Here is a 288358-nt window from a genome sequence, read left to right as displayed (position 1 = left end):
TAATCAACCAATGTCCAATTTTCTGTTGTACTTTGTATTGTCTGTTTTTCTTCAACATGATTACCTGAATACACAAATTTAAGAATGGGCTAATCTCTTTCTTTAAACTATCTCGGATCATTCCATAAATCTTCTCCACATATGCAGTTAAATGTTGCTTAAAAAGAATTGCTGGGTATTTGGCTTCCACTTTAGATTGCTCATTTGGCTTTTCCACCATTCCACTGTAGCCACTTGAAATCCCCATGCCCAATGAAGATGAACGTAAGCCCTGACATTGTACATCAAGTATCGTTATGTTTTTAACATTGATTTAATGAACTGAAATTTTGCAGCTTCGAAATCATACTTGTGCCATTTTGCCAAATAGGCTGGCAGGGGAGTTCCTATTACGCGAAGCGGCCCTAGTTGTATTGCTGGCCTTGATGGTACATTGTAGATAAAACAGAAGTGTTGAAGTTGTTGAAAGCCAATATGCTAGGTCATTGATTCCTTCTTGGCTCTGCCAGGACATAAAATGATAAATTGCTTTCAATAATTTAGGTTCAAAAACTGATGTTTTATCAAGAATTCCTTAACTATTGTTGGTGTATAAAGCTCTTGGAAAATACTACCTCTATAGATGATTTGATAGCGTGAATAATTTTATCAAATATATGTGTCTTCTCCGATTCAAATGATCTCCAATGAAGAAGTGCTTTATAAACAATGCAAGAAACTGCTGGTCTGTTTTTCTCAAATTTCTTATCTTCCATGAGACACTTGAGCAGTGCATCATAACTTTCCTGTTTAGAAGATATAGATATATAAAAACTGTAAGATACCATTTAATTTTAGGGTGGAATTTCTGCCTCACTTAATTGTGTTATGAGATCATATATACCTGCTGTCTGTCTGTGAGTGATCTTTGTTTCGTAAGCAAAGACACAGGTGCTCTAAGTTCCTGGAAACATCATTTTTTCAATTTCAATTACTGTGATCAATTACTTACCCTTGAAATTATTGAAAAACACATGTTATCAAGTTGGAAATACCTTTCTGGCATGCCATTCTTCTTCTGTTTGATTTCTGTTATCCAAGTTCTGCATCGATCATCATAAAAGATAATTGTCACATAATGAATAATCCTTAGGGAAAGCTCAGAGTAGTATACCTTTATTTGTGAAGTCATGGTATCTGTAATAACTCTTGGTTGTATCTGTTCTACAACAGCAACCTCCTGGCCTGTTTCTATCTTTTCTGGATAAACCTTCTGCTCGACAACAGCGGCTGCCTGGCTCCTTAGAACTTCATTCTCTGATTCTAGATTTTCTATCTGATCCTTGAGGCTAGAGATGGCATTAAATTGGAACTAATTTAGAGACGTGTATATGCCAGTAATTTTTTTTATGTTTTAAAAATTCCTTCCTAAATCTATTGTCAAGAAAATGGTGTGTAAGCCCACTTAATGTGATATGATATAAAAGCATATATGGCCTATGTTATTGAGAAATTATCTGTGATGTTTAATTGGAAAACTTTAATCTTCAAAAATATTTATGGAAAGGAAAGTAACACATATTGTACAAATGCAGCACATTCAGAACTCTTAAATGAAAGGAAAAAAGAACAATTTATCATGGTCTCCTTTGTTTTGTTGTTTTCATTTTCTTTTAAAAACCTATCCTATCAAGTATGAACAATTACTAGACCTATACCAGGTTCATTTTGACGCCTCATTTATGTATCACCATCTTGCAAAGCGAATTCTGTACATCATATCACTTGAATGAAATATTCTGATTGATTATTTCATGAAGCTGAGTACATATATATATACAAGAGTTTAGGGATAGCTAAATAAGGAAAAGATCTATCCTAATAAAAGATAAAATATACTAAATATATTTATTCCCTATTTATTTAATCTACATATCTCAACACTCCCCCTCAAGTTGGAGCATATAAATCGTATGCATCCAGCTTGTCACATATATATTTTATCCGGGGACCTCGTAAAGACTTGGTAAAAATATCAGCCAGCTGATCTTGAGAGCAAACAGAAGAAGTCTTGATAGTACCACAAAGAATCTTCTCCCTAATAAAATGACAATCAACTTCTATATGTTTTGTTCGTTCATGAAAAACCGGATTAGAAGAAAGATGTAAAGCTGACTGATTGTCACATACTAAGTTCATAGGAGTAATCGCACAAAACTTCAACTCCTGAAGTAAGTGCTTCAACCACAAGAGCTCACACGTAGTATGAGCCATAGCACGATACTCAGCTTCGGTGCTTCATCTAGCAACAACACTTTGTTTCTTACTCTTCCAAGAGATGAGATTTCCACCAATAAAAACACAATAACTAGAGGTGGATCTCCTATCACCTGCATCACCTGCCCAATCCGCATCTGAATATCCAGTAATACTAGTATGACCTCTATCAGTATAAACAAGACCTTTTCCAGGCGAACCTTTTATATATTGAAGTATCCGAATAACAGCCTGCCAATGACTCTTACAAGGAGAGTTTAAAAACTGACTAACAACACTAATAGAGAATGATATATCAGGTCTGGTCATTGTGAGATAATTCAACTTTCCTACTAACCTCCTATATCTTCCTGGATCAGAATAAGGCTCCCCCTGGTTAGGCAGAAGCTTCACATTAGGGTCCATAGGAGTATCCGCAGGCTTGCAGTTAAGAAGGCCCGTTTCTTCCAAAATATCAAGCGCATACTTTCTTTGACAAATAGCAATGCCAGACTTTGACTGAGCTACCTCAATCCCAAGAAAGTAATGCAAAGATCCAAGATCCTTAGTCTGAAAATGCTGAAACAGGTGCTGCTTAAGAGCTTGTATGCCCTCTTGGTCATCACCGGTGATTACAATATCATCCACATAGACAACAAGATAAATGAACCTCTTTGAGGATGAACACCTAAAGAAGACTGAGTGATCCGCTTCACAACGAACTAACCCAAACTGCTGAATAACATTGCTGAAACGGCCAAACCAAGCTCGGGGTGATTGTTTCAGACCATACAGAGACTTTTGCAATTTACAAACTAGTCCTGACTCCCCCTGAGCAATAAACTCCGGTGGTTGCTCTATATAGATCTCTTCTTCCAAATCACCATGTAAGAAAGCATTTTTAATATCCAGCTGAAACAAGGGCCAATGTCGCATAGCAGCCATGGCAAAAAATAAACGGACATATGCCATCTTTGCAACTGGTGAAAAAGTATCACTATAATCCAAGCCATAAACCTGAGTGTACCCTTTGGCAACAAGACGAGCCTTCAATCGATCAATATGCCCATCAGGGCCTACTTTAACATTAAAGACCCAACGACACCCAACAATAGATTTCCCTGCAGGAAGAGGAACAAGCTCCCATGTATTATTAGACTCTAAAGCTGTCATCTCGTCAATCATCGCTTGACGCAAACCTTTGTGAGATAGGGCCTCCTGTATAGTCTTAGGTACAGTAATGGAAGATATGGTAGAAACAAAAGCGTAGTATGCAGGGGGCAAGCGATGATATGAGAGAAAATTATAAATAGGATAAGGATTACGAGTAGAATGACTACCTTTCCGGAGGGCAATGGGCAAGTCAACAGGATCCGAAGCAGGAGAGGAGGCTTGATGAGGAACCAAATCACATGTCTCATGTCCTGCAGAAACTGAGTCGTGGGGCTCATCCGTTACTGTACGTCGTGGGCGACGCTCATAAGTAATGCGATAACGAGACATATCAGGAGCTGGCGCTGATGGAGTGGAAGTGTCTGCTTGAGGAGTAACGACCGAAGATGGTGACATAGACACTTGAGGAACAGGTAAAACCACAGGAAATATATCTAGATCAGATTGTTGACCAGTTGTAACAAAGTAAGGTGTATCTTCAAAGAACGTGACATCTGCAGAAGTGTAGAACTTATGTGTGGATGAAGAGTAACACTTATACCCTTTTTGAACACGAGAGTAACCTAAAAAGACACATTTGACAGCTCGAGCAGACATCTTATCACGACCTGGTGAAAGATCATGAACAAAGCAAGTACAACCAAAGACACGAGGCAGAACACAAAATGAAGATTCCCTAGGATACAACATGGAATGAGGAATCTGATTACCCAAAACAAATGATGGCATCCGATTTATCAAATATCCTGCAGTCAAAACAGCTTCACCCCAAAACTTTAAAGGTGCATTAGCATTCATCAATAAAGTACGAGCCGTATCCACAATATGTCTATGTTTTCTCTCAGCTACCCCATTTTGTTGGGGTGTATGTGGACAACTAGACTGATGTATAATGCCATGAGACTTCATAAAAGAGTTAAAGGAATCAGAAAAATACTCTTTAGCATTATCACTTCGCAGAACACGAATTTTCTTATCAAATTGAGTTTCAATTTCATGACAAAATTTTTGAAAGATACTAAACAACTCAGATCTATCTTTCATTAAAAATATCCAAGTACACCGGGAGAAATCATCAATAAAACTGACATAATACCTGTATCCTAAGATAGAAGAAACACGACTTGGACCCCAAACATCAGAATGAATGACATCAAATGGATGTAGGGCCCTTTTATTGATGCTACTAGGAAAAGACGACCTAACATGCTTCCCAAGCTGACATGACTCGCATTCCAAAGACTCTAACTGCGACAAGTAAGGCACCATCTTCTTTAATTTGTCCAAACTCGGATGTCCCAGACGACGATGAAGTAAACTCGGAGACTCAGCAGCAGCCGCACAAATTGCAGAAGATGGTTGTTGTAGATAATAGAGACCATGTGATTCAGATCCTGCTCCAATCATCCGTCCCGTACTCCGGTCCTGTATAAAGAAGGAATCAGAGGTAAAAGTTATGGCACAACCTAATGATTTGGTTAATTTACTTATAGAAATAAGATTAAAAGCACATCCCGGAACTAATAGAACAGAACTCAAAGGTAGTGTAGGAAGAGGAGATGTCTGCCCAACACCGGTGGCTTGTACTTTCGAGCCATTTGCAAGGGTAACATGGTGTGTAGTTTTGGGTGAAGATAAGTTAGAGAAAAAGGAAGGATTACCAGTGAGATGATCTGAGGCACCGTAATCCAAAACCCAGGATCCAACAGGTGTAGAATGAGAGTAACAAACCGTAGAATTACCGGTTTGAGCAACAGTTGCTGATGAAGATGATCTTTGAGCGCCCTTCAGCTGGAGATATTCCTTGTACTCATCAGTTGAGAATGAGTGGTTCTTTGCACCATCAGATTCAACCTTGGACTCCAAAGACTGTGCGACATTAGCAGTTTTGTCTGGAAACCCAACTAGAGAGTAACAACGATCTTGTGTGTGTCCATCCCTCTTACAGTAAGAACAATGGAGATTTCCTCTACCTCCTCTTCCACGTCCACCACCTTTACGACCACGACCTCGACCCCCTGACTCAAAAGAATTTGATATGAGAGCAGAGGAGTCAGAGGCTGTATGAGATTCAAGTCTAGTTGAAGTGGCAGATGAAGGAACACGAAGTAAACGATTAATAAGCTCCTCCGCTGTAGGAATATTGGGATTAGTAAGGGTCTGGTTTCGAACAGATTCCAGATCCTTATGGAGACCATGCAAAACAAACACCATGAACATATTGTCAAGTTTCTCCAGCACCTTCTTCAAATCGTCATTAACCAGCATTGACTTCAGCTCCACAATGGTAGATTGTGCCTTATTCAGGTAAGACGGCAAATTAAGATCAGTCATCTCGAGATTTGCCAAATTACGTACTGAATCATACAACCGCTGAATATCATTAGCATAGATGTCCTGTGCCTTTTTCCACACATCATAACATGTTTTGTAGGGACGAAAGTGAACAATCAGTCTAGGTTCAATTGCCTGGTATAATAAAGAAACAAGTTGATAATCAGCCTTCTCCCATTCCTTCTTCTCAGAAGCATCAATATCAGCACATTTTTTAGTAAGGTGCTCGGACAAACCTTGACCCAAAAACCAGATCTCAACAGCATTGGACCAATCTAGATAATTTGCCTCATTCAACTTCTCAGAAGTGATAACAGGAGTCCCAGAAAAAGCAAATGAGATGAGACTCTTCTTCTCACCCTTGGGAGACTTATCCTTCAGCAAATCCTCCATGAAGAAAAAGAACAAACAGAGACAGGGAAAACAACCGCAACCAAACAAATCCAAACACACTTCAAACGAAAGGCTCACTGATTGGAACAGGCCAAAAAACAGAAACAAGAGACCTCAAACACAGAAACGAACCACAGAAGAGGAATCCTGGAATAAAAACAAGCAAACCCAGAAAAAATTATCAGCGGCGACCGGCGGCGGCGGCAGCGGCTGGCGGTGGCGGCTGATCACGACACAGTGGTGGCAGCAGCGGACTATGGTAGCAGCAATCAACAGCAGTGGTGGCGGCCGGTGGTTGCTTCCGGAATTCTAACTGGTAAAAATAAGGGTTAGCCTACGACGGCTGAAACCCTAAACTAAACTAGTAAACCAGAGGGAGACTTGAATCAGAAAGCTCTGGTACCAACTTGAATGAAATATTCTGATTGATTATTTCATGAAGCTGAGTACATATATATATATAAGAGTTTAGGGATAGCTAAATAAGGAAAAGATCTATCCTAATAAAAGATAAAATATACTAAATATATTTATTCCCTATTTATTTAATCAACATATCTCAACAATATCAAAACATCTAATCCAAAAACAAGGGAGCTCATTGATGCATATAAAGTTTTTGATTTACTACATTCAAATGCAGGCATCTGGCAACTAAGTATCACTTAGAAGAAAAATAATAATAAATTATCCAAATAGCATATTGTACTTACATTTTTATCTCTTCAGATAGTTCTTCATTATTTGATTCTACTAATGCCTGCTGACATAGAACCTGGTTCTCAGACTCAAGGTTTGACAAACTTGATTCTAATCTGGAGTAGTAAAGTATAGATGGTCAATTCCAGTTTATGTTGGTAGAGATATTGTGTGGCTAAATATTATTTCCACAACCTTTCAATAGTCTCCTGAAGTTGTGTCGCTTTGAGATGTGCTTCTTCTGCCTCTTTCAGCCTTGCTTGATTCTCTTTTTCAATTTCTGAGCACCTTTCTTCAAACTCTTTAATCTTACTTTTTAGCTGTTCTACTTCACTCTGTATTTTCAGAACTTCAATTTAAGTACTTGCCATCACATTGTCAAGTGAAAAGTATTCATCTATGCAGTGCTGTTTGCATGCAAATTATTTATATATGTGACAGTTCTCATTATTCATTTAAGTTTTTGGTGGTAAAAGATATAATATTTATTTTAAAAATAATATTTCTTAAAAAAAAGGGTTAATAAAAAGCTTTCCTTACTTTTCTTATGTATCATTTTATCATTTAGAAGTACTTCTTACCCTGCTGAATGTAATTCCAGTGTCCCACCATCTTAATACTAAAAGTAAAATTTAAAAATGTCCAGGAAAAAAATTATTTTACCTCCAGCTCCTCATTTTTATTTGTCAGCAACTCTAGCTTGGTGTTGTCCACAACAGGTACCTCTTTAATTACAGGTGGTGCTTGTTCAATTGCTATTTTTGCTGCTTCTTTCTCATGTATAATTGCAGCATGGGCTTCATCTAGCTGAGCTTGAATTTCTTGTAAAGTATTCTGTAATTTTGCTATCTCTTGCCCTTTAGCTTCTTCAAGGTCAAGCTGCATGTTATTATTTCCAGATTAGATGGGCTGGATAAACTGCTATATGAAGGACTGAATAGTTTTTCTCCTCATTAGTATCTTGAAAGGAGTGCACTAGACAGTTACTCACTGATAAAAACTATGAAAATAGAATCTTACTTTTGAATGAAAATTAATCCCTTTTTATTTTTACTTATAATTGATAATTTTACTTGAATCCATTTAGTGGTTATCATGTAGAACTAGTTGATAGTCCCTACCCGCAAGTGCTTTTCAATATCCAGTCTCCATGTCAGCTCCTCAACACGCTTCTCCAACTTGTCCTTTGCTTCCTTAAGTGCCCCCGTTTCCCTTGCAGCCTGCACAGCAACTTAAAACTGTTACACACCTCTACTTTTGAAAATATTTCTTTCTTATTAGATATTCTAAAAAAAATTGGCTTCTAGAAAAATGATGCACAGAAGCAACACTCACCATCCGAAGCTTTCTGAGCTCTTTCCGTGCTACTTTAGCTCTCCAGAGACATTGAAGTGAAAGAGCTACTCTCTTCTGCTGTTTGTAATCAGAAACAGCTTTGGCTCTTCTCCATTGTGTCTGTCAGAAGAAATGAAATGGAATAATTTAAATTATTAATTTTAAAAAGAATCAAGCATCTTGAATTTCTTATTGATGAAATTTTAGATGAACTTTTCCATGAGCAAACATTTGGATTCCAAATGATTTCATTATGCATGTCATGATCTATGTTGGTGTTAGATATTGCTTCTAGTGATGTCTTTACCTGAATTTTGGTTGAAGCCTTTGTCCTTCTTCTGTACCTAAATTCATTTCGTGCTGCTAATGCTCTCATGCCAGATTGAATAACAATAGCTGATGCTTGTAATGATGTGTAATAAGTTCTTTCTCTGTGTGCACGCACATGTTTCTGCACCCGGATAGAAGCTGCTTCCCTTCTCATGTGCTCATATAGTTCACGTGCAAGTCTTGCTGAAAAAATGAAGGGCAAAAGAAAGTAACTCGAATAAGTTATCTATAGGACAGAACCATAAGAATTATGCACTTAAAAAGGAGATGTACTAAAAATACAAGTTATTTTGTTAAGAAAGATGACCTCTCCAAATCTTCTGGATCTGAATTGTGGCCTTTTTAAGGGTGATGAACTCTTTTCTGGTTAAATGTGTTCGGATTTGTCTCTGTATGAGTCTAGCTGCTTTAGCTAAGACTTCAGCTCTTCGTGCATCTAATTCAGCCATCTGACCAGCTCTGAGAAATACCTTTGTTTTTCCCATCTGATTGAAACATTGGGATAAAATGGATGAGAGCTTATAACAAATTCCTGAAAATTTTATGCATGATTATGCCTTTTACTTCCATAGAACATGTTTCCCATGTATAGACTTACCTGATAGCCTTTTAGGCCCATCTTCTCACAGATTGCAATAGATGCCTTTTTCTCATCAGATCTACATACAAGAAAGCATTAACTATCATATGGGTTTGTGAAGATCAAAGCATATTTTTTAGAACTTCAATGAGAGATATAGATATATGATATTTACTTTCAAGTGAATCTGAGCTTATCTTCAATGATAGGAGCTACATCATAGATTATTGTTATAGTTACTTTCATGTGGTGGTTCAAGTAGTTTAATAGAGTATTACATCTTTGACTCATCATTCTTGCTCTATCTTCATGAAGGTGTGAATTTCATATGACAATCAAAGTTAAAAAGCATCATTTTCATTTTCTTGTAGACTATAGTAATGCATACCCATCAAGGACATCAGGAGCTAGCATTCCAAAGCGATCAAGGAACTCTTCAAATGTTCTTTTTGTTGGATATCCAGCACAACTAATCCTTATTGCCTCAAGTACTCCCTGCAAGAAGCAATGAGGTAAATGTCCCTTTTTTTTCGGCAGGGGTATTTCTCAAATCCACTGAACAGGCATACATTTAAGAACAATAGGAGAAATTAAACTTACCCCACATCTTAATTGGTTTAAGACATTGAAGTTCTCAAAGATTCCTGGCTGCAAAACTGTATTAGGTTTCACACATCTTATGTAATGTGGTTCTGTTGTGCTCAGTGTCTCCATGAGTGATTGCAGTTGTTGCTGGATATTAAGATTTATTCAGAAGCAATTCAAGGACTCGGAGTTTCTAGAGACTGGAGAAACTAAACACCGAAATTGAAATATATTTACCTTAAACTGTGAGCCCATGGAAGAAAATTTTGATTGCTTTGATGTCTCCTCAGGTAGAAGAGGGAAAAGATTAGCAACAAATGTGCACTTGGAAGCACATAAAAGAGCTTGATGCTCTGCTATAACATAATCTTTATTCTTATCTAGAAAATAATCTGCTTGGTAAGTGACCTGTAAATAAAGAATATTTGTGACAAGAAATTAGCATTTTTAATTTTAAAATGGATGGCCGGCGAGAAAAATTTAGAATTCCTTGTCTTACATCTCCAGCATAGTGGTTAATTGTGAAATCTGTTCGAGCAAGTTTTGGCTTGCTGAAGCGCTTGTGTCCTTTATATGTCTGGTACATCTTTTGTGCAAAAGTCTCATGAGTTGCCTTGGGGAACATGCTGCAGTAAATAAGAATATAATTAAATTTTGACTTGCTTTCCTGGTTTTTGCTTCCTGTTTAGCAGGAAAATAAAATCTGGCTGAGCTAACTATACCACCATTTCCTTTCAAAAAATAATCCTACCACCATTCTCTCCTTGATTGAGGAATTATTTTGTAGGTATACTATTTGCAAAAAAGTTTATCTGTATAGCCAATCTATCTATTCACAGTTTTTCAAGTGAGAAATTGACATACCAGGCTTCATCAAGAAGAGCAATTATTCCCCCAGGTTTCTGCAAGCAATACATGTAAACAGTATCAATATTTATCTGGTATAAAAGATCCTTCACAAGCAATGCTGATACACAAGTTTCTAATGACCTTCTCAATAAGATCAAGAACATCCTGATTATCCACAAACTCTACATAGCTCCAATTGATTTCCTCCTTTGTGTACTCTTCTTGCTCCATCTTGAATACATGCTGCGGAAACAGATGCATTTCTATATTATATGTTTGTATCGATAATGTTGCTTAAGATCTATTTAGAATTTATAACCTTGCCTGATTAAAATGTTGTTGCAACTTCTCATTTGTTAGGTTGATGCACAGTTGCTCAAAACTGTATATAGAGAATGAATGAGATTAAAATTTAGAGACGAAGAAATTGTCTTTATGAAACATAACTATCCCATTTACCTGTTGACTTTGAAGCTTTCAAATCCATAAATATCAAGGACTCCTATTAAGCTGACTGCATTTGCATCTTGCCCAATTGAACTGTTAATCTTGTCCACAATCCTAACATATTTGAAGCATGCATTTGGATTATATCAAAACACTTTTTGTTCATAGATGATTTGTTGTGTATTATGATTGATGTTGTATAGGAGTAGTATGTTTCCTGGATATAAAATTATCAGGGTTTTTAATGTTGCGACTGAATGAAGATACATGTTGTCATTCTTAGTTTGTTTTTACCAGTCAAACAGTCTGGAGTACATAGTCTTTGCCAAAGCATCTCGGCTCAAAGCAGCTGCATCTGGGTCTAGTAGTTTTGTAATGTTCCCATCAGGAGTAACAATGACTCGCTTGCAAAGTGAGTCTTCTAGTGCTTTATCATCACACCTGAAAATAATCATGTCATAGACATTAAAGGTGAAGCATACAGATTATATGGATTTTAAAGTTGGATCAATGCTTGTACATGAGTAACTCGGCTGCAGTTCGAAGGTGGGTGAGTGATTTGTCATCTTTCAATTTTGATGAATCAACTTCATTCCCTTTGGCGAAGTTAATGTTTCCTAGATGAAGGATTGCAGCTACCACACGAAAGATAGCATCCTGTGGAGGGAAATTTTCTTTGATCGAATGTCTCTGGATAAACATAAATCATTGCTTCTTCAAAATATGATGCACTGTTGCATTGGCACAATACCTGCTCATCCTGGCTGATACCTACAATATCCATTGCATTTCTGGTCTCTAAGTATTCTTTAGCATCATCTACATTTGACACTTCATAACAGTTTGATTGATTCAGATAGTGGAATTGCCTTGGGTCCCCTAACTTGAACCTCTCAAGATCCTATCAAGCAAACTTTAACTGTTAGATTTTAGGAGTTAATGATATGTTACAAATTTTTTTTTTGTTTCAATTTAATTATGTAGAAGTCACCTCTGGTGGTGCTGCACAAAGCATGTAAAAGCAATGATAGTTTCTCTCTGGATCAGAAGCCTGACAAACTCTTGACCTTTCAAGGAGATAGGTACGGATTGCTGCTCCAGAAATCTTTCCATTCTTGTCAAATTGAATTTCAACAAATTTACCAAAACGACTGCCAGAAAGTCCAATAATTTTGTAATATCAACTAAAATGGAAATTATGAAAGAAAATGTAATCTGAGAAAATCCGTATGCATTTTTTTTTACCTTGAATTGTTGTTTTTGACAGTTTTGGCATTTCCAAAAGCTTCCAACACTGGATTGGACTGAAGAAGTGAAAGTGTCACTACATATACCTGATTTGAGTTAACTGAGAAACATTTGCTAGTAGTTAAAACTGACCTCCAAGACTTGTTGTTCTACAGTCCTGCCTTCTGTATTAGACCTTCCCCCCATGAAAGCTAGATATCTCATTAGCATTTTGGTTGTCTCCGTTTTACCAGCTCCACTCTCTCCACTCACCAAAATGGATTGACTTCCATTCTCATTTATCATTGCTCTGATATATTAAACTGAGTCAGCTCTACAATCAATTGTTTTCTTAGGATACTAGTACAGAATCTATTTCTAACCTGTAACAGGTGTCTGCTACAGCAAAAAGGTGAGGGCTAAGCTCTCCAAATGCTGCTCCTTTGTACTGCTGCATCATATGGATGTCATACAGGTGTGGTAGTCTTCTAAAAGGATTCACTGCAATTAAGATATTCCCTGTATATGTCTGCTCATATAATGGATGGTTGTCAGATGTTGATCCTTTCCTAAATATTTTTAGACTAAAAAATATATTGAGAAGTTGATTAGCTGGTTGTGACTCACATATATCTCATTGAGAGAAAAACGACAGGCAAGGTTATACAGAACTCCTGGCTCATGGAGGTATGCTAGCTTGGTCATGTCATCAACCCCTGAAGGCTGTGCCTCCATATCTTTAGGGTATATACTTGAAATTTCTGCAACCACCTGAAATTGGGGATAATGCTCAGTTTATATACTTCTTCATGCTTGTACTTCAAGCATCAAATTTATGGGCATGGTGATATGTTTCGGTATCTGGCTCAATAAGGCTAAGGTGTATCAGAATTCAATCAAAGTATGGTTCTTGAGCTAGTGAGCTTAAGCTAAAACAAGTTATGACTTTTGCTATAGTGATAAGGAATTTATCCAATAATATAGTTTCTTCTTTATTATATTGGTTGCTTCTGTAAAATATGGTAAAATATGTTTGAGGGAAATGAATAAATTTCTCTTTTTCGGAATAAGAAATTGCTATGACTAGTACTAATATCTAAAATGTTATTGCTTTGGATCTGTTGATGAAGCTGAAAATTGTGGCTGGAGCTTTTGTGCTAGGATTTCACAATAATATAAGTACTTCTATGGTTCTGCCTATCTTGTCTCTATTCCCGAGCTAAGAATAAACATTGCAGCAGCATCTCTCTGGCTTAATCCAAGCATAATATAATTTTAACTTTATATATTTGATAGGTACTAGCAATGAACAAAGAAAACTACTGAATTAACTAGCTAACTGTTACACTAACAGTTGATAATGCTAACTGGCACTCTTCCTTTAACTAGCTAACCATTCTACTAACTAACCATAACTACAATAATAACCTCTCCTTAAGAAGCCTAATTCCTATCAATATTACTCTGGTTGAGAAAATCCAGGGAAAGAACAAAGAAACAAATTATGGAATTCCCTATAACTTTTTCTCAAGTCATTTCATTTCCATCATTCGGATCCAAAAAGTAGCCATGCTGTTCTAGTCAAATAGCAGATTTCTGAACCTATAATATGGAATTATTGCAATCAAGTTTTGCAATGTGTTTCACAAATAAATAACTCTGCTATCAGTAATCCAGTTTTATGATCTGGTAAAAAGCTTACTGTTTTCCCATTTGTGGTAATGATAGTGGCATTTGTGCCTTTGATATCTGTCACCTCACCATCAATCCATGCAATCTCAGGATCCTCAACCCAAACCTGTGATCCAACAATGATATTCACAGGAGTTCCCTGAACCATCAAAAGAAAGTGTTAACATATGATCTGACAACAAAAGATGAGTAGATCAATAACAGAAACAGAACCTATATCTTAGAAGCTCACCATGATACTAAATTCTGCTGATCATGAAAATCAGAATGGTGGCTTGCAGAACTGGACCAAGATCAATGGATGTTTCTGATTCTGAGAGAGATGCTAGAAGGAAGAGGGGTGTATTGCAGAGACTCAGAAAGCTGAAAGGGAATGTTCAAAAGGAAAACAAAAAGCAGAGAAAATGCCAGGGTGGTAACTCTTTAAAGCTAAAGGTGTAGCAGCAATCCTCACACCTTACATTACCACCTTTCCTCCTCAGTCTCAGGTACCTTTTTCTTTGCTCCTTCCACGACAGATGCTGACTTGGCACCAAGAGAAGCCCCAGAAGAAAAAAAAAAGTATATTCCAATGTTCAATTTCAGCCTGCTACATGATCACATAAGTGGGGTCATGTTGCTTAAGCCATATGAAGAATGAACCACCGTCCAGCTGATATCTTTGAATTGTTTTGGTACATGATAAGTTTGATACGGTGCATGTTTGGATACACGGTAGAGAATCACATTGAAATCAAAATGATGGTGAATAGTAGTAAAAACCAAGGGAAGTAGTTTCTGTTCACCGTGATTTTGTCTCTCTGATTTTCTACTGTGTATGCAAGTATGACCATAATTGATTTGTTATTGTCTGGTCCGAGGTATTAATGGTATGGTTGTGAACAGTAGCATGATACACAGCTGGTGTTCATGTTACATTTCATTATTACTTAATATAATTGAACTTAATATGAAAAACAAAAAGTTGGGTAAAAGATTCGAAGATAACAAGGTAGAATATTCATGTTACAGACAGAAATGGCAAGTTTTTAACTAGTATAGATAGAGTGTTGGTATGCAGGAGCATGCCAATTTTTCCATCTCAACTTCTCAAGCTATATAGCACACGTTACTCAAAGGCCATCATGTCCAAAGTCAAAATGTTAATGAGTTGAAAAAGGTTCACATATGAGAGATGATGCATAAAAGAGAGGAAAAGCAGATAATGAAAGATGAGCCACTCAAGGGCTTCCACCCGGATTAGTAAACGCCATTCAGGACCCACAGTTTCCAACTTTACGGGGTGCACATGGGTTGGGTTGGATGGATTTTGGTCAAAATAAAATCCGAACTAATCAAAATTATCTGGGTTGGGTTGGGTTGGATTTCACGAATTTCTTCTTCGAACCCGATCCGAACCAACCCGACGAAGTTCGGATTGGGTTGGATGGATTGATTGGGTCACTATATTAAAATATTAATATATATGAAATATTAAAAAATCTTGCAAATATTATTATAAATTCAGAAAAAAATTATAAAAAATACTAAATCTGTTATAATACTAAATAGCATGAAAATGACACAAAAATTTATACCAAATAGCATGAAATAATATCACATAAATGACATATAAACAAATATCATGAAAACATAAAACTTTATTACCAAATGACATGAAACAATCTAACATAAATAGTACCTAAAAAGTGAAAAGCAACCCTAAATGTCATGCCATGACACTTAGAACTTACATGTCTCCAACATGCCAAATAACATATATAGACATTTAACAAATAACTACAAACAAATACTCTAAGTTCAAATATGACAAATAACTACAAATACTTAAGTCTCAAAGTTTCAAAAAGTCATCACTCCAACACTAGCACTCCAAGTATGAGTAAAATTAAAAAAAAAAATTATTATTATATGTATGGATTCTAGGTTGGGTTGGATGAATTTGAACTGAATCTGAAATCCGATCCGAACTTGGTTGGATTGTAGTAAAATTCATCCGATTAACCCGATTACCCGATCCAACCAGCATTTTTTCTATTGGATCGGATTGAGTTGGACGGGTTCATTGGATCTACCCGGCCCATGTTCACCCCTAGTCTGCACCATCCAAAATAACTGTTTTTATATTTTAAATCCATTTTCTTTTTTATTTCTCTCACAAACTTTTTTATTTTTATCACTCTTCTTTCTCTATCACATCCTTCATCATATTTGTCATTTCTTCCTCTTATATTTCTCCCTCTCTCTCCAAGGTGAACGTGGAATTTGGATGTGAAAATAATTTGTACTTTTTAATGTAATTACTAGCACACATAGTAATATGTATCATAACATGATCAGAATCAATTCTGATATTTTGAAACAACTTTTTTAAAATTAATCTGGTTCTAGAATTAATTATTGAAGCATTTCTAAACATTGTTTTGTTTAGTTGGAAACGGCAGGAAGTAGAAGGCTGCAAGCTTTTCCATTGTGGGACGGCTAAGGCAGGTGCTACATATTCTAGGCTATGGTCATTCACATGAGGAAAAAGGTTTATGAGGTGTGGTAGTGGGACCTTGAAGCATAGGAAAAAGCCTAACACAGCGTGGCTTTCCAACCAAGCTTTGTTCATCACTCATTTTCTTTTGTTATTTGTATCTTTAATCATCATTACTCTCGCTTATTAGGTGTTTTTCCTTGGTTTGTTTTATCAATATTTGTGTATAATTGGGTGGCCTATATGGCCCCTTAGAAATTCAGATCTTGCTGTACCAAATAATATTTTAGAAAGATGCTTCTCTTGTCGGTCATTGGTCCAACGTAGTTTTATTTTTCTTTTCTGTTTTGGTTTAAAGGAAGGCCATTTTGGAAGTGCTTTTGACTAGAGTTTACACATGAATAAACAGGATTAGAAGTGTTAGCAACACACTTTTTTAAGAAAACACATTTCAATCTATATATATTGTGATTGGTTTATTTTTTGAAAAGTTTAACACATTTATTTTACTTCTCAAAAAATGTATTGACTTTTTAAAAATAAACCAATCACAATGAGTGTGTTGACGTGTGTCTTAAAAAAAGTGTGTCTTACTATATGTCAAATTTTAAATTTTTAAAACTCAATATTAGTTTTCAATTTTATAAATACTTTTAGGGTTTCTTTGTAATCAACATTATAAATATATACTTTTCTGATGTATAAAAAAAAACATTATAAATATACAAGAATTGTTATCGTTCTCAAACATCTTTAAACACCTTCATTATTGCACGACGTCCTTCATCGCTATTGTCCCTGCCAGTCCTACACTACCTCTGTTGTTGTATTGCACACTTGATTGCTTTCATTGGCACCCACAACCCCCACCGCTGCAATTTCTTAAGATATCCTTCTAACAACCATCGATTGGCATCTGCGACCATCATCACAGCCTCCACCGCAGTCCAAGACCCTCCCTTCCTTCCCTTGTTGAAGAAGGTCCCAAGTGATCGCAATAACGGTGGAGGGAAAGATAATGGTGAAGGAGGTGGGACAATGGTAGAGGGTACACTGGAAGGTGTCAACGGTCCCAACAATAGTCCGTGTTGAGTTGCAACTGTAAGATCTATATGAGTTCTCCCTCTAGAAGAACATATAATGTAATATGTTTTAATGTTGACAAAAACCATGGAGACCATGTCAAAGTAGCGAGAAATAGGAGAGGACAATGAACACAAGGCAAATCAAAGAAGATCAGAACATGCAAGGACAACACTAAAGCTTTTCAGGACAAAGAGAAGATCAATATGAAGATCAAGAAAAGATCAAGACAGAGCAAAGAAGATCAAGATAAGATCAACAAGAAGGATGGAGAAGACGAGCTCAATGAAGAAACATCGAAGACTTGAAGACAAATGACAAAGCACTAAAGTCAACGCAAATATCCAAGACCAATTGGACAGTCTACGGTACAACATCATGCGCATGATCAACAATCTGAAGACCACACACATCGTATTAAGCCATTTTCTGAAGACTCCAGAATTCACTAAGTAACGTTAAACGTCCAAAGCGTATCTATCCAAAGACAACATCTGACGTTCAAAGCTCAAAGCTCAAAGCTCAGATCGTCCGAAGTTCAACGTCTCACTAATCCTGAAGAAAACATTTGACTTCCACCTCTGTGCAAAACGTATCTATCCAAAGATGAAGCAATGTCATGAAGACTCAAGCATTCAAAAGAGGAACGAGTCTCATGAGGAAGATACCTGATAAATCAACTAGATCGAGCAACTAAAACCTAGCAACCAAAGTCAAACACTATGCTTGTTCACACGCGACTAGTTGAAGCCTAATACAAAGTACCAATCAAGACACAGAGCTATCAGATCCCCATAAGCTATGAGGAGTGTCTATGAGCCGAAAGCATATATGTCTTATCAAGCACAAGCTTCAATGACCAAACGGCTACACAGATTCAAACTAAGCCTGGACATGATAAGCTAGACCTAAGCAAGCCAATGCCTCCTACAACTATTACGGACGATGAAGATCTGATCAGAAGCGTTCATCTATGGCATAAAAAGTCTTCATCCTTCTAACACAAATCAGAATATCTGATATCATGTATGAATTATGATACATTCACACCTCCCACCTTTTTTCCACCTTTATTTTCTATCTATTTCTCTCTTCTCTATCAATCAAATCATCTATCACATATTTACTTTCTCTTTATTTTCTTCCTATCTCTTTCCTCTTCCACCTCTTTCCCCCTCAAAGGTGAGGTGTGAATAAAAGATTATTCTATCATGTACTTGTGATCAAAACGACTAGTTTCAACACACAAACATTTATTGCATATACTCAGTAAGTCTCACACCTTGCAATGATCATATTTCCAATACTTAGTATAAATAGCTCATTCAGTTGAAAGAGTAAAGAGTGTTGAAATAGGTTGAAGTTAGTTGACAAGGAAGCTTGGAGTAAAGGTTGATTTTCTGAGAAGCAATCATAGTGACTCAGAAGAAGAGAATGAGCATCAAATTTATATTGTGAGAGATGAGCTCAATTTTCAAACTCCAAGAGAGAAAAGAAAAGAGATGAAAAGAAAGAAAAGAAAAGCATGAGCTCAAGCGTCATATCCAAACATGCTTTTGAGATATAGAACTTTAAATTCATATGCATCTTGTTGACAAGATGAAGCTGAAGAGAAATGAGAAGAAAAAATAGAATGCACTGATTGAGAATTCCCAATCTATTGAGAAGTACATCTTCTACATGAGTTCTCACCTTCTGAATTCATTCATTCAATCAAAGAGCCATGTAGAAAAAAGAAGAAGAAGCTCGTTGATGTTGATGGTCCAGTTTTACACCCCCACTTCCATATGACCTTAAATATAGGAGAAATAACACGATGAAAAAGGCTGAGTTGATTCAATGATAAAATGCATGCCTATGCTAGAAGGAAGAATGATCTTGATCAAGAACGTCCAACGTCTACTCTACAAGGAAATCAAGTCAATTCCAGAAAGGATTGAGAGAAATTCACTATCTATTAGCGCTATCCTATACAACTAGAGATGAATTGATTGTATTGCACAACATCTCATTAGTTAGTATGAACAACACTCTCAAATGTAATCAATTCATATATCAATGTTCTTGAAGAGGCATGGAAAAGAATACTTGTAATGCTTGGAGAGGAAGGATGAAGAACACTCGTGCGCCTGGAGAGGCAATGTATAAAATAATACTCGTTTTCTTGGAGAGGAAGTGTATAAAAGAATATTCGTATACTTGGAAAGGTAGCGTATAAAATAATACTCCCTCCGTTCCTAATTATAAGACCTAGTTTTAAAATTTTCTAGATCCTAAGTATAAGACCTTTAACAATAATCTAGCAAAAAATATTATACTCTTCCATATATAACCCTTACATTAATGGTGTGTTTTCAATTCCAAAGTTTTAATTACCACCTACCATTTATTAGTGAGAGAAAATAACAAAGGGTAAATATGGAAGAATGTATGCATTTTTAAAAAACCAACACACTAATTAGACACATTTAATGTTTTCTTAATAAGCGCAATTTTTTGTATTAGGTCTTATAATTAGGAACGGAGGGAGTACTTGTTGAGCCTGAAGAGGCTCGAACAAGAATACTCAACAGTGCATGGAGAGGCAATGACTAAAGAATACTCAATGTGCACGTACAATAATACTTGTAAGGAAAAGTCATTGATACTTGATAGTGGAAATTTTGGTTGCTGCCAACTGCACTTTTTTTATCAGCAAAAAGAACTTGTATTAAAAAGGTGTACTAGGTGTGCACCAAACCAATACAAAAGAAGAGAGAAAACAATAAAGTGCAAATGAAATCTTTACTAATAAATTCCATCTCAAACTCACGGCCCCTGTTTCCAAAACCAACACAGAGCCACTTCTCGAAAGGGACAAAATCTGCTCCTCCAAGCTACAATTATGCACAGGTTGAGATTTCAGACCATTTATCCAACACTGAGAGTCTCCAAACAGCCCCAATTCTACAGCTGAACTTACACATTCCTTAGACAGAGCCTCGGATTGGTAATCCACTCATACATTGAAACTTGAAACCTTTGTTCCTTGCTTTCAACCAATTCCAAGACCTCATTTGAGCTATCTCCATAACTCGGCTTGCATCCTTGTGGCCATTCCTAAACACAATTGAGTTCTTGCATGTGAAGCCATAATGTCCAGGTTATTGCCAGCCAAACCGTCTTAGCTCCCTAGCCCACTAATATAGAGTGAACCGAGATAAAAGACTTGTGTGCATTGTCTGCTGCCTGACTGTTTATTCTATCGTCTTCACAACTTATCTCTAGACTACATGCTTAACTTAATCAAATCATTTGCGGAGTCTAGTAGAATCTAGTCAATCGGGATCGAATTATATGGACACAACCCAACCCTCCTTATTGTGTCTTGTGATCTAACCTTAAGCAACGATAGTGGTGGAGGGTACCAAGTGGGGGAAGTGGTGGTGGAGGATATCGGGTGGCCATCGTAGAGCAAAATGGAGTTAAACGACGATGGAGGGTGTTATGTGGAAATGGTGATGGTGGAGGGTGATGATGGTGATGGATACCAAGTGGTGTTGGTTGTAGACTTGTAGTGAAGGGTGTTAGTAATGGTAATGAAGGTGGTAGGCAATAACGATAGTGGATTTGTTGGCTGTAATGATTCAATGCTGGAGGGTTTGGACGATGGTGGTCGTGGAGGGTAAAGGACGATCGTGATAATGGAGGGTGTTGAGTAGTGACCATGGTGGTGAGTGTGGCATCCAAGAACTACAAGAAACAGGTAATTTACATATGACTTATTATTGATAGTCATAAATCCTTCTATAATTGACCAATTTATCAATAAGTCGGCAGTTAGAACCGCCTTTTTTTTAATAAAAAATTAAATAAAAGTTACCGACGGTCAAAGCTTTTCAGTAAATGATGCATAAAGTTGCATGCTCAAGTCGCTCATCTGCAGCATAAGTGCGACCTACTTCGTTCGAGCATTATTACGAAGCTCTTCTTAACACTTAGCTCTTTAAAAAATTTAGTATTAACAGCATGATAGTGTAAATAATTTGGCACTGAGTGACGAGTATTTGGTTTTAGTGGAGCATGCATAATTCCTAGTATACAATGTATCAAGTTTGAATATCATACATGGAAGTTAGCCCCACTTATGTGGATGTTCTTGGCTATAACATAATTGTCTATCATAGAGTATATGAATGTGTTTAAACCTAAATGAACATAATTAATATGACACCTAATTAATTTTATACTTTATTCAAAGAAAACTAACTTTGGTTCACCTATTCCTTCATATAGCTTGCAATTTTAGTACGAAGTGCACTCATTTTGAAGGAAAAAAAAAAAAGCAATAGAAAATCTTTCACTAATGATATTTAATATAAAACCTAATATGAGGCGTCTAATATACATGAGATACCAAACAAGTTCTATTAATAAAGTTCAAGTGGCAAGCATGTTCCAAAATTCCAAGTATAATAAATGACAAAAGGTAATGAAAAAACAATTTTTCAAAAGGAGGAAAAAATATCGCAACTTCATGATGATTGTCAAAAAATTATTTGACAATAGTTAACCCAGTGCAAAGTTCTCCATATCCTCATAGATAGCTAGTCTCAGCTTTCAACTGGTTAGATTTTTCCAATTCACCATTTGATGGTATCTACAAACAAACCAAGTACATTTAAGAGACATTACCACGGTTCCCACTAGGGTGGGGAAGTAAGAAAACTGGTCCACCGGTGGACCAGGGGTATTTCAGATATTACCTCTTCCTCTCTTTCTCCCTCCCACTCCCCCCTCTCTCATAGCCTCCCCGACCACCACCGCTTCTGCCAACCATCGTCGCCTCCATCGACAACCCTTCCTCCACCGCCATCAAGCATCAACCAAATCTGGAAATAAAGATAGACATCAATTCCTCTGACCGCATCGCAACTCCTTTTACTGGAATTTATTTTTTACTGGGTTGGGTTCAGAGAGAGGTTGAAGAAGAATCTTGAAGAAGAAGAAGAAAAACCCATATCAGAAGCTAAACAGAGTTAATTTCACAATAGAAGAAGCAATTAGCAAAGCCAATTAATAGTATGCCATGGTTTTAGTTTCCCAATCCCAAACAGAGAGTTACCTTTAAACGGAACAATTCACGGGACATGGGCATATACCAAGTTCTCAACGAAGCCAGTGCTCTGAGCAACACTTTTCAGAACCAGATAGACATCAATTCCTCTGACCGCATCGCAACTCCTTGTTGCCAAAGATCCAATTGAAGGGTTCAGTTCCAAACACAAAAAAGACAAGAAATTTGGAAAAAATTTCACAGACCCAGATCCGTTCACCATTGCAGATATAATTGACAGATTAATCCCAAAAGATGGTCACGTGAAGATGGAAAATGGGAGTACCTGAAGTGAAATCAGAGAGTGAGGTCTGAAATATGTTCTTCTTCTAAATTCTTCTTGCTTCTGACAAAAAGGAACAAAAAGATGAGAACTAGAAGACCCTCTGCAAATCAGTGAAGCAAAGGTTGACAAGATTGTCGAAGCTGTTGGAAACTTCGACTCTGTTGTAGTTGTCGACGATGCTCAGGAGCACCAGCGGGTGAACCACCACCTTCTCGATCGGTCGAGATGATACTTGCTGCGTTTTTATCACATCCTGGAAGCTCTTCTTCTCTCCCTGTAGATCTGGGTTCCGATCTCACCTGAAACCCTTGCTCCTAGATCGGCGTTTTGTTGAGTTCATCTTCCGCTTCCATCGCCGTGTACTCGTAGATCTGCATCATCCCCTAGATATTCTCCCTGATCTGCGTCCTGAGGTCCAGTGTGGAAAAGAGGTTGAGGTCGCCGGTGTGGAAAGGAGGTTGGGATGGAGGAGGATACGATAGCAGTGGTGATCGTTGTGAAGGTGGATACGGTGGTGGCAGTGGTGGTCATCGAGAGGGTGGATACGGCGGTGGTTACTGTAGCCAAGGATATCTTTCTAGTCTTTAGATTATGTTTACTTTTTTACCCTTTTGAGTATAAATGAATCCTAGCCACTCATTCCAAAGAATATTCTTAGATCCTAAATCCAATGGTGTATAATCCTGGTCCACCGGTGGACCAGTTTTCTTACTTCCCCACCCTAGTGGGAACCTCCATAACCACATAATAGAAGATTGCACATAAGATTTTTTAATTTATTTCTGAAAAAATGAAAATTATAGCGTATTATACTCAACAAGCAATTCCCTCGTGGAGGAATAGTGACAACATAACCATGCTCAAACACAATAATTCAAAGTCAAATTAATCATCATGAAAAATGTTTATACTTTGAACTGGTGTCTTGTTATTGTAGCTCTTAGTACAGTATCTCCAACAACCAACCTCATCTCCTTCACAAAATCATCACGAGAAATCTGCTTAGCCTGAATTAGAACACTACAATATATTAGAGACATACCTTCAGTGAAAACAGACATGCAAGAATAGGAGCTATATCACATATATACCTTGTATAGTTCATAATTTTCTATGATAAGACTTATATCACTAGCGGAAACCTTATCACTTAAAGCAGTAATAAGCATATGAAAAGGCATCCAGGGAGATTTTGGAATTTTTGAGGTGCTAGCAACCCTGTTAGAAGCCATTCCCTGAGGTATCACACCGTAAAATAAAACTCTTGATATAGGCGCGCATTACAACTAAACATTATAGGGTTAAAACCAAAAGAAAAATCGAAAAAGTACAAACCCCTACAAGTTGGCTTAAAGAGCTACATTTCTTAAGAGAGAGAAGAATTATATGTACATAATCACACAAAAAAATGTTTTTATGAGCATAACCCCCATAACTTCTTCCACAAAATAAAGACATATCATAAATAGGAAACACATAACCACCAAAGTAGAAAGATAGAATTTTAATTTCAAAACACAACTATAGAGAGATAGAATTTAAAGCTTGACGAAAAAATCATATGAACTTTTCTTTTTTAGAGAAAAATGAATTATATTAATAAGAAGAAGTAAAATATGAGAACCGATTGGGAAAAAACATGCATACCAGCATTGTGCCCAGAAATAGCTTTTTGTTCATGGTAATATATGGAATTTAAACTTTAAGAAAATGAAAAACACAAAATAAAAAAAGAACCTCATTTAATCAAAAAAATAAGTCTGTAACAATTACTGACCCAAGCCAAAGACGTCCTTAAAAAATCAAAACAAATCCCGCAAAAATCTCACTCTCTATAGTGAAATCATCGATCCTCGATGAAATGAAAAAAGAAAAAGAAAATAGGTATTCAAAAACAGAGACTAGCATAAATCGAGTCTGATTTGCTGAACTTCTATTAAGCCCCAAATCAGAAAATTAAGCTGACACGAATATTTTGCAGTAAACAAGCAATCACTCCAAATTTCGAATGTTGGAAAAAACATTGAGTAAATAAACACAGAAGCCTTCAAAGTTATACCTGAGTCTCGAAACAAACAAAGGAACCAAGAATAAACTTGGACAACGGTTACACTGATTTTCTTTCTTCTACCTATTGTTTTAAGTAGGGGTCCTATTTATATAGAAATGTTATACATAACGGGAGGATGTTGACGAGTTAGCGGGATATGGAAGAAAAACACTAAAAAGAAATCCAAATTAATGCAAGATTCAAATTCAAATTTTATTAACTTTGTCCACATGAGAAACTTTAATACGCGATAATTTCTCCTTTAATTTGGGTATGTGGCACATCCATGAATAGCTATATAATAATTATTAAATATCTCATTTAATTTTATTTAATTTTTATTTAAAATTGCCAATTAATTCATAAAAAAGTCAGCACACATTCTTTGTCATAGTCAAATATTTATTGCAATTATGACCATTCAATTTAATTATAGGAAACAAAACGGATCTCAGGTGACTTTTTATCTCATTAAAATCATGTATATTCATACTTTTTTTAAAAATGGGTCTTGCTGACCTTTTTAGAAACCGTTTAAGTATAATTATATTTATAATCAACCAATATATTTTTTAATTTTCCAATAATTAGACAAATGCTGACTTTTTTGAATTTTTCATCTATATACTTTAGAAAAGAATAACTCTGTGAGACCCACTTAGATGAGTTGGCATTTCAAGGTTCACTTTCACCCACCCCCTCTCATTAGCTGACAAGTGTCAATCTCTAATTCATTTGGACCAATTTATAGCAAGCTCATTTTTCCTTGATTTTGGTATTCAGCCCATCATTGACAACCTATTCGTTCATCATTAAAAAACTCATTAACAGCTGATTTTATTTTATTTTTCAATCCATTGGTGCTGAAATTTAGTTATTTAGATTTTATTAAACTCTTAATTAATGCTAACAAAAGTCATCCCCTCATTGACTACCTATGAAATAATCATTCAAATTATCAATTAATGTGTTTAAAAACGATTTTGTTGGCCAAGATTCAAATTCAAATTTTATTAACTTAGTTAACATGAGAAAATTTAATACGCGATAATTTCTCCTTTAATTTGGGTTTGTGGCACATCCATGAATAGCTATATAATAATCATTAAATATCTCATTTAATTTTGTTTAATTTTTATTTAAAATTGCCAATTAATTCAAAAAAAAGTCAGCACCCATTCTTTATCATAGTCAAATATTTATTGCAATTATGACCATTCATTTTTATTATAGGAAACAAAACGGATCTCAGGTGACTTTTTATCTCATTAAAATCATGTTTATTCAAACTTTTTTTTAAAAATGGGTCTTGTTGACCTTTTTTAAAAACCGTTTAATTATAATTATATTTACAATCAACCGGCATTTTTTTTAATTTTCCAATAATTAGATAAATGCTAACTTTTTTGAATTTTTCAATAATGTGTTTTTAATTCGGCATATCTCATTAAAGTCATGATTATTCAAACTTTTTTGAAAAACAGAGCTTGCTAACCTTTTTAAGAAACGGATATTGGTGTCTTTTTTTTTCTTTCCTATTAAAAATCGTTTAATTAGACTTATTATCCTAATCAACCAGCATTTTTTTGAATTTTCCAATAATGTCACAAATGCTGACTTTTTTTTGTCAAAGTAAAATTAATGTGTTATTAATTTGCCATATTCCCCATCCTTTTTTCACCTACAAACCACATAAACCCTAATTGTTTTCATTTATATAAACTCCCTTATGTGATTCTTCTCCTCCATCATTTCATCCCTTAAAAAAAATTCCATAGTTTTGAAATAACTGTTGTTCTGATGGCTGCCAAAATCGACGATCTGTCCAGATCGATCCCTCTAAGGAGACATGGACCATTGTTGCAAAAGTGAGTCAATTATGACTAAGTCCAAGCTTATATGGCTCTAAATTGCCCTTTTCGATAGACATGGTTCTTATCGATGACAAGGTATATCAATTATTTTCCAAACCACCAAATTCTAATTTTGTGTTGTTATTGTTGGACAATCTCTGATCTTCTTTACTTATAAAACCATGGAGACCATGTCAAAGTAGCGAGAAATAGGAGAGGACAATGAAGACAAGGCAAAGCAAAGAAGATCAGAACATGCAAGGACAACACTTAAGCTTTTCAGGACAAAGAGAAGATCAATATGAAGATCAAGAAAAGATCAAGACAGAGCAAAGAAGATCAAGATAAGATCAACATGAAGGATGGAGAAGACGAGCTCAATGAAGAAACATCAAAGACTTGAAGACAAAGGACAAAGCACTAAAGTCAACACAAATATCCAAGACCAATTGGACAAAGTCTACGGTACAACATCATGCGCATGATCAACAATCTGAAGACCACACACATCGTATTAAGCCATTTTCTGAAGACTCCAGAATTCAGTAAGTAACATTCAACGTCCAAAGCGTATCTATCCAAAGACAACATCTGACGTTCAAAGCTCAAAGCTCAGATCGTCTGAAGTTCAACGTCTCACTAATCCTGAAGAAAACATTTGACTTCCACCTCTGTGCAAAACGTATCTATCCAAAGATGAAGCAATGTCATGAAGACTCAAGCATTCAAAAGAGGAACGAGTCTCATGAGGAAGATACCCGATGAATCAACTAGATCGAGCAACTAAAACCAAGCAACCAAAGTCAAACACTATGTTTATTCACACGCGACTAGTTGAAGCCTAATACAAAGTACCAATCAAGGCACAGAGCTATCAGATCCATATAAGCTATGAGGAGCGTCTATGAGCCGAAAGCAGATATGTCTTTTCAAGCACAAGCTTCAATGACTAAACGACTACACAGATTCAAACTAAGCCTGGACATGATAAGCTAGACCTAAGCAAGCCAATGCCTCCTACAACTATTATGGACGATGAAGACCTGATCAGAAGCGTTCATCTATGGCATCAGAAGTCTTCATCCTTCTAACACAAATCAGAATATTTGATATCATGTACGAATTATGATACATTCACACATCCCACCTCTTTTCCACCTTTATTTTCTATATATTTCTCTCTTCTCTATCAATCAAATCATTTATCACATATTTACTTTCTCTTTCTTTTCTTCCTATCTCTTTCCTCTTCCACCTCTTTCCCCCCTCAAAGGTGAGGTGTGAGTAAAAGATTATTCTATCATGTACTTGTGATCAAAACGACTAGTTTCAACACACAAACATTTACTGCATATACTCAGTAAGTCTCACACTTGCAATGATCATATTTCCAAGACTTAGTATAAATATCTCATGCAGTTGAAAGAGTAAAGAGTGTTGAATTAGGTTGAAGTTAGTTGACAAGGAAGCTTGGAGTAAAGGTTGATTTTCTGAGAAGCAATCATAGTGACTCAGAAGAAGAGAATGGGCATCAAAGTTATATTGTGAGAGATGAGCTCAATTGTCAAACTCCAAGAGAGAAAAGAAAATAGATGAAAAGAAAGAAAAGAAAAGCATGAGCTCAAGCGTCATATCCAAACATGCTTTTGAGACATAGAGCTTTAAATTCATATGCATCTTGTTGACAAGATGAAGCTTAAGAGAAAGGAGAAGAAAATATAGAATGCACTAATTGAGAATTCCCAATCTATTAAGAAGTACATCTTCTACATGAGTTCTAACATTTTGAATTCATTCATTCAATCAAAGAGCCATGTAGAAAAAAGAAGAAGAAGCTCGCTGATGTTGATGGTCCAGTTTTACACCCCCACTTCCATATGACCTTAAATATAGGAGAAATAACACGATGAAACAAGGCTGAGCTGATTCAATGATAAAATTCATGCCTATGCTAGAAGGAAGAAGGATCTTGATCAAGAACGTCCAACGTCTACTCTACAAGGAAATCAAGTCAATTCCAGAAAGAATTGAGAGAAATTCACTATATATTAGCTCTATCCTATACAACTAGAGATGAATTGATTGTATTGCACAACATCTCATTAGTTACTATGAACAACACTCTCAAATGCAATCAATTCATATATCAATGTTCTTGAAGAGGCATGGAAAAGAATACTTGTAATGCTTGGAGAGGAAGGATGAAGAACACTCGTGCGCCTGGAGAGGCAATGTATAAAATAATGCTCGTTTTCTTGGAGATAAGTGTATAAAAGAATAATCGTATACTTGGAAAGGTAGTGTATAAAATAATACTTGTTGAGCCTGAAGAGGCTCGAACAAGAATACTCAACAGTGCATGGAGAGGCAATGACTAAAGAATACTCAATGTGCACGTACAATAATACTTGTAAGGAAAATTCATTGATACTTGATAGTGGAAATCTTGGTTGCTGCCAACTGCACGTTTTTTTTTATCAGCAAAAAGAACTTGTATTAAAAAGGTGTACTAGGTGTGCACCAAACCAATACAAAAGAAGAGAGAACAGTAAAGTGCAAATGAAATATTTACTAATAAATTCCATCTCAAACTCACGGCCCCTGTTTCCAAAACCAACACAGAGCCACTTCTCGAAAGGGACAAAATCTGCTCCTCCAAACTACAATTATGCACAGCTCAGATTTCAGACCATTTATCCAACGCTGAGAGTCTCCAAACAGCCCCAATTCTACAATTGAACTTACACATTCCTTAGACAGAGCCTCGGATTGGTAATCCACTCATACATTGAAACTTGAAAACCTTTGTTCCTTGCTTTCAACCAATTCCAAGACCTCATTTGAGCTATCTCCATAACTCGGCTTGCATCCTTGTGGCCATTCCTAAACACAATTGAGTTCATGTGAAGCCATAATGTCCAGGTTATTGCCAGCCAAACCGTCTTAGCTCCCTAGCCCACTAATATAGGGTGAACTGAGATAAAAGACTTGTGTGCATTGTCCGCTGCCTGACTGTTTATTCTATCGTCTTCACAACTTATCTCTAGACTACATGCTTAACTTAATTAAATCATTTGTGGAGTCTAGTAGAATCTAGTCAATCGGGATCGAATTATATGGAACCCTCCTTATTGTGTCTTGTAATCTAACCTTCAGCAACGATAGTGGTGGAGGGTACCAAGTGGGGGAAGTGGTGGTGGAGGATATCGGGTGGCCATCATAGAGCAAAATGGAGTTAAACGACGATGGAGGGTGTTAGGTGGAAATGGTGATGGTGGAGGGTGATGATGGTGATGGATACCAAGTGGTGTTGGTTGTAGACTTGTAGTGAAGGGTGTTAGTAGTGGTAATGAAGGTGGTAGGCAATAACGATAGTGGATTTGTTGTCTGTAATGATTCAATGTTGGAGGGTTTGGACGATGGTGGTCGTGGAGGGTAAAGGACGATGGTGATAATGGAGGGTGTTGAGTAGGGACCATGGTGGTGAGTGTGGCATCCAAGAACTACAAGAAACAGGTAATTTACATATGACTTATTACTGATAGTCATAAATCCTTCTATAATTGACCAATTTATCAATAAGTCGGCAGCTAGAACCGCCTTCTTTTAATTAAAAATTGAATAAAAGTTACCGACGGTCAAAGCTTTTCAGTAAATGATGCATAAAGTTGCATGCTCAAGTCGCTCATCTGCAGCATAAGCGCGACCTACTTCGTTCGAGCATTATTACGAAGCTCTTCTTAACACTTAGCTCTTTAAAAAATTTAGTATTAACAGCATGATAGTGTAAATAATTTGGCACTGAGTGACGAGTATTTGGTTTTAGTGGAGCATGCATAATTCCTAGTATACAATGTATCAAGTTTGAATATCATACATGGAAGTGAGCCCCACTTATGTGGATGTTCTTGGCTAGAACATAATTGTCTATCATAGAGTATATGAATGTGTTTAAACCTAAATGAACATAATTAATATGACACCTAATTAATTCTATACTTTATTCAAAGAAAACTAACTTTGGTTCACTTATTCCTTCATATAGCTTGCAATTTTAGTACGAAGTGCACTCATTTTGAAGGGGAAAAAAAAAGCAATAGAAAATCTTTCACTAATGATATTTAATATAAAACCTAATATGAGGCGTCTAATACATGAGATACAAAACAAGTTCTATTAATAAAGTTCAAGTAGCAAGCATGTTCCAAAATTCCAAGTATAATAAATGACAAAAGGTAATGAAAAAACAATTTTTCAAAAGGAGGAAAAAATATCGCAACTTCATGATGATTGTCAAAAAAATATTTGACAATAGTTAACCCAGTGCAAAGTTCTCCATATCCTCATAGATAGCTAGTCTCAGCTTTCAACTGGTTAGATCTTTCCAATTCACCATTTGATGGTATCTACAAACAAACCAAGTACATTTAAGAGACATAACCACATAATAGAAGATTGCACATAAGATTTTTTAATTTATTTCTGAAAAAATGAAAATTATAGAGTATTATACTCAACAAGCAATTCCCTCGTGGAGGAATAGTGACAACATAACCATGCTCAAACACAATAATTCAAAGTCAAATTAATCATCATGAAAAATGTTTATACTTTGAACTGATGTCTTGTTATTGTAGATCTTAGTACAGTATCTCCAACAACCAACCTCATCTCCTTCACAAAATCATCACGAGAAATCTGCTTAGCCTGAATTAGAACACTACAATATATTAGAGACATACCTTCAGTGAAAACAGACATGCAAGAATAGGAGCTATATCACATATATACCTTGTATAGTTCATAATTTTCTATGATAAGACTTATATCACTAGCGGAAACCTTATCACTTAAAGCAGTAATAAGCATATGAAAAGGCATCCAGGGAGATTTTGGAATTTTTGAGGTGCTAGCAACCCTGTTAGAAGCCATTCCCTGAGGTATCACACAGTAAAATAAAACTCTTGATATAGGCGCGCATTACAACTAAACATTATAGGGTTAAAACCAAAAGAAAAATCGAAAAAGTACAAACCCCTACAAGTTGGCTTAAAGAGCTACATTTCTTAAGAGAGAGAAGAATTATATATATATGTACATAATCACACAAAAAAATGTTTTTATGAGCATAACCCCCATAAGTACTTATTCCACAAAATAAAGACATATCATAAATAGGAAACACATAACCACCAAAGTAGAAAGATAGAATTTTAATTTCAAAACACAACTGTAGAGAGATAGAATTTAAAGCTTGACGAAAAAATCATATGAACTTTTCTTTTTTAGAGCAAAATGAGTTATATTAATAAGAGGAAGTAAAATATGAGAACCGATTGGGAAAAAACATGCATACCAGCATTGTGCCCAGAAATAGCTTTGTTCATGGTAATATATGGAATTTAAACTTTAAGAAAATGAAAAACACAAAATAAAAAAAGAACGTCATTTAATCAAAAAAAAAATAAGTTTGTAACAATTACTGACCCAAGCCAAAGACATCCTTAAAAAATCAAAACAAATCCCACAAAAATCTCACTCTCTATAGTGAAATCATCGATCCTCGATGAAATGAAAAAAGAAAAAGAAAATAGGTATTCAAAAACAGAGACTAGCATAAATCGAGTCTGATTTGCTGAACTTATATTAAGCTCCAAATCAGAAAATTAAGCTGACACGAGTATTTTGCAGTAAACAAGCAATCACTCCAAATTTCGAATGTTGGAAAAAACATTGAGTAAATAAACACAGAAGCCTTCAAAGTTATACCTGAGTCTCGAAACAAACAAAGGAACCAAGAATAAACTTGGACAATAGTTACACTGATTTTCTTTCTTCTACCTATTGTTTTAAGTAGGGGTCCTATTTATATAGAAATATTTTACGTAAGGGGAGGATGTCGACGAGTTAGCGGGATATGGAAGAAACACACTAAAAAGAAAGATGGTTGATGAAGAAAAATTATATTTAATTATAATATTTCATATTAAAAATTTATTAAGATAATATTAATTAGTACAATAATAACCTCAAAATAACTAACTTATTTATTATTTTTTAATTTTTTACCCCTAGTATTTCTTTTTAATACACTTTGCTTATACAAAAAAAAATTAATTTCCACTTTCTAATTTTTTTTGAAACTTACTTTCTAATTTAAATAAGTAAAAAATTAATTTCCACTTTATGTTAATTATTAAATATAAAATAATACTATATAATTAAAATAAATATTCCTCAAATTGTATTTTTTTCTTCTTTGGGAAATACTCAAATTTTACTATGGAAAAAATAATTTTTATTAATAACTTAAAAAAAATTTTATAATATTTCATTACTACTTTCTTATTTACTTTAGCTTGAAAATTAAATTACTAAAAATAATCATTACCGTATTCAAACAATCGAAAAATTGACAAAGAAAATAATTAGTTATTGTAACTAAATTCAAAGAAAAGATAAAATGAATGATATTTTATGTCAGTAATTATGTTAATTATTAACTGAAATAAAATATTTAAATTATTACTCTTATATTTGTATTAAGACAACAATAATTCTTAGTAATAACTAAAAACAATTAGACAGGGATAATTAAAAATTACTCTTCGTTTTATAAAAAACAAAAATTATTGTTTATTTCATAATATTTGATTAGTACTTTATAATTGACATAAACGTTAAACTTTTTATTTTCTTTTACCAAAAATATATCATATTTCAAATTTTTATCCCTTAAATCGACACATCATGCCAGCGTCAACAAGAATTAATTAATTATGCTTATAAAAAAAGAATTAATTAATTATTATTTGAGTAAAAGAAAATATGCATTGAATGATATAAATGTCAATAATTATGGTACTAATTAAATATGAAATAAATGATGAAATTAAATTATGTCAATAATTATGGATTGAATGATAATTTATTTCAATAGTTTTGTTAATTAATAAATGTATAAAAAATTGGACATAAGTTTAATATTTAATCATAAATTTTTTTGGTAACATTAATTAATATTTAATAACTTTCAAAAAAAAATTAATATTTAATAGTAAATTATTTATTTTTTTAATTTTTTGTTACTTTTTTAATAATATATGATTACTACTTTCTAATTCGCTTTGGATTTGAGTTATTATTTAAAAAACATGTCCATCTTTATACTATCGAAAAAAGTAAGAAAGAAGAGCATTATTTAATTTTAATATTTCATATTAAAAAATTTATTAAGATAATATTAAGTAGTACAATAATAACCTCAAAATAACTAACTTCTTTATTATTTTTAAAATTTTTACCCCTAGTATTTCTTTTTAATACACTTTTGCTTATACAAAAAAAAATTAATTTCCACTTTCTAATTTTTTTTGAAACTTACTTTCTAATTTAAATAAGTAAAAATAATAATTACTATCTTCAGAATTTCTAAAAAATTTACTATTCAAGTCAAAGAAAATATCATATTTTTTGTCGATAATTATGTTAATTATTAAATATAAAGTATTACTATATAGTTAAAATAAATAATCCTCAAATTGTATTATTTTTTTCTTCTTTGGAAAATAGTCAAATTTTACTATGGAACACATAATTTTTATTAATACCTTAAAAAAAATTTATTTTTCATAATATTTCATTACTACTTTCTTATTTACTTTAGCTTGAAAGTTAAATTACTAAAAATAATCATTACCATATTCAAACAATCAAAAAACTGACAAAGAAAATAATTAATTATTGTTACTAAATTCAAAGAAAAGATAAAATGAATGATGTTTTATGTCAATAATTATGTTAATTATTAACTGAAATAAAATATTTAAATTATTACTCTTCTATTTGTATTAAGACAACAATAATTCTTAGTAATAACTAAAAAAAAAATTAGACAGGGATAATTAAAAATTACTCTTCGTTTTTTTTTAAAAAATAATATTTTTGTATTGTTTATTTCATAATATTTGATTAGTACTTTATAATTGACATAAACGTTAAACTTTTTATTTTCTTTTACCAAACCCATATCATATTTCAAATTTGTATCCCCTAAATCGACACATCATGCCAGCGTCAACAAGAATTAATTAATTAATTATTATTTGAGTAAAAGAAAATATGCATTGAATGATATAAATGTCAATAATTATGGTTCTAATTAAATATGAAATAAATAATAAAATTAAATTATGTCAATAATTATGGATTGAATGATAATTTATTTCAATAGTTTGTTAATTAATAAATGTAAAAAAATTAGACATAAGTTTAATATTTAATCTTAAATTTTTTTGGTAACATTAATTAATATTTAATTGTAAATTTTATTTTATTTTAATTTTTTGTTACTTTTTCTCATATATGATTACTACTTTCTAATTCGCTTTGGATTTGAGTTATTATTTAAAAAACATGTCCATCTTTATACTATCGAAAAAAGGTAACAAAGAAGAGCATTATTTAATTTTTTGAAACTAATAATAATTTAAAAATTACTCGAGTCAATGAAAATATGCATTTAAATATACATCCAATAAATTAAGTGGTTAATTGATCAAATCCATCCATCTAATTTTAATTTTATATTTGGATAACTTTCTTTCTGGATGGAATGGATGGATTTTAGGTAAATTAATCCATTTAACATCCCTATTAAATGTTACTCTAAAGTCCAAATTGTTTAGAATGAAATCCTTTCGGGGTTGTTTAAATGACCCATAATAAAGTTTGGGTTAAATAATAATTAATTCATCATCCAATCACATTGGAGATAAGTGAGTTGGAATTTATATATTTTATTTATTAATTTATTTCCAACTCATTTATCTCCAATGTGATTGGATTATGGGTTATTTAACCCAAACTTTATCATGGGTCATTTAGACAACCCCAATTCTTTCGGGATGGAGTAGTGTAGTTGTTTAAGTTAACTAGCATTTTAGTTCGTGCAATGCGCGCATACTGCACGATTTTTGAATGCAATAAACTTGAAAACAACTCGCTCAAGTGGGATATCCAAAACAAACTCAGTGTATGGTCGGAGGTGGAGGTGGTAAGATTGTGAATGTGACAAGCGGTGTTCATAGCCTCTGCCCATAAATGATAAAGAATTCTCTTAGCAAGGAGCATGACTCGAGCAGATTCTTGGATGTTCTATTCTTTCTTTCAACAACTCCATTATGTTGAGGAGTAATGGGGGCTGAAAACTGATTAGCAATCCCTTCAGATGAACAAAACTCTGCAAACTTACTATTCTCAAACTCCTTACCATGATCACTCCTGATTTTAACAATGAACTTCCCTTCTCTCTTTGAATACGAAGACAAAGATCCTTAAATACTTCAAATGTGTCTGATTTTTCCCTAATAAAATTCACCCAGGTAAAACGTGAGTAATCGTCAACACATACAAAAACATACATTTTACCTTCTAGGCTTTCAACTTGCATGGGCCCCATAAGATCCATGTGAAGCAGCTCAAGAATTCGAGGTAGTCATATGTTGAAGCTTCTGGTGAGACATCTTGACTTGTTTCCCTATTTGACATTTTCCACATATTTTACCTTCTTGAATTCTCAGCTTTGGTATCCCTCGTATAGCTTCTTCAGTAATGATTCTTTTCATGCTCTTGAGATTTAGATGACCAAGCTTCTGGTGTCAAATTTTGACTTCATCTTCTTTAGTAATCAAACAGCGAGCAGGATGAGAAACAAACTGTGGGGTCCACATATAACAATTGTCTTTTGAGCGTACTCCTTTCATCAAAATCTGCATATCTTCATTCGTAACAACACACCCAACTTTGGTGAAGGTTACATTCAGATCTTGATCACATAGCTGCCTAATGCTGATCAAATTTGCCTTCAACCCATCAACAAGTAGCACATCTTCAAGACTTGGTGAACCTGAATGAGTGAGTTTTCCTATGCCCTTTATCTTTCCTTTTGCTCCATCTCCAAAAGTCACATGACTACTACCCTGAAGCCTCAGTGGCGGAGCCAGCAATTTAATCTCACTGGGGCCAAAAATGAAAATAGAATTGTCGCAACAGAAAAAATTGCAAACATAATTTGGAATCATTAAAAAGTTTGATCAAGTTTGGAATAATTTCTCAAAATAAAGTTAGAGTTGATTTGGTTAAATGGAATATCACGTAAATTTTGAATGAAATTTTAATTTTGTGAAGAAAACTTTGAAAGTGTGAAAGCATTGTTTAGTTTTCAATGAGTATTTTACTGGGCTTGATATTGTGTTGACTTGTGGAAGAGAAGCTTTTGGTTTGCAAAAATGTTTAGTGGGAACTCTTCCATCTATTGGACTAATTTTTAAGAGATTTGCAAAATCAGGGGTTGGCCATGGCAGGAGCAGGCCACCCCCTGCCTCCGCCCCTGTGAGGCCTAACTTCTTCCAGATACCTTTTAACTCCAGTCATATGCTTTGAGCATCAGATGGTATAGTATTAAGGATATGTAGTGACACTGTGAAGGCTAATTTGCATGTACTGCTAAAATTGTTGATCTAGACTTGGACGAATAATGTTATCTTCACACCTCTTTTTGAGGTGGAGAGAGGTGGAAGGAGGAGAGAGATAGAAAGAAAAGAAAAAGTAAGAGAGAGAAAGTATGAGATGTGATAGATGATAAAATGAGAGAGATAGAAATAAAAAGATATGGAAATGAAGTGTTTAAAAAATGAGGTGTGTATATATCATTATTGTAGAATTGGACTTTGACGGAAGTTGATATATGTCACATGTCTGTTGGGCTCTAGTAAAGAGATTGCAGTATGTGTTAGATTTTTTTTTTTTTGGTCAAAGTATGTTAGATGTTTTCTTGGTTGGTAGTATCTAGTTTTTGTGGAGCTGGAATGTTGTTTGTTCCAAATCCTCTGTTGGTATCTTGACCACCTGTTGTTTTTGGGTTGGGTACCCTTGTACCCGATTAATATAGTTTGCTTATAAAAAAAAGGCCTAGCACCACCTCATTGGATTGGTGGAAATTTTGGGCCATTTAATCTAGTACGTACCTTGCACAAATCCTCTAATTTATTAATGGCTTAAATACTCTGTAGGTCCCTGAAATTGTACCCCGTATCAAAATAAGTCCCTGAATTTTTTTTTTCCGGGTCCCTAGAAAAATTTGTTTGATCAAAATAAGTCCCTACGCCGGAGAAGACAGTGGTTGCCTCCTCATTGTTTCCACAAACCATGAAATAACATGTTTAAAGCACTCCTAGACCTTCATATATCTGATCTGGGCGAAGAAATCGCAAGAAACAAAGCTAAAACGAAGAAACCGAGAAGCTCCATAAATTCCGGCGAGAAGAAATCAACTTGCGACTGGCCTTTTCTCTTCAACTGTGACGACCCAACCCACGAGACCACCACCACTGAGTTCCTGAGGACGAGACGAAGCCGGCCCAACACCCTGGTCGTAGCGCCGCCATGACCGCCGTCGTCAACCACCGTCTTCTCCGGCGTAGGGACTTATTCTGATTAAAAAAACAATTCCAGGGATCCGGAATCGGAAAAAAATTTTCAGGGACTTATTTTGATACGGGGTACAATTTCAGGGACCCCTAGAGTATTTAAGCCATTTATTAATTGAATGCCGTGTCAAAAATAATGTAGTTCAAATAAAAGTCTGATTTTTATTTCTCCTGCCAAAGGCACATTAATTAAGTGAAATCATTAATTAACTAAAATATTGTTTGAGTTAAGACTTTGTATGAAAAGAATCAGGGTCATATGACATATGGTATGAATACTATGAGTAGGTTTAATTTAGCAGCATTGTGAAGCTATATAAGTCAAAAAAGAGAAGTGGTGTCTGACTTGCAAGATGGAAGTTGGAAACCACCGACTCGTAAGGTCAAGCCCAAATGATTTTGGTTTCACCTACAAATGTAAACATCAAAGACAGCTAAGGCTAGATTTTGGGGTTTTGCTCAAATTCTCAAGCATCGTTATCACAAGTTAAACAGATTCATTATTCTTAAACAAAGGAAATGGATACTTGCCAACTTGCCGTATGGAGTTACAATTTATTATTCTAGTTGATGAATGCAGAAGTTTAAGTAAAGAGGATGTGAAATTCACAATTCACTTATATTAACTATTAACTATTAAGCACTATTATTGATTTAATTACCTAGAACTAGGAGGAGGATGATTTCATGCTATAAGTTAGACAACTAAAAAAAGGTTGTCTAAATGACCCTTGATAAAGTTTGGGTTAAATAACTCATCATCCAATCACATTGGAGATAAGTGAGTTGGATAAATTGATTTGTTTCCTTTTTTAATTAGGATTATAAGTCTACTCATTACTATGTTTTTTTGTACACTGGGAAGATAAATTGCACCCGTCAAGAATCGATCCCTGGACCTCCCCCTACCCAACTTATATGTCCCACAACTCCTACCACTTGAACTATTACTATAAATATGAGTGAGTATTTTATCTTTTATTAAAAATTCAATTTTTACAATATTTTACATTATAAACTCTAGTGCATTCAATTTCCTCTTTACATTTTGCCTATGACACCTCTCGAAATATCTCAATTTGCAAGTAGCTATCAGTATTTATTAAATTTTCTTGATCAATAATAAGTTTGTTTTTCATAAGTCAGTTGGCTATAAGTGAATGTCAATTTATAGCCTGTGTGAAAATGACAAACGATAGGTGTAGCATCAAGAAAATTGTTTTGTTAATTACATATAGAAGTTAAAATTTGTATTTTTCTCAATGAATGAAAACTACGTATAAATAATTTGTTAGAGCTATGCGAAACTCTTTGCAAGCTCGAACAAAGTTGGGTTTCATGATCAAATATTGAACTATTGAATGACCGAAGAAAGGGACCTGCAAGATAGATGATTGGTATACAATTCAATCCATGTTCATATCATGTATTTCGATTACCTTATGTATCCTACTTTGAAGTATGAAGACGTTTGATAGGGTTTTGGAAAGCTATGTGAGGGAAGTTAACATGAACTCAGATTATACGGTGGTGAAGATATTGACACTACCACAAAAATGGCTTTGGGCAGCGGCTATGGGGTAGCGGTTCACTGTTTCCGCTGCCCAAGTCTTATAGCAAAAAAAAAAAATATGGAAAGAAGCTATCTTGTAGCATTAAAAAAACAGAAAAAATCAATTTTATAATGAAACCGCTACTCAAATAAAATTTCTCGGTGCTAGGTAGCGGTTACTGGAACCGCTACCCAAATTGAACCCTTTTCCCCCAAATTTATCAAAACCCTACTTGCGAAATCCTTTTCCCTTTCCTTCTCTCGTGAACGCAATAACCCTTGCTCGATGTCGTAACCGTCTTCGCATCTGAACCACAAGCCTTGGCTGCCTTCCACCAGTGCTCGACACAAGCTCGGCAGGGGCACAAGCTCTACAGGTGACATCTCCCTTCTTTCATCTTACCTTCTTTTTTTACTGCTGCTTCTGTTACTCACGCGTCTCCCTACTTTCGCGATCCTGATCTCAACCCTTCCTCGTTGCCATCACCGTCTCTGCATCTTAGAGAGTCGTAGTTCCGCGCCGCATCTCAAGGAGCCCTTGTTCTGCGCTGTCTCTCTCTCTTCACCGAGCCTTGGTTCCGTTCTGCTGCTTCGTCACCGGCTCACAACACATCTCGCCGCTCTTCAATTCTCTTCTGCACCTTGATTCCCCATAGCCAAATCAGCTTCACCAATAATAGGTATCATTTTCATTTTGTTGTTTGGGCTTTTGAATTGAATTCGGTGAAGCTCAATTTCTGCATCATGATAAATCGAAATCAAAAATTTGATTGCATTTCTTATGCTGATATGCTACCTCTTGCTACTAGAAATTTTGTTCTTATGGTTTGTTTATGTGACTAGGACCTACGTATCTCCAATTCATTGACTTGGGTCCTCACTATATTGATTTTTAAGGATTTCTTCTGGTTGTGTATTATTAGAAGATTGGCTTGATTTAATCTTGAACATAACAGCTAAACAGAGAAAGGAAGTGGAAATCCATTTATTCCTTTATTGTGTTTTTCTGGAATGTGTATTCGTACTCTAAATGTGCATTATCTTTCCCTGAAAAATTAGCAAACCATTTATTTGTCTAAATGAATTTTTATGTTGGTTCAGCTAGTTGAATACTCATGTCTTTATGTGTGCATATTTGTGTTATTTTATGGTCTTTTGCTCTAGATACTCCAGGAGGTGCTCTGGTTGTGTGTTTCAAGATGTGCCAAGTGTGTATTCAAGGTTAATCCACTCATGTTTCTAATCATGTACTGTTATGTGTTTAAACTTATACAAAGTTGGTGTTTCTCCTAAATCTCTGGTGTGAAAGTTGTTGGATGTTTTTCCTTTTGTTTATCCTTGTAGGTAACATGGGTTGAGCATGGAAAAGTAGAAGAGAAACCTGACCATCAGATATTCCGTAAGAATGGCAGTTGGAGCACAACGCTGGTTATGAGTTTTGCAGAGACTGTGTGAAAGGGTTGCTAGCCTCATGGTCATGGCCAGAAACATATCAGATCCTAGAGGTTCTCAAAATCTTATCTACCTTTTGTCAAATTTATGATAATTGTATATTAAGTTATAAATTTTCCCAACTTAGTAAAAAATGGTGCATGAACTGAGCTATAACAAAATTAGGGAAACTAGTTCAGTTATAGAATAATAGAATAGACTAAAAAAAAACAGATATAATAACTTTGATTTTACTTATTTTCTCTGCTTTGTAGTGATACCTTCTTCAGAAGCAAGGAAAAACTAGATGAAACTAGCTCAAGGTATGACAGAAACATTTAGCCTTAACATGAACACCTTTGGTGGCCAATCTTGGACTGCCATATCAGATTCCCCTGAAGACACAGTTAGAATCACATCTAGGAAAACCACAGCCTGGGCAGCCTAATGGCTAATGGGGTGATTCTCAGTGCAGTTTCAAGTTTCAACCATCTGACTTCCTTATCCTCACACCAAGGTCTTTGATCTTCTAAGGAATGAATGTCAAAGATCTAAGGTACCACAAACAATTCATAATAGCATGTGTAGTTTTCACGAGTTTTCTATTTTGCTTTAGCTTTCTATTGTTATTTACTAAGTGAATTATTGTTTTATCACATTAGTGAATTATTTGCTGGATGGTGTCTGATTGGTTTGGTAGCATGTGTGCGAAGATGCAAGATTAGCCATGAAAGTTTATTCAGTGAATTGTTGTTTTATCACATTAGTAAATTATTTACTGAATGGTGTATGATTGATTTGGTTGCAGGAAAAGGGATTAATTATCTCCATGAAGCCTCTTATTGTGCCTTGGGATCTCAAATCCCCAAACATGTTGGTATAACTAGTATTTTTCTTTGATTTTTTGTTAGCCCTCTATATTCTGAACTAGTTTAAAGCTTTTAGTTATCAATATGTTTCTAGTTAGTGATAATTTCATACCTTTTCATAGAGTTTTAGTATAGTAAGTTGGTACTTGAGTGTGTCCTAGGTCCTAGTATATTTATTGGGTTTAGCAATGAAACATCATGTATATCTTTTGATTTAATCTTCTCTTGTCTATGAGTTTTTGGAGGCCAGGGAATTTGGATTCAGTATGAGTTTTATATGTGTGTTGATGTTTCTATTTAATCTAAAAATATTTGTTTCATATGGTTGAATATAGTTTGGCTACAAAATAAAGGTGCGAATTGGCAAAATATTGCCACAAATACTTGTGGGGGTGACAAACCGCCACTATTCTACAAAAAATATTTAAAAATAAAAACGTGTTAGGTAGCGGTTCTGAACCGCTACCCAAGGTTTAACGCAAAAAAAAAAAAGGCTGGCAGTATTGGTAGCGGTTCCCATTGGTATGAACCGCTACCCAAGATCAATTTGCGCAGCGGTTATTAACCGCTACCTATCTTTAGCACCGCTGAGTTATGCACCACTCATTTAACCGCTGCCTAACTTGTTATAGAACCGCTACCTAAAGGCATTTTTGTGGTAGTGTGACATGTTCAGGGGAAGGTAATGAACCCGTGTTCCAATATAAGGAGTCAGGTCATACGGTGGGTCGAGTTCCTTTGGCTAGAACGTCTAGGGTAGAAACCCTAGTGGGGAAGAAGTACACCTAGACCCACGACGTCAGTGGCGGAACTAGAAATTTTAGGAAGCCTAGGAAAATTTTATGATTAAGTCCCTAAACTTTGCATTTCCTTATAAATTTGTCTTTTCTCTAATATTTTTTTGGGCCAAAAAACCTACCTAGTCCAAAGAAATTTGTATTTTTTTTACTTTGAGCCAGGGCATTGTACCTACCAAGCCCTGTGGTAGGTCCGCCACTGCACGACGTAATCCAAAGTCTTTCCATTTCTTGAACCAATTTAAAATTCAACAAGGCAAAAGGGAAAGTAGTTCATACGAGCCATGACTTAGTAGTTGTGTGCATGGGAAAGACATAAACATGAAAATGGCAATTTTTGGTATAGCAGGCTTGAATCATAGGCTTTTTGTGGGGTTCAACACTACTCCTACTTTGGAAGATTTTTCATGGTCAACAGGAAGATAGTAAGGAATATACTAGGGTTTTGGACCTTAGTGGGGGAGTGGGTGTCGGTGTCAGTGTTAGTGAAATGAGTCCTCAAATAGGCTGGGTAAATGGAGGGGATAGTTTTGTTTGGCGAAATATGACCTCCGAGCTAGGAGGGAGGCCGGATAAATGTTTGAAATCAAGTATTTGGGCCTCAAAGAAATGGGTGCGTGAGCAACGCTATTTGTATGGAGAGATACAAATGTATGGAACCTCAGGTCTTGGGAAATCAATTTCAAGGGGTCTTGGACAAAATTAATGTGGTGGGTTGGGCAAATTATGAGGTAGGATTCTTGAACCCCCTAATTGAAACCAGTTGGGCATGGATGAGAACACTATCGAATATGAAATGTATAAGATTCTCAGGGAAACAACTTTACCAACCTTAATTGAACATGAACTGTCGAGGGCAAGAGAGAGTCCCCCCACAAGGGGCGGGGAGAAGAGGGAAAGAGAAAGGTGCAAGAAGTAATTTTCAGCTCAGTAGCAGCCATACCTATGTAGGAAACCAATTGATGTTGGTCCTGATAGAATATCAGAAGCCAATAGGTATATTAGCGAGAGTTCAGGGGGCTTTGTCGACGGGTCAAAGACGTGACATAGTGTATGTTTTCTCCGATTATCCAACTATGAATGGAATTGCATCAGAAATCTTCGCTTGCAGATCAAGCTCGATCAAGCTAGGTCATTGAGAAAGAGTTAGCAAGGTTGTGGTTCACTTGGAATATGCCGGGATTCGATCGCTTGAAAAAGAGGTGAGCAGTCAAAATGGCCCCCATTAGTGTTAAACCCAAAGTGATTCTCCTTCAAGTGACAAAGCTTAATGCTAATGAGGAGAAAGTGATTCAAGAAACTGTTTTCGCAAGATTGGTACTAGCTCCTCAATTTGTTTCTGGCTTGATTCTTGGAAAGGTACACTGCATATAATTTTCCCTCGCATGTTTACTCTGTCATAAGGGAATTGGGATCCTTTGAACTTTAGAAGGGAATTCTTTGGTTGAGAAACCGATTAGAAAGCACAACTTCTCAATCTTATTACTTCTATGATCCCTTGTAATGAAGATGATGGTCTGATATGGACGGGGGAGAAAAATAACATCTACAGTAAAATCGATGTGTTATATGGTTGAGTTGAAATTATTTGGGCCTGAATTGTGGAAGATTCCAAAGAAGGTGTGAAAAATGATCCTTCCATAGGACTGTATTCATGTGGAAAGTTATTCATAAGAAGATTGCAGTGAAGGAATATTTAATGGCGAAGGGGATTGTAATAGAAAACGGTGGGTTATGTAGCGCTTGTGGGTTGGCTGTAGAAACATCTAAACATTTGAAACTGCTAAGCGTTCAAGTCTCCAAGATTTCGTATATGATTTTTTGCGGGAAGGATGATGTTGCCCAAAATTTTGAAGGATTTGTTATCTGAATGGCATTCTCTTAGAGCCATTTCAAAATTGATTTCTATGGGAATTGATACCATATGTCATTTGTTGGTCTGTGGGTTGCTCGAAATAACTTGGTATTTCAAAACAAGAAGTTCGTTATGGAGATGATGTCGGACCTCCATATATTGTGTATCGTGTGGTGTCCTGATAAAGTCATTGATTTTGCTCAAAACTTTGTGGACATTCGGGTGAAAAAGAGTAAACGTCGGCGTGTAATTGATTGAAGTTCACCAACAGTAGAGGTATTGAAATTCAATGTTGATGGATCATTAAAAAGGAATACAGACCCCATTGGTATAGGAGAAGTGTTGAGAAATAGTTGACCCCAAGTGATTGGGTACTTTCTAAAGCATTTGGTAAAATGTGGGTGTTTGAAGCAGAGATGAAGGCAATATTGAATGCTTTGCCCTTTTCTCAGCAATTCAATCTTAAGCATTTGGTGATTGATGAGAGCGACTCCTTGTTTGCAGTTGGTTGGGTCCGATGCAAATCAAATACTCAACCTTGGAAATTTTTAAATAATTTGAACCATATAGATATATTCTCGATAGAGGTGGCTTAATCATTTAATGTTGTTCATATTTATCAGGAGTTCAACTCTATAGCTGATTATTTAGCAAAGAGTGAACATAGCAAGGAAGCTCCTTTATGGGCCGTTGTAGCGTATTTTGCATACTATGTTCACTTATAACCTACTTGAGAATGATATTTCCAAAGCTAACTCTATCGTTGAGCGTTTGTGATGGATTAAGTTAACCAAAAACCAGGATGGTCCTCCCCCTAATATTCACATGGACATCATGTCACGGACTTAGATATTTATTACGATATGCAAAATGCATATCTATTTTTTTTTTGTTGACATAGGGTTTTGTACCGTAGTCATTTTGAAAAGGTTCTTTTCACTTGGACTCAATGGAATTGCATGCTTCGCAAGGATACAAATGAGACTATGAGAGTCTAGATTTTTTTTTTCTCTTCATTCACCGTATGCATGCCATGAAGGGGACTCAAAGTTTTCAATTTAGAAGCTATTGCATGACTAATTTTTTTTGTTTGGATCGATGTGTGCCAATAAGCTAGGATCGATTCTAATCTTCAAAAGCTACTCTTGGTAGCTTCTATTCCAACATGATTTTTTGCTAAGACTTCTCAACTCAATTCCAAACATACTCACGACCGCTCGGTTTTAAACAAATTCAAGGAAGATAAATCATTACGACTCATTCATTCTTTTTTATTTGCAATCCCTTCGTTATGTCAAACTATTAATTTCAAAATTAACAAAAAAATCATATTTGGCCATTTGAAATTATATTTAACTCATTTTTTCCGTACATATATTTAACTCACAATTGAAACTATATATTTTAGGACAGTTTTTTTCTTAAATATTTATTAATAGTTTATATATAGTTTAAAATATGTGTCTCATCGATCTCTATTTTCTACCACAACCATTACTGCCTGATACCTTTAGGCTTTAGCCACCGTAGCCACTTCATACTCTCCACCTAGTCAAAAATAAAATTTGTAAACTAGGATAAACTTAAACCTAAAAGTCCAAGTGAAAACTAATTTTAATTTTTAAAAATTTCCGAACTTACAATCTGTTAACCCAAAATTTGGCTTAAGGTTTATCGACATAAGCTTGTCGAAATTTGGCTCCGGAGAAACTAGGAAAATATAAGTTAAGTTGATGACAGAATTCGACAAACATGATGCTCGAAGCAGTTACGTGAAAAGCTGGCAGTTACTAGCACGTGCATGTACCCACGATTGCAACGTTGCAACGGAGACGGTTGAAAGCGTGTGCCTTCACCCACGATGGCCACCCACGATGCAGGCAAGCGGTTAAAGTACACCCCTCCCCCACGATGCAAGAAGCTTCTGGAGCAAGTAAGAGATCGTGGATCACCAAGCCCACCAATTCATCCAGCAGAAAAGAAAACCGCCAAGGACGTATGAGACAATGAAGTGCTATAAATAGGAGAAGATCATTCAGAAGAAAAGGTTCCCAACTCAACTCCAAAAACTCACTAAAAAGCTCATATGTCCGCATCAAAGAGACTCCAGGAGCCTAACGTGATCATGAAGGAGTATGCTGCAGAACCAGTCATTTACCATTCCTGCGTTTAATGCTTTCAAACTTGTTATTCCGTTCATTTGAATTCCTGTCGATTTTCTTTACTTGATGTAATTTCCAGTTTTTCGACTTTCTTTGTACTTTGCCCTTTGTTTAATGAAATCCAGTTTCCAGCCCTCTTGAATATCTGTTTAAGTTACAAACTCAACCCTTGATACTTGTTTGTCGAAAATCACATTCCACACACAACACTTTGGCAAGACGTTTTCCTAAAAGAACCCCTTAATCTTAAACTTTTTCCAGTTGAATTTTGAGAATGTTTGTTTACCAAATATCACCGTAAACACAATCCAAAATATTTGTATTCTTTCTCGTTTTTCTCATTTTATTCGAATTTGAAAGACACATATCTCAACGCAAAAGGTCTCAAGAGTTTGAAATGGACCTACGACTCGTTATAAAGGCTATATATGTTACATTTTTAGCCAATGTGAGATTTGTAACACACCTTTCACACACAGGGTTGGATATTTAGAGCGTGGAATTTGAGAGACATAACTCAACCCAATAACAGTTTTAAGAATTAAGGGTTACCCTGCTTTTTATAAAAACTTTTGTAATAATTTAACTATAGAAATGTGTGGGAAATCGGACTTGCACAGCTACTTGACATCCACTTGGTTTAGATACCGGCTGAGTTACGCTTAATTTACCGGTAGGTTTATTTTCATAAAGTCAAAGTCATCATAAGCTAAAATGGACACTAATATAATTTATTTATTTTTGAAATAAACACAAATATAATTAATCAGTCTATAATCTATACTAATCAATTCATCAAATATAGCAACATATAATAACTTCCCTTTTATGAATTCCTTATCCAAAAGTCAATGTATATCAAACTTACTTTTTTTTTTAACTCAAAAAGCTACTTTCATTAATTAGGAAAATCTGCTGCCAGGTGTAATAGGATTCCCACATGGGGGTTACCCCACCATTCACAGTCTTTGTACAAATGACTTTCAGCAGCTAAAGCATGAGCAACTCTATTGGTTTGTCTATACTCAAAAACCAGAGAAAAGGAACTAAGGCTCTCTACTAAATGTAAACAATCTAATAGAATGTTTTTCAAGGAGGGAAACTCATTTAGACTAAGAAAAGCCTTCACCAGTTGCTGACAATCGGAGGAGACTACCATGTTGTCAAGGTTCCAATTAGTTGCTAAGTTCAGAGCCCATCTAAGACAAACTGCTTCAGCCATCAGAGGATCCAATCTAACATCCTCGTAGTGAGCTGCAGCCACTTGGAAGGCACCCAGACTATCTCTGACAACAAGACCAAACCCCATTCCCTTAGACCCAGCCCAACCGGCATCGAAATTAAGTTTCATTGATCCTGTAGGGGGGCCCACGATGGTTTAGCGTTTCCAGCAGCTGCTCTTCCTTTCTTCTCTTGATGGCGCAACCAATCACTTCTCATGTTATCCGCAAGCATTATGGCTCTCCTTGAATTTGGCTCGACCTTGTGAAAAACACTATCATTTCGAGACTTCCAAATGCTCCAACATATCATTGCAACCTGGTCCATTAAATCAAAGGATAGTTGTTCTCTTAATTGTAGCAGCCACACAGTAACATCATCATTTATATCCCCTGTTCTTATAGCTAAACCTGAGGATTACCAAACTTGTCTATACCAATGACAACTCAGAAAAAGATGAGAAGGGGACTCTTCAACATTCTCACCACAGAGAGGACACCACGGATCCATCTTTATACCCCTCTTCTTCATATTGTGTTGACACGAGATTGAATTATTCAACAACCTATACATAAAGTGTTGCACCTTTTTTGGGATTTTCAATCTCCAAACAAAATTGCAGTCGGGTCTGGTAGCAGAAGAGGAAGCCATCCTCGAGAGTTTCTTTTGCATGAGCACTGAGTATGCCGTCTTGACCGAGTAAATGCCATTAACGTTATGTTTCCAAATGAAAATATCTTCCCTATCAGCCCAAGTCAGAGGAATACTCTTCACTCTCTCTGCCTCAATGGGATGAAAGACTCGATCCACTAGAGGTGCTTTCCAGCATCTTCCCTCATAGTCAATGAGTTCTTCTACTTTGGCAGTTGAAGGGAGCTCTTGTACAGAGCTGAGGACTTTTCTAGAACCAGCACCAGACAACCAAGGGTCTCCCCAAATGGAGACTGACTTCCCATTGCCTAGTTTCCAAACAGACTCATCCTTGATAATTCCTATTGCAGCACAGATGCTTCTCCAAGAGAAGCTAGGTCGATACCCCACTGAGGCATGAAGAATAGAGGAGCGAGGAAAATACCGAGCCTTTAGACACTTATAAACCAAGGAGTCTTTGTTTTGCACTAGTCTCCAAACTTGTTTAGCCAAGAGTGCCTCATTGAAGCTTTTGAAATCCCGGAAACCCAATCCTCCACAATGTTTAGGAAGACATAATTTAGACCAGCTCATCCAGTGAATTTTTTTCTCAGATTGCTTTTGACCCCACCAAAAATTAGACATGAGGGAAGCCATTGTGTCGCAGATTCCATCAGGCAACTTGAAACAGCTCATAATGTAAGAGGGGATGGCTTGTGCAACAGCTTTAAGAAGCACTTCCTTCCCTGCTCTAGATAAGAACTTTTCTTTCCATCCTTTAAGTTTCCTCAGCATCCTCTCTTGCACCTTTACAAAAACAGCCTTTTTAGATCTTCCTATTATAGTTGGTAAACCAAGATACCTATCATGAGTTTCCACAACCTTTACATCCAACCTATTCCGGATTTGTGTACTTAACTGTTCGGGAACATTTTGGCTGAAAGATAACTCTATTTTTTCAAAGTTTACTCTTTGTCCAGAGGCTGCCTCGTATGCATTAATAGTGGCCAAGATCTGATCAGCTTCTGCCATATTAGCTCTCATAAATAAAAGGCTGTCATCGGCGAAAAAAAGATGAGAAATTTGGGGGGCGTCCCTTGCAATTTTAATACCATGAAGCCTCCCCAAACCAACTTGTTCCTCAATCAGACCTGCAAACACTTCAGCGCATAGGATAAACAGATACGGTGAGATCGGGTCTCCTTGGCGGAGCCCTCGCTGAGGAGAAAACCACTCCCTCAGTTCCCCATTAAGGAGAATAACATACCGGACAGAAGTAATGCACCTTAAAACCAGGTCCACAAAAGATGTAGGGAAATTCATTGCCTCCAAGACTCCCCTTAGAAACGCCCATTCAATCCTATCATAGGCCTTCGACATGTCAAGCTTAAGAGCTATCCACCCTTTTTTACCCTTCTTCATCTTTTTCATATAATGAAAAACTTCCATGCCAATCAAAGCATTGTCTGTGATAAGTCTCCCAGGAATGAAAGCACTTTGGGTTTCTCCAACAAGCAAAGGCAGGATGCTTTTGAGCCTATTGGCAATAAACTTAGTCACAATTTTCATCAGCACATTACACAGACTTATAGGGCGCAGATCTTTGGGGGATTGGGGTTTTGAAATTTTAGGGATGAGACAAATGAAAGTTTCATTTATATCTGAGACCTCCCTGCCATCATTTAACACATTCAGCACCAAGTCAGTTACAGAAGTACCAACCAGCTCCCAGTAATGATGGTAAAATGGTGCTGGTAGTCCGTCCGGGCCTGGAGATTTTAGCGGATGCATTTGATCAATTGCATTCTTGACCTCCTGACTGCTGTAGGGGCCAGCCATAAGCTCAATCATACCTGGACCCAACTTATGTCTCACTTTTTGGAAAATATTTGGGATGTTTTGAGGATTATCTGAGGAGAAAACCAGCTGGAAGTGATTTTGAACAACCTTTTCAACAACTGAATCCCCAAAAACCCACTCACCATTTTCATTTAAGATTTTCTTGATGCAATTATGCTTCTGGCGTTGTGAAGCCTTTTTGTGAAAAAATTTAGTGTTTTTGTCACCCTCTTTTAACCATAAAGCCCTTGACCTCTGCCTCCAGTAGACTTCTTCAGTCTTTAGTAACTCATCAAATTCTTTTTGCACTATCTTTTTCTTGCTCAAGTTCTCGTTAGTGGCAGGTCCCTGTTCTAGCTTCAGCAACTCTTTTTCTTTTCGGTCAATCGATCTCTGTAGATTGCCTTTCTCTTTTGCAAATGGCACTAGAACCTCTTGTACAACTTGGATTCTCTCAATGCAACTAGCACCAGGTATGAACCAAGTTCCATGTATTAACTGTTCACACTCCTCAGAATCTGTCCAAGTTTGCTCAAAGCGGAAAGGTCTCTTTTTTTGAGCATTGGGTTCTCGCTGATCAAGCACATGTTGCCAAGAAACTGCCAGAACAGAATGGTCTGACCCATAATTTCCCATATGTTTCACCTGAACTGAGGGGAAGGAAGCAGAAAATTCCATATTTGCTAAACATCTGTCCAAACGCTCCTTAATGTTCTGGTCTCCTTCTCTGCCGTTATCCCAGGTGAAAGGAAACCCACTAAAACCCATATCATAAAGACCACACTCATCAAGAACATCTCTGAAGAGCCCCATCTGCACCACATTAGCAGGTCGTCCCCCCTTTTTTCAGAGGAATCACAAATCAAATTAAAGTCTCCAACACAAATCCATTTGCCCTGATATTGGGATTTCAGGTTTCGAATCAAATCAAGTGTGTGAGGTTTATTCACTTCCTCGGGGAAGCCATAAACACCTGAGAGACACCACTTCTGATCCCATTCGTCAGTGACTTCAACACTAATATGATTAGACGAACATGAAAGAAGGCTCACATCAAAATTACTCATCCATAAGATAGCAACTCCTCCAGACTTCCTTCTACCTGTACCTGAACAATCCATGACAAGACAACAATCAAAACCAGTAGAACTTTTAACTCTATCAAAATCAGAAACATGACTTCTAGTCTCGATTAGGAAGACAATTTGGGGTTTATTTTTAAGAGAGAGCCTTGTCAAGGCCCTAACTGCTCATGAACCCCCTAGTCCATGACAGTTCCAAGCTAAGATTTTCATGGCTGTCGGCGGGGCTGATCACCAGCCTCCACCGTTTGAACATCACAGAATGTTTTCAGAGGAACTTCAGTCTCATTGTCATCAAGAACCATAGGATCATCCATCTGGTAACTCTTTCTTTTTGGAGACCCATAAGACACTGAAATTGAAGAAACAGCCTTGCTCCCCCTGGCCCTTTTCTTCCACTTACTTCCTTGGACTTTTGTCCCCATGCTCTTCTCCTCAGGGTCCGCGCAATCCACACTCTTTTTGGACTCCACTGAGGAAGCTTTGGTATTAGCTTCCGGTCCATATTCAAAGTGGAACACTGGCACCACAACCTCCTCTTGAATCCCCACAACATGACTATCATGACCAAAGGAGAAACTCCTAGTCAATTATGCCTCCTTCTCCACCTCAGAGACAACTGTAGATTGAGAAATCACAACCTCATTCAGATCAGTTGTAGGGGCAACTATTTCCTTCTCAGACGAGCCTGGAGCTTTTGAGTTAACATTACCATTCTGGTTAATGGCCTTAGACATTACCCTCTCACCCTGGGTGGAAGAGGGATCGGTATTCGCTCCTAATACTGCCGGAGAACAACAAGTTTGGGGAAGGGACCCCATACCCACACTTTCTTCAACATTAACCCTGGCGAGTGTCGACACCAGAGCATCAACTGACACCGTCGCTTCCTTCCTGCTACCACCCTCGTTTTGCTTAGGAACTGAAAGGACTGCCAGCTCCTGGGGGTTATTACTCGGGTAGTTAACTCCAGAATTTGAGACCTCCCCGCGAAGTCCGGAAACCACATTAGAGCGCAGGGGAGGAGCGTGAATCCACGCACCGTAGGGGAAGTCTTGACTACCTTCCTCATCCTCATCTCCAGCAAAATTAGCACAGTCCTTCAGAACATGGTCGAGACCACCACACACATAACAGAAGTTGCCAAGACGTTCATACTAGAACCAAACTTTGATTGGTTCCCTCCCTGGTCTAGCGATGACAGTACTCCGGCGAAGAGGGCAGGAGATCTTGATCCAAGCTCTGAATCGGAGGAAAAGTCCTAGCCGATTATCCTCGTTTTTGTCCCATCCTATATATCCTCCAAGAGAATCACCAATCGACTTTGCTATTGACTCCGTTCGAAGTGCTAGGGGAAGATCATGAACCCTAATCCAAAAGGGGGTCCGATCGAGCACCACCTCTGAGGGATTTTTATGTGGGTCTAAGATCTGCAACACGATCAGGGAGCGATTGAAGGACCAAGGACCCTGTTTCAGAACCCACGAACGATCTCGTTCGTCGAAGAAGCGGAAGGTAAAGAGGTTCTTTCCAGCTTCCCGGATCTCAACACTGTGCTTCACCTTCCACGCTTGAGCCATGGTGGTTTTGAAGGCTCGAGTGTTAAAACCATTTTGAGTAAACACCTTACCCACCAGCCAAAACTCTGGAGGGCGTTCAGGGCTGATCTCATCGTCAATTTCTGGAACCAGAAGAGGTTCTGATTCCTCTCCCGTAAGGATAATGTTTGGATTACGCTCCATAGAAGTAATGAGAGAAATTTAAGGCGAGAAAAAGTGGATCTGACAACGTCAGTGAAAAGGAAAGTTGGTTTGAAGGGTAGGGGAAAAGATAGTGACTAGTCGAAGAAAGAGGAAAGCCACAGAGGGTAGATCTAGGCCCACGTAGGGTAGAAAACCAAGAGGATCTTGGGGAAAAGCTCTCACTACGTCATACTGCTAGAAACTTCAAACTTACTTAAGACCAAGTTTTCAGCTTGTACTAGTAGTGCACACGGGCGATATTATTTACGGATAAATTTTAATAGTTATTTTTTTTTAATAATTTTTTTTTAAATAAAACTTTTTAACTTATAAATTAGGAAGACATATCTAGATATTAATAAAAAATTTTGTCATAACGGTCTAAGCGACATTTTTTACTATTTTTTAGTCCTTATGCATGGTCCAAGAGACATTTGTACTACTTTTTAGTCCTTATGCTCCTGTTAGTGAACATTAACGGGAAGGGTGATTTGGCACGTTAATTAAGTGTCCAGTGGACTTGCCACATGGATCTGGTCAGTTTCTCCCCAAAATAAACTTATTGGCAAACAAGTCCCTACTATGTGTCACTTGTTGGTTGGTCCTTAAGTTGGCAAAAAAGTCCTTGCCACCTTCATCATACACCAGTTAACGTAATCCATACCAAACTCAAACCTTTGAACTTCAACCCTCTGAGACGCAAGAAGAGACCAAGGTTGAAGAGTCCAAGCTTGCTGGAGAAGAGCGTTGAAGAGGAAGAGCTAGAGCACGTAGGCGAAGTTAGAGGTGTTGTCGGTGCTGCTGGAGAAGAGCGCTGAAGAAGAAGAATCATAAGAGCGTGGATGCCAATAATTTACTTACCCTAGGTAAATAGCAAGCATTAAAAGGTCTTCTTGGGTTCCATTTAGTTCCAGAAACCCTCAACACAATCCTTTCACCGCATTTACTGTAGAGGACTTGATCAACAATAGGGTTCAAGGTACCACTTGAATCCTCGCTCCCCTTCGTTTCTGCACTAGATTTCGACGGGATTGGAAGAAGCAAAGTGGTAGGATTAAAGGTTTTCCAATTTGGGGATTTAGGGTTTGTTCTAGGGTTCTTTTTCTCATGTAAGGCTCACAAGGACTAAATTGAAACTTCTAAGTCCCCTCCCCCCCCCAACGTTCCAATTCACGTGGCAAGTCCACTTGGGCACTTAATGTGTCAAATCACCCTTCCCGTTTACGTTCACTAACAGGAGCAGAGGCAGGGACCAACGTGATTGACAATTTGCAATATCAGGGACTACGAGCGACATTTCCATAGAATAAAGACTAATATACCTGACGCGTGAAATAATAGGGACGAAAGTGACCTTTCACCCACAATATTTTAGTTTGGAGCCTTTTAGCCTCACTTCTTAGATTCTATACTAAATAAGCCTTTTTGTGTCTCGTTTTCTTCTTTAACATAAGCTTTTGGCCAATACTAGAAGACTTATTCTTTTAGTGTAAAAAATATTTTTTAATCATGAAAGAAACCTCTTAAACAATATGTAAAAGAGTTTATGTAATCCCTTATAAATGTCGTTAGATCTCTCTAAAGAACATTTTTTCCTATGAAGTGATTATAAATATTGTTTTTAAAATTTTGTATTACAATTTCTTGTAAGAATGCTCAATTAAAGATGGAAGGGGGAAAAAATTGTTTTGCCCCTTTACCTTCCATTGAAAACACATTTTGAGATAAACTACTGTGATTCGTCTCGTGGTTAGAAATAATTCACATGAGATTAGATTCAAACCTCATTATCAATGTCGTAAAGAAATTATCATAAGAGCCAAAATAAACTAACCTATATAGTCTAATTAACCTTTTATTTTAGGTCACGGTCAAAAAAACCTTTTATTTTAGGTCGAGTCTATTCACCCATGAAGCAATAGTATGGAAACAAACACGAATTCAATTATTTCCACTTCCAACCTTTTTATCCATCAATAGCTAGGAAGAGAGAGAAGAACTAAAAAAACAAAAACAGGAAGTGAGAAGGAAAAATGGGAATGTTATCCCGTGACTCCAAGGACAAAACAGTCTTTCAACATCTGAACCTTATACCCATCCATAGTAGCGGGAACTACCATAGTTTCTAAATCACAAAGGTGGTGTAGTGGTTAAATAATGATTCTTTTATGTGTAACTCAATCTTTTTCATGTTTAAATTTTTGTGTTTACGTCTCTTTTCATATTTATTATATAGGTGATGATGAGACCATATAAATGTATATGATGAGGAGAGATAAATATAAAAGTATCGGTTAAAAAAATATAAAAAAAAAACAAAAATTTCAACATGATATAAATTTTAATATAAGAAGATCCTAATCGTTCAAAACATTCATCTAAGGGAGATAGATTTGGCCGAAACTAAACCCCTAAAAAAATTAATTTCTTTCCCGATTATATGTATTTATATATAGAATTCTATTTTTACTTTTAGTTCAGATTCTAAAAATTTTGTAGATATTTTACAATTTTATTCTGGCCGGTCTAACAACAAAAACCTAAATTAGAGTTTGATCATTATTAATGAGAATGAAAATATTTTTTGGTGCAAGACGGATGTTTTCTTTTGGAGGCAATTATGTTCGAGTCGGGAACATCCACGTCATGGTGGGGTTAACTCTTCCAACGGAGGTTTTTTTTTATCCATAAAACTTGAATCCAAGACTTTGCTTAAAGAAGAATCAAACGTGTATCACTTGAACTAACCATCCGTTGGTAGAATCAATATCAATATATTTTACAATTAGTTATTTACCGCTTACTAAAAACATATGCCAAAGCAAATTAGTCAATGCCCGCATGTTAGTCCAGTATGTCTAAAAAAACCTAACATAGTTTCTCTCACTACATCCACACAAACACACACACATTCTCTCTCTTACCACTGACAGTAGTGGGAACCTGAAGTCTGGTAGAAGGTGACTGGATAACACCACCATGCAATTCCACAAACTTTCCTTCACTCTATACCCATAATACCCCTCACCTTTCCTTTCCAAGCGTCGGCAGTTTCTTTTGTAGTGTTCTAAGGAACAAAACTACAAATAGAGAACACAACACACTAAGGCAAAAACCAAAAATAACCAAAGGGCCCCCTCTCACTCAACCCTGTATCAAAGTGTCAAGCACATTTTTTTGTTTGTATTTTGTGTGCACAACAACAAAAGGAGGTGCTTGTTAACGGCTGAGGGTGCGCAGGATAAGCATAAAAATTGTGAAGTTAAAGCCAAAGAGGAAGAAAAGAAGAATCTACACAAGATTATGCTTTTATTATAACACCCCTTCAAAGTTTTAGCACCATTTAATTGAATTGAATTCAATCCTCCTTGGGTCTACTATAAATTCTGCATGGTTTTTTGGTGACCCTTTTGGTTCTATAGCCTTTGTGTGATTGTTTCCTCATTACCCACTTCAGAATTCTCATTAAGTTGCATGCTCTTGGGCTGAGAGACTGTAATGGCGAATAGTTGGCTGGAGAAGATTGTGCTCTGCTTTTGTTTCTTGTTGGTTTTGGTGGTGCCTTTGACTTGTGCTGGCAGAGCCACCCTGAGCTCCGCCGCCGCTGGCGGCGGTGGAAGTAGTTGTAGTAGTAGTTCAAGTCAGAAGCTGGATGTTCAGAAGCACTTGAAGAACTTGAACAGGCCTCCAGTGAAGTCCATCAAGGTAGAGAAGAGAGAATTCTCTTTCTTTCTTTCTCCATGTCTAGCCTTTTTCTTAGCTTTTTCCTTTTATCTCTTTCTATTCCTCCTTCTACTTTTTTCATTGATTGTGAAACTGTTGTTTCTAATTGGGATTTGGAACTGAGAAGAACCTTTTTGGCCTGAAAGGAACTTTAATTTTGAATGCCTTGTCTGTTTCACTTGGGAGTTTCTGTTAGTCTCTTTCATTTGGATAATTGAGAATCTGCTATTGTTCTTGTTCTTGGTGCCAGAACATAATCCTAGTAATTTTTTTTTTAAAATCCTTCTATAATTGATTATAAAACCAAAATCAATTTATAAAACCAAAATCAATTATGGTGAAAAGTTTTTATGGGCAGCTTCTGGGTGTCAGAATCGATTATAAAGAAAGGGAAGCTGATTCAAACATGCTATTAGTGTACTTTGTAGTGATGCTACTCCTGGGTTTGCTAAATATTGTGATTAATTTACTTTAATTTTGTGATTTTCCTTAAGCAAAGTTCATCTTTTTGCGAGTTTCTAACTTTGTCACATTTGTGTTGTGAAAATGAAAACAGAGTCCTGATGGAGATATTATCGACTGTGTCCATCTCTCACACCAACCAGCTTTTGATCATCCTGATCTCAAAAGTCACAAGATTCAGGTGAATTACTTAACTTTCTCACCAAATGCTTCACAATTCAAAATTCCTAACCTTTATTGGCTTTACTTTTTCCTTAATTTAATAAACTCACGCGTTTGTGATGCAGATGAGGCCAAATTTCCACCCAGAAGGGGTTACTTTTGGAGAAAGCAAAATATCTTCAAATTCCAAGCCTTTAACTCAGCTATGGCAGAAAAATGGGAGGTGCCCAGAAGGAACAATTCCTATCAGAAGAACCAGGAAAGATGATGTATTGAGAGCAAGCTCAATTCAGCAATTTGGAAAGAAAAAGCAAAGGAGTGTCCCTCAGCCAAAACCTGCAAAACCTCTACCTGACATACTTAGTCAGAGTGGGCACCAGGTACTGCCACTGCCATTGTACTGATAATAATGCAGCAGCAACAAAAGTCCAAGTTACTATTAATTTCTTAGAATACACCTTCATTTCTCATTTATTTTATTTCTATGGCCAATAAAAGGAAAGAAGAAAATGTTGTGTACTTCCTATTAGGTCAATTTTTTAATGTGAAAGAAAAAACAGTAGTATAAGAGCAACATATCATCAATTTTATTTATTTATTTATTTATTATTGGACATAATTCATGAGAGGATAAAGAGTCAGAATTAAACCTTCCGCTGTGTGCGGAGTCTCGGAAAGGATCAAACCACTTGATCGTCTTACCAAGATTTTTACACAAGAGGTTGTTTTTAGGACTTAAACGCGTGATCTCAGTCACATGAAAACAACTTTTTACTGGTGTGTCAAGCCTCCCCTTCTTAATTTATGAGAGGTTATTATGTCATTATTTGATCCTTGGATCAGTCTAAATGATCTTAGCTTGAGGAAAAAGACTTTGGTTGTTGTATTTCTGCTGATTTTATTTATTTTTCTTTGTTCCTTTGGTCTTTTTGGAGCACTTAGCATGCAATAGCATATGTGGAGGGAGATAAATACTATGGAGCCAAGGCAACCATAAACGTTTGGGAGCCAAAAATTCAACAACCCAATGAATTCAGCTTGTCTCAAATTTGGATTCTGGCTGGTGCATTTGGTCAAGATCTCAACAGCATTGAAGCTGGTTGGCAGGTATTATTCAAAGTTCTTTTTCTAATATTTTTATTGTCATCTTCTATCTTTAAATATTTTGTCAAATTCAGCAACATCTTAAAGATATGATTTATCACGTTCTACCAATTTCCTGTTTCTGTCTTTTCTACTCTGGTTATTAGGTCAGTCCAGATTTGTATGGAGACAATAACACTCGACTCTTCACTTATTGGACAGTGAGTAGTACCCAATTCAACCACCAACCTTTGTTCCCTCTTCTAATTATTCTCTAATTTATTATTCATTTCATGATAATGTTTCATTTTCCTGACAGAGTGATGCATATCAAGCCACTGGTTGTTATAATCTTCTTTGTTCTGGCTTTATTCAAATTAACAATGATATAGCACTGGGAGCAAGCATCTCTCCACTTTCTAACTATGGATCTTCCCAATATGATATAAGCATCCTGGTCTGGAAGGTACGTTTGTTTTCTCTTTTTATAATATTTTCTTTGGTTATTGGACATTATGCAAAGATAATATGTCCCGCACTTGTCAAACACTAGCATTATACTAATGAAATTGTTCTGTACAGACACACTATTTAATTGTACATCAAAGAATCCCTGACACATAATTCATTTATATCTCAATGATAGATGTATTGAGTGAATGGTTAATTAGGTCTAAAGCAAGTTAGAGTCTCTGGAAGAAGAAAATACATTCGAAAGTCCTTGAATGTATTAAAAATTAGTCAAGTTAGTCGTACTGAGGTTTTAGTTGACGAAATATGACTCTGTATGAACAACTTGACTGACTTTTTACACATTCGTTTACTTTTAAAAGTATTTCTTTCTTCTAAGGACTAACTTGTCAGCAGAAAAATATTTTGGGGACCAAGATGGTCATACGGTCCTGATGTTTGAACACTAGCGAGATTGACATTTAATGGACATATGAGTTTTCTGATAGTTTTGGATCGCTTGTAATGTGTATTGCCACAATAACAATTGGCGACAACTGATTCCAATATTTCAATAACTAAAATCGGGAATGTAACTTTATTAAATACATTCAAGAATTTAGTTTTCATAATCTATTTTCAAAAATAAATTTCTAGAATTAGTCCTCGATGATGATTTTTTAACTTTACACATTACGGGTGGTTTTTTACCGCTATAACCTTGATATGTCAAAAGTGTGCGGGGGTTCACAAATCATTTCCGATCTAGACATATATTGGTCCCTGAATTTAATATAGAACAATGCCACCTGATGTTGTCTATTGGAAAAAAACTAATGTGTAGGACCCAAATGAGGGCAATTGGTGGATGCAATTTGGGAATCAGCATGTTCTAGGGTACTGGCCAGCTCCTCTATTCTCGTACCTCACTGACAGTGCCTCAATGATTGAATGGGGAGGAGAAGTTGTGAACTCTGAATCTGATGGACAACACACCTCAACTCAAATGGGTAGTGGCCATTTCCCTGAGGAAGGTTTTGGCAAAGCTAGTTACTTCAAGAACATTCAAATAGTTGATGGTAACAACAAGTTTAGAGCTCCCAAGGATCTTGGCACTTACACTGAGCAAAATGGTTGCTATAATGTTAAAACTGGGAATGCAGGGGATTGGGGTAACTACTTCTATTATGGTGGTCCTGGTAGAAACCCCAATTGCCCTTAAGAAGAATTCATGTTAAAAGTTAAACATGAATTCTCTTTTTATCTAATGTAGCTAGTAACTTGTGTCAATTTCTCTTTGATTCGGAGAAAAGGGGTGGTGGGTTTCTTAGATTTAGTAGAAACAAGTTTCTTCATTGGTGTTCATGTTCATATAAATAGATATTTTTGTTTATGTTTGCTCCTCTCTCTGGAGCTGGGAAAGCAAAGTGTGAATTAATGTGAACAGAATATTCTAGTATGGGAAAGTTGGGTATGTATTATTTTACTATAATGGTTAATTAGCAAGCTGTCTTAATAAGAACATTTGTTTAATTTAATTTTGCTACTATTGCTTGTGACATTAATTAGTGGGTGGCTTTTTAATGATGTAAATAATGGATGGCTTTCTAATTGTGTCACTTCACTTCTTTGTTCAAAATTTATGGTATTTAAAGCATTTTCCTTGATCATTGAAGAGCTTAGAGAAAAAGAGAGGAAAAAAAAAATATGACCCCAACTGTCATCACCTTATTGTGATGCCAAAATGCCAAATTGCCAATCTTGCATGTTAGTGTGGCAAGCTAGTATATTTTCTTTAATTTCTTTCATAAAAGCCTATGTTATGGTTGGTTACGCGCCCATCTCTCCATTATCTCTCTGAACTACATTTTCTCATTCTTTGTGGCTTTAAGAAAGCAACCTAACAAAAAAGCTTTATGACTTGTTTGTGGGTCTATAAATTCATTTTGACATAGATTAGTTTTGAATAATCGTAGTAATTTCATACTACCTCCGTTCTAAAATGTAAGTTATTTTAGAATTTGTATTATATTCCAAAATATAAGTTATTTTGCAAAACCAATGCATTTTTTTTTTCTCTTTTTTCCTTATATACCTTCATTTAATATTAGATCTCTTAATTACCACCTTTAATTTTCACCTATCACAACTCTCATTATCCACTTAATCAATAATAACACTTCTCTCTCCTTAATATAACACAACTTTAAATAGAGGTATTTCAATCAAAATATTTATCAATTAATGAGATCTTAAACAATGTGCACAACCTAAAACTATCTATATTTTAGAACGAAGGGAGTATATTTTCTGTAAATAATTTAAACTAATTTAATTTTCAAGGTATATTCTAGCTCCATCTATAGGAAATGCTTGTATATTAAAAAGAATAAACTCAATGAACTAATAACATAGTATTGTTCTTGAGTTTATTTATATTATTCAATGAACGCACGAATTTTTTTTTATTTTTTATAAGCTGAATAGTATATATTGAATGAAGTACAAGGAGTATTTCAACTCAATACAAGTAAGAATAGGAGAAAGAAAAATAAATGTATCAACATTATAATAGCTAGATCAAGAACCATCAACTAGCTAAAGACCCACCACCCACCACCTCCTTAGAGAAAGAGTATAGGAAAAGTGCCTCATTAAAACCTTACCAGGATAAAACCCCACGATTTGATAAGTAACATTTTAAGTTTAAAATGTTGGTATTTTCTCACCTTAATGGCATGTTGACCTTTGCACCATGTTGTCCATGTAGCTGTACGTTAAACTTTCAAAATTCTTCTCTTTCAAATTAGTATAACATTATTATGTTTTGAATGAATCGAAAGATCCAATTAATCTTTTTAAAAAGCTTTCAAACCTGATTGAGGAAAAGTACTATGTCTTTTCTCAACCAATAAAAGGTCATAAGAATAATACTAAAACGCAAATGAGTGATGACTTAATTCAACTCATCAAGTTACTAAGTTGGTAGTGATGCCATTTTACTGATCTTAACAAAACATGTGGGGTTGAGTGTTAATTTTGAAAGCATAGGTTAATATGTCAAATGAACCGAACCTGTATTTATCACCGGATGTAATGATTGAAGTTAAAAGCATGCGCTTTTTATTTTTCAAAAAAAAGTCTTACTCCCTCCTCCATTCCTATTTAACTGTCTACTTTTAGTGGAGGCACACATATTAAGGGTGTGATTAATTTTGTCGATTTTTAGGAAGTGATGATTATTTTTCTATTTTACCCTTTAAAGTATGTGTTATCTCTCCTCATTTATTGTACCGACAAGGGTATTTGTTGTTAAAACATCATTTAATACTCTCTTGAAATGTTAAGTGAACAGTTAAATAAGAACAAAAAAAATTCTTCAAAGTGGACAGTTAAATAGGAACATAGAGAGTATTAATACTTCCTCCTAAGGTTGTCCACCGGTCGGTTTCAGGCCGCAATAGATTCATTTTCTTCCATGCCTCCAATCTCGATAGATCACTCTACTTGCATGCCTTAAATCTCAACAGATTCATCTTTTTGCATGCCTCCACATTCAGATATGCGACATCGAGAGAGAAGGAGAGGATTCCATTAATGGTGGGCGACATTGAAGACAACAGAAGGAAAATATTTGTTACATCAAAGTGAAGAAGAGATGAGGTGGTTGGTCATAGTGCGAAGGGGATTCTTTTACTTTCTGGTATGGGTAGTGGCTAGGGTTTGGTCGAAGTGAGAAATGTAGTGATTTGGGTTGATGGTGGTGAGTTGTTGGCGGTACCGTACGTTGATGGTTGTTCGTCGTTTGTCAGTGGTGGTGTGTGGTGCAGTGTTTCGTGCGTCGATGGTGGTACGGTAAGGTGCGTCGATGGTGGTACGATGTAGAATGGGAGAAGAGAAAGGAAAAGACTTAGGGTGCTGAAGTTGAAGGTGTGTCTTGACGGCTAGGGTTAGAAAATGGGATTCAAGGTGATTGGAGTGATGAGTAAAAAGTCCCCAAACTCTTTTTTTTTATTTAGTAAACAATGACTCAGGCGCCCTAGCGTAATTTTTTTAAAAGTTACTTCGGTCGGGCTCAAGCCCAAACCGAGACTAACCGACCAAAACCAAAAAAAATCAATTTTCTCCACCCGATCACCGACCCGGTTCGCCCGTTTTCACCAAAAAATGCCTCGTTGGCAGGTTTCGGTTCGGGCTGGGCCTTTTTGGACAACCCTACTTCCTCCATTCTAAAATGGCGGTTGTTTTAGTTTTCACACATTTTTCAAAATAGTTGTTGTTTTAGAAATCTAAGATTATTTATCACATCTTCTTCCATATATACTAATTTAATTTAATATTATATATCTTACATATCACCTTTAATTCTCACCAATCACAATTCTCATCAATCACTTAACCAATAACTATTATTCTCTCTCTTTATTAAAATTCAACTTAAATAAGGGTGTTTTAGAAAAAAATTATATCAACTAAATGAGTTTTTAAACTGTGTGCATTACCTTAAACAACAATCATTTTAATCATTTTGGAATAGAAGGAGTATATAAGATAATATAAAATTTCAATATAAGATTCTCCCTCCATTCTACAAAAATTGTTGTTTAATGTTGTGGCACAAAGAGTAAGATAACAATTATTGATAGTATAATGTTGCTAAAGTACCCTTATTTAATTTTAGGCTTAAATACTCTTTCGGTCCTTGAAATTGTAAAGGGAATTAAACCTGTCCCTTGTAAAATTTTCGCAACAAATTGGGTCCCTAAATTTATTTTTTTAATCTAATTAAGTTCTTTTGCTCAATTTTAACTGGTCAACGGTCCAGTGGCAAGCCTAGTAAGCTGAGAATGGCTACGTAGACTTTTTCACATCAATTTTAGTCCCTTGAAAAATATTTTAATCAATTTTAGTCCCTGCTCTTCCACCTTCATATTCTTCCTCTTCCACCTTCATTCCCTTCCTCCATAACTCAAATCCTTAAACCCATAAATTCAAAACTCTAAAAAAAACTATATGTTCATCATATTCACCTTGTTCTTTCAAAACCTAGAAAACCAGAGGCAACAAAAAAATATTTTTCAAGGTGGAAGATAAAGGACTAGAATTGATTAAAATATTTTTCAGACTAAAATTGATGTGAAAAAGTCCACGTGGTCATTCTCAGCTGACTAGGCTTGCCACTGAACCGTTGACCGGTCAAAATTGAGCAAAATGATGACTTAATTTGATTAAAAATATATATATTCTAGGATCCAATTTGATGCAAAATAAATTTTAGGGACTCAATTTGATTCCCTTTACAATTTTAAGTACCAAAATGTTATTTAAGCCTTAATTTTACTATATCATGTGCAGCTATTAATTATACTTAGAAAGAGAAGAATGTAGTTAATACTACATAATAGAGAAGAGTTATGATTGATTAATATGAAATGTGATAAATGAGAGAAAATAAATTAAATCAGAGTATAGATGGAAAAAATTAGCAAACAATTCATTGACTTTTTAAAACAAAAAATATTTTGAAATATTAAAATAATGTCCAAAACAACAATTTTCTGGAACGAATAAAGTACATAAGAGGATCTTGATCCATAACAAAATATCAGAGGTGTTTGGAAAGATTTGGATTTGGAAGACAAAAATTAATGTGTAATTAAACGGCTTTAAAAGGTTGGTACGGGTTACATTGAGAGTCAATTTCTCATAATGACGCCAATCACTTTCTCATAGTGAGTTAGGGAAAAGGCCACAGCAAGTTGCATTTTTACCAATATTAAGTGATGGCTTGTCAGGTCAAAGCATTCGTACCACATGTGTATGTTAGGGTCTAGACTCTATAGAGCTGTCTTTTTTTTTGGTCGATAGCTAGAGAGCTGTCTTGCAATACTAGATTGACGGATGATTAATTTGTTGGTGTCCCATGTAACAAAATTTTCAAACATTTCCGTACGTGTTAGGAACATCTTCTTATGTTTGAAGGAAAAATGTTTCTCACTTTAACAATCTTTTTCTCAATATTCTTTTATTAGTTTTTTTTATATGTCAAACTTTATATTAAAAAGAAGTACAAAAGGTATTTCAACCCAAATTTTTATTAGTTGATTGAAATTTATATAAGGTTTGTTAAAATTATGAGATCCGCATTCAATTTAGTGAGGCTTGCATATTGCTCAATAAATCAATAAATGAGGGTTTAAAAGAAAGTGTTAAAATAAGTGTTGCTATCATTACTCCTCATGTTGGAAGGTAAAAGACATATTCAAACATTTCCAAGTTTGGAATATCATCAATTATGTTGGAAGGAAAAATACTACTACTCCCTCTGTTCCTATATATAAGTCTATTTTACATAATTATCTTAGATTAAGAAAATTAATTATAAGCAATAAAATTGTAGAAGAATTTATTAACTTTCCTAGATTATCTTATTTAATTTCTTATAAATTTCTCTCTCTAAGTTATTATTTCAAAATATCATTGTCTCTTTCATATTAAATATAAGTATAGTTTTGGAAAAAAATAATTAATGTTTCATTGATATTGTAAATAGACTTATATTTAGGAACAAGAAAAACACTTAAAAGTGGCCTTATAAAATGAACGGAGGGAACAGTAAACACTCACTTTAATAATGTTTTTCAACACTTTCATTAATTGATTGAAACTTATGTAAATCTGTTACAAATATAGGTTTGACATCCAATTTATATATAGTGAGACTCATATAAATTTTAATCAATCAATTATCATGCGTATTAAAAATAGTGTTATGATGCTAGTAGCACTCCTCATGTTGGAAAGCAAAAGGCATAGCAAGGAGCCAAGGGCATTCAGATTTAAACATGCCTAAGGCGTAGTTATGTCGGAGTCAACCACGGTTAAGTACTTAAGGTATATATGCCTTTGCCCAAAACCAAATAGTTAGTGTTATGACTTATCAAATTAAACAAACAAAACATGGTGCAACTTGTGTTATGGGTTTGGAATATGGGTGCAGGGGTGACCCGATTTGAAAGGCCTTTAGAATAAGGAGAACTATCCCCTTTGTTGAAAAAAAAAACTAGAAATATGAGTGATCTCTATTGGCAAGAGCACATAAAAAATTCTCTACCGAAAAACCTGAGTTATTATTTTTTTGGAAATCCAAGTTATTCAAAAGAAACAATTGGGAGCAATATAGCTCATTTTTTATATCTTTCGTTAAAATCAAAACAAACCTTATATAATAGTGTCTACATGGGTATTATTTAAATAAGACTTCAGGAAATTAAACAAACAAGTTCCACTTTCAACAAAGAAAATTAAACAAAATCCACCATCCAGTTGGGACTTTTTTAATTGTTAAAGATAATAATATAAAAGCATTATTCATGTAGTTTTTAAAACTTACCCAACAATAGTTTAAATTTTTGGAATTAATAATAATTATTTGACGTCGTTCGTTCACTTGAGGATGGGAATCAATTGTGCTGATTTTCATATTTAAATATGTATGATGTTTAGGAAGGACACTTTATGTGATTTCTTTCTCTGTGGATTGGGTTGAAGAGATGATCGTTGTAGCAATTTCGATTCTATATATGTTTTTTTCAATTTGAACAGATTATGTGCATGTTTAAGCTTATGTTAATTTCTCTCATTTTTATTGCATGATGAGTGAGATGATTGTATTTCCTGGATCATATCTCTGTTTTATGCTGATCACTTGTTTGTTTTGTGACTAAAATATTGGGGTAGAGAAATCGTAAGTTCTGTAGTTAAGGACATATTTGAGTGTTGCACTTGTACTTTTTATATCCCTAAGCTAAGAACGGTCCAACTGTTGTCAAACATGCACTTAATATGCAAAGTTAATTACTTAAAATCAATTCAAGATTTTCATTTGACCTTGGTCTTCATTGTCTCAAACATATCAATGACATAATTCTAGTGTATCATGGATTAGCTTATTTTGAAAAAGCAATAACATTTTGTGGCTATTTAGAGAGCCTTTGGAAGAAACAAAATGATTTTTGTTTCTTCCTCTTAATTACCCATTCTGAAACATGTGGATGTGGGATAAAACTTTTTGAAATTGCTTTGATTACTCTTCATTATTCTTTTTTATTTATTATTATGAACTTTATTATTTAACTTGAAGTAATAGTAATTTTGCAAAACCGGTTTTTAGAATATAGTTTCTAGAGTCGGATATTCTTAAAAGGTGAATTCTATTGTATTCAGAAATTATTTTGGGTGTGAAACTCGCATTAAGTTTTCCAGTAGATTATTGCAATGTGCAATAGGATTTTGGTCGTCGAGGCTTATTGAAGACAAAGAGGGAGATATTTGGAGATCGTGACTGGCAAACGATGAAAGCAATAATGCAAGTTTTGACGTCTCTACTTTGGAGAAAATTTTTAGTGATGCAGAGAAGAAGAAGTGTTGGGAACTATGTGTGCAAAATTACTTTGCAAATAATGATAATAATATTAATATTTAAAATTTTTAAAAAAATATTAATACAATACAAATATATGAATTCTAACTCACTATATATTTATTGGTACAATTATTTTGAGTACCACACCTTGACCTAGCTTAAGGTACCACAACAAGCACCTTCTTAAAAAACTAGTTTATAAACAAATTTTCTTTAAAATCGGTTTTTGAATTTGGATACACTTCAAAAAATTGATTCTCAAATTGGATTAAATTTGGTTTTGAACCAAAATCGATTTACATATCATGTTAAATAAATTGTATAAATATTTATTAAAAAAAGATAGACACAATCTTTCATATGACTATATCATGTTACATAAGCAGATCCTAATCAAAACATAGTTTTTTTTTTTGTGAAGTTCTCTTAGTTTGTATTTTTTTTAAGAGAGTATAATTTGTATGTTCTTCATTTATATTTATATTTAGAAATAGGTTTTTTAATGTAGTGTTTTAAGGGGACAGAGAGAGTAAAGTTATTAAACATCTCGTGTGAAGGAAACTTTTTCCATAAAATTTTAGCCACTAATTTTAATCTAATAGTTAAAAATTTCTCTTTTACCCTCTTATAGAAAAACATCCCTCTCCCTAGATATGCTCTCTTAAGGACCTAGTTTCATTCGTCTAGAAGCATATATGCCATATTATATAAAGGATGGACTGGTATGAGTTTGTTCTGAGGAAGACTTGGCCCAACATATTTTGTTTAAGTTCCAGTTTTTAGCCATGAATTAGAAATAGCACAAAAAATAAGTATATACATATTTTGTTTAAGTTCCAGTTTTTTAGCTTATGTAGATTATTTTTGAAGGTTGTTCGTAAGTGAATAACCTTATGCTAGTTATTGTTAATTATACATTTGATATAAGTATATACATAGTTAGTTATTATTATAGAACTTTGTGTTGTTCTGACCTGAGTTTCTGTTGTGGTCTTGACTGTTCATGAAAACAGGAACAGGAGGTTTCCACAACCGAACGAGACTCAAGGTTCAGACAACATGAATCCGATGGAGCAAGCTATTGCTAATCTGACTGCCCTTATGGCACAACAAGTTACTAACACTGCCGCAAGGGAAGAAGCTGAAGCTCAACGTGCTGCTACTGCTGCTTTGGTGGCTGCACAAAACGATGCTGAAGAAAATGCTCGTCGTGTTCAGCGTGAGGAGCTTGAACAAGCTGCTGCTCAGACCAGGGGTCTGAATGATTTCAAGCGTCAGGATCCACCGAAGTACGCTGGGGGCTTCGACCCGGAAGAGGCAGACTTATGGCTCCAAGAATTGGAGAAGATCTTTACCTTCTTGCGTACAACTGCAGAGATGAAAGTTGATTATGCAACCTACATGATAACGGGTGAAGCTGAGTATTGGTGGCGTGGGGCTAGGGCTATGATGGAGGCTGATGATGACCCTATTTTAGTAGTGTTTTTAGGGTCATTTCTTTGTGTGTTTTGAGTCTTTTTGTTGAGTCTTTTTGTAGAGATGAAAGTTGATCATGCATTTTTATCTTTTCTTTAGTCTTTATTTTGTTTTGGTAATTTAGTAGTTTTATAGGGAGTTTTCTTGCATTTTAAGTAAAGTTTAGGACTTGCATGGTTTTGTTGTGTTTTATGAAGGACCTCTTGTGCTAATGAGCTCTTGGAGCTTCTAGAATCTTCCTTGACTTGTTGGTTAGGTTTGGAGAGCAGAAACTGAAGGAGAAAGAAGGCCAAGAAGCATGGAATTGATGAAGAACTTAAAGAGGATTGAAAAGAGGAGTTTCAGAAGCCAAAAAGTCCTTTTCAGGCGAGCTTAAGCGCCTAGGCGCTGGGAATGGGCGCCTAGGCGCCAATAGGGTCCAGAGGCATGTTTTCAACATGCAATTGGCGCTCAGGCGCTCTGAATTGGCGCCTGAGCGCCCAGTCTCGTGTAATTTGCCTATAAATAAGGCTTAGGCCAATTTCTTTGATACATTTGGACATTTCACTCATTTTTTATCAAGTTTTAGAGCTGAGGAGAACTTTGGGGCCAAGGGAGGCTTCCAACTTGTATTCTTTCTCAGGTTTTCCTTACATTTTCTTTATGAATTCACTAGCCATGAGTGGCTAGTCTACTTTTTGCTTTGGGTTAAGAGATTCTATGAAATTTTAGTTTGTTAAATCCTATCTCTAGGCATGAGTCTTGATTCAATCTTGTATTTCAATTCCTTATTGCATGCTTAGCTTTGGTGCACCTTTGCTATAGGCTAGATTATAATCAAATGGAAATTTGTTATGATTTAGGGACATGAATTGGAATAGATCCTTCTATACTTGCTTCTAGGCATAGAGTGAGGGTAGGGTTTTGTTGGCCTGAATATCCATGCTATCATACCTCTTATGAATGTTTAAGTACACAAGGAATTGGGCTTATCTTTCAGTTTGAGAGAATTACTTTTGTGAGGAATCAACTAGTAAGTACATAGGCTATAACAACAAGAGTTAAATCAAGGTTTCACATGCGTAGGATAGGTGGACTAAAATGGATTAGATGATCAAAAACCCAAGGAAATTTTCCATTATTTGTTTTTCACAACTTATTCATCATTGCTCTTTTGCAAATCTTTTGTCTCAATCAACCAAAACCAATCTTTGAAATTTACTGCTTTAAGAACTTGCAAACTTTATACTTAAATCAACAATTCTCACTCACAATCCCTGTGGTTCGATATTTTAAAACCCGGAGGTATTCGTACACTTGCGAATTGACCAACAAGTTTTTGGCGCCGTTGCCGGGGATTGTTTGTGGTTTTCGGTTTAAGTTAAAGAGTTTGTTTGTTTGTTTTACTAAGCATTGCATTGAATAGGTGTTACTAACCTTTTCTATGTTTTTGTGATTTCAGTTTATGCACAGTAGACTTGGTTCGGATCCACTGCTGTTTGATCCGGAGCCAGAACGCACCCTCCATCGTCGACGAGCTCAGCAAAGAGCTGCTGAGTTAGCTGCCATGGCTGCCCATATGACGGAGGAGGAGATGCAAGCCCACATTGAAGAAAGAGTGAATGAGGCTCTTGCTCAAAGACTTCAAGAGCAAGAATTGGAGAATGTCAATCGTTCTCTTAGAGACCTCACCTCGGCTGCCATGAGCTACGATTATCCGGGCAGCATAGTTTCCCCCGATGGCACGAGAAACTTTGAGCTGAGGCCGGCATTCATCAACTTGGTGAGCCAAAATCAGTATGGTGGAGGTGCTCTTGAAGATCCTCATGCACACATGGAGCGGTTTATCCGCAATTGCAACACCTACAGAGTTCAGAATGTTTCAGCGGACACCATCCGCTTGAGTTTATTCCCCTTTTCATTGAGGGATACTGCTGAGGAGTGGTTGAACTCACAGCCCCAAGGTAGCATTACATCTTGGGAAGACTTGGCTGAGAAGTTCACCACAAGGTTTGTTCCAAGAGCCCTCTTGAGAAAGCTCAAGAATGACATCATGACTTTTACTCAATCCACCGATGAGAATCTCTATGAAGCTTGGGAGAGGTTCAAGAAGCTCTTGAGGAGGTGTCCTCAACATAACCTTACTCAAGCTGAGCAAGTAGCAAAGTTCTATGATGGTCTCCAATATTCTTCGAGGTTTGGTTTGGATGCAGCTTCAAGTGGAGAGTTCGATGCCTTGCTTCCACAAGTGGGGTATGAATTGATTGAAAAAATGGCTATAAGAGCCATGAACTCTAGTAATGATCGCCAAGCTCGAAGAGGAGTCCTTGAGGTTGAAGCTTATGATCAACTTATGGCCTCCAACAAGCAACTCTCCAAGCAAATGAATGAAATTCAAAATCAAATGAAGACTACCAAGATTGGTGGTCGAGTTGCCAAGGTGGAGTGTGTGACTTGTGGAGGGCCACATGACAGCGAAGAATGCACAGAGACTAGACCGGAGGAGGAAGTGAAGGCTATGGGTCAAGCTCGGAATGACCCATTTTCAAATACTTACAATCCGGGATGGAGGAATCACCCTAATTTCTCTTGGAGGCAAGGTAGTAGTGGGCAAGGAAATTGCTTTCAAAGACAATTTCCTAGCCAAGGATTCCAAGGCCAAAGCTCAAGACAACCTCAAGAGCGAGGAGAAGGTGAAGGTAGTGGTTCCAAGAAGAGCTTAGAAGAGTTGGTGGAAACTTTCATCAACCGGACGGAGAACAATTACAAGAATCAAGAGGCGGCTATCAATAATCTTGAGAATCAATTTGGCCAGCTGGCCAAGCAAATAGCTGAGAGACCTCAAGGTAAATTTCCTTCCGACACTATCCCCAATCCTAAGCAAGAAAATGCCTCTGTTGTAGCCACTAGAAGTGGGAGAGTGATGAGTGAATTGAAGAAAAAAACAGAGGGAGAAAAGAGAGAGGAGATAGTGGGAGGAGAAGTAGTTGTGCCTATTAAGGTGAGAGAGGAAGTTGATCTTACTCCTGAAACTAGCAAGGTTCTGTTCCCTAAAGCATTGGCTAAGAAGAGCTTAGATAAAAAGTTTTCAAAGTTTGTTGATGTTTTCAAAAAGCACCACATTAGTATTCCTTTTGCCGATGCTTTGGAACAAATGCCTATATATGCTAAGTTTATGAAGGATATTTTGCATAAGAGAAGAAGATTGAAGGGAGTAGATGAGACGGTGTTGATGACGGAAGAATGTAGTGCCATTTTGCAGCGGAAGATGCCTAAGAAAAGAAGGGACCCCGAAAGTTTCACTATTCCGGTGGAAATTGAAGGCATGGCGAATGTGGAAGCCTTGTGTGATCTTGGAGCGAGCATCAATTTGATGTCGCTCACCATGTTTGAGAGGCTTAACCTAGGGGAGGTTACTCCAACCATGCTTTCCTTGCAAATGGCGGATCGATCCCTCAAGACTCCATATGGGATTGTGGAGGATGTAATGGTGCGGGTGGACAAGTATGTGTTCCCCGTGGATTTTGTTGTGCTCGATATGGAGGAGGATGAGAAGATTCCTCTCATCCTTGGTCGACCTTTCTTAGCTACTGGTAGAGCTAAGATTGATGTTGACAAAGGTCACCTCATTCTCCGTGTTGGTAAGGAAAAGGTACGGTTTTCTGTTTTTAATCCTATGATTGAGACTAACCATGACAATGACTTTGTCTGTGATGTGATTAGAAGCAGGACAAAGGTTTTAGAAGAGACCCCCAAGGTTAATGCCCAAATTGATGAGTTCCATCCGGCTCTCATCAAGCTTGTTAGTGGTAACAAGTATGGGGGGTCCAAGTACGAGAACTTACATGCTCATATGGTGAAGTTTACCCAAGCTAGCACCCTTGCTAAGATTGAGGGTGTTTCAAGTGATGAAGTGAAGATTAAACTCTTCCCTCATTCTTTGACAAGGGAGGCTAGAGCTTGGTTTGATGAGCAAGAGGACATTGCCTCATGGGAGGATTTACTCCAGAGGTTTTGTGCAAGGTTTCTTCCTTGCGCTTGTGGTAAGTTAATCAATGGAAAGGAATTTCCTTCCTAACACCATCGGAAGGAGAGTCCACCTAGGACTATAACCTAGGGCTAAATGGGAGACAACCCATTCTTTTAATTTTGTTATTTTTTATCTTTGAATTTTGTAGTATGTTGGGTGTTTCATTTCAAAAAAAAAAAAAGTAAAATTTTTGTGGAAAACTGGGTTGAGCGCCTAGGCGCCAATTAGTGGCAGAGGCACTGCCTCTGGAACTGGTGTGAGCGCCTGAGCATTCCCCTCGAGCGCTCGAGCGCTCCTGTTCGTATTATTGCCCACATTTTGAGTTTTAAAACCCCAACCTTTCATTTTCCCACTCTTAACTCTCATTTCTCTCATTTAAACGCACCCCACTCTCTCCAAACCCCATTTCTACTTCTCATTTCTCACTTGCACACACTTTGACTCTTCCTTTTGCTTCAAAGTTCTGCATTGCATCAAGTCTCTTCCACTTGCACCCACTCACTCTCAAGTCAAGGTAAGTTCCATTTTCCACTTCCCTTCATCATAGTTCATGAGTTTTGCAATGCATGCTTCTTTTGGGTAAGGGTGAGTGAATTTGTGCCAGTGCAAGTGGGGTTTGGGTAGTATTTGTTCATTATGGGATGGTTTTGTGCTTAATTAGAAAGGGGTTGTGAATTTGTGAGGAATGGGTAGTTAGGATTTTGTGGATTAGTTTAGTTTAGTTGTTGCTTACAAGGTGTTTGTTAGAATGCCTCAATGGGTTCTCTTAGTCGATTTTTGGCAAGTGCTTGTGGTGATCTTTCTTTCTTTCTTTGCCAAGATCACTAAGAGACTTGTTGGGTGCTCTTAGGTTGTTCTATTTTTGTTTTTGTACAAAGTTTCTCCTCTCATTTCTTTTTATTTTTGAACTAACATTTCTAACGTCTGTGGCTTGTGTATGTGCTAACAACTTTGCAGATGCCTGCAAAAAGAGCAAGAGCCAAAGCAAGAGCTGCAGCTTCTTCCTCTACCTCCCGGAGTTTTGATCGCTCCCACTTCCTATCAGCGATTAAGGAGGAGTTTTACCGAGCTCACCTAGCACACAAGGAGTGTGTGAAGGAGCGGGGAGTTTTGTATCGGGAGGGAAGGAGAGACCTCTTGGGCATGCAAGAAGCCATGGAGATTAGGAGGTGGAAGAATTGGGTCAACCCCATTCCGTTTGCTTGTGAGGTCATGGTTAGAGAGTTCTACGCGAACACCTACTGTGACAATCAAGAGGACAGGTCCAGGCCACCGGTGAATTCATCTTGGTTCAGGGGAGATGTGATTGACTACAATCCAGCAGTCATTCGCAGGCATCTTGGTCTCCTCACGGAGGACCAAGAGAAGGAGCTTTTCCCCGAGAAGGCCACCTATCATGAGCTCTTAGAGGAGAAGTCACCGGAGATTTTGGAAGACATGAAGGCAGTGATTGTTAGGCCTGGGCGGGACTGGGAAGCAGTTGATGATGAGATTATTTTTGTGAGGAGGAAGGACATGACGCCGCTGGCTAGAGTTTGGGCTGAATTTTTGCAGGATTCCCTCATTCCTAGCTCTAACAAAACTGAAGTTAGAGAGGTTACAATAGTTGCCATCTACTGCATTGTGAGAGGCCATCCTATGGATGTGGCCACCATCATTGCTGGTCGGATTTATTCCCTCTACAACAGGAGTAAAGACAAGCATCGGCCCATCTTTCCTCACTTGATTTGCTCTTTGATTCATGCGGTGAGGGACAGATCTAGGAGGCCAGTCCATGTTATTGAGAAGAGGTTGCCTGTGGCACCTCTGCTCAGTAAGGAGAGGATCACTCAACTTTATAAAGAATGGACGGCAAGAATGCCTCAAGAGGAGGAAGAGGAAGAGGATCCTGAGGAGCCAGCGGAAGAAGAAGAAGAAGAGGAAGAAGAAGAAGAGGAGGAAGAAGAAAATGTTGAGGTGGTGAATGAGGTGGTTACTCCACCACGTGCTGAACCTTCTCCTGCTTGGATGGAGGCCGCTTTCGGGCGGATGTTTTTGAGGCAAGATCGCCTACACAGGGATCTTGACCTCCATTGGAGGGGAGGTAGCACATCAGACCTCAGGTACAATGGGCCCATGGATTTTAATACTTTGGAGCAGGGGATGATAGACTTGAGCTTAATGCATGATGCCAGTGTTCATCCGGATTATGACGATGGAAGGGGTGATCATGACCCCATGGAGTGACTTTGTTGAGGTATTCCTGCTCTTAGTTTAGGTCATGCATCTTTAGCATATTTTTCAATTTATAGACTTGTTTTTCTTCTTATCATGCATTGTTAATTAGCTTAGCTTTTTGTTTTTGGGTCTTTACTTCCCTATACTCGCTTGTTTTTAGCTATAGTTTTGCTTCCCTACTTGTGCTGTTTTTGAAAATGCTGTTGTGAATACTTGTTGCTGTTTTTGGGGATGAGTGATTGCATGTTTAGGGAAGAGAGGAGGAGACTTCGGTCTTCCGAGTGTCTCTTGAGAAAGGAGTCGGTGTGAGTCCATTAAGGGTCTATCTTTGACCCTTCACCATAAAAATTCTCTGGAGGATCTTGACTCACTTGCAATTCTTGGTTTTGCGTTGACTTTGCTCATAGCATGCTTAGTGATTCTTGCTTTATTTTTGAGACTTGTAGGATTTCCTGAGATTCTGAATTTGTTGTTTGAAACATTGTCCTTAGTTGTCCCATTTGAGCCTTATTGGAGAATTTATTGTAGCCAAGTTTTTGGGGCGGATGTTTGGTTGGAATATTGGGGGAGTGATGGTCCTTGTTGTGTTGTATGGAGCTGGAAAAATGAGAAATAGTCTCTTGCCACAAGAAGAAAAAAAACAGTAAAAAAAAAGAAAGAAAAAGAACTCCTAACCAAAAGTTGGAGTTGGAAAAAGAAAAAAGGGTTTGAAAAGGTGGGTGCAAGAGACTTGTGCAAAAAAAAAGTATTGTAAGCTCCGGGGTTATTAGAAGAGGACCACACTCAATGTGCTTGAAAGCCTAGTTTCCCTTAGGGACCAACCACCATCATGCTTTACCTAGCCAATGTTTCAACCCTTATGGAAGTCTCTTTGAATATGTGCATGCTTAATCTTTGTTGCTATTGAGTGAATGACATTCAGAACCTATGAACTTGCTTGTGTGCTCAGTGCACTGAATGAACATCTCACCCTAGGATTTGTAGATCTAAATGCTTCTCATGAATGGACTCTACACTCTTCTCTTTTCAAAAGTGGCATGAGGTAGGTTGTTGGGTCTTTCTCTTGGAGCTAGCTGTGATTACTTTGTCCCCCTGTTTCTTTTTGAAGTATTCCTTGCTGTGAGCACTTGTTTGGGAGCATTTCTTGCGCTTGAGGGCAAGCGAGTGTTATTTACGCTCGAGGGCGAGCTGCCGTTGAGTATAGTGGTGTGATGACCCTATTTTAGTAGTGTTTTTAGGGTCATTTCTTTGTGTGTTTTGAGTCTTTTTGTCGAGTCTCATGTAGTGTTTTGTAACACCCCGATTTCGGTGGCGTCACTTTAGTAACCAAAAGTAAACTTAATGCGGAAAAACGTAAATATTTTTTTTTGATAATAACTAAGACAAGACTGAATTAAATAAAGCCCAAATGCGAAAGGCAACAGAACTAATATACAATATATATAGCATCCCCCGCTGTAAATAGCGACCTCGTCACGAGTAACCTCCAATGAAGGAAAGTAGAAAAGTGTAACGCCCGTAGGCAAAATGTACAATCCCAAAATGTTAGGTCAAGTGTCAGCAACACAAGCCCTCAGAAATAAGAATAAGTCCGAGCTAGGACACTAACACCCAACCTTAATAGACTCTAATCACCCATCCCCCATACTTCCATCATCGACTCCCATCTGGTCATGCATGAAGTCCGGGTCCACGTCGAAGGCTCAATAGTAGTCATTTCGCTCCGGGTCTTCCCCGAACGACGAGGAATCACGAAAGAATCCACCAACGACATCTGACAAAAAGGGCATACATAGCCCCCCAAACACAGGTAGCACGTGCAAGGGTCAACTTACGGAATATAGGATAGAGAATACAAGACACCAGATAAAGTATAAGGGGTATATATATATATGTTGTCTATATACATATAAGTTCTGCATTGTCTACCCTAAGGTTTAAACATAGCATGTTATCAACACTCTAGTACAATTCCATCATCAAAGCACATAACGATATCTATCAACATCTACTCATCAAAACACATAACGATGTTTATCAACATCAACTCGTCAAAACACATAACGATACAATTAGAGTGCATGATATGTCAATGCAACGTCACTCTCGACGGTTCCAGAAAGAATAGGCTGGACACGTTTGAGTCGGTCCTAACACTGGCATTGTGTCGACCATAACCCCCGAGTGTCACTTACAACCTTGACATAGCCGGATCAGTCCTAACCCTGCGGGTCGACTTTTCCCTCCGCTATGCCCGACAATCAACAGGTCGATCCTAACCTCACGGTCGATCATATCCCCCGTCGATGTCTGAATTACCCGAAGGCATAAACTGTACCCGAAGGTATAAACTGTACCCGAAGGCATAAACTGTACCCGAAGGCATAAACTGTACCCGAAGGCATAAACTGTATCTCATGATGATCTCCAAATCATCCGACTCATCTCTATCCGATGGTCAACACTGCTCAACGAGCAAAGAGCATCAACATGCTCGGAAACTACCCGTTTCCCGGCTTATCTCTCAGATAGCCCAACAACACAACTGCTCCCAGAGCACAAGAGTATCAACATACTCAAAACCTCTCAATATCTCAACACTTGGATCCGACGACACTTCTCGTTTTCCAAAACTAAGATTCGACTCCTAAGCTTCCTTCGAGATTATTATCATTACTTAAAGATTTAGAGGTTGTTTAAGGTCTTATGAGTTCTCTTCACAAAATAATATCCTTTTAATCTTATCGCGAATCTTATAAGTTCCCGGGATCTCCAAATCCCAAATGACTCCAGAGAATGTCTCGATCCATGAAAAACCATAACAAGGCCCGAATCTCATTCGTCCTATCGAACTTTCTCAAAACTCTCAAAATAAAATCGGCATGACCTGCCCGCTATTCTCACTACTCAGAATCACAGATATGAGTACAAGACATAGTTTAAATCATCACCGTCATCAAACATGTCATATAACAATACATCTCAGACTAAACACGTAGCACTTAGCATATAAATCATGCACCACACATCCTAGATTACCCACATAGCACATAGCATGTAAGTCAATCTCAAAAACATAGTAGTAGATGCATCATCTACATTGTCAGCCGAAGCCTCAGAAAACATTTTCCCAATCATACACAAACAAGTGCATAAACAGTAAATCAAGTCGAATGCGTCGACACCTAAAGCATTAGCTAGGAAGGTAAGTTGCCCTTACCTCTAGTTATTCCAGCGTTCTCCTCAAACGTTCCTTCACAATGAGCTCCTTGATCTTCAGGAAATTCTTCAAAAGAACCTTTAAAGTAAAACCACAGAATTCTATCAAAATCTATCGGAAACTAAGCTATCAATGCTCACTAAGGTTACACGAAGTAGTTCATACTCCGAGGTACGATAATCTAGCGCGAAAGGACAAGTTTTCGGAAAAGGAATTTTCCCCCTCCTTCTCTATAGGGCTCGGCCACTTTTCACAATTGTGGGGCTCGATTTTTCTTCGATCAAACTTGGTTCCTATGCTTTCATTAGCCGTAACTAAGGGTATTCTGAACTCGGAAAAATTATCGGATCAAAAACTGTCGCAGGGGTATTTTGGTCATGATTTTTAACTTAGAAATTTCAAAACTGAAATCCCAAAAACCAAATTTTGCAGGGACGTTACTAACGACGTTTATGACAACTAATCCTACTAACACTAAGCTAAGGCGATAGTTTTTAGCCTAAAGGTTGAAGCTTTACTCCAAAAACTCCAAAAATGGGTATTTTAGGCTAAAATTGATTCCGGCGGAATTCCGGCGACATAACGGAAAATCTAACCCGGCAGAAGTGATCTTGGGCGCATAAGGAAGAGATTTAGAATCAGAAATGAAAGATTCAGGATAGTTTTGCAAAAACCCATAAACTATCCGCTCAGAAAACTCTACAGAAAAGCTATGGAAAAAGCGATCAGAGGTAAGGATTAGCGACTATACCTCGAAGCCTTGAAATAGCAACTGATTGATCGACGATCAAGCAAACGATGAAGAAAATCTTCTCTTCTCCCTCCCTTGTAGAACTCGCGGCCTTGATGAAGAAAATGGAGGAAAATTTGAGTTTTTCTTCCTTTCTTTGCTATATATAAAGGTTGGAAATTCGCGGGAAAATGAAAGTTTCGCGAATCTGATTTTTCCGGCGTCATACTCCGTGAATTAATAGATATGTTTTGGCGAAAGAATTCCAAAACTAAAATGAGGTCTCTTTGTATTTTTGGCAACTAAAGCATAGTCGGTATAAAACTATTTTACCCGATAAGTTGCTTTTTGCATCGAATGTCGGAATGGAAAACTTCCTTCGGAAGAAAGATTGAAATCATCAAGAGAAATGGGTGTACGCGTGTAGAATATTCATTTGAAGCTCTGAATAGAAAAAGTCTTCATCGTCGAGAAATTCTAGGGTTTTGAAATACCAGAGATTCGGTTTCGGCAAACTTCCGATGATTGGAATCGGACGTTCGTAGATCCTAGAGTTTCGCCTCGAAACGATTGTGATATATGGAAAAAGATAAGTTCTAACATTTCTCTAAAGATTTTTGGAATTAACTTCCGTCGTGCCTAAAAGTGAAAATTAGCTATATACTAGGGTTTCTGACCTAGGTTTAAGCGTAAAACGATCGTGCTATAACTTTTATCGACTTCGATACGATCCTTTGACTTTTCCTGAACTTTCTCCTTCATAAATTTATTTCATTTGGTAAACTCTTGTTCAGGTTTCCTTTCACGATACATCAAGCCTAATCGTAAATGGAAATCTCTTCCACTTATTCTAAGCTTAAAAACTTGGGTCTTACATGTTTCATGCATTCTCATGCATTTTTATCTTTTCTTTAGTCTTTATTTTGTTTTGGTAATTTAGTAGTTTTATAGGGAGTTTTCTTGCATTTTAAGTAAAGTTTATGACTTGCATGGTTTTGTTGTGTTTTATGAAGGACCTCTTGTGCTAATGAGCTCTTGGAGCTTCTAGAATCTTCCTTGACTTGTTGGTTAGGTTTGGAGAGCAGAAACTGAAGGAGAAAGAAGGCCAAGAAGCATGGAATTGATGAAGAACTTAAAGAGGATTGAAAAGAGGAGTTTCAGAAGCCAAAAAGTCATTTTCAGGCGAGCTTAAGCGCCTAGGCGCTGGGAATGGGCGCCTAGGCGCCAATAGGGTCCAGAGGCATGTTTTTCAACATGCAATTGGCGCTCAGGCGCTCTGAATTGGCGCCTGAGCGCCCAGTCTCGTGTAATTTGCCTATAAATAAGGCTTAGGCCAATTTCTTTGATACATTTGGACATTTCACTCATTTTTGATCAAGTTTTAGAGCTGAGGAGAACTTTGGGGCCAAGGGAGGCTTCCAACTTGTATTCTTTCTCAGGTTTTCCTTACATTTTCTTTATGAATTCACTAGCCATGAGTGGCTAGTCTACTTTTTCCTTTGGGTTAAGAGATTCTATGAAATTTTAGTTTGTTAAATCCTATCTCTAGGCATGAGTCTTGATTCAATCTTGTATTTCAATTCCTTATTGCATGCTTAGCTTTGGTGCACCTTTGCTATAGGCTAGATTATAATCAAATGGAAATTTGTTATGATTTAGGGACATGAATTGGAATAGATCCTTCTATACTTGCTTCTAGGCATAGAGTGAGGGTAGGGTTTTGTTGGCCTGAATATCCATGCTATCATACCTCTTATGAATGTTTAAGTACACAAGGAATTGGGCTTATCTTTCAGTTTGAGAGAATTACTTTTGTGAGGAATCAACTAGTAAGTACATAGGCTATAACAACAAGAGTTAAATCAAGGTTTCACATGCATAGGATAGGTGGACTAAAATGGATTAGATGATCAAAAACCCAAGGCAATTTTTCATTATTTATTTTTCACAACTTATTCATCATTGCTCTTTTGCAAATCTTTTGTCTCAATCAACCAAAACCAATCTTTGAAATTTACTGCTTTAAGAACTGGATTTACAGAACAAGTTAATTTCTGACTCACGCGTAGAATCAGTGTAAGCGTGACAGGAGTTTGATGTTTGAGGAAGATTAATGAAGAAGAAAGTTCAGGAATTGCTTGAGGAATGTTGCGTAGTCGTTTCAGGAATTAGTGCGAGCCATCTGCACACCTGCCTTATGGCGAGCGTGTCCAGAATCGGCTATTTCGCTTTTAAAGCAACGTTTTAAGTGAGATTTCAAATCCTTGGAAAATTTAAAGGTTCTCTTTATTTTTCCTTCGACCAGCGTTTCATTTCAGAACCCTGGACTGTACGCACGATAGTATTCACTTTTCGGAAGTCCGACGACGCTAATTTCTTTGCTTCGAAACCCTAGATTCGAGCTATGGATGAAGACTTTTTCTATTCGGGACTTCTAACAAAGTTTCCGTCCGCGTTACCAGATTTGTTTCGACGTTTCCAATCTTTCTTCAGAAGGAAGTTTTGTCGTCTGACAATCACAGCAAAAAGTAGTTTTTCGGGACAGATTAACTTACACCGCTTTTGGGATTTTAGATATCGTTTTTCCCAAATGTCTGAGATTTGTTTTGAGTTCTGGAATTCTGACGCCATAATCTCTCTTAGAATTCATTGGTGAACGTGCTGCAAAAATCGGAATCGCGAAATTTTCATTTTCCCGCGATTTCACCTGCCTATAAATAGCTCGAAAATAAAAAATATCTTCATTTCCACACCATCAAAGCCGCGAGTTTGAGGAGAGCTTGGGGGAGAAGATTTTTCGCGAAAACTTGACCAATCTTCGTGCAGTTCGTCCCTACTTCTAGGTACTGAGGTAACTAGCATGATTCTTACCTCTGATTACTGTTTCTACTGTGTTTCTGAAGTCGTTTCTGTGCTCACAGTTTTGAGCTTTTTGTAAAACTGTCCGATTTCTCTGATTTCTTGGTTGGGGTTTGTTCCCTAGGTTCCCAAGAGTCTAAAACCTCTGTCAGTAATCGCCGATTGCGATCGAGCTGTCAAGGATCTGAAAAACTGTTTCAAAACCCCTTTTGTCTCACATTTCGAAAAGACGTAATCTGACTTCGTGCCTTTAGGATTTGTTGTCACGGATGTCGTTAGGATCATTGCTGTCAAATTTGTTTTCCGAACTGATAACTTTGAGGTTTTGAGCTTTTATTTTGGACCAAAACGCCCCTGAACGGCCGTATTTTGATCCGATTGTCCGAAAATTGTTCCGACAGTTTCTTTGCCTTAGTTTTACCCTAAAACTACCTTGTGAACAGATTTGATTGAAGAAAAAGAGCCGAAGCTCTTTTTCCTTTCTGGCCGTGGGCTATATCAGTGGGGGGGAGTTTTCGTTTTCGAAAACTTGTCTTTTCGTAACCGATTGTCGTATTCTAAAGCTTTAATGCTTTGTCTATCGTTTATGTGTTGTTTTGCGATCGAACTAATCGATTTTGTTTGGATTCTGCTTTGTTTTTCTCCGAGGTTCAGTTGACGAAACTTTGGAATATTCAGAGCATTTGCTTGAAGAAAACTTTGATTACGAGACTGGATCAGCTCGAGGTTAGGGCAACTTACATATTAGCTATGATTGCATGATAGGCGTCGATAAATTCGACTTATGCTTTATCTGATATTGATTATGATGATGAGCTGATGTTATGATGTTTTTCCATAACTTGTGATATTGTGATATTGTTGGATTGTGCGTTTTGACGCGACTTCGGAGTGGAGATTCATTGATCTGGTGATCTTTGATATTTCGGGTTGGATGAACAACCCTAGGCAAGTTCGAACGAGAGGTTTGAGACTTAGCCATTTGCTGGTATTCGTTGGTTTACTTAGACTTTCCCCGGGAAAACTTCTTTTGGAGGGTTTTTGGAAAATTAGATTGATTAGAATTTCGAAAACTAGAGACTTTGGGAGACTTAGACTTTGAGAAATAAACTCATAACCTGACTAATCCAATTCGAAACGTTTTTACTAAACGAATAATTATAGGGAACCTAAAGGAGAAAATGATTGCGAAAGACGGGGAAAAGTCGACTTTTGTTGTGGGTTTGGAGAGTTGTTGGAGTTGGGGAAAGCCTTTAAGGTGAGCTATGGTGATGATTGAAAGTCACCGAGTACTCTAGTACTCTTGGGAGTGTTGTTCGAGTTGTGCTGTATTGACCGGCACAGACTCTGGGCTTTGCTTGTGGGTTTTGTGGTGGGAGTTGTGTTGTATTGACCGACACTAACTCCGAGTCGTGTTGTATTGACCGACACTGACTCTGGCTTTGATTTTGGGTTTTGTTGTTGGAGTTGTTATGTATTGACCGACACTAACTCCGAGTTGTGTTGTATTGACCGACACTTAGTGCTCTTGTAGTTTAGGCTGTGTTGTATTGACCGACACTAGACCTTTGTGTACTCTTGTTGGTGGAGTTGTGTTGTATTGACCGACACTTACTCCGAGTTGTGTTGTATTGACCGACACTAACTCTTGGGTTTGTTTGAGTTTGGGTTTGAGCTAAACACTTATGTGGTGAGGACGATTCGATGTTTGGCTAACCATATTGCATCAATCGGGTGAATAACGGGAATGGTTCACCTGTGCATCTCATGGTGAATAACGGGAATGGTTCACCACTGCATTAATGATGAATAACGGGAATGGTTCATCATACGGTGAATAACGGGAATGGTTCACCAAGGATGAATAACGGGAATGGTTCATCCAGGATGAATAACGGGAATGGTTCATCCATAGTGAAGAACGGGAATGCTTCACTTGTGGCGAACGGGAACGCGTCACAATCCGGATCATGATTGCATTTCACGCATACACTCATTCTGACTGGAATCGTGTGCTGTCTGATTTATTGAAGCATTGTTAGAGCCAATAACATGCTAGGATTGTTTATATATATATATATATATATATATATATATATATATATATATATATATATATCAACATATATATCTATACCCCATATCACATGTTGAGTGTATATCTACTTATTTCCGTGAGTTGACCCTAGCGCCTTGGCTTTGGTTTCATGTTTGTGTTTGGGCGGTCGGCCTGCTGCCAGATGTCGACGGTGGATTGGGTTTCGATGGTCTCTCCCTCGGGGGGGATCAGGTATGAGTTGGTGGACCGTCATGCCCCACCGCTTGGGTGATCTATCTTGTGGGTCATCGGACGACGTACCGGGGAAGGGTCATGGAGGACCGGACTGACGAGCGTGAACATCTGACGAAAGGAGTTCTACGACGCATGGAGCTGAGTTTCAACTTGCCAACTTCAGTTAGCTGTGGACTTGGTACTGGGAGGGTAGGTTTAGGCAGGCGTCATGTTTTGTGTAGAGCTCTGATTCGTTTTGCTTTTGGAACAGGGTAGGTTCCCGACGCATGACTTTTTGTGTGGTTCTCTTCCTGAGGGATCACAGTGAGTCAGTCGGACCATAGGGGTCTTTGCTTAGGCCGTTTTGAGGCCGACTTTCTCCTTGTGGGTTGTAATTATAATTTTCTCACTTACACTTCTGGTTTTGTATATATTTTCCTACGGGCACACTACTTTGGAGTCACTGCGAGTGCGCGTGACGTGGAAGTGCAGCTGAGGCTGTACACGTCTATATTTGATGTATTTTGGTTAGTTTAGTTGTTGGGTTATGTCTTTATTTTCTATTGCTTGATTTAAAGGAATCAAACGAAAAAAAAAAAAATTACCTGTTTTCCGCGTAGAGTTTACTTTTGGTTACTAAAGTGACACCTGGAAATCGGGGTGTTACATGTTTCCCGAAGACGTACTTGGAATACCTCCAGTCAGAGATATGGAGTTCACTATTGATATAGTCCCAGGCACTGGACCTATATCGATCGCGCCTTATCGTATGGCACCAGCAGAACTGACAGAGCTGAAGAGTCAACTTGAGGATTTAACCAAGAAGGGGTTTATTCGACCTAGCGTTTCTCCTTGGGGAGCGCCAGTGCTGCTTGTGAAGAAGAAAGACGGAAGATCGCGACTTTGCGTAGATTATCGACAGTTGAACAAAGTCACAATAAAGAACCGTTATCCGTTGCCAAGGATTGACGATTTGATGGATCAATTGAAGGGCGCTGCTATTTTCTCGAAGATTGATCTGAGATCGGGATATCACCAGATTAGAGTCAAGGATGAGGATATCCAAAAGACTGCGTTTAGGACACGCTATGGGCACTATGAGTACTTGGTGATGCCGTTTGGAGTTACGAATGCACCAGCTGTATTCATGGACTACATGAATAGGATCTTTCATCCATTCTTGGATCGCTTCGTTGTGGTGTTCATCGAAGACATCTTGATCTACTCGAGGAATCGTGAAGAACACGAGGAGCATCTGCGTCAAGTATTGCAAGTTCTTCGGGAGAAGGTATTGTATGCTAACGCGGCAAAGTGTGAGTTTTGGCTAGAGGAAGTAAAGTTTCTAGGCCATGTCATCTCAAAGGAGGGCATTGCTGTGGATCCTAGTAAAGTTGAAGCGGTACTTGCATGGGAGCGTCCTAAGACCGTGACAGATATTAGAAGTTTCATCGGTTTAGCTGGATATTACCGACGATTCATTGAAGGGTTCGCTAAGATTGCAGGACCATTGACGAAACTCACCCGGAAGAACCAACCTTTCGCATGGACAGAGGATTGCGAACAGAGTTTCCAAGATATGAAGGAGCGTTTGACGACCGCGCCAGTTCTGACTTTACCACAAGAGGAGGAACCTTACGAGGTTTACTGCGATGCTTCGTACCAAGGTTTGGGTTGTGTGTTGATGCAACACCGAAAGGCTGTGGCTTATTCTTCAAGGCAATTGAAGATACATGAACGGAACTATCCTACGCATGATTTGGAGTTAGCGGCTGTGGTATTTGCGCTCAAGATTTGGAGGCACTATCTTTATGGGAGCACTTTCACTGTTTTTAGTGATCACAAGAGCCTGAAGTACCTGTTCGATCAGAAGGATCTGAATATGAGACAAAGGCGTTGGATGGAATTTGTCAAGGACTATGATTTCACTTTGCTGTACCACCCAGGAAAAGCAAATGTTGTAGCAGACGCACTGAGTGGCCATACAATTCATGTTTCATCGCTGATGATTAAGGAATTGGAACTTATCGAGACTTTTCGCGACCTCAGTTTGGGTATGCAAGTGACACCTGGAAAATTGAGCTTTGGGATGGTGACGATCACTAGTGATTTTCTGAACGAGATCAAGGTGAAGCAATTGTTAGATGAGGAGCTGATCGAGAAACGGAACTTGATCATTTTGGGAAAAGCGCCGGATTTCGAGGTAGGAACCGACAACATTCTGCGTTGCAAAGGACGTGTCTGCGTGCCATTGGACATGGAGTTGAGAAGGATGATTCTTGACGAAGGTCACAAGAGTAGATTGAGTATTCATCCGGGATCGACAAAGATGTATCAAGATCTAAAGTTAAATTTTTGGTGGCCAGGAATGAAGAAGAATGTACAGAGTTTGTGGCGACATGTCTGACATGTCAGAAGGCGAAGATAGAACATCAAAAGTCTGCGGGTATGTTACAGTCACTTGATGTGCCGGAGTGGGAAGGGCGATAAAGTCGAGGAAGCTGACACCGAAGTTCATTGGACCGTATCAGATTATCGAACGAGTCGGAAAAGTAGCTTATCGGATTGCGTTGCCACCATTTCTGTCCAAGATTCATGATGTGCTACACGTGTCACAATTGAGGAAGTATATTCCTGATCCCTCTCACATCATCAAGGAAGATGACATCCAACTTAGAGACAACTTGTCTTTTGAAGTGGCACCAATGAGGATTGAGGAACGTAGGATCAAGCAGTTGAGGAACTAGTAGGTTCCTCTGGTAAAAGTAATTTGGAACCAAGTCACGGGCGATGCTACTTGGGAACTAGAAGAGAAGATGAAGGAGCAGTATCCGGAGCTCTTCACTGAGCCTTAAGTTTCGATGATGAAACTTTCTTTTTGGGGGGTAGTATTGTAAGACCCAGGATTTTAGAATTAAATAAATAAATAATTTCCAACTCACGCTTAGGATTATGTGTAAGCGTGAGAGGAACTTGACTTGTACTTGATGGTTGGATTAGTATTATGAAGAAGAAAACGTTAGTAAACGACTAATTTGCACTTAAAGACACGATGGAAACTAATTCCAAAAATTTTCAGAGAAATGTTAGAACTTCTCTTAATCCTTCCACGACAAGCGTTTCGATACGAAACCCTGGATTGTACGAACGATCGATTTCGATTCTCGGAAGTTTGCCGAAACCGAGTTCCTGTTAGCTCAAAAACCTAGAATAAACGGTTGATGAAGACTTTTTCTATTTGGAGCTTCAAATGAAGATTCCACACGCGTACACCTATTTCTCTTGATGTTTCCAACCTTTCTTCAGAAGGAAGTTTTCTCATCCGACATCAACTGCAAAAAGTAGTTTTTCGGGTAAAATCGATTTACACCGACTTTGGATCGTTTGATTTAATTCCAAGAAACCTCTTTTGAGTTTTGGAATTCTGTCGCCAGAACCTATCTTAGAATTCACAGAGGAATGCGCAGGAAAAATCGGAATCGCGAAATTTTCATTTTTCCGCATTTTCCAAAACCTAAAAATAGCTTGAAAAATGAAAAAAAAAAAAACAAAAAAACCCACCAACACACACACTCAAACACGCGGCCAAGGAGGAAGGAGGAGGAGAAAAGATTTTCACCGATTCTTGCCTGATCGTTCCACAGTTCGTTGCTACGCGTAGGCCTCGAGGTACTGATGCTTTTCCTTACCTCTGATCGTAAATTCTGTCGCTTTTCTCTATGTCTTTCTGTGCTCAAAGTTTTGAGCTTTTTGTAAAACTGTCCAAATAACTTGATTTTAGTGTCTAAACTTATTCCCTACGTGCCCCTGAGCATGTTTAGCGGATTACATTTCGCCGAATCTCGTCGAATCGCCACTGAACTTCAGTTCTGCTCAAAAACCCATTTTTATGTTGAGGTTCCGCTTTTTGAATAAAAAACTCTCGACTGAGCTTAGCGTTAGTAGGATTAGTCGTCATAATCGTCGTTGGTGTCGACCCGATCTAATTTGTTTTTCGAAATTCTGATTTTGAGTTTCCGAGCTAAAAATATTGACCAAAATACCCCTGCAACAATTTTCGACCCGATAATTTTTGTGAGAGTTTCCCTGGCCTAGATATCGCCTAAGAATACCTAGGAATCGATTTAGATCGAAGAAAAAGTTCGGAAACCCTATTTTTGAGAGTGGCCGAAACCTATTTGTTAGGGTACCGTGTCCAAAAATAATTTTTGGGTCTCTATGGCCTGAGCCATTGCGTAGCTCTTTCCGTTGTCGAAATTTTGGCTCCGGTTTCGTGTCATTTCGAGTTCTGTAGCTCGAGTTATGCTCGTTTTAGCGAACGAAGTCTCCGTTGTCAATTTGTGCCTAAATAGGAACTCTGAAGCTTTAGAGGCTTTCTTTACGATTCCGATTAGTATTAGTAGATCGTGTTGCTCCTAGTGAAGCTTGTGTTGATGATTGTGTTTTCTTTGTTCTACGTTCGCGATTTCCATGCCCAACTTCTACTCACGAAGGTAAGGGTAACTCAGTTTTAGAGCGTCTTTGAGTCTTGCCTGCTTTTATCACACTGCCTGTGTTTGAGATGAAGATGTTTATATTGATTGGCAGATGATTATGATTATTATGTTGAACTGAGAAAATGTTTTCTGGAGGCTTCGGCCGAGTGAACTTATTGAGACGTGTGTCTCCGTTTTCTGAGAGGCTTCGGTCGTTTACTGGTTTCTGTCATTACTGCTTTCTAGTGGATATGACATGGTTATTGTTGATACTTGACTTGGTTATTGGATTTGGGAGTTGTGGATTGACTTTGGCATATAGGGCTGAACCTTAAGTGGCATTCAGGGGAGTCCGTTCTCCGTTTGTCCCGTCTTTCATGGGCGTTATTAAGTGGCAGTGGAGTGGATATTTTCACATGACTGTCCCGTCTTTCATGGGCGTTATTAAGTGGCATTCAGGGGAGTCCGTTCTCCGTCTGTCCCGTCTTTCATGGGCGTTATTTGGTGATAGTTCAGGGGAGTCCGTTCCTCGCTCTGTCCCGTCTTGTGAGACACTATTGATCGCTCCATTTTGGTAGCAGCATATAGTTGCATTATAGGGAACTAACACCTGACCCTATGTTGTTGGATTTTAGTTATTGGTTTATTGTTATCTGATTTGATGTTATATTGTTGAGGTCGTTGATATCTGATTTGATGTGATATTTGGTATATATAAGATTTGATTATATGTTGTTGATTATGCTTATATCTGATTTAATTCCATGTTGCTAATTTCTATTGATATTTATCTTGGATTATATTGTTACCTTATCTATTTGTGGTACGATTTAAGTTGTTAGTTTATTTATCATGACATGCAATTAATTTTGATTAGCATGCTTTCTCTTTTATATGTGGTAGTTGTATGGAGTTAACCCTTTCTGTTTGTTACTTGTTATTTGGGCGCTTAACGCTATTAGGCGATGAAGAGCCTTCTGGCGATGCTTAGCCATGCTGAGATGGAGGAGGGATAGTAACCGGCGGAGCAAGGATGGAAGAAGTTGTATAGTTTCCTCTTAGTAGTTTATGCTTCGAGTCCTTTTCGTTATCTGAAAACTCTGTTACTAAAACCCTGTTTTCGCCACTGTTTAAGTGTGCGTACTTATTTTGGAGACTTGCTTATGATATTGTAAGACCCTATTATTATATGTCGGGAACGGGGTGTTTAATTAAGACTATGTTATGTATTCAACTGTGTTTAGTTGTTTTGAAAAGGAAAAAAATTATCGTGTTTTTTTTGGGATTGCAGAATAGTCCTTAGACTTTGTTAGGTTACTAATGTGAATCCTCAGTTGAGAAACCGGGGTGTTACACCCTTCAATGCCCATTTCCCATTTGAATAGCTAGACACAAACACCACATCCCATAAACAACTCTCCATAGTCAAGCCATGTCATTCCCTCAAGAAGCTTCCTCCACCAAAAGCTGTCGAACGTCACCAGTTCTCTGCTTGGAGGTGATTCAAGTGAAGGTTATTCACCATTGTGATGCATTGAATCAAAACAATCTCATCCTACTACGTGTATGCTCGATTACTGATTTTGAACGACCTGGCGACAGTTCTTGTGTTGGGACTTTGCTGCAAAGTTGACCATTATAATACTCTCCAGAATGGAGACACATTAAAGAACTTATAGTTGTGTTCCCATCCCATAAACATCCCTCCATAGCCAAACCATGTCATTCCCTCAGGAAGCTTCCTCCGCCATAAACAGTCGGACATCACTAGTGCTCTGCTTGGAAGTGATTCGAGCGAAGGTAATTCACCATTGTGATGCATTGAATTAGAACAATCTCATCCTACTACATGTAGCTCCCAGAAAACATACGCGTAGTAGGATGAGATTGTTTTGATTTTGAATGTGTCAGTGATAGCTCTTGGTCTGGGACTCTGCTGCAAACTTCACCATTATATTACTCTTTAGAATGGAAACACATTAAGTAATTTATAGTTATGTTGTATCACATCTTCCACCATCTTCTATGCAACCATTGCAATTTTTTTTGCCCACACTCTATCCAACCTCAAATCCTTTCATTAAAACATCTTTCATGGTCTAGTTACTCGTGACAATTTTTTGAAAGCGTCTTTTAAGCCTGGAAATGTATTTTTTTTCCATCCCATATAATCGAAATTGACAACATATTTAGTTAACGCAAAGTGTCCATCATGACTATTACTATCTCTCAAGCATTAAAAGTTAGAGAAGGTATAAAATTCAAAGGAGACTAGTAATGAAGAGGACTGTAATCATATAATAGAGTATACTCTTCATCCTTGGAGGTATAGTTGAGAAAAGCTACATCCAAGATGACATTGGTATCCTGTTTGGGACAAGTGTGATTCAATTGCAATGTATTGAAGGCCCAGTAATTGTAAAATTTGAGAGTCTTGATTAATATTAATGACACGAAATTTATGGGACTTTATCTTTATTGTTATGCTATCATTCTCACAATTGAGCTCAAAAGATGGAAGGCAAGAGTAATTAGGTTGATTTCTGTTCCAAAAGAGGTAAGTTATGTTGTATTTGAAGTAATTATTACACGTGAAAGGTGCACAGACAGCAGCATCACTAGCCATGATTACTGGAGATAAGAAAAAAGGCCAATAAAAGCAAAAGCAAGAAGAGCCATGTGGCACAAAAATAAGAGAGAGTAAAAGAGGAAGGCCATGGTTGTTGGAGGAGAGGCAGAGGGAGAATGGGTTGTTAAGCAGGAAGGGGAGCAGTCTATGTGGAGATGGAAATTGTGGAGAGATTAAGAGAGAAGGGTCAGTGTTGGGGTGGTTCTTGCCATGACCTTGTTCCTAGTATACAGGTTTTTAAAGAATGAAAATATTTTTTACAACAGGTAAACTGATTTATAAGAGGTTATGTATTATTAATTAAGTATATCAAACACAGAAATAATAAGGATCCGTATAATTTATATTTTTTATAAAATTTTAAAGTGATTTATTATAAATTTAAAAAGATAATGAAAACGGTTTCAAGATTTTTTTTGGAAATAAATTTAGTAAGGAATAATCTAGGTAAATCTTAGATAATTATGACAAATCTTTTAAAATTCGGTTTTAAGATAAAATAATACAACAGAAGAGAAGCTATCTAATAAAATGACACGTGAATTTTTTTTGTATGAGAATTAACCTTCTTTTTTTATGAGAATTAACCTAAGAATGACACGTGAATTTTTTTTAGCTCTGGAGGTCCCTGAAATTGTCTGTCGTACGAAAATAAGTCCATGAATTTTTTTTCAGATTCCGAATCCCTGGAAAAAATTTAATCAGAATAAGTCCCTACTCGTGTTTCCAGCCTATGTGACACAATTTTTGCTGAGTCATTTATTCCACGTGGTTTTTCTCTTTTTTTTAAACACACATGTATTAAAAAAATAAAATTAAACATTTAAATTTAAAAATAATTTTTTTTTAGGGATTTAGAGTTAATTAGATTTAGGGATTTAGGGTTAATTAGGTTAATAAGATTTTAATTTTAAATTTAAAATTAAAATCTTTTTATGGATTTATGGTTAATTAGATTTAGGGTTAATTAGGTTAATAAGATTTAAATTTTAAATTTAAATGTTTAATTTTATATTTTTATCTATGTGTATTTAAAAAAAATAGAAAAGCCACGTGGAATAAATGACTCAGCCAAAATTGAGCCACATAGGCTGGAAACACGAGTAGAGACTTATTCTGATTAAAAAAAAATTCAGGGATTTGGAATCGGAAAAAAAAATGCAGGGACTTTTTTTTATACGGCAGACAATTTCAGGGACCTCTAGAGTATTTAAACCTTTTTTTTATGAGAGAATTAACCTGGTGCTGTCACGTCACTAAATCAACCTAGAAGTTATTCTTTTCTAATATATATATATTGATTGGTATTAGTATTGATTGATATTGATGATTTTTAATAGATAGATTAGAAACAACATTCAAACATCATATTGGAAACAAGAACACGGACATAATAAAGAAATCCACATGGGTAGATTCCTGTTTATTACAAAAATATTTTATATTCCCGTACATAATAAGCCAGTAGAAAAATGATCATTCTCTGCAACACCTTTCTCCAATTCCAACTTCCAAGTTTTAACCAACCCTGCAAAAGAAGTAACAATGAAAAATTAGTAATAAACAAAACAAAAATCATTGTACGGTAGATTCTTTTAAAGTAAAAAATTGCATTGGAGAAGCAAATTATGTAAAGAAACCAAATATTTTTTATCCACCGCTGACACTAGTAATTAATCATTTTGCCGTAAGTGCTCACACTAAGCCATAAATGACTTTGTGTGTCATATTAGGAAGAAATGGATCTTAAAGTTTTACATAACTTTCTCTAATCAAAATATGGATATAAAATTTTAAAATGATATGCTTGTTACTTGGAGCAGTCTGCATCAGGGGAGACATTGATGGGCACATTTATTCCACAATTTCCAGGAAGAGCCTTAGCCAATTGTGAGTTCATTTTGATACTTTTGGCAGTGGATTTGATGCAGTTACAAGCAGCTTTCTTATCCTCTGAGGTTGATACAGCAGAGGCAAGAGCTTTAGCTCCAGAGCAACAAGCACCTGGTGGCTTTCCACTCCCACTCACCAAGTAACTAACACAAGGTTTCAAGTCCTTAATCACATCACTGCATGAAATTGCAGCTTCTGAAGCTGAGACAAGCAGCATGAGAAGCACAAGAGCTGAAAATGCACTTGAAGGTTTCATGGTGTTACTCAATGGAGATGATGTTTTGGTCTGAATTTGCAGTGATTCTTTGACAACATTTATAGGAGTTTGAAAAAAGCTAAAATCTACAAGTAAAGCTTTGTTTGATCAAAATTGGGGTGGATGAGTGCAAGAAAGATGAAGGATATCATATTGAAATTTTGTTTGCATTTGTCAAATTCTTGGTTAGGTGAAGTTGTGAAGAAGGGGGTTATTCAGTGTCAACAAGTAAAATGAGGCTGTGCAAGTTCATTGGTGTGAATTGTTATTATCTTTCTCTCTTAGAATTTGATCATCTAAACGGTTCAAAAGAAAACTATTATTTAGTAAACTGTCAATGCTAGTGTTCTTGCAAGTTTGCTTCTATGAGTGACAGCTGCTATATTGAGGAACAAAATCATGTGCAAGTTAGCACCGGCTGATGATCTGACTCTGAATTCAGTCTTAATAGGTTTTTTTTTTTGGGTGAATAATAGGCCCCTCAATTTGATATCTCAACCATACATCATATAATATTCTGAGATAAAATTAATTGGTCAGGAGAGTCTTTTGCTATCACAACATCACTAAAAATTGCTTTTGAAAGATATGTTTGCTTGGCTGTTCACCACTTCCTTAACTACTTCCATTATTTGGCTTTGATTGAAACCTATAAAAAAAAAAATTTCCAATGCAAAAACTTTTTAAAGTGATGTAAAATCATTATCTCATTCGTTTGATTGATGTATCTGATTTCATTTAAATAATGTTTAATTAATGTTGTTAAATAGTGACAATACATAAACATTCTAAAAAGTTGGACATCCCAATGGCATACATATTTGTGGCGGTTAAAAACCACTATAATCAGGCTAAAGGGAGGGGATATGCTGGTGTGGTGGAACCCCAAACTTTTCAATTTTATTTTTTTACATGTCAAAGTTCAAAATGAATGATTTAAGTTGGAAAATACTAACATGGTCTAAAAACACATATTTTGGTAGTAATTTTAGATGATGGTCAAATTTTCTGGTAATTTGCCACTGGCTATGTAAATATTCTGTACATTTTCGCTTTCGTAGGTAAGTTGGAGGTAAATATCATCGCCAAAAAATATGATTGGATCCTTTTTAATTTTTCAGCTTTGTTAGCAATCTTCCCGCTTAAATTTCCTGTCAATTTACCCATGACTCTTTTTAAATAAGGTCTTACTAAGGGGTAAACGGTCAGAAAATCAGTTTTTTCTTGTAGTGCTATAAATATGAATTTTCAACTGCTCTTCACGACTTTCCATTCAAAAAAGGTAGGACAATGAGCACTTTGAACAAATCCTCAAGGCTTGTTCTTCGAAGTAGTTCATGCGGCTTGTTATTTGAGCCGGTCTTAATAGACAATATTTTGAGATGATCATAAGAGTTTCTATTTCAATTGAATCCTTATTATGAGTCTCTTCTATTTTGAACATCTATATTAAGCTTCTCTCAAAACTTAGCTTGTTTTAAAATTTTAGTATTAGCAGTTGTATCCGGGATTCAGGGCAGTCGACATCCCATTGAAATGTTTACATATTGGAAGCTAGCTACAACGATCCTCCATAAACCTCATGCTTTCGAATGCAAGTTATTACAATGGTCGAAACCATGAGAGGCTGTGACCCTGTCGTTTTTCTCTTCTTTAATTGGTAAATTGGGCGCAATGCGAATTCTTGGAGTGCGCCACAAGCCACCTGTGGAAAAGAGAAGTTAGTCTGAGGGAAGACCTAAGCGCTTTCAAATATTACAAGCGTCGGTCCGTAAAAAAGTAAAGCAGCTAAGGAAAAGGTACAAGAGTAACTAACGGTTGGCTTCATCATACCACTTGGTTGGCCAATGTGTTCCAAGTAAAGAAGTCAAGTAGAAAGTGGCGCGTGTAGGCGATAAGCGAATCCAAGTAAAGCCTTCCCAAACTATTCATTTCCTCTCCCAAACAACGATTCTTCGAGCAAAAACTCATTTCGATATCGAACCCAATTTTTCTTGGACATCTATTTCGGGCACAACCAAGTCCCAATGTTCTCGGACAATGAGGAGAAAATCCCTTTCAATTAATTGCGCATTTTCCACAGTCGACTCACCTAAAAAAAGACTATAACATGAGCAACATTTTCTACTTTCTTCATCATTCTCCATTCTTCTTCTTTGGTTTTTCCTTGTTCCTTTGCTTCTTTCTATTTTTCAAATCTCGTTGTCCAAACCTCCAAACGAAGTTTTGACCTTTTTTTCCAATTCATATTTTATAGTCTTCTCTTTGTTAAACTCAATCTTCTTCATTTAATTTAGGTGTGGTTATATCCTTTGAAAACTGTACGTTATTTTCTTGATATTCTATTTTGAACTTAGAGTTTTTCCTTTGTATTTGTTGCCAATACAAAATTATTTTGACTTCTAGAAATTTTTTGTTTTGGGGTTAAATTAAGCTAATTAGTGTTGTTCTCAATTAATTTTAGTTCTTTAGGTGTCCTTTTCAGAATTCCTAAAGTGTTTATCCAGTGTGTGTTTGGAAAAATGGAGAGCTTGAGAAGTAAGAATGATGACAATTTGGGTGTGAACAGAACGGGTAAGAGCATTAGAAAAAACCGTTTATATGAATACTTTTTTTAATGTGTTCCTTTCTTCTAGACGACGTCAACATGATGATTTTCTTTAAAGCATCAGCAAAGAAGAGTTCAAGGACTTTGTTCAGATGCATACCGGATAACATTTTCATGATCATCCGTTGAGGTCAATTTACAATCACCCAAAATGGAAAAAACATGCAGTTGAACCTGATAAGACTTCCAAACCCCTTTTGGAGGAAGGAGGTTTCCAACATTAGTGGCCTCTAAACATGTACCAATGGTAGAGGTCCCATCATGGTTAACAACATGTTTTGCCATTTTGGGGGATTATAAACTGACATCAATGGATGATCATGAAAATGTTATCCCGTATGCATCTGAACAAAGTCTTTGAACTCTTCTTTGCTGATGCTGTAAATAAAATCATCATGTTGACGTCGTCTAGAAGAAAGGAACACATTAGAAATGTATTCATATAAACGGCTTTTTCTAATGTTCTTACCAGTTCTGTTCACACCCAAATTGTCATCATTCTTACTTCTCAAGCTCTCCAATTTTCCAAACACACCCTGGAATGCACACTTTAGAAATTCTGAAAATGACACCTAAAGAACTTTAAAACGCAAATGAGAAAAACACTAATCAACTTAATTTACCCCATATCTCAAAATTTATAGAAGCCAAAGGAATTTTTTACTGAAAACCAACACAAGAGAGAAAACTCTAAGTTCCAATTAGAATATAAAGAAATGAACGTATTTTTTCAGAGAATATAACCCCAAACTTAAATCAAATGAAAAAAAAATGAGTTTAGCAAAGAAAAGACAGTAAAAGATGAAATAAAAAAAAAATATCGCAACTTCGCTTGGAGATTTGGGCGATGAGATTTGAAGAATAGCAAGAAGCAAAAGGAAAACCCAAAGAAGAAAATTGGAGAATGATGAAGAAAGTAGAAAATGTTATTCATTTTATAGTCTTTTTTGTGGAGAGTCAGTTATGACAAATGTGCGATTAAATGAAAGTGGTCAAATGGTATAGATCTCAATGTCAAACATAATAAATGGGTCAAATAGAAATTTTTCTATAAAATATTATTTAAATAATATAAATATGATTTTTGAAGTATTTTAAATCATATATATTATCTTGTATAAAATATTAAATTATATGTATATTTTTAATATAATTATAACTTTCTATTTTTATAGTTTGACCAACATGTTTTATGCCAAACTCCAATTTTAATTTGGTATCATAACTATAAAGCTCATCTTAAATCATTTATTGGATATCACTCATTAAATGTATTATTTGAGAATATTAAGTGTTTCAAACCTAAGTGTGACGTTGTGTGTTAAGGTTTCACATTAACTAGAGATATGACTAAATAAATGTTTTTTATACTATAGAAAAATCTTCACATTTGGGCCAACTTTAAGGTAGTGTCATACCAAATCCAAATTTAAAGAATAAAATATTGAATGATATGACACGATAGTATGCCAACTCATAGGAACCAAATCAATGACACCCAAGCTGAAAAAATCAGATAAAAAATAAGAGAATATAATTTTTTTAAAAAAATAATAGCAAAGGTAAATGAAAATGACAAAGAAACTAACCTCAAAGCTCAAAATGAATGATCTTAGTTGCAAAATACTAACATGAAATTTAAAAACTTGATAGTATTTTATAAAACAATGAGATTTGAAGAATAGCAAGAAGCAAATAACAAAGGAAAACCCAAAGAAAAAAATTGGGGAACGATGAAGAAAGTAGAAAAGGTTATTCATTTTATAGTCTTTTTTGTGGAGAGACAATTATGGCAAATGTGCAATTAAATGAAAGTGGTCAAATAGTATAGAACTCAATGTCAAACATAATAAATAATGGGTCAAAACTCAAAAAGAACATTTTCTATAAAATATTATTTAAATAATATAAGTATATTTTTTTATTATTTCAAATTATATATATTATCTTGTATAAAATATTAAAATATATGTATATTTTTAATATAATTATTATTTTCTATTTCTATAGTTTGACCAACAATTTTTATGCCTAACTCCAATTTTAATATGGTATAGAATCTCATTTAAGATCATTTACTTAATTTCACTAATAAATGTGTCATTTGAAAATATTTAGGGCCCGTTTGGTGGTCAGGATAGGATATAATATGTGAACAACATAGCAACAGGATAGGATAAGAGCAGGATATACACTTATCATATCATGTGTTTGAGGTGCACGTGATAAGGACAAGATATGATAAGAAAAAATGTATCAAATTTATATTTGAATAAAAAATACATTTAAAAATTGATCATTCTATTAAATTTAATTTTTTATACATTTTCATGAATGAGTATATATTTTAAAATAACTAAAATTAATTTAAATTTTATTAATTAGCATATTTTATTGTTTTGAAGATAGCTAGCTTATATTTTAAATAAAATTATCCAATTAACCAATTGTTTTTCACTTAGTTTTGACACGTGATAATTAACAATAAAAGTTAACTAAATTATGAAAGTACTTTATATTTAAATTATAAATTATTATATAAGTAGATAAAAAAATTAAATAATAGAAGATGAAAATATAAAATTAGTCTATTACTATTAAAAATTAATATTTGTAACCAATTGGTTTTCACTTAATTGTGACACGTGATAAATAAGAAAAATTAACTAAATTAAAAATATTATTATTTCAAAAGAAATTTATATTTAAATTATTATATAAGAAGATAAATGATTTTTAAATAATAGGAGATGAAAATATTAAATTAGTCTATTACTATTAATAAATCAATATTTTGTAAGTGAGTAATCTATTTAACTATTTATGAATAATAATTTTATTTATTTTTATGTTAGTTAAATTAATATTTTTATATTTATTAATTAATATTATTATAAATTATATAATATTAAAATAAATTAATTTGGAGTTAGGATACTGAAAGAAAATATATAACTGGTATCCTATCCTAGCTTCCCCCTCATGATAAGATAGGAGACATGATAGTGTTATTATATCCTGCTGGCGCAACAAACAACAGATAACAACAAGATCAGATATGATTACTATCATGTCATATCCTATCTTGTCCTGACCACCAAACTTGAGCTTGAAATGGTGTGTTAAGGTTCCACATTGACTAGAGATATGAGTAAATAAACTATATTTATAATGTTGAAAAATATTTAACTTTGAGCTAGTTGTAAGGGTAGTGTTGGACCAAATTCAAATTTAAAGAATAAAATATTGAATGACATGACACAATAGTATTCTAACTCATAGAAACCAAATCAAAGACACCCAAAGCTGAAAAAATTGGATAATAAATAAGAGAACAAAATTCTAAAATAAAAAAACAAAAGTAAATGAAAATGACAAAGAAACTAACCTAAAAGCTCAAAATGAATGATCAAAGTTACAAAAGACAAACAGGAGGTGAAAACGCTTTTTTTGAAATCTTTATATAAATTACCAGCGACCATGACTGCGGTTAACTTTGCGACGGTTTTACATGGATCAAATTTGTTGGTAATTTATCGGCACTACAAATAGTCGGTACATTTTCACTTTCATCCGTAAGGTGGTAGTAAATATCACCGCTAAAAAATATAATTGGGTCTTGATTAAATTTCCAGCCTCCCGCTTAAGTATATGATTTGTTGTCAGTTTAAATTATAGCCCTTGATAATCTTCCCGTTTAAATTTCCTGTCAGTTTACCCATGACCTTATTTTTAAAATAAGGTCGTACTGGCGGGTAAACCGTTAGTAAACCAGTATTTTCTTGTAGTTTTATAAACATGAATTTGTAACTGCTCTTAAAAACTTTCCATTCAAAAAAGTTAGGACATTGAGCACTTTGAACAACTAGTTCTTGTGGCTTGTCATTCAATCTGGTCTTAGTAGACAATATTTTGAGATGATTATAAGAGTTATTATTTCAATTGAATCCCTAGTATGAGTCTCTTCTATTTTGAACATCCATTTTAAGCTTCTCTTAACACTTTGCCTGTTTTAAAATTTTAGTATGTACAAATGTCTCTGGGATTTAGGGCAGTCTGCTTCCCATTGAAATGTTGACAGATTGGAAGCTAGCTACAGCAATCCTCCATCAACCTCATGCTTCTGAATCCAAGTTATTACAATGGTCGAAACCATGAGCTGAGACAAAGGCATTTTTCTCTTCTTTTAGTGGTAAATTGGGGAGCAAGCGAATTTCTGGAGTGTACCACAAGCTCCTTGTGGAAATAAGAAGTCAATCTGAGAGAAGACGTAAGCAAGCGCTTTCCAATATCATAAGCGTCAGTCCGTAAAAAAGTAAAGTAGAAAAGAAAAAGGTAGTCACTGAAAATTGGCTTCATCAGACCACTATGTTAGATAGTGTGTTCATTGTTGTCAATCTCTAGAGATATCTCTTAATCTCTTATGAGATTACGATATTACGTACCAAAAACGAGACTAGCGGGAGGTAATAACTGTTTTTTCAAATCTCTGCTGATATCTCGAGATATCTCTTAATCTCGTGTAATATCGCGAGATTACCACGAGATTACGAGATTAGCTTATTTTGTTAAAAATGTCAAAAAATGTTTTGTCTAAAGCTATTTCAGTCATCTAACCCACAAATTTTAGGGTTTTCACTCATCTCTGTCGTTCTTGCCACTCAACTTTGTCGTTCTTTCCACTTCTTCTCTCATCTCTGCGTGCGCAACCTTCACTCAACCTCTCGCGCGACCACCAGCGCAACTTCCTCCTCTTTCGACGCGGCTTCCTCCTCCTTTTGATGAAATCCAATCTGATGATTAATGGATAACTAAAGAGGTAGATGTAGAGGAGAATGATATTGATGGACTTGATGATATTGTGGACATCATTGAATTAGTTCAACACAACATTGAAAATTTGGTTCTTGATCCTAATGTTGGAGGGTCTAAGTCTATCCCATATGAGGAAGAACTTGATTGTGATGATGGAGATGATGATTCTAGTTGTTCTAAATTCGACGGTGTTGTAGGATTTTAAATTTGGATGACTAGTGACTTATTTGTTCTTGTTTTAAGTTTATCCTAACTTGTATTGATGTTTTGTTTACTTGTTATGACTTACGTACCTTAGGTTTGGATATTTGGTAATTTTATGCATGATTTTAATTGTCATTGTTGGATAATTTGGATAATTTTTTGTACAATTAGTGTGACTTAATCATTATTATAGTTTTAAAAGTATTATTTTTGCATGAGGTAATCTCTTACGAGATTACGTTACGAGATTACCTCTCTTCCACGAGATTAGGTAATCTCTAGAGATTGACAACAATGAGTGTGTTCCTAGTAAAGAAGCGTCTAAAACAACTCATTCCCAAACTAAATAAAGCCTTCACAAACTATTAATTTCCTCTCCCAAACATCGATTCTTTGATTGAAAACTCGTTTCGATATCGTACCCAATTTTTCTTGGGCGTATATTTCGGGTGCAACAAAATACCAATGTCCTCGGACAATGAGGAGAAGATAACTATCAGACTAAAAATGCGGGAGAAGGAGCCACTCACTAGTGAACAACAATAAAGGTTTTTCACTTGAAAATAGGTTGGAATCTTAAAGTCTATACTGTATAGATATAAGGACAACATGATCGTCTTGATCATGAGGGCTATAGAGATCACTTAGCCGACCTGAAGGATGTTTTCAGACAACTATGAAGGCACAACATGCCCCTTAACATGATCAAATGTATGTTCAGATTACAAGCTGGAAACTTTATGGGTTTTTGATGACCTATCATGGGTAGAAGCCAATTCGGTAATGGAGAGCATAAGGAATATTAAAGAAGTGCAACAACTCATTAGGCGATCACAAATTCCAGAGATTTTATTATCCATTCGTGAAGAACATTGTATTGAACATATCCTATGGATAACCAATTGATATGCATTCTAAATTTCTCATACAATAAAAAATAACATTGACTAATTTTGAACTTCGAAAAACCCTATCATTTCGAGCATTGTACAAACAACTTCAGAGCATCTCCACTTTGATCGTATATCAAATACATGGCACCAGAATAGACATCAAGAAAACCTGTAACTGTAACTAAACCGATAAACAAAAACATAAAGCCATGAACCTGTCACCCAAATTTCAAAGCTTGCAATCGTTCTTGTTTAGTTACAAGTGATTTTTGGTCAAATTTTGATTGCAAAATACAATCAGAAATCTAGTTTGATTCTTTCTTCCTTTTAGATTTGATAATCTCTGACTCTCTGAATGGTTTTTTGTTATGGTCAGATAGAGTCACTTTCATATCAAAGGTCAAACTTGCAATGACCTTTGCTAGTGCTGCAAATTGCAAATTAGTTTTAACTTACAATGTCACAGACAAAATTCAGACCTAAAAGTTCAGCTCCAATTTCACCACTTGCTATCTTATCATGAATTTGTTCTAGATATTTCACAGTATGTACAATGAAGTATTTAGTAGCCAGTGGTTGTTTAATCGATCAAAATAAAAATGAATAATGATTCAGAGAAGTTAAAAGAATAATCAAATTCATTACTAGTCCTAATTCAACTTCCTCTCCTTGCAAACACCCAAGATTCCAAACACAAACATCAATCATCATGTTGATCTATCAATATACTGCTTGAGGCAGCATTTGGTGAAATTTTAATTATACTGCAACTTACAACATCAATTGACGCCAAGATATGTTCAATTGAATATTCTTTGACAACTACAATTTCTCATAACAGAACAATAGGTTTTGAGGAGGCCTAAACAGCATTCAAACACTAAAGAGTCAATCAAAAGAAAAAGAAAAGAAGGTTTTCTTGATTAGCTCCTTTTTTTTTATATTGGCTGAGCCGTGTTGCACATACCAGGATTCTTAACACACCACAGTGGCTGAATGGGCTCAGCCCCAATACCTCTAGCTACCATTCTGCTTCTCCATTCATTCAATCTATCAGTAGCCTCTCCATATCTCTTCACACCCTTTTCATCCCGGTTCCCCGACCACAGTGCTTCACCCATTGCAGAAGCTCTTGGCCAAATTCTTGAATCCAAAACAGTTGAATCAGCTTGTTCTGACCACAAAGCCACTTCCCCACCCAAAACCAATTTCGCTTCATCTTCACTCAACCCATATGCAATATCATAATTGTACATTGTTTGCCATGTTTTAAAAGGCCCACACCAAGAGCCACCATTGCCTGTGTCAATCCCAGTTTGGTTATCATATGCACTGTTATTACCAGTGAAATCACCATGCCCACAATCCAGATAGTAGAAGGCCGCTGACGACACAATGGCGCGGTATCCAGAAGAAACAATCTGTTTCGTGTTATCATGTCCGTTGTTCCATGTCTGCAGAATCACATGCTCCTTGGGGAGAATTGTGGACGGAACATGGACCGTGTCGCTTAATAGAACATCTTCCCAGTAGACAACAGTGCGGTTGAGGGATAAGATGAAAGGGAGAGTGTTGTTGATGAAAACTTCAAGAATTTGGTTGAGAGTTCCGCCATTTGATAGATATTTCTGAATTGTTGGATCAGCTTTCCAGCAACCAGGGATTACCTCGTCAGCACCGGCGTGGTAAAATGTTTCTGGGAACAATGTGGTCACGTCATGGATGACATTGTTTAGGACTTGGTAGGTTTTGGGGATTAAAGGGTTCAAATGTCCTGTTCCTGGTTCTGCTGCAAGAGGTTCACCTTCAGCTGGCAACCAGAACATGTTGGCACAAGTTACAATCTCAGGGTAGGATAAGGCCCAAGATCCTGTATGCCCTGTTAATATGCAGCTCTTATCTGTTAGTGATCATCATAATTCAAAGATCCACTGTCTTCTTAATCAAAATTATGTGAAAGAGGAAAAGAAAGGTATGTTTTTCAATCAGAGTATAGATTAACACTGCAGAAACAATGTTTTAAACTTGAACATCATACAAAAGCCTAGTTAATTTGTTAGCAGGCCTAAACCTAATGAAAGATTGCAATATTTAGTTTTCTATTTCTTTGTGTGTGAGGTTCTAATTTCCAAGAATTTCACATTCTAATGTTCAGCTGCAGTCAAGACCCCTTATGCTTTGCCACCATAAATTTCATTTTAACACCAATCACCATAATTCCTAGAACCATCACTTTGTAATGGTTTATCATGTTAAGGAAAACACAATCAATTAGAGGAGACAAGAGAATATTTTTTTTAAATTGGAAATTAAAACAAATGACTGGCTCCTAACAGACAAAGTTTGTCTTATTAACTAAGTGTGTGGTTGGATCAGTGTTTGTCACAGTTAATTTTGGTAAAATTGATTATAGTACAAATGAGTTGAAAAGTAAAGTGAAACTAGTGTCTCTAACCGTTGAAAACTAGAGTAAAACTAATCTCTCTAACTTCTACGAAAATGAGTCGCAAACATCTGTATTTTTGCTTTTGGCAAAGGTCTGAGGAAGGGGGGAAATAAAGAAATGTGATTCGAGAGGCCAACACAAGTTAAATATTTTTTTTAACATAAGTAGCTTTTCATAGGAATGAAAAGAAAAGAAATAAAAAACAATAAATTTGATTAGATGAAAGTTTTGCTGGTTGCCAACACTTTAAACATTTTTATAACATAAGTAGCTTTTTTTTAACTAACCCGTTTAAAAAACTATTACATATCTCTTCCAAAAATATGTCTTTCTCAAAATTTATTTAAACTTGTACTAGGCTCTTAGAAGTAAGTATATAGGCTAAGAATTAAGAACTTGAGTGCTGATGTAGTGATGTGGAGCTCTTGCTTCTTAAATCTAAGAACTAGTTTTTTGCCAAATATTTTTGCTAGAAGTTTTTAGCATAAAATTGATTATTTTTCTCTCATCCAAATTGTTTTATTGTTTTATGAGATTTTTTTATACATCGAAAAGATAAATTGCACCCTACAGGAATTGATCTCTAGACCTACCTCAACCAACTCATATGTCGCCTAGTTTTTACCACTTAACTATCATTCAGAACTTTATTAGTTTTCTTTTATTATTTTATGGAAATAAAAAATGTAAATAATGTGGTGTTATAATACCAGATAAATACGGCTAGGAATTCAAATGAAGCGAAATCTACTATCAGTTGCTTAAAGCTTATGTAACACTTCAAACCTATAATAATAGTGCTAAGAACCAAAAATTAAAAAGCTACAAGAGATATAGATGCCTAGTAGAACCAACACATTGTGGTAACATAAGTAGCTTTTCATAACATGAGATATTTTGGCTTTTATTTATTGAAATTTACCATAAGTTGACTTACCAGGCGAGTCAATCTCCGGCATGACGCGAACTCCACGATCCATCCCAAACTCCACAACCGCCTTGACATCCGCCGGCGTATACACCATGTCAGGCCCGTAAGCTCCGTTCTCCGCCAGCCCCGGCTCCGAATGAACCACCAGCGGAAAAGACTGCGAGTCCGTCACATGCCAGTGCAACACGTTCACCTTGTTCATCCCCATCGCCTCCACCAACCTCATCACATCCTTCACCGGAAAGTAGTTCCTCGACGTGTCTAACATCACGCCGCGGTGCCCGTACAGCGGCGCGTCCCACACACGCACTCCCACCGCCACGCGCGTCGGATCTCCCCAGGTAATCTGGGATAGCGTCTCCAGCCCCCGCATCGCGCCCCATGCCGTCGCCGCTGTCAGCGTCGCCACCGGAGCGTTGACAGTCAGCGTGTAGGACTCGTCGACGCCGTGCTGGAGGGGTGTATCGGGGTATGTGACGGTGATTGTGAGGGACTGCAGCGGCGGGATGTCGGCGGAGAGGTTGGCTGCTATGGGGACTAGTGGGCGGTGGTGTTCTGTTTTGATGAGGTTTGTGTAGCGGGTTACGGCGGCGGAGAGGTGGTGGTTGCGGTGAGGGGTGGCGACGGTGATTGTGAATGTGGGGGAGAGGAGTGTGGCTTGGTGTGGTGGGGCCCAGGTGAGGTTTCTTGGTTTGGGCCACACATTGATGGTTGTGGTGGTTGATTCTACATTGAGCAATGTTGAGAATGAGTACAATAACAAGAGTAATAGAAGTGTTGACATAACAGTGTGAGGCATTGTGTGTGTTTGGAGTTTGGAATTGAATGTTGTGAACATTGTTGAGTGGTGTTATATATGGAACTGCAGGGTGAGATTAATTAAGAATTGGATTGAATTGTCTACACATAATTTGTCATATTTAGGGTGTTTTAAATGTAAACCTGATTTTAGAAGTCTTAAGTCACAAAGAGACTGCATTATGGGTGAAGGGGTCAATGCAGATGGATTTGTGCTTTTGAAAATAGAAGGAATTTGTTGGTTTAGGAGTCAGCTCAAGTTTCTTAGGACTGCTGCTAGTACTTTTTTTTTCTGTTTGAACTTTCTTCTGGTTTTGAGGACAAATTGTGCTTCAATTTTTTAGTGCTGAATAGCTGCGTCACAGGTGACAATCATGTTCGAGGCAGAAACATTACATTATGATGAAACTAACTCTGTTTTTGAAAATGGAAGGAATTTGTTAGTTTAGGAGTCAGCTAAAGTTTCTTAGGAATGCTGCTAGTACTTTGTTTTTTCTGTTTGACCTTTCTTTTGGTTTAGAGGACAAATTGTGCTTCAATTTTTTAGTGCTGAATAGCCTTGTCACACAGGTGACGACGATTATGTTTGGAGCAGGAATATCACATTGTGATGGAACTAACTCTGCTAGTAAGAATTTTTTTCCATTCACAAGATTTACAAGATTTAATCTTAAACTTTACTTAAAAAAAGCAAACATATACCATTTGAGTGAAATTTGTAAGTAATTGTGCTTTAATTTAAAAGCACGGGAAAGTTAGGTGCACTAGACTAATAAATTTGATAAATGCTAACCAAATAAAAAACTAAAAATGAAAATGATTTGATAAGAATTAAACAAAATGAAAACCGCAAGTCATAACGACTAACGCCATTGTTTAGTTCTTGCCGGCGTGCAAGGTCAAGCTGGTGTCTCCCAACATGTGTCTAGTCACAACCAAGACAGCCAAATGCAAACGTCCAATTTATGGCTTTCCCATGAACAATTTTTTAGTTTTATACGAGTCTTGTAAACCAATAAAGATTGCTGTCACTCAATTGATGTATCATGTACTAGAGTTTTTTGCCCGTGCGCTGCACGGCGAAGTTCACTATTGTATTTGATACATCAGTGAATACTTTGATTATAAAAAAACAATCATACTCATACACCAATTTAACCAAGTATAGACACACTATTAATATTCAAAAAACATAAATTTGGACACACAATTATAGTCTTCCGTACTCATACACCAATTTAACTAATTTTGCACATGTGGCGTATAAATGATTGAGTTTAATTTTTATGTAAAATGTTCTTACTTGTGCATGGTTGATTTTGCTCTTGTTACCAAAACAAAGATTCAAAACAAAATTGATATACTAAAATCAATATTTGCCGATTTTTTTAGATGCCAGAATTAAGAGAGAAAAAAAAATATGGGCTTTCAACAAAACAAAACTATAAAAAATATCACACAACCCGCAAAATTTCACACAACTTTTACCTATATTTTCTCATAGAATGTTCTTACCCGTGCACGGTAAATTTTGCTTATATATATTAATACTTTCTATTCTCTGCAAGGCATATTTTTAGTATCAAATTTCAATACTTTTATATGTATTTACCCTCAAATTATTAAAAATAATAAATGTAAACACTAAAGAAATTTCTTGTAAATATTAGTTCTTGTGTTATATTTTTTAATAACTAATTTTAATCTAATCATATTAATTTAGATATTTATAAGATCTTTTATTCTTGTGTAGCATATTTTTACTTAAAATTAGTTATAATTATATATATTTATTCATAAAATTACTTTATTTATTCTTATATTTTTATTAATGCCAATAATATATTTTAAACTATCAATAAAAATAATAATATACTATATAGGATTAGGGTTTAATGCCAATAATATATTATTTAATTTTGAAATGTTAAAGGAAGAAATTAGATTGGACAGTTAGGGCGGAGTTAGGGCGGTGAAGGGCAAAATTTTTGGCTGAGTAAGGCCTTCATTGAAGAGAATTAATCTGAGAGCGACACATCAGCAGAGTCTCTCTTCTAGTGATTCTCTTTTATAAAGTATATATAGATTCTAAACTTAGAATCCAACATACACCTAAAGTGACGCATAAGTGAATGAAATATAGTGGTGATTGCCTTACTAAAAGATTATAATTTTCTTGGAAAAGTAAAACACTATGTACATTTCTCTTTCGTTGATAATAAGCTTTGTATTATGATTGAGAAATGGGAACAGTTATTGACTTAGTTAATTATAATCAAAGCATTGTATAGTTAAGAAATGAGAACATAATGACTCGATACCCATAGTGGATTCCTGAGAAGTTAGTACCACTCATTTATCTCAATTTTCTTTGTAGGTCATTTAGATGCAAGTGTAATTTTATATATTAACATAATTTTCCCCTTGGCAATTTACATGTAACACTCCATCCACATCTCTTTTGTTGTAGTCATAGGATACATATATATATATATATATATATATATATATATATATATATATATATATATGTATATATTATTAGAATAATGCCAAATATTCTCATCCGACATTAAAGTTTCACCATGGTTCATAATTACAAAGTTACCTTTAATCATCTCCTATGCATTCAAAGGTGTCAGCATATGCATACACCCATAGCTTAAAAAATCAAAACACCCACAACAATTGCTCTTAATATATTCACTATCTAGCTATTTCTCTTGCTCTTTCAGATGTGATTAAACATTGGTTGTTATGTTGCTTTGTCTTTCTCTTCTCTTTCACATACAAAATATGAACTCTTAAAACATTCAAGAACACAAAAAATTCCTCGTTTGGGAAGAGGAAAAAGCTGTGTCCCAAGTCAACTCACAACAAAACATGCTCTTGGGGTGGTAGCTGTGAACCTGAACACAAAACCCAACTCCCTCTATTTCTCATGTGGAACTACCTGGATTATTGCAGAGAAGCAAAAAGCATATAAATCATAGGCCATATATCTTATATACTTTAAAAAATATATACAAATACATATTATAATATAACATGTCAATCACTACATATAAATCTTTGGCACTATTATATATGCAAACAAAAAGCATATATCAGAATGAAAAAGTTTTTCTCACATATTCTTCTTTCAACCATCATATGCATTCCTCTAAGCTCTTATTTTCATTCTGATAACATTGAGCTTCCGTTCCTTTATCCATCTTTCAATCACACTCAATGGGAGAAAATTAAAGGAGCGTAAGATACATGGGTATGAAATCATATTAATCATTTAGTATTGCCAAAAGAGCATTTGTCCTAAAGTAAATAAACATGACTTTGAAATCATATGAAAACATACCAATTATAGTGCTTATTTCAAAAGTCAAAACCTTTTAACATTCTTAGCAGTCATGAAATTGCTCTTAAAAGGTGGTTTTTTCTGTGGAATAATTAACCACAAAAGAAAAATGAAATTAAAATAAAATAAAAGCAGTGACAGTGGATAGTGTAATAGTACTTGGTTTACTGTGTCGTGAAAACACAACAGCCAGTCCCAAACAGCGTCGTGGCGGTATCCAGCTGAGGAGAGCACGGTGGCGTCTGCCATGGTCGACGTGGTGAATCTGGCGAATACCACAACTATATCATACAAAAACACACACCCAAATTAGATAATTTCAACTTTTTAGCTGTATATAATTTCAATTATATTTTACTCAATAAGTCTACAAAAGATAAGCTGCAATATGCAGTTAGATGGTGAATTCTTAAGTATTCAGAAACAGCCATGTAGAGAGGAACCCTGCAGATAGAAGATGCAAAAAAAAAGTGAGTCTGAATCATAAACTAAAGGGTTTCTCTTCTTTAATTATAAGTTTGAATTCTTTTTAGTGGAAGTGGGTAACAGCCTAACAGGGGAGAGTGGGTAAGAGTGCAAATAAATTTGAACTTGAAAGCAATACTTTGAAAAACAATAAGCAGCTAGAATTGGAAGGGGTGCATTTTGATTATGAAGTAAAAGGCTATAATGTCACCTGGGGAGGAGAGAAGGCAGTAGGAATGTATAGATTCATAAATAGCCTATCTTTTTCTCCACAAACAGAAATTGACTCCCTTGCATGCTCAGTCTCAGAAATTGACTTCTTTAAAGCAATCAATTGACAAAATATTAGCAAAAAAAAAAGAAATTAGTAATGATAAACAATCTTATGGATTCCTGTTACGGCAACTACAATCATAGAAATAGATCACATGCTTATTCAAATCTTTCTAACTATCTATAATACAAACATTAAAACACATTTTATGTTGAGTGAGGAGAGAATTAGAATCTGAAATAGATAAGAAAATGAACTGGCCAAAAACTAATACTAAGCTGTAAGCTCTTCCAAATGCCCATGTTATTATAAAATAAGCCAATACACAATACACAGAGAAAGAAAAAATTGTAAAACACATTACAGCAAAATAATTCAAAGATATTGTGATGAAGTAAAATCTCAATCCAAAGATTAAAAATAATTCCAGCAAAACACATAGTGATTGTTGGCAAAGTACCTTCTGAATTCTTGTGGAAATTGAGTGGAATGAGATCCGGACGGAGCTCCGGTGACAGGATGTTTACCATATTTGATAACATAAGGAGTGATATTCCTGAAGCCAAAGTGCAAAATAAAGTTATCAAATCAAGCAAACTGCATAATAAGAATAACTAAGCAGAGTATAGCATAGAAGAGATACTGACATAACATCGAAAACGCTGCCATCAGGTGTACAAACAGGATACTCAAACGGTGTAAACGTGAGGGCGCAGCAATAGAATGGAAGACCCTTAAAGGCGGTGCAGTTGTCTTTGGATTTGAAGCGCCCCCGATTGAAAAAGCTTTCAGGGATGGATAAAGGGGAAAGCATAAATGATAAATTCATGAAGAAGAGAAAAAGAATCCAAAAATCAATTCTTGAAAAACAAAATCCCTAAGGTTGTGTTTGGATGGGGGAATATTTGAGGGGAATGTAATTTTAGAGGGTATTTCAAATCCTTTCAATTAAAATACCTTGTTTGGATATCTAATGTGGAGAATTCTCAAATTACTAGTAATTAAATGAGGTATTTTACTCAATAGGATTTAGGGTAATTGAAATCACCTCAAAATATGAGGAATTTCAAATTCTTCATCTCTCCCTTAACCCTATCTAAATTCAGTAAAAAAAATTAATCTCGGCTAAAAATCCTAAAATCGGCCATAAACTTGAAAGTCAACCAAAAACTCAAAAATCGGCCCAAAACCCTAAAAATTGGCCCGACACTCAAAAATCGGCCGAAAATTGCACCAGTATAGAAACAGAATCGCGTTTCTTCTCCCTCTCGTTATCTGAAGTGGTAGCTCAAACAGCCAATGTATTCTGAATCTGAAAGAACCCAAAAGAAATAGAAATAAAAAATCAAAACGTGTCGCATAAAAGATCATGAAAAACCAAAAAGAAAGGTTGAGAGAAAAGGAGATGCATGCCTGGGTTCTGTTGAAGGAAGAGGAGGATAATTTCTTGCGGAGGGACCTGCGGGATCGGAGATCAAGGGGGCACAGGAGGGGCATCGAGAGGGGGAGGGGTGGATTGGGGTTCGAAGGGAGAAACGGCGTCAACGGCGGCGGTGGAGAAGGTCGTTGAAGTAATCATCGGCGTCGTCGTCGTAGTCGCTGTAGTAGTCCAAGGGAGCTTCCTCCGCGTCGCCACTGTAGAAATCGTCGTCGAAGGACTCCACATCGTTGGCATCGTGCATATCATCCTTAGAGTCCATGGAATTTGGAAGAAGAAGAAAGAAGGAACCCTAATTTGATAGGCGATGGAAGATGATGTTGATGAGAGAGAGAGAGAGAGAGAGGGAGAGAGGAGAAAATCTAGGTTACAGAAATTGGGAATCGGAATAACAATTAGGAGAAGAAGAAGAAAGAAGAAGAATATGTGTGTTGTTTGTTGGTTGAAGGTTTCTTTCTGTTTATGGGTATGTGAGGAGTTGTATTGGGAAATCTGAGTTGTTTCAAATTTGAAATTTGAAATTTGAGTAGATGAGTGAATCAAGGAGCTTGTTGAGGAAGGATTTTCACTGAGTGGGAGAGGTGGGCGGTTGATGGATTTTCAAGAGGGGGAGTGGGAATGCACACAAATAATTGGGCAGTACAGGTGGCGGGTTTTATGAGAGGAGTAGTGGGAGAGAGAGAAAACAAAACGGAGAAGTTAGTGGGAGAGAGAAGAGAGAGGGTGTGTGGAATAAAATATAATAAAATAAGGGGAGGGGGGAATAAACTCTAATAAAATAATGAGTGGGAGAATAAAATATTGAAGTTTATTCAGGGTGGGGGAATAAAATATTGTTAAATATTTGAGGAGCTGACACATCAGCTAAAAACCTCTTGGAGTGATTCTGTTTTAATATATGTACTAGATTTTTCACCATATATCAATCAATTCATACTTTATAAACAAATAAATAAGTATAAATCAGTGCAATAATATGACGACGACTTTTAAAAAGACATAAATTTACACCAATTGACCAAAATATTTAAACGGTTGCCATGAATAGAAGAACATACACCTGTATAGATTAAATCATGCACTGGGATTCTATTGAATAAACCATCAAATAAGAACAACTCCATTATGAAAATAATTTGAGGTTCTACACAGTTTCGCAATGAATGATATAAAAAATTGATAATAAATCAGCAAAATGATGTCTAGTTGATCCAATCTATTCCTCAAGGAAAACTCCTCTATTTTTTCTTGGACCTGAGCATTGTAAATGGAAAGGAATTAATTACTCCAGCTTACAATTAAAAATCAAAGACATAAATCACATTATATATTGTATAATAACATGAAATTCGATTTAAAAAAAGCATTTAACTTACTGAAGACGAAGATAGATAGACGTATTCAATCTACTACAACAATTTAACAATTAAGTTTAAACCTGCAACTATAAATATTAAAATAATAATAGATTAGTTGCACTACACCAGAAAAGGGCTTTTACAGCGCCCCTTTTACAGCGGTTTAGGTGGCAGCCGCTGTAATAACATAAACACGGAGCGGATGATGGGCTATTGCAGCGTTTTATTAAACTAACCGCTGTAAAAGCATTACCTTTTAACAGCGGTTCTCTTAGAAGGCGCTGTAAAAACAAAAACACGGGGCGGTAATAGGATTTTATAGCGGTTTATATACTGAACCGCTGTAAAAAATAGGTTCCACTATTTACAGCGTTTATGAAACTAACCGCTGTAAAATTAACGTAAATAATAAAAATCCAAAATTCAGGTTTTGTATGGGATCGAACCCACGTTCCCTTAAGAAAAACACAATAGTCTTTCCACTAGGCTAGATTCACTTTATGATATATTTGTACAATTTATAGTATTAGTATAAAAGTTAGTTGATTTCTTTAATAAATGGTTCAAAATATGTTCTGCATGGGATTCGAACCCAGGGCACCACAGAAAATATAATGAGTCCTTACCACTGGGCTGTTACACGGTTTTTGTTAGTGTATTCGTTTTTTAAATATAAGTATTATTTTATTTATTGATTTTGTAAAATTACATCTGTAACTGCAAACCCTTATTTTTTACCAGTTACATCTTTCACCACTCTGCTACCTCACGACTATTCTCGACCTGCTACTTCTCTCAAAGCCCTCGCCACCTCCTGCCTCCGCCGTCCTTGCCGCCGCCGCCTCCATCCCTTCCGCCGCCTCTGCCTCTCTTTTTTTGGGTCGCTTCCTGCACGGTTGTTGCCCTGCTCTCATTATCAACCTTCCATTGTTCCTCAATCCTCTCCACAAGCAATTTTCCTCTTCCTCATAAGGTAATACTTTGATCTGATGCTATGATGTTCTTCATTTTTGTAACTGCAGCCTAGGGTCTGAGTTGGTTTTGCTGCTGTTGAAATTTCCTGAAATTTTCTCCATACTCTATGCTATTAATCTTTTGTTTGTTCTATTCACACTGTGTTTGGTTATGAATATCAATTAGGTAGCTTCAATTTTGGCTTTACAGCTAAGAGTATCAGTTCAAATATCAATTAAGTAGCTTCAAATCATTCACTGAAATCTTCTATGTGGGGGGCATGGGGGAAAGTTGCAATAGCATAGGGGTAAATAGCAAAACCACAGACCGGATGGAGGAGGGAGTAGTTTATGCAGTAAAAGATATTGGTTATGAATCATGATGATGAGAAAGGGGACACACACACACACTCAGAAGAGTGAGATAAAGTGTGAGGTTTGAAAGGTGAATAAAGCAATGGATGATAAATATTGAAAGGCTTGGAACCAAGCCTCACTAGCTGCAGAAACAGGGTAGGTTCGGGAAATAAGTGTCGGCAACTTGTTTAACATGTTCTAAGAATATGCAAATAAAATAGCAACTGTTTAACTTAAGTGTGTTATGTTTTGTTGTCTTTTTCTTGTTCTCTTTGTGGTTGTGGGGTACCAGCACTAGATGAAAAAATAATACTAGAGCCTTCAATTATAGGAATTGACAAATTACCTAATTAGATTCCAAGTTCTCCATTATTTGTCTTCACTGCGTTGTGATTTTAGGTGAGTTTTATGGTTATTCATCCTCAAGATTTTGAGTTGTGATTAGGATCATTATTACTGTTAAGTGACTACTTTTTATGTCATAATGAAAAATGAAAAACCTTCAAAACCATCATATTTTGATAGTAATATATTCATATAGAATATATTACTACATTAATAGATCTGCAAATGGTCGTCTTACCCTGAGGGAGCTGAAGCGTGGAAATATAATTGATGCAATGCTGCATGCTGATGAAGAAGAAGACATCAACAAGGTTTTGAGGTAGATATATTGTGAAAATGTCATTACCATTAACTTCAAAAAATGATTTTGGTTTCTTATTCAAATGAATTAAATATATTTATATCAAAATGCAGTGATCTTTTATACCTTCCCTTAAATATTGTTTGCAGGTACTTCTCTTACGAGCACTTCTATGTTATATACTGCAAGTTTTGGGAGCTGGATACAGATCACGATTTCTTGATAGACAAAGAGAATCTTATCAGATATGGTAACCATGCGCTCACCTATCGAATTGTCGATAGAATATTTTCTCAGGTTTGTGTGGATATAATATTATGTACTGCTTGTCTTGATATTTGATAAATAGCGGTATTCAGCCACGGACAATCCAAGCCTCCAACCCTGCCCCTTCTAATAGACATACAATGTCTGTACACTTTTTTTCATGACTTATCAGATTATTTGTTGAAGATACTGATTTTGACTCAGTTAAATATAATCACAGGTTGCAAGAAGGTTTACTAGTAAGGTTGAGGGAAAGATGGGTTATGAAGATTTTGTTTATTTCATACTGTCAGAAGAGGATAAATCATCTGAGCCGAGTCTTGAGTATTGGTAACTTTTTCTCATTCATTTTTCCGTTTCATTTGTTATCCTCTCACCCTTCTTGATAAGATGTCACCGGATTAGTTGATGTCTAAGATGCAAATATGATGATGATTCATTATGTTAACCACGTAGATATCATGTTTTCTTTTGTTAGAATTTAGAAATATAATATAAAACCATTCATATGTTCTTCACTCAACAACTGTAGCTTTTGGGATAGTTTGTTCATGACATGGTATCAGAGCCTCTTTGATAAGTAGTCTAGAGTTTGATCCTTGTTGCCTCCATTATTCTAATAAAAAGTTGAATTTCAGCCCATGGCAGGCAGCCCACCGCATTCTCCACGCTTCAAGCCTAATGGGCTCTTGTGTGAGGGGGCGTGTTAGAAATATAATATAAAACCATTACCCAATAGCTTAAGCTCTTGGGATAATTGGTTCATGACATATTTGATTTGGATTTTGGACTTCACATATGCATACTCAAGTCTCAAAGGCATGGTGCTGAAACTTCACCTATTCAAAACAGACCAGAGTTTCAATTTTTAGAAATAACAATTTTCATGTATGATGTACTAAAATTGTTGTTTTTATAACAGTTGTTGAAAGAGACAAAAGTAGGTAACAACAATTTGCATATTATTTTCAGTTTTACCATTGATGAGAAAGTTTTTCATGAATTGTTTCCCATGTTTCCTGTGACTTCAAAGTACAAAATCAAGAAAACGTCAAAATAGAAAAACTGTTTTTATATTAGCACGGTATAAACAATCCAACGGAAGAGTTTTATTTTTTCAAATAACTGTTTTTCAAATAGTTCCAAACACATCCAAAGTCTTTCCTTTCAAGGACGGTGATATTGCAAGCTTTGTGTCGTAGGGTATTATACTCAATAGCAGTGTCAAGAAAAGGCACAGCTGAGAAATAGGACAGGAATGATGGATTGAATTTTAACTTTGGGCTGGTTGGTACCTGGAATGATTGTAGGGAAATTGCACAATTTATTTTTTTGTTTTTGATTTTTTTTTAAAAGCTTTCTACCTTTTTCCACTACCCTTTATTTTTCACCTTGCCCACAAAGCTCACCCTTAGGCCAGCATTTATAAATTGACCTTTGTGGTTGACTCTTATTAGCTATGTCTGACTTTGACTCACTTTAACTTGTCATGGTCAGGTTCAAGTGCATTGATTTGGATGGAAATGGAGTTTTGACACGAAATGAACTGCAATTTTTTTATGAGGAGCAATTGCATCGAATGGAGTGCATGGCTCAAGAACCTGTGCTTTTTGAGGATATATTGTGCCAGATTATTGACATGATTGGACCTGAGGTTTGTCTTTCAATCTTTCTTCAATTGATTGTTTAATCATATTTCATTGTGTTGTCAGGGAGTCACAATAGCTGAAAATTGATGCAATCTAGTGAGCAGTTTATAAAATTGTGTTTTGTCCTGGAGAAATGACAATCCAACAAAAAAAAAACAAATTACAGCGGTTACGTGGAGGAACCGCTTTAATATATATCATCAATTACAGCGGTTACCGGCTGAAACCGCTGTAAAAGAAGAATCAAGTACAGCGGTTCTCTAGAATAACCGCTGTTGTAGGTCTGTATTTACAGCGGTTTTATTAAATCAACCGCTGTAAATAAGCGTCTTTTACAGCGGTTAGAACCGCTGTTAAGGCTTTTACAGCGGCGAGATCTACAGCGGTTTTGGACCACAGAAAACCGCTGTAAAAGGCAATTTTGAACCGCTGTTAAAGACCATTTTTGGTGTAGTGTTGCCTTCTAGATTTAAAAACTAAAATAGGATAAAGAGGAGGAAAAAACTGACTTACCAATGTCCAACAATAAAATTCATTTTACCCTTCCATGTTAAAATTATCATCAATATCATGGTTATAAAAACCGGACCGGACCGGCCGGTTCGACCGGATGAACCGGGAACCGAACCCCTGTCCGGTCCAAAACACTCACAGAACCGCCTGGGAGAAAAACCGTTGTTGAACCGTCCGAACCGGTGTTGAACCGGGCGAACCGGTTCAACCGACAATGAAGACTTTTTCTATTCGGAGCTTCAAATGAAGATTCCACACGCGTACACCCATTTCTCTTGATGTTTCCAATCTTTCTTCAGAATGAAGTTTTCTCATCCGACACCCACTGCAAAAAGTAACTTTTCGGGTAAAATAGATTTACAACGACTTTGGATCGTTGCCTTAATTCCAAGAAACCTGTTTTGAGTTCTGAAATTCTGTCGCCATAACCTATCTTAGAATTCACGGAGGAATGCGCAGGAAAAATCGGAATCGCGAAATTTTCATTTTTCCGCATTTTCCAAAACCTATAAATATCAAGAAAATGAAAAATTTTCAAAAATCCTCACCATTCCCTTCACCCAAACCCGCGAGCACCAAGGAGGAAGGAGGAGAAGTGATTTTCGTCGTTTCTTGCCTGATCGTTGCACCGTTCGTTGCTACGCGTAGACCTCGAGGTATAAATGCTATTCCTTACTTCTGATCGTCAATTCTGTCGCTTTTCTCTATGTCTTTCTGTGCTCAAAGTTTTGAGCTTTTTGTAAAACTGTCCAAATAACTTGATTTAAGTGTCTAAACTTATTCCCTGCATGCCCAAGAACATGTTTAGCAGATTACATTTTGCCGAATATCGCCGAAATGCCGCCGAATTTCAATTCTGCTTGAAAAACCCATTTTGAGCCAAAGTTTCATCCTTTAGGCTGAAAACTCTCGACTTAGCTTAGCGCTAGTAGGATTAGTTGTTATAAACGTCGTTGGTAACGTCCCCATCCAATTTGTTTTTCGAAATTCCAATTTTGAAATTCTGAGCTAAAAATATTGACCAAAATACCCTTGCGACAGTTTTCGACCCGATAATTTTTCTGAGAGATTCCCTGGCCTAGATATCGCCTAAGAATACTTATGAATTAAATTAGATCGAAGAAAAAGTTCGGGAAGCCCTATTTTGATAGTGGCCGAAACTTATATGCCATGGTACCGTGTCCAAAAATAATTTTTGGGTCTGTATGATCTGAGTTATAGCGTAGCTCTCTCCGTTGTCGAAATTTTGGCTTTGGTTTCGTGTCATTCTGAGTTCTGTAGCTCGAGTTATGGATGTTTTATCGAATAAAGTGTTTTTGTACAAAACTTGAATCGAGTCAAAACTCATCCATTCGGGGAAAGCCCTTCCATTCGTGCCTAAATGTTGTACTCTGAAGCTTCTTGAGCTTTGTTGAACATTAGTTAGGATTGCTTCGACTGTATCGACTTGTGTTGATTCATTATTGCTTTGTTTGCTCAAAGGTTCAATTGTGGAAACTTTGGGGTTGACTGAACAAGCTTGTGAGGGAGACCTACACCGCGAGACTGGAACATTCGAGGTTAGGGCAACTTACTTACTAGCTATTTGTATTGTAGGCGTCGATAACTTCGACTTGAGTATTGCTTGATATTGAATATTGCTTGGATATTGTTTATCGCTGTGAATTGGAAAATGTTTTCTGGAGGCTTCGGCCGAGTGAACTTATATGAGACGTGTGTCTCCGTTTTCTGAGAGGCTTCGGCCGTTTACTGATTTCTGTCTTATGATTCCCGCACCGTATTATTGTCGCACCGCTCTTTAGAGCTGAATATTGTTGAATTGATATGGAATTGTGCGTGTTGACGCGATTGCGGAGCGTAGGACATTTGAGTTGGTTTTGTTGATCTTTCGGGTTGAGAGGAAACCCTAGGCAGGTCCTGACCTGAGGTCTGAGATCTAGCCCTCTTTGAATACTTAGACTTTTCCCGGGGATTATATTTGGGGGATTTGGGAAACTTTGAATAGTTGGAGTTTGGAACTTTAGAACTTATGGAACTTGGATTTCGATAATAAACATCATAACTTGATTAACTCAACTTGAAATGCTTTGATTAATTAACAAGACCTTTAGGAAAATTTAAGAGTTGGAAATGAATGTGAAAAACGGGAAACAGTCGTAAAGCCTTGAACTTGAGATGATTTGATGGTCGTCACGGGGATGAACCATAGTGACCATGGAAATGTCACTGAGTGCAATATGTACTCCGGCTTTTCACAGCCTAGTCGCAAAGACGACTTTGACCTTCGGATACTTTTAAATTGAGATTTGTGGTTAAACTCGTACGTGTGAGGACGATTCGATGTTTGGTTAACCATATTGCATTATACATACGTTTGGGGTTTGGGACGGTCAAAAGACTGGGCCTTCACGAAGAACACCAAGTGTATCTTCGACATTGCGGCGCGAATCCGTATGTCCAAACCCGTCGGGTTGGGCCGATTCGGCAATAATTATTGACACGCGCGGATCCGTATATTCAATCCGATGGATTGGATCGATTCGGCGGTAGTCACTCAGGCACGCGTGAGTCTGTATGTTCAATTCGATGGATTTGATCGATTCAGCGATTGTCATTTTAACTCGCGTGAATCTGTATGTTCAATCCGAGGGATTGGATCGATTCAGTGATAACCTTTCGACTCGCGCGGATCCGTATGTTCAACCCGATGGATTGGATCGATTCGGCGATAGTCATTGGACACGCGCAACGTCCGTATGTTCGACTCTTTTGAGTGAACCGACTTGGCGTTGTCATTTGTTGCGTGTGCGAGTCCGTATGTTCAAACCCGATGGGTTGGATCGACTTGACATGCCTAATTGTGGGAGTTGCGTGTGCGAGTCCGTATGTTCAACCCGATGGGTTGGATCGACTTGACATGCCTATTTGTTGGGATCATCTTTTGAGTTGACATTGCATGCATACATGCACCCTTATTGAATTGTTGAGTAATTGTTTATTGAACTGTTGAGATAGCAGATATCGAATTGTTTATTAGAGCCTTGATAACATGCTAAGTATATACCTTAAGATAGGCAACTGATAACCTATATAAGTATATACCCCCTTTATCACATGTTGTTTGTATATCTATTGTATTCCGTGAGTTGACCCTAGCGCCTTGGCTTTGGTTGCATGTTTGTATTTGGGCGGTCGGCCTGCTGCCAGGCGTCCGTCAGTCGATTCGTGATGATTCGTCACTCGAGGAGGACCAGGAGCGTGATGACTATTACTGAAGCTTTCGACGAGGACCCGGACTGAATGAATGACCAGATGAGGGTCGATGATCGATGATGGAAGTATAGGGTATGGGTGTTTAGAGCCTACTAAGGTTGGGTGTTAGGGTCATAGCTCTGATTCGTCATTTGTACTTTTGGGACAGGGTAGTTTCCGACAGATTGCTTTTCGGTGTGGTTCTCCGTAGATGGGAATCGCATGGAGTAGTCGGACGTAGGAAGTCTTTTTGGAGGCCGTTTTGGGCTGACTTACTTTCTTGGAAGACTGTACTTATAAAACTTATGACTCTATCTATGGGTTGTACTTGTTTGTCGTTGGGCAATACTTTTAGTTACTAGATGTTACTTTCCGTCACTTGAGGACACTCGTGACGATGATTTTGATTGCAGCAAGGGCTGTGCTTTTATTGTATGTTAGTCGCTGTTAATCGCGATTGGGTTGAGTCTTTAAATTCGACAAGTCTTTTTATTTAAAAAGAAAACGAAAAAAAAATATACCTGCTTTTTCCGCTTTATTTTATCTTTGGTTACTAAAATGACACCACCGAAATCGGGGTGTTACAGTGGCTGCTGAAATAAAAGAAGCTTGTATCTAGTTTTGGTTTTGTTGCATTTGTTCATGTTTTTAGACAAGCAAATAGTGGAGCTCATGTGCTTGTAAAGTATTCTCTGGATCATGGGGAAGAGTCTTGGTTTCATTGTGCGCCCTCGTGTATTTAATCATGTATTTTCTCGAATATTCTTCCGAATAATTTCTAGTGCAAGTTTGTCTTACCGTAAAAAAGAAAAAAGAAACAAACCCTTATAGTTGAATCCGGATCCTCTCCTGCCATCTCCTCAATCGTGAGGATCTGAACCGTACGATACATCTAACGGCTCAAATAAGCCAAGGCATGAAGTTAAAGATACGCTGCCGTTTGATGATTTCAAACGAAAGTTCAACTCTCTCAGACTCTCACCCTCACGACACTCTCCAGTCTCCATCTCAGGCCGCCGTCTCCGCAGCGCGCCGCGTCGCACCGCTCCGGCGCTGGCCAGTCACGGCCGCGATGGACACACCAATGCGCTCAAAAGCGGCGGCGGCGGTGGCAATGAAGAAGAAAAAAGGGAAGCAAACCCCAGAGGCGAAGTTCCAGTTCGAGCTCAATTCCTGCTCCAAGTCCAAAGACTTAACCACCGCGATCTCCCTCTACGACGACGCCGTTTCCAACAACACCCGCATCACCCACCACCACTTCAACACCCTCCTCTACCTCTGTTCCCACGCCGTCGCCGCCGAACCCTCGCTCAAAACCCTCGCCTTGGAACACGGCTTCCGCATTTTCGACCGCATGACCGCCCTCGGCATCACCCCTAACGAGGCCTCCATCGCCACCGTCGCCAGGCTCGCCGCGGCCAAGGGGGATGGTGGTTACGCCTTCGAGCTCGCGAAGAATGTGGGGAAGTATAATGTTGCCCCGAGGCTGCGGACCTATGACCCGGCATTGTTCTGCTTCTGCGAGAGCCTTGATGATGATAGGGCGTATGAGGTGGAGGAGCATATGAAGGGGGTTGGGGTTTGTTTGGAGGAACCGGAACTCGCCGCGCTTTTGAAGGTCAGTGTGAAGAGGGGGAGAGGGGAGAAGGTTTATGAGTATTTACACAAGCTGAGGAGTGCGGTGAGGTGCGTCGGGGAGTCAACCGCGGCGGTTATCGAGGAGTGGTTTCGGAGCGGGGAGGCCGGAAAGGTTGGTGAGGTGGGTTTGGATGGTGGGAGGGTGAAAGAGGGGGTTTTGAGGAATGTGGGAGGGTGGCATGGTCTTGGTTGGGTTGGGAATGGGGATTGGGTTGTGTGCAGAACGGGTGTTGATGGTGATGGAGTTTGTGGTGGCTGTGGTGAGCAATTGGCTTGTGTGGATATTGATGATGAGGAGATGGAGAAGTTTGGCAAGTCTATTGCTGCCTTGGCGGTGGAGCGAGAGGTCAAGGCAAATTTCAGTGAATTTCAGGTAGTGAATTGAAACAATTTTGTTTTAGATGTTAGTTATTGTACTCTTTTCAATATGTTTTCAGTGATTGGCTTATTATCTAAATGATTAGTGTCTCAGAAATAAGAATGTTATGTCCAATGAGTAGAATTAGGAATACAAGCATTACAGAGAAAGTTGGTATAGGTTAGATTGTAGAAAAAATGGCAGATTGGTAGTCATATTTTAGGTGGTTTTGAAATGTGTGAAGAAGATCCATAGAAGCACTGGTGAGAAATGGTGAATAGATACTGGTTGAGAGTAGATAGACCATGGAAAACTATAGAACAAACATTGAGAGAGATTCAAAGGTGAATAAAATTCACCGGTGAATTTGATGCATGGCAGCATTATGGCTTTGTTTCACTCACGTAGTTGTCCTCACCTAGTGGAAAAAGCTTGGTTTTTTTTGCTTTTTATTTACGAAAGATTAATTTAGTTACTTTCTACATAAATTATTTTCTAAAGAGTGTGTTGACTTGCTAGAGAAAGGACCAATAATAGATGGTGTTTTAAAAAGGATTGTGTTGTTACTTGTTAGCATTATTCTTCAAGTTATTGTAGTAGCTTGGTTTTGATGCTCTCTCGTTTGTTCTCTTTTTGGCAACCACAAGGGATGGCTAGAAAAACATGCTCATTATGAAGCTATTGTGGATGGTGCAAATGTTGGGCTCTACCAGCAAAATTTTGCTGATGGTGGATTTAGCACTCATCAGGTTGGATGCCCATTTACAGGGCCCCTTTTCCTTTACCTTAACTGTGGAAAGGAGTTATGCACATTCATTCTCTGGTATTTTAAGTGAACTTTATCATATATGCAACTAATCATGTTTGGATGTCGATTATATAATTATGCAGCTTCACGATGTTGTGAATGAACTGTACAATCGGAGTGGGAAAAAATGGCCGTTAGTTATCCTGCATAACAAGCGCTTGAGAGGGCTGATGGAAAATCCTTCCACCAGAAAACTGGTAGAGGAGTGGATGAATAACGGTGTGCTGTATACAACACCAAATGGATCCAATGATGATTGGTAAATTGCAAAAATTGATGTGTTAAGCTTTGCTTATGTCTTCATCTTAGGATGATAATATTGTTTCTTGAACTGTTGGACTGTTTCTTTACTTTGACTGTACATTTTTTCCTAATTCATGTTGCATAAAGGGATACCGAAATTGTAAAAGTTAATTAAAATTGCTCCAGACCAGGGTTGTTAATGGCGGATAGTGTAGCATAGCGGCGCAAGCACAAAAAACGCTATAGCGCTATAGCGTGTAGCGCTATGGCCGCTATGCTGAAGAAGGAGGAGGAACTAGGAAGAAGGAAAAGGAGGAAGAAGGAGAAGGAGGGAGAAGGAAGAAGGAGGCCGGAGGACGCCGGAGAAGTTGTCTGAAGCTTGGTAGTGCTTGACTGAGGTCGCACAGTGGCTAGAGCTCGTTGGAGGTCTCGCAGTGGCTGGGTGTCGGTGGCAGCGGCTGGAATCCATGATACCTATGGAATATCTTTGCTGAAGATTAGACAAACAACTCAACAAGCTTTTGCATGCTGATGATGTTTTATTGAGGATGATTGAATCGTGGAAAATGATGATTAGATATTGAAGGTTTGGATGTGGACAACTTGGACTTTATGATCCAAATGAAGATGAAGAACTTGGTTCAAGACCAAGTTGGAGAGGACGTTGGTGATGGTAACGGTGATATGGAAATTTTGGATGTTGAAGTTGATGGAATGAGGATTTTGATCAAATGATGAATCCTTATGAATTAAGATTATAACATGGCACATCTGTTAGATTAGACATCAGTGTTACAGAATTAGAATATAATGATTTAGTTTTGGTGCTTAAGTTTGATGGCTGTACTGTAAGTTCTAACTTATTGAAAACTAGATATCTTGTGTTTGGTTTGGAGCACTGAAGTTTTTACTACTTTATGGCTTGTGCATCTTATTCTTATCGAATATGGATTATGATTTGAGTGCGGATTTTTTTCAGTATTTTTAGGGATTTAAAGGTTTTTTTTTCCACTTTATTTGTGCGTGTCCTGACACTCATATATACATGAAATTTGTAAAATCTTACGATTCGGTTTACAATTTTCACTCACCTTACCCATTGAATGTAAAATCCCCATTTTGACTACCTTGAATATAAGCCTTGATGGTTCATCATAGGCATTCATGTCCAGAATACTACTTTACTTATGGATCAACCTGCCACAATGTATAAAAAGTTGCATGACACCCAAATTGGACTTAAGAATCTAATTTACATTTAAGTAAGATCCTTTTTAACATAGTTTACCTGAAAAGAGATGTTAGGGGGGCATTTCAGACTAAACCTAGGTAATTTCGCCTTGAATCTTTCTATTACTATTACATAGACCCCCATTACATTATTCCCATTTTACTGCATACAAACTTTTTTTTGGTGACCTTTTGTTTTATGCACTTGTATTAATCTTTTGATTTCCAGGTATTGGTTGTATGCTGCTGTAAAACTCAGATGCTTGCTTGTAACAAATGATGAAATGCGAGATCACATATTTGAACTCCTAGGAAGCAATTTTTTTAACCAGTGGAAAGAAAGACATCAAGTAAGTTAGTTCTTATTTCTGAGATTGGATATTTTAGCATCATGAATGAGTTGTTGCCAGCTCTAAATTTCATATGGACAGAGTTCGCCATGGGAAATTTCTTGCCCATTAATTTGTGTTTTCAGATTTTATTACATCCCTGCATGTCCTGTATCATAACACTGTAACTTGGTTTGAGCACTTTTACTCATCTACATTCTTTGGAAGATGTAGGAGTACTTGTTTCTCTTTGATAGAGCCTTTATAGTACTAGTTCCAAATCTGATTTGTAGGCCATTCAAGAATTTTATGGCATGTTGTTATTTTTGTGACAAGGAAACTTGCTTTCTTTATCTACAGGTTCACTACACTTTTGTTAAGGGGAAGAACTTGAAATTTCAAATGCCACCATCATATTCATTGATTATCCAGGTAATTTTTTGTATGTACATGACATTTATTTGCAGCTGTTATGCTACTGTTCTTGCTGAGAATGTGCTAGTGTTCTGTGTTACAGCCTAGTGCTTTTGACCCTTTGGCATTTGATTGGAGATTCGTATTTTTCAGAACTATTTTGTTTCTTGAGAACTGCTTCTGAACTTTGGTGTTTCAGGAATCGGAAAAGGGATCATGGCATGTGCCTATAGCGCCGGGAACTAGCTACGAGTCTTTGAGATCTTGGCTCTGCATTACACGGCCAAGTGCCCCTGATGCTGTTGATTCTGTTTCTAATGCTGTCCAAACTTCTCAAAATAATCACTCCCACATTCCACATGTATTTGCAAATGGTATTCATAGCTTGGATTCACAAGTCGGCGAGAACAACAACAACGAAAACAACAACAACACCACTTCTGTGACTGGTAAAAGAAAAGAGAGGTCTCCTCCTCCTCTTTCATGAATTGCCTTCCCTTTGTTTGCCTTGTCCCTTGACTGCTCTCAGTGTTGCTATGAAGATGGTTCACAAGATAAACAGCTACAACCTGTATCGTGATTATTGAGCTTCAACACTTGCAATGATTTTCAACCAATCAAAACGAGTCCTGTTTGGGTATCATTAGACATACCTTAGAGTAGGTCATTATGGCAACTTTTTATCCTTGTAATCGACATTATTTATTGGGGAAAGGCTCTGGTGTACGAGGCCTATGTCTTAACTCCCCTCTCTCAAACAGTAGATTTTAGTTTTTACACTGTTTGATGAGTGGAAATGGGATGGAAGGGAAAGAGAAGTTTGAAAGAATCATTCTTTTTACAAGTAATTATATAAGTGGTTCTTGATGTGGGGTCTAGTCATGGCTGCAGAGAAGTGGTAGGTTTTAGTGGCAGCCTCGTTTGTGATTGATCTACAAAGCATTTCGTGTACCCTTTTGCTTTTATGTCACTCTTACTGTACTGTGCCCACTGACCCCTGTGGTTGTAGGCGTAGCCTTCCAAATTCGATTGGATTTCGTGCATAAATAATTTTCTCCTTTTTATTTTAAAAAAGGGTATAACACTATAACTAACCATAAATACTAAATAGTTAAGTGGCAACATTATATTGTACGTATAGAGTAAGTTTCCTTAATTTTGAGCTTCTTTGAAAGGATAGAAATTTAGTTTACTCTCTTAACGACTATTATCATTTTATCTCTTCCCAAATTCCACAGTAAAATCCACACATAAGCTTGCAGACGTTTTTAATATTGAAGCTGATATATGTGTGTTTTTTTTAGAACTGACTTTTTTTTAAGTAGGATAATTATACTACAAAGCTAAACAAAATCCAGGTCCTTCTGAAGAAGAGACAAAACAACATCATGGGGATCCACCAGCTCCACCACAACACATTGCAGGCTTGCTCCAAGACTTGCTACACAATCTGCAGGTTCATAACATTCCCGAGGGACATGACAAATACTGACATCCCACTGACGTGAAAGAAGAAGATGGATATCCATTAATGCAATCTCATACTGATAAAAATCATATATTATGCTCAAGAGCTTGGACTAACTCAAGGCAATCCACACCGCAACTCACCTTTCTCCACTTATTCTTCCAAAGATATTTCAACCCCCTCACTAAAGCTTGAATCTCCACATAAAAGGGGTCACCCCCCAGCAACTCCTACATAGAAGCCTCCAAGCCAAGCCCCTATAGAATCACGAACAAGGCCCCCCATGCACATACGTTGATTAATGTTGTTGTATGCTCCATCAACCATCAAGGACACAAACCCGCTTGAAGGTGGCATTCGACGGATACTAGCATGAGGAATCTGGTCCAAAAAATATCCACACCCAAGCCATCTACCATAATCGGCCAAGTCGCTTATGATCGCCTCACACACAAACTGAATTGTCCAACGCCGCCCAACGCCATCTCATTCTGCCTCCGCCATAATCTCCAAATCACCGCGAGAAAAAGAGGAGCATGAGAGTCGCGAATCTGAGTTTGAACACAGACATAGATCGACGTCGAGGTAAAACCAGGCCAAGATAGCGCACTAAAATGAAGCCACACTTCCCTAGCATGAGGACAATCTCGAAGACAATGTAAATTATTCTCCAATCCATGAGAACACCTCGGACACCCAGGAGAAGTTGCAAGATGGCATTAGTAGCGATACACATTAACTTGAGTGGCATCATGTAAAAGCAACCAAACGAAGACAATTACTTTTAATTTTATTCAAGTCATTACATGGTAACAATTAACAAATGAAAAAAAATGAAGAACAATATATTTTGGCAAAAACATGTGATGACCATACTTTTTTTTATTGCCCAATGTTAGTTGTTAATTATTGCTAAATTAATTCCTTCGTCATGGTTTGAACCCTGACCCTTCATCCTGCAAATCTCTTCCTTCCCCCATGTGATGACCATATTAATTAAGAGGAAATGATGGATGGCATATAATTATGATATAATAACATAGTAAAATCTTATTAAATATTTAAAATTTATATATATTATTTCTATGATTTGATTTATATATAATAATAGCACAAACTTTTTTACACAACCACATTATTGGGAAAACTTGTAGTTTTTCGATGTACCGAAAAAAAAAACTTGTGAACCTTCATCATACCCAAATCGAAATTACAAGAATAATTTAACATAAAAAATGGTTAGACAAACATCTAATTATGTATTTTCATTTGTACATTTATCAAACATTAAAACATGAAGCAACATACCTTAAAAAAAATAAACATGGAGCAGCATGATGGCATTTTGGACTTTTTTACATCATTGGTGTAGTTTTCAAACTTATTTACCAATCTAGTGCAAGTTTTGAATTATTTACGAATCTAGTATAAATCGTCACTGGCGTTGGCGATTTTCTTAAAAAAAATTGATTCTTATGAAATCGCCACTGTTATTGGCTACACATGAATTTTTTATTTTTTTTAACAAGTGTCGCCATTAACATTGGAGATTTTATTTTATTTCATTTTTTTACTACTGGTATCGCCACTGCTATTGAAGATTTCAATTTTTTTTCGTGAAATCTACAATGACATTGGAGATTTCAAATGTTATGAAGTTTTTTTTTCATTGGTTCTTCCTTTCTCATCTTTCTCACCTTTCCGTTCTTTTTGTCATCTTATCACCATTCATTTCGTTTGTTCTTTTTTTTTAAATTTTCTTCCTTTCCTTTTTTTTTCTTGAAACTTCCTTTCCTTATTTAAAAATACTAAATCATGTTTTCAATATATTTTCTTTTGCACTCTCTCAATTTTTTTCTGTCTTTTTCGTCTTTTGTCATGTGGCCATATACTAATTCATTGAAATCGCCAATGTCATTGTAGATTTTATGAAAAACAAAATAAAAAATTGAAATCTTCAATGGCAGTGACGATACCAGTATAAAAAATAGAAATCGTCAATATCAATAGCGACACTAATAGAAAAAATTGAAAAATAAAATAAAATTCATGTATCGCCAATGGTGGTGGCGATTTCATAAGAAACAAAATAATGAAATCGCCAATGCTAGTGGCGATTTATACTAAATTCGTAAATAATTTAAAATTTACACTAAATTGGTAAATAAATTTGAAAACTACACCAGAAGTGTAAAAAAGTCGGCATTTTGTGTTTGGAGCCGTTTTGGCAAGTTACCTTAGTACTCCCTCCGTTTTTTATCTTTTGAAATTTTAGCATTTGACTCTTGGATTAAGGATAAGTAATTGTATACAAAGATTTTTCTCTTTTGAACAAAAATGACCCTAAACAAAAACAATTATGAAAACTTTTGCATTAATTACTGCACCGTTACATTAAGGTAGTGCACCTAACAATATATAATTAAGTTTTGAAAAACCAAAAGTCAAAAGTTTTGGTGTGATTTACAATAAGGGTATATGTGGAAAAAATATGTTAATTGAACTTTGAATTCTTAAAACTTCAAAAAATTTAAAATAAATCATAAGTCCTAAAACTTTAAAAGATAAAAAACGGAAGGCTTATTAGGATTTTGACCCATACATTCATTAAATTCCGGTGGTCAAAATAACTGCCAAAATAACACATGACACTTGGAAAACATTAAATTAAATATATCTATAAATATTCTTATTAAATTTGGCATACCTATTTATCATCATTTTTTTTTGAAATATATTTATCATCTCATTAATGAGTACCTTTTTTAGCGTTGACCCATATTGATTCATTAAATTCCGGAGCTGAAAGCCCTCCCTGAATTTATAACTGCCAAAATAACACTTGACAACTGTTTTTCAGAAATTTCCCACCACCTAGAAACTAGCCACGAAAACTGACATTCTCGTAACCGAGAGTACAACACTCTCATGTTTTCCATTAACTCGTTTTTTTTGTGTAGGTACACACTTCTGTTACTCTCACTTTATTACTGTTCTTCCCATGATTCTCCGTGACTGAATGGGACAAAAGAAATAAAAGGGCATTATTATTATTAATTATTATAATAAATAGAAAAAAACTGATTAGGAATCATGACAAAAAGTGGGAAAGTGGAAGAGGGAGAAAAAATAATGCTGCACTTTCCCAATATATGTTATTATAATTGGCACAAGACACAGCCACAGACACAGCCACAGGAGGCTTCAATAAGATGATATAGAATAGAACCAAACTTTTTACAGTGGATCCAACCCAACCCCAAAATAATCCCCCATTATAAATTACTAACCACTACCACCTAATTTGCTTTGTGTTTTTCCTAGATTTGAGGTGAAACTGTGCCACCACCAGTCACTGATTGAGGCTGAGAATTTCAGAGATCTGGTTTTGTAAAGGAAGAGGCTAGCATCATTCATTCATCAACAAAATGGGTGTGAATGTGGGGATTTTTTGTGCTGTGCTTTTGTTGACAACACAATTAGCAATGGGGTTTCCTGGAGCTGCACCATTATTGAAGAAATTTCCAGGTAAACTTCTCTTCTCTGGCATTATTAGTTTATGATGATCTCAATTATTGTCTTGGTTGAATAATGCTTCCTTTGGTGTGATTTCCATTTTTTACTGTTCATACCATTCTGATACCTGGATAAGAAATTAGGGAAACCAAAAAAAAAGGAATATAGTATATATGCTTCTGTAATGTAGGCTGAGAAAACGATGCAAAGTTGTTAACTTATAAAAAAGTAATATATATATAAAAAATTAATAAATAATGTTAATTTTTTTGGATGTGTGATATTGCACATATTTAGAAGAAAGTTAAATACTATATAAAATGTTATTTTTTGTTTGAGAATGTATTAAGTTTTTTCTTTCATCTTCATCATGCTTTCCCTTTAGAATGTATTGGGGACAGTGGGTGACCCATAAACGGAAGACGTCGGAGATTGTTATGCTTCAAGACATTTTATGAGGAGTACCTTATTGCTCTCTTTCCATTTCCATATATCTCTAACGAAATGAGAGAGAGTGTGTGAGAGAGACAATTAAGCTCAAACATAGATTTACCGAACCTTTTTTTGACGTTAAATAAGAACTTCATTCAAAATTAGCTCCATTGCCCAGCAGCTGCTCTACTTTTAAAATTAAACAATTTTTTTGGTTACATGAGGAAATTAAAATTAAACAAATTTGACAATTCGTTCAATTTTTATTTTTATAAAATTGGAAAACAATATTTTTTTTCAAATATATCAAGGTTTATGATGAATTAAATATATGATACAATTTTAAAACCTTAAACCAGAAAAGTAAAAAGATCTTGAAATTTTAATAAATTTTGAAGGGGTTTGTAGGATATAAAATTGGGGATTAAAGAGGACATTATTGGAAGAATTTTAATTTATAATTAAAATTAATATTTTAATTAGTGAGTTTTGACTTGAAAAACGTCCAAAATGACTAAATTGATTTTATTTGTGAAGTTTTACTTAGAAAATGAGAATTTTATATTTTTAAGTAAAATAGTATTAATTGAGGGATTAATTGTAACAATTAAAATGTTGAGGACTAAATCTTATCAAAAATTATTGGAGAATTACAATCCATAGTTTTAATTTTTAAAGGCAGCCAAACCGGATTAAAGCTGGTGTCATTGAACCGGTCATAACTGGTTGTATTTTTTAAATTTAATAAAAAAAATTATTCATATAAATGTCCAATATAGAGTTAGGATATCCATATATATAATTCTCCAAGTGCAAAAAAAACACTACCCATACATATCTTATAAAATACATATTTATGATTACTTTAAATCAATTTAAAAGTTAATTTTACTTAATTCCTTAGCAATTTATGTTACAAATTATGTAATATATTATATAATAATGAAAAAAGGTTTAATAACTACCAACTCAACCATAATTGAACAATAAACCATGAAATGATGCTTTCGTTGGTTCAATGACCGGTTCGATTTTTAAACATGTATTAAGCTTCCATAAATTTTGAATATTTTCTTAACACGGATTAATTTTTGTGCAACTATTAATTAAATCTTGTACATGGATTAGATTTATAAAAAAGTGATTGGAACAATCTTAAAGAATAATTGTGATACACTGACAGTGTAAAACAAATTTTATGTATCCGTGACAGAAAATCATAACTTATCGTGGAACAAATATTAACGAGGTAGATTTGTCAAAACAATTTTCCCAAATGCAAGGTCATCGTAAAATGCAACGTAAAATTCACAAAAGCTCCATTTTATGTCATCTATTCAAACGTGCTTTGTGAAATACAATTTGGAATTATGACAACCAAACATAATCTTCTCAGAATCAGTTAAATTCTCCAAACCCACATTAGCTCTCCCTTTCATGCTTGCTTTATCTGCAAATAATCAGTTAATGACATCATTTGTGTCCCTACTTAGCAATATGAAAAAAATTAAAAATACATACAAGATATCGGAATCTTTGGTGCTAAATATAGTACCTGGTTAAATTGTGTTTCCTGAAGATCTTGCTTGCTCATGTTTATTGTTTTGTGATGCAGCTAACTTGAACTTTACGATAAGTTTGCTACTAAAGAAACCTATAGATATGAAAAACCTAGTGTTTTTGCCTTGTAAGTATAAATATAATAACACACACTTTCACATCAAGTGCTAGACATTTGGAGCTTGAACATTTCCGAGTGACTTATATATGTGTAGTCTTGAATGATCAAATTTTGATACCATATTAAAATTTGGGTTAAACTTAACCTACCTCAAAAGATAGTATAAGGGTAATGATTGTCTGCTTTATTCTTTATAAAGACTATTCAGGCCCATATATATCTTAAATGTGATACTTTTCAACGATAACTATACACTTTTTTAAAAAATCAAAACTACACACCATACACAACACAGAGTACCCTGTTTTTGCAAGAGGAGTTCTTCCCCACTGTTCATAAAAAGTGCAGCAAGTGCATACACAAACAAATTTGAAGGAGTTTCCTCATAAATTCCGTTTTTGTTAGCATCTAATTATGAGAGTTAATTTTGGGACACAAATGTTAACTTATAGTATACTGGTTATTAATCTAGCTAACTAATCATCCAAGAATTAAATAAAATGAGAAGTAGGACCCTATATATGCTTTGCCCCCATCAGATTCACACACAAACAAGACAAGCAAGTCCTTTTGATGAACAGCTTGGCGTATAAGTGAAGTTGAACAATGTTTACAATCTTTTCTATGTAGCCAAACTAGTTTCCTTGTACGACACATCCTTGGGGCATATCTCTTTTGTTTTATTTTTTATACCTTCACATCACAATTGTCCTCAAATGAATACACCTCTTGCAATAATCGCTGTTGTTATATAGTAGCCATAATCTCAACACATGGACTCATATTTCTTTGGAAAACTCAACCATGGGTAATTGTCTTACCAAATCTTCTTGTGCAGGGAATATCTTCAAGAAAAAGAAAGCTAAAGCTATCCTCCCCATTGACACCACATTCAAGCTTCCTGTTGTAGCATCTCCTTGGCCAGCAGGTATCTTCCATTAATAGCATGTTCGCAAATCATTCTACAATTGAGAGTGTATTTGGTTTCCCGTTAGGAAGCTGAAGAATCGATTCTGGTTTAGTAAAATCAATTATGGATGAAAATATTAATGTTTGAGAGTCATATTCGAAAATTGATTTCAGACCCATATTGGTAGAAGCTAGAGATAGTAGCTTATGCATTGAACATTATCAACTATGAGATTTTACAACTTGAGTATCACAACATAAATCACTTCACTGTCAACTCACTTTTACTATAATCGATTTCACCAAAATTAATAGTAACAAACGTTGATCCAAACGCACACACTGAGGAAAAAGTTCATGTGAGTGTGTAGCTTCTAGGTGCCAAAATGGATTCCTAAGGAAAATAAGCTGATCCAAACATGCGGTTGTCATTTTCTACCATCTTGCTTTATTATTCTAGTTAATTAAATGCAAGCTGATTATTGCTGGTGTTGAATTGCCACATGCAGGTGGTGGGTTTGCAAGTGGAACCATTGACCTGGGTGGGCTGCAAGTGTCTCAAGTCTCAACATTCAACAAAGTTTGGGCCACCAATGATGGTGGACCAGACAACAAAGGTTTCACAGTTTTTGAACCCAAAGACACACCTCAAGGATTCTCTATGTTGGGTAGCTATGGCCAACCCAACAACCAGCCTCTTTTTGGATGGATTCTTGTGGCAAAGGATGTGTCTTCAACTTCAAGTGCCTTAAAGAAACCACTTGATTACACACTTGTATGGAACAGTGCATCAGTGAAAGTTTCTCAAGATTCTCCTGGCTATGTTTGGCTACCAAAAGCACCTGATGGGTACAAAGCTTTAGGCCATGTTGTCACCACCACACCTGATAAACCTTCCCTTGACAAAATCAAGTGTGTCAGGCAAGACCTCACTGAACAATGTGAGGCCTATTCATGGATTTGGGGAACAGGAGGAGACAGTGATCCAAATAGCTTCAATTTCTATGCAGTTAGGCCAAGCAATAGAGGAACTCAAGCTCTTGGTGTTGGTGTAGGAGCCTTTGTTGCACAAAATGGTGGGACTAATAGCTCTTTATCCATCACCTGTTTGAAAAACACCAATGCTATTTCAAAATCTATGCCTAATCTAAAACAAATTGGTGCATTACTCCAAACTTATTCTCCAATTTTATACTTGCACCCTGATGAAGAATTTCAACCTTCCTCTGTGGATTGGTTTTTCTCCAATGGAGCATTACTGTACCAGAGAGGGAAAGAGTCAAATCCTGTGAAGATAGCACCAAATGGAACCAACCTTCCTCAGGATCCTCACACTGATGGTGCCTATTGGCTTGATCTCCCTGCTGATGCAGACAACAAAGAGAGGGTTAAAAAAGGAGATTTGCAAAGTTTTGAATCTTATGTACATGTGAAGCCAATGCTTGGAGGAACCTTCACTGATTTAGCCATGTGGGTCTTCTACCCTTTCAATGGACCAGCAAGAGCAAAAGTGGAGTTCTTTAACGTCAAATTGGGGAGGATTGGTGAACATGTTGGTGATTGGGAGCATGTCACATTAAGGATCAGCAATTTTGATGGTCAATTATGGAAAGTCTATTTCGCACAACATAGCAAAGGTGCATGGGTTGATTCCTCTCAGATTGAGTTCCAAAGTGACAACAATGTCAATAGGCCTGTGGTTTATTCTTCTTTACATGGACATGCTTCATACCCTCATCCTGGTCTTATTCTGCAAGGGAAAAATGGAATTGGTATAAGGAATGACACTGCAAAGAGTGCAAGTGTATTGGATATGAGGAAATGTGTGTTGATTTCAACAGAGTATTTGGGGTCTTCTGCTGTTGTGGAGCCTCCATGGCTGAACTATTTCAGGGAATGGGGGCCAAAAATTGATTATAATATTGATGATGAGTTGAAGAAAGTGGAGAAGTTTTTGCCTGGGAAGTTGAAAACTGCTTTTGAAAATATTATAAAGAGTTTGCCAAATGAAGTGCTGGGAGAGGAAGGACCAACAGGTCCAAAGGCTAAGAATAATTGGAGTGGGGATGAAGTTTGAATATTGTTTAGACTTTTAGCTAGATTGCTTCTTATAAAGTTCATAATTGATTCAGTATAGTATTGTTGTTGAAATTGAATGAAAAAGATAACAAAATTATATGAAACAAGCAGTATATTCAAACTAGCATCTAAAACAATTCTCAGTCCGGAAAAAATAAAACCATCAATGTATTTTTTTTAATTTGCTTTAACAAATCCGACCTAGATGTAATGATTTTCCTAACCATACTACTACACAAATTTTTAGTGCATGGTTAAATACAATAGTTAGCATCCATTGACACAAATGTATTATGATTTTGGGTTGGCCTAACTATCAAGTGAGTTGTGACAGTTTAGAATCAGCTAAGCCGATGCTATACCCTGCGTTGACCACCGGAGATGATGCAAAACAATTTAACTTGGTCCATGACATTGATGCTAAATCAACATTAAAGCCCCGCTCTAGCGTCGTGCCTTGTAGTGTCATGAAAAAATGATTTCTTAAGGATAATTTACATTCTTCTTGAAAGAGAAATTATATTTGTACATTACCTTTGTAGAGAAGGAAGAGGAGAGAACAGTGTGAGGTTTTATGGTTGAAAATAATATACAGAAATAGAAAAAAATGCTTTTATAAGAAGTGTTGTAAATTTGAGTTATATGAATATCATAACTCTGAAAGGAAAGTATCTCTCCTAGGAAAAGCAAGGAAGGTCTTGGATCACTTATTCACCTACACGTATACAAAGTTATCACCTATATTTTCGATCACTTGAAGGATTAACTTTCTGTTATGCTGCCAATAAAGCCATTTTCAAGAAAAGAATATGCATGCTTCTTCTTGTACAATGATCATTGCTATTAATTTCATGTACAATAGCCAAATTGCATGACAATAACATTCAACTTTCTTCCAGAATCTCCACCATGGCGAGTTCTCTTAGCCACTTCAAGAAAAAGAAAAATCTACCCATTGAAACTACATTTAGGCTTCCTGCTGATACACCCCTTTGGCCGCCAGGTATGGTTTACATGATACCACTCTTCCTTTTTCTTCTTTTAAAAAGCAAGGTGGCTTATGCTGATTTCTTTGGATAGTGGGAACTTTTGTGATGAATTTTGGCCTAGTTTGGAAGAGGTTATTAATTTCAGCTTATCTCATAACATAAGCGTGTATTTAAGTGTTTGTGAGGGTATGTATAAACTACTTTAAGTTTATTTTCATAATTTGTTCAAATTAATTTATGAATAAGAACTTATGCTCATATAAAACTTATTTTCAGTTTATTTCAATAAATTTATCAAATTAACTTAAGAGTAAGAGTTTATCCAATAAGCATTAATTCCCATAAGCGTTAATTAAGCTGCTTACCCAAGCACAACCCTTATATGGTTATCATGTTATTTATAGGTGATGGATTTGCAACTGGAATAATTGACCTGGGTAGTGGGTTGCTAGTGTCACAAATTTCAACATTCAAAAAACTATGGACAATCAATGAAGGTGGACCAGATGATCTTGGGGTTACATTTTTTGAACCAACAGGTCTATCTGAAGGGTTCTCTATGCTTGGATGCTATTGCCAACCTAACAACAAGCCACTTCATGGTTGGGTTTTAGTGGGAGAAGATTATTCTTCAGCCACAAATGGAGCTTTAAAGAAGCCAATTGATTACAAATTGGTATATAACAGCAACAGCAAGTCTCTGAAAATCAAACAAGATGGATCACAAGGCTATATTTGGTTACCAATAGCCCCTAATGGTTACAAAGCTGTGGGCCATGTTGTCACAACCTCACCAGAAAAACCTTCCCTGGACAGAATCAGGTGTGTTAGATCAGACCTCACTGATGAATGGATGACACACAAGTCAATGCTGATTTTGAGAGCAGAAAACAAGAGGTTTAGTGTTTATGATGTTAGACCAATCAAGAGAGGCATTGAAGCTCAAGGTGTTCATGTAGGAACATTCTTAGTAGCTCAAAGTGGAGGTACAAATTCTAAAGCTTTACCTATTGTTTGTTTGAAAAATACCAAATCTAGCTTATCTTCCATACCTAATTTAGACCAAATTGAGGCATTGGTCAAGGCTTATTCTCCATACATGTACTTGCATCCCATGGAAGAGTACCTTCCTTCCTCTGTGGATTGGTTTTTCACCAATGGGGCATTACTCTATGAGAAAAGAAAGAGCTCCATTAAGAAATATCCAATAGAACCAACAGGATCTAATCTTCCACTAGGTGATCCAAATGATGATGCTATCTATTGGATTGATCTCCCTGAAGATGGAGTCAACAGAGAAAGAGTAAAAAAAGGTGATTTGCAAAGTGCACATGCTTATGTTCATGTTAAGCCCATGCTAGGTGGAACATTCACTGACATTGTGATGTGGATTTTCTACCCATTTAATGGTGGTGCAAGAGCAAAAGTAGCATGCACCAACATTCCACTATGGACTAAAGGGGAACACGTGGGGGATTGGGAGCATGTCACATTAAGGGTGAGCAATTTCAGTGGAGAATTGTGGAGGGTTTATTTCTCACAACACAGCAAGGGTCAGTGGGTAGAAGCCCATGGACTTGAGTTTCAGAATGGTAACAGGCCTGTGGCTTATTCTTCCTTGCATGGCCATGCTTTGTTCCCTAAGCCTGGGCTTGTTATGCAAGGTGTAAGAGGGTTTGGTGTGAGGAATGATGCAGCTAAAAGTGAGGTTGTCATGGATATGGGAAAAGGGTTTGAAATAGTTTCTGCTCAGTATTTGGGGTCAGAGATTACAGAGCCAATTTGGCTGAACTACAAGATGGATTGGGGTCCTAAGGAAGGGCCCAAAGGGCCAAAACAGAAGGATTTCTGGACAGGAGATGAACGGTAAAGGGTGGGTGTACTTCTTTAATATGAAAAAAGTAATGATTTATTTCCTCCTATAAATCCAAATCCTCAATTTAGTATGAAGAAAAATTTGTAAGAGAATTGAAATATGAGAATATAGCATTGGATCAGGAGAAGTGCAAGCAACACATGATACACTCCAACACACTTAATGCGATTGATTTACTTTCTGAGAAGTCAACACATTTCTCTCATTTCTTAAATAATATGTTGACTTTTTAAAAAATAAATTAATGTTAGAGTGTTTTTTTTATCAGCATCAATGTTAGTGTGTTTGAGTGTGTCCTTAAAAAGAGTGTGACCCTTCATATATTTATGAAGATAGAAATAGTCACAATGTTCCACTCAACATTATCATGTCACATGAGAGGTCATGGTACTAGTATTACTCATAGGAAAATAGGTGCGAAACACCTAGAGAAAAAAATATATATATAAATATGATATGTAATATAATAAAAAAAAAATCTATAGATCCATATTGAAAAAAAGTGAGATGTACCGTAAAAAAATACTTGAGATGTATGAGAAATAAAGCTATGAGAATACTATTATATTAAATTATCAGAATTATATTTAATATTCTACTTCAAATTTTATTTTACCTTATATTCATACTTCATTGTTTTTACTTTTTACCTTATATTCATACTTTATTAGTCGTGTATTTTTTTTCCACTAGTGCTAAATTTAGACGTTCTTTTATGTTTATCTCCATTTCATGAAAAATAATAAAAGGAGAGAAAAAGGGGAAAAGAGCCTCTCATTTTTTTATAAAAAGGATATCAATGTGTTTACTCTGAATTTTAATTAAAAAAAAGGAATCTACAAGCAATTTTAGGATTAGATTCAAATCCTCTCACGTTCTTTTTATTGAAAACATTAAGTGTCAATTCTTATCTTATTATAAGGAAGATACAATGTTCTTTAAAGATTCAAGAAATTTTGAATGGAAGAAGAGGGTTGAATTTAAAGTCATGAAAAGAAAAATAAAAGTAATTCCAAACAAAATTTAAATTTAAATTGCATTAAAATATGAAGTTTTCATAAAGATTTAGTTCTCCTTGTCACTTGGATGGACGTATAAACTTCTTAGAAAATTTCGAGCAATAAACTCTTTATACATATGCAATAGTTTATACTTTACATGTTTTCAGCCGCGAGCAACCCGGAGGATGCACGACCGTGGAGCTGTATTTGATTGGCACGACTACGTGCTTCTTCATTAGCACGTAGCACTCCATTTGAAATGTTATTTCTACCTCTTTTTCCACTGTTTTCTCTTTTTTCCTCATTTCACCTATAGTTTAAAACCACATGAATTCCGAAAATAAAGTGCAACAATCAGACATAAAATTGTAGTAAAATGAAGGCAAACGGTATGCTATTTAGACGCGCATCAAGAATCCAATGTAAAAAGCTTAAATAGAGCAAGAAAATGAGCAAGTGGATGACTATTCAGAGTATGACATCCAAGCAGACAACAGCAATACATATAGTTAAAGCTTGACATGCCAAGTTGGGGGCTCCTGTTCTGGTCGGCTTCTAAGCCATAAGACCCAAAATCATTTCAACCAACTCAAAAGACTTGTACTTTAGCAAATGCCACAAGGATGGACTGAATGACTTAGTGAAGGAACATCTTGTCCTAGGCAGTGTTCGAGTGACCACATAAAGGCTGAGATACGAAGAGCAAACCCAAGCAGCCCTGAATTGGCCATGCGCTTGGAAGCTCCACATAAAGAACTTCCCCTACATATGCAGAGACAACCATCATAGACCACGAGTCTATAAAAACATATGTAATCGTTCATTTACATAACATGTTATTCATTCTGTCATTCCAATGAATTCTTTTAAGACTGAGATTCTCGTCTTGTTATCGCATTGACTTAAGCGATAAAACCTCTTCTCCACGTACACCGACCCCTCTATCACTAAGGACTGGCAACACCTCCACCATGCATTCTGAACCACTCTTGGCCGCGTTCCACTGCAAAAACCGATGAGAACTCTCAGATTTTACTCTCGAAAGGACATAATTTTATTATTTTAAAATTTTATTTCAACTAAGCCTACGCTAATTGTCATCAATGTGAGGACCAATACTAATTTTCAGCTAAGCCTACGCTATATATACAATGCTCACCGCCAACCGCATTCGATGACCACAACTCCACAAGTATGAAGGGTTGATTTTTTCTTTAAATGCTAGCATCTCTTTAACATAATTATTTCATTAATAAACTTTAAATTCGTCTCTTAATTGAGTAGGTTGTTGAATTGTCAACACCTCCTGGTTATCGTTGTTCATAAACTTAAATCGACCTTGACTCTTAATTCTAATTAAGAAGAAACTAGTCATGTGCTACAATAAATATTCATCCGCCAATTTTCTTTCTCTTCATAAGTTTCAAATAAATTGTTTTTCATTTTTTTTATAGGTAAATGTTAGTTGTAAGTAATGTTAGTAAATTAGTTATCCTTAGGGTTCGAACCCTGGACCCTTTACCTTTCACTTTCCTCAATCCTTATGTTCTCTAACTTTTACCACTTGAGCTAACCTTCGGGGACCCCAATTAATTCTCATACCATCTTTTTTTTCACACTTTACTAAAATACCCTTTGAAACAATTCATTCCTTTTTATTGATTTTACTTCCTCAAAGGAAAAAGTTAACCACAAGGAATGACGCAAGTGATGAATGTGTATTTCCTTAAGGGATTTCGCCTAGCCTCTTGATCCGGGTTCGATCCCATCTGAGGTAAAAAATAATATCTTTGTGGTCAGAACCCCTTTCCCCTGTGGAGACAGGTGGCCAAAGGAAAAAATAACATTTTATGGTGGTTGTTTTTATAATTATTGGTTGTTTTTGTTACTAAATCTCTTTTTTTTTTATGAAAAACTAAAATCAAATTCACTTATAAAATTAGGGATTAATTTAATCATTAAATTGAAGAATTATTCCTTTCCTTTGTTCAAGTTCAACTATTTATTTATAAGACCCTTCTTTCTATGATGATTTGCACAATGATGTTGAAGGAGAAGGACAAAAGGGATAGGACGAAAAACGTATGTGTTGGAAACTCAATTGCACTATACAATAGACTGAATAGAGGATCTCGATTTCGTGAAAAGGTCAATATCAAAAGAATATGTTTTGTTGTTTGGATCATTATGTTTGCAGTTTTTCTTTCAGTATACGATTATCTAAAAATTGAATTGCTGGCCAAGACGAGCATATGATATTTTTCAATTCTTCAAATTATTTCACAAATAGGGGCTTAAGGCAGGTGATCTTTTTCGCCGTACTTATTTATTATCTATGGTGAAGTTTTTTCTACATTGATAAATAAAGTTCTTATGAATTCTTCTCTTCATGGTTTAGAGATTGCTTGTAAAGCTCTTATGGTTTCTCATTTGCTTTTTGCAAATGATAGTATTGTTCGTTGTGCTACGGTTGAAGACGTCAAGTGTAGTAAATAGGTTCTAGCAATTTATAAATAGATTTCTAATTAAGTCATAAACCTTGACAAGTCTTCTATTTTGTGTAGTCGAAATGCGGAGGATAGTCGTTTTCATGAGCTGAAACAGTTGTTCGGTGTTAAGGTGGTCGAGAGCTTTGAGAAGTATTTGGGTCTTTCGAAGATCATTGGTAAGTCTAAAACTCAGGTCTTTATCTTTGTTATGGAATATGTCTTGAAGAAGCTCAAGGGTTGGAAGGAAAAAGCTCTGCTGGGAGCGGTAGAGAGGTGTTGATTACGGTTGTTGCATTCATTCTTTTATTATGTCATGTTTTTCTTTACATGATAGACTAGAAATGGTACCCGTGCGTTGCACGGGTTTATTGATAATATTTTTAAAATTATATATGATTATCATAATTTTAATAAATATAAATATTATGGGCCTCTGGCACTCCAAATTATAAAAAATATATACAAATATTAAAACATATTTAATTATAAAATATAATAAATTAAATAATAATGGATGTGAGACATTTGATTGAATAGAATTAGAGTTCTTTAGATCTAAATAATTATTATTACTCAAATTTAATAATTGATATTTAAAAAAAAAAACTTTATTGAAACGCAATAAAAATGAGAACAACCTTCTCACTTAGATAATGACATTGGATCACAACAAACCGATATCTGTTGTTCCTTACCACACCCTTGATTTGACAAAAAATTGTTTACAATGTTTCCCTCACGCAATACATGCACCACACTAACACATTGAATTATAGGCATCAGATGATCTATATGATTAAATACATGTTCTAATTTCTATGACCTCCTATCTCCCCTAGACACTCACCCAACCACTAAGGATGAATCACTTTCAATCACCACATTTGAAAAATTAAATTGCTAAATAAACAACAAAGCGTGTAGCACTACTTGAACATTCGTCAAAAGCCCACAACATTCCAGGTCCTTTTGCAAACTAACCTAACACCCCCCCTCCTTGATCCCTAAAAACCCACCAATACCACTCACCACTGAGTTTCCTTTCGACTCTTTATCCACATTAAACTTCAAAACAGTGGCTGGCGGTCGCTCCTAATACATTGTTTGTGACATCTTTTGTTTTTGTGGCCATTCAATACGCTCAAAGCCTCTAGCAAATTGTTCCAAATCATATGGACAATCATTCTACTTCCTTTTGACTCACCAAAACATACAAACCAAGCAATAGTTTCATATATGTTCAATAGAAACAACTTTGTTATTAAACACTGCATGCATTTCTCTCTAGTAATAGATATTAAATCATTAGCGCTTAAGTAGTCTTAATTCTTTTTCGTTTAAAAATATAGAAAATTATTATGTGAGTTAGAAATATATTAAATCAAGTAATAAGTTTTTAATATCATAAATAAATTATAATGACATATTTTTTTACACTTTATATCCACAATAAATTAATTTTAACTTTTAACATCATAATAAAAAATGTTTTTATTAGAGTAAAAAATTATTTGTTAAATTTAAATTAATTCAAATTTGGTCATAATTATTTTAATCTGTTATTCATTCTCAAGTCATTTCTACTTATATATAATAGATCAAAAATTATATTTAAAGAATTTTTTCAGCGAATGCACACATATTATAGTTAATGGTAAATACTTATAGAGCGCCACTTTTTATTTAAAGACTACATTTTTAATTATTTTTTAATAAATATTAATTTATTATAATTAATTTTAACTCTCAATATTTTTTGTATATTCAAATATTACTTGGTTTTATTTTAACTTTCTCCCCTTCAATTTATGGTTGATAATTAATATTATAACTTTTTTAACTAATACTGAATAAACTGTTTTTTTATAAGTAACTTAAATTTATAATTAATACTTAATACAATTGATACGAACGTGAGTTTTTTATTATTTAATGTATTTTTTATTTTTACTATTTAATATATAGTACTCCCATATGATTTAGTGTAGTTTTTTTACAATTCATTATTTTTTTCCTGAAATAAATATATAGTAAATGAGTAATGTAAAAAAAATTCAAAATTTAGTTTATAATTTTATTTGTATTTAGCATGGGTAGCTAAATAGTCTCTAGTTAATTTCTTTCAGATTTCAATCTTTATATTTAATGTATTTAATAAAAAAATTATTTCATATAATTTATAATTCAAAGGTTACATTATATTGGCATGTGTAAAGTAAAAAAAACAAAAAGCTTGACATATTTCAAAAGTTACATTATATTGAAAGTTGAATAGAAATTTAATTTATTTAACTTCTTTATTTAATGCTTTTAATACATAAAGCTCAAGTGAGCTTTACATATATATATAGATAGATTGTGTACTCATATTGAGGGCTTGATAAGCCGTTTTTATTGGAGGGTGATGTGTCTAAGAAATGAATGCACTGGGTTAAGTGAGATCATTTGTGTTATCCTAAGGGATAGAGGGGCTTAGTTTCCGCGACTTTAAAGCTTTTAATACTGCTCTCATTGCTTTATCAAAAAAAAAAAAATTGCTCTCATTGAGAAAAATTTGTGGAGGATCATGTTTCAACCCAAGTCTCTCTTGGGTCGTCTTTTTAAAGCTGTATACTTCCCCCATTCCTCTATTTTCAAAGCCCAAAAAAGTTACCGCCTAAGCTATGTTTAAACTAGTATCCTTTGCTCTAGGTGGGTATTTGAAAAGGGAGGTTTATGGAGTGTCGGTAATGAAAAAACAATTAAGGTTTGAGATGATAATTGATATCCGAGTGAAGCACCCTTTGTTTACCTAATGAGGTTGCAGAATAGTTGGGAATTACTTTTGTTTATGTTTTTTTTTTTATCAAACTCTCTTGTTTGGAACAGGCATTTGGTTGAACATGTTTTCTAACCTCATACTGCCAAGAGTATCATGTCCATTCCTTTATCCTTGCAGAATTGTGAGATGCTTTATGTTGGTCATTCACCATTAATGGTGTTTGTACCACAAGGTTTGGTTACTCTTTCATTCGGAGATCTTTATCCTAGTTGGTGGCTTTTTCTTCTTCTTATCTAAATTATACACTTCACCCACCTTCAACCTTTGTGACCGAACATCCGAATCCATCAAAAAATTCTTGGATAATGAATAGTAGAGAAAGTTAGTGACCTATTTCATAAAGGGATGTGATCTCGCAAAAGCTATCACCAATTTAAATTCATCTAGTTTAACGAAAAAAATTGTTTACATCTCCAAAAATTGTCACTAATTATTTAAAGTGAAGAAGAGGACAAGTTAATATTAAAAGTATAATCTTTTCAAAAAAAATATAAAAAGTATAATAAGGAGTATTTATCAAATAAATTAAAAATAGTTATTAAAATTATTTGAATGACTGATTGCTATATGTTATAATTACTTAAATATCAAATAGGTAGGTATAGAATATAATGATTTACTAATTACTAATAAGATGTAAAGATTTGATTAAGATGCCGTTTAAATATGGAATAATAAAATTAAGGGATTGTCTAAATGACCCATGATAAAGTTTGGGTTAAATAACTCATCATCCAATCACATTAGAGATAAATGAGTTGGAAATAAATTATTAAATAAAATATAGAAATTTCAACTCACTTATCTTCAATGTGATTGAATGATGAGTTATTTAACTCAAACTTTATCATGGGTCATTTAGAAAATCCCTTAAATTAAGAATTGAAACCTATGAATGTGTTTTATTTTTGAACGTATTCAAATGCGACTTAATTATTAATTACCTTATCTATTTATATCTGACATTTCCTGAATAATTATTTTTTGTTACTTCAGACAGATATTACCTGAATAATTCTAATCAATATTAAAATGATTTTTTAATAAACAGTTACTAAAATAATTAATTAACTTTTTAGGGAAAATGAATAAGTCTGACACTGCATGCCACGTGTCACGGTCTACATGACTAAATATATATATTATTTTTTTTGAAAAGTACATGACTAAATATTTTTAAAAATAGATAGATGTATATTATCTTGGAGGGTCTCAAATGAATATAATTTAATTATGATTGAAAACGTTATAATGTTAAAAAATCAGAAAAAGAAGAAACAGAAATGAACTTTTTGGGGAATAATGATGTCGAGTCAAAAGCTGATTATTATACATTTATTATAAATTCATTAAATCGCGAGAAATCAGATGATCCCTGAAGCTGGTTCTCCTCCATCCGTAACTACATCCATCTTTATATATATATATAGCTGCAAACCTGGTCAATTATCTCTCACATTTTCATTCCTCTCTCTCTCACTGCATTTCATGCTAGAAAGAAGGTGAAAAGGTAACCGCATTCTATTACACAAACCAATCACTTGTTTACAATATTCTCTACTCTCAAGGTTTCTCATTCTTTTTATTTATGTTTTTGAGAAAGTTCTTGTTTTCTTGTTAAAGATAAAAAGCACTACTCCATGTGTGTTCATGTAGCTCAAAATAGCAGGCCTGCATCATATTCACCTTATATTATATGATTATATGTTTAACATATGAATATTTTATCAGTCATGTTGTTGTGATAGGAGTTCCTTTTGTATCAGGCCGGCAGTGGGACAAGGATCTCTATAGTGTTTTTAGTTTTTACATGTTAGTTGCTTTCCTAGTTTCTATGCATTATATATTATTTTGAATCATAGTGGATAAATTAATTAGTTAATAAAAGGGGTTGTTTGTGTTCTGTTGTGCTTCAAAAGAAGGGTATAATTGTTTGATGCTTGTGCTGAGAGGGTGTTTGTGTTTATCTCAGAAAATACCACAACAACAACAAACCAAGAAAAAGAGGCATGGAAGCCAAAGGAGGAGAGGTTAGAAGGCTTCATATCATCTACTTCTTGAGTCATCCAGGTGGTCGTGTAGAGCATCCTCATCTCATTCGTGTTCTTCATCTTACTCGTAATGGTGTTTATCTCAGAGGTGAGTCAGTTACCAATGTTTCATACTTCCATTCCCTTCTTCCTAGTTTATCATCCCCTGCTTCTGGCTGAGGGACGGAAATCTTTTGTTCGCTTATTGTGTCTCATTCTATTCTCTGTCCTACTAATCAAATTTCGCCATATCAATTCTAAATGCGAAATTTCATTGTTGGGACAGGAAAATGAGACAATGAGACAAGATTTTTCATTCCATACTGGGATGAAAATCTTTTGTCCACCTTAAAGTGTCTTATATTTTCTATCCTCGTGATGAAATTTTGCCATGATCAAAAGGTGAAATTTTATTGCTGGAAACGAGACACGAATTGAGAGTGAAGATTTTCATCCTTGATTGAGACTATAATTCTATTCATAAATGTGACATCATTATTAATCTATGACCTTTTTTATTTGACCTCAATTATGACACTTCCTTGATCTTTAAAAGATGTTAAGAGATGGCTAGGGGAATTGAGAGGAAAAGACTTACCTGAAGCATTTTCCTGGTCCTACAAGAGGTTGTTGAATCATACCCATTTCTCCACCTCATTTCTTTTAACCTTTTACTATATGTGTGCCTCTGTAATCAATTTCCAACTGACAATTATTGAACTGTAGGAGGTACAAGAGTGGTTATGTGTGGCAAGACTTGTTGGATGATGACCTCTTAACCCCCATTTCAGATAATGAATACGTCCTCAAAGGATCACAAATCCACCCTACCCTATTTGGTATGTACCTTAGAGTCAGAGATAATCTAATCACCCACTTTTATTAATTTGCTTTAATGTTTGAGTATGGCTACCCATAATTTCCATCCATGGAAATTTTCTATATTATCAATCTTTTGCTAATAATGTTAACGAGGCCATTAAATTGTACAACTTTTTGGATGATGCAGAAACTTCTTTACTTGATGAAAAGAAAGTTACAGCTACTGATACACTTTCTGAGAAAAATTCTCCTCAAGTACTACAAGTTGCAGAGGAAAAACAAAACCAGAAGCAAGAAGAAGAACCTCGAATTCAACTAGACTTGGGTTCGAAAGTGTCATCCGAAATTAGCCAGGATTCGTCGTTGGTATTCAGCTCAGGCAGGTCATCAGTGACAGATGATGACTCTTCTAAGGTTGAAGAAGAGAAGCTGCTTTTGGGTACCGGGAAAGAGAGTTTGAAAGAACAGAACCATGGGAAGTTGGACAATTTCTCATTGCCTTCCTTGTATCACAATCTGTTGAGTAAGAAGGGTAACAAAGATGACAAAAGCAAAACTGCTACACCAGATTCATCATTGTCTGCTACATCATCATCATCGTACCAATCCTCCTTCACTAAGAGTAGAGTCAATTCCTCTCGAGTTTCCGGCGTGTTCCGCAATTTGATTACATGTGGGACTGTGGAGACAAATGATGCAGCTGTGGTTCTGATGAAGCAGGCTCACAGTATTGCATCCAAGGAGGCTAAAAACATAGCTCAAAAGCATGCTGAGATTTGTAGAGGAGACAAATTGGGAGGATCAGCCAGGTGTTTTGGTACTCCTTGGAATTATCATCAGCAGAAAGAACAGTATGGACCCAGGTGAGGAATTATATCATAAATTGAGCATAGAATATTCAAATTAATTATCCTTTAAGTTAAAAAGATTACTATTTGGCTGGATCTTTTGATGCAAATTTTTTGTCCTTTTCTTTTGTTCTTATAGAAAAAGCTGTGATGGAGGGGAAACAAACAAGAACAGGAAAAAGTTGGGAGAGTTCATGAACCACACTCCTCACAAGCCATTTGGTGGACCAATTTGCTCGTAAGTGACTGAACATGTCACGTGAGTATGATTTCAATTGTTAGCATGCATTTCAACAATGTAATGAGAGGGAAAACTCTATAAAAATTATGGTCATATTGGTGGCAGAATATTGTAACACAGGTTGAAGATCAAGTAATATTTAGTAGCATTAGGAGTGGGACTTATCAGTGCATCTTTGATCCTCCTCAGCTTAATGGAGATGCATGGAAACCCCTGAGGCAACAATTGACTAGTTAGTCTAGTAAAAATGAACAAAATCAGAGTATGACTATGTACTGAAACTAAAAGCAGCAAAAGTTTCCAACAAATAGGCCAAAGGAATCAAGATATTCTGCTGACTAGATTATTAGATTGTCAAATTGTTTCTCTTGCAACAAAAAATATATAAAATATGAAAGTTGACATTGATTGCTAGATTGTGATGTTAACCAACTTTTGGCTGCAGAAATGATAATAATTGAAGAGCTAGTTGTTTTGCATCTAAATTGAAGGTGTCATATGTCAAATAGAATAGAGTTATAATATGTCAAATAGAATAAGCTACATACTTTATGCCCATATGCTTAGAGACACTTGTTTCATGTCTTTTAATTGTGATCATGAAACATGAGACCTTAAATAGGACTGATGATGCAGGCAATGTGGAAAGTCGTTCAAGCCTGAGAAAATGCACAAACACATGAAGTCATGTAAAGGAATGAAAGCTCTGGGAACCTCAGTTCCAACTGTCACTGATGAGAGACAGCTTCAGAGATCATCAACTTCATCCAATTCAAACTACTTTTTGACCAACTAAATATGAATTACTTTCTGTGAATGCTTGACTTCACACTAGAAGCACTTAATGTATAAATTTTAGCTTCCCACTTGTTCTTCTGATTTGATAATGACTGGCATTCTATCATGTAGCTTCTTGCTTCATCCACCAAGAAGTTAGCATGATTCGTCATTCTTGTTCTTAAGCCATAAACATTAGGACCTTAAGGTTACCATTACATTTTTTCAACCGAAAAACAGAGCCCTTAGAAAAATGTTTTTTCTGCCTTAGATTTCTCAGGTAGCCTCAAGTGAAACCAACACACACTACATTGGGAAGACTTGCTAAAGGTAGCCCCAACTTGATTTCTCATGTAGCCCCAACCAATTTCTTTGCATACATCTAATAGAAATCAAGAATCAACAAGTACAGGAATTCTAAAAGGGGCAATTGATCCAAGGTTAACTAGACCCAATAGGAAGCAAATGAACAAAAAGTTGTTCCAAAAGCAGTTTTATCATAAAATTAGAGTAAATAAAATATACATGTTGACAGAATACAGCTCAAATTTCTATAGTCAAGGGCATAACTTGGGTTACTAACTAAGATTAGACTATTCAAGCACTGAGATCCTAAGTGGTTATACCAAAACCAAAACGAGCTGTCTAAGCATTCATTGTAACACCACTGTTAGCTGTTCAAACCAATATCAGTTGAGAATAGTATGCTCCATTTTGTCAATTCTGTTAGTTCCTGTAGACTAACTAGAAGCTATATTTACTAACTAGAAGCAACTGCAGAATTAACATGCTCAAGTAAAAACCGGTACAATCGTTTCCTTAGGTTCTCTGCCCTGTGATCAACTTTATCTCCAACAACTAAACCATCAAGCCAGAGATTCACCTTTTTTAGCTGTCCAAGAAGACATGCAATTTCAGCACTCTCTTCATTTTTCAACCCAAATTCATTACCTAGAGATTCCTCCAAGTACTTCAGGAACCATTCGCGTGAAGCTGCAAGTAGTTTTTCTGCCAAACATGCTACTTCTTTTAATTCACTTTCTTTTGATTTATCCTGCTTGTCAGCATCCTTGTTCTTGGCTACCAAGAGATTCCGCTTTGAAGAAGGAAGTCTTTTAACAGTTGAAGTTGGCAAGTTACTTGGTTGAGTTGCACGATTTTGCTTGTTTTGAGGAGAGGAATCCTCAACATTCATTTCCTCACGAGAATTGTCAATGACAACATAATGACATTTCTCACCATTCAAAACCTCACTTTTCGCTTGTGATCTGAATATATTGAATTTGGACAGATTGGTTCCTACAGCAGCTTGTGCCCAAGATATAGCATTTTTGCAGGTGGAAACTTTACATGCATCTTCTATCAGACATTGTAGAGTAGAGTGGTTGCTTGGCTTTGTTTCAGGAAGTGGGGCAAGTAAGGAATCAAGTACTTCTGTTACACTCTGCAAACTCAGATGAAGCTCCAGAAACTGTTTCACAAGTAATCCGGCAGAAAGTGTCCGACAAGAGTGGCAGATTTCTGCAAACATGCTGAAAGTGAATACTTATTAGTCCAACCCTAGTTAATGGAATTATGGACCAGGTCTGCATACATTAACCCTCAAGAAAAAAAAAATGTTCATAGGAAACAGAAATTTCCTCCCAATTCCAAACATATGCAAGTGATAATGATTAGGTGATGTGATTAAATAGTCATGAGACACGTTACCCTAATTCTACTTAATGATATAAGATTGATTATTTCGACTACACAGCGAGAGAATTTACTGAGGAAATAGCACTCGTAAAGAGCCATAGAAGTAAAACCATAATCCACAGACACAAGGTGCCAGAGGATAGGTTACCAGACAAATAGGGTACATGCACACAATTGAAATGTATAGTATTGCAAGGAAGCTGTTCAGGTTCATTTCCATAGTTGCAACTTTCTCATTATTTCCAGAACTCCAAAAACCTAACAGAGTATATTGGAAAATCAGTGAATGAGAGAGACCACAAGCTCTAGTTAGAGGTTCAATGGCATAAGCATTGCCAGCCATGGATATGAATCTCATTTAGTAGAGGGAGTTTAAGGCCCAGGAAAAGAAGCATTTTTCATATGGAATCTGATATGATGATATTGGCACCCAGATCCGAACACCCCAATAGTATTGGCACACAGATACGCCCAATTTTCTTCTCAATCTCTGTTTGTCTATTCACATTACATCATATATCACATCTATCATTTTTCTCTCCTCTCTTCCTCTATCTCATACACTACTTTGGGTGTCTACACCGAATTACCCAAATTGGTTATCTACCGAACATTTTTTAATCTCAATTGGTGTCCTCAGTCTCACTATGGATGAATTTCCCCACATGTCACAGACTGACACTTAACATCACTCCCTAAATTTTACAAGTTATTTCTCCTAAACTGGCTTCACTGTTGACTCAAATGATGACAGCAAAGATACACAGAATCATTCCTCTATTTCAATAATTATAAATTATTTCTGTAAAAAATTATTTATGGAGTAATTTTCAATCTACTGTCAAGATAATATTAAATAGTTAAAGTTCTAGTTTTAATGTTTTCTTTGTCATTAATTCAATATATGCTAAGCTTTTGATTAATTGTGTCTACTACATATATATACACCTAGTGGAAGAGCAAAAAAAAGGATGCAAAATGATTATATAAATAAATAAGTAAATACCCCAAGCATTGGACCACAGTATCTGTAGCAGATGCTTCTTCAAGAGACCGAACAGCCGCAAAAAAGGCAACATTCCTATGTGCTATAACTTTCTGGAAAAGGAAGAGAACAAAGTTCAAAAGCTGGCACGAGGTGATGGATCAAAAGTTCAAATATTATTAGAGAGATGGAGTTGGTCCATACCTTTCCAAGATTACACATGGGAAGTGGAAGATTATCCCACGAAGAAGACTTATCACACCATGTTTTGAAATTGAGGGGCACCTTAACAAGCTGTCCTGGAACTGTTCCAGCACTTGGTGACTTAGCAGTGCTTTTCCGTGGAGGCGTGCTCGTCGATTTTGGACACAAGTTCTCATTTTTACTCTTCAATGGCGACACAATTGAAGTTGGAGACTTCAGTGGAGAATCAGTTTTGAGAGACACCTTCTTGTCAATCACCTACACCATGCACCACCATCTATATCCATAAGCATCATTAATGTCACACATTAAAGAAACAACAATTTGTCTTGCATAACATCAATGTTCTTTCTACAGTGCAGACTGCAGAGGATGCAGTCATGCAGAATCCTCCAATAACCAGAAGGGCCTACAATTCATGACCCATCAAGATACACCATAATTCTATTATTAACCATTCCAAAAGCTTGAAAAAAGTTGCAGGGTTGACCTGGTCCTACACACATAACAAAATAATTTCAAAATGCCAAAAATTGAAAGTGAGTGAGGGCCCTCATTCAACAGAAACTGTGCTTCCATCCACAAATTTTACCTAAAAATAACTGCAACCCAGTTGCTCCCAACAGTGAAAATAAGAAAAAAACCAAGATTTGTCTCTACTACTCTACTAGTTGTAATTAATTAATTAAAAGACATTTCAATAAATAGATTAGTTTTTTATATACACATCCGGTACCCGGTCACCCTTTGGATGCCGTCAAATTCAAGATTTAGTCACAGTTAAGCTCCCCATCCCTTCCCCATAGTGTATTGTGTGGGGATCGAACCCGAGAGCTCTTCCCGCACACTCGGCCTACGTTGCCAACTGAGCTATGTATAAAAAACCAAAGTTACAAAGGAATAAAAACAAACACCTTGCAAACAAAGTGAAATTCCAAAAGTAAGAAAAAACAGTGAACAAAACGCACATTAGGTGAAGTGGGGTTTGATTTGAACTTGAATCTGGAACTAGAACTCGTTGCAGCAGGTGAAGTTTTCCCAGCATCCCAAACCCTTCTAGCAGAATCCAAACTCAACCTTCTCGCTTCTTCCACCTTCAATGGCGACGATTTTTTCACCTTCACAACGGAAGCAGAAGAACCTGAACCATTGTTTTTGTTGTTGGGTTTTCTGAAATGAAGCTTGGGAGTTGAAGGAAGAGCGAGGCTAGAAACCAAGTCAGTGGGGTTTCCAACACAGGGTCGTCGCTTCGGAAGCGGGTTGAGTCCACGAACGAGTGGGATAGGGGAAGCTGAGTCGGAGTCGGAGTCGGAGTCGAGGTGAGTGACGTAGACGAACTGGCCGAGTCGGAGTTTGTCGGAGCGGATGAGGTCGGAGTCGTGGTCGGAGACGGAGACGTAGGCGGCGTGGAGGGAGTCGGAGAGTTTGAGGAAGTAGCCGCCGCCGGTGGTGCTGGGTTGCCATGTGTCGTCGGAGAGGCGAGGGACGATTTCTGTGACTTGGAGGAGGGCTTGGCGGTGCTCGCCGGTGACCTTGTTGCCGGCGTTTTGGAGAAGTTTTGAGAGCACGCCAGGGGTCAGAGACGCCATGGCAGTGCAAGTGAGTAGTGAGGAAGCACAGTGAACGAGACCTTTGTAGTTTGTACTGTGCTCTGTTTACTCTTTCTAATGGCTTCTCTCTCTGTTGTAACAGACAGAATTGAAATTTGTATTTTTTTGCCAAAAAGTAAATTATCCAACAAAATAAATCTATAGTTATGAGTTGTGTTTTATAATTAAATAATCAACCCTAATTAGAAAAAAAAAATGAGATTATTAAATGGTATTATTTTTTACCATATTTTTTTTTCTTTTATTGCATATATAAATGTAATGAAAGTGATTTGATGTATTTTTTGAAGAAGGGAAGAGAGTAAAATTTTAAATTTATTTGATGCATTGATATTTTATTCTTTGTCTTTTACTCTAAAAAAATTGAGAAAGAAAAACATAGGAGATTTATAATAGAAATAAATAGTATAAGTTTAATGGAAATACATTTAGTGGAAAATAGTTTTACAAGAATGTTCAGTCACAGCTTAGATAAACAGTTACCTTTATTTTTTATTTTGATTAAATAAAAATATGTTTTCCGATTTGGTGAAGGTTAGTTGACTGTCAATGCAAAAAAAATTACACTTATCGTGCACAACCTTTACATTCAAATAGTACTGTAGTTATTTTATGATGTATAAAAAAAAAACAGTACTGTAGTTAAAAAATAAATTTAGACGGACAAATCACTGATAATTCATAATTGTTGTCAAATCGATATAATAGAATAGGTTTTACAGTAAAATGTGCATTTTTATAAAGTTATGGTGGTCTTATTTGTGATGCTTTCGCTTCTTAACTAGGGCCTCGTTTGGAAAAAAATAGCTTAATTAAGCACTTAAGCACTTATGACATAAGCGCTTATTCATAAGTTATTTTAAAAAATTTATTGAAATAAATTGAAGATAAGCTATATATAAGAATAAGCTTTTTTCATAAGCTATCATAAATAACTTATGAAAATAAGCTCAAAACAGCTCATGGTAGGCCATAAACTGTTTGCATAAGCTCTTCCAAACACTGGTTAGGTGGTTTTTGGGCTCCTCTAATGGGTTTGTGCACTCTTGGTTGAGTTGATGGTCATTAAGTGTGGCATTCTCTTAGCCTTAGAGTTGGGTTTTCGACGTATCATTTGTGAGAGTGACTCACTTAGCTTGATACTATTCGGATAAGGTATCATTTTTACATCGCATTTGAGAGCTTTGTTGATAGAGATTGTTGATATTTCTACCGCATGTGGTGTGTTAGTTTTCGATATGTGCCACTTGAGGCTAATATGTTTGTTGTCACGTGCTTCCTTGGGCCTATGCTTTCAGTTTCATCTCCAAAATTGATCATTATCTCGTCAAAGTTTGAGTCCACTTCTTACTTTAGACCGACATTGTTGTGTTGATCGTGTTTAGTTTGTTGTTTTCTTATCGTCAACTTCATTCATTCACAAAAATTATGCACATATTATCATAAGTGTTTATCTTCTAAGAATATATTAATAAATTGGTTAAAGAAGCTCATATTAATAAATTGGTTTAAGAAGCTCACTGAAATAAATTCAAAATAGTTTATAGTAAACATACGTGTATATAAATAAGTTAATTTGATCAGCTTGAGAAAATAAAAATCAATAATGATTCATACACACCTTACTTATCTTTCATCTCATTTTCACTCATTTTTTTTCTTTTATTCTCTGCATTTTTTTTTCACATCACATATCATATAACTTATTTTTCTCTCATTTCTTCACCACATACCAAGGTGGAGGTAAAATTGATTGGTGAATAAAATATTATTGAATAAAAAAATTTAATACTTTTTTGGGTACATCTTTTTCTTTTTTTACATCCAAGTATTTTCACCTGAAATACTAAAATTATATTAAGCGAGTAGATTACTTCTAACACATTCTCTATGAACATAATACCATTAGAGATGTTTTTGCTTATGAAGTTTTATATGATTGATAATTATGCATATTTGGAAGTTGCTCGATCTCTATTTGATTTTGTGTCCTTGCTTGTATTATAGCAAGTGTAAAAAATAATCTTTTTTTTATCATTGTGAATCAGTGAGGTATACATAGTTTGTTTCGTATAAAGAGGGGCTAATTAGATATGTCTATTATTTACTGAAAAGCGTGAGTCGTCGAATCTCAAAATGACATAGGGGAAGGTGCTGGTATGGCAGGGCGGATACAGATGGCAAACGGAGATGTCACTTTCTTGAGAATCTGAAAGTAGGGAAAAAGGTGCTCTAGTTTCGGTATATAGAGTGGACCCGCTACAAGGCTTCAGATTCCTAGATTAATCCTCCCATAGCTATTGAGGATCTATCTATCTGCTCTACGAAAGAGGGTATGAAAATTCCGCATATTGTTGTTTTCTTTTCTTTTCTTCCTCAAAAGAAATAGTTCAAGCCAAAGAATGCGACCATAAAGTATGAAATAATGTTATCTAAACATATGATTTTTACCCTTATTTTAGGATAGTTATATCTTCACACCTCAAAACACTTTTGAGGAAAACACTTTTGAGGTGTGAAAATTGGTGATCTCTAATATGCACCACTTTTAGAGTGGTGCAATTTTACACCACTTTTTTTTAACCTGGTATAACAGGTCAACACTTTTTTTTAAAGAAATTTAATATATAACAAATTTTTAATGATATTTAAAAAAAAGTAATGTGTTGACCTGTTATAACCGGTCAAAGTAAGTGGTGTAAAATTGCACCACTCGAAAAGTGGTGCATATTAGGGAATCCCGTGGAAATTAAATGTGGAAGAAGAGAAAGTTGGATAGAAAATAAAAGTGAAAAAAATGTGGAGGTGTGTATGTATTATAACTCATACCATAAGTAAATAATAAGATATGAGAAAAAAAAAGGAAAAACTAAAAGATATGATTTATGATGTGATAAAAAATGTAGAGAGATAAGAAAAAAATGTAAAAATGAGATAGGAAAGAAAATGAAATATGCATATATCATTACTCATAAAGTATGATACTAATGGTATGTTTGGGGTAGAGATTCACTTCTATATATCTATATATGAACATCAGAGGAATTTACTTAGGAGTGTTAACGTATTTTCTTGAGAAAAATTGTCTATCAACTAAAATTTAATTGAAGGCAATGGATTCAAACTCTCAACCTATAAGACTATGTTTGGATTTCAGTTCATATATATTTCAAAACAAATTTGCACAAATTTCAAATCACCAAAGTAGAAGTAACAATTTCTTTCATTGAGTTAAAAATACTTTCAAATTGAAAGAGAACTCAAATACAAACACACGCTAAGGAAGTGAGAGATAAACCTACATAATATTATAAATTTCAATTTTATATTTATTTGTCTGTCTAAATATTTATAAAATCTTATCCGTTTAATATATGTAAAAGAGATGAACACATAATCAATAACATTAATGAGAGTCCCTGAAGAATAGCTCAAGTGGTAAGAGTTAGGATATAAGAGACGAGTGAAATGAATGGTAAACATTATTCAAAGCCTGATGAAAACTAATTTACTAACAACTAACATTTGCTTAAAAAAAAACATAAATGACCAACCCACAAAAAATCAGAAAAGAGTGGGGGGTCCTATAAGTTGATTAATGTTGTTATTTGTGGCGTGAGCAAGGAATTGAATGTGCACAAGGGTCTTGTTTGTTTAGTGGTGGGTCCCACAGATCAGCTGAAGAAACTTCAATGACTGCTGTGGATACGTTTTATCCATTTGGTTTGGTATTCACGTTTGGCGTGTGCTACCAAACGCGCCTGGGTGTGAGGTTATTAATGGCTGGGTTTCTTCTGCAATGGTTCATCTCATCTTATGGATTTTTCTGAGCATTCATCTTGATTCTTGAGACAGGAATTAGTTTGCAGGTTTATGTAAGCAAATAAATAGAGCAGGAAATTTTCCAAACTGAAAAGAAGCTGGATAGATTACTTGAGCAAGATGAGATTTTTGGTTAAAATATTATCATTAGTATGCAAAATATTTACACATATAGCAATCTACTGTTTATTTTGTGAATAATATATGTAAATGTAATTTTTTTTTTATAACATTTTATGATAATATTTTTTTTTTATTTTACTTTCTAAAACATACTAAGTGGCAGTTTAGTTTTTTTTCTTGTCAATAAGTGACAGTTTAGTTTTTTGAAATAAAAGTATGAAAATGTCTATACCTATACGGGCCTCAAAATCCTTAATAGACTAAAAGCCAATAAAAAGTCCATTTGGGCCTTAAACTATTTCAACCCAAATACACTAAGAGCTAGTTATGTAATTGTTCCATATCAAGGCTTTTTTGTATCAAAGGGAAGGGGGAGACCGAAAAAATACAAGATCTAGCTGGATGCTACAATCATGTGCTAGTTAATACCACCAGCTCTATCCAAAAAGCAGAAAATAAGAAACTTTGGTGGAAGAGAAACATAGAGATGAACTCCAAGAGTGACATGATGATCATAATGTGTCAGAGCATCAGCAGTTTTATTGGTTTCCTTATAGTCATGAGTCCCACAATAATAGTCCAATTGAAACATGTAAGCCTTGCATTTAGAGATGGTGATGAGGATGAAAGGACAAGTCACGATTGTTCAACAATCCAAAGACAACCTCTGCAGGTGGCTGTTTGAAGACCATAAAAAGCACCCCAAAGCTCCGCATAGGTAATGTTACCCTTGTCAACATTGGCTAAGAATCTAAAGAGCCAATATCATGTGTGGTGCTTGGTGACTCCTCCTGCAAGGATTTGGCCTGAATTTGAAATAACGTTACCATCATTGTTAATCTTTGATGTACTATATTAGGGCTTTTATTCCTTGCTCATGAACGCTTCCTTTAAGTTAAAAATAACACCTCTTTCCTGGTCGATGAAATCTACTGCCTCCCTCCTGATTAACAACGCTTCTTCCTTCAATCTTGGAATACCTTCTCTCTTTAACTTATGTCGCATCCTTTACATACTTTACATCACCCTCCAAATGATGGATGTCTTTTCCTCTTCCTTTCCTCCTCAATTCTTTAAGATTTCTTCAAAACATGAGTTTCCGATCAAACTTTCCTGTTTCTTCAAATGTGTTTCATTTGTTGGATGACAAATGCAAGAGTTTTACGGTTTCAAGTATGGAGAACCGGTTCAAAAACACCTACGGAATCAAAGTTCAATTTTAAAAAATAAAAAAGTTTCCTTTTCAAATGAACCGGTTCAGACCGGGTAACCACCGGTTTTGACTGGTTTCAATGGTTCTATACCGTTTCCCCTCCGATTTTAGCATTCTTCAGTTCCTCGCATGGACCAAACCAACTTTGCTCCCGGTTACTAGTCGAATAGGTCAGCTTGGTCAGTTTTACGAACACATGGTTTGTTTGTTGTTTTTTATTCGAACTTAAAGGAATTTTTTTCGAATTTCGAAGTGGTCCGCGAATTTGTGAACAGAGGAGGTAAATAGAAATAGCAGGGCTTGGTCGAAACCAAGTTGTGGTGTCTAAATTCGAAAAATGGTGAATAGTGTCAAAATTGTTCACCTCACGCATGCCAAGTAAGGAAATGTTGAGGGCAAAGCATGTCGGCACTCGCTAAGCAAGCAAGCGGGCTTTACAAAAGACTTGCTTACAGGCTAAGAACGAGTACAAAACACATGAGCGCATTTTACATTATTAGCGTCGAGAAGGTTGAAATTATTTAATCAAATTAGTGTCCGTTAAGCTTACTCATAAATCCGACACTAATCTCAAATCATGTAAAAAAAAATATTGGCATGTTGGGTCTATATAGCGTCGGTGTTGAGACTGAACACTTTATGAACACTCACATAACAAATTACTAATACATGGGAGAGAGGAGATTATTGTAAATTTCATGTGGGGAATGGCAACCCTATCATTCATTCTTCTTCTGGTACCCTTTCTTCCAATGACTTAGGATAGGAAATTAAAACATTTTCCTTGTTACAGAGAGAGGTGTCATCTGTTTTTGTCAAGTAGGCAGTTCGCTCAAAGGTAAACGAACTTAACTAAATTAAAGCTAGCAAAATGCTGACACTTTACCTACTTACTTCAAGAAACAAAACCCAAAACCATAACCTTAGGCAAAGTTCATTCAATGCATTATGCATGATTAGACCTTATTCCAATTTTGGTTTTTCCATTTTCTATCTGCCTTAATTACCATGTATGTTTAGGGAAATGGAAAATAATGAGGTGAAGACCTGATGATGTAGATGCGGATTGAAGGGTCCTCAGCTCCCACTGCATCTGAAAGCAACAAAGCCACCAACTGAAGATATAGAGAGAAAGAGAAGGAAAATAAATCAATCGTACGTAAAGAAGTCCAATCTAACTTAGTACATGTTTGGAAACTTGTTTAATAATCGTGATGATGTCAAAATTAATTATGATGGACAAAAAGAGTAGAAGCTAATGGAAATGACTTTTGTCCACCATGATTATGACGTCACTGTGTTTTTCGAATGAGTTTGCAAACATGCACTTAAATGTTGGACTTGGGCACAAGAAGCTATCATGAACTATTGCTCCATGAAGACTAAACTATTGGCCAATTATAGTGAATTGTCTTGGTGATGCTAAAATGCTAAAATCACCGTGATAAAAGCAAAATCTAATGAAAGTTGTTTTTATCTATCATGATTTTGACTTCACCGTGGTTTTTGAATGAGTTTCCAAACATCCACATAAATGTTAGAATTGGGCCCAGGGAGCTATCATGATCTATTGCATGAAGACTAATCTATTGGCCCATTATAGTGAATTGCCTAGAGTTTGGTACCATTTCACCCCACTTCATCATTTTCTTCAGGTGCTTTGGTATTGGAGGGTTAATCTTTCAATTTTCACATATGGACAATCAGAAAACAGACATTTCACCTTTTTGAAAGGCCTCTAAACTAACTCCTTTGGTTGCCCTTTAAGAAAGTGAACATTTTTTCTTCTTGCAAGGAGTGACTTTGCTATCTGATAGGTGCAGCCATGGCTTCTCTTTGAGATCAAGCCAATCCAAGCGAGAATAGAGAGTGAAGTTCATTATTCCCATATAGCAAATGGAGGTGAAATCCCCAGCAGTAGTGAAACGCCACTATGACATCACCATGTCAAGAAGAACCAGGAAGCAATCAATTGCAGTGCAAACCAATGATCAGAAACCAACAATATCAGTAACTGCTGACACCACAACAACAAAGGATAATGTTGTTGTTTCATTAGAAAAACAACAACAACAACAAAAACAACAAGGCATTCCTGAGGTGAAAGAAGTGGAGAACGTCGATCATAAGAGCTTGAAGCAGCTGATCATAGGTGATCAAGATCACCATAAAGATGTTGCAAGGAAGTCTAATAATGAGGATGATGGAGGAGGAGGAGAAGGCAAAGGAATTAGGAACTCACTTGGTGAACATTTCACTGAAGAAGAGAAGCAGCTTCAGCTGGTGAAGATGCAGCAGAAAGATAACCAGCTCCAAGGTTTGAAGTTCAAGAAGTTGGTGCGTCGCTATGCCAAAGTGTTGGGGCATTTGATGAAGTCTAAGCGTGACCCTATTTTAGGTGATGCTGGGAAAAAACCTGTTTTCAAGTTATCAGGCTAGGGAAATTTTTTCATGATTTGGTTTGATCTATTTTCTATATTATGTATTTGCTTAAGCCAGGAAAATGCATTAACTTTACCCCTTCTTCTTGTCCTTTGTGTATCCTTATTCATGCACGTTGCATTATGCTATATATTTTTATTGTATCATACTGAAATATGTTCTTAATGTGGTAGTTAATTTCTAATGTTAATTTGGTCATACTAACAATTATGTCTCTCTTTCTCCTGTTTGTTTCTGTGATGAAACAAGTGTAACTAGTTTTCTCTGTTTTTATGTATTTCCTTCACACAAGTTTTCTCTGTTTTTGTTGGACTTGGAAGCACCCCAAAAATGTAGCTTTAGGTTCAGGTGAGTGTTGGACTTAATGTGTGTGGTGTGTGCTCTAAAAATCTTAAGCAATTGAATTATAACACCTAATGCTATATTCTGTCCTCTTCCTTTCCAAATTCCAACTATCCAATGTGAGACTTGGTTTCATAAGTTTTACATCCAAAGTAGTTTAGCTGCTTGAATCTTATGATGATTTGTGTTTTTATCCTCTCCTTTCTGATTTGAAAAGAACAATAATGTAGATAGATAATGTAGAACAATAATGTAGATAGATGAGAGCCTCATGATTCCAATGAAGAAAGAAAAGGACCATACCTCAAGCAATTGTCCAGTTTTTTTGTGTGGAAAGTTTAATATTTTACTTTTTCAATATGAAATTGAAACCAAGGTTGCCAAGTAGTCTCCAATAAACGGATCTAAACTTAGGACAGACTCTCATACCATTTTAAAATTTAAATTAGACTTAGTCTACCTCAAAAGCCCTTGAAGGTGAGAGTTTTTATACCCTTTATAAACACTTATTTTATGATATCTCTAATCAACTTCTCAAGATTTATTCTTAGCACATATTCTATTTCAAACTCTTATTTTTCTATATTATGGAAGCTTTAGTTCAGGTCTCGCTCTCCCATGGTTCAAGCGGTGGTTTCTAAAATTTATTAGCCCAGAGTTTTCCTTCCAAGTTTTTAAGATACCAAGTGCCCTTGCCTTTCATGCATGGTTTCTTTCAAATGGTTTACCTAATTGGATTCCATTTTTGTTTACATTTCGTGATTTTTAAGTTTAATGATTAAGCATGATGATGGATCACAAAGAGCCACAAATCTTAGAGATATATTTATACAATATTGAATGTGAAAAGAAAGTATTATAGAAACAAGGACATCTTTGATTAACTGTTCCAACCTCCGTAAGGCTGTAAATGGCCATTTGAGCTACCATCGAACTTACAGCCTAGATTAAGCTAAGAGCATCTTTAGAGGAGTTAGAACCTAGAACAACTCTTGTATCATTGAGACCAATTTGAAATTACCCTGTGTTTGTTGTTGGAAATAGTGTGGAGTCAAATTTATACTACGAAGATCGAGCTTCATCCCCCGACGTTCAAGTCTTACTTCCCGATATTGTGAACGTTACATGGTGTACCTCGACTAAGAGGAATTTTCAGTGATAAAGTTTCTTTGTTTTTGTAATTGGCCAAAATTACCGGTTGGTCTTACGTGCTAGCAGTTGGGAAAGAAAATAAAGGCCTGATGGTCGGTATCTGTTAGAAGTCCCACATTGGCTAGAGATGTGGCCAACTAAGTGCTTATAAAGGGTAGAGCAACCCTCAACTCTTGAGCTAGCTTTTGGGTTGAGTTAGACCTCCCTAATTCTAATAGTATCGTACACTGCCTGAAAGCAAAAACTAACCGAGAAATGTAAACGCACCTAAACTGAAAAAATAAACAATACATGAATGCAAACTAAGTGAGCAAAAGAAAATATTTTTTAATATTAATGTATACTATGAACACAGGTACACAACATATGCAGAAACTTGGAAATGCTGAGAAATTTAGACTATGAACATGATATTCATATTAATGAACAACAACACAACAAAGTAATGAAACATAAACATGTTGAGAAGAAAGGATTTACGCATGCAAAGTTGTGTTTTGGGCAGTGATACAAAAAATTTAAAATGATTCGAAGAAGGTGCAAAGAGATTGGAAACAGTACTGAATTAAATTGCAAAGTTACCACTAACCCCATATCATACCACTGGTTACTTATATTGCGATAACAAGAGTGCCTTATTCGTAGCTTACAATTCGGTTTTCCAGGAACGAAAAAATCATCCGGAAAAATTATTGCCAGAAATATCAAGAAAGGTTGATGAAACTTCTTTCCCTCTCTACACATAATAAAACTGCGGATCTTATCACAATTTGGTGTCCACACTGAACATTTTTTTTTATAGGCAAATGTTAGTTGTTAGTAAATAAGTCCACACTGAACATGATTAACATTTGCCAGACTGAGCTTGCAAGGGATGTTACGATAGTGAGTTAGCATATTTGTTAGTTAGTTGCAAGTGAACTGGATAAGTCACTTAGTTAAGTTTGATATAGTTACTAACTAAATTTATACATGCAGACTGTATATAATAGCTGCTCCTTGTAATACAGATCTAAGAGAAACACAATAATCATTTTCCTCTCAGAATTCTTAGGCTGTAATAACAGCTTCTTGTTTCTTTTTATCTGTTTCCTTGGGCCAAAAGAATCATAACTTCAATTATCATCTTCCTAATATTTCTTATTATTTGGGAACAATTAGATGGTGACAGTAATCCATTTGCTTATTCTTAATGCTGCAAAGAATGACCAAAATGAAAGGAGTAACTAATTTCATGGTTTTCCTGTTTATGAGAAACATCAATTCAAAACAAGATGGAATAAAACCAAACGGATCTGAAAATGTGAATCAAACATAATATCAACAATTTGGATTCAAAATCAACTAATATTCAACAAGTCATTGAATATCAATACATCTTGAAGCCAATCAAGAGATAGTTACAACACCTAGGATAAAGAGTTCCAAATTTGTGAATGTAACACAGTCCAATCCAGTGTGGAAGCTACATTTGGCGTCACCTTTGTTATATCTAAGGCAATTCAATAAATATACACAAGCTAAAAAATAGAGAATACTTCAATGACAACTTGAAGGCTTCCAATTTTCTGATGGGCAAGTAAAGTTGTATGTCAGAAAACAATGATTTTCTTCATCAACTGACCTAGACTAGTAGTGGTGCAGTCAAAGACGTGGAAGGACTATGGAGATCCATGGTGCAAGTTACACCCACCCCAACTAGTGCACACAATGCAGGAACGAGACCCAAACCAATCCTTGTAATTGAAAAGGAGAACTGATTGCCTTGCAGATCTGGAGAGATATCTACATAGATGATTTGAACAATTATGAGATCATTAAATAAAGATACAATTATTATTACCAAGTATTAACAAAGCTCTTACGAGTTTACGTTAGGCAAGGTCTGGATTTACTTACGGATTTTGAAGTCCTTATAGGATCTATAAACTTTGTATTGGATTTTAATTCTGATTAAAACTAACCTAGTTTTGAATAAATTCAGTGTCTAAAGCACATTTGATTCTCATCAGGTATTTTCTCCATGTCAAAAAGCATAATTTGTCATGCCATGATGACAAAAATGCATATTACACCACCAAACATGGATGTTGCAAGTTAACAGTATTTAGAACAGTCCTTAAATTGGTTAAGCAACAAAAGGGTTTCTTACATTTTGGTTCACTTCTGTTATGATATGAGGTGTTGGACCGGGCGAGCCCCTATAGGGGCAACGCCCTAAGGTGACCCGCCCTTGGCAGGACAGTTGGCCTCCAAGTTGGGCCTAATTGCATGGCCCAAGTGGCCCATTAGGAATAGGCTAGCACACACGGGGCCCACGCCCCACACCTATAAATAGGCAACAGTTATCAATTGTAAAGGACTTTGGCTCATTTCTTGGTAATACAAGTGGAATTCAGTTATTCTCTCTCTCTCTAACCTCTCTCTCTAGTGCAATCTCTCTACACTCTAGGTACTACCCTACCACACAATGCTCCATACTGGAACAAGTGTTCTTTTTATTTTCTTGTGCTCTTCCTTTTTGTCCATGTTATGACATGAATCTAGACCATAAAGTATGAAGTTATTCCATATTTTTTATAGTAGTCACGGGCTGATCATTTTTTTCTGGACAAAGAATTATAATTTATAATTCACTCCACCAGAAGACATTTCTGAACAAATAATCTGTGAAAGCATTTCTGGACAAAGCCAAAACTAAGACGGAACTTTGATGGGCCTCATCATGGGTCCTTAATGAAGGTTCATACAAGGGGAGAAAGAAGCAAAGATAGGTCGGAACATGATGTGCGAAATAGTGGAGAAAATTCTTAAGCTAGATATATTTATTCCACCCATGTGGATAGAAGCAAGTTCATTTGAACACAAAATTAGCATCAGATAAAAAATATTTAAGAAACTTACTTTGATATGACTGAAGAACATATAAAGCAAGCCCGCATGACATTTTGTCCAAAAAGCTCAATGATCCGATAACAAATGCACAGCCATTGACATTTTCCCCAATGAGAAAATTTTGCATGCTTATTCCGGTCACCTATCATTAAAAATAACAAATATTATAAACAATAAAAACTGATCCTTAGTAGTCTGAATTATGATAGCTGGAATTCATGACAAAGTAAATTTATACTACTATGTTCTAATTAAAAAAATTAAACTTGTAAGTCTTAACCCAATAAACCATCTCAGATGTCTCTAACATAATTAACTATTTAGATATATACTGAAATCTGTCATCAGCCCAAAAAATATCAGCTTAAGTGTATATCAGATAGGAATATGGGAAAACGTATAAACCAGGCCGTCATTGAAATAGGTTGTTATAAATGGTCCTTTTGGGTGTCATCAATACAAATATAAGCTTCTTATTCAAGTGTAGCAGTAGCATTGAAAACACTGGCACTATGGCAGCAGCCTAATTTCAAAATTTTCTTTTTCTTTTATATATGGTCTAATTATTAGGGCTAAACTTGAGGTCTCGATAAACTATTGTACTCTTATTGACGACTGCTATAATGTCTGACCAAGAAGAAAAATAGTTTCACAACTTGTGCAATGCTACAAATATTTTCAAAATCTACGAAGAGAACTTCTAAACAGAAAAAAAAAAACATATTTTTTCTCTTTCGGCAATTTAAATAAGGATCACATCTTACCATCATCAGAGCATTTGCTACGCCTATAAATACTGAAGCTACGTACATGACATAACTCAGATGTCTAGTTAAAAGAAGGATCACGACACCACAAAAAATCCAAAGAATGCATCCAGCAGAAAAGTAGGCCTTGAGCAATCGGCCAGTCCATGCAATCTCCTACAAAATGTGAACCAACTTAAATATAGAGATTGACCAAAATGAAAATATAATATTGAAAAATATCCATCAACAATTTTTGTTTAATAAGGGAACCTGTAATCCAATAGATACGATGAAGCTGAAGATGTATATGAGAGCAGGAACCTACTCCATCATCATCAAGTAGTGTAATCAGCCTTGTGATTGTTCAAAAACTTCAAACGAAATAAAGCTCAACAGACTGAAATGAATTTAAGGTGAATAAAATTTGTCTTGAGTACCAAGGCTTTGGCTGATTGAGCCATTTGCAGGTCATTGATGACAAAGAAAGCCAGGTATGCCTGAAAAAGAAGCCATTTTGGCATCAAAACGTTTATATACAATACAATATACCATTGTTCTGTTTAATTGGAAATCCAATGCAGACATGATGTTTCAGTTTCTAATGATGTTCCTGAAGATGTATCTTTCTCATACACTATGCTAAGGTCTCACATTGACTAGAAATATGGCTAAATAGTAGATCAATCTTCACCTCTGGGCTAACTTTGGGATAGAGTCAGGTCTAACCCGAATTATAATATGGTATCAGAGCCTCTCCTATATCCATTTATTAGGCACCCATATGGGGTCACCTGCAGATATCCAGTCATGCAACCTTCACGCTCAAGAGGTCCAGACCACGAGAGTTGAGTGTTGAGGTCCCACACTTGCCTAGAGATATGGCTTAAAAAGTCCTACTAAAGGGTAGAGCAATCCTCACCCTTGGGCTAGCTGTTGGGGTAGAGCTTGGCTTAACCCGAATTCTAATACACTATATCCAACATATCAAGCCCCAACGTGCAATATAATCTGAACTTATTAAGCCTCTTGTCTTGCAATATAATGAACACACACAAGCAAGAAAGCATAATGAAACGTACGAGCAAGAAAGGATAAGTGTTCTAACCTGTGAAATGTTGAGAATTAATCTTGTGAGAACATAAACAAGAGCAACCTGGTAATATAAAACTCTCTTGAACCAGTAAACCCATGAAATCCTAGCATGAGGTTTTCCATGAACGCTTACCACCAATCTACAAAAAATACATGACAAAGTTTATATGTTTCCAAAACAAAGCTGAAACTGCTCAAGCAACCTTCTTCATGCAGAATTCAGAGGGAAAACGGACTTGCATGAACAAAATATTACTAAGGCTTCATTTGGTTAAAGCTCTACAATTATAAGCTCTCATTTAAACCAATATTATATTCGCTTCTAAAATTTCTGTACAAGGTAGGCATCATGAGTTTTGAATTTTCCCAATATCTGGCAGCAGAGGGGTTATTCAAGTGTTGCTCTACCTCATATTTACCAGTTAGACAAAGAGCATCTTGACATTTTAAAGAGCACGTACAAGATCACGATTAGAAATAATAATATATAATCATTCATATGGCCCCTACCCAACAGCTTAAGCTTTCAAGTTTTAAGTAATACAATATGTCTACTACGGTCTATGAACAACAAAAGTTTAATTTATTGGATAAGATTAGCTATAAGCCTACAAGCGTACCTGGGTTCTTTTGTTACAAAAAGAAATATGGCCACAAAACAGCATCCAATAAAAATTGAGACATATGCAATCCAGCGGTACTGCTCATTTGGAAGAATAACAAAGTGATTATGCTTGACAACAGCTTATCTCAGATGAATCCAAACAATTATAACCATACATACCTGATTCTCAACATCAGCATATGTTGTACCATTGATGACACTGAATACAATCAATGCAACAGCATACAGGCTCAGGTTTGCAACCTTTGAAGATATAATCATATAGATTAGTAATTCATATCAACATGATGTTGATTCCCCCCCCACCCCACTCCACTCCCAAGAGGATACGGAGTTTCATATCTGAGAAGTTTTACTAGAATCTTACCATGGTAAAAGCATTGCGACAGCTAGCCAGCGCCACTCTGCTTGAAGAGTTCAGCGTGATGCAACTCACCATTGACCTTCAAGAAAGCAATCAAAGGCGATAGTCATTATCATAGTTTTAAATTGAAGAGATACGAAGCTATATTTTTCATTTAATGTTTTCTCTTAACCACAGAAATTATAAACTATAGAATTCACTAGTGTTGCTTGGTTTGAAGATGACACTACAATTTATCATCCTGAGACTCTTTAGGTTACTCTAGTAGTAATAATTACCACTAACAACACTTAAAATTCTAAGTTTAAGCAACCAAGAGCACCAGGCTAATTAACATTTCACATGTGACTGCACCAGCTAACCACTCTTAGTTTGAAATTTCAAACTGAGTTTCAATTTTCAACTTCAAATAGAACAGATAAATTGAAGGAAATTATTACATGTGAGAAACCTGAGTAGCAGCCCAGCCCACATTGAAGATTGCTGCAAACACGCTGTAACTCACAATTTCGAAAGTAGATGAATTGGAAGCGAAAACTTTACACGGTAGGCAACCACCGAAAACAGAAGAAAATGAAATAGCCACCAATAAAGATCCAGCACCATGCCATATCTTGAAATGTCCAAACCGGTCTATCTATCACCCAAGATGACAGAAATAAGTACTTTTACCAGTTCACCCTAGAATTAGAGGATAAAATAATGATTCAATACCAGTTCACCAACAAATATGGTAGCAAATCCATCAGCCACTTGACCTGAAAGCATCACAATAGCCGCATTCCTATAAAATATGAAAAAGGAAAACACATAATGTTGAAGAATCACATAGATTTTTGTGTAACATCTAAGGATAAAAGCTTTCTAACATGTACAAAAATGAATTTTCACATCTTGGAGATCATTTATTACATTGTTAAGTAACAGTCTAAAAGAATGTTCAAATATTTCAAATTCACCAGTCGGGGTCATGCATACTGAAGTCAGCTAACTGCGGCCTTGTTATTATCAATTATCTCCTTTTTATGTAATATTCATTGAAATTCGTAAAAACTGTGTGCTTTTCTCATTAAGCCATTTACATATTTGAGAATGAGTCTAAATCAATGTCAGGTCTTCCTTATGCAAGCCCAAGACATACCGGGCTGCCTCCCTCAACCTATCAATTGGATTTCTATCAAACTATAATGGCAGCCAGCTTTTTCAATTCTGCCATTTGAACTTTCAGTTAAATCAAACAACAAGCATTTAAACAAAAGTTAGCTACACTCTCTGACGAATACAAAAATATGAAGAAAAACAACTTGATCATAAAATGCACCTTGGTGAAAGTCCAATATCTGTCAGGAACAGTAATAGATAGGTGAACCAACAAGCAGAAGTTATGTCATTGAGCATGTGTCCCATGCCATAATAAAATACAGGCCATCTTCCTAGGGGCTTGGTAAATGAGTCATCATCTTCAACGAGACTACCCATCAAAGGCCCTTGGATGAGATCAATACAAACCTCCTGCAAGTGTAATTTAAGATTTTAGCTTGCAATTCTTCTTGAAGAATGAGTTTTTTTCTTTCTCCTTCCTCTGTGCTTTTTTATTTTCAATTTTAGTCTCAATTTTTAATGTTGCTTTACATTTGATCTCCAGTAGAATAAGTTTGAAACAGACATCTAACGTAAGACAAATATTGAATACAGAATACTTTCTTTTTTATTCCTCCTTCATTTAGTGTAAACCTTTACAAAGCATCCCTTTGTTAAAACTAAGTCAAAATGACCTACTTTTCAGGCATAAAAGAAAACCTCACTCCATTTAGCATAACAGTAATGGTGATCCACCATAATGGTTACCTAAGGAATTTTTTCCTACACAGATAAATGGGGAAAATAATCGTAACAGGCAACATCTACTTCATAAAATTACCTGCAAGTGTGTAGATCAACCGACACAGAGTTGTTCTAGCTTAAGCAGAGGTCTTGGGTTCAAGTCACTGTCAATGCAGCTATGTTAAATACATGGTAGGGAGAGTTTTGCCGCCTATAGGGTCCTACCCAGCTTGAACAGGGTTGCCTGTGGTTTAAACCAAAAAAACTACTTCATAAAATTTAGATAAATCTTAGAGCTTGTATCATACTAGACTACACTTTGTTAATATAAGCATTCCCTCGAAAGCTTCCTCATCTTTTCCAAAATGTAGTAGACTAAATCACTACCATAATCTGCAGCATAGTAACCTTCCAACTACAAGGGCTTACAGTTTTCAAAGATGAAGCTGCAAAGCCCTAAGCTCATATATCATTATATAGTGCATAAAAGATGCTTACAATATTTTTTCAGACAAATCAACTGTGTGAACTGATTCTGTAGCAAGCAATACATTATATCTGAAATCCAACAAGATAACAAAGGGGCAGGACTCTCAATCACACCAAGGATGGATTGGAATCCCAATCAAGAATGAAAAAGCATATACAGAAACTCGAAGAACCAAGCGTGAAGAGCACCAACATTAGAACCAAATCGTGGCAATTATCTGTGTCTATTCATTGAAATTAAAATTCTTGATGCCATATTGGTGAACCAAAATAGAATGAACTATGAAGTGAAGCCTTTAAGTCCTATATACTTCTCACCATATTACAGAATGAAAAATGCTAGCAACACTCTTTTTCCAACACTCTCTTCAACACTCTTTCATTCACTAATTCAAATTCAAGTTAAGTTCATGTGGGACCCACATGAATTTCAATCGATTAACGAGAGAGTGTTGTTAGCACTTCTGGTGCAGAATAAAACCCTTTAAATAGAAAGGGAACTGCATCACCCAACAAGTCAACAACAATATACCCTTAGAAAACAGAGTAACAGCACATAATACCCAACAGAAAACACTAACAAATCCAGTTACATACAGCAATTTCATCGGAAATCTCAAAATTGCGTTGTTACTATCTCTATCAACAAACAGCAGCAAAAAAACCACACCCAAAACGACAATCATAAAAAATCTCACCATTTTCAATAACCAGAATCACAAACACCAATAAACACACAGAATTTTAAAATATGCAAAGGAGAAAAGCCAAAAGTGTTGCAAAACAAAAAAGAGCAAGTCCATGAGATGCGTTGCGTTTAATCACATACCTGGAAAAACAAGAATTGAAGGCAGCTAGTCAAACCAACCCCATCAAAGACATGACTCCATGTATCAAACACACCAAAGTTAGTTGACTACAAATTAATCCAAAAAAAGAAAGCACGAGATTGATGGAAATGAAATCTATGGACACACATTCAAAGGAGATATAAAGATAACATTCTTGTTAATTGTTATATACTTGCCATATATAACTTCAAAAAAGAATATTATAAAGTAGTAGTATATAATATAGTACTTCGTTGAGTTTAAGATTTTGTCCTTTTCACATGCATTCGGTTCACATTACGATCAAACTTAGAAGCGGTTGCGTGCGGTTGAATGGTGCAGGAGTAACCAAGTTGGTGGGAAGGAACTCAGAAAATGACAATAATGTCCACATTGTAATGGAAATGACATTTTACCACTTCACAGTATGAGGCTATGAGCAACTTGTCAAGCCATTGGTTGAGTTCTTCAACAGGAAGCAAAGGGTAGTTTCGGTATCTAAACAGAAAGGTGTAAATATAATATGAAAGAATCTTTTTTATTCAACTTGTATATGAGATATTCTGATTGATACAAATGAATTTTCAATTGATTTGCAAATCCTTCCTTTTTTGTCATGAAGTGAAAAACTTTGAATAATTTAATAAGAATTTTTTAAATTAAATATTTTTCATTCATTTACACTTTGTTTATAAAAAATGAGATAAAAGAGAGATGCAAGAGAGAGGTAAGTGAGTTACCATTTTATCATGTACACCCTTAAACTGTGTCTACGTCTAGTCCTTGAAAGTACCAATATTATCCACTAAACTCAAACAAGTATTCTATAAACTACATAACTTCACTTCTTACAAGTATCTCAAGAACAAATTAACACTTTTCTCTTTAAAGAAATTATCCTCAATAACCTTTCTAAAAGTATACAAGGTATGGGCAAGGATAGCAACTTGGAATTTAAAAAGTAATGCATCAAACTACGAATTATTGGCAATTACAAAAGTTGACTTTCAGCATTGATAGCAACTCGAAAAGATATGATATTTCAATATTATTCATAATATTGTTAATGTTCTTCCTCAATGTCCAAACTAGATTTTTTCGTCTATCCCTCACAAATTATTCAATGGTTTCACTAATCACACAAAACATTACATTTACAATATCATTTTAATCAAAGTTTGAAGACACTTTCAATATCCAGGTATACAATAATGGAATAAACAACTTTAAATCCCAGACTCCCTGCATTTGTAATGCAATGGAATATTCTCCTATTTGGCTACTAAAGGAAGGTGTATCCTTTATGACATTAAAAATAACTCACCAAACAAAATAGAATCTAGGCTGTTATTTTCCATGTACTCATAGATCAACATCTTCTCATCCTTCTCATCGCAGCAACCAAACAGTCGTACATGATTTGTAGGTTGAAGCTTTGCAATTGAACTTACCTCCTGCTTTGCAATTGAGCTTACCTCATTCCATGCAATTAAACTGAAATCCATAATATTTAAACTAGTGGCTAAGGGAACAAAACATGAAGAAGATAGTACAATAGTTGAACAAAACTAATTGCTTCCTACCTAAGGTAAAATTGTTGAACATCTTCTCCGGAGCGGAAGCAGATAGTCTCAATAAGCAGATTAATTTTTCAGTTCTACTTCTCTTAAATAGAGCACCATCCATAATAACCATCACAATATACTAGACCCTACTGCTTTCCGTTCCCCTACTAGAGGAGACATAAGAGTTATTATAAGCAAGATGCTAATGTGTAGAGAAAGAGAGACATCAAAATTAAAGTACATCTTTGTGAAGTCCAAAAGGAGAAAACCAAGTGGATCATAATTTAACTAGACTTTGTTCATAAGTCCCACATTAACAAGAATTGCAGTCAAATATGTACTCATAAAGGGTAGAGTAATCCTCTAAAATGATATCATAGCCTATTATAGATCTCTTCGTTGAGACCATCTGTTCATTTCAACACGCCCTAGATGTTCATCCCTAGGCCCTTGCCTCTGAGCTAATTATAGCGCTTAATCACTTGATGATTATTACAATTGGGCTTTTCTTATGAATGACTTGTAATGGATTGAGTCATTCACTTATAGCCCGTTGAGAGATCTCTACCCTTATATGATCAGAAAAGAGGACATATTATTCTCACATTAGAATTTCTCTAGTTCTCTCTCCACGAGACTCTTGTTCGTGCTAAAGAGTTTCTTCTTCATCTTGAAAAAAATAAGACATGCACATTATTTATCTATAATTTTCTATTACTTGTGACATGCTATATTGTATCTACATTCTTGATTTTGGCTACCTTATAAATCTCCAGCAATTAGTTTTTATAATTGCTGGAAGTATATATAAGGATAACCTAGATAAAAAATGTAGATACACAATATAGTATGTCCTGTATAAGTAATAGAGAATTATAGTTTAATAATGCGCATATCTTAATGATGAAGAAGGAGATTTCAATTCTAAAGAGCAATCACGAACCGGAACCTTGTGGAGAGAGAACTAGAGACATCATAGTGTGATAGTAAACTACTCTATTTTCTGATAAGCGTATAGAATATGATAAAGTGTCTAATGAGACAGTACTTTTATAACTTATCAGATGAGGACAGAAACCTCTCTCAACGAGCTAAAAGTGGATGACTCAACCCATCACAAGTCATTCATAAGAAAAACTCAATTGCAAAATTCATCAAGTGATTAAGCGCTATAATTAATACTCCATTCGTTCCTTTTTATCTGTCCACTTTAGGTGGTGGCACATAGATTAAGAGTGTAATTAATTTTGTTGAATGTTAGAAAAGTTGAGCATGCTTTTACTATTATATCCTTTAAACTGTGTTTTATCTCTCTTCATTTATTGTTTTGATAAGAGTATTAGTTGTAGAAACATCATTTAATGCTCTCTTGAAATGCTAAATGGACAGTTAAATAGGAACAAATGATTTTTCTCAAAGTGGACAGATAAATAGGAACGTAAAGAGTAATTAATTATCAATTTCCATAATTGATATGTTAATAATTTAAAAACATGTTTTGTAATTAATTGATAAAATGTTAATCCACATAATATAATTAAATAATTCTTTCTCGTAGCTTTTGATGTAAAGTTAAGTCTAACCCAAATTCTAAGAAGTGAGAAGACTACCTCCCTATACAGATAACTCAAGAAAATATAATTCCCTTGATAGTAATAAAGGAAGCATAAACTACAACAAGTTAAGAATGACAATAGGACATAGAGTTATACGGTAAAGTGGTGGTGCAATTTCATAAGTATTAGGAACCTCACGGCCTGTAGAAATAGAATGTCTGGCATTTGTCGAAAAACGAGTGAGAAAATCACCAACAATCAGTCATCACAGACTACTCCTATGGTACCATCAATTCAACTGCTCAACATATGAATGGATAGCACAACCACTTTTATGTATCAAAGCATCAGGTTAGAAGCTCTCAGTGGGATCGAGGACTACTCGTTCATGTGGGGAATGGTTTTCTCTTCTACTGATGTTACTTGCAAATCTGGTTCACCATCACCACCCCTGTTTTCCCCTGCTTTCGCTGTTTCTATTTCTCTCAATTCTCAACACTCTGTTTTATCCTCTTATTTTTGCAAATCTGGTTCACCACCCCTGTTTTCCCCTGCATCATGAATCACTACTAGGGTCTAAGGATAGTTTAAAGTACGCATATTCTCCTCCCAAGGTTCTAGAATCAAAAAGCCCCAAACTGAAAAGTCCTAAAACTCAAAATTGTGCTTTCTCCAAAATTGATTCCATACAACTCGAATTAAAGGTCACATAAGCGATAAATGTGAAGACACTTAGCATGCATCAAGCTCTAATACAATTAGACACCTAAAAAGTTGCTAACTTTAGGTATTTTCAACTAGACAATTAGATTAGACACACAACCCACACACAGTCCAAAAGTGTGTGCGGAATTGGTGTGGAATGTGTGTGGGTTGTGTGTAGACTGGGCGGATGGTATGGACTGTGTGCGAACTGTGCACGGACTATGTGCGAATTGTGTGCGGACTATGTGCTGTGAAGTTAGTGACCCGGAAGAGTTGATTGTGAAAACAAAAATTTAGTTTCTATTATTAACCTGCATATTTTGTGGTAGTGACCTGCAATGTTACCTGCACATATTCTCAACTCTCATCATTCTATAATGACTCTATAGTAAACTGCACTACCTGCTACTGTGAGTGCAAAAACTGTACAGATCCTCGAAGCTATGTTAAGTAAGTCTCAAATTTATCTTTTTATAGATATATTTAAAACTTTCTTTTTGTTCTTCAAAGTATGTTTCAATAGTATAGTAACTTTCTTTTTTTATCATATTCCACATTCATGTGATTGATTTATTTTTCTGAATCCATCTTGCAGTCCAGAGTCCCTAGATTTGTCTTCAGTTGTATCATCATCAAGCAATGATATAAATACACCTCTAATCCAGTGTACCAGCCATAAGTTTCCTCTTCGCGTGCATTGGCATGTGAAGTTTACTTTTTTTTGAAAGTCCTACACACAAAAATTAGCAGGACAACGTACAAATAAAGAAAATCAGAACAAAACATATATAAGTTCTCAAGTCACATTATTATGATTCCAGTAAAATAACAAGATAATGTAAAAGGAAATTACATTATTATGATTCTAAAAAATATATAGAACGTAGGCAATTTGATAGACTTGAACAATCTATCAGTCCCAAAATCACCTTATCAAAGCAGAACCGCACTTCTGTCAAAACATCTCTCTGAATCTAGTGGCACACAATTTCATCAGAAATAAAGTTAGGGTGAAGTAGTTTCCTTGATAGAAATTAGTGTTGGTCATGCATGTGCCATGCTTCTGAAATACAGCACCCCATAATGTATTATCATCGGACCGGAGTAAATCCAACCTATTAGCAGTAAGAGAACCCTTCACTTGAACAGTCAGTGAGTCGTTGGGATTATATATGTATCGTGTGCACCATTGTGGTTATGGATTAGAATAATTTGAAGGCTAGAGGTCGTTAATGGTAAATGTTTGTGGAAATATGGCAAATTTGCCTTGATCACATGGTAAGGTGGTTGAGTGTACAAAATTGCACGGGGCAAGGGTTCATTGTAGTGCGAGTTTCAAGTACTCATACTATCCATGTGATTGGACAATCAGAGACATGAAACAAATTATCAAGATATTGTTCAACATGCCTTGCCCAGTTCTGTCAGTACCTTTTTATAAAGAGTATTAGAGGGTCAATATCACCATTACAAATTTCAACTATAGAATACTACTCACAATGGAACCTTGTTGTGCAGCACCCTAATTTCGATAATGTTATCGAGATTTCAAGATTTAAATACAAGTCACTAACACCCTATGAGGGATTAAGTAAGTTCTACCTATCATATTCATACATTCTCTTGTGAAGAAAAAATTCCAATTCTAGTGTTACTTTTTTGGACATGTTTTTTAACTTTTAACAGATGATACTGATATACTGTGGGGATTGAAGTTCTGCGACGATCTTCTTTCTTCAACTTTAGGAAGGATAAATAAACCATCACATTTGATACGGGATGGGCCTTCCCAAGAAGAATTTATTTCAATAGTGCTGAGTGTGTTATGCCTGCTCGAGATGTCTATCCTTGACAACCAAATGTAAGTTCAAACTAGTTTCCTATTTACTAAGCACTTTCATGGCCACTTCAGCATATTTGTTAATATTTTGGAACTAATCATAGATAATTATCTATGTGGAGACGTAAAGATACCTTCTACACTTTTGGAAAATTGTACACTTCTTTTGTGCTCTAGATTCTCAAAGCTAAAGTGAACTTCATTGTCAAGAATGCATAGGAATTGTGCATGGAGCAATAAATGAAGTTTTAGTTAACTAGGTTAGCATATTATAGTAGTAGTATTTGCACAGGAGAAATAAATGTTGGAGTTTAAGTTAACAAGGTAAGCATCTTATAGTAGTAGTTTTAGTTAACTAGGTTTGCATGTAGTAGTAGTAGCAGTAGTAGTACATCAGCGCAACAACCTGGACAACACCAGTGCTGCAACACTGGATAATTGAGCAACAATCCTCAAAATGGTATGCAAACGCAATAAAGATAGCAATGGCTGGCGTTGCAGCATGGACGGTCGGATTAGAGGCGCAACAACATGGCCCCTTCAGCGCTACAACGCTGAACACACAAGAAAACTTCGAAACATCTAGGTTTGTGGCGATGCAACGTTGAGCTTGGTGGCACTGCAACATTGGGTGTCAGAATGACGGCGCTTAAGTGTGGAGATGAATGTTGGGCTTTTCGTGCGTGTGCCTTGTGCGTGCGTGTCTGTGCGCGCAATATTAGTCATTATTTTTTTCTATATATTTTCGCCCCTAGACTTAACTTTTCGAGTTCCCTCCCAATCATTATTTCTTTATTACTATGAAGTAATTGGAAACATAATACTTAGCTTTTCGAGTTCCCTCCCAAGCATCAATTTGTGTGTAGTCGAGTAGTCGGTAACCAGACAAGGGAAACACCGAAAGTAATTTGATCAACTCTCTTGACAATGAGAAGCATTGTCTAGAGTGATCATAACTTGAGCCGAGTCGGAAGACTGAGACTCTGACGACTCATATCATATGGCTCTGAGCATTGAGAGGGGGAATGCACTCTCATAACTAAATACTATGCTTGATTAATTGAGCATAGTGACATGTTCGTTTTGTTATTAAGACATAGTTAAAGTCAATTTGAACGTACAAACAATCGGCGCGACTAGTCACTATGTCTGCTTGATTAAGTAACTATTCATAAATAGTAACTAACCATAACTAGCCTTAAACCCACCTTGATAACCTTTGCAGCAGGTCAGCTCGTGATTCTCTATCCCATCAGCCTTAATTACCAACTTAATCTTCATGCATGAAACTCCATTGGTGGTGCAACAAGTGATAGCGAATCTGCAAGTGTACAGATTGCTCGAAGTAATAAAAGATCGAACCACAGAGATTGCGTAGTTTATACTCTAAATTAACTAAACTTAGAATGAAAGGACGTGATAATAAAAATAAAAATAGAGAGATGAATGATTGTTGGTATGAAACTTAACTACAATAAAATAAAAGAAAGAAAATAACACGGTTGAAGTGAATTCAATTTAAAAGCGCGCTAGAGATCCTGATTTCGTTAACTTTCTCCCTATGTATCTTCCCAAACAGTTATAATTATGAATTCAATAGATTATCAAGGTGCTAAACCTAATTGTCCACTTATCAATTTCTTGCATAAGTGTCCCTTCCAATTAATTAGTGATAGCTAATTCCTTAGTACCTAATCCTAATTAATTAGAGATGAAGTTCAATTCAATTCAGGCAAACACAAGCAATTCGTTACCCTTATTCCTAAGGTGCACAGACCCTTGCTCAACTTCTCCCCAAATCCCTAAATTCTACCAATTTTCCAATTGCATAGAAAATAGTATGACAAACTATTGCAATAGAAAGTTTCAATTAAAACAGAGGAGAAATTCAAGACATAAAATAGAATCCATAATCATAACTGAAACTTGGTTCAAAACATAACTTGAAAGAAAACTAGATCAATCACCCTAACACAAAGGGAGTTTAGCCTGACATAGTCATGGAAACAAATCAAAATTCAAGCCAAACCTCAAAATCTTGACAAAGAACCAAGTAAGCTCTAAGCAAAAACCCAAAAACGCAACTCTCCAAGTTCTAACGTGAAAAAGTATCCTTAGGGTTGAAACTAAACACGTTTAAATAATAATAGATTCGTGACTGTGCCATAGCACGAATTACAGGCAAAATTCGTGCTACTCTCATGCTAGAAATTCCATCAACGGCTTCTGTCATGCAATAGCATCAATTTCCAAGCAGAACTCGTGCTACTTCATGCTAAAATTTTCAGCATTGGTTTATGTCGCGCTACAGCACGGTTTTTAGGCTAAAACGGCACGAGCTTCATGCTGAAGTTTCCAGATTTGGTGCACTTCTGAATCTTGCTTATCTTGCCTTGATTTTCTCCTCTTTTCCTTTATTTCTTCATAAAATAAAACATATAATAATTAATAAAGGATGAAATAAGGATAATTACCCTAGTGAACTTTTCAAGACTCGAAATAACAACCTAAGTCCTATAAAACTCATAGAAATAACATAAAACTATAAGAAGATAATAAAACTAATTAGAATATCAAAATATTAAGATAATGTGAATACTCAACTAAAAATACTAAAATACTTAAATAAACCTTCAAAACATATGCCAAATACTACGAAAAAGGATAATAGAACCCCGTGTTATCACACCCCTATACTAAACGACAGCTTGTCCTCAAGCGTAAACTTAAGCAAGCTTGTCCTCAAGCACAGAACAAATCAATTCCAAATCAATTGCCAACACTTTTAAAACACAAGATACACATCCAACAAAGAAATATTAGTTCATGCGCATACTGGCTAAGAGAAACAAGGAATTCAGTTCAGAGAAAGTGAAATCAATAGGACAATGAGATTCAAAGTTCACATCAAAACTCACAAATTTAATCATCAATCGTCAATTATTTAGTGCATCTGACAGTACAAACACTATGCTTCGGTTCTGATAATCAATCAAATCAAGATCAGACAGTGTCTTGCTATGCAACAAGAAAGAGATTCTCACAGGTTGTAACTTGGCCAAGGTGTAACTTTAGGTAGGATAGGAAAAGGATAAAGCAAGGCTACACAAACAGACAGTTAAGTGATCTATTTGTTCTTTCAATCCAGAGCATTCATTTAAAGTACTCAAGGTTCTCTCTCTCTTCTCCTCTTTTGATTTGCAAACTTTTTTTTTTTCATTATTTTTCTTTCTTTTCATTTTTCATCATTTTTTTTTCAAGCACTTTGCTTCATTTTAAATGCACACTAGGAGAGAGTGGGAACCTATTCACATAATTTTTTTGTTGCTCCATTCATAATTCAGATCACTTAACAGTTCACAAATATTTCCAAAGTTAGGGACCAAGAAAATTCACATTTAGGCTCAACTTGGGCAACTAAGGAATAACTGAAACAAAGTCTGAAGGCCATCAAGAATGCCTAATAATCTCTTAACAAATCACAAGCATAACAATATCAAACCGACATGCATTTCAAAACAGAACCAAACATGTGCAAGCAAGTCAGGAATCATCAGAGATCACTCATCACTCAACAAAAACAAGGGGTAAAGAGATAAACCCCAATGAACTGCTATCACAATATCCATTGAAAACACCCCTCAGTCCTAAAATTCACTTACTTCTCTCAATAATATGTCATGTCCAATACATTAACTGCGCATGTGTATCACAATTTCCATAAAAAATAAGGCATAGATTCAGAATTGAAATCACTTGAATAGTCAAATACAAAGGTGAAATGACTAAGGAGTAAAAGCATGTGCGAAACTAGTGTGTGCAACTAAATAACTAAATGCATAATCATGAAATTAAATGAGAGATGAGTGGTTCAGTAAAACTCCCTGTACTCAATATGGGTGCAAAAAGTGATAGCACCAAGACTCAGTCAGCTGGACCCTCCAGCTCATATTAATTCCTGTAAATCATCTAGTCCTTGTAAACATGAGCACACAAATTAAAACACCACAATATAACTCAAAATAATTCAATGAGACACTATGACTCAAAATAAAATAAAAACTCAAACTAAAAAAGAAAATCTTTTTGTTTTTTAATTTATAATTTTTTTTTTTTTGAAATTTTCTACTTTTTCCTGAAATTTTTATATATATTTTTTTAAAAACAAAACGGTGCTGACTTTCTGTTTTGAATTGAATCTAAATTAGTAAAGATTTTATTTTATTTTTATTTTTTTTCAAAAACGCAATGCAGATTTGTTATGTTTTAAAGATATACTCTTTGTACCAATAACATATGTCCTCAAAATAAGCCAGCTACTGGCTTGTAAAACAAAAGGATATAAGTTATTTTTTTTCTTTTTTCTTTTTTTCTTTTTTTCTTTTTTAACTAACAACACCAGCGTGGCCCAAACAATTTTAGCACCAAATCCATATCCTTTTCATGCTATAAAAAACAGAATTGATGATTGTCATGCAACCGCACGGTAATATGACACAACTCCATGCTATAAATTCCAGAAGCAAACTTTGCACTCTTAAATTCACTTTCTTTTTCAATTTTTTCAATTTTTTTTAACTAACAGTACATAACCGGAAACACAGGTAGAAATATCATTAATACTAAGAAAGAAAAAAAAAGATAAAATTATAACTAAAGGAATAAAACTAAAACTACCACTTGGGTTGTCTCCCAAGGAGCACAATTTTATAGTCTTTGTTAGACTCTTCTGGACTAAGAATTTCTATCCGGGGTTTACCCCATAGTGCATTGCACTTCCAGGATCCTTAAACTCAGCACACATTTTCACCATGTTCTTGCAAGCAATCTCGAAAACATGAACACAATTATTCAATTTAGAGTTAAAAGGGATGGGAGGTTTCTCATCTTTCTTAGGTTTTGGCTTCCATATGAAGTACTCTCCTTTCGCTTTCTCCTCTTTCTGCTCCATGTTGGCCACAACGCTTGCAAAATGAACTGATTCAGCTTGATTTCTTTGGTTCTTCTCCTTCTTAATTATTGCTCTAGTTTTTTCTGTGAAGAAGAACTGTTTCAACTTCTCATCACTCCACTCGTCCATCATCTCCACCAAGAATGCATCATTCTTCTCAACTTGCTTTGGCTTCAGGTCAAATATGGTGAAAATGATTTTCTCATCAGCTACCCTTAAAGATATTGTTCCTTTTCCCACATTTATTTTCGCTTGTGAAGTGGCTAGGAACGGTCTTCCCAGAATCAATGGTATTTTAGAGTCCTCGTCCATATCAATTATCACAAAATCTACCGGGAACTCAAACTCTCATACTCTCACTAGCACATCTTCAACAACTCCCCAAGGAGTCACCATGGAGCGGTCTGCTAGTTGAAGCATCATCATTGTTGGCTTCAGCTCTCCAACATTAAGTCGCTCGAACATTGATAGGGGCATTAAGTTGACGCTTGCCCCTAAATCACATAAAACTCTCACTTCCTTTGAAGCCCCAAAGTTAACAGGTAGAGTGAAACTACCTGGATCCTTTCGTTTGGGTGGAAGCTTCCTTTGCAAAATAGCGCTACACTCCTCAGTCAGCTCAACGATATCATTCTCTTCACTCAAGCTCCTTTTCTTAGAGAGTATCTCCTTCATGAACTTGGCATATTGAGGCATCTTTTCTAAAACTTCAGAGAATGGGAGGTCTACACGTAACTTTTTAAACATAGAAATAAACTTGGAGAATTGCTTCTCCAACCTCCTCTTTGCTATGTTAGTGGGGAAAGGGGGAAAATGAACTTTTGTAAACTTATTATTTTCTAAATCTACTTTTCTCTCTTTCACTAACCTATCTTCACTCTGTTCTTTTTCCTTACTTATCACTTCAAATTCACTTTTATTTCCAGCCTCAATCTTATTCTTTCCACCGATTTTTTTATTTTCAATTTCATGCATAACTTTTCCACTTCTTAGAGTAACAACATAAATATTCTCCCTAGGACTAGGCATAGTGTTACTAGAAAACATACCTGGAGGTCTCTCAGATAATTGTTTGCAAATTTGACCGACCTGATTCTCCATATTTTTTATTGAAGCCTCCTGGTTTTTGAAGTTATTTCTAGACTCATTTATGAAGCTATCTGTGGACACCTGAAGCTTGCTAGTAGCTTGGACCAGTTCTCCCACAATTTCTTCTAGGCTCTTCTTCCCACTTTCTTGCTCTAGAGAGGGTTGAGGTTTCTGATCTTGACCATAAGTCCTTTGATTAGAGTACTCCCTTGAATTTCCAGACTTGTCTTGATCTCTCCATAGAAAGTTAGGGTGATTCCTCCAACCCGGATTATAAGTATTTGAGTAAGGGTTGTTTTGAGGATTACCCATTGCCTTCACTTCCTCATCAAATGCAGCATCTTCGGCACTCAGTTTGCGATCATCCAAACGTTGTACTATTGCATCCATCTTTTGTGACAACTTCCTGTTGGAGGCGAGAACATCATCATTTGTTCCAACTTCGTGCACACTTTCCCGGTTCTCTCTATCATAATCTGACTGTGAAGATCTAGTGGCCAAATTGTCGATGATCTCAAGAGCTTTGTGTGCAGGCAATGAATCAAATGCACTATTAGCTGCTGCGTCCAACATACCTCTTGCGTACTCACGCAATGATGAGTAGAATTTGTCCACTTGTTCACCAGTAGAAATATTATGACCTGGACACTTCCTCAGAAGTTCTTGGAACCGCTCCCAAGCCTCATACAAATTTTCAGATTTGCTATGTTTAAATGCATAAATTTCCTGCTTCGCCTTTCTGATGCGTGTGGATGGAAAGAATTTGGCGATAAATTTTTCCGCCAAGTCCTCCCATGTTCGAATGCTGTTAGGGGGTTGTGACCTCAACCAATCTTCTGCAGCATCCTTCAAAGTGTAGTGAAAAAGAATCATCCGGACTGTATCCAAGCTGACTTCACGCCTTTTCAGAGACTCACAATGTCTGGTGAATCTGTCATGTGAGCATGCGGATCCTCAGTAGCTTTACCTCCAAACTGATGCTGGCTCACCAACTGAATATAATGATGTGGAATCTGAAAGTTGTCTGGTATGTCTACTGGAAGGATAACGCTGCCCTCATATGTATAGCTCATACGAGGGGCAGTGATTTCCCTCAATGGTCTCTGAGCTTCACGTTCAACGTCTTCTTCTTTCTGGCGAAGGATCCGAGCTTCAACTTCAGCTTCCACTCTCGCTTCATACTCAGCTCGATTTCTTGCTTCATCTTGTGCTTCTGCCATTGCAGCGGTTGCTTTGGCTTGACTCTTCTTCTTCCTTTGCCGTGCACGATTGGATCGACAAGTTCTTTCAATTTCTTGATCAAACAACAAATATTCAGGACTGATTGTACCTCGCATGCACTAACAAACAGAAGTTAGTAATACCCGCACAAGAGAATTAAAGTAAAAGTCCTAACAAATAAATTCAGAAAAATTAAAGAATAAACTAAACACAATCCCCGGCAACGGCGCCAAAAACTTGATAGCGAATCTGCAAGTGTACAGATTGCTCGAAGTAATAAAAGATCGAACCACAGAGATTGCGTAGTTTATACTCTAAATTAACTAAACTTAGAATGAAAGGACGTGATAATAAAAATAAAAATAGAGAGATGAATGATTGTTGGTATGAAACTTAACTGCAATAAAATAAAAGAAAGCAAATAACACGGTTGAAGTGAATTCCATTTAAAAGCGCGCTAGAGATCCTGATTTCGTTAACTTTCTCCCTATGTATCTTCCCAAATAGTTATAATTATGAATTCAATAGATTATCAAGGTGCTAAACCTAATTGTCCACTTATCAATTCCTTGCATAAGTGTCCCTTCCAATTAATTAGGGATAGCTAATTCCTTAGTACCTAATCCTAATTAATTAGAGATGAAGTTCAATTCAATTCAGGCAAACACAAGCAATTCGTTACCCTTATTCCTAAGGTGCACAGACCCTTGCTCAACTTCTCCCCAAATCCCTAAATTCTACCAATTTTCCAATTGCATAGAAAATAGTATGACAAACTATTGCAATAGAAAGTTTCAATTAAAACAGAGGAGAAATTCAAGACATAAAATAGAATCCATAATCATAACTGAAACTTGGTTCAAAACATAACTTGAAAGAAAACTAGATCAATCACCCTAACACAAAGGGAGTTTAGCCTGACATAGTCATGGAAACAAATCAAAATTCAAGCCAAACCTCAAAATCTTGACAAAGAACCAAGTAAGCTCTAAGCAAAAACCCAAAAACGCAGCTCTCCAAGTTCTAACGTGAAAAAGTATCCTTAGGGTTGAAACTAAACACGTTTAAATAATAATAGATTCGTGACTGTGCCATAGCACGAATTACAGGCAAAATTCGTGCTACTCTCATGCTAGAAATTCCATCAACGGCTTCTGTCATGCAATAGCATCAATTTCCAAGCAGAACTCGTGCTACTTCATGCTAAAATTTTCAGCATTGGTTTATGTCGCTCTACAGCACGGTTTTTAGGCTAAAACGGCACGAGCTTCATGCTGAAGTTTCCAGATTTGGTGCACTTCTGAATCTTGCTTATCTTGCCTTGATTTTCTCCTCTTTTCCTTTATTTCTTCATAAAATAAAACATATAATAATTAATAAAGGATGAAATAAGGATAATTACCCTAGTGAACTTTTCAAGTCTCAAAATAACAACCTAAGTCCTATAAAACTCATAGAAATAACATAAAACTATAAGAAGATAATAAAACTAATTAGAATATCAAAATATTAAGATAATGTGAATACTCAATAAAAATACTAAAATACTTAAATAAACCTTCAAAACATATGCCAAATACTACGAAAAAGGACAATAGAACCCCGTGTTATCAACAAGCTTAAGAGAAAAGCTTGGTTTTGAAGATTAATCACCCTTCAGACTATAAAATGGTATTCTTTGAAGCCTTTGGACCCTCAGAAACTGTTGAGTATTTTGTTTAGTAATTGGCTGCATTTTGTCAGTGTTTGTGTGTTCGCATGAATGTGCACTTTGGTGTGATAAACAACATGTGTTTGTCTAATGTGTGACCAAATGTTCAAGCATTGGGTAGAACATTGTGCAACTTGTTGCTGTTTGGTTACTGTACGTTATTACATGATGTATTTTGTCAGAAGATCTGTGGTGATCTCACGCATTTTTAGCTGTGCAGATCTTCTGTATTTTTTGAAAGAATTAATTTATTTTGGAAATAGGATTAATTATGTGTGAACCAAGCAATCTGGAAGATTTGGTTCCGTTTTGTTATTTGTGGAAGAAAATCTTTTCAAGATTTGTTTCTATTTTTCTACATGGACTTGTTGATGCTCAGTCCGATGAAGATCAAGGCTCGGAGAGCATCTATTTAATTTTGCAAGAAACCCAAGCTGCTACACGGATTGTTGATTGTATTAGGGTTTATTTTGTGAGTCTATCTTGTGCTTTTTGTAATTAACTCAAGTTATTTTTTGGTAAGCTTGTAGTCAACTCAAGTCTTGTCGTTTGATTCATAAGCATTGAGTTGTTAGTATTTAGTTGAGTTTCAAATCTCTAGATCTTTATTGTAACTTGTGATTCAATCACTATGGTGAGTGATTGAGAGAAAGTGAGATGAGCTCTCATACTTAGGGGGGGAATACTAAGTAGAAATACACTGGGTAGTGTTTAGGTTGTACGACTTATGAACAAGGAGTGTTCTTGTAAGACCGGTTGTTCCTAAACTATTAATAGTGAGTTTTCTTTCTTGGGTGAAAACCCTCCAGACGTTGGTGACGTTACACCGAACTAGATTACCAATTCCTTGTGTTATTTTGTTTCATTGTTTGTTTACTTCGTAGCATGTTTAATTTTGTTTGTTGTTGTTTGCATGTCCTACACGATACCCTGAACATTGTGTTGCATATCCGTCCAAAGTGAATCAGAATTTCAGAAACCAAGCACGAAGGTCTGTTGAAAGATTTTTCTACACTGATACTACTTTCAAAATCCTCAATATTCAATTGTAGTATAGCATAGGGTTTTGTCGTATCCGCAGGGAATTGCTAACACAAATGTCGTTCTTTAGTAAAATTACCCAAGCAATAGATTTTCAAAAGGTTGATAATTGTTTCGGTGACCAAAACACATTCAAATTAAACAAAGCGAGAGTAAAACAATTGATATCAAGAGAGAAAACTGTTGGAATTGGAGTTCACCGTTTAACTATTAGTGTCCTATGATTCTATATGAATATTCATTCCTATCCATGATTCATCTACACCATTTCTACCCTACTTCATTGATTCCTCACATGAGTGGATATCTATAACTTACTTTCCTAAACATTGATTCCTCACATGCATAGAAAAGCTAAGTTATCTTTAAGTTCAGATGTTTAAGGGACTAACAAACCTAACTCTATTCCTAGCAATTAGATTTATTAGATGGTTAACTCTAGGTCGGACTCTAGACGTTGTAGCTTCCGCTCTTACGCCGAATCAAGCAAAATGTTCTAGGTGCGCAAACTAAAACATAGCATTAAGAACAAGAGACAACCATTGAATCATGTGATAGAAACTATATTACATATAGAAATCAAGAAGAACACATCATAGTTAAAGGCTATATCCAAATCCAACAAAGAAACTTAGCAACCCATATCCATGGATTGCTTACAAAGCTTACAAGAGGAAACTAAAGTGAAAGCGGCGACCCATGCCGTCCTCGGTGTGTCTCCAGCACGATGGATGGTGGATCAAAGGTCCCAAAGTTTCTCTCTTCCTTCTCTCTGCAATTTTCTCTCCAAGAGGTCCAAAATATGTTAATAGATCCTCAATTCTGATCTGGTCGAGCCTTTTATAAAACAGGGCAACTGTTTCGCTTAAGCTAATAAATGTGTCGCTTAAGCAAGCAAGTTTCTTCACCTTCAGGTAAGGTCTTTGGCTGAAGAAAGACCAATTCTCGCTTAAGCCGAATTGTCTTCCAGAACCACTACTACTGCCATGTAATTTGGCTTAAGCGAGGAAACATTTGGCTTAAGCGGACTTCAATATTTTTAGCCCTTTTGATCTTCAAATGGTTGGATCTTCTTGACTTTTCTCCTACAATAAAAATCAAAGAGTCTAAATGATAAAACTAACATATCTTACATTTATCTATATAAAAACTATCTACTTACTAAATTAACCTTATTGAGGGATAATTTGAAAGATAACGTACACTTTTAGAACAGATAAGTGCCGAAATTAATATAGAAAATCAGGTAAATTTGGCACTTATCAAGGTCAGAACCAAGAAAGGCAGAGTGGATAACCCTTTATTCTCTCAAACCTAAGCCACCACTATCACAACTTCTTCTTTTCAATTCTTCCTTTTCCTTTGGTATTTGTGCATAATTCTTCTTCCATTGAGTCCTTGGGAGGTAGAGGAAGCAATCTAGAATGCTTTGGTGAAGCTTTCGGCAAGAAAAGCGTTAAACGATAAAGGTTTGAAGATTCCGGCGAAGAACTCGACCTGCAATTGGAGTTTCCAGCCATCTCCGACAACTCTAACGCCACCCATCACTACCATTCTCTTCCTCTTAGCAAGGAGAAGAAGAGCCAACACCCAGAAGCACTTCGGTGAGTCAACCACCGTGAGCACCGCCACAACATAGTCTTCTTCGGCAAGCTGTCGACTGTAAAATCACAGAACTCACTTTTTTGGTGTTTTTTCCATTACAAACCTATTAATCCTAATAATATGATTTTACTAAGGATTAGAGTAGTTTTAGGCCGGCCCTGAAAGATATGGAACCGAGAGTGACAAGCTTGAACCTTTCTCACTCGAGATGGAACTCTGGCTGAGCCATTGAGAATAGGGAGGTCATGAATAGGACTCTAGAAACTTGTAGAACGAGATAGGAAGCCCATAATGTGAGGACGAAGTCTGACGAGGGAGGTTCACCACTTCACATTCTCGAGTAGCTTCAAGATGGAAGGTTCTGGAAGATTTTCATGATCAAGCTATCTGGAATCATTAGGGCATGACCTTTACAGGTTGAGATTGATGGATTTATAGTGAGAAATAGAGTTTTAGTGTAGTGAATGGAACCCTAGGACTTGTAAGTTGAAGATGGACTTAGAAACCCTAGGAGAAAGAAAGTGATGATCCTAAGAGGAAGGTGTGAAACATGCTGAAGCATTTCCTTAGGGTCTTCAATCATGTTTCTTCTTCTTCTTCTTCTATCAGACGATGATTCTTCACACTTCACCATGTACCATGTTTCCTTTGTTGATGACTTCTTCTTCCAATGTATCTTCTCAAAATTTAACCTTGTACTTGATTCGATGACATATGACTTTGTCGCTTTCGAACCTTTACTTTTGCACTTCCTTGTAAGCTTGTGTATCCCTGAGCTTGGCATACTAGAAATGCTTTCCTTGAGCGAGGATGATGATATTTGGCATACTTTGCTTCTTCTTGAATATTACCTTGACTTTGAATATGTTCCATAGCAAGCCCTTTGTAGAATATCCTTCTTGTAGCTTCAAGAGACTTCTTGTGATCCTTTGTTCTCAGTAAATTTATTTATTTCTTGATCCTTGTAGATGAGTTGGTCCAAAGGATTCCATTAACTTCTTCAACCAATTGTATCTTTATATGGAGAACTCTATTTTAAACAAAGCATACTTTTGACAGTTGATATAAGTCATGTATATCTGATACTTTTCCTTATAGATGTTGTAGTTTGTATCTTCACATGCATGCCTATTACTAATTAAGACTTTGAATAACATAAGATCATTAGCTTTTATAACTTTATCTTTTGCCATCATTAAAACTAAACAATGAGACTGTTTTCCCTAACACATTATATTGTTTAAGGATTTATAGTCTTTGAGCCAAGTGACTAAGAAGAATGAGAGCTTTCATGTTTGTTGCTCGTCGGACATGCGTCGCTTGAATCGTATTGATTGTGATGGTAGCAAGTAGGTTCCCCTCCATGGGAGGGAATACAATTAATTTGTTTCCTTCTTGTGTTTTCCATAGTTTACATGAATGGGAATACAGTTTATTAAATTTCCACATACGACGCCAATGTTCTAGTAAGAGATTATCGAACCTGGTTAAGAATGTTTGGCAATGTGGAAGGGGTACTTTGTTGGACTTCTCAGTCGTGGAAGGGTCCTCATCTTCTCGTATCCATTGATCAGGTGGGTACCAATAAGATATCCGGCCAATGCCTCAAGTCCTCAAGGCTGAGAGAAATAAGGATTAGAGTTAGAAGGTAGAGTGTACCTAAGAAATGTCTCATTAACATGTAATTATATACTAGGGTGTCACAAATCTTGAGTAAGGGTCACATGCATCAATGATTTTACATTATATTTCTCACAATAGTCATAAGTTATCTCAAGGTAGAAAAGAATAGTTGTGTCAAAAACCAATTATCTCAAAAACTTAAATTATTTGATAATAGATACCTGAGTAGTTTTATATTATCATTTTTAACACTCTTTCACGCTTCGTTGAGCTTGCGTGCACAAACTCATCTACTATGTGCTTTAATTCAAAAACTAGAAGGAGGAAGTATCGAACTCTAAACCAATCATATAGATTTCAATATATACCATTGTCGATATATATATATATAATCAAATTATACTAAAAATTAAATTATTAAATAAGAATCACATGATAAATTTTATATTATTATATTTCTAGCAAGATACACTCTGTTAATATTCTCCATTAGTAGGTGGGTATCTTTTGATTTACAGAGGGGTCACAATATCCTTTTGCTTTGTTTAATGTTGAAACAAGTGCTAGCCTTAGGAGCTACAAATCCTCCTCGATATGCATGATGAGAAGAATTACTTAAACCTTAGAATGTGCATGAACTTGCATGCTGCTTTTTTAGTGAGCTATTGAATCAACCTTCGGCGTGTACATGTTGCTATATAAAGGTAGATGATTCCAACTACGACATCCTACGCTGCCACATGCAGGGTACCCTTAATAATAGTGGAAAGTGCCACACCATCCAATAACACCCATATTGATTTGTATGCATCTTTTTGTGACGCAAGAAAAGAAGAATATAATAGGATCTAGTGAGGTGTGTTTATTTTTGTGGGAGCCCACTTTATTTGGAGGAGCTCACTTGTCTTTACCTAAGGTAAAATAGTTCCATTTTATGTGTGAAAATCTGAGTGGTGCTTATAATTTTTTTAAACAATTAATAGAGTTTATCTTAGTTGACATTTGACAATTGGATATTAATCAGATTATATAAGCCAAAACAAGAGTCATTGCTTTCAACCACTCCCTCCAATTTCCTCCCTTCCAAGACGAATGAATTTTTCCTTTTTTTTTCCTGACTAGTGACAAGTTAGTTGGTTCCATTAAATTGAACCAAAGTATGACTATATCAAGTTTCAATTGACAGTGACACAGATGACAAATTTTCCAGTTACAGATAACACTCCCAATTATACTATTTTATTGAAGATGCTCATCCATAGCATATGTGGATTACATATATAGCTTAATTATAGCCTGTCTAGTTTCACATTTATAAGTGTTAAAATTAAAATTTTAGGGTATATTTGATTCAAATGAGGTGAAAATGAGGAGAAAGGAGCGATGGAAGAGAAATTTTAATAGAAGAAAAAGAATAAACGGAGAAGTGTTTTAAGAATTTAATAGAATGAAAGCTAAAAAAATTTTGGTTATTTGTTTCAAAAGATGAGTAAAACGATTGTAAAACAAATTTACTTTTATGGCTTATATTATTGATTTTGACTTTCAAAATATAAGAAATAACATTTTTGTCTAATAAGTTGTTTTTCCCTTCTAATTTGTCCAATTTCAAAGTTTTTTTACAATTAATTATAACTCCAAAATCAGTTCTATTTACAAATTCTACCAGCTGCTACTATTTGCAAGGTGACATTATATAACTAAATGGCACAACATTATCTTATAAAAATAAGTTTTCGAATAAATATATTCAAAGATAGATTATTGTAATTTAAAATCATTTTTTACCATGTTCAATGGAAGTTGAATTCTGATAAGTGTTGTTGAAACACGCAATTACCATCCCCATAATATAAAAATCAATTTAGTTATGTTAGGTATGCACAACTTTCAAAATCTGGTCTGAGTCATACTTTTCCCTTTCTTTATCATACACATTATAAAAATCGAATCATTTTGCAATGCAGGAAATATAATAATTTCAGTATTGGTCCCTGGACGGTGGCACGTGGCAGATTGTCATTTGCTAGCTTTCTATGGATGAAACCTCAACCATAAAAAACTCTCGCCGACCCTTAGCATATTTTCTGCAAAACCCAGCGTTGGGTTTTGAGAAAGCAGAACCCTTTGGCTATAAAACAAAACTAAAAAGTCATAAAACATAAAAAGAAAAAAGTTCAAACCTAAGGCTGAAATTAAACAGAAAGGAAAATGATAATACACATCCCATATTTAAGTGAAAATGAAAAAAAGAAAGATAGTGATTAATTATGTGATATATGTAAAAGGAATATAAACAAGAATGAAGTGTTTATTATAAACAAGAATGAAGTGTAAAATGGGGCGATTTTCATTTTTAATTTAAGTATCTTGTATGATATTCTCCCATGTCTTAGCAATTCCATTTTCGATCATATATGAGACTCAAAATCTCATGCTATAGAGCATGGAGGTTTGAGTCTTCTTCAAGACATAGAGATCTCTTATTAAATTAGAATAAGTTCAGCAGCAGCCCCTGAGTGAAAAATTCTTACTTATAAATCACTTACCAACACAGTCCTCATATCAGTAGTGAGAATTGAACACTTAACTTTTTTGAAAGAGGAAGTGATTCATCATTACCAACTAAGATGTATTGGCACTGCATCTTTTAATTAGAGACCGCTAATTTTATTTGATGTGGTAAATTTCCGCTTACTTAACCATCACCCCTAATTTTATACAAAAGTTAATCACCACAGGATTATCTCTATTTAAAGCCTCCTTTTCAGCAAAGTTTTCTCCCACAAACAATCCACTACTACGACTACTACAAAACAAGGTTCCATAATTGTTTCAGGATCCAAAGCAAAAGCAAAGTAAATGGCTCAAAACTCAGAACCTGCTTTTCCCCTTCACCTCTGTTTCTTCCTACTTACTCTGTTCACGTTCCTTGGTTTCTCATGGTACTCAAACTACGAGCCAATAATGGAAAGCATCATGGACCAAATGAAGCTGGTCCTAATGGTTTCCCCACTGGTTCTTCTGCTGGTCGTCCACTTCGTTTGCAACTATGGAGATGGAGGAGTCTTGTCTTCCCTGATTCCGTTGCCGGAGAAAGATTCTCTTCACAGAGCAGGTGGAACTCCTTGGGGTGTGGGCTTGTTCCTTGTTCTTCTGCTTTTCTTGGTTTCTTACCAATCTTCCTTCCAAGAACGTTGGTTTCCTCTCCTCAGCAGGTGAAGAACTCAGTGATGAGGTTTAATTAACTTATATGGCTTGACATGAAACTTCGTTTGTAATTAGTAATTACTGTAAGCAAGTGAGTTCTCTCTGGATTTTTCATGAAACGAGATTTGACTTGTTTGTATCTATTTTTGTTTGTAATTTACTGTGATCCGTGACTTAATTAGTGCATCTGATTTGATACCTTATGGAATCCTTATGTAAAGCTTTCACTAGAATCACTTATCTCCCTCAACCAAAATCTACCAAATTATTAAGCAAATCCTTATGTAAAGCTTTCACTAGAATCACTTATCTCCCTCAACCAAAATCTACCAAATTATCAAGCAGTTAGTCATATAGCTTGACTTCTTAAAATTAGTTCATAAAATACACACACAATATTTTAGCATGTGCTGACGGGCCAAAAACTGACACAACAACCGCTTTAGCATCAGGGTGGGTGTTAAAATGATCGAAGCTAACTTGTTGAGTCAGCCTCGAAGCCAACTCTAAGTTCTAGAGTCGGTCAAACCGACTCTAAGCCAACGCTACCCTCGCGGCAAGGTGACGAACGCTACATTGCCAAAATTAGAGGCGATTGTATAGACCGGCTCCTAATTTTGTGAGTTTGTGTCAGCTACAGGTAACTTCATTAAGGAAATAATTGTAATAAAAAAAAACTACACAACATAATATAAAAATCGTATTAGCGGGTCTTGCTTACGACCCTTAGGTCACACGAATTTTCCAATTATTCGAGCAAAATGCCTCCAAAAGTTCCCAACGGAATGAGATTTCTTATCAGAAATTCCCCTTCTGTCCGCCCGTTGAATATCATTTCCACGGTTTCGAGTCATTTCCTTGTTTCCTAGTGGAACATTCTCATGCTCTCTCTTACTACCGAGCCTTGACAGTCTCTCTCTGAAAGAGATTAAAGCTTTAAGGTTTCTCAACAATGAGCGCCCGAGCAGAACATTGTATGTCGAATGTGATTCTTTCACTATGAAGTTAACCTTAAGGAGTTTTCTCAATTTTCCCTTGACAACTGTCATCGCGGTTTTGAAATATCCTTCGGTCGCGATTATGTTTCCAAAAAACCTCTAAGCTCCACGACGAAGCCAGTCATATCATTATTTTAGTAACTGAACACTTTAAAGCACTTGTAGAACATTATGTCCATAAAACTTCTCGGGTCAATGAATATTCTTGAAACTTCAGCCTAGGAAACCTCTGCTGAGATTATTTTTGGGCCACCATGATCAAGCAAAGCGCCTCTTGCGCTTTTCCCAGCAATCATACATCTCGGCTTAGGAAAGCAGGCGTTCAATCCTGATTCTCCTATCAGATCATTGGTAATATCCATCACTATCTTGATATACTACTTATAAGAAAAAAATTAAAATATTCTTTAATTACTTCCGTCTCGGCCATGGTTGGGTCGTTAAATCCTGAATTAATGTCTCAATCATTTTAATAACCAGTCCAATTTTCAAATCCTCTTATTAACTTTTTTTTGGTGTTAACCAAGGTATCTCCACATTTGATTGTCGTGAGACTAGTCTCTCACCCCACTGTTAGCACACTAAGAAATAAGAGGTTGGCCAACAAATATTTTTCATCACAAGAGTTCAAAATCGAACCACCAACCACTTGCTTAGAGACGAAGTGATGAACAACTACGTTAAAGCTTCCTTTTTGTTAACATTGCGAATTTAAGGGTGTTCAAGAAATTTTGATGATATGGTCATGTAAGAAGAAGACTTTCAAAAATTACTATGAATCTAGTAATTAATAAGATATCGTCTCCACATTAGATACCAATAATAATAAACTATTAATAAACTAGTCTTCCTTTTTTTCTTCTTTGTTTTATCCTTGTTGTTTTCATCGAACATTGATAGGTGCTTTTAATTTTGCCACTATCATATGTGTGTTCAAGAATACAAAATCACTTTTGTGGAAAAAAATGTTTAATAAGATTTCTTCCGTTTACTTATTTTACCATTAAATCGATTTAATTATAAATTTAAATCAAATTCAATCCAATTAATCTAAATTGGTTTCCGTTAAATATGTTATTTTATTTTATTTTTCATTTATTTATTAAATCATAGTATATAAATCTTCAAATATGTAATGTATAATAAATAGATTGACAACTATTTTATAGCATCAAACATATTAACAATAAATTACAACATAAATAATATACTTCCTAAAAAGTACGATGACGGAGGGCTTTGCTAGGGTTCGCGGCCCTAGTGAGCGTCAAGGGGTGGCTGCAGTGCATGATGATGACGGGGGCTCCAGGAGGTCAGGGGTTTGGGTATAATGGGTTCAGATAAGGGTCACGTGATACTCACGTGCTTCCCTCTCTCCTCAGATCTCCTTTTTCTCTCCAACTAGACGTACACGTAAGCCTCCTCCATTAAGAAATAAACGGTAGGGCTAACGTTGCACACGACCTACAACGTCGGGGACCATCCATGTAATTAAATTAGGCGGGGGACCAAAATCGTGGCATTGGTAAACATTAGGGACCAAAGTTGTAATTAAGCCTATTATGAATGATTACTGTAATATTTTTTCACTTAAAACATTTAAATTTAAATAGTTATAAATTTATTTAATCAATATTATTTTATAATAAAATATATAAATTATATAACAAATTTACAAATATATAAGAATGGAAATATATCTAGAAATATGAATGCTAAAACATATGTAGAATAAACTTATATATTTATAATTCATTAATTTGGATTAGATTTATTCTATTTTTAAATCTAACTATATTATTCCAATGGCAAATTTGTGGTACCTTAAAAATTTTTGGGTGTGGTACCCGTGTTAAGTAATTGAATAGATTATTATCATGTTATTCAAGTTAAATATATATCTCTTGATTTTACTTTATTTTTCAATTAACTTTATCTCATGAAATTCAATTTTTAATGAAAAATGTACGAGTGGTGGAAACGAATGATAGTGATGGAGATGCGCGTAAAATGGTCATGGTTTATGAATAAACAAAGCTCAGAAAACACAACTCTTAAATCCCACGTCCCTAAGAATTGAACGTGGCATTATTACCATAGAACAAAATCAAAATTTTAACTAGTGCATAAGTCTTTATTATTGAACCAACTCATTTTGAGTATCACACTTTAATCTAACTTAAGGTATCACAACAAGCACCAATTTCAATCTAATAGAAAATATAACTGTTTAAATTTTTAGTGACTTTTTATTTATTTTTATTGAATTGATTGGATTTGTCAACGCCTTGAGAAAAGAGAAGCACGACTATGCTATAATTTTTTCACTTTTTTTTAGAAAGATCAAATATATAGATATAAAAAGTGTTGAGATCCAACCCCTCTCAACAAGGGTACATTAACCAAGGCCGCAAAAACATGCCGGCAAAAACCCACCCACAACAATCAAGAACCCAACAAGCATAACGCCTGCAAAACCTACCAAAATGCAGCTAAAAACCTAGGCCTCCAACGGCTAAGAGAAACAGCGACTAAAGTGACCAGCAAAATGGGGTCCAACATCTTCAAGGTAATACGAACCAAAGTAGTAGGGAGCACCTAAAACCCCAAGAGAAACGCCAAATCAAAGAACAACCCATCAATCACCAAAACGACGGTGAAACCCAAACCACGGTGCCCAGGCTCAACAACGAATCAGATTTTCGCTGCCTCACCTAACTAGAAGCTAAAGAGCAGAAAAGAGCGCCGCCGAAACCAACGAGCAACCGCAAAAACACCAAGCCTCTCAAACCCAGCAGGATCCAGCGAAAACCACCCCATGTATCCTCACTGCCACACCAAGGCACCGAAGCAGCCGCCACCCCTAGAAAAGTGGCCTGGAGAAGAAAGACCAGCCACACCCATGAAAACCCTTACAACCCACACTGCTAGAACTGAGGAACACACTTCAAAAGAAGAAGCCATACCACCCCAAACGACCGCAGCCACCGCCGAAATGAGAGCGAAATAGACCGCACCTACTGTCAGCGCTCAAGAAATAAATGACCACCACATCCTCTGGCACCCCAAACATCACAGAGAGAGTACCAAACGATTCCTTTATTTGAACTCCACAATGTGATATCCGATGAAAATATGAGTTTTGTAATTTTGTTTAAAAAAACTTATATTTCGCTCAGGTGCGGTGAACTACAAGGGTTTACAAATTTTTTTAGGCACATAAACGCCAAAAGGGAACAAATTATAGCTAAAGAGCCCCAACCAAGGTATGAATAGAAAAATATGACCAGTTTTTTTACAATGTAATAGAAATAAGCATAAATATAATTTAGACCTCTTTGTTTATTGTAATTCATACTAAACCTTTACTAATATGGTTTAACACTACTCATTTAATAAATGGTATCCATCAATTAAGTGTGGGCAGCCTTGGTTCTATGTTTGTCGTCTTTCTACCCTCCTTACAACACATCGCTGAGTTTGTTAAATGGTATCCATCAATTTAGTACGAAATTAAATTAATATGAAAAGCTATCTTGGTGTGTTATTCATCAAATTGTAACTCAAAATAGATCCATACTTCTATTTATATTAAAATAAAGACTACCACATTCTTAACATGCAGCTTATTTGAAATGAAAAGAAGATAAGGGTGGGCAGCTTCACTTAATGCTACTGATTGTGATAACTATTTTTTATTCTGATCATCAGAATCTGAAGAGTTTTTCACAATCAAATGTTTTGGGGCTGGGTAGATTGCTTTAAGACCGCTTAGATGGGGTGGTTGTTGCCCAAAAATAGGATGAGGAATTGTAGCACAAAAATAGTGAGGAGGAGGTGATGGCATGTAATAGAAAGGATGAGGAGGGATATTCTGAACAACATCAGCAGCATTTCCCCTCATTGGTGGTATCCCAACACACACTTCATGCTTCACGGTCTCATCCCTAGGAAGAATATCAATAAGAAAGTCAAACATATCATTCATTGAGGCTGCTGATACAATGTCCCTCTTTTGAAGGATCGTCCTCATGCCCACATTCACCGAAGCCCTCGCTGTCAGATCCATAATGAACATCTCACACGCCTTCGACAAAAGAAGAGGAGCCTCATGTGCTATCATCTTCTCACAATCTTCTTTCATGATCTTCTTGATCCTCTTCAAAGGCAATGCATTCTTGAAATCAGTGGTGCTCTCAATTTCCTTGCACTGTGTTTCCCAAAAGTTGCGTACTTGTCTTTGCAGCTGTTGTTGATGAGGATGATGCAGCTTTTTCCCTCTTGGGTAGTAAGAAGAGGAAGAACCACCAGTTATCTGTGTGTCTTTTGTCATTTGATTGGGCTTGTTTTGGTTCGTGACATTGGCTTCTGGTCCTGGAGTATGTTGTCCACCTTCTAGATGTTGTTGCTCAGCTTGAATTTCATCCATGTTGTTATGACTTCAAGATATTATTTAACAATTTAGATGCCCAACATAAGAAAAAAAATTCATGAGATATAATTATCATATATACCATGAAGAAAAACCATTAGTAGATCTTGAATTTAAGAATGCTAAACAAAAACTTTCGAGGGGACAAAGCCCAAATAACACAGAGTATGAAAACCCGAAATCCGTTCATGATTAGAGCGATAAAGGAATATAAGAGCGGGAAATGAAAAATATGATAGATGATGATAGAAAAAAATAATATATAGAAAAAGCAATTGAAATTGGATGGAATATAAAGTGAGTGTAAGTGCATCAAAACGAGCCAAAAGTAATTAATCAATAAAATTAATGTACACACCCTCAATAGATCTGAAACAAAACAAAAAATTGTTAAAAGAAAAATTGTTATTGGTCCAAAATAATAAAGTAAAAAATGGTAAGTTTTTAACAATAAATTTATTAAGAATTTTTCTTGCAAATATCACATATCTATCAAACCCCACAAACCATTTTCACTGAAGCAAATCAAAGAAAATCTTTCAAACCATGAATTATGATATAACACCTGCATTTCCCATAATTAATTTCATTATCATACCGACAATTAGAATCTAAACAAAATCTTAATCAAACAACAATTCAAGAACTGTTAAGTAAATCTTAAAGTCAATTGTATATAATGTTCTTTTGGGAATTGAAGCATGCACAACACATAGAACCACAACAAATATCAAAGGGGTTAAGTTAACTCAATGCTTTTGGTCCTTGTCAATGAAACAACATGTAGAGTTTTTTTTTATGGTAATCATGCAAAAAACATCATAAAACTAACTACTACATGCACATACACATATATATGATGTATGAACTTAAATTGTATCAAATAATAAATTTAAAATGTTTATTCAATAGAAAGATAACAATTGAGAAATAATAATTCTCAATTCAGCATGTAAAACCTTAAAAATGGCTACCCAACATAAATCCAAACAGATTCATGCTAGCATATTTAGCATACTCCAGAAATGCAAAAATTACATGAAGAGCATCACCCCACTACCTACCAAATTACATGTATCAGATAATCTTACATAGGAAGATGAACAAACAAGCACAGACACATAAAGAAAGGGGGAAAAGATATACCTCTATATATTTCGCTTTGAAGTGAGTGTGACAAGGAGTAAGCAGTGGTGGAAGTGAAAAACTTGGTTTGAGTTTGGCTTATTTATATGTCATGATATAGTTTGAGATGACGATTTTGTCCTTTTCCAAAAAAGCAGAAGAATATTAAACAAAATAATAACTTCATATTTTATTTTAGTAAGACTTCATAACCATTTTTTTCATATAACTTGTGTATTTATTTGAAATAAATTAAATTTTTATATTTTTTAATATAAGAAAAAATATTTTAAAGAATACAATTTTATAAACATTAGCAAAAACACAACATAAGTAAAATCGAATTGGACCTGACATTAGTGAATTATTAGTGGCTATCTACATTACTAATTGTATTAAAAATTAATTCTAAATCTCATATATAAAATTAATAAATTTACATTAATAACAATAAAAACTAATTATTAATGTTTCTTTATATTACTAATTATAATAAATATATATAAGTGCATTTAACTTGACCTATACGTTAATAAAAATATTAATAAGTCAAAGACAACTTTTAATATTATTTATTAACTAATTGTAACTTTTTCCGTTTTTCATTAATTACTTAAATTTTAATTATATTTTAAGAAAAAAATCATAAATATCAATGATAAGAATAAATAAAAGTTAAATTGACTCACACCAATAAAAATATTAAAATTTATTAATATTATTTTATACTATTCATTGTACTAGTTGTAAAGTTTTTCAATTTCTCCTATTTAAAATTACATTTTAGTTACTAATCAATACTTGAGGATAAATTATAAATAAAAATAATATTAAAGTTTAATTGGCTTGACATTAATCACGATTTCAATAAAAGAATCAACAAAATTAATGATGAGAATAAGTAAAATGGGCTCACACCAATAACAACATTAATTGGTTATTAATAAGTTTTTTATATTATTCATTATATTAATTACTAATTATAAAAAAAATTCCAATTTAAAATTAAATTTTAATTACTAATCACAACTCAAGGAAAGTTTTAAATAAAAATAATAAGTTTAATTGACTTGACATTTATATTAATAAAAAAATAATTAGTATTCAACAATATTTTATATTTATAACTAGTTGTAAGACTTTTTAATCTATCAGTTATTATTTTAATTATAATTAATGGATTTTTAAAAATTAATTAATTAAAATAATTTATATTTTCATATATAACAAATGTATGAAGTATTAAATTTAGAATGCATAAAAAGTATTAGAGTTAAGTATATTAGAGTATACATTTATATCTATAGGTGAAATTCACTTGAGTTTTGCATTAAGAATAATGACAAAATTCCCTTGTCACTTGTCCTTAAGAGCATCTCCAATGCAAGGTTCTTAGTTCTTATTTTTGAGTTAAAAACTAAGAATTAAGAACTTTATCATTGGAGGTGCTGACATAGACTCCTTAGATCTTAAAAATAAGAACCCAGTTCTTATATAAGATGTTTTGTTTTTTGAGTTCTTAGCTTAAAATATTAATTATTTCTCTCTCATCCAAATTACTTTATTACTTTATGAGTTTTGTTTTATTACTTTATGGAAAAAAAAAAGTATAAATAATGTGGTTGGTGGGACCAAATGAATAGTAGTAAGAACTGAGAACTTAGAACTCATGGTTGGAGCAAAATTACTTGAGAGTTGCTTAAACACATGTGGCAATACGGGCCCACATGAATAGTGCTAAGAACTAAGAAATAAGAACTAGGATTGGAGATGCTCTAATAAGCAAGTATGTGTTTTTTTTTTTTTGGTCAATGAAGCAAGTATGTGTTTAGTGTGAGTTTATGAATGAATGGGCTTTATTGTATTGCTGGTCCAGTCTGTTTTGGGCTTTAATTATGAAATGTTAAACAAAACAAAATGAGGTAAAAAGTTGGGCTTAAATATGTTTAGAGCATCTCTAATGCAAGGTTATTAGTTTTTAGTTCTTAGCACTATTTATTCGGTCTCACAATACCATTATATTAATATTATTTAAAGAGAAATTTAGTTGTAGAGTGTTGCTTAAGCACATGTGGCAGTACAAGCCAACATAAATAGTGTTAAGAACTAAGATCTAGCATTGAAGATGCTCTTATAGTCCCTTTTATTTAAAGAGGAATCTAGTTGGGTCCTTATAAAATAAATTCCTAGCAATTAGGTCTTAATAAAGTTTTTTAAATTTGCAATAGTCTGATTCAATAATTTTTTATCAGTCAAATGCTCACGTGGCAAGTCTAGTCAGCTGAAAATTGACTCGTGGATTTTTAACATTAATTTTTTAAAATCTCATCTAATCTTGGAAAAAAAGTGAACGACATGTAAACCTTCTATCTTCACACGACATTACTCCATCAGACTTTCGCCTATTGCTAAAAATTCTCCACTCTATCTCGCGTAGGACTTTGGGCCTCTTAGAAATAATTTTAGACTAGCCAAATCTTAAAATATAATCTCATAAAGTTAAAATGCTAAGTTGTGACCATGAATTAAAAAAAAAAAAGACCATAAATGTAATAGATTCGAATAGAGGCATAACATAATGTAAGTCTATCTGAATTCCTAAACAGAAAGGTAAAATTTAATCAGAGAAGTCATATAGTAAGGGTTTGGATCCTCTCATGTGTAAAAAAACTTGAGAGTGTTAAGTTTCATCATCTCACCATTAATTTTATTTTATTTTTCATTTATTATCTAGACAAAAGTTAATGATGAAATGTTAAAACTTCACACTCTCAAATTTTTTAACACTTCAGAGGATCCCGACTCATAGACTAATCACCTTTACAAAAACCTCACTAATTCACAAAACATTTTCATCTTCTACCCGAGTCAGATTTGGTCAACGACCTCAACCTCACAAAGAATTTGACTTTTTTCTCCAAATGACTCGACGCATGATGCTGCTCCTTCCTCCTCTTCCCGCCCAACGAATCCCAATTCTCCGGCGACCCCATCATCAACACACTCTCCGGCGACCTCACCCCAACCACCGCCACATCCTCACTATCTGTCGTCGTCTGATCACCACTGTCGCCGCCACCACCAACCACCCTCCCCTGCATCGCCGCCACCACCTCCCTCAACGCCACATCAGCATCTCCCCGATTCCTCAACAGAATCTCCCCCACATGCGCCGGCGTGAGCGACCCACCGGAGCGGATACACCCCTCCACCGCCTCGAACATCACGTGCGACTCCACCCCTAGGTAGTTCCTTGCTAGCTCCCGGAACGCGTGAACCCCGCACGTGCCGAGGCTCACGTGCACGTCCATCCGCCCGCACCGGACCAGCGCCGGGTCGATGCTCTCCCGGTGGTTCGTCGTGAACACCACCAGCCTCTCCTCCCCGCAGCATGACCATAACCCGTCGGTGAAGTTTAACAGCCCCGAAAGCGTGACCCGACCCGTTTCATCGCCGCACGACGCCGTTTTGTTGCTCTCCTTTCTCGTTCTCGACGACGATTTTGATCCTGTAGTTTTCTTTAGGGATCGATCTGCGGTTAGATCGACGGAGCAATCGATGTCTTCGATCACGATGATCGAACGGCTCGTTGTTTGGATCAGGAGTGATCGGAGCTCGGAGTTGTCGGTGACTTTTGTGAGTTCTAGGTCGTAGACGTCGTAGCAGAGGAAATTCGCCATGGCGGCGATGAGGCTTGATTTACCCGAACCGGGAGGGCCGTGGAGGAGGTAGCCGCGCTTCCAAGCTCGGCCGACGCGGTGGTAGAATTCCCTGCCGGTGGAGAAATTGGTGAGGTCGGTTTTGATTCGTTTTTTCAGATCTGGTTCCAGAGCTAGGGTTTCGAATGTGGAGGGGTGGCGGAACGGGACGGAGACCCAACCGGATTCGAACGAGCCGGAACCATTGTTGTTGGTGAAGAGCCTGCGCTCGCGCGAGACGCGCTCGAACTCCTCGGCGCGGGCAGTGACGTGGGTGAGGTAAGGGGAGAGGAGAGCGTGGCGGTGGCGCTTCGGGAATCTTAGGGTGAAGCTCCGTCGCTCCTCGAGGGAGTCCTGCACGGTGTCGACTTGGTGGGTCCAGGACAGGCGATGGCCGCCGAAGGTGTCGTTGACGGTGTGGTTTGGCGCGACGGCGAATGAGATGCGTTTTGATGATGGGGAGCGGGAGAGGGTTAGTCGGCGGCATGTGGCGGCAGGGGAGTGGTTCACGGCGTTGAGGTAGAGGTGGACGTGGCGGTAGAGGTCGTTGAGCTCGACGCCGCAGTAGCCGTTGAACTCCGGAATCTCGAAGTAGGAGTATGGAGAGAGCAAGTCTTGTAGGGATTCATACAGAGAATGAAGCACTGAGAGAAGCTGTGATGGGAGCACATTTTGGAGCACTGTGAGTAACCCTAACAATGACCACATTTGTGACAATATCTCCATATTTGTGAGTTGGTGAATGAGTGAGGTTGAGAACTTTGGGTGGAACTTGGAAGTGGAAAATGGAGTGTGAGAGTGATGAAAATGGTTTCTTTTTTGGGTTGTGATTTATACATTGCATAAAAGAAGGAACATAGTGTGGTAAAGGTTAATGTTTTGGGTTAGGGATGAAAAAGAAGCATTGAAGCATATAGCAGAGGAGGCAAAAGTTAAAGGTAAAGATGATTGAGCCGACCACTTTGCTTTCTTTTTTTGCTTTTGCTTTGTTCGTTTGTAGAAGATTGTGGTTGATTTATTTTGTTCATGTGATTATAGACTCGTCTCTGATGCATGGGCTACTCATAATGCTTAACAGAATCTCAGAAAATGCAGAATTTTTGTTTGGCCAAAGGTTCTTTCTTTCATTTTGTTGGCCTGTTTTATTACTTTGGAATCAATCACTTGAAGTGTGCATTTCATTTTTATGAGCTCAAAAGCCTAAATCACAAAAAAATGCATGTTTTTGCAAAGGTTCAGTTTCAACTATGCGATTGTTAATTTACTTTTTTTCTTTTTCATTGACTATTTTCTGCATCTTGTATAGGGTATTCACTTGTTAATTGTATTGAACTTCACTGATATGTATCAAATTTAATCAAATTTTACTAGCATCTTGGTCTTGCAAGTTGTAACTAATGCCTCTAATTGCACAATGCCCACGCACTGGCATTTTGTAAAAAGACATCAAGAGATTATAGCATCAATACATAGCTGCGCGCATGCAAACACATGGAAGTAAGGGTATAGCATGTATGGTAGTATCTTGTTGAGTACAAACTGCTTTTGTTTCTTTCTTGACAAATCACACTTTATCCTTTACCTTAATAGCTCTTGTAATTTGTGCCTTCAGTCAGAGAATGTTCTTATGAATTATCATGACTCAACTCAACAATCACACATCATGTGTGACAAGTGGAAGCTGATAATGAGGGGATGATGATCATTTTCATATTTTACTGCACCATGTCGGTTCCAATTGAACCCACATTGGATAAGTTTGTATTCATTATATCTCTTCATGTTTTTCTTGTTTTCATCTTTGAACCAAGGGTACCTAAGCCATTGCAATTGATTAGGATAGATGTCAATGTACAATGTATGCAATAATAGATGGTAACTAAAATTGCCTATTATACTGAGTTGCTGTTGGTTAGGCATTTGTATGCTTTGAACTTTTGATTTCACATTATTTTAGACTTTTACATATTAGTATGCATGGTGGTGTGATGGTCTATGAGATTGAGATCTTAAAGTAATGCAGATGGTGGTTCTTTTAGATCTTTACATGCTAGTGCTTTTGAAACAAAGTTTAATTTATGCATCTTTAAAGAAATTTGTGTAAATCTCCTTTACCTAAAGCAATGCAATTTGCACCTTCAGATTACAATCCTGCGGTGTTGGGCTATTGTTCCTATCTTATCTTTGTTACCCCTTCAATGAATTTAGGTATCCGCCCATAAAATGGTTGAAATTTTGAGAAAGGGAACATGGAAAGAGAAAATAAAAGGAGGATGAGGAAAAGAAAAAGAGACATGTGTGTGGCATTAAAAGCCACGAATATGGAGGATGGGCAAAAAAATCAGTGTAGGTCAGCCTTGAGAGAAAGCTATGCTTAAATGGGGGTATCAAAAATTAAAGATAAGGAAAGGGTTCCCCGTAGAATGTCAATGATAAAATGGATCATATTCCATCTATGCATGCGGGTTCATTGCAAGATCGATTCATAAAGAGAATTGATCTTAATAATTAAGCAGAGCAGTGTTAATTATCCGTAGCAGAAGTTCTAAATCAAGCCATAGTTGAGGTGTACAATTCATAGTCTAATTGTGGTTGTATTTCCGTTCAAGCTTCCCAAAAGCATGTTTAGTGCAATGACTATGAATAGTTCAAAAAACACATTTAATTATCAAAAACATTAGTTGATTAACTAGATTTACTTAAGTTCGAAAACATTCAGCATTAACTAGATTTTAATTTCAATGGTTGAGATCCTCAGCATTTCATGAGAAATTGCACTTTCCTATATAAGTGTGTAAGCTTTAGTTGATTATATCATGTGTAGGTCAGCCTTGAGAGAAAGCTTGGGTATTGGGGTATCAGAATAAAGCCAAAAGTGGCTTCTCCTTGGAATGTCAATTATCAAAAGGATCATATTCCATTAATGCATATTGGTGTCTTTAAGATCGATTCATTGAGAAAATGCATCAAACATTTGATGTTCAGTTAAGTATGACTCCTTAGCAGTAGGTAACTCACTAAGAATTTTTCTCATTCCCAATATATATGTACTTTTGAATAAAATTACTGATATTTTTATGAATTCAATTTGTCTTTTTTGACAATGAAAATAGATAAAATAAAATTGATATAGGGACATAGGAAAAAAAAAAGACCCAGTTGGTAATACATCTGAGTCAAGTACATGAAACCACAAAGTTAGAAACTCACTAAGACATCATAATAAGTCTATTTTTTTTTTGTCAAGATAATAAATCTATTTAAAGTGAATGAGTTGCACTAAACAACTTAACTCGGGAAGCTTGTCGCCTTGGTTCCTCAGTTCAAGTCTGGAAGTTATCACCCTCGTTTGTTTATGCTTCTTTGTTCTTAGATTCAGCTAGTTAGTCTTTGTTTTTCTGTTACTTTTCCTCCTGTAACAAAAAAAAACAACTTTGAGTTATATGATCATATATAAGGCCCATATAAGCCTTAGGAGAGATAAGTTATGTCATGAAGCATACACATAAGCACAGATGTTTGACCACCATAGGCAAAAAACTAATTTATCAACTTTAGCATTGGTCAGGCTAGCTAATCCAAATTATGAAAACAAAAATGTTTTTTTTTGTTACATCGGAAAATTAACAGACGAGAAAAAGAAAAACTACGACACAACAAGGGAATCCTTCAGCAGGAGAAGTTGGAGCTCACTCTCCGGCTGACGAATCGCATGAACACCAGGAGCCAAGAGGCTATGGTCATGTTTAGCAAGCCAATCTGTAGCTGCATTACCATCATGATGTACCCAGTTAACGACCACTCTCCAATCGCGAGCCATAAGTGTCATGATTTCCCAGAGCACAAGAACCTGAGGATGGTGAAGAACAAGGTCTTGATCGGTGCGGTCCAGGATTGTAACTAACTCATCACAGTCAATATCACATGCTACCTGTTTATACCCCTGATCCCACGCCATTAACATGCCATACCGTAAAGCTATGGCTTCCGCTTCAAAGGCACCACCACCGTGAGCTAAGGAAGTAAAGCCTACCAGCCAGCAACCTGCCTTGTCTCGCAGCAAACCCCCACCCCCCATGCAATTTGTGGGTTCTATGTAACTGTCATCTGTGTTAAGTTTAACAAAATCAGAAGCCGGAGGACGCCAGACATTATTGAGAAGGCTCGCTCCAGTGAGAAGTTCATCAGGTTGGAGAGCATGCAAGAAATCATCATACTCACGACACAAGTTACTCCAAGCGACGTTGAGAGGCCAAGGGTGAGGGTCAAGCACCATATTGTTTCGCCACTTCCACACTCCCTAAAGACCAGCCACAAACTTTACTACATTAGGACCTCTAGCTTGCGAGGTGATCCAATCCATGAAATCAGGCGCTGAAAAGTTGTTCCACGCCCAAGCACTAAGCTTCAGCCAAAGTTCACGAGAGTGGGGGCACTCTCTAAGACAATGAATACAGTCCTCTCGCGGCGGTGAGCATCGAGAGCATCCCTCAGTTGCTGACAAATGACACTTAAATCTGTTAACATTAATTGGTAAGGCCTGGTGCAACAGCTGCCACAAGAAGATGTGCACTTTCTCTGGAACCGGGATTTTCCATAGCCAAGACCAGTCCACACTGGGATTGTTTGGTTGCTTTTTCACTCTTAGCCAAGCATAACCTTCTCTCACAGAGTAAGAGCCCGAGCCTCCATGCTCCCAGCACCAGGTATCTTCTTCACTTTGAATTAACTGCGGCTGGACCTTGCTAAATTGCTCCATAACATGAGTATTCGTCCACGTATTGCACCTTTGCAAAGCCCAATGACCATCAACAATCAGATCTTGCAGCTTCATCGCAGAGTCCGAAATATGCACGAATGGTACTTGAAGAGCCAGCGGTCCTTCCCCAGTCCAATCAGAGAACCAAACAGACGTGTTTCCTTTCCCTAGCCGAAATCGCATCCCATCTCTCAACTGGTCCCAAGCTCGGAGAATTCCTTTCCAAACTGGAGAATCATTTGAACGAGCTTTTACATTGAGAATGGATGACTGTTGCAGGTAACTATGTTTAAGAACTCTAACCCATAATTTCTCAGAATTATTTTGAGCCAAGCACCAAACTGCTTTTCCAAGGAGAGATGTATTGAAGTCCGCCATCTCCTTGATCCTCAATCCACCCTCTTTAAGCCCCTGAATCACTGTATTCCAATTAATGAGATGCCACCCTCGCTGTCCTCCACTCTTAGCCCAAATGAAGCTTCACATAGCTTGATTGATTTTTTGAATAATGCTTCTTGGTAGCCAAAAAACCTGCATGGCATATGTTGGGATCGTTGCTAGCACTACTTTTGCAAGACAAGCCCTACCTGCAACTTTGAGAAGATTGACCTTCCAAGAAGCTAATTTCCTCTTAATGTTTTCCAGAAGAAAATTGAACTTGCTTCTGGATACTCGACCGCTGGACAATGGAAATCCCAGATACTTGCCAAGGTCTCGGACAAAGGGAATAGGTGCAATTGCTTGAATTTCCTCACGCACCGCAGGCGGAACACCCTTGGAAGAGATCGTTTTTTACTTGGTGATATTCACCTTCAATCCTGATGCTACACAGAATTTTTGGAGAGTCTCAGCCACAAGTTGAACCTGGACAGTAGTCGCTTTACAGAAAAGCAGAACATCATTAGCGAAAAATAAATGAGAAATTGGAGGCCCATGCCCCATTGGGGGAGACCTGAATTGGCTTCCAAAGGTTTGAAGTAACTAACTGATCAGTGCAAACTGACAATCTTTCCATGCAGAACACAAAAAGGTAAGGAGAAAGCGGGTCGCCTTGTCTGAGGCCACGACCCGACATGAACGAGGGGAGGCGGGAACCATTCCATAAGATTGAGAGACTAGAGGATGTCACACAACACATGATTAAATTAATCAATGTACCCGGAAAGCCAAAGTAGTGAAGGGTCTCCTCAAGGAAAGAGACGCTGTCATAAGCCTTCTCTAAGTCAATCTTAAACGCCAAATTACCATGTTTTGCCATGGATGCATTCATGTGGTGAACAATTTCTTGGGTTAGAGTCCGTCAAAAGCTAATGAAAAAACAATTACTTTATTTCTCAACTATATTGGACAGCCCTAAATGATTGTGTAGAAATCTTTTTTACACTAAAGTGTGTAGTAATTAAACTCTGCTAATTACATCTTATGTACTATGTTCATTAAGAAATTATATTTCTAAAATTGTCTCAAATAAGATCAAAATTATCGTATAGGAAAATTTATAATACTCTATACAAAACATTTTAAGAAATTAAAATTATCTTATAGGAAAAAGATAACGCGCCAAACCTATAATTAAATGATTCAATACTTCATTTTTAGAAGCAAATGCAGAGCTTTTCATAAAGTGATTTGATCACTTTTGGGATCATTTGTTTGTTTCCTCTTAATAGTTATTACACAATTATTTGATTTTGAAATTTTATCACCTTTTCTAGATTCACTGATATCAAACTAACAAAACTAGATGGGGTTTTTTTTTAACGTAACTAGATGGTGAGATAGAAGCAATGATGTTTCCATTTTGCTTGCAATAAACATCTGATCCAATCTTGAAATGATTTGGTGCTCAATTGTGGTGTGAGTGGTTGCAATGTAGTAGTGGGAAGAAAGACACAACTTAATGGGTAGAGTGCCGTGACTAGTGCAGTGACGATGATGGGAACATGAGAGCATAGTGATTGGTTTAGTTTTATTTTCGTATTAAATATTGCAAAGATTAGGAATTGGTTTGGCTGATTGTACGTCTTTTTGTTGGATGTTCACATGTCATCTTTGATATCAGCAACAATTGTTTAGTTAACACTTCAAACCAATATGAAAACCTCATGTTAGTTTATATACCTTTTGTTCATAATTGTATTGTTTTTTGTCATCGCCGTTTTAGAAAATGCAACATCCTATATAATTTATGAAATGGTCGGCTCATCTATATAGCTCAAAATAAGAAATTGACATAAAAAATGGGAAAAGAAATGAAACACTGAATGTTTTGTTGTTTATGAGTTGGTTTGTTTGTATTTGAGGTAAAATAAAATATGAATGGATTAAGGGCATGTTTGGATAAATAGTTTAATTTAAGCACTTATGATAATAATAATAAGTGTTTGTCACATAGTAAATATTTAGTTTGATTAATTTAAGTGAAATTTATTGAAATAAATTAAAAATAAATAATAATTTCATAAGTCGTTTTGAATAGTTTTAAAAATAAGTTATTTACATAAAATTATAAATTCTCTCAAACACTTGCATAAACATACAAGTTAAGATGTGTTTGAATGATAGCTCAAGTGGAAAGAGCTACGAGATATATGAGTTAAGGTGGAGGAGGTCCAGAGATCGATCTCTCTGAAGGGTGTAATTTATTTTTCCGATGTAAAAAAAAACATACAAATTAAGCTCAATTAATTGGAAACTTAAAATGTAATTGATTTTTTTAAAGATTGGTATATAAAATTTTAAGCTTTTTTAATTTTATGTCACTACAAGTAAAGTAAACAGAGTACATTGCTCTTTAATAATTTTATGCAGTAGTCAAATCAACTCTAAATATTAATATCATTTTTACTAACATTACTTTATTTTATAATTATAACATGGCATATCTCATTTGGTTCGTTTATTTGAAATATGATAATAAGTTTAGCTAAAGATATTGGCGCGCCAAAGATATTTGGTATCCATGATGACAAAGTCAAATTTTTTAAAATAAAATGGCATTATATATAACAAAGTTTCAAACAAAAAAACAAAGTTCAAAGAATATAATTATAAATGTTAAATATTGTTGTTCCTGAATCTAGATTGGTGGTGTTTCTCTTTCTCTGATGGTGGGGTGGTTTCAGAAAGTTCGTCTTGCGCAGTAGATCTCCGTTGAGAAAGCTAAATGAAGATACCTAAAAATCCCTTTAATAAGGTTTTTGGTGATAACAATGTATAAATTTTAAGGATATTAAGTAAGTAAGTGCTTAACCATAGTGTTTTAAAATTTCAGAAATAAACTCATTCATGAACTAAGTAAAAGGGATGAAGTAGCTGAGTATAAAGAAGAAATCTCGCTTTGGAAGCAACTTCGTCTTACCTTATTAAGTGAAGACATCTTGTATGAAAGACAAGCAAGATCTTTTGACTCAAGAACACACTTTGTCTACATAAACTTCGTCTAATGAAGTATTCTAAAGACCTAGACCAAGTATAAGTTAGATATTGACGGTGGCGTCGATCTGAAAGTGACTTTAGTCCTACATACTTTTCGGTAGACAAAAGAAGCGCATAACATAGTTAGCCATTGAACTTGCACAAAAATGGAATCCCAGTGTAAAACATTGAGAAAGCTACATTGTGTATCACTATTTTTGGCAAAGATCCAACCTATGTTTCCGGGTGAAGATCTCATGTACATCAACGTCCATATGCATTAAGTTTTTGTTCACTAGCTTATACTCAATTAAATATTAAATATCACAACGTTATATATTAAATTAAACTTATAATTTTTCTCTAATGAAGTTATTTTGTTCTGGAGTTACCAAACATAATACACAATATATTATTGTTCTGTTCCATTTTATTACGTTCTAATCCATTTTGTTCTTTTATGTTCGGTTGGTTATCAAATGGTATCGTATTTTTAGACTTGTTCATGAATGTTCTCAGACAGTCGTTAACCCCTCCGAACTAGGGATTTGAGTCTCAAATCTAGGGTTCATGTCCTAGGGTCTTTTGCCGTCACACAATATATTAAATTTTATAAAAGCCACACTCTTGGAAAAAGTCTAACATTCACCGTACCCGTTCAAAATTGCTCTAAAAAAACCTTACTAATCATATATTAAATTTCATTCAAAAATTAAAAAATCCCAATTTTCAGCTCAATGTAAAAAAAACATTGGTCAAACTTGGGGGTCAATATCAAATAATTTTCATTCAAAGATAAAAAGTCGTTCCACGAGAAAATCAAAACAAAAAGAAAATAAAATTGATCTCTTAAATAGAGTATATTCTTTTTTTTTTCACACAAAAAAGAGTATATTCTTGTTGTATCACTCTCTGTTTTCAATTTTTTAGTACTTATTTTCCAAATAATCACTGTTTAAATAAATACCGCGAAAGAACTAAAAAATGAAAAAAACCGTCGCCTGAGAGATTCGAACTCTCGCGGGGAAACCCCATGTACTTAGCAGGCACACGCCTTAACCACTCGGCCAAAGCGACTCTGATGATAGCATAATGCTTTAGTTTTAAAATATACCAACATAATGAAGACAAGGTGATGTTTTTTTTGGTAGACACATCCAATACCCGATCACTCTTTAAATGTTTCTAGATAGATTCGAGATTTAGTTACAGTTAAGACTCATCATCCCTCTTCCAAGTGTATAATTTGGAGATCGAATCCGAAAACTATTCGCACCAGCCTGCATTGCTAACTAAGCTATCTCGTTCGGGTAGACAAGGTGATGGTTGAATGGTTGCAGAGTTGCAATTGCAGAAGGTACCAAAACGAAACGAAACAAAAGAAAGAGACACAGAAAAACCAACCATCGATTTGAAGAGAGTGAGTTGGGTGGGTGCGGGCCCCACTTCATCTCTCTCTCTTAATCCCATTCCCACTCATTCCCTCTTCTCACAACACACTCCGATCCAACAACCATTCTCCACCACCGCAACCGTCACCACCGCCACCATGTCCACGGCGGAGCCAGATTCAAAAACCTACTGGTGCCACGAATGCGACATGAGCGTCTCCCTCACTCCCTCTCCCTCTCCTTCCCCCCTCTCCTGCCCGCACTGCCACACCAACTTCCTCGAACTCATGGACTCCCCCTCCGCCCAAAACGACGCCCCCTCCGCCCTCTTCGACGTCGTTTTCCAAGACGCACTCGCACTATTCTCCCCCACTCCCGCCACCACCACTCGCCGCGCCGTCCCCGTGATCGCCGCCACGCACGCTCTCCTCTCCTGCCTCGACCCCACCGGCGTTGTACACTGCGCCGTGTGTAAAGACCAGATCGCGGTCGACGCGGAGGCTAAGCAGTTGCCCTGCGAGCATCTCTACCACTCCGATTGCATCACGCCGTGGCTTGAGCTTCGTGGCTCGTGCCCGCTCTGCCGGTTTTGTCTTGAAGAGGATGCGGTGGAGGAAGAGGAGAATGACGGTGGTGATGTTGCTGTTAGGAGGGAGTTGATGGTGAGGTTGTTGGAGTTGACGGAGGAGGATTTCTACGGGTTGAGGACTACGCTTAACCACATTGTTAACCGGCACGCTTTTCTTCTGGAATCCGATGATGGTTCTCGAGAGGCCGCGAATCGTGAAGCTCGCGGTGGTGGTGGAGAATCTGGATCCTGATGTGCTCGTGTGTCTGAGAATTCTTCGCGGTATGGGCTTTGTTTTCTGGTAATGTGTGTTTTTGGTCAAAATATTCCTGATTCTTAATGCAAAGTGCAATGATACTATTTCCAATGATACATAAGCGGCGTAGTGTAAATGTTTATCAGTGTTGATATCACTATAATCAAATGAAGGGTTTTCAAAACAAGAACTAGAATCGAATGTCAACAGCTCATGGTGGATTATGAACTCTGCTGTTATTTTGCATTACTTAGATGGTCCTAATTCTGAATATTTAAATTAGACAAGAGAATTTCTTCTAATTTTTATGATATGGATCAATGGAATTTCTTATAATCTTTATGCCATGGATCAATGTGATAAGAAATAAAAGCCGCTTCTCGATGTAGTGGAGGAGGTGGTGGTGGTGGTGTATGGAATATGGATTGTAAATTTGTGAGTCTAAAGTTTTGGTTTTGTTATTGTATGGATTCTACATCTTGAAGATTTTTTACTGGGGTAAAGGATGGTGTGGAATCTAGATTCTATTCGTCCATTTTTGTCTTGATCGCTCTCCTTAGATGAGGTATGAGTCGTGGATTTTATATCCAATGGTCTAAAAAGCTCAGAATTGGGCCCCTAAGAAGCTAATTATTGGCCATTCCACCTCGAAGTTTTTTCAGATTATAAGATATAAAATCAAACGGCTCGATTCTCCGATGAAGACGGATAGAGACGGAAATGGGTGGAGATGATCCAAATTCTTGTATTTGGAAAATCTTGGATCTTGATTTTGAAAGATGAATTCATCAATTATTTTCTAGTTAAATGCAACCTGTAGTGACTACTTATTCATTCAAGAGTTGATTGAAAGTTCTGTTTACCTAACAGTAGTTTCCTTAGCTTTAATATGGATTTGAACTTAGAAGATGACATTTTCTTTGATTATTGCAATGGTTGTCTGTTTGTGTTGTTTTTGGACAAAGATATCATGATTACTTCATGAATGACCGACCAAATTTTAGTAGGCAGTTAGTTCGTGCCTTTCTTTGAACCTGTTCATGTAAGTGTCCTTGAGATGGATATCCGGCTTCCACTTTCGAAAAAGACATCTTTTGAGTTTTACCTTCAGTGAGGGGGCAAAAGGGGGGAAGGGGTCGGGGCTAAATTTTCGGGCATTTGTTATGGTAAATCAGAGCTTGCATCTTTGTATATGTCATAACCTTATTATCATCATCATAGTGTAGTTGATCATATGCATTGTATTCAAGCTTAGAAGTCAGGATTGCTGAGTCCTGAGTGGCTACTACTTACTGCATAATGCAAGATAGCCAAAACTGAACTCTCGTGATGTTGTATTTCTTTCTAAAAGATTTTGTTGTTTGCTGGGAACATTGCATTTGCTATTTTTTTCATTAAAATAAAAATTGGGTTGGATAAGGGAATGAGTCCATGACCTATTCTAGTATATAGTAAACCATCAAGATGCATTGCTCAAATGAGCCCGTTTGGATAACCGCTAGTAAGTATGAAAACAGAAAAATAACACATACAGATGCAGTTTTTGTTGAAGTAAAAAGTTGCATTGTTTGTGTCATTGTTATGTGACAATCGTTCATGTGGTTTAATGACTTTGACTCTCTTCTATTTGCAGCATAGTAAGCAGTATTTCCTTATGGGATAATAAGCCTCTCTATTGTCACCATATTAGCTCTTTGTATTCTATTTTGAAAACAGCCCTGTTTTTGCTTATGAACTAATATTTTCTGTTCCAACATTCGATTGCAGGTATATAGTGTATTCAAATAAAATTGAAGTTGTATCACCATAGATCGTCTTATCAAGTGTAAATCTGCACCGACGATTACGCTTCTTCTGCTTTTCCCTCCTTTTTTGGGAACTCCAATTAGCTAGTTGTAGTGCTATAGCCAGAGATACAATAAACTCATGGAATGCACAACTAATGTGCATTGTCTTGCCTTCCCCTCCATTCTCTCTATGTTGCTCCTTGGAACTGGGTAACCACCTTTACCCAACTTTTTCTCCATTTTAGGGAATAAAGTCCTTGTAAAATTAAGCTTTCATTTGTGTTGTGTCTGTATTACTAAAGTGGATTCTTTCCACTGAATCATTTTGTTCAAGTTTTTTTCTTCTCTGTAGTAGATATTATCTCCTGCTAGCATGACTGTAGTTAGGGTAGAAGATTGTTGAGGGATTGAATAATCTCAGTGTGACTGTGTACCATGGAATGGATGAGGCTTAAATTGCATATTTTGTGGTTTCTGAGCTGTGTTCTGATAATATGATCTTTAAGGAATAATAGCAGGTGGTTAATTATATCATCACTACCTAAATGAACCTCAACCACTAGATGACTGTGATTGACTTTTTGTTTCAAAGATTGGGCAAATAATGTTTTCTACACAAACCTTAATGTTTGGTGGGCAGTAACCAAACCATATCCAATTAAAATCCACTTATATGGGTTGGTTTTATGAACTAGTCCACTTTTATTTCCTAAAACCGGTTCACAACCGGTTCGAAACCGGTTTGTGTTTAAAACCGGATAAAAAATCGGTTTATGTTTAAAACCGGATTAAAAACCGGTTTATGTTTAAAACCTTTATTTCACACTCTCTATTTTCTGATCTGGGTCTTAAGTTTCTCAAACCTAGATCAAAATTTTGATCATTTTTTCTCCCCTGTTGTGCTTAAACATCATGCCATTCATAGAAAAATCTGTACTTTCATTTGGGTATAGAGATGGCAGAAAAACCCACACCTGCGGGGCCCGACCCAAACCCAATCCGAAATTTCAGGCAAAACCCAATTTTTTTGGGTGTGGGTTGGGTTTGGGTTTCACCCGAATTATAAAACCTATTTGGGTTCGGGTGTGGGATTGATTAAACCCGCACTCAAACCCAAACCCGAAGCCTTATGCATGTAATTACCAGCCCTTATATATATTATTAAAGTTACTAATAAGTAGGTTTTTTTTTAATTAGACATTTAGAATTCCGATGTTTATAAATCTATGAATTATGTTGTTTATAAGCTTATGTTCATGAACTATATTTTTCCTTTGTATTTGAAAGATGATGAAGTTTAATCTGCTTCTGTTCATGTTGTTCTCTTATGCAAAAGTTGTTTCCGGGTCATATTTTTGGATTTTTTTGCCGGTTCGGTGCTCACATCGGGTTTTGGGTTTGTGTAACGCCCCGAATTTCGGGTGTCACTTTAGTAACCTATTAAAGTAAATATGCAATATTTTCCAAAAGAATGTATAAACACGAGTATATATATTTTTTTTTCAAATGTATTTCCAAAACATGTCATGCATACTCCCAACTACAAAGGGATTTACATCAAGCCTTGAACAAGGTGAGTACCCGAAACCCCAAATATAAATTTCTAAAATCGTTATGCAAGCTTAAACCAATAATGGTTAGCTCTCTAATTCAAGGCTCTAACTCTACACCCGACTCTATTCTTCAAGTCTTCCACAGTTCTTTAAGTTCTCCTCTCCGACTCGTACGAAGGTCAAGCTCCATCGAAGATTCTCCATCGCCTAATAGCGTTAAGCGCCCAAACAACAAGTAGCAAACAGAAAGGGTTAACTCCATGCCATTACCACGTATAAAAGGGAAAAGCATGCTATTCAAATTTAAGTGCATATCATGTCACATAAACTAGCAACTTAATTCAAGATAGATGACGACATATATTCAACAATATAGATTTAAATCAACTATCAACAACCTCAACAATATTTCTACTCAGATATCAACAACTTAACCACATATATGTTAATTCATATATCAACAACTTAACAATGTAACATTAATTCAGACATCAACTTAACATCATATAACAGCTCAGATATCCACAACCTCCACAGTATAGAATCAAATCATATGACAATAATCTCAACCATATAACATCAAATCAAATAACAACAACCTCAATCTATATCATCTAATCAGATGTCAACAACCCCAACAATATCACATCAAACCATATATCAACGACCTCAAAAATATAACATCAAACCAGATATCAACAATCCTCAACAATATAACAACAAATCAGATATCAATAATCCTCAACAATATAACATCAAATCAGATATCAACAATCCTCAACAATATCAATCAAACAATAACGTCTCGCAAGACGGGACAATCACGTGGGACAAACCCACCTCATCGCCACTTTAGCGTCTCAAAAGACGGGACAATCATGTGGGACAAACCCACCTCATCGCCACTTTATAACGTCTCGACAGACGGGACAATCCCGTGGGACAAACTCACCTCATCGCCACTTTAGCGTCTCAAAAGAAGGGACAATCACGCGGGACAAACCCACCTCATCGCCACTTTATAACGCCTCGACAGACGGGATAGTCATGTGAAAATATCCACTCCACTACCACTTGATAACGCCTCGAAGGACGGGACAGTCATGTGAAAATATCCACTCCACTGTCACTTCAAGCAAACCAAAACATCTCATCCAACTCAGTAGTCACTCAAACAACAATCTCAAATTCAATAATCAAATCAGGATAACCACATGTTATTCATATTATCAACCAACATAAATCAATTCAATTACATACCAACTCAGTTCAATGACAGAAACCAGTAAACGGCCGAAGCCTCTCAGAAAACGGAGACACACGTCTCCATAAGTTCACTCGGCCGAAGCCTCCAGAAAACATTTTCCCAGTTCAGCATAATAATCATAATCCAATGCCAATCAATATAAACATCTTCATCTCAAATGCAGGCAGTGCGATAAAAGCAGGCAGGACTCAAAGACACGCTAAAACTGAGTTACCCTTACCTTAGCCAATTTCTCCATCCAAGCTCAACATCCCAGTCCAATCCAAAATAAAGCTCCCGAACCCAGCAAGTTCCCCGGGCGTCCTCCTTAGTTGTGAAACCTCACCAATTGCTCCAAAGTCTCTTTCCTCAGCTCAACTCGTTCCAAACCTTAAGCAAAGTATCATTGCTTAGTCGCTAAGAAACAAAACAACTAATAACACTATCAAAACCCGAAAAGAAGCTTTCGAAGCTCTAGAGTTCGACATTTAGGCACGAATGGACAATAAGACATGTTTTCGCTAAAATGCACATAACTCGAGCTATAGAACTCGGAATGACATGAAACCAACGCCAAAATTTTGACAATTGAAAGAGCTACGCAATGGCTTAGATCATACAGACCCAAAAATTATTTTTGGACACGGTACCCTAACAAACAGGTTTCGGCAACTTTAGAAAATAGGGTTTCTGAACTTTTTCTTCGATCTAAGTCAATTCCTAGGTATTCTTAGGCGATATCTAGGCCAGGGAAACTCTCAGAAAAATTATCGGATCGAAAACTAGAACAGGGGTATTTTGGTCAAGATTTTTAGCTCGGAAACTCAAAATCGGAATTTCAAAAAGTAAATTGGATGAGGTCGATACCCACGACGTTTATGACAACTAATCCTACTGACGCTAAGCTCAGTCGAGAGTTTTTGATTCAAAAAGCGGAACCTCAGCATAAAATGGGTATTTTGAGCAGAATTGAAGTACTGCGGCGATTCGACGAGAATCGGCGAAATGTAATCCGCTAAACATGCTCTTGGGCATGCAGGGAATAAGTTTAGACAGAGAAATCAAGTTATTTGGACAGTTTTACAAAAAACTCAAAACTCTGAGCACAGAAAGACATAGAGAAAAGCGACAGAATTTACGATCAGAGGTAAGGAAAAGCATCAGTACCTCGAGGCCTACGCGTAGCAACGAACTGTGCGACGATCAGACAAGAATCGGCGAAAAGCTCTCCTCCCTTTCTCTCCTCCTTGGCCGCGGGTTGTGTGTGTTGGTGGTGATGTTTTTTTTTTATTTTTTTCAAGCTATTTATAGGAAATGGAAAACGCGGAAAAATGAATATTTCGCGATTCCGATTTTTCCTGCACATTCCTCTGCGAATTATAAGATAGAATCCGGCGACAGAATTTCAGAACTTGAAACAGATTTCTTGGAATTTAAGCAAACGATTCACTAACGGTGTTAATCGATTTAACCCGAAAAGTTACTTTTTGCAGTTGATGTCGGAAGAGAAAACTTTATTCTGTAGAAAGGTCTAAAACATCGAAAGAAATGGGTGTACGCGTGTGGAATCTTCGTTTGAAGCTCCGAATAGAAAAAGTCTTCATCGACAGTTTACTTTAAGTTTCTTGAGCTATCAGAGATTCAGTTTCGGCAAACTTCTGAGAATTGAAATCGGTCGATCGTACAGTCCAGGGTTTCGTGTCGAAACACTTGTCAAGGAAAGGAATAAGAGAAATTCTTATATTCCTCTGAATATTTTTGAATATCGTTTCTACAGTGCTTTAAGAGCAGATTAGTCATTTACTAACATTTTTGCCCTAAGGCGGAAGTGAATAAGACTCGTGTTATAACCTATAGCGACTATACAACTATTCTTAGTCATTCCCTGAACTTTCTTTCTCTTTATACTAATCTGAATATCAAACATAAGTCGAGTTCCTCTCACGCTTAAACAGAATCCTATGCGTGAGGTGGAAATTAATTAATTTTTTTAATTCTAAAATCCTGGGTCTTGGGTTTGGGTCACCCGAAACCTAGGGTTTTGGGTTTGGATTTTCTTGTGCACCTACATTGAGTTTGGGTTCGGGTTTGAGTGTTAAGTTTGGGTTTGGGTGTGGGAATGACTAAACCCGCACCCACGGGGCCCGTTGCCAACCCTATTTGGGTATACACAGTTTCTGGTTTTGTGTGAAATGGGTTGTGTTTGATATGCAGAAAGTTGATTCAGGATACAAGGTCAGCTTCTTATGTCTTATGTATCTTTTGTGCTACATCAGTCATGAGGAATCGATGATGTCCATTGTCCAAAATCTCTCATCAAACCTCGCTCTGCTCAACTCAATTTCCCCAATCCCCACCCCAATTTCGCGCACCGATTCTGATCCCTAAAACTCTCTGCACGATTGAATTCTACCATGCCCCGATTTCGATGTGGTGGCTCGTGCATGGGTAACATTTTCCGAGAAATCGCGAAGCCATCCTCCTCTAGTTCGTCCTACCTGTCTTCCTCTTCGGATCCGGCGATGACCTCGTAGGACCTCTTCGGTTCCCACCAGTTCTAGATCATCTGGTACTCGCTCTCCAAGGGAATTGGGATTGGGAAGTACATAGCCACCGACGTTAGAGCTCTCTCGCCGCCGTCACTGCCCCAGGTACGTCGTCGTCTCGTTCGCCACTGTCGCCACCCTAGGCCTCTCGCTGTCTCTCTTTTTTCTTCTTCTGAAAATACGAATCTCAATCATAATACGTTTTTTTAATTTTTATTTAAAAACTGGTTTATAAACCGGTTCTTCAAATCTGGACCAGATAATCGAACCGAATTTTAAAAATGGATAGGATCGGTTTTGAAACCAAATAAATTGGATTTTTTTTAAAACGCTTTGGACCGGTTCCGATTTGGTTCATCAGAACCGGTTTTTTTCACACCCGTGGTGGGGAGGATAAGGAGACAAAGGTAGGATAACATAATTATATCATATCCTAGTAATATGGTTTTTGTTGCACCAGCATAATATGATTACGCAATTTGGTCTCTTATGCTACATTGCCTATCCTATATAAATCTTAACTTAAGGGGAAGGCTGGATTGGAACTCAACTCGATAGGATAATAATTTTTCAATTTATCTTTTCATCCTTACTCCAAATGAAAATGAAAATTATTTCAATTTTTATTTTTTGTAATGTATATAATAATAATTTAAAAATGTAAAATATAATTTAATAAAAAATTAAATTTATTTAGCTATTCATAAGATGGTGACCCCTAATGTGGACCACTTTTAAAGTGGTCTAATTTTAGACCGCTTTTTTTAACCTGCTATAACATGTCAACACATCTTTTTTTTAAAAAATTTAATATATGACAAATTTTTAATGATATTTTTTCTTAAAAAAAATAATGTGTTGACCTGCTATACCCGGTCAAAGTAGGTGGTGTAAAATTACACCACCTAAAAATGATGCATATTAGGTTCTCCCTATTAGTGTATCTTGTGAAGGGTTGGTAGCTGTCTAACGTAGCAAAGTAAAAAAGTCCCACTTTATTATGCAAAAGATATCCTAACTCAATAAAACCTAAAATATAACTATTAGTACTAAGCTAATGGACATGTTATCTAATTGCACATGGCATAAGCAAGGGTCCAAATGGATAGACATATTATATAATTACAGATGAAGAACAGGGCACATGGTATAAGAAAGTTTACCTTTGACAAGCACGTGATTATTGCAGATTTATACAAGAATAAAGCAGCCACCCAGTTGCTTTCATTGAGCAACAAGTTTGAACAGTAATTAAGGAGAAGTAAACATTGAACTAGAATGAGCAACCACCACTTTCCCATTCAGAGAATTTTGAAGAACAATGAGCACTAAATATATGGGGTTTGTTCCGGTATGGAACTATCCTCTCAGGCTAATCGATTTAGAACGAAAGGAATGTAAAATAGACCAATAAAAAATCAAGCAAGGGCTAAGCAATTGAGAGCGATAAGGAACGAACAAGATGAAAAATGCGTGAAAATGATCGCCTCCACCGCTTGGGTGGTTCCTGTTTTATATAACTTGGGTTTCGGTCCAAACGAACCATGGGTTGCCCGGCCCATTAGATATACAAAGTGATCAGCCCAAGTGTCTTATACATTGACGCGCCCGTGTCAGACCACAAGCCCACAAGACACTAAGGCTTAGAATAAGACGAAAGTGTCTTTAATCAGCCCACAATCATTAATGCATTCATAATATAATTGAAATAGGCGTGTAAATCATAACACATGTACATTTAAATAGAAACGAAAAACAATAAGCACATCAGACTATCTCTTTCCTCTTCTCTTTTTCTTGCGTGTTGAATCGAGCCTGTCAAATCTCTGCACCTATCACTTCCTACGCCTTTTCTGTGGCAAGAGTCATCATTTTTTCCTGCTATAATTACATCAACAGATATCCACAAAATTTTGGGAACTTGAACCGCAGCATTATCATGCGTCTTTAAATCCCACTGCCATAATTACCATCATGAGAAATAAATATAATTAAAAGCACACGAAATAAATTCGACCTCAGAAAGTCGTGCCCGTTCCAATTGTCCTTGAAACGTCGTGTCTTCCGGACTGAAACGTCCTTTCCACTTGACTTTTACAAGGAATCACAACCGTTCAAATTCAAATTCTTGACTAACGTGTCCCTTTAGTCTAACGTCAAACCTGACCCTTGAGTGTCTACATAGAAGCACGCGTCCACTCGCTTGCTAATCAATTCACCTTTTCATCTCATCCCTTCACCCCTCCTTCCTTCTCTATATAAAGCCTCACATTTTACTTCCCTTGTCATTCACTTGCATTTCCTTACTACCCATACTCTCCCCAGAAGAAATCCAACACTTTACTTCTTCTCTGCCAAACCCATTTCTGTGCTTCCTGCACTTGGCATCGACCATCCCGGCAATCTTCCAAGTTTCCACCTTTTTCACAGGTAACAATCCTTTTCTTTCTTCTTCTTTATTTTTATACTTTCACATGAATTTGTGCATGAAAGTTCCTACCTTTAACCCCATAACTCTTTCTCTACCCAGAAAACACTGCATAAAACTTGCATTTTAAACTAAAACTCATACTCTATTCCATCTCCGTCTTACACTTCTAAACCTTTTACTTTCAGGATACTCTGAAAATGGTTTCCAAACGTTCCCGTAAAGAAGCTCCTACCCCTAGTGTTCCACCTATTGCCGATTCCCTATGGGTGGCTAGTAAAATCAAAAAACAATTCTCTAAATACTCTACTCCAAAAGCTATTATAGATTTAGTCACTAAATACAACTTTAGGAAAGATGGCCTAGATGCACATTTGGACATAATTCCCTGCGCCCCTGATGAGCCGTGTTGTTTTGGGGGACCAGATAATCAGGGGCGAAACTTTACCTATCTCTTTGAAAACTTATTTTATGATTTGAAGTATACTCTGCCTTTCTCTGACTTCACCTGTTCCGTTTTAACCCTTCTGAATGTAGCTCCTACCCAACTTCATGGCAATGCTTGGGCGTATTTAAAAGCCTTTGAAATTTTATGCCTAACTCTAAAAATCGAACCCACCAGTAATAAGTTTTTCTACTTTTTTGAGACATGTGGGCGAAACGTTAGAGGTGAATACGTTTCGCTTGCTACTGCTAGGGGTTTAGGACTATTCACTTTATTCAAAAGTCACTATAAACACTTCAAAGGAAAATTTTTCAAACTCCGTGAATCAGAACCCTGTAAAGATATTTTTTACTTTGATGACGGGAGTCCCCGATTTCCGTTCTACTGGACGAACCAATACGAAGGCATCATCAAAATTTCCGAGGATGCCTTGACTGAATCAGAATTAGTAGATTGCCAACTTTTATCTGGCTTAGGATTGAACCTTGCAGATTTTATGGCCGCCCTTTCTAAGAATGAAGTGGGTAAATACATTGGTAAGGCATCTCATTATGCATTTTACCTTTCCACTTTATATTAAAATCTTCTCATATTCTAACACCACTATACTACTGCAGGTAAAATGGCTCGCCTTACTGAAGAGGATCTCCTCCGCTTTCGCCGTGAACAACAGGCCGCCCGTGAAAAAAGGAATCCTTCAAAGTCTGTTGCCGACCAAGACACCAGCCATTCTGGCACAGAAGTTGGTCGCCCCGCCAAGAAAAAGAAAAAGACTGAAGAACCTGCCTCTCAGAAGAACAAAGCTTCGAACCAGACTTCCTTAGAGCAATTTATGAACAGAAATGATTCGCCAGGGACGAATAAAGGCTGCTCATCAAGCGCTCCGCCTATTTGCTGGAAGAACTTGCTGAAGGAGTTTGAAGAACTGACCTCCACTGAAGTAACTTCACTTTGGGATTCAAAGATAGATTTCAACTCTCTGGTGGAGACAAACTTGGTTTTTGAAGCTGACCGTGAGAAGATGAGGAAGATGGGTTTAAAAGAGGCCTGCCAAGCTATGATGACCAAAGGCTTAGAAATTGCTGCAGTCGCCAAGATGATTGACCTAGAATCTAATGGATTCGATGGCCTCACCAATGCCAAACTTGTTGAAGAAAAAGAAAAAGAAATTGGGAAGTTGAAAGCAACGTTGAAGTTGTTAGATAAATCCAACAAAGCGAATGAGAAAAAGGCTGCTGATTTGGCTGTAGAGATTGAGGATGCGAAGAAGACTGCTGAAAATCACAAAGCTTCTGTTCAGACATTAACTGAGGAAAATGACAAAGTGAAAGCTGACCTCGCCCAAATAACTACTGTTCATAACCAAACCCTGGATGAGAATTCTAAAATGAAAACAGAAATTGCTGAATTGCAATGTTCTGTTTTGGATCAATTTGAGGCTGGCTTCGCCAAAGCATTAAATCAAATCTCCTTTCTCAATCCTGACCTGGCGATCAACTTGGAGGGTGCAAACCCTTATGCTCGTATCATAGATGGAAAACTGATCAGCCCGGATAACACGGATGGGAAAGGAGAAGAAGAAGAAGAAGAAGACAAGAATGAAGAAGAAAATGTCAACCGCAAAGAAGGAGAGGGAGAAAACCATTAGCAACAAGTCTCATTCCCTTTTTTCTTTTTAGAAAATTATGTAAAAGACCTCCGGTCTCTTTAATCTTCGTTTGTTTGTTTTCCTTGCTCTCATGTACCGAACTTTTCCCATATCGTAATGAATTTTCCTTCAGCATTATATGAATACTTCATATTCTAATTGTTTCGCCAAAAACCTAAAACTTCATGACTTCAGAAATAACATTATCCTTTTCACACCCAAACAACTATCACAGTAACTAATTCTATAACTAAACATATCATTACTAAGTCATCTAAGTTACCATACAACTTAAAAATATCAGCATAACTTTACTTAGTTATTCAAGTTATCACATAACTTAAACATATAACTTAACACAAATGACATTTACTAACCTTTCACCGAAATCTGTCCGCCCTCGTCATTTAGCTGAAGACGTTACCCTCTCATTTTACTGTACATGGTAAAATACCCTTGAATGAATCTCTTTAAATGTCGTAAAGTTTAAACTTAACCAACTACTTTGGAATCATAAGGCCTTTGTGAACATAACTTAGTCAAATTTTTCATTTTTGACATAGTTACTCATGGAAATCAAAGTCAACATATTTGATTTCATTAGTATGCTCGCGTGGAGACTTGTGCTTAGTTTGGACAAGCTTAAATCCAATTTAAGACTGTGCTTATGAATTCGTGGCCGAATGCTCTTGTTTTAAGAGACTTACTTTTTTCTCAATTGTCTGACGTCGCCCAATTGATAGACCTTAGTTGATAAGTTTCCGCTATGGGTAAAAGAAATAAGTAAAATGATAAGCCCTTGATCATTTTAAAAAGGTTATGCCTCGTTAAAAACTCTCCCGCATGGGGTAGAGAAAAGAGTGCATACCTGTTATTCATTAATAATTGATGCCTCGTTAAAAACTCTCCCGCCTGGGGTAGAGAAAAGAGTGCATCGAATTTAGTCTTACACAACAAACATAGTCTTAAACAATACAACCAACAAACGTAGACTTCAACACACACAAAATGAAATAATAAAACATAGTCTTGGACAAACATTCACTGAAACAAACTGTACAAAACCAAACAGACTAAACGAACCACCCTGCACTTCAACTGTAATAGTAACGGAGATGCTGTGCGTTCCAAGCCCTTGGGACCCTTCGCCCAGATAACTCCTCCAAATGATACGCCCCTTGACCAAGCTCTCGCAGAATCCTGTAAGGTCCTTCCCAATTAGGCGATAACTTCGAATCATCAGGCCCCTTCGCCTTCCTGCGCAAAACCAAATCACCAACTTTCATTTGCCTCGGAACCACTCTAGAATTGTATCGCCTTTCCGACCTCTGTTTTACCATTGCCTGCCTCAAACGAACTTCTGCTTGCGTTTCCTCTGCTAAATTGAGATCAACCAATCTATTCATGTCATTCTGCTCTTCACTATAAGTCGCCACCCTGAAAGTTACATCCTGCAATTCTGCTGGTATCATAGCATCTACCCCATAAGTCAACTTAAAAGGCGATTCGCCAGTAGTTGATTGAGGAGTAGTATTGTACGCACAAATGACCGTGATTAACTCTTCAGCCCATAATCCCTTAGCTTCGCCTAGACGCTTTCTAATTCCATTGAGAATGACTTTATTCGCTGACTCCACTTGTCCATTTGTCTGAGGGTGCTCAACTGAGGCGAAACGCATCTCAATTCCCATTCCTGCACAAAAATCCTTCACACTCCTGCTTGTAAACTGTGTTCCATTGTCTGAGACGATAGTTGCCGGAACGCCAAATCTGCAAACCAATTTTCTCCAATAAAACTTTTTGACTTTTTCTGCTGTTATTTTCGCCATTGATTCCGCTTCAATCCACTTAGTAAAATAGTCCACCGCCACCAAAATAAATCTGATTTGAGAACCTGCTGGAGTGAACGGTCCCAGAATATCAACTCCCCACATTGCAAATGGCCACGATGAACTCATTGAGCTAAGAGTCTCAGGCGGCGCCTTATGTAAATCTGCATAAATTTGACACTTACCACACTTCTTTACATACTCCATACAATCCCCTCGTAAAGTTGGCCAATAGAACCCTGCTCTGAGCACTTTCGCCGCCAAAGATCTTCCCCCAACATGACTTGCGCACACACCTTCGTGAACCTCAAACATGATTCTTTCCACCTCATCCTTGGGAACACATCTCAATAAAAGTATTCCAATCCCTCTTCTGTACAATTGACCGCCTAACAATGTGTAATGACTTGCCTCGCGAATTTGATCCTTAGAAAATGTCAGCACATCAGAACCTTCTGCCTCCAAACACTTCTTGATACGCCCTATCCAATCTGAATCCGCTAAAGTTAACACCATCATTGTCTCATCTTCTTCAATACTTGGGCTACTTAAGACTTCCTGGATAACTGACTTATTGTTTCCCGGCTTCTTGGTGCTTGCTAACTTTGATAAAATATCCGCCCTTGTATTCTCCTCCCGCGGGACATAATTGACCTGCACTGTGCCAATCTGCTTTATCAATCCCTGAGCTTTCAATAAATACTTAGCCAGCTGTGCGTCCCTCGCCTGATATTCACCCTGGATTTGCCTGGAAACTATCTGAGAATCTGTCTTAATCATTATGCTCTTGACCCCCATCTCGATCGCCAACTTCAAACCTGCAATTATAGCTTCATACTCTGCCTGATTATTGCTTGCTTTAAAGTCAAACTTGAGTGACTGCTCAACTGTCACGCCACCTGGCCCTTCTAAGATTATTCCAGCTCCACTTCCCTTGACATTAGACGAGCCATCTACAGACAAACTCCATTCGCCAACTTCCATATTTTTCTCACTGGAAGACATTTCATTAACAAAATCCACCAATACCTGTGCTTTAACCAGACCTTTCCTGTCAAAAGTGATTTCAAACTCTGACAATTCAACAGTCCAGGAAACCATTCGTCCAGCCAGATCAGGCTTTTGCAAAACTTGGCGAAGTGGCAAATCTGTTTTTACCACAATTGGAAAGCCTTGGAAATAAGGTCTTAATTTCCTGGCGGATATGATTAGAGCTAATGCAGCCTTTTCAATTTTTTGGTATCTAATTTCAGCTCCTTGAAGAGCATGACTCACAAAATATATGATCCTCATATCATCTTTACTTTCTTGCAACAAAACTGAACTAACTGCATTATCAGAAATGGAAATAAACATTGATAATGGAATACCTGGAACTGGTTTGGCTAAAATTGGTGGCCTGGATAAATGATCCTTCAAACTTTGGAACGCCTTCTCACATTCTTCAGTCCAATGAAAAGTTTTGTTCTTCCTTAAGCATTGAAAAAATGGTGCTGACTTTTCCCCAGAACACGGAAGAAACCTGGACAAAGCCGCTATTCTTCCTGTTAATTTCTGCACATCTTTAACTGAAGCTGGACTCTGCATATCAAGTATCGCCTTGCACTTATCAGGATTCGCCTCAATTCCTCTCCTGGTGATCATGAAACCCAAAAACTTTCCACTTTGAATTCCAAACGAACACTTTTCTGGATTAAGTCTCATGTTATGCTTTCTTAATTCGCCAAAAGCTTCTTCGAGATCAGAACAATGTGCCATCATTTCCTCTGACTTGACCACCATGTCGTCTACATAAATCTCCATGTTCCGCCCCACCTGCTTGTCAAACACCTTATCCATCAACCTTTGATATGTTGCTCCCGCATTCTTCAACCAAAACGGCATAGTCTGATAACAATAGTTCGCCTGATTTGTCATAAAAGCTGTCTTCTCCTCATCGGGCTGGTACATTCTTATCTGGTGATACCCTGAATATGCATCCATGAGGCTAAGCATTCCGAACCCTGATGCCCTATCAACAAGCTTATCAATATTTGGTAAAGGATAAGAATCCTTAGGACAATGTTTGTTCAAATCTGTATAATCCGTGCACATTCGCCACTTTCCATTAGCCTTCTTCACCATAACAACATTCGCCAACCATGTTGGATACTTTACCTCCCTAATAAATCCAGCTTCGAGTAACTTATTTGTTTCCACCTTCACAGCCTCTGCCTTTTCTTCGCCCATCTTTCTTTTAAACTGAACAATAGGTTTCGCCCCGGGATTTAAAGCCAATTTGTGACATATAAATTCCGGATCAATTCCTGGTAAATCCTTTGCACTCCATGCAAACAAATCCATATTCTCGGACAATAACTTCACTAACCTGCTTTCCTGACTTGTAGTCAAATTGACACCAACTTTCAAGTTTCGCTCCCCAATCTGGATCGCCTTAGTTTCCTCTTCTGATTTCATCTTGTGCTCACTAAATCCCTCTCGAGGATCCAAAATGATTTCTGACTGTTCTAAATCCACCTCATAGACCCGATGCCCCTCTTTCACCGCCTTCTTGCCCATGTGCCCATACTGCTTGAAGCTTTCTGAATAACACTTACGAGCAACCATTTGATCAGCCTTTAAAATTCCAACTCCTCCTCTTCTCAATGGATACTTCGCCGTTAAATGTCTTGTGGAAATGATCGCCCCCAATCTGTTTAGTGATGGCCTCCCAATAAGGACATTGTACGGTGAAGTACATTTTACTACTAAAAACTTAATAGCAAATGCCTCCGCATTCTTCCCTTCTCCAAAGACAGTTTTCAATTCCACATATCCTCGAACAAATACTTTTTCTCCAGAAAAACCCACTAAAGAACCATCATAAGGCAACAAATCAGATTCATTTAGCCCTAACTTTTCAAAAGCGTCACCATAAATCAAATCTGCCGAGCTTCCTTGATCCAGAAGTACCCTCTCAATTTCATAATCAGCAATCCTCAGCATTACAACAATTGGATCGTCTTCGTGAGGTTGTATTCCCTCAAAATCTCGCACAGTAAACGTTATATCGGGTTGATTGGTTGCCCAACTTCCCCAATCATTAGAGTAAACAGCATTAATGGAGTGAACGTACCTTTTACGAGCTGAATTAGTCATCCCTCCGCCACGAAATCCACCAAAAATAGAATGAATTCGCCCCTTTGCTTTTCCATCTGACTGTTTATCCTGACCATCGCCCTCAATCTCTTTTCCATCTTCAGTTCGTCTTATTGAAGTTCCTGCTTCATCTGAATTGCTTCGCCCTTCAAGCTGCTTCATATACCCAGCCTTTATCAATTTGTCAATCTCCTTCTTCAAAGTAAAACAATCATCAGTATTATGCCCTGAAATCCTATGATACTCGCACCACTTCTTCTTATCCACGTAACCCGTTGACGGCTTTGGCTGCCGTGGAAAACGAATAACATTCGCCTCCAAACACGTGTGCAAAGCTTCAGTCAAATTAACCGCCAAAGGTACTGCACGGTCATTTTGATTCCGAGTCCACGTCATCGAATGTCCTGGCCCACGCACTCCATACGGTTGAGCACGATTTTTGAAATTAGAACGGTTAGCAAATCGACCGTCATAACGGTTACGATTATTATACCCTGAGCTGCTACTCTCGGTCCATCCCTTCGAATATTGATCTGCAACCGCTCCTTTCTTCGTCTCAAACTGCTGTTTCTGCCCTGGAACCGCTGCATTCGAGCGGTTGTTCTTGATCCGATCACTCTGCTCCTCCCTGATGTACCCTTGTACCCTTTCGCGCAAATGCACCATTGTCTCCACAGGCTTTCTACTCAAATTACTGTTCAACCCACCCGGCTTCAAGCCCAATTCAAAAGCTGCAATGCAAATTTCTGGCATTTTATCCTCCAAATGAACAGATAGTTGATTGAAACGCCCCATGTAAGACTGCAAAGTTTCATTTGGTCCTTGACGAACATTAAATAATGTCGCCGGAGTTACTTTTTGTGCACGACTGGTAGAAAACTGAGACAAGAACTTTGTAGATAATTCAGTAAAATTGACAATTGACCTTGACGGTAGAGTGGTAAACCAAATCATCGCTGATTTTTTAAAAGTTGATGGCAACATTTTGCACTTCAAAGCATCTGATGCGCCTACAATGACCATTTTCGTGTTGAAATACACTAAATGATCTTTTGGGTCTGAATCACCATAATAAGAATCAAGCTTTAACGTCTTCAAATTGTCTGGGACGGCGGTATTCGCTATTTCTTCTGTAAAAGGTTGAAAGTCCACCACCGTCTCAGCCATTCTTCGATCGCCCTCTCGTAAACCCTGAGTCTGATTGAGATCAGTGAGTTGATTTTGTAATTGTTGATTATGTTGACGAAGTTCATTGAGATCATCCATGATCCGTTGAAGAGCATCGGGAGGAACATCATTTTGTTGAACATGATTCCTCTCTCCGTTCGCCCCGGATCGAGTCACCATCGCGGTGAAAACTGAAGCCTAGGAAAGTATCCTTCGGCCCCACAGACGACGCCAATGTTCCGGTATGGAACTATCCTCTCAGGCTAATCGATTTAGAACGAAAGGAATGTAAAATAGACCAATAAAAAATCAAGCAAGGGCTAAGCAATTGAGAGCGATAAGGAACGAACAAGATGAAAAATGCGTGAAAATGATCGCCTCCACCGCTTGGGTGGTTCCTGTTTTATATAACTTGGGTTTCGGTCCAAACGAACCATGGGTTGCCCGGCCCATTAGATATACAAAGTGATCAGCCCAAGTGTCTTATACATTGACGCGCCCGTGTCAGACCAGGGTTAGAATGCTCTCAAGTGACTTGACAATGTCAAGCAAAATATTAGTATAAATTAGTAAATGAAAACAACAACTCCAAAAATGCTGGTGCACATAGTCCTCAGCCTTTGCTACCAAAGTTGAAATAAAGGTGTTAGAATATAATAGAATATTATATTAAAATATTCTTTATTTATTTACCAATGTAATTACGCATGTAATTAAGTTTAAATTTTTTTAGCTTTTATTATTAGTTAATTATGTAATTGTATAAATAGAGTGTTTGCTCATCAATAATATTCACGGAATACAATTCTTTCATGGTATCAAAAGCTAGTTCCGATCCAATGGCCTAGTTTTTATTTTATTTTATTTTATTTTTATTGTTATATTTTTTTTTTCTTTTGGCCGTCGTCGCACCTTCTTCTGAACGTGCCACCGCTGCCCTCTATCCTTAGAGCGCAGCCGCCGCCGCCCTCTATTCTTAGAGCGTCGCTGCCGTCGCACCTTCTCTTCTTCTTCCTCTCTCCGTCACCTTCTTCTTCTCTTCTTCTCCTCTCTTAAAAAAAAATACAACAAACCCAGCCGCGCTCCACCGCGCCGCCACCACACGCTTGTGCATTCCTTGTGCCTTGTGTTGCTCTGAAATCCTTGCTTTGCATGTTGATATGGTCCAGGCCTTGGCTGGCGAGGGGTTTGAGTCGGCCTTGAATCTTTACTTGCTTTTGTCTTTTCAGATGTCGTGGCGCCTTGTTGAATGCCCTTCCACCAGTCCTCTCTCTCTTTTTTAGTTTGATCATCCTACTCAACCAAGATAAACTCTTGCACCCTAGATCTTTAGTCCATCATGTCTCGCGCCGGACGCCTGGTTAAATCACGGTTTAACGAGCCCGCCCGGAGGCAATTTTTAAAAGCTGCCACACACACCTCGGGGCTGTCATCCTCCAGTTGCACCGCCATCTTGCTAAATCGTGCCATGTAAGTTTTTAGGTTCTCGCCCGGCTGCTTTTGTATGTTGATTAGATCAAAGATAGTAGCCTTTTGAGTTTGGTTTGCTGAGAACTGAGTTAAAAACTTGGTGGACAAATTAGTGAAGTTTCTAATAGAAAATGGTGGTTGTTTAATGAACCACGTCATCGTCATGCCTTTGAATGTAGATGGTAGTAAGCGACGCTTCACTGAATCAGTCGCCCCACCAATGAACAATTTTGTGTTGAAGTATCTCAAATGGTCCATTAGGTCAGAGTTGCTAGAAAATGTATCCAACACCATGGTTTGTAAGTGTTCTGGTATTTCCACGGCCGCCACCGTGGGCACAAAAGGCTGGAATTCATCCACATCTTCAGCGTCAATGCGCTGACCACAGCGGAAGTCTCTCACTTGGTTTAAGTATTCCACCTGAGCTTGCAAATGCTCGTTCTGGCGTTGAACCTCTTGTAAAGTGTCTAAGACATGTTTCAGGGACACCGGAGTGATGCCCGTTATCACATCTTCTTCCTTCACAGGTTCCCTCGTCTTCACGTCGTCCAGATCTATGTGTACCGGCATCGGAGGTCGTCGCCGGACACCTAGATCTGACTTTGCAACCAGATCTGAGGGTTTGCCCGTAGTAGGCTCTGTCGTCGGGGAGGCATGCGACTGCGCCGCCACCGACTGAGCACCATCAGAAGAAGCTTCTTGCTCCGGTTCAGAGCGTATCACCTGGATATTGTCTCGATCTCTGCTCCGAACGTCGTGTCGGCCTCCGCCACGACGACGAGGCTCACGACGTCCGATGCCACAAGACCGCGTCTCCATCAGCTGTAACTCTCACCTCCTTACGTCACCGGTAAATCTAGGTCAAAGCCACAGACGGCGCCAATGTTCCGTACTAAGGTCTACTTAAGGGATAATGGAATATTCTTTGTAAACCCTAGCAGAGCATAAATAGAAAGATGATGTAAAATAAGGGAATATTCTCATTAATGATAAAAAAGGTGCCTAGTACAAGGTGAGGACCTCATTTTATAGTGAGTGTGGTCCTTATCTAGAATATTCTTACATTTAGGCCTCACAAACAAGACCCAAATCTCTATGCAAATAAGATAAAAGGGGAAAGAATCTGACAGCTGGCCTGAGACCGCGTATCAGGCAAGTATCTTTGCGTTGCCTTGATGGTCGCAGGTATTCAAGCACGATTATACACATCATGTTATTTAAGTGTTTTGGGCGGGCATCTGGTTGAGGTAGGCCCGCCCAACCCATTAGTCAACTATGTAATTGTATAAATAGAATGTTTGCTCATCAATAATATTCACGGAATACAATTCCTTCAAAAGGGAAGGAGAAATATTTAAGGGCATACATTTAAACTCAGCCATGTATAAGAGGATAAACTCTAACGCAACAGGCACAATTAATTCGGATCCACCATAGGAGCTATGCTTTCTAGCTTAATCATAAAATTAAGAATAATGGGTGTGTAGAGGTGGAAGGAAGAGAGAGATAGAAATAAAAGACAAAGTAAGAGAGAGAAAGTATGAGATGTGATAGATGATAAGAGGAGAGAGATGGAAATAAAAATAGGTGGAAATGAAGTGTTTAAAAAGGGAGGTGTGTATATATCATTACTCTAAAATTAATATGGAAATTAAAATGGATAGTGGAAGAACACATGCAAATACTTAGTAAATGGTCCACATAGTTCATGGATAAGTGATAAGTCACATGTGACCGGCCACTGTGTCCCTCCTCACGTGTCATAATTAGATTAGTTCCAATTTCCAAACAAATGTTTGGAATCAGCCCAAGTACCAAGTGGTTCATCATCTAGACTAAATGGCTGAATTTTTTTTATAAGCAATTTATTAATAGGGGTAAAGGGGTGTACTTCAACCCATCACTAAGAAAGTATTAAAAAATTACAAAGAAGAGTGGCGATTAAATAACTTTCAACAGAACAGGACACACCACCTTCTACATAGCAATAAGAGTATAAGACACACTATGGGTCCGTTTGGTGGTCAGGATATAATATTATAGAATATGATATGTGAACTGGATAGCAACAGGACAGGATAAGAGCAGAATAAACTCTTATCCTATCTTGTGTTTGAGGTGCATATGATAAGGACATGATATGATAAAGAAAAATGTATCAAATTTATATTTGAATAAAAAAATGCATTTAAAAATTGATCATTCTATTAAATTTAGTTTTTTATACACTTTCATGAATGAGTGTATATTTTAAAATAACTAAAATTAATTTAAATTTTATTAATTAGCCTATTTTATTGTTTTGAAGATATAGCCTATATTTTAAATAAAATTATGCAATTAACCAATTGGTTTTCACTTTGTTGTGACACGTGATAATTAACAATAAAAGTTAACTAAATTAAGAGTATTATTATTTCAAAAGTACTTTATATTTAAATTATAAATTATTATATAATTAGATAAATAATTTTAAATAATAGGAGATGAAAATAGAAAATTAGTCTATTACTATAAAAAATCAATATTTGTAACCAATTGGTTTTCACTTAATTGTGACACGTGATAAATAATAAAAATTAACTAAATTAAAAATATTATTATTTCAAAAGTAATTTATATTTAAATTATTAAAGTAGATAAATAATTTTTAAATAACAGGAGATGAAAATATTAAATTAGTCTATTACTATTAATAATTCAATATTTGTAAGTGAGTAGTCTATTTTACTATTTATGAATAATAATTTATTTATTTTTTATTTTAGTTAAATTAATATTTTTATATTTATTAATTAATATTATTATAAATTATATATAATATTAAAATAAATTAATTTGGAGTTAGGATACTGAAAGAAAATATATAACTGAGATCCTATCATGTTCTATACTAGCTCCCCCTCATGATAACTTTTACACATGATGGACAGGATAGGATAGGAGACAAGAGAATGTTATCTTATCCTGCTGGCGCAACAAACAACAGATAACAACAGAATATGATTACTATCATGTCATATCCTATACTATCCTGACCACCAAACGTGCCATATAAGTTCCAAACACCCATTTGGAGATGACCTAGAAAGACTCTCTAAGAGGTAATGTCAATTGAATCCTATGTGAGACCCGTATTATCGTTATGGTTTGAGATGCAATCTGATGAAACTCGTGTGGTGCTCATGAAGTGTAGTTGAAGTACTCAACTTTAATGAAGCTATTGCAAATGAATTCGGAGTCAATGATTACGTTTGGGCAGCCTTTGTGTCATTGGTTGTATCGACTATGTTTTGTTCGACTGAATATATGGATGAGATAAATCTTTCTTTGATTGTCCTAGCGGCCAACACAACATTCACTCAGTTGTGAGTTCTCTAGGTCATTCAGGGCGATATTAAGCTTATGATCATTTGGCTCGACCAGAAGAAAATGGTCTCTCCCATTATACATAGAAGCACTGGTCAAAGACGTCATAACACAAAACAGCCATGAGAGTTATCAGAAAGCCTATATGGATGTGAATTTTTTTTATTTTACGGGCTCCCTTTTAATTATTTTTTAATGTTACTTTACAAGTCTCTAGAATCCTCTTCATTGTCAATTGTTTTATTGTATTGATTTCTCTTGCAGCAAAAATAAGTTCATGTACAATTTTTCTTCTATTTCATTTTCACTTGCATTTTCTTCACATCTCTCTCTTCTTTTCCTATGACCTCATTAATCACATCTCTCAGTTCTCTCACTTCCCATTTTATTTCTTTTCATTAGGTGAAGGTGAATTAGTGTCATCAATTCATTTTCCTTTTCTCTAGCTTATTTCATTGTTGTGCTTGGCCTGGTAGATTCATTTAAATTCTCTCTATCACACATATTTATTTTCATATATATGAAAAGTTATTTTTTTTCGAAAGCAAAAATTTATTCATAAATGGAATTCTAAGAACAACTCTCAAATGAGTTGTGGATACTGACAAATCACCCGCCAAAGGAAAAGCAAGACAAACAATGACAATCTAAAAAGAAAAAAAACCAATATCCAAACTCCCACCAAAATACCCAAGGAAGCCACCCAACATATAAGAAATTTAGATTTGGCACAAAACACAAAGACCACTACTCAAGGATGAAAGAAAGCACCCACAACCAAACTACTTGCTGCAAAATTAATCCTTAATTCACCACCCAGAACTAGCTCCACCATGAAAAAACTACAATAAACTTTCTCAAACGTGAACAGAAGCAACACCGATCAACCCCAGACACTATTGAACCACTTCACAATTTGATCAAACATGCCAAAGCCAAAAGCAGAGACAGCAAGCACATTTGCTAACCTAAAGACCTGCGCTCATTGATCTAGGTTGCGACTTGGTAGTGGGAAACATCATTCGTGCAATCGTACACATGCCCAAGTGTTTCCCCATGAAAATGGCACTTCGTGCCCTAGTCATGATGCCATAAGGTTCTGACGGCTCCAACAAAAAAACCATCAACTCCCTCCCTATTGGCTCTGCACCAACATTGTCTTCAACTACAACACCAGATGCCATAACTGATACATTTTCCTTATCAGCAAAATACTTTGAATTTTTAGGTCGCCCTCGAAGCTGTCGAGGAACCGCCAAGGAAACCCACTTAACCTCTTGCTTTTTCTTGGGACTACCACAGGGCCTTGGAAGAGAAGGCTCTAAACAAGGAGAATCCCCAAAGCTGAACTCCTCCATGGCTCGAGGAGAAGGCGAACCTGAACCAAAAATTGCAACATCACCACCCACAACTTCGCTAATCTCTTCCTCTGCAGCAGCCTCAACCCCACACCTCTCTTGATCCCACAAGCATTCTCCCGGTTCCAAATTCGATGATGAACAACTATTAACAGCGATAGCAACCTCTGCTACTTGTGAACACGACCCCACCTCAAACCCAAAAGAAACTTCAAAGACTTCTTTTGCAAACAAAGGACAAGAGTGCACTCCCTTGAGAGGAATAACAAATAAAACTGAAAGAGGCACTCCAATGTTCTCAAACTCTGCTCTATTCCAAAACCAATCACCAAAAGATTAGCACAAATTAAACAAATTAAAACTGCCAGTTAAATTGTCACTAAAATGCACCATGAAAGCAATCCCATCCCCTAATTGCAACTAAAATTTATGGGGATTTAGAATTGAATTGTAATTAAAAGCCACCAAATTATTTCCCATAAAACTCTACGTCTTAAATGTTGTATGCTCCACCATTACTTCTCCACCAGTAGACATCCCTTCACCCTCTCGCACCTGATCATCTTCAAGCCTGCAGTCGATTAAATCAATTTTTGGGAAAAGCTCCTCATCTGGATACCTTGGCTCCATATCCATCACCTTCTCACCAAACTTCCATAGATAAATTTCTGGAAACAGAACATCATCAGGAAGCGAAGGTTGTGTAACGCGCGACCTCCCTAAACCAGAGACCATATGTTGCTCTGCCTCTGAAAAACGCACTAAACGACTCTTCGATTGATTCCCTAGCAAAAGTTCACGCCAAATCTTCTTAAGCAGAGCTTGAGAAGCAAAAGCTTTCAGCTTCGCCTTAGAACAATCAATGCGGGGGAACTTCATTGTCCTAACCGACAAAGCCGCTCTCCCCCAGCTTCACCACGTCCAAAGCCTTGATGGCTAAAGCATCATATTCCTCTGAAACAAATCGAATGAATCCGTAGCGGAAATTCCTTCTAGGCTTACGAAAGTGCTGCATGAAAATACTTTTAACCCTCCTATTGCAAGAAAAGGGCACGTACCTGTTGATAGTCCACAAAGGAAGAGATAAAGAAAAACAGGAAGTGCAACCGCCTAGAAAAGACCCACCATTGTCTTCTCCCTGTTCTCCTTCATCTTCAGGGGCACTGGAAAACCCTCCATGGCCAAGACAAGTCCTAGTCGCCGCCTTGCCTATAGAAGAACTAGAAACCCTCGCAGAGACAAAGCTAATTGTTTCCCTCATCAGTTAAAGGTCCAACTGTTAGAATTTTGGGTCACAAATGTAACTTTTAATTGTGTTAGGGCCATTATTTAATTAGCCAAAACTAAAGTGGTCTATTTAATATTGATCTTATGGCTAAGGGCATATGTGTTATGAAAAGGTATTGTGCGGATATCATAAGGCAATATTCTAATTTGATGAGGGGCCAAATTAGAAATATTGAAAACAGAATTGTAACTGATGCAGTTACTTATAGGGTTATGGTCCCCAATTGTAGACAACACAACAACGTGAAAAGCTTCTCCTCATCCCCATCAGAGAAGAACATCAGGAAACCCTAAGGGTGATCTGCAATTGGAAGATCACAACCCCAGATCCTTCAGCGATTCCCATGGCTCATTCAGGTACGCTTCCGCTCTAGATCTTCATCATGTTTTTCGGGTATGGGTTAATCAAGTGTGGTTTAGGATTATGCTCCTATTTTCTATATGGGTAGAAAAGCATGTGGTTAGGAACAAATCCTTATTTGTTAGAAACCTACAAGTGGTATCAGAGTCACCCATGCCTGATTCATGTATGAGCTTTGGTAATTCTTAAAATTAGGGTTTCAATTTTAGGTTATTATTTCATGTCTGCAGTTTCGGTTTTTCACGTTTTTCATGGGTCATCACATCTTTCATTATTGAAGGATTGGATCATTCCCCACTGAGTATGAAAAAGACGCATAACATGGCTTAATTTTCAATTGCGGTGTTCAGTATATTAATGAAGTTGCTTGCAGACATGAGAAATGCAAATTCGCTCAATCGATTATATTCATATATATAATTGTAGAATAACAAATCAAGTTTGAAATTGAAATTGAGATTAAGCAAGAAATTAGTTACTGAAGTAAGTATAAATTTTGATCTTGATATATTTAGTTTTGTCACCATGTATTGGGTTCCAATATTCAATTTCGTTTATGAATGAATATGAATACTGGGTTTTTTAGTGAATTATAAATTTCAATTTCATATATATATATATATATATATATTCATACTATTCAGTTTCGGTTTCTGCAATTTGTTTTTTTATGTTCACACAGTATATGCTTTAAGCTGCAAATTTTGTTTGCAATTTAGAAACGAACGATTGAAATACATGCCATGATTCTTTTGTTAAGAATGAATTATGCTAAAGAAAAGTAAAATTTTCAGTGTTCAAATTTTGGGCTATGGTTTGTATTTTTATACAATTATTTAATATTTTAAATGAGTCAATTAAAATAAGAAAGTCACAAAAGTGACCTCTTTTTATAGAGATTACTCGTAAGAAATATTAAAAGTTTGTGCGTGTGTATGTTTATCCATGCGAGTATTAATGTACCCCAAAGGAAAAGTTAATGTTTGGCCGGATTTCATACACACTTGTGATGATAAACATGTGATATTTTTAAGGGTTTACACGTGAATGATAAATCAATCCAAAGAGGGGTTTATTATTTGACATGATTTAATATCAATGTTTGATCATTACAACAAGAGTACCACTAGCAGTCAAAATTACTGTCCAAAGACTTGATATTGATGGTGCACTAGGTATCTTGAGATGGGTTATGTCATTATTTGAACATACAAATGATTTGGTTTTTCTAGTTTATAATGTGAGTATATTTATAGTATCTATTTTGTTCTACATTCAGCTACTATTGGTTCGATATCTGCTAACCTTAATTCGGTTCCGGTCCTTAATGGAACAAATTTTAAGGATTGGAAAGAGAACATGGAAATTGTTCTTGGCTGCATGGATCTTGACCTTGCACTAAGGGTGGAGAAACCCGCTTCTCCTACGGAATCTAGTACCTCTGAACAGAGGAAAGATTATGAGAAGTGGGATCGCTCCAATCGCATGAGTCTTATGATCATTAAGCGCGGCATTCCTGAGGTCTATAGGGGTACTATCTCGGAAGAGATAAAAGGTGCCAAAGATTTCCTTGCTGAAATTGAAAAGCGCTTTGCAAAAAGCGATAAGGCGGAAACAAGTACTCTTCTTCAGAACTTGATTTCCATGAAATATCAGGGCAAAGGAAATATAAGGGAATACATTATGGGCATGTCAAATATTGCTTCAAAACTTAAGGCGCTAAAGCTTGAGCTGTCGGATGACTTGCTCATTCATTTAGTATTGCTTTCTCTTCCTGCACAATTCAGTCAGTTTAAGATATCTTATAACTGTCAAAAGGAGAAATGGTCTCTTAACGAGCTCATTTCATTTTGTGTGCAAGAAGAGGAAAGGTTGAAGCAAGAAAGGAAAGAAAGTGCTCATTTTGTTAGCACCTCTAAAGACAAGGGCAAAAGAAAGAAAACTGTTGAGCCCAAGAATGAAGCTGCTGATGCTCCAGCACAAAAGAAACAGAAAGAGGATGATACCTGTTACTTTTGCAATGTGTCTGGGCATATGAAAAAGAAATGTACTAAATATCACGCTTGGCGTGCAAGGAAAGGTACATTTTTTGCTTTGGTCTGTTCTGAGGTCAATTTAGCTTCAGTACCTAGAAACACTTGGTGGTTAGACTCTGGTGCAACTACTAACATCAGTGTTTCAATGCAGGGTTGCCTAAGCTACCGGAAGCCAAATGATGTTGAAAGATACATCTATGTTGGAGATGGCAAGACGGTGGAGGTGGAAGCTATAGGGCATTTTAGATTATTATTGTGTACTGGATTTTATTTGGATTTGAAAGACACTTTTGTGGTATCGTCATTTAGACGGAATTTAATTTCAGTTTCTAATTTGGACAAATCAGGTTATTCATGTTCATTTGGAAACAGTAAAGCCGAGTTGTCTTTAAATTCAAATATTGTTGGAACCGGTTCACTTATTGGATATGATAATCTGTATTTGCTGAGCACTGTAGCCACCTATAGTGAATCCCTGAATGTGGAATCACGTGGTACTAAGCGTAAAATTGATAATAACAATTCAGGAGCATTATGGCACAAGCGCCTAGGTCACATCTCTAAAAATAGAGTTGAGCGGCTAGTGTCAGATGGAATTTTGGATTCCATTGACTTCACAAACTTTGATGTTTGTGTTGAATGCGTTAAAGGTAAACAGACCAAAACAAAGAAATTTGGTGCATATAGAGCTACATGCATCTTGGAATTGATACATACGGATATTTGTGGACCATTTTCAACACCTTCTTGGAATGGTCAACAATATTTTATATCATTCATAGATGATTTTTCGAGATATGCATACTTATTTCTTATACATGAAAAGTCTCAATCACTGGATGTGTTCAAATCATTTAAGGCTGAAGTTGAGAACCAACTCAACAAAAGAATTAAGAGTATCAAATCTGACCGTGGTGGTGAATATTACGGTAGATATGATGGTTCAGGTGAACAACGTCCAGGGCCTTTTGCCAAATACCTAGAGGAATGTGGAATCGTCCCACAGTACACCATGCCAGGGTCACCTAGCATGAATGGTGTGGCTGAAAGACGAAACCGGACTCTTAAGGATATGGTAAGGAGTATGATTTGTCATTCTACTTTGCCAGAGTCACTCTGGGGAGAGGCACTAAAGACTGCAGCTTACATTCTAAATAGAGTGCCAACTAAAGCAACTGCCAAAACACCTTATGAGCTTTGGACTGGGCGAAAGCCTAGTTTGAAACATTTTCATGTATGGGGATGTCCAGCTGAGGCAAGGCCTTATAGGCCAAATGAAAAGAAATTGGAATCCCGAACAGTGAGCAGTTACTTTATTGGTTATTCTGAAAGATCCAGGGGCTATAAATTTTATGATCCCAAATTAAAGACAATTTTTGAGACGGGAACAGCCATGTTCTTTGAGGAAATTGAGTTTGGAGGGGAGAACAAGATTAGGGACTTTGCTTTAGAGGAAGATTCGGTAACAATTCCAAAACTGATTCATACAGTTGCTTCTGATGAAGCAAGTACGGAACCTCTACAAGACATTGTTGTTGAATCTCCTCCTACTCAAGATGATATGGTGGTTCATGAAGAACAAACTCAAGATCCTCAAGAACAAGTGTTACAAGAACCAATACCTTTGCGGAGATCCACTAGAGAAAAGAGAAATGCTATTCCAGATGATTACATAGTCTTTCTCCAAGAACATGAGGAAAATAATGGTATGATGGAAGCTGATCCAATCAACTTCCAGCAAGCCATGCAGGATTCCAACTCTGAAAAGTGGATTGAGGCAATGAAGGAAGAGTATAAGTCCATGCAAGACAATAAGGTTTGGGAACTTGTCCCATTACCGGAAGGTGTGAAACCCATTGGTTGCAAATGGATATTTAAGACCAAGCAGGATTCTAATGGTAATGTGGAGAGGTATAAGGCTCGTCTTGTGGCTAAGGGTTATACTCAAAAGGAAGGGATTGACTTTAAAGAGACTTTCTCTCCGGTTTCATCGAAAGACTCTTTTAGGACAATCATGGCTCTTGTTGCACATTATGATTTGGAACTCCATCAAATGGATGTCAAGACATTGTTTCTCAATGGAAACATTGATGAGACAATCTATATGGTGCAACCAGAAAACTGTGTCAGGAGACCCAAAGAATACGGTTTGCAAATTGACAAAATCCATTTATGGACTAAAGCAGGCATCTCGTCAGTGGTACCACAAATTTCATGAAGTAATTCTCTCATTCGGTTTTGAGGTGAATGTTGTTGAAGATTGTGTGTATCACAAATTCAGTGGGAGCAAATATATTTTCCTGGTTCTGTATGTTGATGACATACTGCTTGCCACTAATGATATAGGCATGTTGCACGAAACCAAGAGATTTATATCAAGAAAATTTGAAATGAAAGATCTTGGTGACGCTTCCTTTGTATTAGGAATTCAGATACACCGAGACCGATCTCGGGGTATTCTGGGATTGTCACAAAGGAGCTATATCGAAAAGGTACTTAAAAGGTTTGGCATGCATAATTGTACATCAGGGGATACTCCAGTTGCTAAGGGAGACAAATTTAGTCTCAGTCAATGCCCAAAAGGAAACTTAGAAATTCAGGAAATGCAAAAGATTCCTTATGCATCAGCTGTAGGGAGTCTTATGTATGCCCAAGTTTGTACGCGTCCAGATATAACGTTCATAGTTGGGATGTTAGGCAGATATTTGAGCAATCCAGGAATGGATCATTGGAAAGCAGCCAAAAGGGTTATGAGGTATTTACAGAGAACAAAAGATTATGTGCTCACATATAGGAGGTCAGACCAATTGGAGATCATTGGATATTCTGACTCTGATTTTGCTGGATGCCAAGATAGTAAGAGATCCACTTCAGGCTATATCTACATGTTGGCTGGTGGTGTAGTTTCTTGGCGTAGTGCCAAGCAAACTCTCATAGCTTCATCCACCATGGCAGCAGAATTTGTAGCATGTTTTGAGGCATCTAACCATGGGATTTGGCTGAGGAATCTTGTCACTGGGCTGCGAATTGTGGAAGGAATTGAAAGACCGCTTAAGTTATACTGTGACAATAAATCAGCCGTCTTATTTTCCAACAATAATAGGAGCTCGACCAAGTCAAAACATATTGACATCAAGTTCCTAGTTGTTAAGGAAAGGGTACAAAGTGGACAGATTTCTATAGAACACATAGGGACAAACTCCATGATAGCGGATCCTCTTACAAAAGGTCTTCCGCCTAAGGTCTTTCATGAGCACACTGCTCACATGGGTGTTTTGCAGTGTGAGGAATGCTTAGTTTAGTGGGAGTTACTCATATATAAATTTTGTGTTCTATGTTTGGTATTATGCATGCATACTCTAGTATTTGGATATTTTTTGGTTAATTATAAAGTTTGATATTCTGTTATTTATGCTTTGTACAATAAGGTTATTGAATGATCTCACTAAAGTAAAGTAGGACCAGTTGAAAATTGACAAGTACAGACCACCTTCTTGTGATTTTCATGCTGCACATTTCATAATGAATCTATGTCATTTAGTTAAGTCAGTACTAGTAATCATTGATGGGTTTAGTTATGATTGATATAACGAAAATCACTTTGGTTCTATGTACTGGCATGGCTAATGGACGAGATTATTTGGATATGCTTAAGGTATATAATGGCATTTTTGAGCTCATAAAGTATGACACATGTGTAGAGTTACATATGTGACCAGTGGGAGATTGTTAGAATTTTGGGTCACAAATGTAACTTTTAATTGTGTTAGGGCCATTATTTAATTAGCCAAAACTAAAGTGGTCTATTTAATATTGATCTTATGGCTAAGGGCATATGTGTTATGAAAATGTATTGTGTGGATACCATAAGGCAATATTCTAATTTGATGAGGGGTCAAATTAGAAATATTGAAAACAGAATTGTAACTGATGCAGTTACTTATAGGGTTATGGTCCCCAATTGTAGACAACACAACAACGTGAAAAGCTTCTCCTCATCCCCATCAGAGAAGAACATCAGGAAACCCTAAGGGTGATCTACAATTGGAAGATCACAACCCCAGATCCTTCAGCGATTCCCATGGCTCATTCAGGTACGCTTCCGCTCTAGATCTTCATCATGTTTTTCGGGTATGGGTTAATCAAGTGTGGTTTAGGATTATGCTCCTATTTTCTATATGGGTAGAAAAGCATGTGGTTAGGAACAAATCCTTATTTGTTAGAAACCTACACCAACAGCCCCAAGATGCAGAGAAGAAGCACGGAGAAGAGGATCGAAGAAACCAGAATCACCAGCGAAAACCGAACCACAAAAAAAAGGAAAGTATCGAGTGAAGCCAGGAAGTAGCAAAAGGAAGGTGGCTGATCATCGCCACCTAGGGTGGCCTCCGCCATCTTGAAACCCCTAGGGAATGAACCCTAGCGGCACGCTAGTGATAGGAAGGAACAAAACCAACTTATTTGTGTTCTTTATCACGCTGTTGCAAAATTAATGTGTTTGTGTGTGTATATATATATATATATGTATATATATATATATATATATATATATATATATATATAAAACTTCAACACCAGAACTTAGATGATATGAAAGCGTTTTCCCATTAGATAATCATGATCGGCTTTATTCTTTACCATCTTCATTATTCTTTAGCTGCCACCTTAAATCTCACTAGTTTGTAATTACTAGTATTTTTTAGGTGCCAAGTGTGAAGTATTTGGCTTCATGCATAATCCCTAACATCGATGGAGTCTTTACCTATACACACACACACAACAATATATGAGAGAAATTAAAAATGTATTTCAGCCTAAAATAGGTATGTGCCAAACATCAGAACATGCAGGAGTTTGATCGTTTTAGAATAGGGCATGAACAAGCTAGAACGTGAGAAATAATGGCAAATAACTTCTAAGGATGTTGTTAAGGCAATACAAATCTATGCAACCAAGTTCAAAATTTTAAGCACAAGTTTAAGGTCAAGCACATGAGGTGTCAAGTTTCAAGCACTTTTAAGGTACAAGAAAAAGCTATGCAGCATTGCTTTCATTTCTCTTTCTTTAAGGTGCAGAAGCTGAGCATGCATTGTGGGTTGTTGGAGTCGATTTTTTAGCAACAACATCAACAGTTTTTGCTCGCTTTGGAACGGCAACAGCATCAAAAATATCCTTTACTTTATCGACGGCTCCAAGTGGAACCCGAATATCTTTCTCATACAGTTCAAGTTTACCAAGAACATGTTCCAGCTTTCCAGTTAGTAGTCGACTTTCTTCAGTTAAAGCTTTGACCTCCTTCTGTGAGGAGATGTAATAGCCCTGGAAATTTATAGCCTTTGATGGAGTTTCAGAGGAGGCAAAAGGTCCATCTACCTTGGATATCAACAAGCATGCATTATTAGTTAATTGTTGACCTCAGTGGCTATGAGGTTTACGAATTAAGACAAATAAAAAGTGACAAACGAATATATTCTCCATTTATGATCTATGGCTGGACTTGATCATGCAAGTGCTGCAGTGCAACTAATTGTAAGATTGAATTGAATTAAGGCTATCTATTAAATGATTGTAGTTGGACGCAAGTGAACAATTACATACATTAATCATAAAAGAAACTTTAATATTAAGCTGCTAGCTTTGATCAGGACAAAAATAAGATCCATAATCAATGAGAATGCAAAAAGATACGGAAAACTCAAAGCTATATAGATGTGGATGCAATTAATTGTCGATATAATAAATTTAGAATGTATTAACAAAAAAAAATCTTCTTTAAATAGGGATGCTATTTAGTATGAAAATTTGTTACCGTGTTGAGTGCGAAAAGAATGTATGACAATTGTGTATATGAATGAAAAAGGCAATGCATGCACTCTCGTGGAAGGAGCCCTTAAGAAAATCTTATATTGCAATTGGGATGGTGATTTAATGGGCAAACAATTCGACACTTAGGTGGCTGAGGCTAGCATGCGATAAATTCTGCAAGGTACAACGCTAGAGTGGTATACACTTTGGCGAATACTTGATCAGGTGGCACAACACTATGTTAATGATTTGAAATGGAAGACATATGCTGTGAGCGCTCTAGGCCAAAAACTGGCTGATGATAAGACACTCCTGGAGAAGTAGAGGCGGACCAAAGCTGTTAAACCCAAGAGGATAAAGGTGATAGCAATTCCGCAAGTGTACGGATTGATCGAAGTAATACAAAAGATTGTCGAACCACAGGGATAGTTGTTCATCAATTTCTTCTAAGAGTTTTGTGTTCAGAATGTGAAAAAGAAAGCAATATAAGTTTGAGGGTTTGTTGTGTTTAACACACTTGTGATGAAGAGCAAGAATTATAATTCAGATAAAGAAGTACCCTGGGCAAAGCTCCACTTAGTCCAATTATGGTTCTCAAATCAAATTCTTATATGAAGTTCAGAATCCTTATCCATGATGTTATAGCCTCTACCTCTACTTGTTAATTCCTTAATCAAGTAAATCATTCAATTTCATTTTCCAAACCAAATGCCTTAGTGCCTAGTCAATTCAATTGAAGAATGAAGTTTATAAGTTCAGGCCAACACAATAAGTTTCTACCCTTATTCCTAAGTGATAGCAAACAAATCAATCTAATCCCAAGTCCCTTAATCCTCACCAACTTCCGTTGTACAAGAAGAAAGTAAAACACTTGTGTGCACTCAAGAGAATATTGATTCAGAGAAAAGATACATGGAAAAGAAACTTTATTCATATAAGAAAATAAGAAGTTTAAACCATAATCAGAGCTAAAGTTCACTTCACCCAAAGTACAAAGAGAAACTAGCCAAGCATGGCTAGGGAATTCATAATGCAAACTAAAGGAATAAAAACCTGAAAGAAGAGGGCCAAGAAGCCTCCCACAAGCTCCAAGAACCTAAACCTCTAAGTTTTGTTCAAAAAGTTACAAGATCCCTAAAAGAAATAACAAAATCCCTATTTATAGAGTTTCCAGCGGTAATCCACGCATGTGCGTGGCCTCCTCCACGCACATGCGTGGGCAAAACGCTCAAAACGCAAAATTCGCAGCATCAGATTTTGCCACCACGCATGTGCGTGGATCAGACAGCGCACATGCGTGGGCATCAGGTTTTTCCTGCAGTAGCTCCACGCATGTGCGTGGGATACATGGCGCACATGCATGACTCATCTGATTATTCTTCAATTTTGTAACTCCCACTTCTCCTATCATCATGGCTCTTAACTTAGCTTTCAACCATCATCATTAGCCATCAAAAACCTATCAAACCTGAAAAGAATCTCAAGAAACCATCAAAACAACAATGTAACTTATTGGAACATGTCATTAATCATGATAATTCACCATCCTTTCATTCAATTCAGCAAATAAAACCCCCAATGTGCAATCAACACTCATGAATTCAAGGGACTTCAGCTCAAAACTGACCATAGGAATTACTCTCTAACTAAACTAATAAAAAGACTAAATAAATTGATTAAAAACACCTAAACTAATGCAGATGTAACTATGAAATAAAAAGGGACTCAACTTGACTTAAAGCTCAATAAAGAACTAAAAAAGGAAAAGAAATAAACAAGAAGGACTCGATAAACATAGAATAAACATCGGGTCATCAAAAAGAATCCAAGCTTGCAAGGAAATACGAGCTTGAGGCTCGATTCAAAGAGCTTCAGCAGCAACGTTAGAGTGAGGGAAGCAATACTCGGGTTGCGATATTCGAGGTAGAAAATATTGAAGCAAAAGCTAATGCAAATGTTTCTCGGCTCTCCTGTGCCGACCAAGTAAGACTTGAGAGAATGGAAGTGTGGATAGCCGACCTAAAGTAAATTTTGCCTTCTCGAGTCCAATATGAGATTCTAATGGAAGTGAGGAGTCAGAGGATCTAAGACGTTGATAAAGGCGAAAAATTTTCCTCAGGTACTTGTTATCCTCTACTTGGTTCTTGCTGGATGGCCTTCATCCTAAGAGAAATGATAAGGTCTGGAATAACACTTCTTCCCTTATGGTTTGTTGAAGCCCCAGAGCCCCGTCTCGCTCTAAAATGTGCAAATATCCTCCCGACATGGTGATGGTTGAACACTACTCGCATGCACACTTCATGAGTATTTGTTGTGGGATTTGAAACTCTTGTTCGTTTCCCGTATTCATATTTTTTGTTTTTCTAAAGACCCATCCACAGGCATGTCAGATTTTGTTGTATGATTTTGAATTTAATGTAACACTTGAAAATATAATGGAATGATATTTTGAATAATATTTTTACTCGAGTCTTTTCCTTATTCATGTTTCGTAGCTTTAGATCCATGTATGGCGACTTTTTTTATTTTTATCTAATTTGTTATCGATACGATATAAATGCCATGCAGCGTGATTGGACCCTTCTGTCGTGCTTATCCTAGGTAGTACCTTAGACAAATGGTTTTAAAAATAATGGGTATTACACGTGTTAGACGGCTTGCCTCAGATGGGAGATTATGTTTTTTCGGGAGTTGCCTTTGTATCTCGATGAACTTTTGACTAGAACTCGTAGCGAGATGCCATAACTCGCAGTGTTATGAATTAGTCCTTATATCACCATACTTAATGAGTGTACTAAGTTCTTTGGAAAAGTCGTGGGTCGTGCTCATCCAAGGTTGTTCTTTGGACGAGAGATTTAACAAATAAGTGTTTCTATGCTCACGGACCCAATGAGCATTATCAAGTGTGGGCCCCGTTGAAGGTACTTAGTCATGTGACTTACTCCAGAAGTTGCATTCAAAAAAGGTAGTGCCTCAGACGAGCAACTGAACAAAGAGGTGCTTTATCTGATGCGGGCCATGTTGAAGGTACTAAGTCATGTGACTTAGAACATGTTTCACGCTCATCGGAGGCACTGCCTCAAATAAGGACTTAACGAAGAGACACTGCTACATTCGAGGTCTGACATGAGTTATCTAACTTAGGCCTTATTAAAGGTAATAAGTTATATGACTTAGTCTAGGCGTCGCGCTTATCGAATGCAGTGTCTCGGATGAGAGACTTATTAATAAAGTGTGCCAAGGTGCGAGGCCCGACAAGCATTATTTAACTCATTTTATTTTACTTTTAATTTTAAATTCATTAACAAATTTAATTAGTTATTTGGGATAAAAAAATCAAAATAAGAAATTAAAATTGTAAAAAAAAGTGAATTGCTTTTCCTTTATGGTTTTTTCAAGTAAATTATTTTGACCCATTTTAAAAGAAAATGTGTGCTAACATTGGGCCCATAATTTGGCCCATTAGGTTGAATTTAGGGTTGAATCAAACTCCATATAAATACTCATTTTCTCATTCACCTGGGGGAGCTTTCTTCACTATCTCATCTCACCATCTTGGCGGCTACCAAAGATCTACTCCATCCTCCTTGTGCCACACTTCCTCAACCATATAACCTGATCACCTTTTCCCACATTTTTATCTCCATCAACCCACCAACACCCCACCACATTTCTTTACCTTCTTCATCATGCCATAAAACCTTAGGACAAAGTAGTTTTTTCAATAATTGTTCTCATCAACTCCTCACCAATCTTTTTTGATCCACCATGACCAACCTTCTCCCTCACCACCAGCCACCTGAGAGTCCCCCTTGTAAAAGCCTACCTTCACCATCATTGGAGCATCATTACCACTTTCAACTGTTCATCTCATTATGACTAAATCCTCACAAATGGGCAGCAACTTATGCGTATGTTTATTTTTCTTTAATTTTTTTATTTGCTTAAGCCTTTATGTAATAGATGCCCATCTCATGTGCTTCTCTCTCATTTTTTATATTTTCCTATGTTTACTTTGTAATTTTCTTCTCTTTTTATTTTCCATTTGCTCGTATTATTGCAGAATTGGCTATATGTAAGTTGCTCCGGAAAAATTGGGTGAGTGAAATTTCATTCCTTAGTGTGTAGATTTTTTTGTCTATTTGCCTAGTGTTGTAAAATTCTTTGAATATACATTTTTTCACGTATTCTTTAATTTTAATTAAATTGTTTTATTTTGTCCTCAACAATTCTCTCAATTAATTTGTTAAAGATATAAGTGTTAAATATTTTGGATATTTAATTTAAATATTTTTCTACATTGAGTAATGCTTTAATAGGTTAGTCATTTAGAGTTTATAAAAAAAAATAAAACCTTGCCTTTTAATAACAAATTTAAATTTAAAGTTTAGGTTTACATTCGTTATCATGTTTATAATGAAATGCTTATAACACTTTGATATTTTTTTGAAATTATATTTATCATCATATGCCAACTAATGAAGATGAATTAATATAATTATAAAAGTTTACTAATTATATTATATAGAAATTATCTCCACAAATTGCAAATTATACCTCAATTAGATTAATAGAATGTAATAAAAAATATAAAACTTTATGATCACGGTTCACATGCGACAATATAATTTAGATACATCTCCAAGTTCGAATGAATTCATTAGACTATGAAAACATATTTATTAATCACAACTAACCTCAAGTGGAGTCAATAATTTCACCATGGACTAGAAACAATCTAGAGTTAGAATATTAACTGCACCATATGCGATTTCAAAGTTTGAGTGAGATTCTTAATTTTTTAAATTAGGTATTAGAAACAAGTGGTATAGAAAGGTTGTTGTCAACACCAATTTTTGTCCCATTTTTTATTATTATTATTATTATTATTATTATTATTATTATTATTATTATTAAAAACATAAGATAACAATAAAAAATTGAAACTTGGTGGAAATTTGATGAGTTTTATTAATTATTGCACAAAATCTTTTGATTCTCATCAATTGATTGGTTGCTGCAATACTCCTTGTTTACGGCTCAAGACGATCATATAGACAAAACAAAAAATGAGGAGAGGAGGATGGTCACCATGTGACCAAAAGATAAGCAAAGAATAAATAAATACCAAAAAAAGGAGAAGAAGAAAGCCACTCACATAACTAGGAGGAAAGGAAAGGAAATAAAAAGTCAGACAAGAGGAAAAGTGAACCACTGGTAGTGGCAGTGGTGAAGTCTGGAGATGGGGAAGTGATGTGAAAAGTTTACTTAGCATATGCTAATGTTTGCATACAATCATGATCGAAAACTCATATAGGAAGCATATGTCATCATCATTAGTAAGCTGCTAGGCTAGTTATAAATTGTTCATTGCTTTCAAACACTATAAAAAGGGTGAAATCACACAGTTAAAAAGGGGAGAAAAAGAATGAGTGGTAAAAAACAGAGAGCGTTTATCTTGGATTGATGATCACATTTTTTCATCATTAATACCCAGTACCAATAATGCTAGCAGACAGTTAGAGAAGGAGAACTCATAACACACACAAAAAAGGAGGCACGTACTAAGGCAATATAGGAGAAGGAAAAGAGAATTAGCTTCATCAAAGAAAACATGTTCTTCCTGTTTAATCCATGCTTGGATAAGTGAATATAATATGCTTGCTTTCATACAAGTTGTAATGATGATATATGATGTGAAGTTTGCTTCAACATGACACACTTGAACGGGAATGTTTCTATCAATCAAAAATAAATTTATCCAACAGTTCAGTGCAAAAACAAGAGAAGTCATATTGAAAAATCTCTTTCTTTCGTCCCGTTGGTTCCATCTTCTGATTGTCTCTCTCTGAATTCTTTGGTGAGTTTTCCTCCCCGTATCCTTGTAACATAAAAATTAAAAATCACCATTAATGAAGATGTAAAGTACAGTAAAGTCCATAATTAATAACAATAAGAAGAACCAAAATTTTGAGAAGGGAAAAAGATAAAAGGGGCCAAGAGCTTGATTCCCTGTATTTGATGCTAATCATGTAAACCCTTTTACCTGTTTCCTTCTCAAAATTTTGGTTCTCGCTCTTTGAGGGTGATTTTTAATTTTTATGCTACATGGACATGGTGAGGAAAATTCAGCGAAGCATTGATAAAGAGATAATCCGAAGGTGGGACCAAAGGAATGAAATGAAGAGTTTTTTCAATATGATTTCTATTGTTCATTGCAATGAACTATTGATAAATAAAATTGATTCATAGAAACATTTAGGTTCAAGTGTGTCATGTTAAGGAAAACTTAACGTCATATAACATCATTACAATCAGTAGGAAAGCAAGAATATCATTTTCATTTAGCCAAGAAAGAATTAAAAAAGAAGAACATGTTTACTTGGATGTTGCTAATTCTTTTTTCCTTCTCCTCTTTTGCCTTTGTATGTGCCTCCTTCTTTGTGTGTGTTCTGAGTACTCCTTCTCTAAGTGTATGCTTGCAGTACTGGTATTGGGGATCAATGATCAAAATATGTGATCATCAAACCAAGATGTTTGCACTTTATTTTTTACTAGTCGTCCTCTTCCTCTCCTTTTAAACCGTCTGATTTCACCCGTTTTGTAGTGTTTGAAAGCAGTGAACAGTTTACAACTAGCCTAACATCTTATTCATGATGATGGCATATGCTTAATGTATGAGTTTTAGGGCATGACTGTCTGCAAATATTATCCTCTTCGCTGTACACTTTGCACATCACCTCCCCATCTCCTGATTACACCATCGCCGCTACTAGTGGTTCACTTTTCCTCTCTCTTTGACCTTTTATTTCCTTTCCTCTTGGTCACGTGAGTGACTTTCTTCTACTCTTTTTTTGTTGTTTATTTCTTCTTTGCTTCTCTTTTGGTCACGAGGTGACCATCCTCCTCTCCTCATTTTTGTTTTGTCTACATAAAAAGGATGAAGAACATGATTGTGTTATTATATGTCTCGCGCAATATATAGCGAATTATGATAAAGTATTATTACATTATTTTATTATGTCTTCTTATCCTCATCTTTAAATGCAAATACCCAAAAATTTGAAAATTGATCCTAACAGTTTTACCGAATCAAAGTCTGAATATTGGTCATGGCAATGGTGCATGTCTTAAGGAAAGTTTAGAAGATGTTTTACACCAAGATCATATAAAAATCAGAAAAAATAGGAGAAAACATATGGGGGTTGGCCAGGGTTTTTACTCCCTCGTACTGTTATGTCAGTAAAAAAACCAATTATTCTAAAAGCTTAAGTTGTTAAATAAGTGACAAATGAATGATTTTATATTATTATTTTTAACACTCCCTCACATGCAATAACTCATTTGTGTTTGAAGCGTGGAGAATGCACAAACTCATGATCTACAATGTATTTTAATTCAACTTTTTATTAGAATATTTGGGGGTGACAAAGATCGAACTATGGACCACTAAGTCATAGAGATTCTTATACCATATGATGAAGTTCACATTTTAATTTTATTAGAAAATTATGGGCGGCAAGAATCGAGCTATAAACCTAATAGGGGCTCTAATACTATGTCAACAATTAGTTATTTCAAAAGCTTAAAATATTGAGTAAGAATCACGTGAAAATAGTTTTACCAATCATGCTTGAGACTTGAAAATTGATCCCTAAGAAGTCTTTTCCGAATCAAAGTCTGAAAACTGATCCTAGCAGAGTGTATAGCTCGGGGAATGGTTGGAAGAAATTTTACACCAAGTTGAAATCTAAACCAAATCAAAGTCATAAAAAGTTAGAAATAGGGAAAGAGGATAAAAGAGGGTGGTCAGAGCTATTACTCACTTGTGAATGTAGTTTCTTATGCTTGGAGAAGAAGACTCATCAAACAAGCATACGAAAAAGAAGATGTACAAGAAGAAGAGGTAGGAAACTTCTTGCACCATAGATATTGCATGCTTATTATGATATTCGTGTTTGCTTCTTGTAATTTGTTGAGCACATTGATACAAGTAAACCGAATGCAAAGGTCAACAATCCAATCAAGAACTAATTTATTCAATAACTCACTCCACATCTTACACCCAATACACAAAGTAGTAAATGTGTGCACACACTACTTGCCTTGTAGCTCAATGTGAAAAAGATCAAAGGATAATGGATCTCTACTATATGCTTTGTCCTGAATTATGATAATGTATAGTATCAAGTGAACCATATTGTGTTTATCTCTTTATTCGTAAATATTTAAAAGTACTCTTCCAGAAATTGAGTTGTTGTTCGATCTGATCACCTTGTGGTGGTTTTAGGATTTTGTACTCGGCAGTGAGCTCATTGTCCACGCCGGAGCACGACGACATAGTTATTTGTATATGTCACTTCGACACTCAAGTCTATTTTGGAGCAAGGAGAGAAAACTCAAAGTTGAAGTTGAACTTAATAAGCAAAATGACAATGCTTTGTAATTAAACGATTAAACATATATTTAGAAAAATGATGTTTTCGCACCACGAGTTTGGATCACCTCCAGCCTCTCCTACCTCTTTAGCAGCAGTTACTTGTGTAGATTCAAATTGAATAAAGAACCAGTTAAGTAATCATCTTTTCTCACTCATTAAATATAAAAATCAATGGCTTATATATTGCAGGATAGTGGCTACAGAGAAAGGTGTTGGAGAGGATATTACGGATCCTTCACGTCATTCCGCCCAAACCTAAATGAGAGAGATAAAAATATTAGAGAAATGAGATATATATATATAATCGGTGATGTGATAGAAAAAGAAGAGAGATATAGAAAGAAAAAATGAGATGGATAAGAAAGTTAAGGAGAATATGTTAAAGTTGTATGTATTTATATATAGAGTGGGACATGGAGTGGAGTTGTAATACAAAACTTTTATGAAACCATTGTGAATGAATTCAGAGTCAATGACTATGTTTGGGCAGCCATTATGTCATTGATTGTGTCACTTTTTCTTTGCTCCACTTGATTATATGGATGAGTTAAATCTCGCTTTTATCGTCTTGACCAGCTAATACAACATTAACTTAGATGTGAGTGGGACGTTCAAGGCGATATTGGACTTATGATCATTTAACTCGTCCAGAAGAAAAAAGGTATCTCCCATTTATACATAGACACACTTGGATAGAGACGAATAACACTAAAAGGGCCATGCGAGTCATTAGAAAGCCCATTTGGATGCAAAATTATGTTATTTTATGGGCTTCCTTTTAATTACTTTTGGCAGTTATTTTACTAGTGTTTAGAATCTTCTCCGGTGAAAGATTGTGACACTTGTATGACTCTCTTGAAACAAATCAGCCTATATCCGTTAATCTAGTTAATGAGAAGACATTCGAAAAAATTTGAGATTATATTGTTCAACTGTTTTATTGTGTCGATTTCTCTTGCAATAATAATATGTTTACACTACAATTTATCTTCTATTTCATTTCCATTCTCTTTTTCCTCACATCTCTCTCCTCTTTTTCTATCAAATCATTAATCATATCTCTCAATTATCTCACTTCTCATCTTATTTCTTTTCACTAGGTGGAGGTGAATTGGTGTCAATAAGACATTTCCCTTTCTCTTGCTTTTCTGTAGCTTATTCCATTATTGGTCTTGCCCTGGTAAATTGATTTAAATTCTCTCAATTTACACATATTTATTTGCATATATATGAAATGAGTTATAGATATAAAGTTTTAACATCAGAATGTAGAGGATATGAAAGAGTTTTCACATTAGATGATCATGATCGGCTTTATTCTTCACCATCTTCATTATTCTTTAGCTACCACCTTAAACCTCACTAATTTTGTAATTACTAGTATTTTTGTTGCCAAGTTGTGAAGTATTTGGCTTCATGCATAATCCCTAACATCGATTGAGTCTTTACCTACATGCACACACACAACATTATATATCTCCAAGCATGCATTATTAATTAAGTGCTGGCCTCAAAGGCAAGGAGGACTACGAATTAAGACAAAAAAAAAGTTAGAAAGAGATATATTCTCCATTTATGATCTATGGCTGGAATTGATGATGCAAGTGTTGCAGTGCATCTAATGGTAAGATTGAATTGAGTTAAGGTTTTGTATTAAATAATTGTAGTTGAACCCAAGTGCATAATTAATATACACTAATCATAAAAGGAACTTTAAAGTTACGTTGTTGGCTTTGATCAGAATAAAAATAAGATCCATAATCAATGAAAATGCAAAAGACATGGAAAACTATGAGGTATATAGATTACGTGGATGCAATTGATTGTCGATATATTTGAAATTTAGAATGTATTAACAAAAAAATTACTTCTTTAAATAGGGATGATATATAGTATGAAAAATTGTTACTGTGTTAAGTGTGAAAAGAATGTATGACAATTGTGTACATGAATGAGAAGGGAATGCACCCTCGTGGAAGGTGCCCTTAAGAAAATCTTATATTCCGACTGGGATGATGATTTTATGGGCAAAAAATTCAACATTTAGGTGGCTGAGGCAAATGCGACAAATTCTGCAAGGTACTACGCTAGAGTGGTATACACTCTGGTGAATACTTGATCAGGTGGCACAGAAATGTGCCAATGATTTGAAATAGAAGAGAGATATTATGAGCGTTCTCCGCTAAAAATGACTTATGACAGAAGGTAGTGCCTCAGACGAGCAACTGAACAAAGAGGTGCTTTATCAGATGCGGGCCATGTTGAAGGTACTAAGTCATGTGACTTAGAACATGTTTCACGCTCATCGGAGGCACTGCCTCAAATAAGGACTTAACGAAGAGACACTGCTACATTCGAGGTCCGACATGAGTTATCTAACGTAGGCCTTATTAAAGGTAATAAGTTATATGACTTAGTCTAGGCATCGCGCTTATCGAATGTAGTGTCTCGGATGAGAGACTTATTAATAAAGTGTGCCAAGGTGCGAGGCCCGACAAGCATTATCTAACTCATTTTATTTTACTTTTAATTTTAAATTCATTAACAAATTTAATTAGTTATTTGGGATAAAAAAATCAAAATAAGAAATTTAAATTGTAAAAAAAAGTGAATTGCTTTTCCTTTATGGTTTTTTCAAGTAAATTATTTTGACCCATTTTAAAAGAAAATGTGTGCTAACATTGGGCCCATAATTTGGCCCATTAGGTTGAATTTAGGGTTGAATCAAACTCCATATAAATACTCATTTTCTCATTCACCTGGGGGAGCTTTCTTCACTATCTCATCTCACCATCTTGGCGGCTACCAAAGATCTACTCCATCCTCCTTGTGCCACACTTCCTCAACCATATAACCTAATCACCTTTTCCCACATTTTTATTTCCATCAACCCACCAACACCCCACCACCTTTCTTTACCTTCTTCATCATGCCATAAAACCTTAGGACAAAGTAGTTTTTTCAATAATTGTTCTCATCAACTCCTCACCATTCTTTTTTGATCCACCATGACCAACCTTCTCCCTCACCACCGGCCACCTGAGAGTCCCCCTTGTAAAAGCCTACCTTCACCATCATTGGAGCATCATTACCACTTTCAACTGCTTATCTCATTATGACTAAATCCTCACAAATGGGCAGCAACTTATGCGTATGTTTATTTTTCTTTAATTTTTTTATTTGCTTAAGCCTTTATGTAATAGATGTCCATCTCATGTGCTTTTCTCTTATTTTTTATATTTTCCTATGTTTACTTTGTAATTTTCTTCTCTTTTTATTTTCCATTTGCTCGTATTATTGCAGGATTGGCTATATGTAAGTTGCTCCGGAAAAATTGGGTGAGTGAACACAATTTTTTTGTCTGTTTGCCTAGTGTTGTAAAATTCTTTGAATATACATTTTTTCCCGTATTCTTTAATTTTAATTAAATTGTTTTATTTTGTCCTCAACAATTCTCTCAATTAATTTGTTAAAGATATAAGTGTTAAATATTTTTCTACATTGAGTAATGCTTTAATAGGTTAGTCATTTAGAGTTTATAAAAAAAATAAAACCTTGCCTTTTAATAACAATTTTGAATTAAAAGTTTAGGTTTACATTCGTTATCATGTTTATAATGAAATGCTTATAACACTTTGATATTTTTTTGAAATTATCTTTATCATCATATGCCAACTAATGAAGATGAATTAATATAATTATAAAAGTTTACTAATAATATTATATAGAAATTATCTTCACAAATTGTAAATTATACCTCAATTAGATTAATAGAATGTAATAAAAAAATATAAAACTTTATGATCACGGTTCACATGCGACAATATAATTTAGATACATCTCCAAGTTCGAATGAATTCATTAGACTATGAAAACATATTTATTAATCACAACTAATCTCAAGTGGAGTCAATAATTTCACCATGGACTAGAAACAATCTAGAGTTAGAATATTAACTGCACCATATGCGATTTCAAAGTTTGAGTGAGAATCTTAATTTTTTAAATTAGGTATTAGAAACATGTGGTATAGAAAGACAACCATAACTTATAGTGTTAATAGGGCAAGAAGAAGTTGTTAGTCCAATATGAGTAAGGTTGTTGTCAACACCAATTTTTGTCCCATTTTTTTATTATTATTATTATTATTATTATTATTATTATTATTAAAAACATAAGATAACAATAAAAAATTGAAACTTGGTGGAAATTTGATGAGTTTTATTAATTATTGCACAAAATCTTTTGATCCTCATCAATTGATTGGTTGCTGCAATACTCCTTGCTTACGGCTCAAGACGATCATATAGACAAAACAAAAAATGAGGAGAGGAGGATGGTCACCATGTGACCAAAAGATAAGCAAAGAATAAATAAACACCAAAAAAAGGAGAAGAAGAAAGCCACTCACGTAACTAGGAGGAAAGGAAAGGAAATAAAAAGTCAGACAAGAGGAAAAGTGAACCACTGTTAGTGGCAGTGGTGAGGTCTGGAGATGGGGAAGTGATGTGAAAAGTTTACTTAGCATATGCTAATGTTTGCATACAATCATGATCGAAAACTCATATAGGAAGCATATGTCATCATCATTAGTAAGTTGCTAGGCTAGTTATAAATTGTTCATTGCTTTCAAACATTATAAAAATGGTGAAATCACACAGTAAATAAGGGGAGGAAAAGAAGGAGTGGTAAAAAATAGAGAGCGTTTATCTTGGATTGATGATCACATTTTTTCATCATTAATACCCAGTACCAACAATGCTAGCAGACAGTTAGAGAATGAGAACTCAGAACACTCACAAAAAAGGAGGCACGTACTAAGGCAATATAGGAGAAGGAAAAGAGAACTAGCTTCATCAAAGAAAACATGTTCTTCCTGTTTAATCCATGCTTGGATAAGTGAATATAATATGCTTGCTTTCATACAAGTTGTAATGATGATATATGATGTGAAGTTTGCTTCAACATGACACACTTGAACGGGAATGTTTCTATCAATCAAAAATAAATTTATCCAACAGTTCAGTGCAAAAACAAGAGAAGTCATATTGAAAAATCTCTTTCTTTCATCCCGTTGGTTCCATCTTCTGATTGTCTCTCTCTGAATTCTTTGGTGAGTTTTCCTCCCCGTATCCTTGTAACATAAAAATTAAAAATCACCATTAATGTAGATGTAAAGTACAGTAGAGTCCATAATTAATAACAATAAGAAGAACCAGAATTTTGAGAAGGGAAAAAGATAAAAGGGGCCAAGAGCTTGAGTCCCTGTATTTGATGCTAATCATGTAAACCCTTTTACCTGTTTCCTTCTCAAAATTTTGGTTCTCCTTATTGTTATTAATTATAAACTCTACTATATTTTACGTCTTCTTAGAGGCATATGCTTAATGTATGAGTCCATATGCTTTATGTATGAGTTTTGATGCTAATCATGTAAACCCTTTTACCTGTTTCGTTCTCAAAATTTTGGTTCTCCTTATTGTTATTAATTATAAACTCTACTATATTTTACGTCTTCTTTGAGGCATATGCTTAATGTATGAGTCCATATGCTTAATGTATGAGTTTTGGGGCATGACTGTCTGCAAATATTATCCTCTTCGTTGTACACTTTGCACATCACCTCCCCATCTCCTGATTACACCATCGCCGCTACTAGTGGTTCACTTTTCCTTTCTCTTTGACCTTTTATTTCCTTTCCTCTTGGTCACGTGAGTGACTTTCTTCTACTCTTTTTTTGTTGGTTATTTCTTCTTTGTTTCTCTTTTGGTCACGAGGTGACCATCCTCCTCTCCTCATTTTTGTTTTGTCTATATAAAAAGGATGAAGAACATGATTGTGTTATTATATGTCTCGCGCAATATATAGCGAATTAAGATAAAGTATTATTACATTATTTTATTATGTCTACTTATCCTCATCTTTAAATGCAAATACCCAAAAATTTGAAAATTGATCCTAACAGTTTTACCGAATCAAAGTCTGAATATTGGTCATGGCAATGGTGCATGTCTTAAGGAAAGTTTAGAAGATGTTTTACACCAAGATCATATAAAAATCAGAAAAAATAGGAGAAAAAATAGGGGGGGTTGGCTAGGGTTTTTACTCCCTCGTACTGTTATGTCAGTAAAAAAACCCAATTATTCTAAAAGCTTAAGTTGTTAAATAAGTGACAAATGAATGATTTTATATTATTATTTTTAACACTCCCTCACATGCAATAACTCATTTGTGTTTGAAGCGTGGAGAATGCACAAACTCATGATCTACAATGTGTTTTAATTCAACTTTTTATTAGAAAATTTGGGGGTGACAAAGATCGAACTATGGACCACTAAGTCATAGAGATTCTTATACCATATGATGAAGTTCACATTTTAATTTTATTAGAAAATTATGGGCGACAAGAATCGAGCTATAAACCTAATAGGGGCTCTAATACTATGTCAACAATTATTTATTTCAAAAGCTTAAAATATTGAGTAAGAATCACGTGAAAATAGTTTTACCAATCATGCTTGAGTCTTGAAAATTGATCCCTAAGAAGTCTTTTCCGAATCAAAGTCTGAAAACTGATCCTAGCAGAGTGTATAGCTCGGGGAATGGTTGGAAGAAATTTTACACCAAGTTGAAATCTAAACCAAATCAAAGTCATAAAAAGTTAGAAATAGGGAAAGAGGATAAAAGAGGGTGGTCAGAGCTATTACTCACTTGTGAATGTAGTTTCTTATGCTTGGAGAAGAAGACTCATCAAACAAGCATACGAAAAAAAAAGATGTACAAGAAGAAGCGGTAGGCAACTTCTTGCACCATAGATATTGCATGCTTATTATGATATTCGTGTTTGCTTCTTGTAATTTGTTGAGCACATTGATACAAGTAAACCGAATGCAAAGGTCAACAATCCAATCAAGAACTAATTTATTCAATAACTCACTCCACATCTTACACCCAATACACAAAGTAGTAAATGTGTGCACACACTACTTTCCTTGTAGCTCAATGTGACAAAGATCAAAGGATAATGGATCTCTACTATATGCTTTGTCCTGAATTATGATAATGTATAGTATCAAGTGAACCATATTGTGTTTATCTCTTTATTCATAAATATTTAAAAGTACTCTTCCAGAAATTGAGTTGTTGTTCGATCTGATCACCTTGTGGTGGTTTTAGGATTTTGTACTCGACAGTGAGCTCATTGTCCACGTCGGAGCACGACGACATAGTTATTTGTATATGTCACTTCGACACTCAAGTCTATTTTGGAGCAAGGAGAGAAAACTCAAAGTTGAAGTTGAACTTAATAAGCAAAATGACAATGCTTTGTAATTAAACGATTAAACATATATTTAGAAAACTAATGTTTTCGCACAACGAGTTTGGATCACCTCCAGCCTCTCCTACCTCTTTAGCAGCAGTTACTTGTGTAGATTCAAATTGAATAAAGAACCAGTTAAGTAATCATCTTTTCTCACTCATTAAATATAAAAATCAATGGCTTATATATTGCAGGATAGTGGCTACAGAGAAAGGTGTTGGAGAGGATATTACGGATCCTTCACGTCATTCCGCCCAAACTTAAATGAGAGAGATAAAAATATTAGAGAAATGAGATATAGATATAATCGTTGATGTGATAGAAAAAGAAGAGAGATATAGAAAGAAAAAATGAGATGGATAAGAAAGTTAAGGTGAATATGTTAAAGTTGTATGTATTTATATATAGAGTGGGACATGGAGTGGAGTTGTAATACTAAACTTTTATGAAACCATTGTGAATGAATTCAGAGTCAATGACTATGTTTGGGCAGCCATTATGTCATTGGTTGTGTCACTTTTTCTTTGATCCACTTGATTATATGGATGAGATAAATCTCGCTTTTATCGTCTTGACCAGCTAATACAACATTAACTTAGTTGTGAGTGGGACGTTCAAGGCGATATTGGACTTATGATCATTTAACTCGTCCAGAAGAAAAAAGGTATCTCCCATTTATACATAGACACACTTGGATAGAGACGAATAACACTAAAAGGGTCATGCGAGTCATTAGAAAGCCCATTTGGATGCAAAATTATGTTATTTTATGGGCTTCCTTTTAATTACTTTTGGCAGTTATTTTACTAGTGTCTAGAATCTTCTCCGGTGAAAGATTGTGACACTTGTATGACTCTCTTGAAACAAATCAGCCTATATCCGTTAATCTAGTTAATGAGAAGACATTCGAAAAAATTTGAGATTATATTGTTCAACTGTTTTATTGTGTCGATTTCTCTTGCAATAATAATATGTTTACACTACAATTTATCTTCTATTTCATTTCCATTCTCTTTTTCCTCACATCTCTCTCCTCTTTTTCTATCAAATCATTAATCATATCTCTCAATTATCTCACTTCTCATCTTATTTCTTTTCACTAGGTGGAGGTGAATTGGTGTCAACAAGACATTTTCCCTTTCTCTTGCTTTTCTGCAGCTTATTCCATTATTGGTCTTGCCCTGGTAAATTGATTTAAATTCTCTCAATTTACACATATTTATTTGCATATATATGAAATGAGTTATGGATATAAAGTTTTAACATCAGAATGTAGAGGATATGAAAGAGTTTTCACATTAGATGATCATGATCGGCTTTATTCTTCACCATCTTCATTATTCTTTAGCTACCACCTTAAACCTCACTAATTTTGTAATTACTAGTATTTTTGTTGCCAAGTTGTGAAGTATTTGGCTTCATGCATAATCCCTAACATCGATTGAGTCTTTACCTACATGCACACACACAACATTATATATCTCCAAGCTTGCATTATTAATTAAGTGTTGGCCTCAAAGGCAAGGAGGACTACGAATTAAGACAAAAAAAAAAGTTCGAAAGAGATATTTTCTCCATTTATGATCTATGGCTGGAATTGATGATGCAAGTGTTGTAGTGCATCTAATGGTAAGATTGAATTGAGTTAAGGTTTTGTATTAAATAATTGTAGTTGAACCCAAGTGCATAATTAATATACACTAATCATAAAAGGAACTTTAAAGTTACATTGTTGGCTTTGATCAGAATAAAAATAAGATCCATAATCAATGAAAATGCAAAATACATGGAAAACTATGAGGTATATAGATTACGTGGATGCAATTGATTGTCGATATATTTGAAATTTAGAATGTATTAACAAAAAAAATTACTTCTTTAAATAGGGATGATATATAGTATGAAAAAATTGTTACTGTGTTAAGTGTGAAAAGAATGTATGACAATTGTGTACATGAATGAGAAGGGAATGCACCCTCGTGGAAGGTGCCCTTAAGAAAATCTTATATTCCGACTGGGATGATGATTTTATGGGCAAAAAATTCAACATTTAGGTGGCTGAGGTCAAATGCGACAAATTCTGCAAGGTACTACGCTAGAGTGGTATACACTCTGGTGAATACTTGATCAGGTGGCACAGAAATGTGCCAATGATTTGAAATAGAAGAGAGATATTATGAGCGTTCTCCGCTAAAAATGACTGATGATAGAAGGTAGTACCTCAGACGAGCAACTGAACAAAGAGATGCTTTATCAGATGCGGGCCATGTTGAAGGTACTAAGTCATGTGACTTAGAACATGTTTCACACTCATCGGAGGCACTGCCTCAAATAAGGACTTAACGAAGAGACACTGCTACATTCGAGGTCCGACATGAGTTATCTAGCGTAGGCCTTATTAAAGGTAATAAGTTATATGACTTAGTCTAGGCGTCGCGCTTATCGAATGCAGTGTCTCGGATGAGAGACTTATTAATAAACTGTGCCAAGGTGCGAGGCCCGACAAGAATTATCTAACTCATTTTATTTTACTTTTAATTTTAAATTCATTAACAAATTTAATTAGTTATTTGGGATAAAAAAATCAAAATAATAAATTAAAATTGTAAAAAAAAGTGAATTGCTTTTCCTTTATGGTTTTTTCAAGTAAATTATTTTGACCCATTTTAAAAGAAAATGTGTGCTAACATTGGGCCCATAATTTGGCCCATTAGGTTGAATTTAGGGTTGAATCAAACTCCATATAAATACTCATTTTCTCATTCACCTGGGGGAGCTTTCTTCACTTTCTCATCTCACCATCTTGGCGGCTACCAATGATCTACTCCATCCTCCTTGTGCCACACTTCCTCAACCATATAACCTGATCAACTTTCCCACATTTTTATCTCCATCAACCCACCAACACCCCACCACCTTTCTTTACCTTCTTCATCATGCCATAAAACCTTAGGACAAAATAGTTTTTTCAATAATTGTTCTCATCAACTCCTCACCATTCTTTTTTGATCCACCATGACCAACCTTCTCCCTCACCACCAGCCACCTGAGAGTCCCCCTTGTAAAATCCTACCTTCACCATCATTGGAGCATCATTACCACTTTCAACTGCTCATCCCATTATGACTAAATCCTCACAAATGGGCAGCAACTTATGCGTATGTTTATTTTTCTTTAATTTTTTTGTTTGCTTAAGCCTTTATGTAATAGATGTCCATCTCATGTGCTTTTCTCTCATTTTTTATATTTTCCTATGTTTACTTTGTAATTTTCTTCTCTTTTTATTTTCCATTTGCTCGTATTATTGCAGGATTGGCTATATGTAAGTTGCTCCGAAAAAATTGGGTGAGTGAAATTTCATTCCTTATTGTGTAGATTTTTTTGTCTGTTTGCCTAGTGTTGTAAAATTCTTTGAATATACATTTTTTCACGTATTCTTTAATTTTAATTAAATTGTTTTATTTTGTCCTCAACAATTCTCTCAATTAATTTGTTAAAGATATAAGTGTTAAATATTTTTCTACATTGAGTAATGCTTTAATAGGTTAGTCATTTAGAGTTTATAAAAAAAATACAACCTTGCCTTTTAATAACAATTTTGAATTTAAAGTTTAGGTTTACATTCGTTATCATGTTTATAATGAAATGCTTATAACACTTTGATATTTTTTTGAAATTATCTTTATCATCATATGCCAACTAATGAAGATGAATTAATATAATTATAAAAGTTTACTAATAATATTATATAGAAATTATCTTCACAAATTGCAAATTATACCTCAATTAGATTAATAGAATGTAATAAAAAAATATAAAACTTTATGATCACGGTTCACATGCGACAATATAATTTAGATACATCTCCAAGTTCGAATGAATTCATTAGACTATGAAAACATATTTATTAATCACAACTAACCTCAAGTGGAGTCAATAATTTCACAATGGACTAGAAACAATCTAGAGTTAGAATATTAACTGCACCATATGCGATTTCAAAGTTTGAGTGAGATTCTTAATTTTTTAAATTAGGTATTAGAAACAAGTGGTATAGAAAGACAACCATAACTTATAGTGTTAATAGGGCAAGAAGAAGTTGTTAGTCCAATATGAGTAAGGTTGTTGTCAACACCAATTTTTGTCCCATTTATTATTATTATTATTATTATTATTATTATTATTATAAACATAAGATAACAATAAAAAATTGAAACTTGGTGGAAATTTGATGAGTTTTATTAATTATTGCACAAAATCTTTTGATCCTCATCAATTGATTGGTTGCTGCAATACTCCTTGCTTACGGCTCAAGACGATCATATAGACAAAACAAAAAATGAGGAGAGGAGGATGATCACCATGTGACCAAAAGATAAGCAAAGAATAAATAAACACCAAAAAAAGGAGAAGTAGAAAGCCACTCACGTAACGAGGAGGAAAGGAAAGGATATAAAAAGTCAGACAAGTGGAAAAGTGAACCACTAGTAGTGGCAGTGGTGAAGTCTGGAGATGGGGAAGTGATGTGAAAAGTTTACTTAGCATATGCTAATGTTTGCATACAATCATGATCGAAAAATCATATAAGAAGCATATGTCATCATCATTAGTATGCTGCTAGGCTAGTTATAAATTGTTCATTGCTTTCAAACACTATAAAAATGGTGAAATCACACAGTTAAAAAGGGGAGGAAAAGAAGGAGTGGTAAAAAACAGAGAGCGTTTATCTTGGATTGATGATCACATTTTTTCATCATTAATACCCAGTACCAATAATGCTAGCAGACAGTTAGAGAAGGAGAACTCAGAACACACACAAAAAAGGAGGCACGTACTAAGGCAATATAGGAGAAGGAAAAGAGAACTAGCTTCATCAAAGAAAACATGTTCTTCCTTTTTAATCCATTCTTGGATAAGTGAGTATAATATGCTTGCTTTCATACAAGTTGTAATGATGATATATGATGTGAAGTTTGCTTCAACATGACACACTTGAACGGGAATGTTTCTATCAATCAAAAATAAATTTATCCAACAGTTCAGTGCAAAAACAAGAGAAGTCATATTGAAAAATCTCTTTCTTTCATCCCGTTGGTTCCATCTTCTGATTGTCTCTCTCTGAATTCTTTGGTGAGTTTTCCTCCCCGTATCCTTGTAACATAAAAATTAAAAATCACCATTAATGTAGATGTAAAGTACAGTAGAGTCTATAATTAATAACAATAAGGAGAACCAGAATTTTGAGAAGGGAAAAAGGTAAAAGGGGCCAAGAGCTTGAGTCCTTGTATTTGATGCTAATCATGTAAACCCTTTTACCTGTTTCCTTCTCAAAATTTTGGTTCTCGCTCTTTGAGGGTGATTTTTAATTTTTATGTTACATGGACCTGGTGATGAAAATTCAGCGAAGCATTGATAAAGAGACAATCCGAAGGTGGGACTAAAGGAATGAAATGAAGTGTTTTTTCAATATGATTTCTCTTGTTCATTGCATTGAACTATTGATAAATAAAATTGATTCATAGAAACATTTAAGTTCAAGTGTGTCATGTTAAAGAAAACTTAACGTCATATAACATCATTACAATCAGTAGGAAAGCAAGAATATCATATTCATTTAGCCAAGAAATAATTAAACAAGAAGAATATGTTTACTTGGATGTTGCTAATTATTTTTTCCTTCTCCTCTTTTGCCTTTGTATGTGCCTCATTCTTTGTGTGTGTTCTGAGTACTCCTTCTCACGGTTGCGGTATATGAGGTTGCTAATATTGAAGCGGAATCAGACGCAAAGGTTTCTCGCCTCTCTCGTGCCCATCAGGTAAGACTTGAGGGAGTGGAAGTGCGGATAGCTGACCTAAAGTAATTTTAGTCTTTTCGAGTCCAGCTTAGGATTTTAACGGGAGTGAGGAGGTGGAGGATCTAAGACGTTGACAAATTTGAACAGTTTTCCTCAAGGACTTGTTGTCCTCTAGTAGTGGTTTAAGGGCTTGTAGTTATGAATTGCCTATGGCGAGTTCCGAACGTGCATTTTCTTCTTGCAAGATGGCCCTCATACTAAGAGAAGTCCTAAGGGATGAAATACCGCTTCTTCCCTTATGGTATGTTGAAGCCCCAGGGCCTCGCCTTGCTATAAAATTTGCAAAAATCCTTCTGAGGCGATGATGGTTGAACTATGCTCACGTGAACGCTTCAGGAGTATGTGTTGTAGGATTTATAACTCATGTTCGCATCCCATCTTCATTTTTTCCACAAACCCATCCAAAGGTTTGTCAGACTTAGTTATATGAATTGGAATTTGATGTAATACTTGAAAATATAATGGAATGATATTTTGAATATTGTTTTTACCTGAGTCTTTTCCTTATTCTTGTTTCGTAGATTTAGATCCAAGTAGGGTGACTTTTTTATTTTTATCTAATTTGTTGTGTTATCGATACGATATAGATGCCAAGCAGCGTGATTGGACCCTTCTGTCGTGCTTATCCTATGTAGTTCCTTGGACAAATGGTTTTCGATAAAGATACAAGGTGTGATTCTTTAGCCTTTTTAAATAATGGGTATTACATGTGTTATAGGGCTTGCCTCAGATATGATATAATGTTCCCTCAAGAGTTGACTTAGTATTGCGATGAACTTATGACTAGAACTCGTAGCGAGATGCCATAACTCGCAGCGTTATGAATTAGTCCTTATATCATCATATCGAAGCTAGCGACTCAAATATGAGTCTTAATGAGTGTACTAACTTCTTTGGCTAAGTCGTGGGTCGTGCTCATCATAGGAGATTCTTTGGATGAGAGATTTAACAAATAAGTATTTCTGTGCTCAGGGCCCCAATGAGAATTATTAGTTAACTGTTGACCTCAGCGACTATGAGATCTATGAATTAAGACAAATAAAAAGTGACAAACGAATATATTATCCATTTATGATCTATGGCTAGACTTGATCATGCAAGTGTTGCAGTGCATCTAATTTTAAGATTGAATTGAATTAAGGTTATGTATTAAATGATTGTAGTTGGACGCAAGTGAACAATTATATCCATTAATCATAAAAGAAACTTTAATATTACGCTGCTAGCTTGGATCAGGACAAAAATAAGATCCATAGTCAATGAAAATGCAAAAAGATACGGAAAACTCAAAGCTATATAGATGTGGATGCAATTAATTATCGATATAATAAATTTAGAATTTAACAAAAAAATTACTTCTTTAAATAGGGATGCTATTTAGTATGAGAAATTGTTACCGTGTTGAGTGCGAAAAGAATGTATGACAATTGTGTATGTGAATGAGAAGGCAATGCATGCACTCTCGTGGAAGGGGCCCATAAGAAAATCTTATATTACAATTAGGATGGTGATTTTATGGGCAACCAATTCGACACTTAGGTGGCTGAGGCTAGCATGCGATAAATTCTGCAAGGGACGACGCTAGAGTGGTATACACTTTGGCGAATACTTGATCAGGTGGCACAGCACTGTGTTAATGATTTGAAATGGGAGACATATGTTGTGAGCGCTCTTGGCAAAAATATGGCTGATGATAAGACACTCCTGGAGAAGTAGAGGCAGACCAAAGCTGTTAAACCCAAAAAGATAAAGGAATCCAAGCTTGCAAGGAAATATGAGCTTGAGGCTCAATTCAAAGAGCTTCAGCAGCAACGTTAGAGTGAGGGAAGCAATACTCAGGTTGCGATATTCAAGGTGGAAAATATTGAAGTGGAAGTTAATGCAAATGTTTCTCGCCTCTCATGTGCCGACCAAGTAAGACTTGAGGGAATGGAAGTGTGGATAGCTGACCTAAAGTAAATTTATCCTTCTCGAGTCCAATATAAGATTCTAATGGAAGTGAGGAGTTAGAGGATCTAAGACGTTGATAAAGGCGAACAATTTTCCTCAGGTACTTGTTATCCTCTACTGGTTCGAGGGCTAGCAGTTTCGAGCGTGCATTTGGTTCTTGCTGGATGGCCTTCATACTAAGAGAAATCCTATGGTATGGAATAATGCTTCTTCCCTTATGGTGTGTTGAAGCCCAGAGCCTCCTCTCGCTCTAAAATGTGCAAATATCCTTCCGAGATGGTGATGGTTGAACTCTACTCGCATGAACACTTCATGAGTATTTGTTGTGGGATTTGAAACTCTTGTTCGTCTCCCGTCTTCATATTTTTTGTTTTTCTAAAGACCCATCCACAGGTATGTCAGATTTTGTTGTATGATTTTGAATTTGATGTAACACTTGAAAATATAATGCAATGATATTTTGAATAATATTTTTACTCGAATCTTTTCCTTATACATGTTCATAGCTTTAGATCCATGTATGGCGACTTTTTTTTTATCTAATTTGTTATGTTATCGATACGATATAAATGTCATGCAATATGATTGCACCTTTATGTCGTGCTTATCCTAGGTAATGCCTTAGACAAAAGGTTTTCGATAAAGATACTAGGTGTGATTCTCTAGCATTTAAAAATAATGGGTATTACACGTGTTAGAGGGCTTGCCTCAGATAGGAGATTATGTTTCCTCAAGAGTGTCGTTTGTATCTCGATGAACTTATGACTAGAACTCGTAGCGAGATGCCATAACTCACAGTGTTATGAATTAGTCCTTATATCATCATATCAAAGCCAACGACTCGAATAGGAGTCTTAATGAGTGTACTAAGTTCTTTGGCAAAGTCGTGGGTCGTGCTCATCCAAGGCAGTTCTTTGGACGGGAGGTTTAACAAATAAGTGTTTCTATGCTCACGGACCCAATGAGCATTATCTAGTGTGGGCCCCGTTGAAGGTACTTAGTCATGTGACTTACTCTAGAAGTTGCATTCATCAAAGGTAGTGCGTCAGACGAGAAACTGAACAAAGAGGTGCTCCTACGTCCAGGGTTTGGTAGGATTTATCTAATGCGGGACATGTTGAAGGTACTAAGTCATGTGACTTAGAACATGTTTCGCGCTCATCGGAGGCACTGCCTCAAATAGGGGACTTAACGAAGAGACAATGCTACATTCGAGGTCCGACATGAGTTATCTAACGTGGGCCTTGTTAAAGGTAATAAGTTATATGACTTAGTCTAGGCGTCGCGCTCATCGAATGCAGTGTCTCGGATGAGAGACTTATTAATAAAGTGTGCCAAGGTGCGAGGCCCGACAAGCATTATCTGACTCATTTTATTTTACTTTATTTTTAAATTCATTAACAAATTTAATTAGTTATTTGGGATAAAAAAATCAAAATAAGAAATTTAAATTGTAAAAAAAAGTGAATTGCTTTTCCTTTATGGTTTTTTCAAGTAAATTATTTTGACCCATTTTAAAAGAAAATGTGTGCTAACATTGGGCCCATAATTTGGCCCATTAGGTTGAATTTAGGGTTGAATCAAACTCCATATAAATACTCATTTTCTCATTCACCTGGGGGAGCTTTCTTCACTTTCTCATCTCACCATCTTGGCGGCTACCAATGAACTACTCCATCCTCCTTGTGCCACACTTCCTCAACCATAGAACCTGATCACCTTTTCCCACATTTTTATCTCCATCAACCCACCAACACCCCACCGCCTTTCTTTACCTTCTTCATCATGCCATAAAACCTTAGGACAAAGTAGTTTTTTCAATAATTGTTCTCATCAACTCCTCACCATTCTTTTTTTATCCACCATGACCAACCTTCTCCCTCACCACCAGCCACCTGAGAGTCCCCCTTGTAAAAGCCTACCTTCACCATCATTGGAGCATCATTACCACTTTCAACTGCTCATCTCATTATGATTAAATCCTCACAAATGGGCAGCAACTTGTGCGTATGTTTATTTTTCTTTAATTTTTTTATTTGCTTAAGCCTTTATGTAATAGATGTCCATCTCATGTGCTTCTCTCTCATTTTTTATATTTTCCTATGTTTACTTTGTAATTTTCTTCTCTTTTTATTTTCCATTTGCTCGTATTATTGCAGGATTGGCTATATGTAAGCTGCTCCGGAAAATTTGGGTGAGTGAAATTTCATTCCTTATTGTGTAGATTTTTTTGTCTATTTGCCTAGTGTTGTAAAATTCTTTGAATATACATTTTTTTACCTATTCTTTAATTTTAATTAAATTGTTTTATTTTGTCCTCAACAATTCTCTCAATTAATTTGTTAGAGATATAAGTGTTAAATATTTTGGATATTTAATTTAAATATTTTTATAATTGAGTAATGCTTTAATAGGTTAGTCATTTAGAGTTTATAAAAAAAAATAAACCCTTGCCTTTTAATAACAATTTTGAATTAAATGTTTAGGTTTACATTCGTTATCATGATTATAATGAAATGCTTATAACACTTTGATATTTTTTTGAAATTATCTTTATCATCATATGCCAACTAATGAAGATGAATTAATATAATTATAAAAGTTTACTATTAATACTATATAGAAATTATCTTCACAAATTGCAAATTATACCTCAATTAGATTAATAGAATGTAATAAAAAAATTAAAACTTTATGACCACGGTTCACATGCGACTATATAATTTAGATACATCTCCAAGTTCGAATGAATTCATAAGACTATGAAAGCATATTTATTAATCACATCTTATTCAAGTGGAGTCAATAATTTCACCATGGACTAGAAACAATCTAGAGTTAGAATATTAAATGCACCATATGCGATTTCAAAGGTTAAGTGAGATTCTTAATTTTTTAAATTAGGTATTAGAAACAAGTGGTATAGAAAGACAACCACAACTTATAGTGTTAATAGGGCAAGAAGAAGTTGTTAGTCCAATATGAGTAAGGGAGGTAAGTACAATGTGAGGTCGTTGTCAACACCAACTTTTCTCCCATTATTTATTATTATTATTATTATTATTATTATTATTATTATTATTATTATTATTAAAAACAGAAGATAACAATAAAAAATTGAAACTTGGTGGAAATTTGATGAGTTTTATTAATTATTGCACAAAATCTTTTGATCCTCATCAATTGATTGGTTGCTGCAATACTCCTTGCTTATGGCTCAAGACGATCATATAGACAAAACAAAAAATGAGGAGAGGAGGATGGTCACCATGTGACCAAAAGATAAGCAAAGAATAAATAAACACCAAAAAAGGGGAAGAAGAAAGCCACTCACGTAACTAGGAGGAAAGGAAAGGAAATAAAATGTCAGACAAGAGGAAAAGTGAACCACTGGTAGTGGCAGTGGTGAAGTCTGTAATTGCAAGTAATTCTCGAGTGTATACAGATTGCTTTTGCATTCTAGGAGCCAATTTCTTGGAAAAATACGCAATGGGACGGCCATTTTGACTTAGCACCGCGCCAACTCCAACCCAGAAGCATCAGTTTCTAGTACGAATGGCTAAGAAAAATTTGGTAAAGCCAATACAGGAGCAGAAGTAATAACATGTTTAAGTTTGATGAAAGCTTGGTGAGCAGCTTCAGTCCAACAGAAGGAATCTTTCTTCAACAAATCAGTAAGTGGACCAGCTATCATGGCATATGATTGAATAAACTGACGGTAATATCCAGTCAGACCAAGGAAACCCCTTAATTGTTTGATGGAAACAGGTTGAGGCCACTCTAATATGGCTTGTATTTTGCTAGTCTCCATGGCCACGCCAGTACCCGAGACCATATGGCCCAAGTATTCCACCTCAAGGAGGCCAAAAGAGCACTTAGAAAGTCTAGCAAATAAAACATGGTGTTGTAGTGTTTGTAACACTGACTCTAAATGGAGCAAATGATCAGACCAAGAAGGACTATAAACAAGGATGTCATAAAAAAAACAAGCACAAATTTCCGTAACTCCTTCCCAAAAACAGTGTTCATCAAACATTGAAAAGTTGCAGGGGCGTTGGTGAGGCCGAAAGGCATAACAAGCCACTCATAATGCCCATGATGAGTCCTAAAAGTAGTCTTATAACGATCGTCCTGCTGAACCAAAATTTGATGGTAGCCGGAGCGAAGATCCAATTTAGAAAAGTATTTGGCACCAAATAGTTCATCCAATAATTCATCCACCGTTGGCATAGGAAAACTATCCTTAATAGTTATGGCATTTAGCGCGCGATAGTCAGTACAAAACCTCCATCGACCGTCTTTCTTTTTAACAAGGACAATAGGAGAAGAAAATGGACTAGTGCTTGGTTGAATAATACCCTGACTCAGCATGTCCTGGACCATTTTCTCAATCTGTTCCTTTTGACTGTGGGGATATCGATAAGGTCGCACTTTGACGGGCTTTGCATCTGGGAGTAAGGGAATGGTATGATTCTGAGTTTGGTGAGGAGGTAAACCTGTAGGAGTTTGGAAGACCACACGATCGCAGTACGTGCGCAATGTCAGGATCAATATCCACAGGGAGCTCAGGAAAATTGTCAGTAGAATTCTCTGGGGCCAGTAATTGAACAACAAAACTCTCTGAAATTGCACTAGTATCATTCAAACGTTTGAGTTGGTGGAATTGGGCCTGTGTAGGTGTGCTGGACGACTCTCCCTGTAAGGTAATAAATCTGCCCTGGTAAAAAAATTTGAGGAACAAGGCAGCATAATCAGCCACATGGGGTCCTAGTGTAGCTAGCCAAGGGGATCCCAAAATAAGATCTGCACCGGCGACAGGCAACAAATAAACAGGCACCAACAATTCATGCCCCTGAATGACAACCTTTAATTTACTAATCCAACCTTCTGTTTCCATTTTTTGGCCATTCCCAACCAAGACCTTGAAATTAGGCTTAGATTCAATTGGTAACTGAAGAAACTTAGCAATATGTGGTTGGAGAAAGCAGTCAGAGCTTCCGCCATCCACCAAAACTTGCACAGAGATATTTCCAATCTGACCAGTAAATCGAATGGTACCCACACCTGTGAAGCCCCGCATGGCATTCAGAGAAAAGTGATGATCCTCAACCGGTGAGTCATCAGAAATGGTCGTTGTAACCTGCTGGTTGGACGTATCGTCGCTGTCATTTTCATCCGTCAGTTGTAACATCATGAGGTATTTATTGGGACACTTGTGGTTGAAAGAGAATTTTTCATCACACCAATAACACAAGTTTTTTTCCCTCCGAAGTTGCATTTCTGCTGGGGAAATATATTTAACTTTCGGATTAAGGGGGTTGGCTGGTAATGATTTCGTAAGGGGTGTAGGGAGAAGAGGTGGCAGGTTAGATTTAGAATTGGTGTGGCAGTGGAAGCATTCTTTTGGTATGGAAAATTGGTGAGTGAAAGTTTGGAGTGGGGATTTGTGACTTTTGGTTTGGAATTTGGTTGATACCTTTCCTCAAACAGCTTGGCTAATGCCACAGCTTTGGCCAAATGAGTATGAGACATAGCTCGTACATCTCGGCATATATCCACCTGAAGACCACTCAGAAAACAATCAAGCAAAGCAGCAGTGCTCAAACCATCAACACGGTTAGCTAAGGCAGTAAATTCCAAATAATACCCACTTACAGTACCAGTTTGCATAAGCTTGAACAACACAGAACGAGGGCACTCATACACAGAGGGACCGAAATCCAATTCTAGAGCAGATGTAAACGCATCCCACAAGTTAAAAGGATGGGTGCGATGGTTCAGTTGGAACCATGGAATTACATCTTGGTCAAGATGCACAGATGCAATGGTCAATCGATCATGATCAGGTGTGTCATAATAATCAAAAAATTGCTCTGCCCTAAAAATCCAATCACGTACATTCTTCCCATCAAAACGAGGAAAATCCAGCTTAACTGAACGCACCTGAAATGGTGGTTTCTGTGATGTCGACCCAGCCTGGGTAGGACTCGGTGAAGTGGGTTGGCGATGTAAGAGAGTAGCCAAAGCCTCACTGATTTGCTAGAATCGGGAATCAGTAGCCTGTTGTATCCCATCCAATTTGGATTGCAGATCTGTATAATTCTTGTCCACCAACTCAACATTTCTCTTGATTTCAGCTTGGAGTTCCTTCATGCGTGTGTTTTCGGCCATGAAGTGATGAAAGCACCAATGTAATGGTTGCACAGTAAACAGAGACAAAGTGAAATTTCTATACTGTTATATTCCTCAATAATAGTCACTTCTCAAAATCTGAGAAGGAAAAAAAAGAGTACAGTAGGTTTAGAATTGCATAAGAAATAAAGAAGATGAGAAGAGACTGAGACGGGGAGACAGAGGGAATATTCAGAAAGGGGGAATACACTTTTCTTCTCGCATACCCATACCCATAGCACTATTTTCCCTTTTATACTCTCACACATAGTCACTATTGTTGTTAGCCTTACGTGTCCTAGTGCCTTTCCTCACTCCCACATTTTCATGATCTTTTGTAACAAACTCTGATATTTCTCCATTTGTTGCTGACTTAGCCTTTCCTTGTCCACTGCCAGATGGTAATTTCATTACAGTATGGAAGAAAAATATCAGAGGGTGGTGAGTCAAATGTCCAATCCATAATGTGGAATGATTCACACAACTAACTTATGACCTGGTATAGAAATTATTGTTGTTTCTACTCCGTGCAAGGTGAATCACAACCACAATAAGGAAATAGACTTAGTAGTTATTTGAATAAAATACTTCGACCAAGATGAAGAAGAAGAAGAAAGCACTGCACCAAGGTTATAAGAGAAGACAAACAAAAAATAAATAGGAAGCCAACCCAGGGACTTATAAATCAATAGAAATTCAAAGTGGCAAGATGAGGTATGAAGAAAGAATGAAAATAATGAACATGAGTTGTCCTTAAAGTGAAGTGAAAGGGAAATTTGTATAAGCTAATTCTTGAATCTTCCAAAGAGACATGTTGGAGGAGATTTAGGAAATGTTTTATACAATTTCCATGTCACTTTAGTTTGTTGAGAATCCATATTCAATCATTTTCTTGTTACATATTCCATCCTAACAATTTGGTTCTCTTTTATTTTATTAGGCTATGGAGTGACTAGCTAGCTTCCTAATTATTTTTGTTTGGCTTCTCTTATGACCTAGGGGTGGTACTTTCTTCTATTTGATCTTGATTGAGATGTTTTGTTCAAATCAATTTCTTAGCATATTTTCTTATTATGGTTTTGTTTCTCCTTGCATGGTGTAGAAGAGTCAATAGATTTTACAACAAGTTCATAAGTTGGCTTAATTGCTCTTTTGATCGCCCACGATTACAAAAGCCACGATTCTGGTCCCTAACAAAATTTTATTGCATGGAAGGTCCCCCACGTTATGTTCCGTTAGTAACTTTAGCCCAGAGTGTCCATTCCGTTAGTTTTCTAACGTTTCTCTCTCCTAGTGGCCACTAACTGATGACATGGAAAATGTAAAACCCATAAATCTATCATATTCATCTTCTCCCCATGATCTTCATCTCCTTCTTCATTGCATACAACCAAAAACCCAGGGAAACCAACAGATCCATCTACCCCTCTTCATTCTTCAACCCAGCAAAATCCTAACCCAGATAACCCAAAAAATGAAAGCAACAACCCCAACAAAGTTGAAGCACCTATACGGCCATACCCAGCAAGTTGAACAAAAAAATGAATTAAGCCTTAGAATGACACTGATGTAATTATACAAGCCAATTTCTTCTTCTTCATGATAATTATCATCAGCCTTCACAAACCTTTGTTCTTCAACGGCATCAAACAAACAACACAAGCAATTTAAATTTTTTTCCAACATCTCCTCCTCATCTGAACTCCTTCGACTTGTACATCTCCACACCCAACCATCAGAACAAAAAATCCAACCCAGATCCATTTACCCATCTTCAACCCAAGCCGCAAAAACGAAAAAAGAAGAAACCTTTAGGGTTCGATTATTGGACGCAAGGTGAAGATGAAGAAATCGAGAGGAATCTGCATCAAACATGGAACCAGGAAATCCCTTTTTTCGACCCAAGATCCTTCTTCTTTCCCTGCGCACAATCAAACATCAGAGACGAGATCGAGAGAAGAGGAAGAAATTAAATCTGAGAACACAGAGGTAGATAGTGCCTCTTCTCAACTCAGATCGGAGCCAGATTCGATTGAATTGAAAACCGGCACAACAAAAACCAAAAGCATTTCAGTTCATTGTAGAGAATCAAAATCAAATTCAAGTTCAAATGAATTTCCCTTTTTTCCATTCCTCTCAAGCAAGAGGAGAGGGTGAGAAAGAGAGCTTACAGTTGCAGTAAAAAGAGAGAAAATGGAATTAGAGAGTGCCAGATCTGAGAGTGAGTGCTTCATGTTTATTATTAGTGGAGTGAACGAATTAATTAAACGTTTCTTCTTGTCCGAGTGTGAGTGTGTTTTTTATTTTTATTTTTTTCCTGGGTTTTTGGTTGTATGCAATGAAGAAGAAGATGAAGATCATGGGGAGAAGATGAAGATGATAGATTTCTGGGTTTTAAATTTTCCATGTCATAAGTTAGTGGCCACTAGGAGAGAGAAACATTAGAAAACTAACAGAATGGACACTCCGGACTAAAGTTGCTAACGGAGCATAACGTGGGGGACCATCCATGCAATAAAATTTTGTTGGGGACCAGAATAGTAGCTTTTGTAATCGTGGGGGACTAAAAGTGCAATTAAGTCTCATAAGTTTATTGTGTTGTGCCTATCATTTCAAATTGGGGATTGGACATTTGTCTCTTATTTTCTTGATTTCATTCTTCCATACTCAATCGTGTCACCTTATCTTGATTTTTTTCTGTTGTGATGGCAACATCTGGCATAGTTGGGGCAACCTTAGAACTGGTGTTATAGTAAGCCAAGTATGGTGCGTTTGACATACAACATAGTATAAATATGCCACAGTTAGCTCAAATTAATCAAGTGTTAGAAGAAACTTCAAAAGGGTTGTATATGCTTATGGGTTATAGAGTGAATAAAACATTAAATTTAACAAGCACATTCAAAATATTCCTAACTCAGAAATTAATGGAGATGCAGTGGCCAAAGAATACTCAACTGTCTAGAGAGGCAGTGGCTAAAGAATACTTGTATGCCTGAAGAGGCATGCACAAGAATACTTATTCTGCATGGAGAGGCAGGGACAAAGAATACTCAATGCCTGGAGAGGCAGTGTTGAAATAATACTTAGCATGGAGGGGCTTTAAGAGTACTCAATGTCTGGAAAGGTAGTTTTGAAATAATACTTGCTTGGAGAGGCTATAATACTCAATGCTTGGAGAGGAAGTTGCTAAATAATATTGTTGTCTGAGACAAACTGAAGAATACCTGTAAGGAGGAGTCCTTGGAACTCACCCTTAGTGAAATCTCGGTTAACACCAAGGACTGGATGTAACTCTATCGTTCTGGGGTGAACCGGTATAAAAGCTTGTGTGTCATTGTCTGCTTCATTTACTCTTGCTTATCCGTTGCGCCAAACGATTGAGTTCATCGTCTATCATCAACTATAGTTTGGATCTTAAAGTTTTTAAAGGGCGCAATTCAAACCCCCTTTTCTTGTGCATTTCTTTAATCATCATTAACATGCACCTTGTGGAATCGATTTTCACAACCTAAAATAATAGACAACCATAGACGGTACTTGATTATATTTTCCAATTTCATATATTTATAAGTTTTTAGTAGTATATATTGTATATTGTATTGTATTTTAAAAATTATAGTATCATTGAAATATTTTATTTATTTAACAATTTTATTAATATCAATAAAAAATTAAATTAATTGATGCATGCCCGTGTATTTATTAATTATTATAACATATGTACATAATTTATGCTCATTTTGGTCATTAAGCATTAAAAAGTAACTCTAGTCAAAGTTATTCAAACAAAAAATCTTGAAAAGAAATCACTTTTTAAATTTTTATGATAAGTGTATGCAAGCATGAATTGTGTCTGGGCAAGAAGTGCGTGACGTAGCAGGGCATCGTGTTTGGGCTCAACCTCCTTTGCATGTTTTGACAGCACTGTATGTTGATAGCTTAGTGTAGCCTTTGTTTTAACTTTCCTATGTAACCCACAAAAACATGAATTATGTCATCTTAGAGAGTGAGCTTACAACATGTATGTCAAAATCAATTCTGCAAACGTTAACCCAAACTCACAGTTATATGCAAATAGCAATGAAAGTCATTTAATTTTAGTTCTGTGGCTGGTTTTGTGGTTTCTTTAGTCTCGCCTCCTCTCTGTGGGATTATACTTTTTCTCTTGATTTTTAATAAAATCATTTTTCTCTCAATTTGTTTTTAGTATTACTCGCCCATTTGTGCTTACAGCCTATTTTTTAAATCAGAAACTTACATTAAATCATGAGCTACATGCAGGGACGGACGTAGGTTGAAGGACAGTGGGGCAAATGCCCCCATGAAATTTGTGAGCAATACATTAACATATACTCTGGTATTATAAGTTGCCCCCACCAAAATTGCTAATGCCCCCATACTTCTAGAGATACTATAACTACTTTTTATATACATTGGATAATTCTTTTCTTTTCTTAATTTGTAACAGGCGAACGGCTAAATAAAATAGCTTCTATAAATCACTTGGTTTCCATTTTTCATTACTCTTTTATTTAGCTACAAATAAATTAATCATATTATCAAATTTTTTGTCACTTTGCTTTTCATTTTTGTGCACATTCAAAATAAAAAGATATACATGACATAAATATGTAATTTTACTTGATTCATATAAAAAAAAAGGCAGTTGATGCACAAAACTTCTGCATGCGTGGGTGCACTAAGGGTTTGATCTCCTGAAGTTTTTACACTAGATGGTATTTTTAGGACTTGGACCTATGACAATCACGTGTTCTAGTCTAAATAACCTCTTGTGTGATAAAATAAAAATTGGTTTTCAAAAAGGAATTTGTTTGCAAAAATCTTACTTGGTAAAAAAATAAATGAAGCCTCAAATATTTGACTGTACGTGTAGAGAATAAAAAAAATGTTGGTAAAGTTTTTAAGTAATATTGCCCCACAACCAAACATTCCTGAATCCGTCACTCTACATGTAACCCAAAAAAAATCATGAGCTACAACATGTAACTTCAAAAATTACATGTTTTGGAGTGTGGGTCAATTAAGTTATACATAGAGACACTCTTCCATTGTAACCAAAAGAAAACATAGAGACACGCTTATAATCTTTTCTTTTTCCTTTGTTCTCAAAAATATTGAAAGGATGACATTACTTCTGAGACAACACAAGAGCATGGGTACGTTAAAACATGTCCTATGTCACCCGGAGGCTAAAGCAAAGTAAGGAGAAACTTCCTTTTGCTTACACACATTAAATAATCCCATCACGTACGTAATTAATGAGAGAGGCTAAAATGGATGAATACGATGAGTCAGCATCTCCATTCAGTGGCCCGAAATTGATTATATCAAGTCAAGGTCGCATTTCCCAAGGACTTTTCTTTTCTCCCTTCAAGCATTACACTTCAAATGGCCAATACTCTTCATACACGTGTCTTTTTATATCAGTTTCTGGATAACACGGAAACTTCCACCTGAATAGTAACATTTCCAACGTGAAATCTCAGGTCAAACTTGGGCTTGTGTCTTACTTTTTCCAATGGCTTGCTGGTCCAAACGTCACATGTCCTTCCACCAACTATAAAAAGCACGTTTGCATGCCACTTCTCTCAATCACAACTCATTCATCACATCCAATTCCAATCGTGTAGTACAACAAACCATAAGTGCGCACTATACATTCAAAAGACTCAGATCGATACTCAAGAAATCGTTGAAGGTTAAAATTTGTTACATTTTTGTTGTACACAGCAAAACTTGAAATCATTAAGATGGAGAGCAGCTTAGGAGACATGTTGTTGAAGGTTGCCATGTTCTTTGTGGTCCAAGCTTTGGTTTACCTTATCCTTTCAAGTTCATCAAACATCTTCTCCAAGGATATGAAGAGATCGAACAGCTTCAGGCCGGCGCGGTCCGTGAGTATTCGCAGGATGTTGGCTTTCATCTCTGATTTCCCCCCTGAAGAAGCAGAACCATCTCCTTCTTCAAAGGGTCCTCAATCACCGGCCACTCAAAGTTAAGATTCATCAACTATACCGCAATGAATTCTCAGGCTGCTTAATTAGGAGCTGTTTGCTGCTTGTAAATGCAAAATTAGATTAAACGCACGATCCTAGCTACATTATTGGTGTGGGATCTTGAATTCTTTTGATTTTTTTTTTTTTACTTACCTATATGATGTAATATATTTATGAATGGAATATTGAGATTGTTTTTTACTTCTATTGTGTACCTTGAGTTTGACTGTTTGAGGATCAAGTTTACGGTTTTAATATCTTTTTATTCCCTGGAATATAAAACTATTTGATGTTGGTTCCTGTTTGATTTTTATTGCAATAGGTATCAATTTTCTCAAGTCACGTTAATTGTTAACGTGGACTTGACCAATTATTCTCCAATATACTCAGTTGATGCCAATATGCCTACCAGAGCTAGCTAGAGTTCGAATTACTTTTGAGCAGGAATATTGCTTTGGCTTGTGTTCGGGATTAGAATTATGAAACCTTAATGGGTGACTCTCATTAAGGTTTTTTGTTCTTCGAAAGGGAAGGTTTTTCTGCGCTAGGTTTCTTCGTCTCATATCCAATGGAATAATAGTGGGTACGGAGGTGAGTATATTGTAGACACTCCGAGCTCAAGTAAGCAAGGCTAAGAGAAAATAGTAATTAGAGTAGAATAAATGTCTACTTGAGAGATGTCTCTCATTCTATTATATATATGTCGTGTAAAGATGGAGAAAATCATTCAAATATAGGATATGGTCATGTAACAAATAATACTACAATGATTAATCTCAATTCCCTTAATTGCGAAGGACCTCTCTAATTGGGTCAAACCTATTATATTATTCTGTAACAGTTGCCTAGTCCAATTGTCTGAGGCATGAGGATGCTTCGACTATCAAGTTCTGAGGATAGTCTCTATGATCCGAAGTTATTAAGATATCATGGCGCCCTTGTGATCTCGTGCTCCGAGATAAGGGTGATAGCTCTGAGTTTAATTGTGTGGAGTAAAGATAGCTAGCTCGGTTTGACATAAAAATGTGTCTTTTCAAGCGTACGAGGTTATCTGATGCATCTTTCAAATAAGAAGAATTGTGTCTTATCATGAACGTAATGTTTAAGTTGAGTATGATGAAAGTAATACTCGAAAAGTCACATTTTCATTCGTTTGAGGGGTTAAAGGTTGTCTCTTTTCCTTCCGTTGGAAGTCTTTAAGTTTTCACTTAAAATGTTACACTCTCCGATCATTATTATAAGAAAAAAAAATTAATTCATTCAATATATGATGTATCTAGTCTATAATAATGATTAGATACGTCATTTATTCAATGAATTTAAAATATTGTTTTTTTCTTATAATAGTGACCTGATGTTGTATTTTGAGAGACACGGAGTCACAAGTTTAATTTTTTGGTTTTTTTGTTGTTTGAAGGGGGCAGAATTTATCCGTTGGCTTCAACTTTCAAAGGGAAGATGATGAAACACATTATACATTGGTTTCAACTTTAGAGAAGGAACGTTCAAAAAAAAAAACTTTAGAGAAGGAGATGACTCGGTAGAGAGAGAATTAATGGTGAAGGTTAATTGGAATTTAATGCTAATAAATTGAAATATACCAATTAAATAATATTAATAATGGTATTGGTTAGTCTTAAAAAATGTTAATATTAGTGTAGCTTCCCTTCTTTGTTATGGGGCCTAGGGCAAATGCCTAAGTGGCCTTGCAATATCCACAACCCTAAAACTAGTCAAATAAGTTTTAAACTAGTAAAATAAGTTTTAAGTTACCTGAATGATATGTTAAACATAGTCAGTATGTTTGAATCAGGTGATTTCTACAAGAAAGAAAGACAAGTGGACTGGAATTCAACATAAAAACATCTTAATGTGTTTGGATAACACGTGAATGTAATCTGACAAGGAAATCGTACCTGTATTTTCATCGTAAACATTAAATTTAAAAAGTTATAATTTATCCCTAAAAAAGACTTAATTGAAAAAACTTTTTTTGGGTTACAAGAGGAAGTCAAATTGAAAAACTTTTAAATACACAACCAACATTTTTTAGAAAAAAAATTAATTCCTAAATACCCTTAAATTAAAAAAAGTACACTTTCATAAGTAAAATACAATAGAAACTCTTTAAATTAATACTCGGTAAATCAATAAACTCTCTAAAATAATAAATTTGTCCGGTCCCGACTTGGGCCAATGTAAAAAATTGAAAAACTCGATAAAATAATAAGATAATAATTTTTCGGGATATCCCTTTATAATTTTCGGTCCCAAGAAAATCATAAATTAATAATTCATATAAACTGAAAAAAAAAATATTACACTCTATTGAAATATGATTCAATAATTGTCTGTTTTCCTTTAAAGTTCAATTCTATTTGGAGCTCATATCTAACTTTTCTTATTGCATCCAATAGCTCAGGTGTTGTATTTTTTGTATTGTATCATAAAGTTGTCTTTTTATTTGGTATGTACAGTACAATTACTTAAAAACTCTTTAAATTAATAATTATTAATAACTCTCTAAATTAATAAATTTCTCCGGCCCTGACATTATTCATTTAAAGAGTTTCTACTATAATAGCTTCTGAAACTTTAACGTCTGGTGCAAATTGGACTTTAAGAACTAAAATATTCGGAAGCAAATTTGTTTACATTTCTGAAACTTGAACCTCCGAAAGCACAAAATTTAATCTTCAAGAATTTGAAATTTCATCATAAGTGAAAAATTAACTTCCAGAACTTGAACTTTCTAATGTGTAAATTTTTGTTCTATAAATTATACTTCTGAAACTTGAATTTCCGGAAGTAAAAAATTACACTTTAGGAAGTTTAAATTCTAAAATTAGCTTTCGAAACTTGAAACTGGAAAGTGTAAATTTTGTCTTGTGGATTACACTTCTAGAACTTGAGCTTAAAATTGTTTAAAGAATTAATTTTAGAAACTCATTTATACCATTGTGTTATTTATGAGAAATGCAAATACTATGGTATCATTTACGTTCGACTTTATTTTTTTTGTTGCTCAAGAAAAAACTAATGTTCAAGTCTATTACATACCTAACAATATACAATTTTTTTTATGCATTGAAAAAAAAAAGGACAATAAGGAGTAAGGTACCGCGGGAGTCTCAAGGTTAGGCTGAAGATGATCTAAAACACGAGTACCCAAAACTAAAGCATGAACACCTAATCTAGCCAAGTGGTATGTTGGGGGCGTTACACTCCTTGGCAATTAGCTGGATGGTAGTGCTCCAATTCCCACCAAGTAAAGAGTTAATATTATGGAGAATCGGAAGGAATCATACACTTTCTGTATCCTCAAGAGAAGACATCATATCAACATAATCTACCACTTTCCCAAGCAATCGAGAGGCTTTCTTGCAAGGCATTAGCTTTTGACATATGTTGGTTGCCTCCGTGCCAAAACAATTCAAAGTCGCAAAGCCAAGTGTCGTGGCTGTCCCGAAGAAGACCCCTCAACCCATGGTATCATTCCACTCTCTATAGCTTAAACTCCAAAAATTCGGTTGGACGAAGGGTCCAAACACTGCTCATCAAAACACCATCTAAGGGAGACCCAGAGTTGGAAAACTCCCTCAGGAAGTCATCATGTCCATGACATATTTTGCATCAAGTGCCTCTTGCAACATCTAAGGACGCTCCTAAAAAGTCATGTTATTTCTTTTCTTTCAAAACCCCACAGTTATATAAATAAATTTTAATTAAAATGAATTTAAAATATCAAAATCACACATGTTTATTTTGCTGTTGTAAGTCAAGAGATAAAAAATATAATTATAATTTTTTTATTAAATTGGTTTAAAACTAAAATTTCATAATTTAACATATGTTTAAAAAATGAGATATTCTAAAAATGATATAAAAGGGTAAAGTAGTAATTATGTAAACATAACTTTCACTTTTTTTCCAATTCAAATAACTTTAAAATTAA

The 288358-nt window shown here is 36.1% G+C and overlaps 19 protein-coding genes, 1 long non-coding RNA gene, 2 other non-coding genes and 1 pseudogene across 26 annotated transcripts in view; 12 read left to right on the top strand and 11 right to left on the bottom strand.

The window, feature by feature from the left end:
* Positions 1-14366, bottom strand: part of LOC130743146 (myosin-12) — a 16263-nt gene extending 1897 nt beyond the window's left edge. The window contains exons 1-32 of the mRNA XM_057595267.1: positions 14112-14366; positions 13890-14018; positions 12815-12958; positions 12571-12716; positions 12341-12497; positions 12206-12264; positions 11952-12111; positions 11712-11861; positions 11481-11617; positions 11255-11401; positions 10973-11074; positions 10838-10895; positions 10655-10756; positions 10529-10566; positions 10164-10290; positions 9902-10072; positions 9680-9811; positions 9468-9574; positions 9098-9158; positions 8807-8984; positions 8477-8682; positions 8170-8289; positions 7956-8054; positions 7498-7713; positions 7030-7169; positions 6849-6950; positions 1154-1328; positions 1035-1082; positions 884-943; positions 615-785; positions 350-502; positions 65-271 (exon numbers count right to left, since the gene is read on the bottom strand). Of these exons, the coding sequence (XP_057451250.1) occupies positions 65-271; positions 350-502; positions 615-785; positions 884-943; positions 1035-1082; positions 1154-1328; positions 6849-6950; positions 7030-7169; positions 7498-7713; positions 7956-8054; positions 8170-8289; positions 8477-8682; positions 8807-8984; positions 9098-9158; positions 9468-9574; positions 9680-9811; positions 9902-10072; positions 10164-10290; positions 10529-10566; positions 10655-10756; positions 10838-10895; positions 10973-11074; positions 11255-11401; positions 11481-11617; positions 11712-11861; positions 11952-12111; positions 12206-12264; positions 12341-12497; positions 12571-12716; positions 12815-12958; positions 13890-14018; positions 14112-14114 (4005 nt within the window). The 5' untranslated portion in view covers positions 14115-14366. The remainder of the gene's footprint in view (positions 1-64; positions 272-349; positions 503-614; positions 786-883; positions 944-1034; positions 1083-1153; positions 1329-6848; positions 6951-7029; positions 7170-7497; positions 7714-7955; positions 8055-8169; positions 8290-8476; positions 8683-8806; positions 8985-9097; positions 9159-9467; positions 9575-9679; positions 9812-9901; positions 10073-10163; positions 10291-10528; positions 10567-10654; positions 10757-10837; positions 10896-10972; positions 11075-11254; positions 11402-11480; positions 11618-11711; positions 11862-11951; positions 12112-12205; positions 12265-12340; positions 12498-12570; positions 12717-12814; positions 12959-13889; positions 14019-14111) is intronic.
* A 41956-nt stretch (positions 14367-56322) lies between these two features.
* On the top strand, positions 56323-60812 carry LOC130743394 (uncharacterized). The gene is made up of 7 exons (XM_057595622.1): positions 56323-57099; positions 57674-57760; positions 57867-58121; positions 58684-58848; positions 58992-59045; positions 59144-59290; positions 60119-60812. The coding sequence occupies exons 1-7, from the start codon at positions 56893-56895 to the stop codon at positions 60494-60496; spliced, it is 1293 nt and encodes a 430-aa protein (XP_057451605.1). The 5' UTR covers positions 56323-56892; the 3' UTR covers positions 60497-60812.
* A 10377-nt stretch (positions 60813-71189) lies between these two features.
* LOC130709575 (small nucleolar RNA R71) lies at positions 71190-71296 on the bottom strand. Its single transcript, XR_009010051.1, has one exon. It is a non-coding gene; the product is annotated as a small nucleolar RNA R71 (small nucleolar RNA).
* Positions 71297-92928: 21632 nt separating this feature from the next.
* LOC130749668 (non-specific lipid-transfer protein 8-like) lies at positions 92929-93837 on the bottom strand. The gene is made up of 2 exons (XM_057603041.1): positions 93398-93837; positions 92929-93111 (listed from the first exon to the last, which is right to left on the bottom strand). The coding sequence occupies exons 1-2, from the start codon at positions 93730-93732 to the stop codon at positions 93102-93104; spliced, it is 345 nt and encodes a 114-aa protein (XP_057459024.1). The 5' UTR covers positions 93733-93837; the 3' UTR covers positions 92929-93101.
* Positions 93838-102937: 9100 nt separating this feature from the next.
* Positions 102938-106544, bottom strand: LOC130748231 (beta-hexosaminidase 2). Its single transcript, XM_057601409.1, has 2 exons — positions 105636-106544; positions 102938-104131 (listed from the first exon to the last, which is right to left on the bottom strand). Exons 1-2 carry the CDS (start codon positions 106465-106467, stop codon positions 103191-103193), a joined length of 1773 nt encoding a protein of 590 aa, XP_057457392.1. The 5' UTR covers positions 106468-106544; the 3' UTR covers positions 102938-103190.
* A 2442-nt stretch (positions 106545-108986) lies between these two features.
* LOC130747135 (uncharacterized) lies at positions 108987-111833 on the bottom strand. Of its 2 annotated transcripts, none has more exons than XR_009022326.1 (6): positions 111169-111833; positions 110982-111077; positions 110459-110566; positions 109942-110226; positions 109559-109654; positions 108987-109380 (listed from the first exon to the last, which is right to left on the bottom strand). It is a non-coding gene; the product is annotated as an uncharacterized LOC130747135 (long non-coding RNA). The 2 variants fall into 2 exon arrangements; XR_009022327.1 differs by having other exon boundaries at positions 109559-109642.
* Positions 111834-115103: 3270 nt separating this feature from the next.
* On the top strand, positions 115104-121715 carry LOC130745082 (serine/threonine protein phosphatase 2A regulatory subunit B''beta-like). 2 transcript variants are annotated; one of them, XM_057597226.1, is made up of 5 exons: positions 115104-115291; positions 115423-115570; positions 115761-115870; positions 117038-117194; positions 120910-121715. In XM_057597226.1, the coding sequence occupies exons 1-5, from the start codon at positions 115119-115121 to the stop codon at positions 121000-121002; spliced, it is 681 nt and encodes a 226-aa protein (XP_057453209.1). In that variant the 5' UTR covers positions 115104-115118; the 3' UTR covers positions 121003-121715. The 2 variants fall into 2 exon arrangements, with proteins under 2 accessions (XP_057453209.1, XP_057453210.1); XM_057597227.1 differs by lacking the exon at positions 120910-121715 and adding an exon at positions 119185-119226.
* Positions 121716-121855: 140 nt separating this feature from the next.
* Positions 121856-127024, top strand: LOC130745081 (proteinaceous RNase P 2-like). Its single transcript, XM_057597225.1, has 6 exons — positions 121856-122965; positions 123598-123699; positions 123842-124017; positions 125461-125581; positions 125921-125992; positions 126174-127024. The coding sequence occupies exons 1-6, from the start codon at positions 121871-121873 to the stop codon at positions 126459-126461; spliced, it is 1854 nt and encodes a 617-aa protein (XP_057453208.1). The 5' UTR covers positions 121856-121870; the 3' UTR covers positions 126462-127024.
* A 3598-nt stretch (positions 127025-130622) lies between these two features.
* Positions 130623-136114, top strand: LOC130748505 (hypothetical protein At1g04090-like). The gene is made up of 3 exons (XM_057601737.1): positions 130623-130970; positions 133910-133999; positions 134490-136114. Exons 1-3 carry the CDS (start codon positions 130871-130873, stop codon positions 136055-136057), a joined length of 1758 nt encoding a protein of 585 aa, XP_057457720.1. The 5' UTR covers positions 130623-130870; the 3' UTR covers positions 136058-136114.
* A 659-nt stretch (positions 136115-136773) lies between these two features.
* LOC130749746 (hypothetical protein At1g04090-like) lies at positions 136774-139476 on the top strand. Its single transcript, XM_057603120.1, has 2 exons — positions 136774-137062; positions 137453-139476. The coding sequence occupies exons 1-2, from the start codon at positions 136969-136971 to the stop codon at positions 138916-138918; spliced, it is 1560 nt and encodes a 519-aa protein (XP_057459103.1). The 5' UTR covers positions 136774-136968; the 3' UTR covers positions 138919-139476.
* Positions 139477-147167: 7691 nt separating this feature from the next.
* Positions 147168-150500, top strand: LOC130748738 (protein SOSEKI 1). Of its 2 annotated transcripts, none has more exons than XM_057601981.1 (6): positions 147168-147374; positions 147822-147891; positions 147992-148104; positions 148275-148950; positions 149075-149173; positions 149813-150500. In XM_057601981.1, the coding sequence occupies exons 1-6, from the start codon at positions 147245-147247 to the stop codon at positions 149970-149972; spliced, it is 1248 nt and encodes a 415-aa protein (XP_057457964.1). In that variant the 5' UTR covers positions 147168-147244; the 3' UTR covers positions 149973-150500. The 2 variants fall into 2 exon arrangements, with proteins under 2 accessions (XP_057457964.1, XP_057457965.1); XM_057601982.1 differs by having other exon boundaries at positions 149075-149194; positions 149813-149935.
* On the bottom strand, positions 149148-154600 carry LOC130748737 (uncharacterized). Its single transcript, XM_057601980.1, has 5 exons — positions 153809-154600; positions 152841-153098; positions 152658-152749; positions 150837-151485; positions 149148-149389 (listed from the first exon to the last, which is right to left on the bottom strand). Exons 1-5 carry the CDS (start codon positions 154427-154429, stop codon positions 149267-149269), a joined length of 1743 nt encoding a protein of 580 aa, XP_057457963.1. The 5' UTR covers positions 154430-154600; the 3' UTR covers positions 149148-149266.
* Positions 154601-161368: 6768 nt separating this feature from the next.
* On the top strand, positions 161369-162196 carry LOC130748244 (uncharacterized). Its single transcript, XM_057601424.1, has one exon. The coding sequence runs from the start codon at positions 161505-161507 to the stop codon at positions 162045-162047; it is 543 nt and encodes a 180-aa protein (XP_057457407.1). The 5' UTR covers positions 161369-161504; the 3' UTR covers positions 162048-162196.
* Positions 162197-164824: 2628 nt separating this feature from the next.
* Positions 164825-172588, bottom strand: LOC130748112 (uncharacterized). Its single transcript, XM_057601257.1, has 14 exons — positions 172412-172588; positions 171191-171337; positions 170591-170781; positions 169984-170053; positions 169710-169906; positions 169273-169348; positions 169065-169148; positions 168901-168980; positions 168294-168420; positions 167626-167685; positions 167459-167509; positions 167204-167362; positions 166449-166581; positions 164825-165329 (listed from the first exon to the last, which is right to left on the bottom strand). The coding sequence occupies exons 3-14, from the start codon at positions 170746-170748 to the stop codon at positions 165169-165171; spliced, it is 1356 nt and encodes a 451-aa protein (XP_057457240.1). The 5' UTR covers positions 170749-170781; positions 171191-171337; positions 172412-172588; the 3' UTR covers positions 164825-165168.
* Positions 172589-175846: 3258 nt separating this feature from the next.
* On the top strand, positions 175847-178090 carry LOC130743669 (COBRA-like protein 1; annotated as a pseudogene).
* A 5287-nt stretch (positions 178091-183377) lies between these two features.
* On the bottom strand, positions 183378-184991 carry LOC130743668 (uncharacterized). The gene is made up of 2 exons (XM_057595901.1): positions 184079-184991; positions 183378-183754 (listed from the first exon to the last, which is right to left on the bottom strand). Exons 1-2 carry the CDS (start codon positions 184989-184991, stop codon positions 183378-183380), a joined length of 1290 nt encoding a protein of 429 aa, XP_057451884.1.
* Positions 184992-194095: 9104 nt separating this feature from the next.
* Positions 194096-194727, top strand: LOC130749751 (uncharacterized). The gene has a single exon (XM_057603124.1). It carries the CDS (start codon positions 194182-194184, stop codon positions 194539-194541), a length of 360 nt encoding a protein of 119 aa, XP_057459107.1. The 5' UTR covers positions 194096-194181; the 3' UTR covers positions 194542-194727.
* Positions 194728-199215: 4488 nt separating this feature from the next.
* LOC130743667 (nuclear transcription factor Y subunit C-2-like) lies at positions 199216-199956 on the bottom strand. Its single transcript, XM_057595900.1, has one exon. The coding sequence runs from the start codon at positions 199954-199956 to the stop codon at positions 199216-199218; it is 741 nt and encodes a 246-aa protein (XP_057451883.1).
* Positions 199957-203609: 3653 nt separating this feature from the next.
* LOC130746707 (AAA-ATPase At4g25835-like) lies at positions 203610-205727 on the bottom strand. The gene has a single exon (XM_057599410.1). The coding sequence runs from the start codon at positions 205506-205508 to the stop codon at positions 203937-203939; it is 1572 nt and encodes a 523-aa protein (XP_057455393.1). The 5' UTR covers positions 205509-205727; the 3' UTR covers positions 203610-203936.
* An 8226-nt stretch (positions 205728-213953) lies between these two features.
* Positions 213954-214035, bottom strand: TRNAS-GCU (transfer RNA serine (anticodon GCU)). The gene has a single exon. It is a non-coding gene; the product is annotated as a tRNA-Ser (tRNA).
* A 225-nt stretch (positions 214036-214260) lies between these two features.
* On the top strand, positions 214261-217434 carry LOC130747708 (uncharacterized). Of its 2 annotated transcripts, none has more exons than XM_057600725.1 (2): positions 214261-215218; positions 216941-217434. In XM_057600725.1, exon 1 carries the CDS (start codon positions 214289-214291, stop codon positions 215168-215170), a length of 882 nt encoding a protein of 293 aa, XP_057456708.1. In that variant the 5' UTR covers positions 214261-214288; the 3' UTR covers positions 215171-215218; positions 216941-217434. The 2 variants fall into 2 exon arrangements, with proteins under 2 accessions (XP_057456708.1, XP_057456707.1); XM_057600724.1 differs by having other exon boundaries at positions 214263-215199.
* A 24707-nt stretch (positions 217435-242141) lies between these two features.
* On the top strand, positions 242142-243131 carry LOC130748337 (uncharacterized). The gene is made up of 2 exons (XM_057601522.1): positions 242142-242885; positions 242993-243131. Exons 1-2 carry the CDS (start codon positions 242165-242167, stop codon positions 243019-243021), a joined length of 750 nt encoding a protein of 249 aa, XP_057457505.1. The 5' UTR covers positions 242142-242164; the 3' UTR covers positions 243022-243131.
* A 40856-nt stretch (positions 243132-283987) lies between these two features.
* LOC130748157 (uncharacterized) lies at positions 283988-284608 on the top strand. The gene has a single exon (XM_057601318.1). It carries the CDS (start codon positions 284158-284160, stop codon positions 284404-284406), a length of 249 nt encoding a protein of 82 aa, XP_057457301.1. The 5' UTR covers positions 283988-284157; the 3' UTR covers positions 284407-284608.
* The last annotated feature ends 3750 nt before the right edge of the window (positions 284609-288358 follow it).

This window comes from Lotus japonicus, chromosome 3 (genome assembly GCF_012489685.1).
Source record: "Lotus japonicus ecotype B-129 chromosome 3, LjGifu_v1.2".
NCBI classification, from domain to species: Eukaryota; Viridiplantae; Streptophyta; class Magnoliopsida; order Fabales; family Fabaceae; genus Lotus; species Lotus japonicus.
Note: the sequence above shows the minus strand (reverse complement) of the source record. Positions and strands in the feature narration are given on the sequence as shown.

Coding starts and splice junctions, on each gene's coding strand:
- LOC130745081 (XM_057597225.1), top strand. CDS start 121,871: ATGAAGTTAAAGATACGCTGCCGTTTGATGATTTCAAACGAAAGTTCA. Junction 122,966..123,597: donor CAAATTTCAGTGAATTTCAG/GTAGTGAATTGA, acceptor GGCAACCACAAG/GGATGGCTAGAAAAACATGC. Junction 123,700..123,841: donor GTGGATTTAGCACTCATCAG/GTTGGATGCCCA, acceptor ATAATTATGCAG/CTTCACGATGTTGTGAATGA.
- LOC130749751 (XM_057603124.1), top strand. CDS start 194,182: ATGGCTCAAAACTCAGAACCTGCTTTTCCCCTTCACCTCTGTTTCTTC.
- LOC130748737 (XM_057601980.1), bottom strand. CDS start 154,429: ATGGCGTCTCTGACCCCTGGCGTGCTCTCAAAACTTCTCCAAAACGCC. Junction 153,099..153,808: donor CAAACCCCACTTCACCTAAT/GTGCGTTTTGTT, acceptor TGCATGGTGTAG/GTGATTGACAAGAAGGTGTC. Junction 151,486..152,657: donor ACTGTGGTCCAATGCTTGGG/GTATTTACTTAT, acceptor ATTCACTTTCAG/CATGTTTGCAGAAATCTGCC.
- LOC130748157 (XM_057601318.1), top strand. CDS start 284,158: ATGGAGAGCAGCTTAGGAGACATGTTGTTGAAGGTTGCCATGTTCTTT.
- LOC130747708 (XM_057600725.1), top strand. CDS start 214,289: ATGGTTGCAGAGTTGCAATTGCAGAAGGTACCAAAACGAAACGAAACA.
- LOC130749668 (XM_057603041.1), bottom strand. CDS start 93,732: ATGAAACCTTCAAGTGCATTTTCAGCTCTTGTGCTTCTCATGCTGCTT.
- LOC130743394 (XM_057595622.1), top strand. CDS start 56,893: ATGGCGAATAGTTGGCTGGAGAAGATTGTGCTCTGCTTTTGTTTCTTG. Junction 58,122..58,683: donor TTAGTCAGAGTGGGCACCAG/GTACTGCCACTG, acceptor TGGAGCACTTAG/CATGCAATAGCATATGTGGA. Junction 59,291..60,118: donor TAAGCATCCTGGTCTGGAAG/GTACGTTTGTTT, acceptor ACTAATGTGTAG/GACCCAAATGAGGGCAATTG.
- LOC130743667 (XM_057595900.1), bottom strand. CDS start 199,956: ATGGATGAAATTCAAGCTGAGCAACAACATCTAGAAGGTGGACAACAT.
- LOC130749746 (XM_057603120.1), top strand. CDS start 136,969: ATGGCGAGTTCTCTTAGCCACTTCAAGAAAAAGAAAAATCTACCCATT. Junction 137,063..137,452: donor TACACCCCTTTGGCCGCCAG/GTATGGTTTACA, acceptor TGTTATTTATAG/GTGATGGATTTGCAACTGGA.
- LOC130746707 (XM_057599410.1), bottom strand. CDS start 205,508: ATGGAGATATTGTCACAAATGTGGTCATTGTTAGGGTTACTCACAGTG.
- LOC130748738 (XM_057601981.1), top strand. CDS start 147,245: ATGGAAGCCAAAGGAGGAGAGGTTAGAAGGCTTCATATCATCTACTTC. Junction 148,105..148,274: donor AATCCACCCTACCCTATTTG/GTATGTACCTTA, acceptor TGGATGATGCAG/AAACTTCTTTACTTGATGAA. Junction 149,174..149,812: donor TTTGGTGGACCAATTTGCTC/GTAAGTGACTGA, acceptor CTGATGATGCAG/GCAATGTGGAAAGTCGTTCA.
- LOC130748244 (XM_057601424.1), top strand. CDS start 161,505: ATGGAGGTGAAATCCCCAGCAGTAGTGAAACGCCACTATGACATCACC.
- LOC130743668 (XM_057595901.1), bottom strand. CDS start 184,991: ATGATTCTTTTTCACTACACTTTGAAGGATGCTGCAGAAGATTGGTTG. Junction 183,755..184,078: donor ATTATCTGAGAGACCTCCAG/GTATGTTTTCTA, acceptor AGTTACGTGTAG/ACCTCCCATTCTCTGAAGTT.
- LOC130748112 (XM_057601257.1), bottom strand. CDS start 170,748: ATGGGTAGTCTCGTTGAAGATGATGACTCATTTACCAAGCCCCTAGGA. Junction 169,149..169,272: donor GTCGCAATGCTTTTACCATG/GTAAGATTCTAG, acceptor ATATCTTCAAAG/GTTGCAAACCTGAGCCTGTA. Junction 168,421..168,900: donor TTTGTAACAAAAGAACCCAG/GTACGCTTGTAG, acceptor TATTTTTTGTAG/ATTGGTGGTAAGCGTTCATG.
- LOC130748231 (XM_057601409.1), bottom strand. CDS start 106,467: ATGTTCACAACATTCAATTCCAAACTCCAAACACACACAATGCCTCAC. Junction 104,132..105,635: donor GCCGGAGATTGACTCGCCTG/GTAAGTCAACTT, acceptor GCATATTAACAG/GGCATACAGGATCTTGGGCC.
- LOC130748337 (XM_057601522.1), top strand. CDS start 242,165: ATGGAAATTGTTCTTGGCTGCATGGATCTTGACCTTGCACTAAGGGTG. Junction 242,886..242,992: donor CGCTTGGCGTGCAAGGAAAG/GTACATTTTTTG, acceptor GTTTCAATGCAG/GGTTGCCTAAGCTACCGGAA.
- LOC130748505 (XM_057601737.1), top strand. CDS start 130,871: ATGGGTGTGAATGTGGGGATTTTTTGTGCTGTGCTTTTGTTGACAACA. Junction 130,971..133,909: donor ATTATTGAAGAAATTTCCAG/GTAAACTTCTCT, acceptor CTTCTTGTGCAG/GGAATATCTTCAAGAAAAAG. Junction 134,000..134,489: donor AGCATCTCCTTGGCCAGCAG/GTATCTTCCATT, acceptor TGCCACATGCAG/GTGGTGGGTTTGCAAGTGGA.
- LOC130745082 (XM_057597226.1), top strand. CDS start 115,119: ATGAAAAACCTTCAAAACCATCATATTTTGATAGTAATATATTCATAT. Junction 115,292..115,422: donor GACATCAACAAGGTTTTGAG/GTAGATATATTG, acceptor TATTGTTTGCAG/GTACTTCTCTTACGAGCACT. Junction 115,571..115,760: donor TCGATAGAATATTTTCTCAG/GTTTGTGTGGAT, acceptor ATATAATCACAG/GTTGCAAGAAGGTTTACTAG.